General features: G+C 38.1%; 3 protein-coding genes and 1 pseudogene across 4 annotated transcripts; 1 reads left to right on the plus strand and 3 right to left on the minus strand.

Annotated features, from left to right (window-relative positions):
- Nucleotides 1–5,382: 5,382 nt before the first annotated feature.
- Nucleotides 5,383–57,709, minus strand: GPR137C (G protein-coupled receptor 137C; the record flags this gene model as incomplete). The annotated part of the gene is made up of 7 exons (XM_082649093.1): nt 5,383–5,560; nt 6,567–6,685; nt 6,855–6,980; nt 8,216–8,365; nt 25,417–25,645; nt 27,185–27,228; nt 57,311–57,709. The coding sequence occupies 7 exons, from the start codon at nt 57,707–57,709 to the stop codon at nt 5,383–5,385; spliced, it is 1,245 nt and encodes a 414-aa protein (XP_082505219.1).
- An 8,481-nt stretch (nt 57,710–66,190) lies between these two features.
- On the plus strand, nt 66,191–169,844 carry TXNDC16 (thioredoxin domain containing 16). Its single transcript, XM_082648867.1, has 19 exons — nt 66,191–66,382; nt 67,379–67,461; nt 72,578–72,651; nt 73,471–73,545; nt 89,714–89,835; nt 95,111–95,201; nt 99,238–99,388; nt 115,615–115,781; nt 116,170–116,230; nt 120,551–120,674; nt 124,767–124,910; nt 125,789–125,848; nt 135,680–135,848; nt 136,193–136,329; nt 155,714–155,798; nt 157,415–157,553; nt 162,119–162,279; nt 164,911–165,101; nt 169,530–169,844. The coding sequence occupies exons 1-19, from the start codon at nt 66,205–66,207 to the stop codon at nt 169,796–169,798; spliced, it is 2,481 nt and encodes an 826-aa protein (XP_082504993.1). The 5' UTR covers nt 66,191–66,204; the 3' UTR covers nt 169,799–169,844.
- On the minus strand, nt 117,173–118,292 carry LOC309818895 (adiponectin receptor protein 1-like; annotated as a pseudogene). Its single transcript has one exon. The product of its transcript is annotated as an adiponectin receptor protein 1-like (transcript).
- Nucleotides 169,845–272,304: 102,460 nt separating the features above from the next.
- On the minus strand, nt 272,305–282,865 carry PTGER2 (prostaglandin E receptor 2; the record flags this gene model as incomplete). Its single annotated transcript, XM_082648983.1, has 2 exons — nt 272,305–272,807; nt 282,023–282,865. 2 exons carry the CDS (start codon nt 282,863–282,865, stop codon nt 272,586–272,588), a joined length of 1,065 nt encoding a protein of 354 aa, XP_082505109.1. The 3' UTR covers nt 272,305–272,585.
- Nucleotides 282,866–288,358: the final 5,493 nt, after the last annotated feature.

Below are 288,358 nucleotides of genomic sequence, written 5' to 3' on the forward strand. Positions count from 1 at the left end.
AACAAAAAGAATAAAATACCTAGGAATAAACCTACCTAAGGAGACAAAAGACCTGTAGGCAGAAAACTATAAGACACTGGTGAAAGAAGTTAAAGATGATACAAACAGGTGGAGAGATATACCATGTTCTTGGATTGGAAGATATTGTGAAAATGACTCTACTACCCAAAGCAATCTACAGATTCAATGCAATCCCTATCAAACTACCACTGGCATTTTTCACAGAACTAGAACAAAAAATTTCACAATTTGTATGGAAACAGAAAAGACCCCGAATAGCCAAAGCAATCTTGAGAAAGAAAAACAGAGCTGGAGTAATCAGGCTCCCTGACTTCAGACTCTACTACAAAGCTACAGTAATCAAGACAGTATAGTACTGGAACAAAAACAGAAAGATAGATCAACGGAACAGGATAGAAAGCCCAGAGATAAACCCATGCACATATGATCACCTTATCTTTGATAAAGGAGGCAAGAATATACAATGGAGAAAAGACAGCCTCTTCAATAAGTGGTGGTGGAAAAACTGGACAGCTACATGTAAAAGAATGAAATTAGAACACTCCCTAACACCACACACAAAAGTAAACTCAAAATGGATTAAAGACCTAAATGTAAGGCCAGACACTATCAAACTCTTAGAGGAAAACATAGGCAGGACACACTATGACATAAATCACAGCAAGATCCTTTTTGATCCACCTCCTAGAGAAATGGAAATAAAAACAAAAATAAACAAATGGGACCTAATGAAACTTAAAACCTTTTGCACAGCAAAGGAAACAATAAACAAGACGAAAAGACAACCCTCATAATGGGAGAAAATATGTACAAATGAAGGAACTGACAAAGGATTAACCCCCAAAATTTACAAGCAGCTCATGCAACTCAATATCAAAACAACAAACAACCCAATCCAAAAATGAGCAGAAGACCTAAATAGACATTTCTCCAAAGAAGATATACAGATTGTAAAAAAACACATGAAAGAATGCTCAACATCACTAATCATTAGAGAAATCCAAATCAAAACTACACTGAGGTATCACCTCACATCAGTCAGAATGGCCATCATCAAAAAATCTACAAACAATAAATGTTGGAGAGGGTGTGGAGAAAAGGGAATCCTTTTGCACTGTTGGTGGGAATGTAAATTGATACAGCCACTGTGGAGAACAGTATGGAGGTTCCTTAAAAAACTAAAAAGGGAACTACTATACAACCCAGCAATCCCACTACTGGGCATATCCCCTGAGAAAACCATAATTCAAAAAGAGTCAGGTACCACAATGTTCATTGCAGCTCTATTTACAATAGCCAGGACATGGAAGCAACCTAAGTGTTCAATGACAGATGAATGGATAAAGGATGTGGCACATATATATAATGGAATATTAGCCATAAAAAGAAACGAAATTGAGTTATTTGTAGTGAGGTGGATGGACCTAAAGTCTGTGATACAGAGTGAAATAGGTCGAAAGAGAAAAACAAATACCGTATGCTAGCACATATATATGGAATCTAAAAAAAACAAACAAAAAAACTGGTCATGAAAAACCTAGAGGCAGGACTGGAATAAAGACACAGACATAGAGAATGGACTTGAAGACACAGGAAGTGGGAAGGGTAAGCTGTGACAAAGCGAGAGAGTGGCACGGACATATATACACTACCAAACATAAGGTAGATAGCTAGTGGGAAGCAGGTGCATAGCACAGGGAGATCAGCTCAGTGCTTTATGACCACCTAGAGGGGTGGGATAGGGAGGGTGGGAGGGAGGGAGATGCAAGAGTGAAGAGATATGGGAACATATGTATATGTATAACTGATTCACTTTGTTATAAAGCAGAAACTAACACACCATCGTGAAACAATTATACTACAATAAATATGTGAAAAAAAGAAGAATCTAAGGAGAAGGTGAGAGGTGTTGTAAGTTATTTCATGCAAGAATTTTTCTCGGCTTAATGTGTGAATAAACATGTACTATCTAATAGCGTATTGGTATTTTAAATTATGGCATTTCATATCAAATGCGTGTATAATACTGATTAGTGTATACCACCTCTAGATGTGAAGTACATACAGTTATACACTTAATGATAGCTCAACTTAAGATTTTTCGACTTTACAATGGTGCAAAAGCGACACACGTTCAGCAGAAACTGTACTTCCACTTTTGAATTTTGTTTTTCCCAGGCTAGCAGTAGGCAGTATGATCCCCTTTGGTGACCTGGGGCAGTGGTAGCACTGCAGCCCCCAGGCAGCCATGCGATCAGAAGGGTAAACACACCACACACAACCATTCTGGACCCATAGGACCATTTTGTTTTTTTACTTTCAGTACATATTCAATAAATTATACAAGATATTCAACACTCTTATAAAATAGGCTTTGTGTTAGATGTTTTGCCCAACTGTAGTTTAATGTAAGTGTTCTGAGCATGTTTAAGGTAGCCTAGGTTAAGCTGTGATGTCCAGTAGGCCAGGTGTATTAGATGCATTTTCACTTACGATAAGCCAAGGAAGATCTGTAATTATAAGCTCACTGAAAGCAAACGGTCATTTGTAACTCCAGGTATTTTTCTCTTTTCTATGGTAGCACTAGGCTTCTTATCCTTACGTGATAGAAACTCAATTGGTGTAGTCTGTTAAGAGAGATTAAGAAAACCAGACCTCCAGATAAAAGCACAAACACTTTTATTTTTAACAGTAGTGTTTTGTTACAATTTAGTGAAACAACAAATAAATACATTCATTGGCCACAGCTATACTTTTACAACCAGTTTGAAACTGATTATATAGCTGAGAAACACCATTAAACAATAAAAAAGGCAGCTATGCATAAAAAATCCACTTTAGCTATAAATTACATTTTTCATAAAACTACTACCAGCTATAATGAGTGGCAAGAATTTCAAAATTAATGACCACCCAAATGAAACGATAAAAACAAGTACTGCTAACCACTGTAAAATTACACACTTAAGCAATGAAATTCTCTGTTCTAATTAAGGAACCAAAAAGAAGGTTTGAAATTGTCATCATGTGCTTCAGTGCAGGATGAACAGGGAATCGATAGCCCTTTGATTTTAAAACAACTCCTTCTTTCGAGACCAGACTTAAAGTGCTCCTAGTGCTTTGGAATTTTTAAGCAAAAACTGGGCCAGAAGTTTATCTTTTTTGTCTTTGGTGATATATTGTGGGAGATGTGTATAAGGAGACAAATGCAAGAATTCAGGTACCCTGGTCAGGGGTAAGAAATTTACAAATCTCAGATTTGGAAGAATCAACTAATGCAGCTGAAAGAACGAAGTTATTTTATCTGAAATATTTTTAAAAAGTTACCTTTGCTTATCTGGTCAAATAGGAGCATTATCTATGGAAGTCTAGGGAAGCTTTACTAGAAAAAATTTACTTTATCACTTTGAACCCCGAGGACTAACAAAGGCAACACAGATCTTCTCAGATAGTTCTACATAATTAGATATCTAACATTATTAGGAAAATAAATAGTTGGCATTCTGAAAAGAAACCCAATAACTGAAGTCGCAATCAAAATATACTCAGGTAAGTGCATGTTATGTTGTTCTTTTACTACCAAGGTTAACTTCTATACTATAAAATTTTAAATAATTTGGTTGCATTGAGAGAATTTATTATAAATAAACCCAAAGTAACATTTATAAGTTTATGCTTTTAACTGAATTCAGAATCATTTTGTATGATAAAAAGATGAAATTTCTTTGGCTGTGTACCAGCCTTCCAAAAGATCAAAAGCATTATAAATTTCATTTTTTTCTTGGGGTTTCACTTATTGTTATACTTTTATGAAGTTACTGAATCAATTAATCAAAAAGTTGAAAGGTATTTTATGTAAGAGTAGAAATAAAACATAACTTTCCAATCAAAGTAAAGACAGAAAAGGATAGTTGTATTAGTTCCAGTTCTGAAGAAATAGATCAGCAAACAATTGTATATATAGTTAGTCATCTTTAAGCATGTTGTGACAACTTCCCAGTGTGCCCATTACCTTGGCATCTTGAGGTATTCAGCATCTACTTCTTTCCATATAGACACTGGTAGAAAGTGCATTTTAAAATTCTCTATTACCTTAGCCTACCATGTATTATTTTTTAGATCCAAGGTAGGACATCCAAGACAGTTTTAATGTAATTCTAAAAGTATTCCAATATTGTGAACCACTGGTTTTATACTTACCTAGTTAGTACATTTACATAAGTTGTTCATTTAGTCTACTGCTGGAATTAATTTGAATTAAATTTAATTTGGCTTTTCCCATATACAAGATATAAAAATGTGAAAACTAAAGGAGGAATTACATGTCTTACAAAGTATTGCACTTGAGTTCACTGCAATAACGTATCATGATTTAATTTACCTGAGGATAATCCTGATTCAGTAGGAATAAGTAAGATTACCTATATTTTGTTTCAGCTAAATTGAATGCCTTTGAAAATGTGTTCATGTTTTAACTCAGAATTATACATTTTATGAATAGTTCTTAAATGCATCTGTAAACTTGTTTAGTCCCAAGAAGTTTCTACCGAAATCTCCCTATGCAAAAATTACTATTGCTTTCTTGAAGAATCATGCTTAAACTACTACATATATCTTAATCATACAAAATAATCACTTGACCAAATCTACTCAAAGTAGCCACATAATTTTGACTGGTATACTTTCCTCTTGAAGAAATGACTGTGGCTTTCCAAAGAACACTGCTGGTCCTCACTGTAAAGGATTACTACTGTCATTTGTTTAAAATGATTATTTGAATAATTTCAGTTGGTACTGTACAATCATGCTTAAAAGAACTATCTTCAGTGATTACATACTTTTTGGTAGATCTTTTAAAAGAATGGTACATTTGTATGCCTTCATTCTGTGCACTGTTCACACTATAAACTTTATTGGGTAAGAATTCCACATGGAGTACACTGCTGAATATACAGGCTTTGATTTTTGTAGGGAAATTGCCTCCTAATTCGGTGTACAACATAATATCCCAATGTGAACACTGGGTATGACTTTGGGGACTGCAGTGTACTCTTTCAGGACAAAGATAAAAGTGCAAATATGCAACTATGCATTTGACGTTCCAAAGTCAGGATGCTTGGAGGCCATCAAGTGCCTTAAGATCTAATCCCTCTTTTCTCCTGCTCCAAACTTTCCACTGCACTTCACTTTACCAGGACGAGGTCAAAAGTAACAGCCGTGTCCCCCACTGGACACGGCCACATTTCGAGGCTTGGTTTTCGGTTGCAACAGATAATGGAATGTTTATGTAGATGTAATTTAAACACACAGGATATACACATTCATGGAAAACGATTGAAGAATCACGACTTGGTAATGCCATCAGTTTTGTGGTGTTACATATAAGCTATGGTGATTGTTCATATCTAAATTACTACAAGTAAAGAGCAAAGGAGCAGTATCTGTCATAGGTCCATTCAGGTGGGGAGAGACTGTGTAACTGTTGCTGCCACACCCAGTCATGGTGCCATACCAGCCCAAACCTTGTGAATTTGATAAACTGCAACAAAAAAGGGCAAAAAAGCCAAAGGACTGTGATCAGGATGTAATAAGTCATGTTGGCATTTTTAGTTTTCAATGAATTTTATAATACAGTTAGTATCGAATATATTGAAATATGTTCTTTGCTAAATAACATAATGGTTCTCTACAAAATTCAATGACTTTTATCTAATATCCTTGATTCTATATCACATATTAGAAAATAATGAATTAATACCACTCAAAACTAGTAGAACTTGATTATCAGATAATAATAATAACAATATAGTGCTTATTATGTAGTAGGTTCTATTCTAAGACATGTTTGTGTGTGTGTATATATATGTGAATATACATACATATGTACAGTATGTTTACACACACACACACACTCATTTAATCTTTACAACCATCCTATCAGATAGGTTCTATTATAATCCCTATCTAACAGATGAAAACAGACTAAAAAAACTGAGGTTAAGTAACTTGTCCAGAGGAAGTAAGGATTATAGAAAATGCTACATCAAACTCAAAGCATTAAGGTGTGCATTAAGGTTTTCTCTTTGCACTGCCACATAGCTAATGGTATGGGCTTGCAAAGATTTTGGAACAAGTAGGGCACATGAAGATTTTCTATGGCACTAAGCTTTGCAAGTTTATCTAGGGTTTCTCTGTGGATTTTGAACAGCAGACTAGATATGGAAACATATAAAATCACTATAATAGTATTTCTTCCCTGCTCACCAACCCCCATCAGCTCTGAACTAACAAGGAATCCTGCAATGAAATGGTACCATTTTACCCCCAAAGGCATTTCTCAAATAAAGGTAATATATGGGCTTAGAATCACATGATAATTCTTTATAGTACAGGTCCCATCATGGGTTTAACATCTACTGTTCTAAGCTCCATTGTTAAATGATCTTATTTATTGACATATATCAGCAAATCACCCTTTTCATATTTGGGTTAAAGCTTAGATTTGTTCTCTTGAATCTATGTCAGTACTAATTCAGTACATCTACCTTCCTTCTCTTGAACTTCCCAGTCTTGGCAAGTCATCATCACTATCATATCGTCTTGGATTGTCAAAGAAGTATGCTCTGGAACTGTAACTGTGACTATTTATCATGCCAGCAGGTGCCTGTGAACAAAGTATTAGATAGCATAAGAAGATTTACTTTTCAACTAGGAAAGGAGGCCTGGATCTATAATGCTTTTTAGTCTTTGCCAAAAATAGAAAATCAATATAAATGTTCCATTATTTTTTAAAATAAGGAGAACAAACATTAGGTAATATTATGACATCATACCAAGTTCTGGTTTAATCTCTGTGCTCGGAAAAACAGTACCACCGACCATGCTGGCACATGTTCCCACAGAAAGAGGACCATTCCAAATACTATATACTCTTCTCCACTTATGTCTTTTACATGAGCCTGTAAATAGAATATGGCAGAGCAATTTTAAAATCTGTTTTATGTATAAGAAATCACCCTCCACAATCAACTTGCTTCAGGTAGGGTAAGTTAAAACATCAACTTACAAGCACATAAAACTCTAAATTAATTTTCTATATTTTATGGTTTCTCATGTAGTGATATTTACCCTTTAAAGGTCATAAAAATGCTTTGCTATTAAGTAGAATAAAGAGGTACTAACTTTTTCAATACATCAATTTATGAAAATATTTTAAATCCATGGGTAATGGGGTAGACAGTTTAGGCCCCATAGTCTAAGGAGAATTATAAAAGAGACTACTGGTTCCAGCTGCTCCAAAGGCAAAATAGTTACACTTACCCTGAGTTATACCTGTAGAGAAATGTAACATGCAAGTCGCTCAGCTCTGTTGCTACTTAAAAACATGCTTTTGGGCTTAAACTCCATGTTGGATTTGTTTCTATTCTAATAGATGTGGGAAGAGAGAAATGGGAAAAGGAGTGAAGGGAATCTGCTACATGGAACCACACGTGAAAATTCCTTCTTAGAAAGGTAACTGAAATTCAGATAAAATAGTATCCCACAATGCCTTAAATTCAGTACAAAGTTAAATTAATATAAATAAAGATATGACATGTACCCATGTCAAAATGTACTTCTAGGTAAAGGATGGAGAATGCTGGGAAGTCAAATATGCACAGCTAGGACACCAGGAATCACTACAGAAAACACCTGGACATCCAAGGAACTACGAATGCTCTCCCATTATCAAGACTGATAATGCCAGATTTTCATAAGTCATACATCTAAAACTGAACCAAATATTTAGGTTATATGTAGCTTTTGGGTAAGAGAGAATTAATTTCATCCTAACAAATTAAATATATAACCATATTCATTAGTTAATGACAGGTAACCAATTTATCTAGAGATATTTAAATACTATCCTTTAAAAACTAGTAAAATAGGTTTATGACCAATAGATTTAAGGCACTGTTAGTATTATTAACAAAAAGAAAAGAAAATACTACTTTGAGAGAAGTTCTCTCTGAAGAATGATTTCAAGTGCCACATATAAATGAGGATTTTTAAACATAGAACTTTTAAGTATGATTACTGATAGTAGCTAGAGATTCCATAAAAGTGTTTGTAAGTCAAACACTTAAAACGTTCTCCTAGTCAGGCTAACTTCATTATCATACACTTAGATTGGCAATACATGCTAGGTACTTACCTTATCTGAAAGATTATCCCAGCCATAATTAAATGGACTTTCTAATGTATCCTGAGATATGGTGATCACCACCAAATTATAACATGCTCTTGAAGAGTAGAGAAGAATGACTACAGAGCCTACGACAACAGTCTGGCACAGAGACATACCCTAAAAGAAAAAAATTCATCATCATTAAACCCCGTACATTTGTCATGACAGGCCATTCATCCATATACAATATAGTCACCTCTTGCAATGCACTCCTAGAAAACACTGAGTGAGCACCAGTTGAAATAAACTCTTGATTATCTTACTTTACAATTCCTATTTTTAGAACCACTTGTGTTTAAACTACCCTGTTAATACAAATAAGTTCTTTGCCAACTTGCCCAGTGGCAGCTGGAGGAAAATTTTTTTCTGCCAAGGTTACCTTAAGTAGTATAGGAATAAAAAACTTGGCAAAAGATCTGAGCTTTAATTGATGTTAATCAGAGAGGTAGTTTTGTCATAATGAGAAAAGAATGGGAAATAAAAGCATTAGTCCATTTGACACACTTAATTTCCAGTAAGATGAAAAATTAAAATAGAAATACAACTCCTGTGCTATTTGCTTTGTTCTATTAGATTCTGTTAGTTGATGTTATTCCTCTGTTGATGCTGTTATGTTGATGACAAAATGATGCAGGCACCCAAATGCACTTTCAAATCCAAAATATTTTATTACTAAGCCTTTCACCATTTCCCCAAATACTGTAAATTGAGGGAAATTTGTCCTTCGTTTTTTGTTCAGAACTTTATCAAGAATGGTCAACTATTTCAGAAAGGCATGAAACTGACAACAATACTGCTTGTGGTATGTAAAGCACCAAAGCAACACACCTGTAACAGTGTGCATTTATAGCTGTCTCAGTCACAATTTCTATGTATAGATACAAGCATCTGACTACTACATCACCCCAAATTTACATACTGAAATATTTATTAATTACTTTCCTTTTATTTCCTCTTTATATTACAGTTAGGGCAATTGCACTGAACATTTGAAGTTGTGTGTGTAGTTATGTTAAACAATCTATTAATTTCAGATAGACATAGGTTATTAAAATGTTATTAGAAGGGGTCACTGGGTTTGGTAGGATTGAGAACCATTATTATAGCTGATTTCCTTACAAGAACAACACATTTTAGAGGTATATGAGAAGAAAGCAAACTAAAAGATGAAATATATCTTGAAAGACGTTGAAATAGCAAAAGAGTACCTTCTCTGAGCTGACCTACTACCATAGCAAAAAGGATGTGTGAAAATAAATAAAATTCTAGCAAGATTAAATTTTTTAATCAAGGCTAAAATTTTCTACAATGTACATTTTTATTTTTGTGAATCCCCCCAAAAATGTTGTTAATAAAAAGCTGATCTAAAAGCAATCCAGTTTCCATTTTAAAAGTACTATATTATTAAAGAAAAGTTAGGTAGCAAGAAAAGTTAGAATGCTGTAAGCGTTACTGTCCTTTAATATAACCATAAGTAAATTTACAGTCACTGCTTTGAGATATAAAGTGACTGCTAAAAATACATCTTATAATATGGAGATACTCTGCTTATACTTGTAAATACTATAAAAACTACAAAAGTATGAGAAAAGAGCAAAGAATAATATCAAAGCAATTAATAAAATTGCAGTCAAATTACATACATAGAGAAAGAAGCCCACCGATTTAGAAAACAAAATAAGATCCTTCTCACAAAATACAGGATTATAAAACAAAAGATAAGGATTCAGCCACCTGGAAAGTGCTCTCAAAAAGTTAAAGAAAATCTTCCTAAACTGAAAAGTCATGACAAACAATTCCACTCAGGAGCAATCCTCAAGGAATGATTCTCCCTTCCTCCACCTCTGACATCTACATACCACATTTTTAGAAATTCCACACTTGACAAGTAAAGAAGAGTTAGACCTCACTCCAGCATGCATATCATTGACTAGAGTTCAGTATTTGTTTGCAGGTATTTTTAGATGCAGATATGCAGAAACCTCAACTTACCATTCATTGAGTTTTGACAAATGTGTATACAAATAGAGAACATTACCATCACTCCCGAACATTCCCTCACATCCCTTCCCCATCAGCCAACTCCCCAGCGCAAATACTCTCCTGCTTTTGTCTTTTACCACAACTTAGTTCTGCCTACTCTAGAACTTCACATAAATGGAATCATAGGATATGAACTCCTTGTGTAGGTATCATTCACTTAGCATAATGTTTTGAGATTCATCCATGTTGTTGGATGTACCAGTAGTTAGGTGTTTGTATTGCTGAGGTGGACTATTAGGGTGACCAATTCCTGGTTTGCTCATAAGTTTCCTATTAAAAAAAAAGTTTCCTACTTTTAGACTGAAAGTCCCACGTCCCCCAAAACTTCTCAGTTCCAGGCAAACCAGGACAGTTAGCCACACTAATTCCACTGTATAATTACATGAGTTTGTTTACGTGAGAATTTGTTTATCCATTTTTTCTGTTGATGGACTGTTTCTGAACGTTCTTATTCAAATCTTTTTCTGGACATACGCTGCTTTCACTTCTTTTAGGTAAATATCTAACAGTGGAATTGCTGGGTGATATGGTAGGTATAAGTTCAGCTGTATAAGAAACTGCCAGATCTTTTTCCAAAATGGATGTACTTCCAACAGAGTATGGGAGTTCCAGTTGTTCCAATTCCTAGACAACATTTGGGGTTGTCAGTCTTTTTCATTTTAGCCATGCTGGTGGATATTTTGGTTTTAATTTGCATTTCCCCAGGTGACTAATTATATTGTGCTTATTGGCCATTTGTATATCTTCTTTGTGAAAAGTCTGTTCATATCTTTGACCATTTTTAGATTGGGTTGTCTTTTTGAAAATTATTGAGTTGTAGGTGGTCTCTATGTATGCTGGAAATGAGTTCCTTATCAGATGTATGTATTGCAAATATTTTCTTGAAGTCTGTGGCTTGCCTTTGCATTTTCTTAGTCTTGTCTTTTGATGGGAAATTTTAAATTTTAATTAAGTCTAGTTTATGAATTTATTCTCTTGTGATTACTTTCAATGACCTGCCTAAGAGACCTTTGCCTATACCCAAATTGTAAAGAGAGTCTCCTGTGTTTGGTTTTAAAAGCTTTAGAATTTTTTCAGTTATATTTAAGTTTGCGATCCATTTTGAATTTGTGTGTGTGTGTATAATATGAGATGGAACTAAAGTTTCATTTTATTTCATGTGGATAACCAGTTCTTCCAGCACTACTAGCTAAAAAGACTTCCTTTCCCTTTGAATTGCTTTAGCTTCTTTGTCAAAAATCAAAGACTATATAAGTGTGGATTGTTTCCAGGCTCTCTATTCTGTTTCATTGATCTGTTTTATGCCAGTAACACACTGTCTTAATTACTGTAGCTTTATACTAAGTTTCAAAGTCATGTAGTCTAAGTCCTCTTCTTTTTCAGAGTTACCTTCTGCACTGTTCAATATAATAGCCATTAGCCACATGTGAGTACTTACATATTTACATTTAAACTAAATTAAATTAAAAGATCGGTTTCTTTCGGACTAGCCCTCTTTCGAGTGCTCAGTAGTCACATACTGAATAGTGCAGATATAGAATATTTTCATCATCGCAGAAAGTTCTATTGGAAAGTGCTACTTTTTAAGTATTTTGGGTCCTTTTTATTTCCATATAAATTTTAGAATAAACTTGTCAATTTCTATTTTTTAAAACCTCAAGGTAGTATTATGATTGGGATTGCATTGAATCTATAGATCATTTTGGGGAGAATTGCTATCTTAAAAATACTGTATCTTCCAATCCATGAACAATGGTCTTCATTGATTTATGTCTTTTTAATTTCTCTCAGTATTATTTTATAGTTTTTAGTATAGAGGTATTGCTTGTTTTTTGCAAAATTTATTCCTAAGTATTTTGTTTTTTTATGCTATTAATGTTATAGAATTGCTTTTTGAATTTCATTTTCTAACTGATTGCTCCTGGTATATATGAAAATACAATGTAATTTTCTGAGAATTTGCTAGTAGCTGTTTAGTAGATTCCTTAGGATGCTTTACATAAACAATCATGTTATCTGCAATTAGAGACAGTTTTACTTCTTAATTTCCAATTTCATACCTTTTTATTTTTGTTTTATTAGAATATTGAATAGAAATGGTGAGAGTGGGCATCCTTGCTTTGTTCCCAACCTTAGGGGCAAAACATTCAATACGTTAAGTATGACACTGATTGCAGGTTTTTTACAGACCTCCTTTATCAGATTGAGGAACATTCCTTCTATTCCCTATTGGCTGAACATTTCATTGTTGTTATTTTTAAATCATGAATTTTATTCATGTTATTAAATTTTTAATCATGTTATTTTAAATCATGAATTTAAAATTCACGGTGTTGAATTCTGTCAAATGTTTTTTCTACATCTATTCAAATGATTATTTGGTTTTTCTCCTTTGTTCTCTCAATGTAGTGAATTACAGTGACTGATTTTCAAATGTTAAACCAATGTTGCATTCCTGGGATAAACTCTTTTTAGTCATGATGTATTATCCTTTTTATATGTTGCTTAGATTCTGTATCTCTAAGTATAAGAGGTACTAGTGTATAATTTTTATTTATTTATCTATTTTTAATTTTTTTTTTTTTTTTGCGGTACGCAGGCCTCTCACTGCTGTGGCCTCTCCCACTGCTGAGCAGAGTCTCCGGACGCTCAGGCTCAGTGGCCATGGCTCACGGGCCCAGCCGCTCCGCGGCATGTGGGATCTTCCCTGACCGGGGCACGAACCTGTGTCCCTGCATCGGCAGGCGGACTCCCAACCACTGTGCCACCAGAGAAGCCTCTAATTTTTGTTTAATAATGTCTTTGTTAAGTTTTGGTATCAGAGTAATGCTGTTCTCATAAAACATGTTAGGAAGTGTTCCTTTCTCCTCTATTTTCAAAAGAGTTTGTTTACTATTGGTGCTATTTCTTCTTTAAATATTTGATAAAATTAACCAGTGAAACCATCTAGGTTTGGAGTTTTGGGAGAAATTTCTGATAACAAATTCAATTTCTTTAATAAATATGGGGCTATTTATATTTGGTATTTTATCTTTAATTAATTTTGTTATGTTGTATTTTTTTAAATTTGTCCATTTCATCTAAGTTGTCAAATTTATCCACAAGGATTTGCTCATAATATTCCCTCATTTTTCTTTTAATGTCTATAAGATCTATTGTGATTGTCCCTCTTTTATTCATGGTATTGGCAATTTGTATTTTCACTCTGCCTTTTTTGGTACATCAAATTTGTTGACCTATTAGAAGAATTAACTTTTGGCTTTAATTTCTCTATAGTTTATTTTCTGTTTCACTGATCTCTATTTTTACCTTTATTATTTCAGTTCTTCTACTTACTTTGGGCTTACTTAAAAACAAAAAACAAAAAACTTTTTCATAGTTTCCCCCAGCTTTTTCTAAGGTGAAACCTTAGGTCACTGATTTTATATCTTTCTCCTTTTCTAATATAGCATTTAAAGCTGTATTTTTCTCTTCAAGCATTATTTTAGCTGCATCCCACAAATATTGGTATATTGTTTTTCACTATTCTTCAGTTTGAAATATTTTCTAATTTCCCTTGTGATTTCTTCTTTTTCCCATGGGTTATTTGTAATTATGTTGCATAATTTCTAAATATTTGGATTTTTAAGAAGATATCATGTTGTTATTGATACTTAATTGCATTGTGGCCAGACTACATTCTTTGATTCCAGTCCTTTTCATTCTTTGATTGATACCTGTCTTATGGTCCACTGTATGGTTTATTTTGATGACCACTTCCATGATCAACTGAAAGGAATGTATATTCTCCAGTTATTGGGAGTCAGTTAGCTCAGAGGTGTTGATAGTGTTGTTCAGATTTTCTATGTCTACTGATTTTTTCTTTTATCAACTTCTGAGTATGGGGCATTAAAATCTCCATCTATGATTGTAGAGATTTTTCCCCCTTTTTTTCTTACTATTTGGTAAGTCTTTTTTCCCCTCTTTATTCCTACAATTTGGCTTCATGTACACATTTATGATTTTTATGTCTTTCTGATGAAATGTACCTCTTTATATTTGGTAATATCCTTTGCTTACCTTTTTATATCTGGTAATACCCTTTGTTTTGAAGTCTCTTTTATCTGATATTAAAGTGCCTTCTAATACTTACTGAATGAATAGTATATTAGTTTCCATCTAATTATTTTTAACTTATTATCTGTCTTTATATTTATTTAAAGTGCATTCCGGAAGCCAGAGTATAGATGGGCCTTGTTTTTTTAGAAATTCATTTTGACAGTCTCTACATTTTAACAGGAGTGTTTACTCCATTAACATTTAATATAATTAGTGATATGTTTAGATTTAGGTCTTACATTTTACTATTTGCTTTCTGTTTGCCCTTCTTGTGCTTTGTTGTTGACATTGTTTATTTGTTGTTCCTCTATCCATCATTTTCTGCATTCTTGTGGGTTAACTGAATATTTTTTAGAACTCCATTTTAATTTATCCATTGAACTTTTAACTATACTTTTCTATTTCTTTGTTTTGTTTTGTTTTGCTTTTTGCCTTAAGTGGTTGTTCTAGGGCAACAGTTCTTAAAGTGTGGTCCAGGGACCTTAAAGATCAAAATCAAAATGATTAAAAAAAAGAGTAATAAGATGTTATTTGCCTATTATATTCTCATTCTCTTTTGTATATACAGCAGAGTTTCCCAGTGGCTCTATGATATATGATGGTTTCAACACTCTGTGTACATGTGTGTTCTTGTGTTTTCTAGGTTCCTGATATAATAGAATTAGGGTATAAATATATGCATTTTCAGAGATTAACTCAGCTTGTTCTCTGTACCTTTACTGGGTTCTTGTTAGTTTTCTTTGGTTATACCTGCTATATCTGATAAAACCTCATTATTACCAAACAAGTAGTTATTTGGAAATCCTAAAATTTTCCTTGTATCTACATGGCAGCACAACAAGAATACGTACAATTTACAGATTTGTTTTATAATATTTAAGAATTTTTTTCAAACACTTAAAAAAATTTTAATTTAATATTAAACTATTTTAGAAATTAATAATTTTACTCTAAGATGAAAATTTTTTTCATATTTAAGAATGGATTATTGGCTGAGGATTGGGGACTTACTGTTTCATTCGTACAAAGTTTCAGTATGGGATGAAGATGTTCTGGAGATGGATAGTGGTGATGGTTGCACAACAGTGTGAATGTACTTAATGCCACTGAACTGTACATTTAAAACTGGTTAAAATGGTAAATTTTATGTTACGTATATTTTGTCACAATAAAAAATATTTTTCTCTACATACAGCTTCTTTGTTTACCTCTAAGATGCTGAGAAAGATGAAAGTGTTAGAATTCTCTGGTTCAATGAAGAAAGAAATCTACATCAAAGTAATTGGGTGAAACTGATTTCTTGTTTTGTTTTATCAAATGAAGTGCAATGAAAACTAACTTTCAATAGGTTTTATAAACGTTAATAATTTACCTTATTGTGTCTGCTGTGACAGAACATTATGTCCAAGTTAAGCTGCAGCATCATTTTGAGACAAATCATTCAGAGTTTCAAGCACAAGGAATTGAAATTTTAAATGCAGGTGTGGTGAGCACTTTAAACACCACAAATTGTTTTTATTACTTTCCAAACTAGAAATTAAAAAGCCACTCAGGCATTTTACAGGCTAAATTACTATATTGCATTGGCTGGCGAAGCACTCATAGTAGCTGAGAGACTAGTAAAGCCTTGTACAGTTAATATTGCTGAATGCCTGCTGGATGAAAAGTCCATAAAAGAAATTATGGCACTGTCATTTTCCAAGATAGAAATTCACTGATTCAAAGATTTAGCTGAAAACATAGTGATTTAATGTCGTCAATAGACTTGTATTTTTGCCTTACAAATATATTAATCTGATATAGAAGGACTAATTTTGTTTATATTCATCAATTATATTCATAATTTTTTTATATTCAAAATTCATTCAGCATTTTGTTTATATTCATTCAGTAGCAACTAATCATCCAAGAGGGCATTCTTTTATGTCAATGCCTGAGAAGAAACACAAGTAGTACTGAAATATTCAAAGTGTTGAAAATTCTTCTGATTGTTTATCCTGGGCCAATTGTACTGATAATCTCACTAATGGTACAAAAGCAATGGTGGGTAAAACTTTCGGTCTTAGCACAAATCAATGCAGTATCACCAAACTGTATTGTATTCTTCACTACTATGCACTCCCAGTTAAAAAAGAAAGCTTCACTTAAGAATCTCCTTGATGAAGGGACTTCCCTGGTGGTACAGTGGTTAAGAATCCACCTGCCAATGCAGGGGACACGGGTTTGATCCCTGTTCCAGGAAGATCCCACATGCTGTGGAACAACTAGGCCTGTGAGCCACAACTACTGAAGCCCGCTCACCCTAGAGCCCGTGAGCCACAACTACTGAGCCCGAGTGCTGCAACCACTGAAGCCTGCGCACCTAGATCCTGTGCACCGCAGCAAGAGAAGCCACTGCAATGAGAAGCCTGTGCACTGCAACAAAGAGTAGCCCCTGTTCTCTGCAACTAGAGAAAGCCCACGCGCAGCAATGAAGACCCAATGCAGACAAAAAAAAAAAAAAGAAAAGAAAGAAAAAAAGAATATCATTGATGAAGCAGTGAAAATATTTATTAAATATTGACCCTAGAGTACGTGTCTATTTAATATCCTGTGTGATGAAATAAGACACACACTTAAAGAAATTCTGCCGCATCCTGAAGCATTCTTGAGGAGAGGAGAAGCACTTATGTGATTACTTGACTTGTGAGCTGAACTAACCACTTTTTTCATGAAATCCCATTTTCTACTTAACAGACAACTATGGCAGACAAACAATGGTTATTCAGACTTGGTTAATGGGCATATATTTTTTGAAAAATAAATGAAATGAGCCTGTCATGTCAAAGAAAACATCTGACAGTATTTATGGCCAATGATGAAATATGAACTTTCAAGTGAAAATCAGAATTTTTGAAAACTTGTAAGCGTTTGTATCCACTGTAAGACTGGCAGCTTCCCAAAACTTAAATACTTTTCGAATGAGATTGCTGGTGATATTAACAAATGTGATTTAGGTTATTGTCTAATGAAATGTATCAACATTTTGAAGATCTGTGACCACTCTTTTCTAATGATCAATGCATGATGTTACAAACTCATTCAAAGTGCAAGATAGACCAATGGAGAGTACAGAAAGTTCACTAATATCATTTTAGATTCCACATGGCAACTAACCTTTAAGAAACCTCCACTTCAGAGTTTTGGTGTAGTATTAGAGAAGAATATCCACAATTATCTGAAAAGGCTATTAAAATTCTCCTCCATTTTCCAACTACATATATTTGTGAGGATGGATTTTCTTCATATACTTCAACCTAAACAACATATCACAACAGATTGAATGCAGAAGCAGACATGAAAATCCAGCTGTCTTCTATTATGTCAGACATTAAAGAGATTTGCAAAATGTATAACAATGTCAATCTTCTCGCTATTTATTTTTGTTTTGGAAAATATAATTATTTAGCATAAAATGTTATTCGTGTTAACATAGAATGGATTTATTATTGGCATTTTAAATCAATAAATGAATATTTTTAAAATTTCTCAATTTTTTTTTCTAAAATGTATATATAGGTAGATATAATCTACATAAACAAAAGCTCTTTGGGGTCCTCAATAATTCTTAGGAGTGTAATGGGAGCTTGAGACCAAAAAATTTGAGAATCACTGCTCTAGGGATTATAATATATATCCTTAACTTTTCATAGTCTAAGCAATAGTTAATATCATACCACTGATGTAAAATGTGAGAATTGCAACCATATAGGCCCTGTCCTTGATGCTACAGTGCTATAGTTGTTATATATACTATATAGAGAATTATGTATTATATCTACATATGTAAGCCTCACATGTTATAATTTTTGCTTTGCACAGTCACATTTATTTTAAAGAAATTAAGAAATTATATTTACCCACATATTTATTATTTCTTGTGTTCTTCATTCCTTCCTGAAGAGCTAAAATCCAAGCCGATTTTATTTCCCATCAGTCTGAGAATTTTCTTAGCATTTCTTGTAGTATAGGTCTGTCGATAATGAACCCTCTTAGTTTTCTTTTACCTGAAGATGTTTTTTATTTCTTCATCATTCTTTATGAATATTTTCACTTGATGTAGATTTCAGAGTTGACAGCATTTTTCTTTCAGCATTTCAAAGACATTGTTACCAAGTTTTCTGGCTCCATTATATCTGATGAGAAGTGAGTGATCATTTGAATCAATGTTCCCTTATGTATATGTCATTTTTCTTTGCTCTCAAAATTTTCTTTTTCTTTTTGGTTTTAAGCACTTGGAGTACAATGAACTTAGGTAAGATTGTCTATATATTTATCCTGATTGGGCTTAGTTGAGCTTCATGAAACTATAAATTTATGTCTTTCATCAAAACTGGAAAATTTAGGTCATATTTCTTCAAATATTTTTTTCCAATCTCATTTTCTCCCTCTTTTCCTTTGGGAATTCCAATTATACATAATTTGGCCCTGAGGCTCTGTTCATTTTATTATCATCTTTACCCCCAATATCCTCTGTTCTTCAGATTGGATAATTTCTGTTGATTTAAGTTCACTGACTCTTCTTTCATCTCCAATCTGCTGCTAAGCACAACTAGTGACTATTTAAATATTGTATTTTTTAATTCTAAAATTTCTGGTAGTTTTTAAAAATAGTTTCTATTTCTCTGAGATTTCTTATTTATTCATTCATTCAAGTATATTTTCCTTCACATCCTTGAGCATATTATAAAATCTTTGTCTGATAAATCCAACATCTGGGTCATCTGTGGGGGACTGCCACCAATGATTGCTTTTTGAGTTTTGATTTTTGTTCTTGAGTATGAGTTAAATTTTTCCTGTTTCTTCATGTATCTAGAGACCTTGGATTGTGTTTTGGACATTGTGAGTGCCATGTTTTAGAGTCTGGATGTTGTTATAGTCCTCTGAAAAGTATTTTTTCTTTTTTTCCCTTAAATTTTTTTTAAAATTTATTTTTAGCAAATAATTAACCTGGCTAGACTCAAATCCCAAACTATCTCCCATGAATGGATAGCAGCTGAAATCTCAGTTCAATTTCTTTATCCTTAACTGTGCTGCTGCTTGGAGTATGTCCTGCACATGCTTAGTTCAGGTATCGGATAAAAATTTGGCAGAGTTCATAATCAGAATTTGGAGCTTCCTCTATCTGGCTATCTTCTTCCCGAGATTTCCCACTCACTTTCCATCTGGAATAGTTTCTTGAATTTTGTCCTATGATTCTTCAAGCAAGTAAAATAGAAGGTTTCTCTTCAAGTTTTGGCTGCCCCATGGATGGGACTTCCCTCAGGCTAGAAGCTGTAAAAAATAGGAAACTCACTGTGTCGGTTCCTTCTTCTAAGGGGTTGCTCTCCAGTGCCTTCAGTGCTTTTTATATTTTGTCCAGAATTTATCTTTGCTTTCTGTAGAAGGTTGGGTCCAATGGAAGCTACTCAGCCAATACCAGAAGTAGAACCCTGCACATGGTTTTTGAATTCATCTCACAAACGCTACTTCCGTTTTGAAATTAGAATGAAAAATAAGAAAATAAGGTAGTCTCAATTAGTAAATTTTAAAATGTATTTTGATAATTATATGGCCTAAAACAGTCTCAAAAAGAGTTTCACTGTGCTAAGACACAATGAAATTAGATATCTGGCTCCTATGACCCTACCATTACAGAATAGATGGCTTTTAGTGGATGGACCTTATGACCATGGAAAAATAAAAAATTCTGAAAATGCTGGCTGGTCTAGTAAAAGAGTCTAGAAGTACAAGGGGAAGCTACTTGAGCTTAGGAGTAGGTAAAAGATATAAACCCAGGGTTGTAAGCAGGGATTTTTCAAATGGGATAAGTGTGTGGAGGGTTGGCTCAGCAGCAGAGTAGAACAGAATAGGAAATAAGGCTTGGGGTATAAGAACTGGAGGAATGAAAGCAGTAAATTAAAGACATACCACAGCTTAAGATAGATAAAGAAAATCCCAGTGACTCAGGAGAGAAATTATAACAGAATATTGGGAAGGTGGCAATAATTCCTATTACAGAGGATGATGCAGCCTCTATTTTTTTTTTACCACCATCCTCACCAAATTCTGGTGAAGTCATATTTCAGGGTGGTGGAAGTGAGACATTAATGGCATTTTAGCCTATTTCTTTAATTATGGCCTAAATTACCATACACTCCTTCTTTAGTCTTATAGGATCAGCTGGTCTGCATGAAAGATCAGAAATGTTGTTTAGCTGAATGTTACTGTGTCTCTGCAAGATGCTAATGATGCCTCCATCCTAATACATTAATTAATATGGCTCAAGGATTGAGTGAACATGGGACAGAAAGGTTTACATAGTAATTAAAACTGTTAGACATTCGGGAGAGAGAGAGAAAATGCATTATTTGTAAATGGCTAACTGGGCAGGGAGATAAGCTGACCTTGAGTCAGATAATGATTCCTTTTACACTCTTATGCAGGTATAAAATTGTATGTGTCCTTGACCAGAGATGTAAGGCTGAAAGCTTAACTTTTATTCCCACCCCACCTTTGAGTGGTCTTTCATGTAGATAATTCCAACTTGCCATTATAGGGACTAAGCATCTACCATCGGTTTATACCTTTTTCTGCCAATTGGTTATTTTTTCCATTAAAAATGATACGTCTCCTATATTTTTATAAATATGCTTATTTTTTTCTAAAATGGAAAGGAATATTAGAATAAAAATAATTTTATTGTATGCATTTTAATGTTAAAAGTTATAATTCTGATAAAAGTAAATAATTTCAAATATACCACAGAAATCATACAAATAAAGGCAAAGCAAACAGCAATAAAAAACCTTAATGGGAGAAAAGGACCAAACCAACAATCATATCAATAAATATAAACTATTTGTTTACACTATAAAGAGTTTATATAAAAATACTCTAAAATATTTTGTTTAAAGTTAATGAGACACACTTGAAATGTAAGCAACAGACAAAAACTTAAAAGCTAATATCAAGAAAAGAAAAAAAATCAAATAAAAAGGCCATTACATAATTTTAACAATACATGTTCCAAAAATTTCTAAGAAAAATGAGTTAAACAATGAAATGTAATCTATCAGAGACTTCAACCCTTACAAAATCTGTGTGGGATGGGATATAAATAGAGTCAAATAAAATTACAATAAATTATTTAAAAGAGAGATCCTGTTCTTCAGGTAATCCTTATTCTTTTACACCGTTCCTTTTGAGAATTTGATTACATATATAGGATCTGTCTCCAGATACAATTTGCCAAAAATTTCAGGTATTCAAGAACTTCCTGAAGCTACATTACCATCCCTTAGTACACATTAGGATAATAATGGCTAACATTTGTAAGTTAGCGCATTCCCAAGTGCGAGGTATTATACTAAATACTTTATATGCATTTTAATTTAATTCTTATAACATCTTTATAAGGTAGGTACTACTTTTACCCTCAAACAGCCTATGAGATCAATACTGTCATTATTTCCATTTTACAGATCAGGAGAGTGACGCTTAGATGTACTGTTACTTGTGCAATGTCATACAGCCAATGAGCAGGAGAGATGGTATTTATTTAGATCATTATCTCTCTGATCCCAGGTTTCCAGCTCTTAATCACTATGATATACTGTCTCTCACTAAGGTCTTTTCATATTAATTAAAAAATCAATATACCTGAAAAAGAGATATAAACATATCCCAAAGTATATCCAATCCCATTTTTTATTTATATCACCCTCATTGCAAAAGAGAATTTGAAGTAGTTACAGAGATACACACAGAATAAAAAATAAACATAGGAATGTGCGGGGGTGGGGGTAAGAAAGTGAGATGAAACTAGAGGTAGACTCAGAAACAAAAATGAGTATCATAAGGTCATCTACGATTGATATAAAGGTGAGTCACATATTTGTTTCTGAACAACATAGTAGCCAGGGAAAAGAAGAATTTAATCAATAATGTTTTACCTAGTACTGAATTGGAGGAAAAGATCTTTTCTAGGGAACACTGATTGTATGGACAATATCCTTAACAACATAATACAGTAGAGACTTTAAGATAAATGTTTCTTACAAGAATTTCATACATATTTCTTGACGTAGGCCAAAGCATAATGTCACAGTATATGTTGGGAAAGACAATTCTATCCAGGGTACAATGCAGTCTCAGAATACAACTCTATAATGAACTGGATTGGGCAGAGGAGAAGATATGGAATAGACAGGGAAATGGACAGACTGTACATACTTCAGGTAATTTTTCCAGCAACTAAGCCTTTGAATTTAACAGTTGATAGTAAATTTTTTCTAACAAGAACCTGGAGTACAGAAATTCTACATTGTTTAGTAGGCCACATTCGTATGCATGGACAATCAAGCAGAGGGTAAAACTGATAATTTCTTATGGAGGTTAGGGGGCCTGAAGAGGACAGATATCTGAATTTTAGACTTTCCACCAAAGGGAGTAAAGATAGTATCTATCTATATGTAGAGATAATGTGTAATTCGCACTGATGTGTAAACATGTAGTATTTGAGACATGGCTGGAATCCAAAAGGAAAAATTTTCTTTGTTTTTGTTAAATAAGAATGTTGCTATAATATAGCGATATTATGGAAAGTTGCCAAGGCAGTACTTGAGAAAACATATTGCTCTTAATACCTTTATTAGTTTACAAAATAATAAATTAAGTATCTATATAAGAACATAGATATGGAACAAAGGAACAAAAATTAAAAAATGAAAGAGCAGAAATAAACTATTCAAATTGACAATAACTAATATTTAAAACGCAAGTTAGAGTTGCTACTTTGAAAAAGAACCAAATCACAGCACTGGTCTAGTTGCTAAAAGAATAAAATTAAATTTAAAAGAATTCAGATAGAGCGTTATTTCTAAATTTTATTCTGGAGATGGAGGAGAAGGGACCAAATTGAGGTCATAAAAAGGGGTAACATTAGACTTATGCCTTTAAAGTTGGGTAAGATAAGGACAAACAGGAATAGAGCACTGGGAGGGAAAAACATTCCTGGAAGATGAAACGGCCTAAGGATATACAGACAGGGAAGCATACTGTGTGCCATTTAGAAATAAGGTAGGTAAGACTGGTTGAGACAAATCATGGAGGATCTCATTATCATCAAATATGTAGAAGAAGGAAGGAAGAATAAAGAGAAAAACAGACTGAAGTCTGAACTTTAAGGAAACTCTCTGAGAGATAGCCAGAAACAAGGTCAGTTTGAAAGTGGAGGATATAAATGCTCAACAGACATTTGTTGATGGAATAAAAGAAATGGCCATGACTATATGTTGTTATAGAAGTCAAAACACAAAAATGAGCCTAGTGATTTTACAAAGAGAATGTGAAAGCAAGATGACGTACTATTTGAATAAAGAAGTTTATACCCTAATTAGGAAGACCAAGAACTACAGAACATATAATAAAAACAATCGAATATCTCATATTATATTTACCTTTATAGGTGTGTATTTGAACATGTTTCTCTGTAGTGTTCCTAGAGAATTCTGAATCCATGTACCTTTTAAATTTAATACCTTTCATATGATAGCGAGGGAAAGGTATTTGAAATAATTCTGGGGGAGTTATCAGATGAACTTGCCTCCTGAGACTGGCAACTTAACTCTATTCAGAGAATTTTCTATATCAGAGTGAGTAAAACCAAACTTAGAAAGTTGCTAGGTATTCAGAAAAGAAGCTCTTTAAATTCAACCACATCTGTGTATGCTTTATGACTAGACAACAAGAGGTATGGATTCTATGGTGATGTTATCACACTAGGAAAAGATGCTGTTGCTACACCAAAAGGTTATGCACCACAACAACGAGTGTATTATTCTTAACACTGAAACTGAAGCCAGAGTTAGCTAAAATATTTAACTTTTAGGAAGTAAAAGTTTAGAAGTTGAATAAAATAATTTTCCGGGTGAGATTAATGGGTTGAAAGTGAGTCTGTCTGTCTATCTGTCTCTCTCTCTCTTCTATTTCTATATTTATATTTCTACTGATATATGTTTAAAAAATAAAGGTAACATCTCCACGTAAACTTAAAGGACAAGTTAATTTCCATGCATTTAATTAACTTTAGTAGGACTATATTAAGGATAATAACAATATAGAAGTCTAAAAATATTTCAGAAGACTGTTCTGTTTAAGACACTATCTTGTTTATCTTCAGTGAATAGGCAATGATGCCACATTAAAGCAAGCTTGTATGTATGCATAAGCCCAACAAGTCCAACACCACTCTGGAAGCATAGATGAGGAACTCAGCCTGCGATGGGCTATGAGCCAATATCCATACATCTATGCCCCACATCCAATGCCATACATACACTGGGACACTGATTCATCACTCAACCACATTGTCAATCAACAACAGTAGAAACATTCACGGTTTTCTGTTAATAGGTTAACACTGGTTTTTGTTTACTGACCCAAAGTATAAGGAAAGGGAGAAGCAAGGCATTTATAAATTTAGTTACATGACTAGCTGTTTCAAATGTCATAGGGACTTCATATTATGGGGTGAAGTAACATCTTCTAAACCTTTATACAAATAAACACCCCTTTACCAATATGACACCTTAACGTTGCTAACCCAAATACGAATAGACATGATGCGGTAAATTTGTTTAATGGCAATACTGTCACCCTTACTGATGAAATCTTCAGTTGTTAGTATGGCTTTGTATATTAGACTATTTGTGATACATCTGTATAAATTCTGGTTTCTATCATTTAATTAGCCTCCAGGGTAGAGGATATAAGTTATAGAAAATACAATATGCTCATGATGAGCTTCTTTTTTAAAAAAAACATTGTTTAGTAAGGGCTCAGTTTTGAATACCTTTTAATTTCTTGTGATCATTCTTTCATGCTCAAAAATGTACCTGACACTCAGAATGCTTTCTAAAGAATTATAAAATTTCCATTAAAATATGGTTCATAGGATGAAGATTTGAAGTTAGATTTTCAAGTATAAATTTAAGAAATATACTTACCTTTGATTCGAGGTAGACATTTGCTGATGACATTTTTGTAATTTTGCATATGTAACTAACTAAAGAGATGGCACAAAGAATAAACAGGCTATCGTTAATTAATGCTCGAACAAACACAGTCCATTTCAACTGATTTTCTGGGACATCTCCGTGGACTAGCATTGCACAAGTCAAGTTCACCACTAAAAAGAGAAGACTTGCCAATATAAAGCCCAAATGCAACAGAATTCTGAAAGAAAAAAATGAGTTTATTAGATGTTTATAAAACTAATGAGAAATTAAACTTAATACTGAATTAGTGTGTACTTACTTTAAGTACAATAATTCCTTCAGTTTAAACTGCTTGTAATTTAATTTAATACAAATTTAATAACTACTCAGAGTTACTTGGGATATTTTTGCCATTATGAAATTAGTATCTAAGCCATTTAAAAATGGCATGAAATTCTAAAGCACTAATTTAAAAATAATCTCATGTGGACTTGAATTCAGTTGTCTCTACCAGGAAGAATAATATTGGACTATTTTAACATTAATTCAAGTAATCCTGAATTTTTCATTTTTGTAACTGCTGAGCACATTTTCATTGACCTTTCCATTCTAAGAATTATCAGGTTTTTATAATTTGCTTGGAAAATTAATATACAGTATATAAATTTAAATTGATCACTAATATTAACTTTAAGAGGTAAGGGAAATGTGTTTTAAACAATGTTCAGTTTTATGAACATCTGATTATCTATAGCAAACATTTCTTTCAAACAACACTAAAGAGGAACATAGGGACAATATACGTAGAGTTTCACACACTCATCAGTACCTCATCTTCTTATAAAGTTGCATATTTACTATGCGTACAGAACTACTCCCAAAGTAAAATGCTTAACCACTTCCCCCTAAAAAAAATTGGACCACTTCTAATTTTTAAACTCTTCAGGTAAGGTGTGGCTGTCTGTATCAAGTAGCTGGAACAGTTTCCTGTATGAAAGTAATCCTAGTTCAAATACATTTATACCCCAAATTAACATGATCTAGAAATTTATTTGCCATTCTAATATCTTCCATTTTGGTCACTTTCCATAGTTGGAATCATAAAATGTTGTTTGCCTTTGGGAGTAATTTACACAAGGAAAAATTGAAGGTAATGTGTAATCTGTAACAAGCAATCTTTATTAAGTATACAGGCAAAGTACAAAGATTTTAGTTTGAGAAGTTTAGATCTTAATATTCTCTCAGATTAAACAATAAAAATAATAATTATATACTTTGAAACGCAAAATGGACCTTGAAATTATCCATGCATCCAGGGGATTATAGTAGTTTAGGAAACAAAGTACCAAGAGGTTAGATGAGTTGCATAGCTGGCAAGTTTGTGGGAGGATTGGTCTGAAACCCAAGGCTTCTGATTCCCAGGTTTAGCAATCTCATTTCTGAGGTGAATCAGCACTGAAATATTACTTATTTCATGGAACTGTACTATATATTCTTACTCTAAACAGCATAATCTATCTTGAGTATTTGTGGACCCTATGAAACAGTACTAAAACATCTGACATCTTTAGTGGGCCAGTGACGGAGCAGCAAAAAAAGGTGTTTGGCAGCAATACTGCTGAAGGGGAATGACCAGATTACTCAATTCACTTCCTATGAACTAATCTAACTACTTGATCTTCTATAAAACTGCTAAGGCATCCTCAACTACAAAGCCCTTCTACCTTGGTAAGTGTACTGTGAAAAAAATATAGATCTTGCTACTCATGAAACTTACTTGTGTTTGTCAAGTTCAGTTGCACATCTGACTTTACATATAACCTATAAAGAGAGTACAGAAAGAAAGTTTTGAAACCACGTGTAATATAGTATTCTTAAATTTGTTTTGATTTTGTGTTTCAAAGTGATACAACAAATAATAATAGCAAGTAAAACTCAAAGGTTAACAGTTGAACTACGTTAGAGAAAACATAGGCAGATTTCCAAAGGTTTAATACAATAAATTAATAACTTTCTATGGTATAATCTTAAATTTCTATATTTTTAAACAGAATTAATTCAGTTTAAACATTTATTGAACTTATTTTTTACATTGGAGTATAGTTGATTAACAATGTTGTGTTAGTTTCAGGTGTACAGCAAAGTGATTCAGTTACACATTTACATGTATCTATTCTTTTTCAAATTCTTTTCCCATTTAGATAATTACAGAATATCAATCAGAGTTCCCTGTGCTATACAGTAGGTCCTTGTTGGTTACCCATTTTAAATATAGCAGTGTGTACATGTCAATCCCAAACTCCCTAACTATCACTCCCTGCTACCCTTCCCCTTGGTAACCATAAGTTCTTTCTCTAATTCTGTGAGTCTGTTTCTGTTTTGCAAATAAGCCAGACAATGGGAAGGATGGCTTGCCACCTATTCTAAACTTCATTATATCACTCATGTTTTGTCTTAAAATGGAACGACTTACTTAAATATGAATACGGGTGAGTGTTCTCCCAATATTATTTACCCCTAAGATGAAATAAAATAGTAAAAAGAAAGAAGGGAACAAGAAATGAACACAAAGATGAGATCATATTTAGGGAACTTACTTTCTTCATAAAGCCTTGCAAAAGGCAGGTCCTCAAATATTTGATGAATAAAGTTAATCAGGTAGGTTAAGTAGAATTTGAAATAAACATGGTAACTTCTGAAAACATACTGTGGAAGGTCTCAGTTCCTAACTGGTGAATATGGACTTTATTATTTAGATAATGGGAAGATATGGAGGGTTTTTATGTAAGTACTCCAAATCACAGAATTTCATTAATCTGGCATCAACGTAAGGCAACTGCAGAGAAACTTCAGACTAGAAGTAGAAAGACTAATTACAAGACTACTGAAATAGAGTATGAACTTTGAGCTGGGGGTGGGGGGGCCTGGAAAGAAAGAGGCAAGTACAGAACATTATAAAGGAAAACAGTGTAAGTACTCAATAACTTACTGATTCCATTCAAACAGTTACTGAGCACACACTATGAAGGGTACCATGGATTCATACATACAGTAACTGGTTCTGCCCTCAAGGAGCTCAGTATATGAAAGAAAGAGATAAACCAACTATTTTGAAACATTATGTCATCAATGCAAAAGATGCTACCACAACAGCTAAGAAGGGGGATAGACTAATTCAGTGCAGGAAATGGTGAGAGGTAAGGGGAAAGAGGAGAGACTGTGTAAAGGGTCAGGTAGGCAGGCCTTAGAGAAGTCACATTTGAGTCAAGTTATGAAGGATAAATGAGTGTTAGACAGGTAAAGGCTCAGGCAGAGATAGCAGCTAGTGCGTCTACTCATATCTATTGTATTTTGGTTAACAAGCTAGATGTGATAGATGATTTTAAAATACTACCCTCTTAATCTCAAATTGTACCACTTAAATCATCCTCAGATACATCTGTTTTGTTTGTCTTTACTACTATATAGCCTTTTAATTGGTCTCTCTGCTTCCATTCTTAACTCCATCTGTATCTTTAGAAGATAACTATTCATTTTGCTATTTTTCCTTTATTCTCGCCTCTCTACATGTTTTATTTTTACCTAAAAGTTGTACTCAAATATATATGATATAAAACTACAATTTAACCAGTTTTTAAGTGTACAGTTTCACTGCACTGAGTACATTCACATTGTTGTGCAACCATCACCACCACCCATCTCCAAAACTTTTTCATCCTCCCAAATTGAAACTCTGTATCCATCTAACAATAATTCCTTATTCCTCTCCCCTCCAGCCTCTGGCAACCACCATTCTGATTTCTGTCTCTATGAATTTGGCTACTCTAGGTACCTCATATAAGGGAAATTATACAATATTTGTCCTTTTGTGACTGGCTTTCTTCACTCAGCATAATGTCTTCAAGGTTCATCCATGACATCACACATGTAGATGTGTCAGAATTTCCTTCCTTTTAAGGCTGAATAATATTCCATTTTATGTATATATCAAATTTTGTTTAAACATTCATTCACTGATGTTCACCTGAGCAGCTTCTACCTTTTGGATACTGTGAATAATGCTGCTATAAACATGTCCTATACGTGAACATGTTCTATATATGATTTAAAAAATCATTTGAGAGTAAGTTGCATATGTGATGCCCCTTTACCTCTAAATATTTCAATGTATACTTCCTTAAAAAAGAAATTCTCTTATATAACCAGTATGATTTAAAAAATCATAAAATTGATACTGATAAAATACTATTATCTAATCTGCAGACCTTACTCAGATTTTGCCATTTGGTCCCCAAAATGCCATTTATGGGAGGGAAAAATCCAAGATTATACATTACACATAGATTTCATGTATACTTAATTCCTTAATTGCTATTTTCCCCCTTTGTCTTTCATGATATTCAGTTTTAAAGAGTCCAGACCAGTGATTTTGTAGAATGCTTCTCACTGGGTTTATCAGATATTTCCTCATGATTAGATTCAGAATTTGCGTTTTGGTAGGAATACCACAGAAATGATGGTGCTGCATTCTTCTCAGTGCATTATATCATGAGGTTCATGATGTTGATTTGTCCCATTACTGTGAGGTTAACTTTGATCATTGGTTAAGATGGTATCTACCAGGTTTCTCCATGGTTAAGTTACTGTTTTTCCCACTGTAATGAGTATCACGTGGAGAGGTATTCAGAGACTAGTAAATATCTTTTATTTGTCAAACTTCCATATACTAGTTTTAGCATCTATCAATCATTCTTGCCTGAATAAATTATTACTATGATGGAACACCTTCTTTTAAAAAAGTAAATCTGATCATACTACTCCAGGAAAAAGCCCATACTCCTTTGATACAGAAAAGGTCTTTTATCACCTAGTTCCACCTTCCCATCATTATATCCTTTTATCCCCATCTTCAATCTTATGGTCTGCTCATTCTGAATTATTTACAACTTTCAAATAAGGGGTTTAATTTCACATCTCCGTGCACGCTTTTACTTTACCTGAAATACGATTTCATGGTCATAGAGCAAATTCCAACTCATCCTTCAATACCTTACTCTTTGTCATTTTTTATGTTGTCACCTTAAGTGCCTTAGGAAGAGGGAAACCACTCTGTATCCCTGCATTACAAATCATACTTTATGGCATTTGTTTACATTTTTATTCCCCTCTTAAGAGAGACCGTAACTTACTCATATGTATAGCCCCAGTGCCCAGCATGATACCTGGTTCACAGTAGGTTCAGAAAATGTTTGAATAAATGAGCAGTGAATTTAGGTCAAAGCAAGTACTTTGGCATGTTGTTGTGGCGTGGGTGAGTATGGGAAATACAGCACAAGCAGAAACTGAAGGGGGAAGCAGTCGTCCAATCACGGAGACCCTGTATAAAAATGTCAAAGGATTAGACCTTAACTCCCACAAACTCTGTAATATGATTTTATGCTCAAGTGATTTCTTAGGTGACAGTGTAGACAATGGATTAGAATGGCATAAAGAATTCCAGTTAAAAGACTGTTGCATTTGAGTGAGTCCATGCAATCTCATTCTCAGGTTTTGAATCTAAAGAACTGATAGAATGAAAGTCCCACTGACAACAATTTTAAAAAGCCAGGTCATAGAATTGATTCTTAGTTTTAAAATTTATTAGATATAGGCAGAAATAGAGATGGCAGATGAGTTTTGGAATATAAGAAGTAAATCACAATCACCTACAGAGGTGACAGCTGCAACTCAAAGTAGAATATATTTGGGGGAGCAAATGTAGAATGAGAAATCAATCTGTGATATGTTCACATTTATTAGTCAAAATGAAAAAGCCCAAAAAGTGAAGAAAAGAAAGATGACCAAAGGACACAGACTTAAGAATCAGACTAGTCACAGCAGTGGAGTACTTTAGAGGTGAAAGGAAGAAAGTTCAGCCATTGTTAAATTCTGCAAAAAGTCAAGAATAATTAAGAAACAACCATTTGATTGAGGTATCTTGAAGAGAATAGTTTTCAGCGGAATGACAGGAAAAAATGCAAGGAAGTAAGATGACAAAGGCAGTGAGCACAGATTATATGAGATATATTTGAAGATAGGAGATAAGAAAAGGAAAATTTGTATTGGAAATCATGTATTGGAATATTGCAGGTTTCTGCATGCCAGGTTTTCTACTATGCAAGGGGTTTGCACAGCAAACATCCTTGAAAATTAGAGATAGTGTCTACCTTAGGGTCAGAGGGAAGATCTGTCTCCTGATTGGTATAATATAGAGAACATTTCCCTCCCTGGAGATATTCCAGGGGAGTAAAGTCTTCCTCTCTCTCCTTGGTGAAGATTTGCTTACATTCCAGAGTAAAGATAAGGTCTGTCTGTCTTCCTCATTTTGGGATTTCTCTCCTGTAATACACCTTGCTGCATACACAGGTAACATCTGGCTCTCATTGTGTTGCCTTACAGGAATTGGGCTTGGGCGCTTGATTCAAAATATTGCTTTGGTTGCTTTTTGTTTTTTTGCCATGAGTAATAAATGGTATTTTTCTCTGACCCATGGGTCTTCTGTTTTCTGTTGGTGTATGTATTATAAAACTGTGGCAGGCTAACCTGTCAGCTTTCAAGTAGGGTAAAATGTCAGATTTTCACAGTTTCTGATTTAATAATCTGCTGATCAAAAATGAACTAGAGGGGGTGAAATGGTAAATGGAGGAGAGTGGGAGTGAGGAAAGGAGAGTTCAATTGCTAAAGAAGGCTCTAGGTGAGGCAGGTCAGCCCTGAAAAGGAAAACACATACTATTGAGTCAAGAGGGTAGAAAAGACAGTTGAAGAAAAATTTGGAGGTCTGCACAGAAAATTTAAAATAATCTACAAACCTCTCTTTGCTAGAATAAGAAGTGGGGATGTAGCATAGACACAACATTTTGATGTAGAGAAGATGGATGAGAGAATTTGGCAGATGGATTCTATTCTTTTCTAGTAAAGTAGGAGGCAAGGTCATATCCTGAGAAGGGATGTTAGATTTAAGCCCTTGGAATATGGAAAACATTTGGAACACATGAATAGAAGGGCTATAAAAGATTATATTGAGAAGCAGAGAGGTCCAGTTAAAGTCAGGCAGTTGACAGTATATGTGGTCAGTAAGGGTTCCTAATTTGAAAATTGAAACACTCTAACAGAAAAAAAGATACCATTATAAAAAGTTCAAATAACTACATTGCATTTTTCAAGCAAAAATTTAGAACTATTTAGACACGTGGAACTATTGTAGAGAAAGAAAAAGTGGGTGAGTGAACCACATTGGCACAGCAAAGTCAAGGGATGAGGAATACTAGACTGACCATAGGTTCTAAATGCAAATGACATCAAAAAGAAGCTAACGGAGTGGGGAAACAAAAGGGGTAAAGTGAGTAAAGGTTAGGATGAGGGTAAAAAACATATAAAGGGATGAATTCCGTATGTATAAGGGGAAAGAGAAGAAACTGGTTGGAAAGAATTGCTTCATTTTCAAGAGTTGATCCAAGGTGTGGTCATGCTGTTGAGTAGCTCAAATAGAAATGGAGGGTTTTAGAGCTCTGAGAAGCCACTGAATTGAGAGACATTGGATGCACTATCAATATGGGCTTTGAAGGACATCTATAGATGTTCAAGAGACAGGGCCAGAAGAAAGAAAGTGATGATTCACCCAGGAAAGTGGAAGTTATTATTATAGCCAGTGATGACCTAATCAGATGGCATGGGTTTAAGACAGATGATGATGGTATAACATCAGAAGGTGTACTGGGAAACATAAAACAGGCTGACTGTTCTTCCCACAAATTGAGATGGGGTGTTTACGAAGGGTTGTCTGGAAAAAGCTAGAGTTCAGTGAAGGCATTTAAAAGGTTCAAATGAAGAAGAGAATGGGGACAGGGTAGAAAGTGTAATCTAAAAGGTCATGGGATGGGATAAATAATGAGTGTGAGAGGGAGTTGAGCTGAACAAAGAAAGAATTAAAGGTCAGCAGTGGTCCCAGATTTGCAGAATGTTACAATGCATCATATAAACACAACCAGGTGCTTCAATCACATTGAGATTATAATAAGATTAAAAATGATGACCTGATATTAGTAGATTCCAAGTATTTTGTAGAATATAGCTAACAGGACATGATGCTAGGTAAACAAAATTCATATAAAAAATGTCAAGCAATTATCATTTGTTAAGATGTTAAGACAGTGAATGATAGTTCATGAAGCACAGTAAACATGTACTTTATGTAGATTTCCAGAAGTTTAGAATGGTAAATAGCATACATGTAAATGATTTGCTGATGCCAATTTATGTCAGAGGGGCCATATCTTTCCAGGTCTTTCTTAGTATCAGAAAAACTGAATAAATGGGTCATTTTATTTTACTTTTTAATTAAACACTTAAAAAAAATTGAAGTATATTTGATTATATTAGTTTCAGGTGTACAACATAGTGATTCAAAAATTTTTCACAAATTATACTCCATTTAAAGTTATTATAAAATATTGGCCATATTCCCTGTGTTGTATAATATATCCTTGCAATTTATGTACTGTGTACATAGTAGTCTGTACTTCTTAATACCCCTATCTTAATACCCCCTCTTCCCTCTCTCCCTGGTAACCACTAGTTTGTTCTCTATATCCGTGAGTCTGTTTCTGTTTTGTTATATTCATTCGTTTATTTTTTAGATTCCACATACAAACGATAACATATGGTATTTGTCTTTCTCTGTCTGACTTATTTTACTGAGCATAATACCCTCCAATACATCCATGTTGTTGCAAATGGTAAAATTTCATCCTATTTTTATGGCTGAGTAGTACTCCACTGTATGTGTATACCACATCTTCTTTATCCATTTATCTGTTGATGGACACTTAGGTTGTTTCCATATTTTGGCTATTGTAAATGATGCTGCTATGAACATTGGGGTGCATGTATCTTTTTGAATTAGTGTTTTCACTTTTTTCAGATATAAACCCAAGAGTGGAATTGCTTGATCATATGGTAGCTTTATCTTTAGTTTTTGAGGAAACTCCATACTGTTTTCCATAGTGGCTGCACCAATTTACACTCCCACAAACAGTGTATGAGGGTTCCCTTTTCTCCACATCTTCACCAACATTTGTGGTCTTTTTGATGATAGCCATTCTGACAGGTGTGAGGTGATATTTCAATGTGGTTTTGATTTGCATTTCTCTGATGGTTAGTGTCTGTTGGCCATCTATATGTTTTCTATGGAAAAATCTGATTAGGTCTTCTGCCCATATTTTAATCAGATTGTTTGTTTTTATTGATGTTGAGTTGAATGAGCTGTTTCTATGTTTTGGATATTAATCCCTTATTGGTCATATCTGCAAATATTTTCTCCCATTCAGTAGGTTGTCTTTGTTTTGTTGATGGTTTCCTTTGCTATACAAAAGGTTTTATGTTTGATTGGGTCCCATTTGTTTATTTTTGTGTTTGCTTTCTTTGCCTTAGATCCAAAAAATATTGCTATGATTCAGGTTAAAGAGTGTTCTGCCTACGTTTTCTTCTAGGAGTTTTATGGCTTCTGGTCTTTAATCCATTTTGAGTTTATTTGTGTATATGGTGTGAGAATATGTTCTAATTTCATTCTTTTACATGTAGCTGTTCATTTTTCCCACAACACTTATTGAAGAGACTTGTCTTTTCCCCATTGTATATTCTCGCCTCTTTTGTCCTAGATTAATTGACCATAAGTGCATGGGTTTACTTCTGGGCTCTTTATTCTGTTCCATTCATCTATAAGTCTGTTTTTGTGCCAGGATAGACTGTTTTGATGACTTAACTTTGTAGTATAGTCTGAAGTCAGGAGCATATCTCCAGCTCTGTTCTTCTTTCTCAAGATTACTTTGGCTATTTGGGGTCTTTTGCATTTCCACACAAATTTTAGAATTTAAATGGGCTATTTTAGAAGGATATTATTATTTATTCTAAAATTATGAACAATTATATGGGTTGATGGATATCAAATGTTTTTCATCATATAACCTACTTTTTTCCCTACCTACAAACTAGTAGTCCCTAATTTAGAAAATATCAGTTTATAATTTTTGAATTAATGAAGATTTAAAACACTCATCACTAGCAAACATTTTAAAATATTTAACCTATTTATGAATGATCTTAAATGATTTTGTTATTTTGTAATTCAGACTCTCATTTTTGTCTCCCTATTTAGTTCTTCAAGTAGAGGGAAGAAAGATGAGAGTATGATAAATATATTTTATTTGTGAATGTTATCTAATATAAGTTTAGTTAATACAGGTATCCCAAGATTTGAGGAAGAGTCACCATGGAGCTATATATCATTTACTGTCTCTCATGGCATTCAGAACCATGCTGCTTGGAGATAGTAGATACTGAAATACCTATAGAATGGGTGCTTTTCTATACAATTTCTTTTTTTTAATTTTTTTTTTTTGTGGTACGTGGGCCTCTCACTATTGTGGCCTCTCCCATTGCGGAGCACAGGCTCCGGACGTGCAGGCTCAGTGGCCATGGGTCACGGGCCCAGCTGCTCCACGGCATGTGGGATCCCTCCCGACCGGGGCATGAACCCGCATCCCCTGCATTGGCAGGCAAACTCCCAACCACTGTGCCACCAGGGAAGCCCCTACAATTTCGTTTTGTCAAGTCAATTTTCCCGTGTTTGTTGATTTGAAATAGAAACTTTATTGGAGAACATATCTATATAAACATTGGAATTGATGCAAAAATAAATTGGGGTGAACAAAGTCTCTTCCCCATTCTGAATAGATAGGCATATATTTCCAACTATGTAGATTTCTTTCACAGAAGCAGTTTCCTTAGATTCCATCTCAATTTAAGTTCCTATGGAGAGTAGTGCACCATTCCCAAGCTTGCCCTTGCTAGTGCTGCATATTAAAAAAAAATGAAGCTTTTGGGCTTCCCTGGTGGCGCAGTGGTTGAGAGTCCACCTGCCGATGCAGGGGACACGGGTTCGTGCCCCGGTCTGGGAAGATCCCACATGCTGTGGAGCAGCTGTGCCCGTGAGCCATGGCCGCTGAGCCTGCGCGTCCGGAGTCTGTTGCTCCGCAACGGGAGAGGCCACAGCAGTGAGAGGCCCGCATACCGCAAAAAAAAAAAAAAAAAAAAAAAAAGAAGCTTTTATATGCCTTAGCTATAAGGTGAGTAGCCAGACTTTTCTCAGATGTTCTCTTTCAATGCCTATCCTATATTTCATTTTTTAAAAACTCCTTTTTAAAAATCTTCTAAATATTTTTTCTTTACAGCAGCCTCTTCTTTCTAGGATACAGAGGATACAATCTCTTTCTGTCACTCTCTTAGGATACTAACATCTTTTTTTAAATTTAAAGTTTCTTCTCTTTGCTTAGTCTGTTTTCTCTCAAGTTGCTTAAAAATGATTTTATACAATTAAAGTGGGGTGTTTTGATTTACAATTTAATAAAATTCCATGTTAATACTGAAGATAAATGTCTAATTGTTCTCACCTGAAACTCCACTAAAACAACAGCAAAGGGATTTTCTTAAAAGAGATAAACCCATAAATGTGAGTAGAATGGGAAAGGATACAATAACAAAGTGTTGGAAGCTAGAAAGCAGATGGATATGTGTGCAGAAAAGAGTTAATATAGTATGCCTGAGACTGCTATCCTTAGAAAAGCCTGCTTGTAAGGCTGGTACTTGGCTGGCATTTGGGAACTTGGATTTTTGGGAAGATTCTCACCATTCCCTAAATGATAAATGTATTTCATTGTGCCTAAGCTTTTTGTGCAAACAATATGGTTTATACACAACACCTGCTTTCCTTATGGAAGTCTGGAATTTTGGTGTTGGGCAAAGAGTGCTTACATGACTAAGCCCCAATAAAAAACTTTGGCACTGAATTTCTAATGAGCTTCCTTGGTAAGTAACATTTCACATGTTGTCACAACTCATTATGGAAGAAATGTGGCCCTACTGGGAGAGGACTCTTGGAAGCTTGTTCCTGGTTTCCTCTGGACCTTACTCCATGTGTCGTTTCCCTTTGCTGATTTTACCCTATCCGTGAACTGTAACAAACTGTAACCATGAGTATAACAACTCTAAGTCCTTCTAGCAAGTCACTGAGGCTGAGTGTGGTCTTAGGGATCATCAACAAAATGTGATGAATCCCAAGCCAGTAGTGAGGAGGACTGAGAACCAAGCTGATAAATATTTCAGAACCTTCAAAAGGTTCAGGAACCAAGAGAACCAAGTACCACTGGAACTGAGAGGTGGAAGTGGCTAAAACAGGGGTAGATAAAGGCTGTTTAAGAGCAGTTAGATCCCTAAATCTCTTTCCCTAGCCCATGCCCTGAAATGCCACTTATTCATTCTGCCAGATATCTGGGTGTTTATTCTCTGAAGAGGCTATTCTGGCCTGGAGTAAGAGTTAGATGGCAGGCACAGTTGATAGTTTGGCACCATTCCAAAAAACAGGGAGCTTAGTAATGAACACCAAGTAAAGGGATTCCCCCATGCCCAAACCCTCTTCCCTGACTAGGTTCTCAAAGTGTTGTAAACTATACCTTTATTCTCTGAAGGATTAGAATACTTTTCCCCCAGAGAAATCTGAGTGGCCCAAGAGGAAAGACCTAAGTATACCATCATCATAGGTTCCCTAACAAATCGTCCAGCCAGATCACCTAGTGTGTACATGCCTCACCCACATGCTTAGAGCTTCCACTCTTAATTATGAACAGACAGCCAAGGATAACCAGATAGCTCAAAAGTTTTCAATGAAAGATAGAGATCACAACAAACTAATAGAAAAAAGAAAATTATAAAGAAAAAACTAAACAATGTTATTATTAATAGAATCAGAGAGATAAAATATTGTGTTCATGAAACAAAAACAAGATGCTGTTAATAAAAAAAAATTCAGAGGAAAAAAAAGAGCTTATAGAAATTAAACAAGCTAGTAGAAATTAAAATGTCAAGAGAGGGGCTAGAAGTTGGGGGAATCTCCCTAAAAAAAGTAGAGACAAAAGACAGATGAAAAATAGGAGAGAAGAGGTAAGAAAAAGATCTGTTTGGATGTCCAACATCCAAATGTTAGGAGTTCCAGAAGGAGAGAACAGAAACAAAGGAGGGGAGAAAATCAATGAAAAATTCAAGAATGTTTCCCCAAACTAAAGGATACATGTGACTAAATTAAAAGGGCATGTTCAATGCCCAGCAAAATGGATAGAAAACAGATCCATGTGAAGAGACATCATTTCAGAACACTAGGGTCAAAGAAAAATCTAATAGTTTTCAGTAAAGAAAAAAACAATTCACATAGAAATGATCAAGAATCAGAATGGCTTTCAAGCTTCAATAACAACACCGGAAGTGGAGTAACACCTTAAAAATCCTCAGGGAAAATTATCTCCAACCTAGAATTCTATAAACTATCAATTAAATATGACAGTAGAGCAAAAAATATTTGACATGAAAAGCCTCCAGAAATTGCTCACCAAGCACCCTTCCTCAAGAAGGCTCTAGAGGATTACTTCACTGAAAAGTATGCAGCAAAGGATTAACTCAGCAGGCCTGAGTTGTCTAAACCCTGCACATTCCACAGAAAGATCTGGCTCTTGCCTAGCTCTTGGAAGATATTTCTGAATCCTTGGAATATCTTGCCTAATAAGAATATCTTTGTTTACCTGGGGCCTTGGGCCATACCAAATAATTTATGCTAACAATGTGATTTATGGTGGCCATGTGACCACCATAATAATTTATGCTAACATGTGATTAATGTGACCCAGGCCATTTGGTATCATTTTGACCTTTGAAGAGGTTGGAGACTGAGTAATTAAAGTCTGCCAGGGAGATGCTCCATGCCTATCTGGCTGATCCCCAATAAAAAACCTGGACAGCATGTCTTAGGTAAGCTCTCCTGGTTGGCAATACTTCATAGGTGTTGTCACATATTGTTGCTAGGAGAATAAGCACTGTCCGTAACACTCTGCTGGGATGGGACAACTGGAAACTTGTCCCAGCTTCTCCTGGACTAAGAGAAACCTTAGAGATTTAATTCAATAACTTAATTTTATAAATAAAGCTGCACTTTAGAGATTAAGTGGATTGTCTAGGAATACACAGGAAATTGAAAGGATTAAAACCCAGGTGTCCTGACTCCTAATTCAAGGCTCATAGGGATCCTGGTTTTCTTGGATACATTTGTACATTTAGATCTTTGATGGTACATAGTTCAAGTTAATTCCTTCATTTTTAGGGTGACAAATACTGCTTTATTAATAGTAGTGTCATATATATGTCACTGCAACTATTTGTTAGCTGCTCAAGATCTGAAGAATTAACATGCCCAAGAAAAATATATTCAGAAACCAAATGATCAGTTTAGTAAAATATAATGATCTAGAAGCAGTTTAACACCTTCATTTTGTGTTATTTTTCAGACTATCAAGTACTTTTACCATACCCTTTACTTAACTAGAAGTGTATATATATATTTTTTTTTTTCTTTTTTTGCGGTATGTGGGCCCCTCACTGTTGTGGCCTCTCCCGTTGCGGAGCACAGGCTCTGGAAGTGCAGGCTCAGTGGCCATGGCTCACAGGCCTAGCCGCTCCGCGGCACGTGGGATCCTCCCCGACCGGGGCACAAACCCGTGTCCCCTGCATCAGCAGGCAGACTCTCAACCACTGCTCCACCAGGGAAGCCCTTAGAAGTACATTTTTTAAAAAGCATAAATAACTATTTTTTCAGGAATGAAGTATTAATTTTATAAGGAGGAAAATTTGTGAGTTTTCATTATTGAAAATCACCCTGAAATATAACACATTACTATGGATTGCTCATTAGTTTACTATGCACAGCTCTGAAGAAAATTTAACATATATTAAGGAATATAAAGGATTTATTTCTGAACTAAGAGTCTCATACATTATGGATTTAGAATTGTTAGGAAATTAATCTAAATTGTATTTGGGCTGAAACTGTGCTATCCTTTAAAAAGTTTTTCCAACACAAAATCCCCCATTGTATATTACTGATTTTCATAAAACCTTTCATGCTTTTCAAACTAGGAAGATAGCAGAATTGCTTTTTGTAAAGATAAAGACAGAGAGCCAGAGTCATTGGAGAATATCGTTCTGACAGATAATGGTGGGGAAAAAAAGGGCAGAATGTATCAGAAGAAGTAATAGAATATCCCAAGGGAGAAAAAGGCAGAAGGAACACTGCTTGCTTTCTTTCCATCTAGATTTCTTAAGAACAATAACAGTTTGAACATAATCAGTGATGATGATCATTCACATTAGCTTAAAACCTGCTAATTCCACGGTATGAGAGAAAAGTTCCCTAGAGTACACAGTATCACCTCAAACCAGCCTAGGTGGCTTCATCAGCAACTGGACAAAGTCCTACACAATAGCTGAGGAAAGAGCACAAAAGTTGAAGAAAATATTACTTAAGCATTTTTATACTGAGATATTAAAGCTGAAAAAAATTGTAGCATGTGATCAACATGCTAATGAAAAATGGCAGCTGTAATTGAATTTTTGTTAAAAGTTAGAACATATTTGAAATATACAGCTACACCTTATTTCAGAAAGCAGATGATTCTAAATATTTAAATATTTATGTCCTAAACAAACTAAACTTTGGTTTTTACATGATATGTGTAATTTAAAAATTGGCATTCATATCTCAGAGGTAGCATTCACAGACACTGTATTAGATTTCAGAACTAGGTCATAAAGTAAGAAGAGATTTTTTAAAGAAACCCTCAAATTCTAGAAGCTTTATCAGTGTCAGACTATGAGAACTACAGGTGTCTTAGATATCACTGAGACTAACCACTTTACAAATTAAACAACTGGCCCAGAAAAGTAGTGATTTGACAAATATCAATTAGCCAAGTAGAATAGGATTTGGACCAGAACTCATATTCTCAGAATTCTAGTTCAGGACTATTGATGAAATTAAACTACTTAAACAGACCCCTCAACAAAGTTAAAATAAAAAGATAACAAGGGCACTTAATTTATAGAAGTTTGTCTTTAGTTAAAACAAGTTAGATGCAAAGTTCTACTTCGCTAAGTTAGAGATTCTGATTTTATTTGTGTGGAGGAAACATTTCTTTTAAACTCCTTTACTTTACCATGAATTTGCTCAACCATCCAAGTCATTAAGTATTGATCACACATATTAGGTGCTGAAGAGCATGCAAAATTTCCTTCAAAACAAATGTACAATAATGGCTGACCTAAAGCAATGTATATAGTATAGCAGAGCGAGGCAGACATTGATGGTATATCACAAGGGGATGTATAGTACTTTCTTTATATTTGGTCAAACTTAGAACAACATAAACTTCCCATAAATTAAGGTGTAAATTACTCAGAGTTCATTTTAATGGGTATTAAATGTAATTTAGCTTTGTTATACGGACATTATAAAGAAAATATGGCGTTGATTTGTTTTATTCCTCTAAGGAAGATAATACAGAAAAAACAAAAGGGGGAGGAGAAGGAAATACAGATTAGTAGCCTATGGGTTGGATCTGATTCACAAAATGTTTTGTTTGGCTTAACCAGTGTTAGCCTATGGTATTTTTTTTAAACAATACTTCAATTCCATTATTTAAAAAGTAGATTTCCTATTAAAAAATCCAAATTTCTTTCTCTTGAAAAATCAGATGATTTGTCAATGTCATCTCACAGCTGAAACTGAATTAATGTAGTGCCCTCTTTAGATATATGCTCTCTAATACACCATAGTCACTACCATTCCCTATTATCTCTCAAAGGGTAATATCCAGGGCCCTCTAGGCCTTTGAGTTTGGGACCCCTGTTTTAAAGGAAGCTCTTTTTGAGTAAGACCCAGAGGATATAGACACAGCAATTAGGACGCTAACTGCCATAGACTAGGCAATAGATAGATGGTAGTATGCACCAGGCATTGTGGATGGGAAGAAGTGAATGGACTTAAGAGATGTTAGGAGGTAACAGACAGGATTTGGTAATGGGGTGAAAGTGAGGTATGAGAGAGAACGCAGCAGCAATGACTCATAGGTTTCTGAACTACGTAAATACATGGATAGCAGTGCCAGTCACTGAAATGGGGAAGAAAAGAGGAAGGTGAGGTTTTGGGGAAAATAGGGGTAGCGTGGGGAGAGAGGAGGAAAGATCCTGAGCTCAGTTGAATATGCTGGATATGGATGTGCTGAATCTGAGGGCTTCAGATATCCTTGAAGAGATGTCAAATAGGTGTACAATATAGAAAGCGAGAGCTCAGAGTCTGTGTTAGGATCATAGATATGTGTACGTGAGTCATCTGCTTTTAAGTGGTATGATACCAAGAATGTGGATGTAATCACTTGGCAAGAGCAAGGGACCTAGGCTTAGGTCTTGAGAATCTTCAACCTCTGAGGGCAAGGCAGAGGCAGATGAGCGTGAAGAGAAGCAAGCAAGGTAGTTTAAAAAAAAAAAAATCCAGGACAGTGTGCTAGCCAGTGGAAGTGTTATAGAGAAAATTATGGAGTCAACTGCTGCTGAGAGATGAACCTGGGTGAGGACTGAAAAGTGCCTAATGAACTTGTTGATAGGAAGGTCACTGTGAGCCTTAGGCAACAGCTCTTTTGGTAGAGTGATGGGGCAAAGCAGATTAGAGTGGCTGGGGAAGTGAGAAGATGGTGAGTACGTATATGGTCACCCCTGAAGAAATTTGACCATGAAAAAAAAGTATGAGGTAGCTCTTGGTTTTGTTAAGCCTCTTCATTATTATGTTTTCTATTTTATTAATCTCTACATTAATTTCCTTCTGCTTATTTCCTTTGGGTTTATCTTTTTTTTTTAACATAAAATTGGATGCTTACTTAACTTGCTAAATTTCAGGCTCTTCTTTTCTAATGTAAACATTTGAAGTTCCAGATTTACTTCTGTGTGCCAGTTTAGCTGCTTCATATAAAGTTCTGATATATAGTATTTTTATTATCATATTCTAAGTATTTTCTAAATTTCATTGTGATTACATCCTTTACCCATGTGTTCATAAGTGTTTAAAATTTTTCTAAATAAACTTTCACACTTTCTTTCTGTTACTGAATTCAAAGAGTTATTTGGGGGTGAGAGAACGTAGTCTAAGAAATCCTAATTTTTTGAAATTTAATATTAATAGCTAACAATCATCACCATTTGGCAGGTACCACTCTAAAGATTTTATATGAATTATATACTTTACTCCTCACAATGATTCTATGAGGTAAGTACTATTATTATTCTCATTTTTATAAATGAGGAAATAGGCATAGAGAGGTTATGTCATTTACCCACATAACTTTATGAAGTTACACAGAGCTGCTAAGTGACGGGGCTACACTTTTTACATTCTTCCTCACTTTAGGTCTTATTCTCAGATTATATTTCAAACCTCTGCACTGTTTTTGTTTTTGCAGGGGGAATCAATTTCATTGAGGTATAATATATGTATGTGGGTGCACAATTTGATGAGTCTTGTCATACTTTTGCAACCTGTGAAACCACCATTGCAATCAAATACAGAATCTTTCCACACGCACTAAATTTCATCCTGCCCCAGGCCCCAAGCAATAGGTAATCCACTTTTTGTGACTATAGGTTAGTCTGCAGTTTCTAAAATTTACTATAAATGTAATGCCATAGTGTGAGCTCATTTTTGTCTGGCTTCTTTCATTCTACATACTGATTTTTTAGATACATCCATGTTGTTGATTTTATCACTAGCACGTTCCTTTCTTACTGCAAAGTATACTCCTTTGTATGGATATACCATATTTTGTTTATCCCTTTGCTTTTTATGGATATTTGGGTTAATTTCAGTTTTGGGCCATTGTGAATAAAGCTACTACGAACATTCACATTCAAGTTTTTGTATGGGCATATGCTTTTGTTTCTCTTGGGCCTCTAGGACTTCAACAGCTGTTTTATGGCGTTTCACTTTTCAAAAACTGTCCAACTGCTTTCCAAAGTGGTTGTAAAACTATATTCCTATCATCAGGGTATATTTTCTTATTAATACACATCTTTGGCAATAGTTGGTATAATCATCTTAATTTTAGTCTTTCTAGTCAATATTTAATGGTATCTCATTGTTGTAATTTTCATTTTCCTGATGACTAACAATCATGAGCATCTTTTCATGTGCTTCTTGGCCACGCATACATCTTCTTTTGTGAAGTGTCTGTTAAAATATTTTGCCCATATTTATTGGATTTTCTTACTGTTGAGTTGTAAGAGTTCTTCATTTATTCTGGATACAAGTACTTTGCCAGATACATGTGCTGCAAATCATTATCCGTTTTGCAAAAAACAAGCTTTTATTTTGATAAAGTCTTGTCAATTTGGGTTCATGCTTTTTGTTTCCTAAGAAATGTTTGGCTCCTACAAAGTAATGAAGATTTTCTTCTACGAGTTTTAGCTTTTACATTTAGGTCTATGATCCATAGCAAGTAGATTTCTAAGTATGGTGTGACGTAAGAATCAGTATTCATTGTTCCCCATATGGATACCCAATTATTTCAGAACCATTTATTGAAAAAAATGTTCGTTTCCTCACTCAATTACCTGAGCACCTTTGTAAAAAGTCTATTGACTATATATGTGTGGGTCTAATTCTGCATTCTCATTTCTTCTCCATTGATCTATATGTCTATCTTTTCCCTAGTATTACAATGTCTCAATTACTATAGCTTTACAGGAAGTCTTGAAATCAGGTAGTGTGATCATCCAACTTTGGTTTTCTTTTTCAAAATTGTTTCCGCTATTCTAAATGCTCTGTATTTCTACGTACATTTAAAAATAATCTTGGCAACTGCTACCAAAAAATCCTGCTAATATTTTAATTGGGATTGCATTGAATATATATATCAATTTAGGGGAGAAGTGATATCTTAAAAATAATGGTTCTTCCAGGGTATTTTTTGCCATTTACTTAGGCCTTCTTTAATTTCTCTCAGTAGTTTTGTAGTTTTCATTGTAAAGATCTTGCACATATATTATTTATTCATAAATATTTTAATTTGGGGTGGGGTACTATCGTAGATGGAATTGTTTTTATATTTCTTTTTTCAATTGTTTTCTGCTAGTATATGAAATAGTTTTATCCTGCAAACTTCTTAAATTCACTTATTAGCTCTAGTTGATTTTTGTACGTTCATTAAAATTTTTTCCTCAATCATGTCACCTACAAATAAAGACAATTTTACTTCTTTCTTTCTAATGTTTGTCTTTTTTTCCTTACCTTGTTGCAATGGCTGAACCTCCAGCACAATGGCTAGGACAAGAAGTGAAGTACCTGCCTCTTGCATAGGGAGTAATCTTTCAGTCTTTCATCATTATTATGTTGGCTACAGGTATTTTTGTAGACGCTCTTTAGTAGATTGAGGAATTTCTGTTCTTAGTTTGCTAAAAGTTGATTTTTTAAAAAAATCATGAATGGTTGTTGAATTTTGTCAAATTCTTTTCCTGTATCTATTGAGATGGTATGATTTTCTCCCCTACACTGCAAATATGGTTTATTACATTGATTTTTGAATGTTAAACCAATGTTGTATTCTTGGGATAAAACATATTTTGTCATGATATGTTATCCTTTATCTATATATTTGGATTTGATTTGTCAAGGATTTTTGAATCTATGTTCAGGAGAGATATTTGCAATTATTTTTTTAAAAAAATTATTGTAGTTGATTTACAATGTTGTGTTAATTTCTGCTGTATAGCAAAGTGATTCAGTTATACATATATTCTTTTTCATATTCTTTTCCATTATGGTTTATGACAGGATATTGAATATAGTTCCCTGAAGTTATTTTTATAATTATTTTTTCTGATTTTTGTATCAGTTAGTCCTCACAATAACCCTATGGAGTATGTATTATTATTATCCATTTTTGGAAATGGGACATAGGCAGAGCCAGTAAGTGGTTGAGATGTACTCTCAGTCACTGTGTCTCACTGCCTCTAATTTGTTAAGTGTTGCTTTCATGCTCTAGTATGTTGTCAATTTCTAAAAGTGTTCCATGAAATAAAAAGAAATTATACTCAATGACTGGCATTTTTTGTTATTTCCTTGCATATTTTTTATATTCTTTATATTTTCTAAGAGCAGAAGTAAAACTAGAAAATTAAACAACACATTCTTGAAGAACCATTGGGTCAAGGAAGAAAGCAGAAGGGAAATTAGAAAATATCTCAAGACATTAAAAAAAATGATGTTAGTTGTAGCTTTTTTTTGTTACATTGAAGTATTTTTTTTCTATTCTTTGTTGAGTTTTTATCATGAAAGGGTGTTAAATTTTGTCAAATGCCTTTTCTGCATCTATTGTAAAGATGTGACTTATCTTTTGTTCTGTTAATGTGGTATATTACATTAATTGATTTTCTTGAACCATCCATGTATCTCAGAGGTAATTCCCACTTGGTCATGGTGTATAACACTTTTAATGTGCTGTTGGATTCAGTTTGATAGTATTTTGTTGAGGACTTTTGCATCTATATTCATCAGGAATACTGGCCTGTAGTTTTCTTTTCAGGTGGTATCTTTGGCTTTAGTATCAAGGTGATGCTGGCCTCATTGAACTAGTTAGGAAGTCTTCTCTCCTCTTCAATTTTTTTGGAAATGTTTGAGAATAACTGATATTAACTCTTTAAATATTTGGTAGAATTCTCCAGTGAAGCCATCTGGGTCTGGACGTTTCTTTACTGGGAGCTTTTTGATTATTGATTCAATCTCCATACTAGTTATAGGTCTGTTCATACTTTCTGTTTCTTCATGATTCAGTCTTGGTAGGTTGTATGTTTATGGGAATTTATCGATTTCTTCTCAGTTATTCAGCTTGTTGGTATATAACTACTTATAGTAGTCTCTTATGACCCTTTTTATTTCTGTGGCATCAGTTGTAATGTCTCTTCTTTCATTTCTGCTTTTACTTATTTTGTCTTTTTTTCTAAATTGTCTAGCTAAGAGTTTGTCAATTTTATTTAGCTTTTCAAAAAACTTAGTTTCATCAATTTTTAAAATTGTTTTTTAATTCTCTATTTTGTTTATTTCTGCTCTGATCTTTGTTATCTCCTTCCTTCTGCTAATTCTGGGCTTAGTTTGTTCTTTTTTTCAGCTCCTTGAGGTGTAAAGTTAGGCTGTTCATCTGAGATCTTTCTTCTTTTCAAATGTAGGTGCTTATGGAAATCTCTCTTAGTACTGCTTTTGCTGCAACCCATAATTTGGGGAATGTTGTGTTTTCTTTTGTCAAGACATATTTTCTAATTTCCTTTTTGATTTCTTTGACCCAATGGTTGTTCAACAGTGTGTTAATTTTCACATAGTTGTAAATTTTCCAGTTTTACTTCTGCTATTGAGTTTTAGTTTCATTTCACTGTAGTCGGAAAAGATACTTTGTATGATCTTAATCTTATTAAATGCGCTAAGACTTATTTTGTGACCTAACATGCAATCTACCCTGGAGCAAGATCTATGTGTGCTTGAGAAGAATGTGTATTTTGCTGCTGTTGTGTGAAATGTTCTACATATGTCTGTCAGTGCCATTTGGTCCATAATGTTGCTCAAGTGCTTGGTTTCTTTATTGATCTTCTGTCTGGATGTTCTATCCGTTATTGAAAGTGGGGCATTGAAGTCTCTTACTGTTATGGTGTTACTGTCTTATTTCTCCCTTCCGTTCTGTCAATATTTGTTTTATATGTTTAGGTACTCTGATATTGGATGCATATTTATAATTGTTATATCTACCTGGAGGATTGACCCTTTCATAATATAATAATATAATGTCCTTCTTTGCCTCTTATGACAGTTTTTGACTTAAAGTCTGTTTTGTCTAACTAAAGCAACCCCTGCATTCTTTTGGTTACTATTTGCATAGTATCTTTTTCCATCCTTTTATTTTCAGTCTACGTGTACCTTTAAATCGAAAGTGAGTTTCTTGTAGACAGCATACAGTTTGGTCTTTTATATTTTTAGTCCATTCAGCAACTCTTATGTCCTTTGATTGGGGAGTTTAATCAATTTACATTTAAAGTACTTACTGGAAAGAAACTATTTATATTGCTATTTTGTTGATGTTTTTCTATTAGCTTTGTAGTTCTTTGGTCTGTTATTTCCTCTCTTGCTGTCTTCCTGTTTTGTTAATTTTTTTTCATATTGATATACTTTGATTATTTTCCATTTTAATTTTGTGTAACTTCTATAGTGTGTGTGTGGTGTATGTCCGTGTGTGTGGTTACCTTAAGGCTTACAAAAAATATCTTATGAAACAGTCTATTTAAAGCTGATAAATTCAACTGCATACAAAAACTCTACACTTAAACTTCTTCCACCCACCCTCCAACATTTTATTGTTGTCATAACTTACATCTGTTTATATTGTGTATCTTTTAATATCTTTATAGTTAGTTTAATATTTATTCTTAACTTTTATACTAGAATTAAAAGTGATTTACCCACCACCATTATAGTAATACAATATTCTGTATTTGTCTATATATTCATCTTTATCAATGAGTTTCATACCTATGCTACTGTGTTACTTTTTAGCATCATTTTGTTTCAACCTGAAGAACTCTCTTCAGCATTTCTTACAAGACAGGTCTAGTGGTGACCTTCAGCTTTTGTTTATCTGGGAAGGTCATGATCTCTCTATTTTTTGAAGGCTAGTTTTGCAGAGTATGTTATTCTTACTTGGCGTTTTGTTGTTGTTGTTGTTTTCTCTTAGCACTTTAATAAGATTATCCTGCTCTTTTTCCGGCCTGCAAAATTTCTGCTGAAAAATTTCTTATAGTCTTGTAGGGGTTCCCCTGTGACAAGTCTCTTCCTTCTCTGCTTTCAAAATTCAAAGGCCTTTGACTTCTGATAATTTGATTATAATGTGTCTTGGTGTGGATTTCTTTGTATTCTTTTGACTTCTTGGATCTGGATGTCCATTTTCTACTCTAGTTTTGGGAATTTTTCAGTCATCATTATCATCATCATCGAATAAGCTTTCTGGTACTTTCTTCTCTGTCTGGGATTCAATGTGTATATGGATCTGTTTGATGGTGTACCATAAGTCCCTTTAGTTTTGTTCATTCTTTTTCATTCCTTTTTCTTTTCTGACTAAATTATTTCCAATGACTTGTCTTAAAGTTCACTGATCCTTTCTCCTGTCTGATATCTAGTCTATTGATGAACTGCTCAAGTGAATTTTTCACTTCAGTTTTCATGTTCTTCAGCTCCATGATTTCTGTTTTGTACTTTTTTTTTTTTTTCGGCTGTGCTGTGTGGCTTGTGGGATCTTAGTTTCCTTACCAGCGTTTGAACCCATGCCCCCTGCAGTGGAAGAGCGAAGTCCTAACCACTGGACCGCCAGGGAATTCCCTTAACATTTTCTATCTCTGTTGAAATTTCTCATGCTTTGTTCTCTTGCCTGTAGTTAGCATCTTAATGACAGTTATTTTGAATTCTCTGTCAGGTAAATTACATACCTCTGTTTCATTAGGGTTTCTGGAGATTTATCTTGCTTTGTTTGAAACATCTCTGCCTGATTCTTCATTTTTCTCAACTCTCTGCATTACTGTCTGTGCATTAGACAAAACAGGTACCTCTCCCAATCTTCATGGACTGGCCTTGGACAGTAGAACACTGTCACCAATCAACTTGTCCAGAGCCTTTGGGGGCCTCTACCAACTCGTTCCCTCCTCAGGGAGTAGCAGGAAGCTGTAGTTCTGGTTTGCTCGTTCTGTGCTGAGGAAGCAGGGGAGCTATGTTGTCTGCCAGTTCAAATTGCTGTCTCCATTCTCCTCCAGGTGTCTAAACTGTACTGAACCTGTCAGGGTTCTAAGACTGGCAAGACAGAAGCCTGATCTCTGGGGAGCTCCCCAAGAAAAGCTGGGGTGCTGGACATGTGAACTAACCCCTTCCCTCCTCTGGGAGAAGCTGAGACCTAGGAGGTCTCTTCCCAATTTTATGGCACTGTGCTGGGGTCAGGGACTCTGACGAGAGTCTGTCTCAAATCTCCCTGCTGGTTTTGGTGATTCTCGTTTTGTGTTCACCTGCAGTGCAGGAGCCTTTCAATTCGTTTCTGGATCTCTCACAAAGGGAATTTGTGACTTGTTGCTGATCAGTATGTTTTCAGGGGGATGGAGGGTCCATCACCATCTTGCTGATGTCACTCCCAACTTAGCTTTTATTTCACCCTTATTATTGATAGTTTTATTGTGGGTAGAATTTTGCTGGTTATTTTCTCTCAGCATTTTCAAGATGTTTCACCATCTTCTGGATTCATTAGTTGTTAATGAAATGCCAACAAAAACTAACTTTCATTCCTTTGTTGGTAATATTATCTCTAATTGTTTTAAAAACATTTTGTCTTTGGTATTTTGAGGTTTTACTCTTTGTTAGTTTTCTTTTAACCTGTCTTGGGTTTTTTGGGCTCTCTGAATTTGAAATTTGGCATCTTTCATAAATTTGGGAAAACTCTAAGTCATTATTCTTTTAAGTAATTTCTCTGAAATTCTAATTAGATATACACTGGACCTGCTCATTATATCTTCATTCTCTCTTAATCTCTTATTTCCATCTTTTATTTCTCTGGGCTATATTCTGGGTGATTTTCTCCCTCAGATCTTTGAGCTTAATGATTTCTTTTTAGCTATTTAATCTGTTCAGTTCATTACAGTTTCTAATTTTAATTGTATTTTTCATTTAAAAAATGACTTTTCTCCAAATGTGCCTAGTCAATTTTGATTATTTCTTTATCATATATCACCAGTGTTTACTTACTTAAATCAGATAAGTGAAAATTTTATACAATCTATCTGATAATTCTGACATCTTCAATCTTTGCAGGGAAGAGTCCCTAGAGTGATTTTTCATTTTGAGCTCATGTTCTTTCAAATTTTATTTGTCCGGATTCTGGGAGTATAGTACACTCCTCAACAGATTATTTGCATTTGCTCCTTCCAGGTCCTTGAGGTTACCACCAACCCAGGATATTTCCCCCTCTAAAATCACAGAAGTGTGATTTCAGGCTTCAAACTTGTGTGAGAATAAGCTTGTTACATATTTTCAGAGAAGACATTTCTTTCCTCAATTTGTACCTCCTTCACCCAGAGCCAAGGCAGAGACAAGCATAAATCCCACCACCAACCTCTAAGGACCTGCTTATTTATCCCATAATTCATCCACTGAAGATGTGTGTTCCGAGAGTCCTGGCATTAAGTTGGAGCAGATGAGTTCTTTGTTTAGACCTCGCCACCAGGTATTGCCTCCTATGTCACCTCTTCAGAACCCCAGCACATTGAAATCCAGGCTTTAGGTTAGCAGGAAGCAGCTAGCAACTACCCCCAAACCCAAGACAAACATTTGTGTGGTACTTTATAATTTCATATTCACTTCTTTTTTTGTGGTTTCTTGTCTCTGAGGAACTTCCTCACTTACCAGCTCAATCATTCATTGAAAGGGATTAAATGCTCTCTGTAGCATTTTAAGGCATTTCTCGGAATCTCTGTTCAGCCAGATGGCCCTGGTTTCTATTTCTATAAACTAGGAGGCGAGGGTCATGTGCTGAGTATGAAGGAGGAAAAAAGTTTGCTGGAGAGTGGAAAAGGTTTGAAATGGTGGAAAATGGGAAAGCAAGTTAAATAGTGAGCACTAAATAATAAACAGTGTTAATGGTATTCAGAAAAGTTCACAGGGAGCGATCACTTGACAAGACTTTATAGCCTGTGGGCTATGCAGTAGTCTCATTTCTGATACATATTATATTAGCCATAAAACCTTGGACAAATCACACCTTGTTTATATCTACCTATTTCATAGGGATTATGAAGACAACTGTTATGAAGTGCTTTGAATATATTAAATCACATAGAATGTAAGGCATTGTAATCAGGTCTTTGCCATGGAACTGTATCGCAAACTCTTGTTTCACAGATGATCTCAGGAAAAACAGAATCAAGTTAATGGATAGAACAGTTTAGAAGATTTGGATATAAACAGTTCATAATCACAGTTATGGATAAAAACCCAACATTGACAAAACCACGATTTCCAGTAAATAGTAACTGACTCATGATGTGAGACTTGCTTGTTCTGCAGACTTTTCTGTTTAATAGAATTTGTTGAAATCAAATTAGCAAAGCCCTAATTATCATGGGCCATTTGCCATGATATAAGAATCGTTTTGCTAAGCAAAACTCTAATATATTAAAGTGGCTTCATTAGTAAGATTTTACCTGTAGTAATCAGAAGTAACTAACTAAACCAAGAAAATCTAAGAGAATCTTAGCATTCATATCATAAGCAATCTTTTAGGCAGAAAATATAAAGATCCCAGAAAGTACACAAATAATTTACCTCACATATTCATCAAAATTAACTCTCAAATTTTAGATAGCTAAATATTTTCAAGATTTTGGCCTTTTCAAGATTGTCATTCAAAAATATATTCACCATTGTTCTATGAGATTAAAGTATGATAAAATAACTTCTTTTCCTTAAGGAATTTCTATTTTAGGTGGTAGAAATACTTTTGTGAGAAATCACAGAACATGGTAACAAAACCAAAGTACCTGTTAAGTTGCACTCCATGTTGTTTGACATTCCATCAATATTTGGAAGAATATATCCAATGTCAGGGACAATGATAGCATCCATGAATATAAGAGTTAAGATTCTGAATTTAATTTTCCTAGCTGTTTTGGCACTGTGATTTAGTCACTGCATTTTATCCCGATTAAGCAACTGGCACCCATTTTACAAAATTGCAAGAAAAAAATGTCACTATGGGTCATGGAGATGAATTCATTGATTTTGGCATACATCAACAATACTCCAAAGATAGTATACTATCAACACTCATTTTTAGTCCTTTTACTTGTTCCAATGGTAGGTACCATGTTTTATCACATAATTTGTTTTAAAGACTGAAACCTTCTCTGTTAAACATACAGGACTGTGAACCGTTCTCTGGTAAAGTACACGTTCTATTAATCATGCTGGAAAAAGTTCAATAGGTGTTTTTAACTTAGTGTACAGGTTTTTCTTTTTTTCTTTTTTTCAACTATCTGCTTCCAGGAGGTTAAGTATGGTAAATCTAATTATTTCAGAAAGGGCTACTCCCCCTCATTTGAATTCCATTCAAGTGTAGTCAACAAAAGAAAGAGTGGTTTAGGCAGTCTTAACTTTTTTTTTTTTTTTTTTTCGGTAAGCAGGCCTCTCACTGCTGTGGCCTCTCCTGCCACGGAGCACAGGCCCAGCCGCTCCGTGGCACGTGGGATTCCCCTGGACCAGGACATGAACCCGCGCCCCCTGCATCGGCAGGCAGACCCCCAACCACTGCACCACCAGGGAAGCCCTTAACTTTTTAATATAAATTTATTTTTTATTTTATTTATTTTTGGCTGCGTTGGGTCTTCGTTACTGTGCGCGGGCTTTCTCTAGTTGTGGCGGGGGGGCTGCTCTTCTTTGCAGTGCGCGGGCTTCTCACTGCAGTGGCTTCTTTTGTTGTGAAGCATGGGCTCTAGGCACGTGGGCTCAGTAGTTGTGGCTTGCTGGCTCTACAGTGCAGGCTCAGTAGTTGTGGAACACGGGCTTAGTTGCTCCGCAGCATGTGGGATCTTCCCGGACCAGGGCTCGAACCTGTGTCCCCTGCATTGGCAGGGGGATTCTTAACAACTGCACCACCAGGGAAGCCCAGTCTTAACTTTTCGAAAACTTATTTTTAGAAGAACTAGCAAAATGTATTCAAAGTAGTAATGGTTGTTTTACTAACTTTATTTTTACACTGCTCTATGGTTCTTTGTAACTAAGTCCTTAAAGTTAGGATGTTTTTAATTAGTGAGAAATGGACACAACAAATACTTTAAAGAGGTCAAAAGTAAAATGAAATTGGCATTTAATATGACAGTAAAGACAGAGTGATTTGGTAATCAAGAAGCACAACTATTTAAAACAGATATAAGGGCCTTTTGTTAAAAAAAAGGTCAAATTTTAGTTAAGTTTTGTTTTTGTCACCATGTAGACTTTCCATATCGCTTTGCTATAATACAAAGAACTCACTGGGGGGATTCTCTGGTGGCGCAGTGGTTAAGAATCCGCCTGCCAATGCAGGGGACATGGGTTCGAGCCCTGGTCTGGGAAGATCCCACATGCCGCGGAGCAACTAAGCCCGTGTGCCACAACTACTGAGCCTGTGCTCTAGAGCCTGCAAGCCACAACTACTGAGCCTTCGTGTCACAACTACTGAAGCCCGCGCACCTAGAGCCCATGCTCCACAACAAGAGAAGCCACCGCAATGAGAAGCCCGCGCACTGCAATGAACAGTAGCCCCCACTCGCTGCAACTAGAGAAAGCCTGGGCACAGCAACGAAGACCCAACGCAGCCAAAAATAAATAAATAAAATAAATTTATTTTAAAAAAGAAAAAACAAAGAACTCATTGGGAAAGCTTTATTCATTCAGAACGATCAATAAGAAGTGTGCTTCCAGTTACTTGAAATTGATATAAAAATTTGAATTCAAATACTATTTTAAATATAGATTCCTTTGGATTTTTTTTAGTGAATATGGAAATGATTTCTGGTTAAAATATCTCTTTCTAAACAGGTTGAAAATTTGTTCAAGTTATAGTTATGTGTCTTAAAATTGTTAATTTTACTAAAAAAAAGGATAGACAAACAACCTACACTCTTTCTAGGAGACACTACAAAATGAAAAAAACTTTAGTTCAGCTTCTTTCCAAATTATGTTTTCTAGGGTAATAGAATCTTATTGTTTTTTAAAAAGTACATGAAACAAACAAGAGATCCATTTAACAGGAAGACTTTTAGACGTTTAAATTCTCTATCACTAGCTTGGAATAACAGCAATCAAAAGACTGAAAACCCAATCTAGATATTGTGTAGTTTATGCCGTAGAAGTATACTTTTAGAATTTTGAGCTTAAATACAGATGCTTTTTTTCTATTGTGATAATGTTTACTCACATTGTGTTTACCTCAGGGTGACAGGTATGACTGGTAAAGGGCACAAGCGGACCTTCTGGGGCACTTAAAATGCTGTATATTTTAATCTAGTGGTGGTAACACGAGTGTATGTAAAATTTCACCTAGCTGTATACTTAAGCTTTATGCACTTTATGTTATATGTTATATTTCAAGAAAAAAGTAAAAAGAGTATTTAGCTACTTTATGAAATGCCCACCAATTATTTTACGATGAGTCATTAATATGACTTTGTTAGTCAAAAATGCATAGGGGAAAAACAAATTATCTGATACTCATGGCCTAAGGACTGCTAGTCACTCTGAGGTAAATTAACTATATCTGAAGCTAGAGCAAAGCTTTAATGATGAGATGTTGCTGGTAGTGTATCAGAAATTGTGTCAGGAAGAATACAATGTATCAGCTTAACTATGAAGGACTGAAGTGTTATAACAGTTTAAACAACAACTAGAAGATCAGAACATCTTCAAATAAGTGACATGACTGGCATGTTTATTTGATTTATGATTACCCATGCTTTTTACTTACGGCTTCTTAATGTTTGGGTTTTTGTCATTGTATTGCTTGGACTTCCAAATGATGGGGAATTAAAGCTAAATTAGTTTTGTTGCCTATTCTGAACTGTTGTTTTTAGTGTGGTAAAAAGCTGAAGTTATGACTGTGCTTTTAAAATTATGCATTCTACTTCCTAGCTATTATGCGAGAAAAGAGTTGGTTTACGCAGGGAATATAAACACTTAATCTGCCTCAAATGTTTTTTTACTTTTGCTCAGAACTATGTTAATTCTCATCACCTCCAAAAGCCTTTGAGAGGATTAGCTGCATAGACCAATATTGTTCTATATTAGTCAGTATTAAGCATATGATGTCACCTTGTTTCCTCTCCTCCTCAAGATTTTTTTTTTTGCGGGGAGGGCGGGGGAATTGTTTTTTTTTTTTTTTGGCAATTCTCAAAATACTGTGGCTTAAATACCACTAGCTGGCACACATGATTGACAACCTTACACTCCCAAACCTGTTTGAAATGGGTTAAATACCTAAGTGCTGCAGAACAATGCAAACCAACCAGCAATTCCTCATAAAAGAGAAAGGGGGTGTGATTAGGTTCCAGCTATTAAGCAAGTTATTGAAAAAACAGTTTGGTGGTTTGTTTCTGCAATAGGCGCAGGTTAAGCTAGTATTTTCTCTCTTAATTAGCTCAAAAAAAAAAAAAAAGACTAGTCTATAAGAGGTAGGATAAATAGCCAAAACAAAACATGAAGCAACTGGGGCAAACACACTCGGGGCTTTACGGAGGTCTTTATACTGATCCTCGACATTGGTTATGGCTTATTAACCCCGCCGGAGAACTATCGAACGGAATCTGTGTGAGGCTTATCGAGCCCGGGGAAAGGAGATGCAGGAGAGAATAAAGCTTCTAATAAAAGAAACGCAGCAACAATAGCAGAGGAACAGCTCTGCCTGGTGACGTAATGGCTGGCAGCAGTCCAGCTTCAGCAGAGCTGCTGCTACCTCAGCATCCAACCTCTCTCAACACAGTCCAGCTTCAGCAGAGCTACTGGGGCTGCTACTTTTTGCGATGCCACTTTGTCGGTGGCACCGACACCTTCCCTTAGAGGGCCAGGACGCTGAACAAAGGCTGGTCCTGCTGTTTCAAGTTGTCGGAACACACACTCTCGCTCACACCCCGCAAGCCCCTCAGTCGCCGAGCCGATCGGCTGCTTAAGTTTAGGACGAGAACCCTGGCGCACACACCATGCGTGCCTCGGTTTCCCCCGGGCTGCTCTCGGGTCCGCCTCTCGCGGTTCGCACCCCCCCCCCCCCCCCCGCCACCAGTCCTCAGCCCGAGTTGAACTCGGCGGCCCCGCTCTCCCGCCCGGCCCCGCGTGCTGGTCCTCCCGCCTTACCTCCGCTAGGTAGAGGTTGAGGAGACAGAGCGTGGAGAACTGGAGACAGGAGGGGAAGCAGTAGAGCAGCCAGTGGGGGAAGAAGTGCAGGTGAGCGGGCGGCCGGAGCAGGGGCAGGGAGCCGCTGAGCGAGAAGGCGGCGGAGAAGAGGGTGGTCCTGAGCGCTGCCCATAGGAGACAGAGGAAGAGGCAGAGGCTCTGGTAACTCAGCCGCCGCTCACGGTACAGGAGCAGCCGCCACAGCTGCAGGTAGGCAAAGGCGAAGAGCGCGGCGTAGAGCAGGGCGTGCAGGATGCTCAGCGCCAACTGCACGGAGCCCGGCACCGCGGCGCCTCCGCCGCCCCCGCCGGGCGTGGAGGGCTCGCGGCCGGCCGCCGGACCCGGCACGGACGCCCTCATGAGGGGGCTAGGGGGCGGGCGAAAGAGCGCGGGAAGCAAGGGGCCGGACTCGGAGCCGCTGTCGAGGGGGAGAAGGATGCCTCCCTGACCCCCCACCCACCCCAACCTCCAACCCCAGGAAGCGCCGTGACAGGACCCGGAGCCCCGCGGAGAGCAGCCGCGGCTCCTGGGACCCCGCCTCCTCTCCCCGCCCCCCCCCCGGGGGGTCTCGGCTCCTCCTGCTGCGGCTCGGCTCGGTAGCTGCAAAAAACAACTCTCGGCTGGAGACAATCAGCTGAGAAACCCGAGCATTTGAGGTGCTCGCTCCGCACCGTGGGCTCCCGCCGATTGGCCCAAGCGGGCTCGCCCCTTGCGCGCCGCGCTCGGAAGGCCACAGGCCGCTGGACCTGTCGCTCCAGGAGGCCAAGCTCTGATTGGGTGCCCGCTTTCCCCTCTTGCTCCTCCCCTTCACTCCCCACCCATGCTGCCGATTGGCCCAGCAACTGCACGGCCAGCTCGCGCCTGCGGGCGGGCTCGGTTGTCGCCTGTCAGCGGGGCGGCTGTCGCTCCGCCCCCTGCGCTTCCCATTGGCTGGAAAGGCTGCACGTAAGACCCACGAGGACCGGGAGGAGCCTCGCGGTTGTTTTTTGCCCAGCAGGCAGACTCCACCGAGCGGTGGAGGCTGCTGGCGCGGAGGGTTGGGAGCGCTGCGAAGCCGCAGGTAGGGGGAGCGGTTCGTGGATGCCCGGCAAGCGAGGTATGGGCCCGCCTTCTGCCTCTCATCCTTCTTGTGGCGGGAACTGTCGGTCAGCCGTCCGGGTCCCAGCCCGCAGGTCTTGTCCTCAGGTCTCGATAGGTAGGTGGCAGCGCGGGTCCTGCAGGCGAGGGCTGTGGTTTCTGACAGCAGGGATGCCTGCGGGAATTCAGACCTGGCGGCTCTCCCCCAGCAAGGACAGCACTGCCCAGCTCTGGAGTTTGGCTTAGAAGGGGCCTCACCTGGATCCTTTTAAGGGACGTTTTGCTTTCTTTTTTTCCCTAGCGTGAGCAGGTAGTAAAACGGGAGCCCTTCTGTGGGGAGAGGGCAAGGAATGAGGCGAAGGCTGAACGGAAGCTCTAAGTAAAAGAACCTCCCTCCCTCGGGATATGTCCCAGAAAGAAGAGTGGAATTAGAATGGGATGGATATGGAAGCCGTCTCAGGGTGGGGGGAAGGTGGGTCTTTGAAACTTAGAATTTGGAAAGATGCTGTGGGCATAAGTTTAGGCAAAACGGCAGAATCAGAATTTTAAGTCTTTGAATGTCTAGAGAGGAAAAGGTAGAATAGTCTGTGCTTCTTAAATTCCACATGTATTCCTTCAAGCCTTAGTCCCCTGTGTGGTGGATGGTGGCGCTATTTCTAGGGCTCAGAGATATACAAAACACATGCTATATTATGTTTCTGCTGTAAATAAATGAGGAATAAATAGATCTTCCCACGTATATTGGACTGAGATAATATTTGTTGACTTTTTTTGGGGGGGATGTTTGGTAATAAAATGAGCAAATTAGTGCAAAATGGTGAGGGAATAATTTGTGTTCCCCTTAGGATGGGTGGCATATCGCTAAATAAGTATCCCTCTGAAAGACAGTGCTACATTTGTTGGTGCAGCTAAGACTCAGCCTCTCCTAACTCACCATTCTAAGAAGAGTGTTGCTACTTTCTTTCCTAGCTAAGTGATCCACAGGGAAGGTAAAAATCTCTTGTGCTCCAGATTGTGGGACAGTAGTTTCCCCAGGCACCAGATACTGATGTGTTTTGGATTCTTTGTAGGTGTGCTGACAAACTGTGATAGATGTTTAGGCCTGGCACTGTTATGTGGAGATCCCTCTGATGAAACATTCAGCTGAGTAGGTTGTGCTGTGCAGCCTACAGTAGAGTACAACTTGCTGTAAGAAGTTAACAGTCCTAATCCAACATCAGCGCTCTAAAGAAGGAGCTCAGCTTTATTGGAATTGAAGACATTTGCCTCATGGATTCATAGGGAATGTGGTTAGGGCAGTACACAGTTCTATTTGAAAGGGGACAGAGTGCTCCGGGCCCCAGTGAGGTAACTGATTGCAGTTATGTGCTTAAGCCCATAAATTAAGCATAAACTCAGAGTTATGTGCTTTTAGGCACTTGTCAAAATCAGGAAAGCCTCTTATTCTCTGGCATGGCCTATTTTTGTATCTTCTATAATCAACGAATCAGGTCATGAATAGATTTTCACCATGAAGGGGTTTTTCTTTTTTTTCCTGTATTCTCTACTCAAAGTGAGAGTAAACGACATTTGGATAGCACCCATACTAGTTTTACATCTTTGTTTGTGAGACTTTTTATTCCAGTGTCATAGCAAATCAGAATATCCGCTTTTTTTTCCCTTCCTTTTTTGGGGGCATATATATGGGGGGTGCAGGTAGAAGATTTTGCCCCACTCCCTTGAGGGAACTCTTAAGTGGATAGATGTTGACTCCTTTTATTGCCTCCTTTGGGTCTTAAGTGGTAAACTGTGATGAGATCTAATCAACGTTTTATTTGAGTCAGGTTCAGTGAGCAGGTTCTGTTCTCTAAAAGCGGCATTAAACTGTAAGCAAGCTAATTTTTGACAGAATGTTCCTACAGGAACTTTGTAAGCATTATATGCCCCATTTGTTGCAGAATATGAAATGTGGCATTTCCCAGAGAATGATGCCTGTAGATCTTGGTGTAATTTGTTTAATGTTTACAGTTGTTAATTTCCTCTCTTTCTTGAGAGGGGAAACCATTAGTTTTATGTTTAATCATAAGGGAAATTTAGGCCTTTAAAGGGGAAACTATCCAAGGGTCTTCTAGAAAAGCTTGCTCCTGGGTAACCTAAAATTGGAAATATGTCCAAATACACAATGGTTGAATATTGTTGTTTTGAGAGAGCAGATTACTCTAGCACAATGTTCTTTCAAACATTTAAAAGCAGAACCATTTGCCAAGTGTTATTATATGTAGGACCCAATCCCAAAGTGTGATTGCTGTAGCTGAAGAGGGCCACCAGTTGCTCCACCTACGCAGAAAGGCAAATCTTTGCCCCCTCCTCTCACTAGCAAGATGATCAGTGTTTGTCTCTTGAAGTACTTCCTCATCATTGCCCTTGGGGGCTTTCTCAGAATTCCGGTGCTGAGCAAAACAAACTTTTGTTGCCTTTAACTTTTTATGTGCAAGCTTTAGCCCTTTTTGTACTGTAGCCTTACTCATCCATTCTTACAGTGCTTGTCATCCTCCTGTATTTGTCCTTAGTTAAATGTCACATATTTTTTCCAACTTTTAAATGACCTGTGCATGCATACTTGTTTAGAGTTTAGGGATCAGGCAAAAGTTACATCTTGCCTACTGACTCTGATTAGTTCCACCAGGAGCGTTATACTGAGGAACTGAGGGCTCCTTCCAGCCCCAAAGGTTAAAAGTCTGCACTTAGTTGTGAGGTGTCTGTGTGTAGGATAGGCAAACATTTGCCTATGACTTCCATTTTCTTTTTGTATTGGCACTGGTTGTGGTACCAGTTGTATTTTAAAGAGTCATCTTCCCTTTTAGAATCTTTCTAAAGTGAAATTGGGTCAATTTCTTGTGAATTCTTTGAAATATACTGCTTTAAAAATCTAGGATGTGTATTTATGTTCAAGTCACTCTCCTCTTAGCTGTTACTAAAACAAATAGGGCTAGGTTGGGTTATACTGTAATAACAACCCTAAATCTTCAGAGATTTAAAGTAAAGTTTATTTTACGTTAACACTGAGTTGGCTGGGAAACTTGCCCCATGTTGTCCTCTTTCTGAGACTTGGTTCAACAGAGAAGACCTTGGTTTGAGTGTTTTCAGTCATCATAGCAGAGAACAAAGTGTGTCATGCTTCATGATACATATATGTTAACTCTTAAAAGCTTCCAGAAGTTACATATTCACTTTGCACATTTCATTGGCCAAATCAAGTCATGGCCATACCTAACTCAAGGAAGTGGGGAGTAGGATTTTAACATGTGCAGAGAACTAGAAACATTTGGACAGTCTACCCTTTTTGTCAATAGATATTCTCCTTCCTACATGTACTTCATCCTTGGCTCTTCTCAGTGGAGATAACCCCTAAATCCCATCCAGTCACTGAAAGCTCAAAGTCTGGGATCTCTGAGTAGTACCCAGTAGCCATAATCTCTTGTAGTCTCTATCTTTATAAATTATCTGTCTCTGTCACCCTGTTGAATACATAGTGTAGGGACAGATAACTATAAACTATAGTAAGTGTTCCCATTTGGAGAGGAGAAGAATGGAAGACATATACCAGACTCTGGACTGTAGCAATTTTGGAATCTTGCTGGGCAGATATTGCTAGAGCTCTAAATTATAAGAAAGATGAAATGAAAAAACACATTGAATGACTAGCCCACTTTAAAAATAATTAGATGCAACAGACACAATATTACTGTGTGAAATTGCTATAAAAGCTTCTAAACATTTATATGCATTTTCTGTGTTTATCTCATTATTGTGGACCAGTGACATACAGTTCATATTCTAGCACATTCCCTGGAGCATAGTTCTCTATGGTCCTTGGCTTTATGCCCTGCAAGAGATCCTTTCATTTTTATTATCTTTGGCCCCACCTGAAGTTGGCTTTGGAGAATGTGGCTTCTTTCCATGGCTGAGCAGTTTTGTCAGCTTGTTTCCGGACCCTACAAGCATGGGGGCTTAAGGATTGTTTTAAGTTTTGAACAGCTTAGTCTTTTGGATGGTGGTGCTTCTTTGAGTACCTTTCTTTTAATACCTCGTTAAACACAATCAACAGCAACTATCACACAGTACTCATTTCTGTCTTCCAGCCTCTTCTCTTAGGGCCATAGATAAGTTCTTTAGCCACGTGAACCTAGCATGTGCTCGTAAATTCATTAGGTACTTGTCACCTCCAACTTACTGTAGCGACAGTTTCATCAAATGTTTTGTTATTCCTTAACATGGATCATTTGTTGAGGTCTTGTCTCTATGTTTCTTTGAGGAGAGTTTCCCTGAGTACTCCCAGAACAGCTTTCCTGCTGCGTGGCGCCTGAGCGAGTATGTGGGGTTCTTGTTAAGGCAGCACCTCACTTCTAGTTTGTACACCAGTGAAGATAAACTAGATTATGCTACAATAAAAACCCCCCAATCTCAGTGGCTTAAGACAACGAAGTTTATTTCTTCCTATATCATATGCTCATTGCATACCAGCTGGGGGTTCTCTGGGCTGTGCTTCATCTGGGAGCCATGCTGACAAACAGCCACCATCTGAGTGTTTTCAGTGACTATGACAGAAGAAAAGAAAGGCAGGCATATGACACAGTAGCTGTTAAACTGTTGCCTGAGACAGGCCACTTTGGCTCCCATTTTATTGGCCAGGGTAAGTCACGTGGTGGCCTCAAACTTCAGTAGTGGTGGGAAGTGCAGAAAGCTAAGTGTGATCCTAGGTATAGCTGACAGGAGAACTGGAACTGTTTACCCCATACTGATGAACCATCACACCAAGGTAACAAGGCCACATTCCTCCCAAGGAACTCAGCACTTTGTGGTGACACTTAAATTTTGAAGCATTAAGTGTTGTTCTCTATCCCATTTTCTAACTACCAGAGAAAAAAGTCACCAAGTACCCTCTGTAGCTTTGTTTTTAACTCTGTTCTTGCTAGGTGTTCTCTTTCCTCACTATTTCCCATCCACACTTGCCTTCTCTTTGTTTAAAGTTATTTTTATGAGGAGACCATGTCTCTGGGCAAAAGCATTTCAATTACCATGCATGTGAAATGAACACTTTTTAGTGACACCACAGGGGTAGATTGGATTAATATGAGTAGTAGCTATGGAAGATTTGATTACATACAAGTAATATTTTTTCTTTTTAAGTCAAAGTGAAAAGGTACACTGTTTAAAAGAGTCAGTTCTAGAAGGCTTCAAAATTCCCCTTGGTATCTTACCCCCTCCAATTTCTTGTTCCTCAGAGGCAATTACTTTGAACCACTCACAGTTTCTTTTGGTGTTGATCTTTCCATTTCCAATAAACTTGGCTTTTGGTCTCGTGAAAAATGAAGATTTAGCTCTCTTTCATCCCTTTTCCCACCCTGACTGTATGCTCCCTTACTTTCAACTCAACTCAACTCTGTTACGGATCTGGTTAAATCATTATTCAGTGTGTATCTTATGACCATATAAGCTGTGTTTCTAGCTGACCCACACAGTATTCTCTGCTTTAAGTAATTTTTTAAATAATCAAACTTACAAAAAGATGGAGAAAACTGCAAAAGTTACTACTGAGTACCTATCTCTGAATAATCACCCACATCTCTAATTGCCGAAATGCATAGTACGTTCATATGGATAATCTAATCTGTCCAATGAGGTGGGTGTGGGGAAGTATTCAAGCATTGAATGTGTGTGGTTAGACCTTTGGTTCTACCAAATACATTCTACGTGAAAAGAGTATGTTAACTTTAGTATCCAATTTAGTGTTTAAATGACTGAATTGTAACCACAGGGCCAGGAAAAAAGATATTTATACTTGGATTTCTCATTTGTGCTTTTACTTAAATGTTTATCCTTTTAATTAGGTTGGAGTTATTTCATACAGTAACATGTTATATTCTTTCGGCCTCAGGATGCATGCATCTCTCCCTCAGAACATAAGGAAAATATTGGATGACTCATTTTATACCATTTTCATTAATATAAAGTGGCTTTAAAATATGCTGGTTTAAAATAGATTTAATGTATAATACTTTAATGTCAAGGATACCTCTTAATTATATTATTAAAATTACTTTTTACATACCTCTCTCAGTCCTCACTCCTCATTCTCCTTGAGTTTTTGAACTCTTGGCTCATTATTAAAAGTTGATGGCAAATTTGTTCACTGCTTGATATAAACTAGTTCTAGTGAAAAGAATTATTAGGAAGTAATCAATAAGTAATTAGCTCCTGTTTTAGGAATACCTGTTCCTTACGGAGAGTTATTATACGCTTATTGATAGTATTGAAAGACCAGAGTATATGGAGTTTCAGTTTATCAATTCTATTGTACAATAAATTGAAGAGTAAATTTTTTCTCATTACCCCTGAAATGCTAAATTGAAGAGTTAATGGTCTTTCATGACCATTGAAATGGTAGGTGTCTAATTTAGTATGATTTTTTCCTAAATTTTTTATTCTTTAATCATTTCTTTACTGAAAAGTTCCACTCCTATCCTTATGAGTAATTCTTGCTATATTCTCCTGTCTCCTGTTTTGACCTAGTGATCTTTGTTTAAAAGATAAGGGTTCGGGCTTCCCTGGTGGCGCAGTGGTTGAGAGTCCGCCTGCCGATGCTGGGGACACGGGTTCGTGCCCCGGTCCGGGAAGATCCCACATGCCGCGGAGCGGCTGGGCCCGTGAGCCATGGCTGCTAAGCCTGTGCGTCCGGAGCCTGTGCTCCACAACGGGGAGAGGCCACAACAGTGAGAGGCCCGTGTACAGCAAAAAAAAAAAAAAAAAAAAAAAAAAAAAAGATAAGGGTTCTATTTGAAATTAAAATTAAAACAAAATTCTCACCTATACCTGTGGGTATATCTTTACCTTCTAGAAGTGCGATGTTTAATATAAAAACTAATTTTCCTAAACTGTCTTCTTTTAAATGTAGATAATATATATCATCAGTAGAAAAGCTTCCTGAAAGAAGAAATTGTTCAAAAGAAATTTGAAAGTAGCAAAAGTATAAGACAAAGATAATTGACAGCAGATACAGAGGACAGCATGGGAGTAAGTACAGCATGAAAGAAGATGAGATGATAATATCTAGAGCAAATCTGAGTTCAGAAAATAGAATTGAATTAAAATATGAGTTGAAAAAGATATTTGAATTTCTAAACTGTTTAAATAAATCTAAGTCTTAGGAATTACTAAATGTATATTAAGAAGGAATGTTCTTAAATAGTTTTAATAGATATCTTCTAGGGGATTTAAAGTAAAAAGAATGTAAACGTAGTAGACATATATTTTGGCTCTCATTTCCACGTTAGTGGTTTTAATTGCTATTTGAGTGTTAATTGTACATCTACTCTAGGTAGAGAAAGATAAAATACCCAGTTTAAAATAAATGGATTGGATAATGTTTGAAAATTAATTTTAGAATCCTTAAAAATGACAGCTTAGCATACACCATAAATATCTATTAAACTTAACATACTTAGTATTGCATTTTCCAGATATCTTTGATATCTTTTGCAAGTATCAAAAATTCATAGTATTATTAAATCAATGTCATTATATATCATCCCTTCTCATGTTTTTACTAGAAGGAAATAGTAAAGTATTAGTAAAATCAAACATGGAAGTAATGCCTTATATTATTCTTTTTGCAGATTTTACTTCATTCATTTATTTAATGAATTCATTCAGAAAAACTCTGTTGAACGCCTACTCTTGCCAGGTATTGTCCTGGGCAACAGAACACAGCGGTGAACAAAATTGACTCTCCTGCCCATATGCAGCCACAGCTGATGATGTCTTCCAGTTTCAGTGTACTTAGAGTTGGCATCTCTTTTGTCATGATGTGCATTTTTTATATGTCAGCAGTAGACTCTCTACCAGAGCTGAGTCCTCAGAAATTCTTCAGTACATTGCAACCAGGAAAAGCTACCTTAGCGTATTTTTGTCAAGCTGGTAAGTATTTTTTATATTCTAATATGATTTTTGTGATGTTTCTATTGCTGTTTAATCAATATGCTAGGAAGAATTTATTATCAGGATTAATAATAGGTGCTTTAACGCTGCTACTATAATATGCCTGCCTGGGTTTCAATCCTGACTTTGCCACTTGACCTGCTGTGTGACCTTGGTTGAGTCACTTAGCCTCTCCACGTGTCTTTTTTGTCATCCATAATGAGGAAATAGTGTGTGCTTTATAAATTTATTGTGAGGATTAAGTGACTTTACTCATGTGCTTAGTCCATAGTAAATACTAGATAAGAATTAGCTGTTAATAATATCTGAATTTCATCATCATTTCTGAAAGTAAACTTTTGGATATTTTTAGCATGTAAATATTTTAAAAGTGTTTTCAAACTTTAAATATAGTATTAGTAATGCCTTAGTTTAATACTCTGCTTTAGCTGTACCATTAATTATACTGAATTGATTAATAAAACTATTGAACATAACTTATCATTATCATGGTTCCATTTAAGTTGTTTTGTGCCTTAAAAAATACTATTCTTGGAATTAGTAAATGAAGTGAATTCATATTTTTGTTGGCTCCCTTATTACAATTGTGATTTGAAAATGGTATTTTAAAATCATTTTGAAAATTTTGTACCTGTGTGTTGTGTATATAGTATTAAACTTGGAAAAGTAACGCCAAATGTGCCATTTAAATTAAACATTTATCCAGTTTATGTTTAGAAAGCATTTAAGGTCACTTACAAAGTGAAAATATGTCATGATAAAAATATTAGAAATAAGAGTAATGAGGCAATAGGAAATAAGGGTACAAGAATTTGTAACTAGGTTCATTTAGTTACTTGATTATTTGTTGTTGCATACTAGTTGAGCAAACTAATATATTTCTTTTTCAGTTTGCAGCTTTGGGCTTTAATTTTAAAAATTCATCTTTCCTAAGGGGCAAGTCATAAAACATTCATAAAACATTTCTTATTTTAGATTCTCCAAGTACCTCTGTATTTCTTGAAGAACTGAATGAGGCTGATAAACCTCTCCAGGACTATGGAATTTCAGTCACAAAGGTAGAAAGATATTTATGTTAATAAATTACTAGTGACAAACATTTTACAACTGTGTGACCTAAGACTGAGTATCTAAAAATACTACATTGTTTCACATCTTTTTCCAAACTGGAAAAATAGTTTTTCTACCTTTTTTTTCATAAGAATAAACAGAAGTATAGTTAATTCCAGATTATTGTATAAATTATAAATACAGGGGAATAAAAGCTACTTAAAATTCTGGAGCTTAGAACTTTATTTTGTAAACCATTCTATTGGGGCTGTGGTGTCATTTATTTTTTCAATCTTCTATTTAAGTTTTTTTTTTTTGCCTGACAAATATATCATAATAGATGTCCATAATTTAGCTATTAAAATTTTTCTTTTAACACAAACTGAGGTACCAAAATTGAAGTAATTCAAGTGTTTTTTTTTTTCTTTCCTATTCTTCTAAGTCTTTATAATTGCTTATGTTGTGGGTTCTCATATTTATTTTTAGAAAAAAGTTAAAACAACCTAATTTGGGACTTCCCTGGTGGCTCAGTGGTTGAGAGTCCGCTTGCCAACGCAGGGGACATGGGTTCGTGCCCCGGTCCGGGAAGATCCCACATGCCACCGAGCGGCTGGGCCCGTGAGACATGGCCGCTGAGCCTGTGCGTCCAGAGCCTGTGCAAAACAACCTAATTTGAAATTACATACTTAATTTTTTTCTCAAAAAGTGTTTGAACTTGCCATGGAGTATTATGGAAAATTTCCACATGCATCATGGTTTAGATAGCTACAGGAGCCTTTCATTTAGTTTAAACTTAGAATTTGTACCTCAGAAAACGGAATGATTAGTAACCCAGTGATTATTAAATTCTTTCAGATTAGTGTCTCCCTGACTTTCTGTGTACATTTATTCTTTCTTAGTTCATTAGCCTTCCTCCTTTGAGAGATGGCTACTGTCCCTCTTGGTCCCTGAAGCTAGAGTTCCCAGGGCAGGAAGCATAGAAAAGTTAACTGTGACTTTTAAAGAGAAACTGTTCACTCTCACCGCAGAACACTTCTGACACCAGATGTGTGTTTTTCATATGAAGCAGTTCTGATACTAACAACCCAGAATTAGCACAGACCCCACAGGTTAAGGGCCCAGTCCTATGAGATGCCCCTCACTTCAGATGTCAGTCACAAGGAGTGAGTGGGTCCCCAGGCTCCCTACGACTTCTGTAGGACTTGGCTCCAAATGGCGGTTCTCACAACCCCCTCCTCAGGTTCCATAATTGTCCATAATGTCTCACAGAACTCAGGGAAAGACTTTACTTACTATTACTGACTTCTTATTAAGGATATGTCAGGAATAGCCAAATGGAAGAGCTGTGCGGGGCAACATCTGGAAGAGTTTCAAGTGCAGGAGCTTCTATCCCCGTGTGGTTTGGGGTGTGTCATCCTCCTGTACTTGGATGTGTTCACTGGAAGCTCTCCACACCCTGTAGTTTAGGGTTTTTATGGAGGTTGTTATGTAGGCATGATTGGTCAAATCATTGGCCGTTGCTGATTAACTCCATCTCCAGCCCTAAGGTGGGGAGGTGGGGCTGAAAGTTCCCACCCTCTGATCTTTCCCTTGTCTTGCTGGTAACCAGCCCCCATCTTGAAGCTGTCTAGGGGCCCCCAGCCACCAGTCATCTCATTAGCATGCAAACAGACACTCTTATCACTCCCAGAGATTCCAAGCGTTTCAGAAGCTCTTATATTTCAGGTTAAAGACCAAATATTAGAAGAAAAGATACTCCTGGCACTCTATCATGCAGGAAATTACAGGGTTTTAGGAGCTCTGTGTTAGGAACAAGGGGCAAAGACCAAATATATATTTCTTATTATATCATGTTTATATACCTCAAAAACCTCTTTTTTAATGTCAATTCTGTTTTGTATAGAGGTCTCAGTTAACTTTGAACCACTGTTTATACTCTGGAATGATAATGGCACTCATCTTTAAGGAGCTTTGAATAAAAATCAAAATTGAAATTTAGAAACAAAATGCTAGGTTGGTATGATACTCTAAAGGGATAGTCATGCTGTTATCTAGTAACTAGTAAACTAGTAACTAGTAACTGTGTGTCTAGTAACTAGAGTAGAATATTAAGGTTCATGCCCAGGGGTTACCTTTATGAACTAACAGTTTGTAAAGCTTTTGCAGTTGAGGACTCTTAAGCTATGTGGAAAGGAGACTGGGTGAAAGAGATAGACCTATATTGAGTACCTAGCTCAGTCCCTGGTGCATAGTAGATACTCAGTACTGTTTATGAGATTGAAACGAGCTTGCTATATTTAGTCTTTTATTGGATAGCAAAATGGCTAAGACCCCAGTCTCTTTCTTTGGAGAGTATATATCCAAAATGGGGCGATAAAACACATTCACAGACTTTTTTCTTTTTTGGCCGCGCTGCACAGGTTGTAAGAATCTTAGTTCCCCAACCAGGGGTTGAACCTGGGCCCTTGGCAGTGAAAGTGAGGAGTCCCAACCACGGGACCGCCAGGGAATTCCCATAGACCATTTTAATAACTAGCAGAACTTGGTCATTATAAAAAGAGATACAAATAAAATGCTGTAGAGGTTTAAAAGAAAGAAATCTTACATGATCATCAAGGTGGAAGGTCATACTATGGTATTGGGAAAGACTTCACAAAAAGTAGCATTTTGAGATTGTCTTCAAAAGTTAAGATTTCAGGAGACAGACATAGATGAAGAAAACACTAAAATATAAATGGACTAAGTGTTCCAGTTAAGAAAAAGATTGTCAGGCTGGGAACAATAACCAAACCTAATTGTAAGCTATTTAGAAATGCATCTTAAAATAAAGGCTTTAGAAATTCTTAAAGCAAATGAAGGAAAATATATATATATCATGCAAATAATAACCAAAAGAAAGCTGGTATGACTATATTACTGTATCAATGTAGATTTTAAAACAAAAAACCTTTGTCATCCTTTCTGTCATAACCAATCCATCATTAAGTCCTTCAAGTTCTGCTATCAAAACTTTTCACATCTGACCACTTCCTGTACCTTCACTTTTACCCCCCTGCCCTTGTCTAAACTGTCCTCACTTCTCCTCTGGGAAACCACAAGCCTCCTATTTGGCCTTTCTCCTTTCACTCTTGTCTCACTGAACCCTTCTCCACATGTAAGTCAGATCACATTGCTGCTCTCTCAGAAAGGCTTCCCATTACAGTTATACTAACATGGAAACTCCTCTTTGGACATTTAATTCCTCTAATCTCATTTTCTGTTCTTCCACCTTGCTCAGCTTGTTCCTGACACATGCTAGTCATCTTTCTCTTACTTGGACCTTCTAGGTGTGTATTTCCATAAGGCCTTTGCAGGTATTTTCTCCTCTGCTTAGAACTCATCTCTTCCACATATTTGTATATTTGTATGCATCACTCCATTACTTCGGTTCTTTGTGCAAATGTCACCTCCTCAGAGAAGTCTTCTTTGATGACTTACCTAAAATGTTCGGTCATGTACTATCCCTTTAATAGTGCTTTTTTCTTTATAGCCCTTAACATTGCATACTAATTAGTTTTTTTTTTTTAATGGTCCGTCTCTACTTTTAGAATGTAAGTTCTAAAGATAAACATTTTAATTTGGAACTTAACTGTACTCCTAGTGATGAGAACAGTGACTAACATATGGTAGGTGTTCAAATGTGTGTTGAGCGGATGAATGGATAAATCTGTCGTCATAATACCAACCATCCCCTATGCTCTGACTTCTAAAAATTAAAAAAAAAAAACTACATACACTAAAATTCACTGTTTTTGGTTATGACCATACTCTTTTAATTCGAATTCTCTATTCCTCATATCTTTTTTGAGTATCGGTTCTCTTTTAGTAGCTTTTTTCTATAAAACAAATGTAGCTTTCCCACTTGTCACTCTGCTTTCTCAAACTCTGTTAAAATTAACTTGAACAGCAAAAACAAAAAAGCCTCATCTAAAAAAACCCAAAAAAACCCTAACTTAACAAAATCCAAAACAAAATACTAACTGTTCTTCTTCCAGACTTAGTTTTGGTAAGTTATGTCGGTGGCTACCCACTTGCCCCATCTAAAAACCTCTTCATCCTCTTTATCTCTTGCCTTCCCCCATCTATCCCATGTTGCATATTACACGCTCAGTCTTCTCTCTAGTTTTACTTACTGTATTTGTGGAAAGTCGCTTGAATGTCTTCTGTCCTTTTCTGCTTTACTACAGGTCCCAGTCATCCCTGACCTGTACGGATGGGATACACTATTAACCGGCTTCCTTGCCTTTGTGCTCTCATGTCTTCCATTGTATCTCCATGTTGCTGCCAGGATTGGCCTTATGTTTTTCACATAGAGTCCTGATTGTAAGCTATCAAGGGCTGTTGTGGCTTCTCTAACATCATCAGGGACTCAGGTTCATTCTTTCTGTTGCACCATCCTTAGCAAAGGTTTCTTCTTTAAAGATGCCTTATGGTCCGTGATGACTGCTGGTGCCTACCTGTCTTGTCAGTTTTTTTTTGTCAGAAAGAAGTGGGAAGAGCAAGAGTATCTATCACTCAACCCCCTTTTAAGATCCTTCTAGGCATCCCAAACCAGTGACTTCTCCTAACATCATTTAGCCAGCCTTAGCTGTTGGGGGAGTCTGGAAAAGTCTTTTAATGGGGCACTTGCTTTTAATGAAATTCTGTTAGTGACGCAAAAGGGTAGCATGGATTTGGGGTTAGGAGCCAGCAATATCTGCTATACCTGTGCTCCAGCTACTGAGATGCTTTCGTGGTCCCAACTTAGCACCACTTCTGTGCTTCCTGGCTTTTGCTCATGATTTTCTTGTCCTGCCTTAATTGTTTCCTTCCTTTCCTACCTCGTTGTCTTCTACTTCGTTCATCAGATTGAATTAAATCTTAGGTATAATTAAATATAACTCTTAGGTGTAGGAACAGTTCCTTTCTCCGGGTTACCTCAAGCACTTGAATAAGTGAGCAATTATAGCATACAAATCAGAAAGAAAAGTAAAAAAAATTTGATCTGGAGACAAACTGTAATGTTTAATTTTCCTTTCTGTTTCCCTAACCAAGAAACTTGACCTTTTGATATGTACTCTAAACGTTAAATATAATCTTTTAAAGGTTAATTGCGTCACAGAAGAAACATCGAGGTACTGTGGAAGCGAAAAGAATGTGATGAAAGCATATTTATTCAGGTAAACTATTTTTAGTTTTTTTGGCTCAGATGGACAAACATAAAGCTATACTTCTAGAATATTCAAGTATATAAAATATCACTAGGCCAGAATAAAGGTGTATGTAGTAGGGGTCATATGAAGCTTAGCAAGAAGTCTAATAGATTTGTTACCTCCACTTTGCTTCCTAATCTGTAAATTGAGGAGATTAATACCTACCTCACAGGATTGTTTTGGATATTAAATGAGAATCTTATGTAAGCTCTGACGGCAAAGGCCTGGTAAGTGAGCACTTAGCAGATTTAGTGTTCTAAGTAGGTATGTCAGGTCCATATTCGGGTGGGAAATAAATGTACTTTATTTTTGAGGGATCTGCCGATGTCCAGGTTATGGATTCCTCCGTTACTTGGGTCTGCTAATCTGAGTTTTCTCAAAATCCTTTCCTCACACTCTTGGGATTTGGCCTAGGAAGTGGGGAGAGATCCTGTCTCCTCAGGGACCTACTGCTGAGGACCCTTCTTTCTGTCTCCTGCTTGTCTCCTTCCCAGCCCATCTGGGGAATCTGTGTGTGCTGGGAGGAAGCCTGGTTGGGACTCCTGTTGCTTCCCAGTCTTTCTGCCAGGCCCAGGGCCTAAGCTTTTCAAAGTCAGTGTATCTGTGCCTGTGTGTTCAGTAAATATTTGAGTGTGTATCATGGCCAGCACTCTGGTAGGTATATCGGCTCGTGGATAAGACACAGGCTCCAAGAACTGCCAGAGCTTCCAGCCTGGTGTGTTAGAGAGACAAGTGAATTGAATGCTAAGGAAATATTTCTGTAATGCTTTTTAAAACTTTTTGCAGGGGTCACATATTACTCAGAGAATTCCCAACCGATACCTTGTTCGATGTGGATGCCATCGTTGCTCATGTTCTCTTGTAAGTACAGGGGATACCCATTTACTTACTCACTTGTTATTTATCTGTTGGTTTCATTTTAGACAACCACAGTCCATTACAATATTTTAGGGTCTTAGCATTATACTTGTAAGCATCAGTTTCACACATATTGCTGGTCTGTCTTCCCACACAGAGGATCTAAAATGTCTTGAATGGCAGAGGATACAGAAACATGGAGATATTCTGTATAAAAGTAGGAGGTGGCACAGCACGGCCACCTGGCTCATACAATCGCTCTTGCCTTTGATTCTGTCTGTGGAGTGAGGATGTTACCAGGACAGAAACTCATCTTTGCTATTCTCACTAGGGTTTTTGAAGTATCTAGCCTCCTTTTCACCCCAGCCTGATTTTTTTTTTTTTTTTTTTTTTTTTCCGGAGTCTGTAGCTCCGTTCCTGCTCAGTACGTGCAGAAACATTTCAGGTGTTCCCAGCACGCGCTGAATGTTTATTGAGAGAGAGTGAATCTAATTTAACTTGCCTGGCATGGAATCTTTAGGCCTGGGATTCAGCCCTACCTGGGGTCCACTCCTGCAGTCTCTCCTCAAATGAAGTAGTAGTATCTTTGGTAACAGAGCTAGAAGCTATGACTTTTTCAGGACACGAGTTTACAGGGACTTTTCCAAATTAACGTTTGCTGAGACCTTTGCTGACCTTGACTATCTCTGTTTTCTGTGTGGCTCCCATCTTCCTCCTCTTCTTCTACCTGATTCTCGCAAAAATGGTGTAAAAGTTAAGTTACAGGAAACTCTAAACTTGATAGGTGACAAGTTGTGGTTATCACATGTTCCAGTACTAATAATATATTAATAACAGTCTTTAGAAATCCCGGCCAACCATGGACCCTGAGGCCTGTGGACTGAGCAGCCAGTTGTAAGGCATGAAAGATGGCCTTTTGAAGAAGGAATTCCAAAGACCTGTTGGGCTGCCTTGGAAGCCCTTTCCTGGGATAGAGAAGGGGTGGCTATCTTGAGAGTGAGGGTCATGAAAAGCTTAGCAAAAAGTCCAAGTCATAGATATATTTGTTCTCAAGAAGCTTACTCGTTTATGCTTTTTACAGTGGATACCCAATGACTGTCTTTGACCCAGAAACAAGGGTGAAGAATCAGAGAAAGAAGATTCTTTAAGGGATGAGGGAGGGGAGACTAAGGTTGTCTTTGACAAGTCTGACAGCAAATCCTGGAGCGGCAGGTCCATGCTGGGCAGCCTGATGACAAGGTGGTTTCGAAACAACTGGGCCTTAGATGTGGAGAGGACGCTGTTACCTGAACTGGGTATCCTGTGGGGCTTGTGTCATTCAATCCTGCCATGGTGTCCTATTCCTTGTGCTGTACTAATGCTGATTTATAGAACACTAATTCCACAAATAGAGTATTCCCCATGTTCCTGCTATGTGCCAGACACTTGTAAGGCACTGGAGATGCAAGACAGCGTAAGATGTGGCTCTGTTCTCTAAGAATTTAATGTTTTGTTGCAGAGACAGATATGTAAACAGAAAATATGTAGGAAGTGAAATAGTAGAAGTACGTCTGCATATGTCCACAGGGTAGTGAATAGTTCCTTGTGTCTAGAATGAGGGTGGATGTTTGTTAAGAAGCCTTCCTGAAGGAGGTGGCACCTGGGATGAGTCTTAAAGGATAAGCGGGGGTTTGCCCGGTGAAGAAATGGAAGGTGGAAGAAGCAGGGGAAACTGTGAGCCCAGGCAGGGAGGTTAGGACAGTTTGGAGAGGGTAGTTTTTACCGGAGTCTGAAATGTGAAGCAGGAGGTGAGAGCAGAGAAGTTGGCGTGGGGTCGGAGGAAGGGATCTTCGTTTACCGCGTGAAGAACTTTAGGCTTTGGGGTAGCCCCTGAAGGGTGAGGAGGCCAGCTCTGGGCCAGAATCCTTGTGTGATCTTTCAGACCCAACCACGGGCAATTACAAGCTTTGCCCAGCAGGCCTCATAGGGGAAAGGTGCTCTCCCACACCAGACTGGTGCACAGCCAGAGCATTGCAGTTTTCTAGAGAAAATTGAGGTCCAGGACTCGGACCCCTCCCCTTCCCAATCCCTCGGACCCCTCCCTCTCCCATCCTTCTGACCAGACTGGCCTTTAGTCCCAGGTGTCTCCATTTGGGGCCTCATTATCAGGGACGTGGCCTGAGGCACCTTCCAGGTGCTTTGCCAAGACCTCCTTATCACAGGTCTTTGGCTAAACACTTTCTCTGCTTTAACTCTGTACTTTTCTTCTCCTCGCCCTTCACCTGCTCAGTCCCCCCACCATTCCACGGGTCCATAAAGAGGCAGGAGCCTTCTTGGAATGAGATGATTCCCACGCCCACTGGCCCCGGCCTGGAGCTGTTCAGTGGCGGGGGATGGGAACGGAACATCGTGGAGGCTGTGCCTCTCCTTTTGCCTCTTGCTTGCACTGTCGCAGTAAGTGAATAAAGGCTTGGTTGTTACTTTTAGTTTGGCTCTCTGTCCTAAGTGACCACTTCAACACCTGATTGCTCAACTGCAGGGTTGTAGGCAGATAAGTGATGTGATCGGAGTAGCACTTGAGGGCTCTTTCTGGTGGGTGAGAGACAAATCTGTGGGGTCCAAGCACATGTAGACACCATTGTGTGGCTATTGTGCAATCTAGGGAAGTAAAGATAGCAAAGAGGGGGTTTTCTTTTTAATTCTTAGGAGGTAAAATGAACCGGGCTTGGTAATGATTAATTTGATTAATCCCTGATCTCTTCTTTTCCTTCCTTCCCATCTCACTCTACCCCACATCTGATCTGATCACCATCTGAAGTAGGCAAGGATGAAGAGCAAATTTACAGGAGAAAATGAGTCTACGTTAACAAGTTGGATGCCCATCTTACCTGAGTCTTGAGTAGGCAGCTGTAGGAATTTGCACCCCTGGGGAGTGTTGTCAACATGTAGGTCATCTAGGGAGCATCCTAGGATAACACCAACATATAAAGGAAGAAGAAACTGAGCAGGAAAACACAAATGTCAAGGAGGTAGAATTCCAAAGAGGCAATGCCCTCATTTTTGTTTCAAATGTAAGAAAACTGTCTTGTGGAATACAGTATTTTACAAAAATTTTCAGTAATGATATTTAGAATCTTGAAGAACTGTGCTAAATAGTATGCCATATCATAGCTGTACCTTGCAAATTGCCACGAGGAAAAAAATGCCTCTCAAGCCGTCACCCTACTTCTTTGTGCTAAAAGCATCAGTTTGAAATACCCAGTTCCTGGCAAGCAGTTCCTCCCTTGTACTCTTTTCAGTTGTATACTATTCCTAGAAATGGAACTGAACTGTTGCTTGATATCTTTTGCCCACTTTTCTATCATTTTTTTTTAAAGGGTGATTTTGTCCTAGAGCTGGTTATTTCTTTTATTTATTTATGGCTATGTTGGGTCTTCGTTGCTGTGTGCAGGCTTTCTCTAGTTGTGGGGAGCGGGGGCTTCTCACTGCGGTGGCTTCTCTTGTTGCAGAGCACGGACTCTAGGCACGTGGGCTTCAGTAGTTGTGGCACTTGGGCTTCAGTAGTTGTGGCTCACAGGCTCTAGAGCACAGGCTCAGTAGTTGTGGCGCACGGGCTTAGTTGCTCCGCAGCACGTGGGATCTTCCTGGACCAGGGCTCAAACCCATGTCCCCTGCATTGGCAGGCGGATTCTTAACCACTGAGCCACGAGGGAAGTCCTCTATCATGTTTTGAACTTTTATTCTTATTAATTTCTAGGTGCTCTCCTTATATAAAGGAGACACAAATTGTACATTTTCCTGTTTGTCATTTATCTTTTGAATTTCCCTATTTTGTTCTTTTAAATATCATCAGGTCAAATTTATCTTTTTTCTTTTGACTTCTGGATTTTAAGTTGTACCAAGGTCTCCCTTATGCTCTTGTTACAAAGGACTTCACTTAAAGAAATTAAGACTGTTTTATAGAGCAGTTTTAGGATTACAGAAAATTGAACAGATAGTCCAGAGAATTCCTCCTTTCTCCTCTGTACTGTTTCCTCTGTTAACATTTTGCATTGGTGTGGTACATTTGTTACAACTGATGAATCAATACTGACACATTATTATTAACCGAAGTGCATAGTTTATGTTAGGGTTCACTCTGTGATGTACAGTTCTATGAGTTTTGACAAATGTATGATGACATGTATCCACCATTATAGTAGCAAACAGAATCGTTTCACTGCCCTGAAAATACCCTGTGCTCCACCTATTCATCCTTCCCTTCCACTCCCCAACCACTGATCTTTTCACTGTCTCTATAGTTTTGCCTTTTTTGAGTGTCATATAGTTGGAATTGTAACCCAGAAAAAGAGCTCGTGTGTCAGTTTCACAGAAAGCCAAACTCTGACAGCAGGTGTTTGCAGCAAAGTAAGGGCAGCAAAGTAAGGGTTTACTGCAGGGCGCCAAGCAAGGGAGTGGGTGACTCAGATCCACTCCAGCTTGGTCTTTGAGTTAGGGGGTTTTTAAAGGGAAAGAACAAAGGAGCTGGGATTAATCATTGTCTAGTGACATTTCTGTGACATTTCCTAATTGTAGTTTCAGGAGTCAGGATACCTATGGTTTATTAGCATCTGGTCTGGTGGTCCATGACCCTAGGGGGGGTCTGTTAGCTCATCCTGCCCTGGAGAAGCAACTTGTGTCTGTACATTAACAATAAGTTATGAACCACAGCAATTTTAGTACATTAATGCACTAAATGTTGTCGACAATAGCAGTTTTAGTCATCTGACTCTGGTTGATTACTGTTCAGTTAGCACAGGATTGAAGTCAGAGGGGACAAGAAAGGGAATAAAGTTTTGGAGAGAGAGCTTAATCATCACCTTGGCAGGGGGACTTGGTTTTAGTGGGGGCTCGTTTTCAGAATCATATAGCATGTAGCCTTTTCAGATTGGCTGCTGCTTCTAATTAGCAATATGTTTTTAAGGTTCCTCCATGTCTTTTCATGGTTTGATAGCTCATTTCTTTTTATTGCTGAATAATATTCCATTGTATGGATGTATCACTGTTTATCTATTCACCTGTTGAAGGACATCTTGGTTGCTTCCACGTTTTGGCAATCATGATTAAAGTTACTATAAAGTTCATGCGTAGGTTTTTTTGTATTGATGTAGTTTTTCAACTCATATGGGCAAATACTGAGGGGTGTGATTTCTGGATCATATGGTAAGACTATGTTTAGCTTTGTAAGAAACTGCTAAACTGTCTTCCAAAGTGGCTGTATCATTTTGCATTACCACCTACATTGAATGAGTTCCTGTTGCTCTACATTCTTGCCAACATTTGTTATTGTTAATTTTTTTTTTAACTGTAGCTATTCTAATAGGTGTGTAGTGGTATCTCATTGTTTTAATTTACAGCTTCCTAAGGACAAAGGATATTGAGCATCTTTTAGTATGCTTATTTGCTGTTTGTATATTTTCTTTGGTGGGGTATCCGTCAGATCTTTTGCCCATATTTTAAATGTTTTTTTTTTTTCTCATTGTTGAGTTTAAGAGTTCTTCTATATATTTTGGATACAAGTCCTTTATCAGCTATATGTTTTGCAAATATTTTCTCCCAGTCTGTGGCTTGTTTCTTCATTCTCTTAATGGTGTCTTTTGCAGAGCAGAAGTTTTTAATAATAATAAAATCCAACTTTACAATTTTTTTTCTTTCATGGATCATGCTTTTGGTGTTGTGTCTAAAAATTCATTGCCAAATCCAAGGTCACCAAGATTTTCTTCTATGTTTTACATTTAGGTCTATGATCCATTTTGAGTTAACTTTTATGAAAGGTGTAAAGTCAGTGTCTCGATTCACTTATTTGCATGTGAATGTCCAGTTGTTTCAGCCCCTTTTTTGAAAAGAGGAGCCTTTCTCCATTAAACTGCTTTTGCTCTTTTGTCAAAGATCAGACTCTATTTATGTAGGTGTATTTCTTCTCAATGTTTTAACTGTTCAATTTAACATTTAAATCTTTGCTTTGTATGGAATTTAACTAGGTAAATAGTATGAGCAGTATATTAGTCAGGTGGCTAAATAATTGTCCCAACACAACTGAAATTAATCTCAGTTTTCAAGGTGTGATTTTTTTATACTAAACGCTCATATATATTGGGGTCTACTTTGGACTTTCTGTTTCATTAATCTATTTTTTTTTTTTTTTTTACTAGTACTGTTGCTTTAATTACTGAGGCTTTATAATGTAATATCTGAAAGGTCCAGGTCCCTTCATGTTTCTGTTTCTAGAATTGCATTTTTGTTCTGTTTACATGTGACATTTAAAATTAGCTTGTCTGGTTTCTTCCTCTCCCTGACTAAATCCTACTGGCATTAAATTTATAAGTTATTTTAGGGACACTTGACATCTTTAGAATGAATCTTCCCATCCCAGAACCAGATGTCTTTCCATTTATTCAAGTTTTCTTTTGTGTTCTCTAGTAGTGTTTTAATGCTTTCTTCATATATGCTTGGGCACTGAAATTTATTACTGGGTATTTTATATCTTTTGTTTCTATTGTAAATGGGATTTTCCTTCCATTATCTTCTAATACATACACACTGATAAATTTTTATGTGATCAGTGATCCACAGTTACACTTGAACTTTGCTTCTTTGTAAACAGAAAAGATCAAGGTTTTAGACAATTTCTTAGTCTCAGAATATAGAAAAATTGCAATTGGGGAAGAATTAAGTTAGTAAAATCTAAGACTAGAATAACAAGTGTAAACTTAGGGTAACCCTATACTAAATATTTACGGAATTGTATATTTTTGAACCATCATGGCCAATTAAGTAGTGTATTTTTGGAGGACATTTAAAATATTCCTAAAACATCATTGATTAAAAATATTCTGAGTAAATGGTCTACTAACATTTTTAACACATTGATTTTTCAGGATATATTAATGAAATAAACCAAGTGTTTAGAGCATAGCATTGTTCTGTGTGTGTAAGAAAGGGAGTGTTAAGTCTAAAACTCTGAAGGGTCTTCGATGTTACCCTCCTTGCATAATACTTGCGGAAACACCAAGCCTCTGAATCAGAAATCAGACACAGCGGTAACAGCAATCACAGTAACATGGTAGTACTGGATTTGCCGTACCCAGTTCTCCACAGAGCTACAAGGTGAGAGCCATACGCTTAAATCTGTACTTACAGCAAGGTTTGGAGAAGGAGAACTTAAATTATGAATCTCTGAGTTTACATAGGAGCTGGCAAATCTGCTTTTTCCTTCTGAAGATAGAGTGCTTATCTTTTTCTCTGGAATTTAAACAAATTGCTTGGGGCAGGAGAAAAAGTTCTCTACCCCTAAATATAAGCATTTAGCTCCAGGGAAGATAAGGAAGGTTTTATTACCTTTGAATGGGACCAGGTGGCTCCAGAGAAAAGGAAACAAGATTAGAACATGAAGAGATGTTTTCCATCTTTGCGTACTGCCAATTTTCATCTTCAGGAGACATGGACTGTATAGGAACACTGAGAAATCTAGGAGGGATAGTTTTCTAACGGAGACATATATAAATATTTATTTATGGCATATATGTATTTGGTATAAATATTTCAAAGCTTCACAAGAACGTGATTATTGGTTTACGGGAAGGGAATGCGGAAGCTGGGATGGGGGGAAGGAGTTGGAGGTGGACTTTTCACTCTTTAACTTTTTGTATACTTCTTGTGTTAGGAGTCCTACAAAAGAGTTAAAATTTGCAAAATAAATAAAATTTAAAATAAAGGTAAGATTACAGATTTATAGTCTACAAATTCTCAGCTCTGTTTTCTAAAATATACAGTCAAAACCGATGGGGCTTCCCTGGTGGCGCAGTGGTTGAGAGTCCGCCTGCCGATGCAGGGGACACGGGTTCGTGCCCTGGTCCGGGAGGATCCCACGTGCCGCGGAACGGCTGGGCCCGTGAGCCATGGCCACTGAGCCTGCGCGTCCGGAGCCTGTGCTCCGCAACGGGAGAGGCCACAACAGTGAGAGGCCCGCGTACCGCAAAAAAAACAAAAAAAAAAACCCAACAAAAACCCGATGAAATTGTGTGGTTTGGTAACTGTGAGGAAAATTTCACTTCCCAGCTTCTAGATTGGATTAAGAAGGGTAATATTTAGAAAAAGAAAGTAAAGTAACAATCTTTATTTGTTGATTGAGAATACCATATGTAACCAGTCTGAGGCAAGTCAGATGGAGGTGTAGAAGATTGAGGCACTATAATCTCAAATGTGCTTTGGAATGATATATGAAGAAGTCAGGGTTTATGGAGGATTTATCCGTTGTGTGATCATAGCAGTTTATCTTTTCTGATTGCTGGTTTTCCTCATCTCTTAAATGTTAAAAATTGCACTGTCATTAGATTTTTTTGAGGATCAAATAACGTAATACATCTGAAAATATGCTTTGTGTTTTACCGAGCGCTCTACAAATGTTAGTCGCTTTTTTCTATATAAATGCAGGAAATCTCATTTTGCAATTAAGAAAAAAAGCAATCCAAATTCAAATATCTACCTGCCGTTCTGTTGCACACACAGTACTAATAGAAGTGAGTTCATGCAAGTCCGTGCTGTGACAGTTGCTGGGAATGTTTGCCATGAGGCAGCAGTTGCAAAGAAAGGCCGTTTCCCCCCTAGTCATTGTTGACTCATGGAAATCATCAAATGATATTGATACAAAAAGGAAAGACTGTGCAGTACTGTAAGAAACAATGAAATCTCAATAACTCTTTATTAAGGTGTGCTAATTGATATTCTGTGATATTATTTTGTCAAGTGGAAGATTTCTTTCCTTTTAAGTTAATGTACTACTGACGATAATATGAACTACAAATATTATGGTAATTATTTTCAACTATCATAATTTCTGCTCGTAGTTTATTTTTAACACATTATTGCAGAGCCTGGGTTTTGAGCTTGGATAGAACTTCTGGGGAAAGCTCCTCTTGGAGGTGTCTTCCTTTAAAACTCCTGAGCTGTGCTCATGCTGGTCCCTTCCTAATAGGTTTTGAGCTATTGCTCCTTCCTTTATCTCTATCAGATTTGTTCCTACACAATATTATCAGGTGGGTTCCTGTTTGATAGTAACATACTGGGAAATTGTAATAAAAAATTACTTGCCTTGGATTTGAATTCCTCACAGCTCTATGTTAATTGGTAGTAATGGTTATATCCCCAGACTGTGCCTTCTTACACAAAGTCCTTCTACCAGTGCATAACATCGTGTGTGACATGTATTAGGTGTTGAAAAATATTGGATTGATGGATGAATGAATTGGGAAGCTTCACTTTTTGGTTGTTAAAAATTGGAGGAGCAGAAATCTTCTTATGTTATAAGCCCATAAGATTGTTTCTGGTGTTAAGAATTTTATAAGTGGTAAGCTAGTAGGAAAATATACAGCGTATGACAAAAAGACTTAGACTGATGTTTTTGAACTTTGTTATTACTTGTACTCTCAATTCAAATTTCAGAGATGGCTTCTGTTTGTTTTTTTAACTGTATTAATTTAGAAGATGCCTAATGAAACATTTTGGGATATTTCATTTTATACATGGATCTACCTAGAATACTATACAGTCATCCCTCAGTATCCAAGGGGGATTGGTTTCAGCACCTCCCACCCCTGCGCCTTCCTCACCCTCCGTGGATACCAGAATCCCCAGATGCTCAATCCCTCATATAAAATGGTGTAGTATTAGCATATAACCTATGCACATCCTCCCGTATACTTATTTTTCATTTTTTTTGTGGTACGCGGGCCTCTCACTGTTGTAGCCTCTCCCGTTGCGGAGCACAGGCTCTGGACGCGCAGGCTCAGTGGCCATGGCTCACGGGCCCAGCCGCTCCGCGGCATGTGGGATCTTCCTGGACCGGGGCACGAACCCGTGTCGCCTGCATCAGCAGGCAGACTCCCAACCACTGCGCCACCAGGGAAGCCCACTGTATACTTATTTTTAACATCTTTACTGGAGTATAATTGCTTTACAGTCGTGTGTTAGTTTCTGCTTTATAACAAAGTGAATCATATATACATATATACATATATCCCCATATCTCCTCCCTCTTGTGTCTCCCTTCCACCCTCCCTATCCCACCCCTCTAGGTGGTCACAAAGCACTGAGCTGATCTCCCTGTGCTATGCACCTGCTCCCCACTAGCTATCTGTTTTACATTTGGTAGTGTATATATGTACATGCCACTTTCTGACTTCATCCCAGCTTACCCTTCCCCCTCCCCGTGTCCTCAAGTCCATTCTCTATGTCTGCGTCTTTATTCCTCTCCTGCCCCTAGGTTCTTCAGAACCTTTTTAAATTTTTTTTAGATTCCATATATATGTGTTAGCATATGGTATTTGTTTTTCTCTTTCTGACTTACTTCACTCTGTATGACAGACTCTAGGTCCATCCACCTCACTACAAATAACTCAATTTCGTTTCTTTTTATGATTGAGTAATATTCCATTGTATATATGTGCCACATCTTCTTTATCCATTCATCTGTCAGTGGACACTTAGGTTGCTTCCATGGCCTGGCTATTGTAAATAGAGCTGCAATGAACATTGTGGTACATGACTCTTTTTGAATTATGGTTTTCTCAGGGTATATGCCCAGTAGTGGGATTGCTGGGTCGTATGGTAGTTCTATTTGTAGTTTTTTAAGGAATCTCCATACTGTTCTCCATAGTGGCTGTATCAATTTACATTCCCACCAACAGTGCAAGAGGGTTCTCTTTTCTCCACACTCTCTCCAGCATTTATTGTTTTTAGATTGTTTGATGATAGCCATTCTGACTGGTGTGAGGTGATACCTCATTGTAGTTTTGATTTGCATTTCTCTAATGATTAGTGATGATGAGCATTCTTTCATGTGTTTGTTGGCAATCTGTATATCTTCTTTGGAGAAATGTCTATTTAGGTCTTCTGCCCATTTCTGGATTGGGTTGTTTGTTTTTCTGATACTGAGTTGCATGAGCTGCTTGTAAATTTTGGAGATTAATCCTTTATCAGTTGCTTCATTTGCAAATATTTTCTCCCATTCTGAGGGTTGTCTTTTCGTCTTATTTATGGTTTCCTTTTCTGTGCAAAAGCTTTTAAGTTTCATTAGGTCTCATTTGTTTATTTTTGTTTTTACTTCCGTTTCTCTAGGAGGTGGGTCAAAAAGGATCATGCTGTGATTTATGTCATAGAGTGTTCTGCCTATGTTTTCCTCTAAGAGTTTGATAGCATCTGGCCTTACATTTAGGTCTTTAATCCATTTTGAGTTTATTTTTGTGTATGGTGTTAGGGAATGTTCTAATTTCGTTCTTTTACAAGTAGCTGTCCAGTTTTCCCAGCATCACTTATTGAAGAGGCTGTCTTTTCTCCATTGTATATTCTTGCCTCCCCTATCAAAAATAAGGTGACCATATGTGCGTGGGTTTATCTCTGGGCTTTCTATCTTGTTCCGTTGATCTATCTTTCTGATTTTGTGCCAGTACCATATTGTCTTGATTACTGTAGCTTTGTAGTATAGTCTGAAGTCAGGGAGTCTGATTCCTCCAGCTCTGTTTTTCTTTCTCAGGATTGCTTTGGCTATTCGTGGTCTTTTGTGTTTCCATAAAAATTGTGAAATTTTTTGTTGTAGTTCTGTGAAAAATGCCATTGGTAGTTTGATAGAGATTGCACTGAATCTGTAGATTGCTTTGGGTAGTATAGTCATTTTCACAATATTGATTCTTCCAATCCAAGAACATGGTATATCTCTCCATCTATTTGTATCATCTTTAATTTCTTTCATCAGTGTCTTATAGTTTTCTGCATATAGGTCTTTTGTCTCCTTACGTAGGTTTATTCCTAGGTATTTTATTCTTTTTGTTGCAGTGGTAAATGGGAGTGTTTCCTTAATTTCTCTTTCAGATTCTTCATCATTAGTGTATAGGAATGCCAGAGATTTCTGTGTATTAACTTTGTATCCTGCTACTTTACCAAATTCATTGATTAGCTCTAGTAGCTCCCGTATACTTTAAATCATCTCTAGATTACTTATAATACCTAATACAATGTAAATGCTGTGTAAATAGTTGTCAGTATATGAGAAATTCAAGTTTTGTTTTTTAGACTTTTCTGGAATTTTTTTTTCCAAATATTTTCCACCTGCAGTTGGCTGAACCTGCAAATGTGGAACCCATGGATACTGAGGGTCAACTGTAATTAATTTAGGTAAAAGTAATTTGTCTGTCTCTCTCCTTCATCTCTCCCTCTGTCTCCTCCTCCTTTTTTGCTTTTTTTTTTCCCCCTAGGAGTTTTAGTAAGGCAAAATAGAAGGTAACTTTTTTTTTATTGGGTTGTTTAGAATTTGAATAATGGCAGAAATATGATATAAAAGTGGTCTTTTTTTCTGAATAAAGGCTGAGCAACCTGCTGCTCTAAAAGCAGGGTCAGGTGGACTCCTGAGTTCTTTTTTTTTTTTTTTTCTGACACCCATTCAGTTCTTGGCCATATATCTTATCTACCTAATGATTGTGTTAGGAGGGTCTCTGGAAGAGTATGCCAAGGAAAAGGAAGGCCTTTCTGGGGCAGGAAGAGCTCCCAGGTCAGAGCAGCCTCAGGCTGTTTTACCCCATCTATAGAGCAAGAAAATCGCAAGACAGACTTTTCCTTTAACCCATTTCTCCACTTTGGAACTGGAGTGGAGGAGCACAGGCTCATGGAATGGATCCTAGAGATCCCTAGATGTCCCCATATTCTGGAAGTTAACATTAAAAAATATATTAAAGTTAGGAAGCCATTGGGAGCAATCATGGAGATCGTGAGATTATGAATGTCATTAGTTTTGGTATTATTACCTCTTGGATAATGACTCTTTAATGAGCTTTGGGCATTAGGCAAGGTAACCTCTTTAAGGCCCATGACCTTATCTGTAAAATGGAGTTAATGATAGTACTGATCTCACATGGTTGCCATGAAAATTAAGCACAACTGAGTGTATTGTTGGGTGTTCTCAGTTATAAGCCCCAGAATCTGGGTCTGACTGGCTTAAGCAGAAAAGGATTTAGAGCAGATGTAGGAAAGCTCAGGCTCACTAGAAGGGTTGGAGAACTGGACTCCGGTTTATCTGGCTCTGAATTATTTGGCTCATAGTCATGACACGGAGCTAGTCTGTGGGGGACTGCTGCATTACTTCTAGGCATTGGATGCCACAACTTGCATTGCTAGCACTACAGCTGTCATTAGCACTATTGTCATTCCTGCCTTCAAAGCTGACTGTTGCTGCTGCTGCTGCTTCTGGAAATAATTCTGCACTGCTCCTGATTCTTTACATCACTAGCTCCCAGTCTGGGATGTCAGATAAGTGATTCTGGGTCATATAGCCTAGCAGCAGGGAGCCTGGAAAAGCAATTTACAGTATTAGTAGCTTGTATGTGGGGACTTGGGCTCTGCCCACCATGAAGACTTAGAAAACTGGGAATTCCCAAAGCAGAAGAGTCAGGCAATCCCAAAACTGATAAACTGCCACTACTTATATAGTACTTAGTACTATGCCTGACATGTGGGAAGTGTCCCCCCAAACATTGGCTTTTATCAATTTATATTTGCTGGTCTTTATTGAGAAAAAAGGTTAGGGATATTTCTACTCCTAGGTTAGATTTTTGAAGCAAATGGATTAGAGCTGCTAGAGAAGTAAAGGTAAATGGATGGATGTCATTCCCAAGCCGAGAATTTACACGGCAGTCCAATTACTTCACTAGATGGTGTCTTCCAGCAGTTTTGAAGTAACTCAAGGGTAATTCTGGTCTTGCTAGCCAAAACGTATAAGTAGCCAGTAGCCCAGATCACCACTGAGACTCTGTAGCTATTCATTAGTTGCCTCCCTTTTTACCTGGTTTACCATGTATGAGCGGTCAGTAATAACATAGTTTAGAAAGTTACGGGCAAAGTGTCAGAAGACCTGGATTAGAATCTCAGCTCTATCAGTGACTACTGGTATGACCTGGAGCAGGTTACTTAATCCCTGAGGTTCTTTCCTCATACATATCTGTGTGTGTGTGTGGTGTGTGTGTGTGTAATAAAGAATTTTCCAAGAATATCGTTGAGGATTTAAATGAAAACATGTGAAAATATCTAGCAAATAGTGAGTACTGCCCAGTAAATATTTCTTTTAAAAACAAAACAAGAGCCCTGGGACGTATAGAAATTCAAGTTTTACATTTCTTTTAAAAAGTTGAAATCTGTAATATATAGGTAAATATTTAAGCAGTGTAATTTAGGGCAGCCATTTCAGGGTGCTCCCAAAGTGACAATATTTTTATAATAATACTAAGACGTTTGCCTTTTTCACTTTCCTTCTTTTATGAGTGCGGTTTCTAGAGGCTACATTTTGTGTTGTGTGTGTGATGTCACAACAGAGTGAACGAAGAAGCAGATAAGAGAATCCACCTGTCTTCTATTTAGTCCAATATTAAAGAGACTTGCAAACATGTAAAACAAGGCCACTCTTTTCATTAGATTTTTCTTTCCTTTTGGAAATTTAGTTATTTTTAATAAAAAAGTGTTATGTTAATATGCAATGGTGTTTATTTTTATTTTTTAAGGGATTAATAAATATTTTTAATTGCTATTTTAATTTCTATTTTGGCAACTATTGATAAATGTAACCTACATAAACAAAAGCCCTTTGAAGAGCTCAATAATTTTTAAGGGTATAAAGGGATCCTGAGACCAAAAAGTCTGAGAATTGCTATATTAGTGGAAAGAGCTATGTTTTCCGTAAGAGGAAACTATGACTGACTAATTTATTGGAGTGAACTTTTGCTTACCTAAGTATGTGGAGTTGGAACAGCTTTCAAAAATTCTTAAAGTTTAGCTTAACAAAAATACGCACACACATGCACACACACACACACACACACAGATATGCATGTGGAGATTAAGTGAAATTAGTTGTTAGTGATAGAGAATTTATATAGAAGTAAAAAATTTTTAAATTCTTTTGGATGAAGAAATATGATGAGTTATTCTGATCTATACATTAAAAAGATGATTTGGGGGACTTTTCTGATGGTCAGTGGTTAAGACTCCATGCTCCCAGTGCAGGGGACCTGAGTTTGATCCCTGGTCAGGGAACTAGATCTCACATGCCACAACGAAGATCCCATGTGCCGTAACTAAGACCCGGCGCAACCAAATAAATAAACATAAATAAATAGAGATTATATTAAAAAAAAGATGATTTGGAAGAACTGTGGTCAAGTGGAAAGATCACTAAATTAGGAGTGAGAAGACCTGTTCTATGTTCTGTTTCTGGCTCCTCAGTTCAGTATATGTGTTTTTGAGTAAGTGTTTTGACTTGATCTTCTGTTTCTTCAAATGAAGAATGGCAATAAATAATTCCTGCCCTATGTTTTCTGTCATTCATTCAACAAATACTTATTGAATACTTACAGTGTACCAGGTTCTATTCTGTTATGGGCATAATGATAAAATATGCAAGGTCCCTGTCACAAGAAGGCAACAGTTTAATGAGAGAGGCAGGGATAAACAAGTAAAAAAATATATGTGAATAATTATAAATTTGATCCTACAAAGGATTAAATAGTGTGAAATTCAAGAGGAAAATGCCACAGACCTACTTATACAGGACCGACAAGGGAGGCTTCTCTTAAGTCAATGATGTTTAAGCTGAGACCAGATATATGAGAAGGGAACAGCTTTCAACAAAGAGAATGGTGTGTGCAAATGCCCTGGGGTGTTGCCTAAAATAGGGTAGACATGAGGAATAGTAGTACAAAATGATGTTGGAGAAGTAGACAAGGCTTACCATTCAGGGCCCTATAGGCCATGGAAAGATGATTTCAGTATAGATGTGTGAAGGGCTGAAATGTATCCATGGCTGAGAGATTTGTAAGGGATTATTTGTCCAGAATAGGATGCTAGTAAATACAGTTTAAATGTATTGAGGTGGTTGTGACGGAGGATACGCACACTGTTTCTCACAAGTGTCCCTGGTTAATGTTCTTAGTGACAGACTAATGATTTAGAGGGTGATTTTAATTCAGACTTGAAATGCTTAGGTTCTTACTATTGAGAGTTTGTTCAAAAGATTAAATTTCTTTTTTGATTAGGTTCTTTAACCTACTCAAAATATGTATTAAATAACTAAGTACATGTCAGATTTTTCTACCAACTACATCTTTATTTATTTCAGTGCTCTTCTTTTTAATGAAGTAAAATATATTACCACTCTGGGGGACCTTCAGAACACAGAAAATGCTCTGAAAGGAAAAGCAAACATTGCATTCTCATATGTCAGAGCCATTGGAACACCAGGTATTTATCAACTTTTACATTAATCTTCGTCATGCCTCTATACACGTGTGTTTATGTTGAAGGACTTAACATAGTGTATTTTGACCACAATCTTAATATTTTAAAATAAATTTAAAGTGTCTTTTACTATTATATTTTCTTTCTTCCAACAGGCAGCATAGTATAGTGCTTGAATGAGAACTCTGGAGCCAGACGCCTAGGTTAGACTCCATGTTCCACCAACTACTTACAGTATGACCTTGGACAACTTACTTATTTAGCCTGTTTCCTGGTCACTAAGGTGGTGAAAATAATTGTGCCTACCTCTTAGTGTTATTGTGAGGACCAAGTGAATTTGAATAACTTAAAAAGTTTCCTGGTGCTCTGTGTCAGCTATTACTGTTTTTTATTTCCTTACAGTCCTCGTGGTACCTGATATAGTAGTTTATAGTATTTGATAAATGTTGTTGACTGTCTTGGCTTCCTTCTTTACCTTGGTATTTGCTGTTTATGACATATTTTTCTTGATTTTTAAAAAATCTAATTTTGACAGCATCACCTTGCGCATTCATAGGTAATTTTGTCATAAAGAAGTTTTTAAATGTTTCATGAACAAATTATAGTTATGCTTTCAGGATTTTTACTTGTTAATGGTTATAACTTGAACATGTTAATATAAAATGTTGTTAAAGACATTTAAAAAATTATATGTACTCTATGAAATAAAATCATTTATTGGAAATTTCAATTTTTATACACATAAAGGCTTGATGGCTACACAGTATGCCATTGAACTTAATGTACTTGTAAAATAATGCTCCAGAATCAGCCTGTTTATTGTTTACTTTTCAAGGCCCCTCAGGTTATTGTATTTTGTCCATGGTTTGTAATTGTAATTAACGAGAGGGATGAGCTATACAGGGAGCCAGAAATCCCTGATTTATATTTTAACAGGGTCGGTCTGACTTCTGGGTTTGGAATAGACTAGAAGGAGCAATAGTAGAATAAGGGAGAAAATCAGGAAGTTACTGCAATCATGCAGGCAAGAGATGGTGGTAGGTGGCTTGGACCAGGGTGTTAGCAGTGGTGGTGGCAATACATTTGAATTTTAGCAGTAGTTTGGATGTAAGACTAACTGAGTTTTCTGACATATTGGTTGTAGAATGAGAGAAGAATAGCAGAGACCAGGGTGGCTCTGGGATTTTGGCCTGAGCTATGTGAAAGATGAAATTGCTGATAACTAAGGTGGGGAAGAGTGGAAATAGACAGTTTGGAGAGGAAGCTCTAGAATCCACTTTTGAACATTATACTTGTGGAGTACCCATTAGACAGCCAAGTACAGATATCAACAAGGCAGTGGGATTTTACTAGTCTGCATCTGATAGTGGGGATACAGACTAGGGATATAAATTTGTGACGTAAAGTTGTGAGGCCAGAGAAGACCGTGAAGGGAGTGAGGCTGGATGGAAAAGAGAAGAAGACTGAACTCATTAGATACTTCATCTTCCACAGGTTAGTAAAGGAGGCAGAAAGAATGGCCTGTGTGTAAGCAAAGTGATGATAGGATTTTATTGACGAGATAGAAGCAATTGTATCAAAGGAAACTGAAAGGTTAATTAGGATAAGAACTACCAGTTGACCATTATGCTTAGCAGTATGGAAGTTATCCATGCCCTTGATGCACACAATTTTTGTAGAGTGGTAGGAGTAAATGCCTGACAGGGGTGTAAGAGAATAGGTAGAAAGCAACTGGAGACTGTGACTATAGAGACTAATCTGAGAAGTTTTCCTTTTAAGGGAAGGAGAATATGGGGCAGTGGCTGGAAGAGTATGTGGAGTCAAGTGAAGAATTTTTAAAAAAATTTTTCTTTAATTTATTTTTGGCTGCATTGGGTCTTTGTTGCTGCGCACGGGCTTCCTCTAGTTGCAGCGAGTGGGGACTACTCTTCCTTGCGGTGTGTGGGTTTCTCATGGTGGTGGCTTCTCTTGTGGAGCATGGGCTCTAGGTGCACAGGCTTCAGTAGTTGCAGCACGTGGGCTCAGTAGTTGCGGCACATGGGCTCTAGGCTGTGGGCTTCAATAGTTGTGGCTCGTGGGCTCAGTAGTTGTGGCTTACTGGCTCTAGAGCACAGGCTCAGTAGTTGTGGTGCACGGGCTTAGTTGCTTCGCAGCATGTGGGATCTTCCTGGACCAGGGCTCAAACCCACGTCCCCTGCATTGGCAGGCAGATTCTTAACCACTGCACCACCAGGGAAGTCCTCAAGAATTTTTTAAGAAGCATATTTGTATGTTGACAAAAAAGTTCTTGTAGCAAAAGGAAAATGCATCGTGGAGGAAAAAGAGGGTAGAATTACTGGAGCAACATCTTTGAATAGACTAGAGGAGATGGAATCTAGTGAACAGGGGGAGGGCTGGTTCTTTACTAGGAGCACAGAAAATTCGCCTATGGTATTAGGAGGGAAGACAGAGAATATGGACATCAATTTAGTTAAGGGGGCAGATAGATATGGTGCTGGGAGCTTTTTTGAGTTTTTCTTAATTGGTTCATTTTCTCAATGAAATAGAAATAAAGTGATCAGATAGTTTGAGGAAAGAAGAGATGAAATAGTTGTTTTAGAAGGCCTGAAAATAAAGAATGGTTGCTAGGCAGCAGTAATAGTTGATGCCAGTAATCTAAAGTGAAACCATTGACATGGTGATGCTAGCAGGTTCTTGTTTTCTTTCGTTTTTTTTTTTTTTTCCCAGCCATATTCACTTTCATGGATGTAAGTACAGAATAGGCAGATTATTTGATTTAATTTGGACTGTGTTTTAGCTAGACAGGCGGGGGAGTGATTATAAAGACTGACCATGGAATTTAAGCTGGTTTAGGAGGGAAGAGAGGACCCAAGGTGGATAAAGGACAGTGAAAATGGTAGGATTGTAGGTCCGGGAAGGTTAAAGTTATGTACTAGACAGAGTGACCTGGAGATGGAAGGGTGTGTGTGTGTGTGTGTGTGTGTGTGTGTGTGTGTGTGTGTGTGTGTGTGTGTGTTGGGAGGAGTGCTGGACATTTTGGAGGGATTTGCAGTGATTGGTGATTACAAAGCTTGGAGTGGGACCATGGCAGTGAGTGGGTAAGGCAGGGCTGAAGAGAGATCACTGGAGTCTCCAGAGAAAACCAAGGACTGAAAGGCTAGGATTTTGCAAGGATCATCTAGGGGGATAGTAAAATCACCAAGGTTATGTTAGTAGTACTGGAGAGTGTGACAGTGTGACAGAAGCAGAATTTTTCATGGAATGAGGGCGATTAACCCTGGCTCGGGTTGTAGATGACTCCAACAAGGCAGAGTGGTGAGTGGAATAATCTGATGATATGTGATTCAAGTGGTAGAAGATTAGGTCGGAGAGGGGAAGATAACTACCTAGAAATGGCAGTGAGGAGAAAAGGGAAAATAAGATATGAAAAGGAAGGAATCGTCAAAGAAATACTTTAAGAAAATTTCCCAGAACTGAGGGATTTTGAGCTTCCAAATTGCAAGGGCCCACTGAATCGCAGCAGAGTGTTTAAATGCAGAGCCACACCAGAGCATCTCATATTGAATTTTCAGAATACTGGCAACAAACGCTATTCTAAAATCTTTAAGAAAGGAAAAAATATTGCAGTTAAAGGATCAAGAATCAGAAGGCGGGACTTCCCTGGTGGCGCAGTGGTTAAGAATCCGCCTGCCGATGCAGGGGACACGGGTTCAAGCCCTGGTCCGGGAAGATCCCACATGCCACAGAGGAACTAAGCCTGTGTGCCGCAACTACTGAGTCTGTGCTCTAGAGCCCGCGAGCCACAACTGCAGAGCCCATGTGCCACAACTACTGAAGCCCGACGTGCCTAGAGCCCATGCTCCGCAACAAGAGAAGCCACTGCAATGAGAAGCCTGCGCACCACAAGGAAGAGTAGCCCCTGCTCACTGCAACTAGAGAAAGCCCGTGCACAGCATTGAAGACCCAATGCAGCCAAAAATAAATAAATAAATTAAAAATAAGTAAATTAAAAAAAGAAAAAGAATCAGAATGGCTTTGGACTTCTCAACTGCAGTCCTGGGAACTGAAGACAGTGGAGCTATGCTTTCAAAATTCTCAGCGGAAATGCTAGAATGCTACATGCCAACAACTATAGTTAGTTATGAAAGTAGAATAAAGACGCTTTGAGAGGTGTAAGGTTGCAAAATTTGTGTATTCCATATATCCTCTCCCAGGAAGGAGCTAGAGAATGGGAGCAAGGGAACAAATTAGTCAGGAAGATGTGGGTAACAGGCCAAGGACCCAACGTAAGAGTGACAATCGGAGCATCCCCAGGGTGACAATGAAGTGAGTCCCCAGGATGAAAGTTGTGCAGTGGGTCGAGCAGCAGAGTCCACATTGGAGCAGATCAGAAGGCTCTGTAAAAATGTCTGCAACAAGAGGGAATTGATAATATAACTGATGTATTTGAAGTATTCAGAGTGTTAGACAACTGTGGAAGAATTTAGGAATAAATTAGCAAGAAATCTAAACAAAAATTTTAAAAGATACCTATAACTGTAGTGAAAAAAATTTCAAAAGGAAATAGTATTTACTGAGTCCCAACAGTGTAAATCCTGACTATTGATCTAATAAAAATTAGGACTATATTGAGTACGTTGAGGGCATAGAATTGTGTATATTTGTGGAGTGGGGTTTTGGAAAGGAGAGCTAATTTATCATCTTCCATAGTGGGAAGTTGATAGAAAATACTAACACTAAAAGAAAAAAAAGTCAGGAAATAAGAGTATGAGAAGGTCATTTAGAGACTTGGAGGTAAATGCCGAAAGGAAGAGTAAAAGAGTTGAAAGTAGCTGTCCCTTGGGAGTTGGAAATGGTGGCTGAGGGTAGAGGAACGGTTCATTTTCTTAATACGCGTTGTAGAATTGTCTCTTTAAACTATATATAAGAATAAGTTTGATTAAAAAAAACTAAGCCAGAAATAGTGTACAATATTTGTATATAAAATATAACATGAAAGTTGTATGATGAACTCATATTCTCTTCCCTACTACTGGGAAGAAACTATCACAGATTTGTCATATATTCTCAAGTATAGCTCATTTTCTATTCCCTCTTAGTTCTTCTCTTACCTTAACTAGAACAGACTTTTTATAACTTCTTTAACTGCCTGTATTTTCCCAACTGGGATCCCTACAAAGGCTTTTTATTTAAACATAATAGAGCATAAAAGGGTGTACGAAAGTATTCTGAATAGAATAACTCCTCCTCTCTCCCAACTTCTTTCTCTCTTCTTCAGAGCACAGAGCAGTCATGGAAGCTGCTTTTGTGTATGGGACCACGTACCAATTTGTCTTAACCACAGAAATTGCCCTTTTGGAAAGTATTGGGTATGTATAAGAAGCATAAGTTAACAATTTTAAGTTCACTTATTTCACATTACTTATTCAGCATTTCCATTATACTCCCACAATGTGGACTTACCTGAGGGGAATCGTAACCAGATGTGAATATATAAATGAAACCTGAAATCCTCTTCATTACTATTATCTGCTGTACTAAAATGAACTTAAGTATACAGAAGGGATGTTAAACTAAGGTGAACGAAGGCAGTATGCATAAGCCACAAGATGTGATCCCTTGAGTGGCCACGTGTATTTTACGAATAGATCTGCCACAGTGATCAGATAGGTGATAAAATAACAGCTTTCATAACTGAGCTCCAGAGATTCTTCCTGAGAGTTCCATAAGTTACTATACCAGAAAAATCTTAAATATATTTGAGTACAGTTTTGAACAGAATGTTTTACATGTTTAATTTTCTTGTTTCTAGTTTCTAGCTTGTTTTAATTTAATTGTTTAATTTTCTTGTTTCTAGTTTCTAGCTTACAATTTTAGGTAGAGACCTTCTTTGGACTGCTTTTGGCTGGGCAACCTAGGGTTAAAGTTTTTCTTCTGTTTAGTACATGGGGACACAAGGAATAATCAGTGCGTTTGAAGACTTCTAAGTTTGGCTTCAAAATGCTCTTCAGGAAAATGAATCCAAAGCAGGGCAAAATGGTGATTGTGTGACCTTTTTAAACCATGCAAGAGTTTTTTTGTTTGTTTGTTTGTTTTTTGCGGTATGCGGGCCTCTCACTGCTGTGGCCTCTCCCATTGCGGAGCACAGGCTCCGGATGCGCAGGCTCAGCGGCCATGGCTCACGGGCCCAGCCGCTCCGCGGCATGTGGGATCTTCCCGGACCGGGGCACGAACCCGTGTCCCCTGCATCGGCAGGTGGACTCTCAACCACTGTGCCACCAGGGAAGCCCCATGCAAGAGTTTTTAACGAGCCCTCCTGCTCACCTCTCAGAGAATAGTGACTATTTGATACAGCACACACAATTAATTAAATCCCAGACATTTTACAACTTTGTAAACATGGAGGTTAGTACACAGAAAACTGATAAAGTGAAACAATTTTTTTTTTTTTTTTTTTTTGGCGGGGAGTGGATAGGCAGAGAGTGAAGTGCTTGCAAAGAAAAGTTATGTTTTTATTGCTCTGTACGACATTAACCAGCATTCCTTTTTCTATCTTCTTATTGAACTGCCATTCTGCTGGTTCCCTCAGTGAGTTAAATAAAACTTTGATGCATGTTTGCTATTTGTATAAGAATTAATGTTTTTAACAATTTGAGAATCATGCTGATGGTACCCTAAAACTTTACGGTAAGTAGTCACTGAATCTCAAGATACTTACAGTGAGCAGTAGTGTAGCCAGCTACTTTGCTCCTCCCAATGTAGACTACCAATTTCCCATCTTTGAATGGGGGAACCTTGAGATTCTCAGTCCCATTATGATTCTGTGCTAGCCCCACACTTTCTCTGAGGGTTGTTTGTATTTTCTCTTGCATTACTAGCTTCTTTATTTTTCTGTTAATGAATAATTGCAAGTAACGGTGACATGCTTAAAACATAGAGGTTTGGTTATTTATTGGCAAGGTATAAGTCCTCTCATTTGTTTTACAAATACTGTTCAGCAAGACAGACTATATATTGATGTTCTTGAAGGATTTATGCTTTCCCCCATTTTAAAAATGAGAATTTAAAAATGTACAGTTATTCTGTTTTTCATAAACTTTTGAGTACATGACATATTGGAGAAGTTTTCATTCTCATTTATTCATGGCTACAAAATGGTGAGGAGTCATATCTGGACCTGATGTGATAGGGAAGGACTGTGGATTCAGAATAATGTAGTCCTGGGACATCACTTCTGAGTGAAGTAGTTAGTGATGACTTCGAGTTGTCTCCTAATGGGGAAGAGGTGAACGTATCTTTTCTTTCATTTGTTCTTTTTATTTTTTTCTTTCCTTTGTTCATTCTTTCATTCAACAAATATTTATTGAATGCCTTCTATGTTCTAGGCACTATTCTAGTTGCTGGGGCTATAACATTGAATAATCTAGTATATTAATTGTTATATCATGTTGGGCCTGAGTATGTTTGAAATGTCGGTTAAGAAGGGTATATATGCTCTGTAATGGCCTATATGGGAAAAGAATCTAAAAAAGAGTGGATATATATATATGTATATATCTGATTCACTTTGCTATACACCTGAAACTAATACAACATTGTAAATACAACATTGTAAAAAATACTCCAATAATTTTTTTTAAATGGTAAAAAAAATAAAAAAAGAAGGGTATATGTGATAGGTAGAACAAGAGGTAGCGTGCTGTAGAGACACCAGTACTTTCTGCTACCTCCCCATATTCCCTTCTTAAAGAATCTGTGTATAGGCTAAGAAGGGTGTTACCCCTACCTCATACATATCACAGTCAGTTAAGTTGGAGGTGGCCATCTGACCTAGAGTCATCCAATCCATGGACTTACCTGAGCAGATAAGATACCTTTTTCTAGGAACTTGGAATTGGGCATGGAGAAGCTGGACTATACAGCATTTTGGCTCTCTTGCCCGCAGGAATGTTTTGCTCATGTAGAAGTAAAGCAGAGAGAGTGGGGAGGTAAAAAGTGTTGATGGCCAAATGTCCCTGAACTCTTGCTGTTCAGATCTATATACATTTATCCTGTGATCCAGTTACTTGAATTTTCCTTGTATTCTGTGAGATGCTCTTCTAAACTACCAGTAAATCCCCCTCACTCCCACCTTTTTGGTGTCTGTTACCTACAACCAAATGATCCCTGATTAAATAACTTTCCAACATTATTTTATTATTTCAGAGGTTATGATAGGTAGTCCACCTCAGCTGGGTCCTCTTGCTCTCAACACTTTCCTTTCAGCAATATGTGACTATTTACTATTCTTCTCAAAAAGTTATATACTTTGTTTGGGTCTTGGCTATATAGTTCCTTTTGTCTGAAATACCCATTAGTCTTATCTTCTTGGAGAAGTCATTCTCTCTTACTGTTTTCAGTCTCTATGATGATCTCCCTTCCCTTCCCTTCCCTTTCTTCTCTTTCCTGACTTAAGGCAGAATTAAATATTTCTTTGTTTCTCATAGCACTTTGTATATTCTAGCACTTATGAATCACATTTTCATTTTTTTACTAAATATATGTCCTTTAGCCTAAGTCCCTCAAGGATTTGAATCATCTTATTCATCTTATTCTCTTATATTTAGCATAGGGCCTAACAGTGTAGGCATTAAGTAATCTTTGAATGATCATTTCTTTAATCACTGAATCTATTAGAAATTACTTTGCAATTAAATTTGAAATCAGTGAATCTTGGAGCTCAGTTGAAGCATGCATCAAGAATTAAAATAATATTGTAAAAATAAAAATTTGCAGTATTTTGCCAAACTCTACTAATGCCATATGGAGATTTATAAAATGCTATTTTAATTTTGGCAAACCTTACTTACTCACTATAAGTTTATCTTGAGTTCTCATATTGAAGGGAATGCCAGAACTCAAATTATAAGCCATATTTGCTGAGTTTTGTAATATTTCAGATACAAACTCACTAACTCCCACAAAGTGTCACATGGTTTCTATCTTAAGGTATGTTTTGGCTGAAGTTTATTCAAAACAGATTTGGGTTTAAATTAAACCTAGAAAATTCGTGTTACAAAGCTTTATTTATTTAGCACAGCTATAGAAAAGCTACTATACTTTAAAATAATCTCATTGTCCTCAAGGTGACAGTCTTTTATCTAAAAAAAAAGATTGTGTAGACCTGTCTCTAATTTAGAAGCTACCATATGAAAGAATTCAGGAAAAAAAAATGTTTATACAACTCAGAAATTTCTTATATCCTCTTTTTTGCTTAGGTCCGTTTTATTTTGTTATACTGTTTTAGGATTTTACCAAAACAGTAATTCAAAAGCATGGACAAAGAGATTTGTTATATCTTTCTGCATGGTAGAAAGATCACACGTTGAACTTCAAGTGGGTCTGTCCCTAATTTTTAATTTACAGCACTGAAGATATAGAATATGCACATCTCTATTTTTTTCATTGTAAACCAGTCTTGGACTTGACCCAGCAATGTAGGAGAACACTAATGGAACAGTCATTGACTACACTGAACATTCATCGTTTTATTAAAACAATGGAAGCACCTCTGCTGGTATGTGTCTTATTTAAGTATATTAGATAATTCATATATAAGATTTATTGTTTTGATTCACAGATATGCATTTTACTTAGATGAGCTATATCTATTCCCCTTGGACATATTTATTTCATTTAGGCAGATTTAGGAGTAGTACCTTATTAAAGGTAGAATAGAAGATAGACTATGTATTCATAAAATGATATTTTAATGCCTTGAAGTGTTGTTGTTTTGAAAATGCCTTGAAGTGTTGTTGTTTTGAAATCCAATATAGCACTGTAATTATAATGGTAGTTGTAATGAACTGTGGAAATATTCAGTGGTAGTTATAAAGAACTGTGACCATTCTAAGATCATGAAGATTAATTACATCATGGGTTAAGAAAAGACCTCTTTTGTGAATGTTTTGATCCCTGTTTTAAAAGTTCCTAAATATTGGAACTATAACATTTCCAGTGCCCCACTTTCCTTACTGTCAGCCTGGAAGAATTTTAGACTCAGTAGGTGATCAGCAGACTTTTCTCTCTGAAAGTTCGAAGGGTTGTCCTGAGCATATGTAAAACCTTCAGTAGGCCTTCTCACTCACTACGTCCTTTTTAAATAAAAATTGTGCATATGTGCCATAAATAATCCAAACAGTGCAGCAAAGTATAAAGAATAAAAATTTTAAAAGCCACCAGTTCCCATCATTCAAAAATGAACTGTTAGATGCACACCAGTCATCTCTGCATCCATATAGATACATACAGATAGAGGGATGAATGGATTAATGGACATATATTACATGAGTTACTTTATAGTAAGAAACATTATATTTTATCTTATTTGAATTTAATAGAAGAGAAAGAAACTGATGTGAAACTAGAGGAATTATGGAACTTTTGAGAAATTGTTTCTTCATCAGAGGGCTTTTTAGGAAATATTGTCTTAAGTGTTGAAGTGATTATGAAAAACATTAAGAAATGAAAATCATTATTTAAAAAACTACATATTTGTATTTTAGCTAATATTGATTTACTCCTTGCTGTGAAAGATGAGAATACTAACTTCTTACATTTATTTCCATCTCAGCTCCTCTTATCCTCCAGATTTTAGTTTTGTGTTATTTTACATTGTAAAGGTTATAATGTTTATATTGTGTTCTATAACCATAATTCCCACTTAAAAAAAAAAGCCTTTCTTCCACATTTAAATAGATTCAGAGCTCACCAGTCCCAATTTTACTGGCTTCATTCCTGAGTTCTTTATTTTGGTCAGTTTTTATTTGGTTAGATTTTGGCTTCAAACAACTAAAAAAAAAAAGCAGTATGTAAATCTTTTTTCCTTTCCTTTCCCTGGGGGATGAGAGGGGACATTTATCTTATTTCCATGGGGAGATAGTCCTCTGAATTTGGTTTGATCTTCCATTTCACCACAAAGCCCAGGTCAGTTCCTTGTACAGTTCTTCACCATTTCTCTCCTCATTTCCTTTTCTTCCAATGTTAAGATATTAAGAATTCTCAGGATTTTATCTATTCACCAGTAGACATTATCTATAAACATTAATAAAAAATGGAAACTGGGATTCAGACTTCTGGTAAACTCTGGATGCATGATCACTGCAATTATATGCATTATTTTACTTCTAAGCATGGGAAAATAGATGCAGGTTGGAGTTTTTGTGTGTGTAGTTGTGTGTGTATATTTGTGTCTATTTTAAGTAGATACAAATGTGTTTAATTATTGTAGATATAAAAGCACAACTGCGTCTTATAATCATGATAGGGGCATGTCATTTTAAGTCTTGACAAGCTGAGAATAAATCTTAAGCATAGGAATTTTAAGTGATTTCAATCTTAAGTCAATTAAGTGAGATTCTGGCAGGCATGGAGTTACCCTAGATGCCTTCTTAAGATTCCCAGCAATGAAAACAGATGGGAAAATGGTACAATTATTGTGCTGTTGGCTAATACCAAGGACATTTTGGAATGCTGATGATCTTCTCTATGATCAGTTTATTCTGATAGAAAATTTGTATCTGAATACTAGGAAGAATCTTCAAGTGCAAATACCTGATAAAATATTTTAAAATAGATAAATTATTATATAATCATTTTCCTATAAATTTTTATTTATTCTTTGTTTGTGCATCTGAGAGAGCTCTGTCTCAGACAGATCCAAAACACTTGACTTAATTTAAGCCTATTCTTATATAGGTAATTAGAAGGATGCTATTATGGTTTATTCAGTTAGCTTCTATTATTTCTTGCAGGCTCACGTGGCAGTGTACAATATTATATAGCAAGGTGTTGGCTCCTGACATTATTGTCTCATATCTTTTTTTTTCATTGTGGCAAAAAATGCAATTTACCCTCTTCACAATTTTTACAAATATACAGTACAGTATTGTTCACTATATGCACGTTGTTGTACAACAGATCTCTATAACTTTTCCATCTTGAATGACTGAAACTCTGTATCCATTCAGAAACAACTCCCCTATTCTCTCCTCAGCCCTGGCAACCACCATTCTACTTTCTGCTTCTGTGAGTTTGGTTACTTTAGAGACCTCTTATAAATAGAATCATGCAGTATGTTTTTTTTTTTTTTTTGCGGTACGTGGGCCTCTCACTGTTGTGGCCTCTCCCGTTGTGGAGCACAGGCTCTGGACATGCAGGCCCAGCGGCCATGGCTCACGGGCCCAGCCGCTCCGCGGCATGTGGGATCTTCCCGGACCGGGGCACGAACCCATGTCCCCTGCATCGGCAGGCGGACCCTCAATGACTGCGCCACCAGGGAAGCCCACAGTATGTCTTTTTATAATTAGCTCATTTCACTTAGCATGATGTCCTCAAGGTTCATCCATGTTGTAGTATTTGTTAGGATTTCCTTCTTTTTTAAGACCAAATAATATTCCATTGTGTGTGTGTGTGTGTGTGTGTGTCTATATACAGATGTATATGTATCAATATCACATTTTACTGATCCATTCATCCATTGATGGATGTTCTAAGTTGCTTATACATCTTGACTATTGTGAATAATGCTACAATGAACATGGGTGTGCAAATATCTCTTGGAGATCCTGTTTTCTTTTGGATATATACCCAGAAATAGGATTGCTGGATCATATGGTAGTTCTATTTTTGATTTTTTGAGGAATCTCTGTACTGTTTTCCATAGTAGCTACACCACGTTACATTGCTGCCAGCAGTGTGCAAGAGTTCCATTTTTCTCTACATCCTTGCTCATACTTGTTGTTTTCTGTTGTTTTTGTTATTGTTTTTTAAATATTAGCCATCCTAATGATTGAGAGGTGATATTTCATTGTTGTTTTGATTTGTGTTTCATTGATGATTAGTGATATGGAGCATCTTTTCATATGCTTTTTGGCCATTTATATATCTTCTTTGGAGAAATATCTGTGTAAGTCCTTTGCCTGTTTTTTAATTGGTTATTTTTATTACTGTTGTTAAGTTGTAGGAGTTCTTTAAATATTCTGGATATTAACCCCTTGTCTGATACATGATTTGCAATATTTTCTCCCATTTCATAGGTTACTTTTCCACTCTGTTTATTGTTCCCTTGGCTGTGCAGACATTTTTAAGTTTGGTGTAGTTCCATTTGTTTGGTTTTGCTTTTGTTGCCTGTGCTTGTGGTGTCATTTTCAGGAAATCATTTCCATTCCAATGTTATGAAGATTTCCCTCTGTTTTCTTCCAGGAGTTTTATACTTTCATTTTCTACATTTAGATCTCTAATTCATTTTGAGTTAATTTTTGTATGTGGTGTAAGATGAGGCTTCCTCTTGATTCTTTTGCATGTGGATATCTAGTTTTCCCAACACCATCTGTTGAAGAGACTATCCTTTCCCCGTTATATAGCCTTAGTGCCCTTGTCAAAGATCAGTTGACCATATATGCAAGGGTTTATTTCTGGGCTCTCTATTTTGTTCCATTAGTCTATATGTCTGTCTTTATGCCAATACTACACTGTTTTGGTTACTGTAGCTTTGTAATATGTTTTGAAATCAGGAAGTGTGAGGCCCCAGCTTTGTTCTTCTTTCTCAAGATTGTTTTGGTTATTTAAGGTCCCTTGAGATTCCATATGTATTTTAGGATGGCTTTTCTATTTCTGCAAAAATGCCATTGGGATTTTGAGAGGGATTGAATTGAATCTCTGGATGACTGGGTAGTATGGGTAGTATTTTAATAATGTTATATCCAATCCAAGAACATGAACATGAATGGGATGTCCTTCCATTTATTTTTGTCTTCTTTTCTTTCTTTCAGCAATGTTTTGTAGTTTTCAATGTATGTCTTTCACTTCCTTGGTTAAGCTTATTCCTAAGTATTTAATTCTTTTTGATGCTCTTATAAATGGGATTATTTTCTTAGTTTTCTTTTCATATTGTTCATTGTTAGTGTAAGAAACACAACTGATTTTTTTTTTTTTTTTTTTTTTTTTTGCGGTACGCGGGCCTCTCACTGCTGTGGCCTCTCCGGTTGCAGAGCACAGGCTCTGGACGCGCAGGCTCAGCGGCCATGGCTCACGGGCCCAGCCGCTCTGCGGCATATGGGATCTTCCCAGATCAGGGCACGAACTCGTGTCCCCTGCATCGACAGGCGGACTCTCAACCACTGCGCCACCAGGGAAGCCCCACAACTGATTTTTGAGGGTTGATTTTGTATCCTGCAATGTTGCTGAATTTATTCATTAGTTCTAATAGTATTTTTGTGGAATCTTTAGGGTTTTCTACATATAAGACCATGTCATCTGTGAACAGAGATAATTTTATTTCTACCTTTCCAATTCAAATGCTTATTTCTTTTTCTTGCCTAGTTGCTCTGGGTAGGACTTCCAGTACTATGTTGAATAGAAGTGGCAAGAGTGGACATCCTTGCCTTGTTCCTGATCTTAGAGGAAAAACATTCAGTTTTTCACCATTGAGTATGTTAGCTGTACGCTTTTCACATATCACATTTGTTATGTTGAGGTTCTCTTCCTAGTTTTTTAATGTTTTTATCATGAAAGAGTGTTGAATTATGTCAAATGCTTTTTCTGCATCAATTGAGATGATTATGTGATTTTTGACCATTGTTATGTTAATGAGGTGTTACATTTATTGATTTTCATATTTTTTATTACATGTGTACATAATTATTTTACTGTGGTAAAAATATAATATCAAAATAGGGCAAAGATGCTACATACACCCACATAGAAAATTAGCTATTGATGGAAAATGTTTACATTTGAATAGCAATCAAAACTAAAATTTAGTTTTTTCCTCTATTTTCAATTTCTTTAAGAGGTTTCCTTTTTTTTTGAATTTTCTTTTATTTATTTTTTTATACAGCATGTACTTATTAGTCATCCATTTTATACACATCGGTGTATACATGTCAATCCCAATCTCTCAATTCATCACACCGCTACCACCACCAACCCCGCCCCCTGCCGTTTTCCCCCGTTGGTGTCCATAAGTTTTTTCTCTACATCCGTGTCTCTATTTCTGCCTTGCAAACCAGTGCACCTGTACCATTTTTCTAGGTTCCACATATATGTGTTAACATACGATATTTGTTTTTCTCTTTCTGACTTACTTCACTCTGTACGACAGTCTGTAGGTCCATCCACGTCTCTACAAATGACCCAATTTCATTCCTTTTTATGGCTGAGTAATATTCCATTCTATATATGTACCACATCTTCTTTATCCATTTGTCTATCAATGGACATTTAGGTTGCTTTCATGACCTGGCTATTGTAAATAATGCTGCAATGAACATTGGGGTGCATGTGTCTTTTTGAATTATGGTTTTCTCTGGGTATATGCCCAGTAGTGGGATTGCTGGGTCATACGGTAATTCTATTTGTAGTTTTTAAAGGAACCTCCATACTGTTCTCCATAGTGGCTGTATCAATTTACATTCCCACCAACAGTGCAAGAGGGTTCCCTTTTCACCACACCCCCTCCAGCATTTGTCGTTTGTAGATATTCTGATGATGCGCATTCTAACTGGTGTGAGGTGATACCTCATTGTAGTTTTGATTTGCATTTCTCTAATAATTAGTGACGTTGAGCAGCTTTTCATGTGCTTCTTGACCATCTGTATGTCCTCTTTGGAGAAACATCTATTTAGGTCTTCTGCCCATTTTTGGATTGGGTTTTTTTTTTTTTTTTAATATTGAGCTGCATGAGCTGTTTATATATTTTGGAGATTAATTCTTTGTCCACTGATTTGCTTGCAAATATTTTTTCCCATTTTGAGGGTTGTCTTTTCATCTTGTTTGTAGTTTCCTTTGCTTTGCAAAAGCTTTTAAATTTCATTAGGTCCCATTTGTTTATTTTTGTTTTTATTTCCATTACTCTAGGAGGTGGATCAAAGAAGATCTTGCTGTGATTTATGTCAAAGAATGTTCCTCCTATGTTTTCCTCTAAAAGTTTTATAGTGTCCAGTCTTACATTTACATCTCTAATCTATTTTGAGTTTATTTTTGTGTATGGTGTTATGGAGTGTTCTAATTTCATTCTTTTTCATGTAGCTGTCCAGTTTTCCCAGCACCACTTATTGAAGAGGCTGTCTTTTCTCCATTGTATATCCTTGCCTCCTTTGTCATAGATTAGTTGACCGTAGGAGCATGGGTTTAGCTTTGGGCTTTCTATCCTGTTCCATTGATCTATATTTCTGTTTTTGTGTCACTTCCATATTACGTTTAATACTGTAGCTTTGTAGTATAGTCTGAAGTCAGGGAGTCTGAGTCCTCCAGCTCCGTTTTTTTCCCTCAAGACTGCTTTGGCTATTCGGGGTCTTTTGTGTTTCCATACAAATTTGAAGATTGTTTGTTCTAGTTCTGTAAAAAAAAAAGGCCATTGGTAATTTGATAGGGATTGCATTGAATCTGTAGATTGCTTTGGGTAGTATAGTCATTTTCACAATACTGATTCTTCCAATCCAAGAATATGGTATATCTCTCCATCTGTTGGTATCATCTTTAATTTCTTTCAACAGTGTCTTATAGTTTTCTACATACAGGTCTTTTGTCTCCCTAGATAGGTTTATTCCTAGGTATTTTATTCTTTTTGTTGCAATAGTAAATGGGAGTGTTTCCTTAATTTCTCTTTCAGATTTTTCATTAGTGTATAGGAATGCCAGAGATTTCTGTGCATTAATTTTGTATTCTGCAGCTCTACCAAATTCATTGATTAGCTCTAGTAGTTTTCTGGTGGCATCTTTAGGAATCTCTGTATACGATTCTCTATGTATAGTATCCTGTCATCTGCAAACACTGACAGTTTTACTTCTTCTTTTACAATTTATATTCCTTTTATTTCTTTTTCTTCTCTGATTGCCAAGGCTAGGACTTCCAAAACTATGTTGAATAATAGTGGCGAGAGTGGACATCCTTGTCTTGTTCCTGATCTTAGAGGAAATGCTTTCAGTTTTTCACCATTGAGAATGATGTTTGCTATGGGTTTGTCATATATGGCTTCCATTATGTTGAGGTAGGTTCCCTCTATGCCCACTTTCTGGAGAATTTTTATGATAAATGGGTGTTGAATTTTGTCAAAGGCTTTTTCTGCATCTATTGAGATGATCATATGGTTTTTATTCTTCAATTTGTTAATATGGTGTATCACATTGATTGGTTTGCATATATTGAAGAATGCTTGCATCCCTGGGGTAAATCCCACTTGATCATGGTGTGTGATCCTTTTAATATGTTGTTGAATTCTGTTTGCTAGTATTTCATTGAGGATTTTTGCATCTATATTCATCAGTGATATTGGTCTGTAATTTTCATTTTTGGTAGTATCTTTGGTTTTCATATCAGGGTGATGGTGGCCTCATAGAATGAGTTTGGGAGTGTTCCTTCCTCTGCAGTTTTTTGGAAGAGTTTGAGAAAGATGGGTGTTAGCTCTTCTCTAAATGTTTGATAGAATTCACCTGTGAAACCATCTGGTCCTGGGCTTTTGTTTGTTGGAAGATTTTTAATCACAGTTTCAATTTCATTACTTGTGATTGGTCTGTTCATATTTTCTATTTCTTCCTTGTTCAATCTTGGAAGGCTATACCTTTCTAAGAATTTGTCCATTTCTTCCAGGTTGTCCATTTTGTTGGCATATAGTTGCTTGTAGTAGTCTCTTAGGATGCTTTGTATTTCTGCAGTGTCTGTTGTAACTTCTCTTTTTTCATTTCCAATTTTATTGATTTGAGTCCTCTCCCTCTTTTTCTTGATGAGTCTGGCTAATGGTTTATCAATGTTGTTTATCTTCTCAAAGAACCAGCTTTTAGTTTTATTGATCTTTGCTATTGTTTTCTTTGTTTCTATTTCATTTATTTCTGCTCTGATCTTTACGATTTCCTTCCTTCTGCTAACTTTGGGTTTTGTTTGTTCTTCTTCCTCTAGCTCCTTTAGGTATAAGGATAGATTGTTTATGTGAGATTTTTCTTGTTTCTTGAGGTAGATTTGTATAGCTATAAACTTCCCTCTTAGAACTGCTTTTGCTGCATCCCATAGGTTTTGGATTGTCATGTTTTCAGTATCATTTTTCTGTAGGTATTTTTTGATTTCCTCTTCTATTTCTTCAGTGATCTGTTGGATATTTAGTAACGTATTGTTTAGCCTCCATGTGTTTGTGTTTTTTACGTTTTCTTCCCTGTGATTGATTTCTAATCTCATAGTGTTGTGGTCAGAAAAGATGCTTGATATGATTTCAGTTTTCTTAAATTTACTGAGGCTTTATTTGTGACCCAAGATGTGATCTGTCCTGGTGAATGTTCCATGCACACTCGAGAATAAAGTGTAATCTGCTGTTTTTGGATGGAATTTCCTATATATATCAATTAAATCTATCTGGTCTATTGCGTCATTTAAAGCTTGTGTTTCCTTATTAATTTTCTGTTTGGATGATCTGTCCATTGGTGTAAGTCAGGTGTTAAAGTCCCCCACTATTGTGTTACTGTCGATTTCCTCTTTTATAGCTGTTAGCAGTTGCCTTATGCATTGAGGTGCTCCTATGTTGGGTGCATATATATTTACAATTGTTATATCTTCTTCTTGGATTGATCCCTTGATCATTATGTAGTGTTCTTCTTTGTCTCTTGTAACATTCTTTATTTTAAAGTCTATTTTATCTGATATGAGTATTGCTACTCCAGCTTTCTTTTGATTACCATTTGCATGGAATATCTTTTTCCATCACCTCACTTTCAGTCTGAATTTGTCCCTAGGTCTGACGTGGGTCTGTTGTAGACAGCATAAATATGGGTCTTGTTTTTGTGTCCATTCAGCAATCCTGTGACTTTTGGTTGGAGCATTTAATCCCTTCACATTTAAAGTAATTATTGATATGTATGTTCCTATGACCATTTCCTTAATTGTTTTGGGTTTGTTTTTGTAGGTCCTTTTCTTCTCTTGTGTTTCCCACTTAGAGGAGTTCCTTTAGCATTTGTTTTAGAGCTGGTTTGGTGGTGCTGAATTCTCTTAGCTTTTGCTTGTCTGTAAAGCTTTTGATTTCTCCATTGAATCTGAATGAGATCCTTGCCAGGTAGAGTAATCTTGGCTCTAGGTTCTTCCCTTTCATCACTTTAAGTATATCGTTCCACTCCCTTCTGGCTTGTAGAGTTTCTGCTGAGAAATCAGTTGTTAACCTTATGGGAGTTCCCTTGTATGGTATTTGTCATTTTTCCCTTGTTGCTTTCTATAATTTTTCTTTGTCTTTAATTTTTGCCAATTTGATTCCTATGTGTCGCGTCATGTTTCTCCTTGGGTTTATCCTGCCTGGGACTCTCTGCACTTCCCGGACTTGGGTGGTTATTTCCTTTCCCATGTTAGGGAAGTTTTTGAATATAATCCCTTCAAATATTTTCTCAGGTCCTTTCTCTCTCTCTTCCCCTTCTGGGACCTCTGTAATGTGAATGTTGTTGCACTTAATGTTTTCCCAGAAGTCTCTTAGGCTGTCTTCATTTCTTTTCATTCTTTTTTTTTATTCTGTTCGGCAGCAGTGAATTCCACCATTTTGTCTTCCAGGTCACTTATCCTTTCTTCTGCCTCATTTATTCTGCTATTGATTGCTTCTAGTGTATTTTTCATTTCAGTTATTGTGTTGTTCATCTCTGTTTGTTTGTTCTTTAATTCTTCTAGGTCTTTTTTAAACATTTCTTGCATCTTCTCAATCTTTGCCTCCATTCTTTTTCTGAGGTCCTGGATCATCTTCACTATCATTCTGAATTCTTTTTCTGGAAGGTTGACTATATCCACTTCATTTAGTTGTTTTCCTGGGGTTTTATCTTGTTCCTTCATCTGGTACATAGCCCTCTGCCTTTTCATCTTGTCTATCTTTCTGTGAATGTGGTTTTTGTTCCACAGGCTACAGGATTGTAGTTCTTCTTGCTTCTGCTGTCTGCCCTCTGGTGGATGAGGCTATCTAAGAGGCTTGTGCAAGTTTCCTGATGGGAGGGACTGGTGGTGGGTAGAGCTGGCTGTTGCTTTGGTGGGCAGAGCTTAGTAAAACTTAATCCACTTGTCTGCTGATGGGTGGGGCTGGGTTCCCTCCTTGTTGGTTGTTTGGCCTGAGGCGACCCAACTCTGGAGCCTCCCCGAGCTCTTTGCGGGGGCTAATGGCGGACTCTGGGAGTTCTCACGCCAAGGAGTAATTCCCAGAACTTCTGCTGCCAGTGTCCTTGTCCTCATGGTGAGACACAGCCACCCCCACCTCTGCAAGAGACCCTCCAACACTAGCAGGTAGATCTTATTCAGTCTCCTATGGGGTCACTGCTCCTTTCCCTGGGTCCTGATGCACACACTAGTTTGTGTGTGCCCACCAAGAGTAGAGTCTCTGTTTCCCCCAGTCCTGTCAAAGTCCTGCAATCAAATCCCGTTAGCCTTCAAAATCTGATTCTCTAGGAATTCCTCCTTTCGTTGCTGGACCCCCAGATTGGGAAGCCTGACGTGGGGCTCAGAACCTTCACTCCAGTGGGTGGCCTTCTGTGGTATAAGTGTTCTCCAGTTTGTGAGTCACCCACGCAGCAGTTATGGCATTTGATCTTATTGTGTTTGCGCCCCTCCAGCCGTCTCATTGTGGCTTCTCCTTGTCTTTGGGTGTGGGGTATCTTTTTTGGTGAGTTCCAGTGTTTTCCTGTTGATGATTGTTCAGCAGTTAGTTGTGATTCTGGTGTTCTTGCAAGAGGGAGTGAGAGCATGTGCTTCTACTCCGCCATCTTGAACCAATGCTGATTTTCATATGTTGAACCATCCCTGCATCCCAGGAATCAGTCCCTCTTGGTCATGGTGTTTAACCCTTTTAAAGTTTTGTTGAATGCATTTTATTAGTATTTTATTGAGGATATTTGCATGAGTTTTCATCAGGGATATTGGTCTGTAGTTTTCTTTTCTTATAGTATCTTTGTCTGGTTTTGGTATGAGAAAAATGTTGGCCTCATACAATAAGTTTGGAAGTGTTCCCTCCTCTTTATTTTTTTGGAAGAGTTTGAGAAGGATTGGCATTAATTCTTTTGAAATGTGTGATAGAATTCTCCAGTGAAGTCATCTCTGCCTGCACTTTAATATGTTAGGAGATTTTTGATTGCTGATTCAGTCTCTCCTTACTAGTTATATGTTTAGAGTTTCTATTTCTTCTTTATTCAGTCTTTTTTTTGGCCATGCTGTGTGGCATATGGGATCTTAGTTCCCCAACCAGGGGTCAAACCTGTGCCCCCTGCAGTGGGAGCATGGAGTCTTAACCACTGCACCACCAGGGAAGTCCTTGATTTAGTCTTGGTAGGTGTATATGTCTAGGAGTTTATCAGTTTCTTCTAGTTTATCTAATTTGTTGGTGTATAATCGTTCATAGCAGTCTCTTAGAGTCCTTCATTTTCTTATATTGTTTTTTGAAAATTTCTAAGTTGTAATCTCACCCCTGGTGCAAGAGTGCTTCTGCCACTTTTGTATATTTTATACTAATTTATAATTTAAAAAATATACATATTTTTATAGATATGTAAAATTATTAGTAATTTTTATGGTACTATTAGCAATCTTCTTGGTACTACTCTATTACTTTTTCTATCTATCAAGGACATTTGTAATTTTGTCTTTTGTCTAATGGAATGGATTATAACTTTATAATTAAGGAACCATGGGGTTTTAGAAGAAGTATACCAGCTTGTATGGAAAGGGACAGAAACAGCACAAAATGAAAAGAAGTCTTTAGACTCCCCATATTCTATGGACAGGAAATGACTGAGAAATCTGCTCAGCTGCAAACACAGGCTCCCTTTTTTTGTAAGCAAGAAAGGATGAGTTGGAGGGCAGGTCAAGAGCCCAAATATGTAACCCAGAGCCTCAGACAACAAACCCTTAGGGAGCAGGACTGAGCCCTAATCAAGGAACTGGCCCATATGCCTGAATGGGCTTCAGAATCCCTACACACTAATGACCATTTTATGCTTCTGCTTTCTCCCCTTTCAAACAGTAATGTGTATAGTGGTTATCTTTTGCCTGTTCCATCATTGTCTATTGAGAATGGGGAAAAATCATTCATTCGTTTCTTCAAATTGAGAGGAACAGTTCTCAAGGAGCTATATCCAAGAGACCACACTAGACCTGAATGTAGATGATGAGATCTTCGAGTTTGCATTGGTCTCAAAGTCTGATGGGATGAGGCTTGGAAATCTTGGAGAGAAGTGTTATTCGCATGGGATAGGGGTGGAAACTGTAGCCAGAGAGTAGACCATTGACTACAACAATTCATATCTGTCCCACTTGCAAAATATACTCACTTCTCTCTCCAAGCCCCCCAAAGCCTCATCCTATCAGACTTTGATTAAATTTTCCAAAGATGGCAATAACAACTCTCCCATCTCATAAACTCTCCTTATCATGTGACATAATCAATGTGCCTGTCCAGCGGTAGGGTCTGTGTCTTCTCTCCTTGAACATGATTGCGCCTTTGTGACTGCCTTGACCAGTAGAATAAGGCTGAAATGATGACATGTGGCTTCTGAGGCTATGTGTCATAGAATGCCATGTGCTTCTGCCTTGCTCTCTTTGATTGCTCATTCTTAAAACCCAGCTACTTTTCCGTGAAATTAAGCCTGAGGAGAAGTCATGTGAAGAGGAATTGAGGTCCGCAGCCCACGGTTCTGGCTGAGCTCATAATAGTCAGCAACAGCTTGCTAGCCAGTGAATGAGCCATCTTTAAAGTGGAACCTTCACCCTCCGGTCGAAATGCCCCACTAATGCAGTGTGGACCAGAGATGAGCTTGCAGACATATGGACAAAATAAATGATTCTTGTTCGTTTAAGCCATCAGGTGTTGGCGCGCTTTGCTACATACACAGTGATAGATGCTTGGAACACACCCTCATCTGTTTCTATGGCATTAACTACACTGATTCTCAGATTTGAATTTTCAGGTCCGATGTTTCCTCAGAGTTCCTGTCCCATATATTTAACTACTAACTAGATGTCTTTCTCCTAAGCTCTACATGTCTGGCATTAATGTGTTATCCTTTACCATCTGTTCTCGCTCCATTATCTTGGTTAATTTATTGTCCAGTCATTCATGGCAGAAACCTAGAAAACCATTCTCAGCTCCTACATCTCTCTGCATCTAATTTTAGATCTTAAATATCTTTTGAATTCTTCATCCTAACAGCCAGCGCTTTAATCCAGGTTCTCCCTCTCTCTCGTGTACTATTTTAGCAATAACAACTGATCTGGTCTATATTGTATTCCTGTACTTCACTCTCTATAAGTTTATGCTCTCTGTTGCTTGCAGAGTGATATGTTTTATTTTATTTATTTATTTATTTATTTATTTATTTATAAAACATCTTTATTGAGCTATAGTTCACATATCATTTAATTCACCCATTTAAATTGTAGGATTCATTGGTTTTTAGTATATGTTGTTTTGTTTCTGTTCTTTGGTTTTTTTTGGCCACATGGCATGTGGGATCTTAGTTCCCCAGAGTCTTAACCACTGGACCACCAGGGAAGTCCCTTTTTTCTTTTTTTTTTTAAACATAGTGATATATTTTAAATACACATATATGATCTTGTTACAATAATTTTTGCAGTTCCTAACTGGCTTCCAATTATTTACAGAATAAAGCCCTACCTTCTTAGGAGGATATATATAGTTTTTAATGATTTGGCCCCTTGCCAGATCTCCAGTCTTACTGTCTGTTCCCCCTTTTTACTTTTTTAATACTAAATTTCTTATAGTTCTCCAAATACACAAAGAAAAAACCAGGCTTTTCTACTCCTTCAGGCTGTTATACCCATTCAGGTTTTGGCATAATTGAGCTATGTGTTGTTGTAGCACTGAGGTTCCCACCTTCTCGCTGGCTGTTGGCCGGTGTTGCTCTTACCTCCTACAGGCTGTTCTCAGATCCTGACCACATGGCCCCCTCAAAAAATTGCAGTTTTCTCCCTCAAAGCCAGCAGACAAATCTCACTCCTTTGTGCTATGACGGTCTTACATGGTGTGACCTAATCCAGGGAATGACTCTGCTATAAGTATCTCCCACACTCAAGGAATTAGGATTATACAAAATGTACACCAGGAATCTTGGGGACCATCTTAGAATTCTGCTTACCATAGGTAAATATAGATTTCTCTGTGAAAACTTTTATGATTAAAAAAACCCTCAATAATTAGAAATTTTACAGGAATGCATCTTCCCGTGTATCTGCTATTATCCACTCTGCTGGTTACTCAGTGGGCTCTTTCAATCTGGCAGCTCATGCTTCTTCAGTTGTGGGAAACTTTTGTGTGTATTTCAGTGATGATTTCTTCCCTTCTGTTTTCTCCCTTCTCTCTTTCTGGGACTCCTATTTGAATGTTGGACCCCTTGAACTAGTCCCTCAATTTTATCTTTTCTATTATCCATCTGTCTTTTGCTATACTTTCTGGCAGATTTATTCAACTGTATTTTTCATTTCTTTATGGATAGTCAATCTTCCCATCCTTTTGAGCTTATCAGTGGTGGTTTTCTGAACCTTCTTCTGAATAGTCTGTTTCCTCCACGTTACTTGTTTTTCTGTTTGTTCTGGTCTCTGTCTTTCATGTTAGAGGCTTTCCTTAGATGCTTGTTACTCCTTGTTCATGATTTAGAATCTGAAACTAAAAAAGCTGATTGGAAATTCTGAGGCTGTAGATCGCACTTGTTAGCTCTGAGCTCCGTAGGGTGATTGGATCTGGGCTGCTTTCTGGTGAACCTCAATGTCGGTAGCTTTAGACTTTTTCTTGTGGTTACTCAAGGTCCCCAGAAAAGGAACTTCCAGTTTTCTGCTGGTGTACAGAAGTCTGGCTGCTAGCATACTGGAAACTGAGTGGGAAAGGGCTTAAAGGAGTCTCAGCATTTGGGTACTCAATCCCCCTGCTTTGGGTATGGTATTCCCACTCTCAGCTGTTCCTGCAGTCCGGCCAGATTTCTTCTGGTGTGAGGGAGGGATCTAAGTTCATGGAGTTGGGGAGGGGAATCTAGGGATCTAATGCTTCCTCAAAAGTTTTACCTGTTCCTCCTTATTTTGGAGCCTTCCTGCCATTCCCCTTCCAATATTTCTCTCCCAGTTCCAGAGACGCCAGGCAGTGACAGTTCCTGAGCAATTTTAGGATTCTGCAGTTAAAGTGAAATTGTCTCTTAGCTTTTCCTCTCTCATGGCTTTAGGGTTTTGTTCTCCAGCTTCCAAAATTTTGCTGCCTTTTCTCTTTTCCTTTCTTCACATATGCATGTTTATCTCTTTTGAAAAATCCTACTGCTCTAGTTGTGCTGGGATTTCTGGAGGGGGTGAAATTAGATGTGTATATTCAAGCTGATGTCAACTCAGATGTTCCTCATTGTTCCGTAATATGTCATTATATGTTAAATTCTTATGTGTCAGTATTTGTTCCTTAGTTATCTGTTCTGTTTTGTTTCAAATATCTCTCTCTTTATTTATCAGTACCACAGGTTTTTTATTGGTTTTTTTTGTTTGTTTCTTTATAATATCCTTATCCTTTATGGTTGTAAATTTCTGTTTAACTCCTTGTAAAATTTGTTAGTTTCATAATGCTTAAACTATACAGGTACACTGGGAGCATTAAACTTAGAAAATCATGAGACCATTTCTGTTAATGTTAATGGATTTATTTCACAGACTTGTTTTTTCGCTCGTCTTATTGATAAGAATTAGCAGCGTTTAAATCCAAATGTTGGAACATTATTATCACATAGTAAAGACGTTTTGTTCTTTTTCTAAATGAAGACTGAAGTTGCTGAAGATCCTCAACAAGTTTCAACTGTTCATCTTCAACTAGGATTACCACTGGTTTTTATTGTTAGTCAACAAGCTACATATGAAGCTGATAGAACAACTGCAGAATGGGTTGCTTGGCGTCTTCTGGGAAAAGCAGGAGTTCTGCTCCTGTTAAGGTATTTTAAATATAAAGTAGTCACTATACTGTATTTAGCAGAACACTAATATTTTTCTTATATGGCAATCTGTTCACTTATAAATAAAATCAGATCTCTAATGGACTCTAATATAGTTAAAACCAGTTGCTGAGCTAAAGTCTTGAATTATCAGCTTGATTAATATTTAGACCTTTAAACTTTGCTAAATGAAGCTGTAGATTAAGACAGAGGGTAGAAAATCTGATCTGTGTTTATGTGTAAAATTTCTCAGACTCACTAAATTGTAATCTTTCTTCATAAACATTTTTTAGTATAAGAACTTACAGCTCTATTTTAGATTGACATCCTGGATGACTATTATTCTTGAGATTAACAACATAAAACATTTATTTCCATTTTGAAAAAGGGACTCTTTGGAAGTGGACTTTCCTCAGAATGCTAATGTGGTCTTCAAAAGAGCAGAAGAGGTTAGTCATTTTATATATTGGTCTACAGTGTCTGCTTATTTAATACATGCGGTCCTAAAGTAACATACACTTATTATAGGAAAATTCTGTGAATTGCCACTATTCAAAGATAATTGCTGTTAACATTTTGGTGTGTTTTTTTCATCTGTTACTCTGTCTCTCCGTGTGTGTGTGTGTTTATTTAAATATATATGTATTCTTTATTAATTTTTTTTGAATGCCAAGTGTCTCCTGTACTCTTTTATTATCATCATAGTCTTTGCATCAAGATACATAGCAATGATAGCAGGTTTCTTTTTAAAGCTTAGTATTAAATATTAAATATCTTTCCCCACTTTAATTTTACATTACTCTGCCAAGAAAAAAATTAAAACTCAAGTTACCTGAAGCCTGGACACACTTCCATGATTAGCCGGGCTGTGTAAAAGTTGGTGGCTTTGTTCTTCCTGCTGTGTGAGCAGGTCCAGGCCCTCAAAAGATGGACGAGGTTATCATTGTTTTTCAAAAGTGTGCTACAAAAACGGATGGCCTGTTATAAGCCAGGTTACAAAGTCAAAACGTGGGTGAGGGAGGGACAGTTTCTTCTGGAAACAGAATTTCTGAAGAGTCCCAGTCCATCATTTTTCCCCAGAATGGCTGGAGGGGGCGTAAAATCTCAACATGAGTTTCAAAGCCCCATCTCTGTGAGGGGACAGAAGTTGCCTTACTGAGGAGGGCGCGGCTCAGTGGTGAGGCGGCCACGTCTGCCCATCCCCACTGCTCTCAGCGAGGGAAAGGAGAGTTTATTGCCCAGGAGTGTGAAGTGGGCTGAAGATCGGTTGGTACTGAATTCTCTAAGAGGTTTCTTCTAGAAACAGACAACTCAGACCCTTGCTCTCACTTTAGCAAAGAAGTTATTTTAAAAGCACTTGGAAAGTTCCTCCTACGCCCTTGCAGGGCGGCTCAGAGGAGGGAGTCGTCAGTACAGCCCCCTTCCAGGCCATATCGGAACTCCTGAAAGTTGGAGACCCCGTAGCAGTGGACGAAGGTGGCTGCTACCACCAGGACGTGGAAGATCTGATGAGACTAGAACCACATGTCGGATTTTCCAGGGAAGAAGTGCTCGGGAATCCGTGCGGCATAAAGGCCAGCTCTGGTGATGTACATCACAGCCATGAGGAAGAACCAGCCCATCTGGCCCACCGTGGTGGCCTTGACGAAGCCCTCCACGATTGTAAAGTGCATGGTGGGCACGATGCCGCTCAAGCCAAGCCCCAGGAACACCCCTGCTCTTGTCTGCTGGTGCTTAGGAGTGGCAAGCCGGTGCCACTGCACCACAATGATGGCAGAGGTGCCCACGCTGGAGAGGTAGATGAGCCATGGCTGTGGGGAGCAGTAGAAGGAGTAACAGAGCCAGGGGACAAAGCTCCCCCGTAATCAGCAGGGCAATCCCTGAATAATCCAGTTGGGAGAAGGTCTGAGAGACCTTCTCTGAGTGATAATAGACAGTGTGAAAGAGCCAGGAGAAGCTGAGGCAGAGCAGCACGCCCAGGAAGAACATCCCGAGCACCACCTTCTCCTGAAGAGGGGTCATGAAGTACGTGTTTGGTCTCAGCATGGTCAGGATTCCCAGAAAGTGAAACGTCACAAAACCAAGCAGGTGGGTCCAGAAGTTGCCCGTCTCCATGTGGATGCGGAAGATGCTCTTGAAGCAGGCCCGGAAGGAGGGCATGGGCGGCCTGTGGCCGTGCAGCAGGTAGTCGTTGTCCTTCAGCCAGTTGGGGAGCACGTTGTGCGGATGACCCTCCAGTGCCCCTCCCAGACCTTATGCACAAACTCCTCCATCTTCTCCGTGGCATGGTGGGCTTGCAGGGGAAGTGTCAGCACCCACCCCTCCTCCTCCTCTTCCTGAGGCACTGGGCATGCCTGCTCTTCTTCAGCTTTGCTTGGGCTGGCGATGCCCTGCTTGCCTAGCTCCTCTAGCAGGGGGCCCAGCTCAGCCAGCTCTGCTGTGTCAGCTTCCCTGTTCCCGGCAGGAGGCCCCACTGCCCTGGGCCACCACAGGTCCTTTGTGAGAAGACATCTGGCTGGTACCTCAATGCCCTGTGGCTTCAGCTTGGGGAAAGGGTGGGGTCTCTAGGGCCCAGGGAGCAAAGAGTTCCCTGTGATGGAAGACAGGCGGGCGGTGGGCTCTGCTCGGGGCCGCGGACCCCGCGCTACATCCCGCGGCACTGGAGGCGGCCTGTGGCCAAGTGGTGTGAATCTTCTGCCTATATATATATTGTAAAGAAATTTAGGATCATGCTATATATCCTGCTTTTCACGTACAGTTATATTTCATTACACTATTACAACAGTGTAATATTCAAACATTACACTGTTTTGGACATCTCTGATTCTTTCCTTTTGCTAAATTTCTGGAAGTAAGTTTTATTAAAGGAAATGGGAATTTTTAAGACTTTTAAAATGCATTGTCAAATTTCCCTCCAGAAGGGTTATACTTTTACCAGCAGGGTTTGGAATTTCTTGTTTCTCATACATCTTTGCCAGTACTGAACAGTAATCTTAAAAAAAAAAATCATTTCTATACACAAAAAAAGTTTCAGTATTAATTTGCATGTCTTTGATAACTTTGACTAGTTAGGTCATTTGTATTTCCTCTGTAAATTTCTGTCAATGTCCCTTTTTCCTTAAATTGTTCTTAATTAAGAACTCTTTAATTCTGAACATCTTGTAAATATTATATACATATGCTAAAAAATTATTGATATGTTTATGAACTGCCAGACAGTTTAAACTTAAATTCCCTTGCATAAGTCTGTGATAGGAATACTGGGCTAAAGAGTCAGAAGACTTGGATTCTGTTCCTGCTAGTTCTGGGTCCAGATAACTGAATTAACTTCTTCAAGCTCAGATTTTTCATTTGTGAAATAGTCGTAAAACCTCCCCTTCTAACTTACAAGAAGTTTTATGAGACCCAATAGGAAAATACTTTGAGAACTGTAGTATTGTTCAAATGTGTACACTGTGGGGCTAGTATGCTTTGCTTTTTGACCAGGTAATGGAAAGAATACTTTCTGAAGCTATTTTTTTTTACTATTAGGTAAAGACCCCTAAGTAAGAAATTACTTAATTTGTCATCGGGAAATAGGTTTTGTAGAAGAATTAAAGTTCATGCTGTTGTCCCAGTGCATATAAAAGTTATATATATACTATACTGTAGTCTAGTAAGTGTGCCATAGCATTATGTCTAAAAAAACAATGTATATGCCTTAATTTAAAAATTCCTTATTGCTAAAAAAATGCTAACCATCATCTGAGCCTTCAGTGAGTTGTCATCTTTTTGCTTGTGGAGAGTCCCGCCTTGATGTTGACGTGGCTGCTGACCGACCAGGGCAGTGGCTGCGGCGGTTTCTTAAGATCAGACGACAGTGAAGTTTGCCCCGTTGATCGACTCTTCCTTTCCTGAAAGATTTCTCTGTAGTATGCTACAGAGCAATGCTGTTGGTAGAATTTTACCCAGAGTAGAACGTCTTTCACAATTGGAATCAATCCTCTCAGACCCTGCTGCTGCTTTATCAACTTAGTTTTTGTAATATTCTCAATCCTTTGTTGTCGTTTCAACAGTCTTCACAGCATCTTCACCAGCAGTGGATTCCATCTCAAGAAACCACTTTCTTTGCTCATCCATAAGAAGCAACTCCTCATCCCTTCAAGTTTTATCATGAGGTTGCAGCAGGGATAATTTACTAAAATAATCCAGTGGCCTAAAATTTCATGTTTTAAAAATGTTTTGGTTGAGGCTTAGTGAAAGAAATTTTAATGGAATAATTTCAATGGAATAGAATTTGGTATTCTTAAAATACCTAGGGGCAGATAGTATTTTTATGTTTATGGCTAAACAGGCAATTAAACTTTTTAGTGGAATTTTTTTAGATGAAGTATTATTCTGAATATTTCTGTAGAATACAAAATAATTTTGTCTCTGTTTGCAATAAAATTGTATATATTTTTATACCTCAATTGTATTGAGGTAGGAGTTACTGTTATATGTAAAATGCTTCAGATGTCAGTGTAATGTGATTGTGACAAGAAGCAAGCGAGACTTGCAGTTCTTTTTTGCCCTCTTTTTCAGTAGCACACACTATCTTTCTATAACGTATACTTTGGATGCTTTTAATAGTGATCGTGGAGTTAATTTACCTTTTTTAAAAAAAATATTAAAATTGAGGTTCAGAGGTTTAGTTTCATTTCATTTTAGTATCAAACAAGTAAAACATTTTTGTATTAAAATGCTTTGTTATATTTTAGTCATATCTTTTAAAATTAATGTATTTCTAGGGAGTGCCAGTGGAATTTTTGGTGTTAAATAATATTGATTTAATCGTATCCCGTGTGGAAAGTAGTATGCACATTGAGGAAATGCACGAAGATGAAGACAATGACATTGAAGGTCCAGATATGGGTAATATGTTTTTTTGATGATCATGCTCCCCTCCCATTTATGCCCAACATCCTTAAGGTCAGTGAAATTTCAGTGAATTAACTGTCACATTCAAGAATGTGAAGAGGCCTGAAGAAATTAATTTTGAATTTCATTTTAGCAACTTGATGAGGTGTAAAGATATAAGGATGCTCTATTTTGTTTAGTGCGATACCTTTCATTGTTACATGTCAGGCTTCTAGCTTTCCACAAGTGTGTCTTTATCCTCCACATCAGTTCTTTCAGCCCTACTGGTCTACTCCATGTTTAAAAAGGACCCAGGAGCCACAGTATGATATTTTATTTTTATTATTCCTATTAGGATATGAAATTCTGATAAATATAGTTGTATTTGTAGTTGTAAATGAATCCAATTGTTAGCAGTATAGGGAGTAAATTTTGATAACATTTTAATAATTCTTTTTAATATGTTATTTCTGTTTTTCTTTTTATTGCTTACATTTTTGAAGTATTCTATAGTTTTCAAGGCTATTTCCCACTCATTATTTACTTTGATAGCTGTCCTCTGAGTTAGCTGAGGTCACCTTCGTTTTGTAGAGGAAAAAATCTGTGTTTTAGCTCAGTTAAGTGATCTGCCCAATGTCACACAAATGGCATGTGGAGCATTCTGACTTGAAATCTTACTTACGATCATTATCATTCCTAGTACTTCTTTTATAACATCAGTCCTATTCTGAAATTGCTTATTTACTTTTCTCTCTATTGGTCTATAAAATTTCTAAGGCAGGGATTATGTCTTGTGCATTCTTGTATCCCATTTAGCAAATACTTGAATTTTTATATAGTACTATTATCATGAGTCCCATTTAGTAAACACTTTTTAAATAATTAATTAATTTATTTATTTTTGGCTGTGTTGGGTCTTTGTTGCTGTGCGTGGGCTTTCTCTAGTTGCAGCGAGCGGGAGCTACTCTTCGTTGCAGTGCGCGGGTTTCTCATTGTGGTGGCTTCTCTTGTTGTGGACCATGGGTTCTAGGTGTGCAGGCTCAGTAGTTGTGGCTCGCAGGCTCAGTAGTTGTGGCACACGGGCTTAGTTGCTCTGCGGCACGTGGGATCTTCCCAGACCAGGGCTCGAACCCGTGTCCCCTGCACTGGCAGGTGGATTCTTAAACACTGCGCCACCAGGGAAGTCCCGTAAATACTTTTTATATAGTCCTATTATCATGAGTCCCAAGATGGAAGTAATTTACATATTGTTTTCATGAGGTCCCTTTATTATTAGGATCAACATCTATATTATACATTTAATAAGGGCTCTGAGCTTTAACTGTTACTGGTGACCAGCTTCTTGGTTTGAGCACTGCTCTAGTTTTTTTCTGATATACAGAGGTTAGAATTGCTCGTGATTTAAGCCAGAGTTCTTCTCCGTAGCATCGTCATTGTATAGGCAGATCTGTGTTCTGCTCTCTTGCTCCCTGCTTTATTCCTATCATGGTTCATATATTCTTCAGAGTCAGAGGAATTATCTGTCAATTTAATAAGATTCCTGTCCTCAGTGGTAGTTGCCTGTTTCAAAATTTCATTGTTGCCATGTCCCCTGTTTTACTTCCTGATTCTCTGGCTTTAGTTTGCCCTCTGGTGCTGCCTTCTCTTTTTTTCTAACTCTCCCCTATCTTCTCTCCTCAGCCCAGTTCTCATGTTTCTTAAACAGCTTTCTTTTTTTGCTTTGTAGTGGAATTTTTTGCTTTGTTTTGTTTTTTTGGGTTTTTTTTTTTGGTCTTAACTTCCTATGTTTGTAATCCATACTGACCCATAATATAGTTTGATGTCGTGCCCATATACACAGTTTCCTTCTCATTTTCATTTCATTCCCATTTATATGAGACATGGATGAGGGTTTGGAAAGAGTTTGTTACCATGTAAGAGCGGAATATAAAGAAAAATGCCCTTCAAAGGAAATGGGCACAAGATGAATCAGAATTAAATGGACTGAGGTCTCCAAAAGGAGAGTATGAAAAAAAATAACAAACATGTGTGGCTAAAGAGAGTGTGTGTGTATATATATATATATACATACTATATATATATATATATATATATATATATATATGAATTGGTGAAAGTTTGAGCTGAGGAATAAATAAATTTATAAATTATAAATTTATAAATGAGGGTGGCTTATTAAGAGAATGGGGAAGCAAGAAGGAGGTGTTTGGACAAGAGAAGAGAAGAAAGGATGGATTGGGAAATAAGAATGGACTGGCAGGAAAATGAAAATACATGAATAATAAGAAAAAAATACAGTAAATTGGCCTTTATCAATTTTGGTATTGAGGGCATAACTTTTAGTGCCATAGAATGTGGTATTTAAAAGTACCTTAAAATTAATAGTCGAACTCTTATGTGTCACAGGTTTGAATATTGAGACACAGAGTTATATAATTGACTAGAGTTACACAGCTAAAAATTGCCAATATGGTACTGAAATCCAGACCTAGTATTTTATTTTATAGTATTAGCAATCATATGGAAAATAATAATTTAGTTTTCTGAATGCATTGCCTTTCTCACTTCCTCCCTTCCTTTCTTTTTAATATCTTGTTACAGAGAATTATAAACTTACCATAAAGTAGACAGCATAATAGAACAAATCTCCAGGTACCCATTACCTGGCCTCGCCCAGCCACCATCAGTTTATGGCTAATCCTATTCCAATCACTGCCCTCCCTTTATTATTTTGCAGCAAATTCCAAACATACAAATTCATCCATAAATATTTCCCTGTGTATTTCAGAAATATAAGGATTCTCCTTTTAAAATTAACATAATTAATGCTATTACTACATTTACAAAGTTAACAATAATTCTTAATATCAGAGAGTCAGTGTTCAGATTTCAACTTCCTCATGATTTTTCATGCCACTGTTGCTTTGTACATGCTGTCCCTTTTACTCCATATGCCTCTACTGCCTGCCTAAGTTTTATTTTTCTTTTAATGTTCATCTTGTGTCAACTCTTCTAGGAAGCTTGTCTCTCTTATCAAGTTAGATGTCCCTCCAGTGTTATCATACAATCTATATAAATTCCAATAGGATATTTGTGAATTCATAATGTGTTTTTTATTTTTTTACCACATACTTTGATGGATGGATGAATGGGTGGGTGGATGGGTCTATCTGTCTATCTTAATGAAAAGTTTCTTTTTTTAAGATTTAATTGACATGTAACATGTTAGTTTTAGTTGAACACCATAGTGATTCAATATTTCTATATATTGTGGTTAATGAAAGTTTTTTACATATTCAGAATCCACCCTTAACTCAATACACTTAGAATAAAATTCAAAATTCTTGGCTTATATGGCCTCTTATAATCCAGCTACTGTCTAGCCTAGAGTTTTCTCATGTTATTTCTTCAGGCCATCTTGTTTTAGTCAAATTTGCCTTCCCTCAGTACCTAGAATATGCTTAGCTCTTATTTCTCAGAGCTTTGCATGTGTTTTCCCTTTGCCTAAAACATCCTTTTATTGATTCTCTATCTGGTGGACTTTGGATCTCCCAATCTAAATCTCCTTGTTAAAATCTCTCACTATGTATTTTACCTTTCCTCTTAAACTGATCACATTTATAGTTATATATTTATTTAGTGACCAGTTTATTGACTGACTTTTCCATAGATAGAGGCTCTAAGTGGTCAAGGACTATGTCTGTTTTGTTTACCACTTTCCTTAGTGTCTGTCACAGTGCTTGGCATGTAGTAGAAGCTAAAGAAACACTGTCAAATATGTATGGTAGGACTTTTTTGGCTTATAAATTAATATGTTGATTAGAAATAAAAGAGCAATATTTATATTATTTCTTGACAAGTTTAACGCCTTTTGGAATTGACTAAAACTTGACAATTTCTGGGTCAGGAAGCATCTGAGAGTCATTTAAGATAGGAAGCCAGACAACTGGAAAGTTTTCTAAATATCATGCATTTTAAATATTAAGATTGTATGAATTCAAAAGTTTTTATAAAATACCAAATTTTCACATGCTTGCCTGGGAGAAGAGCTTAAATTTTTTTAATTATACATTTATATTTATATTAATTCCTCTTCAAACATTTTAGATATTCAAGATGATGAAGTGGCAGAAACTGTTTACAGAGACAGGAAGAGACAGTTACCTTTGGAACTCGCAGTGGAACTAACAGAAGAGACATTTAATGCGACAGTAACAGCTTCTGACAGCATAGTGCTTTTCTATGCTGGTTGTGAGTATGAGCCTTTAGAGGTGACTACTATATTGCATATTAGGGCATTTAAATAGGCAGACTTTATTTTTGCATTCTGTTATTGCACATTTTAAAGTGACATAATTTTCATATGTTCCACACTTTGAAATATTTACTTCTAGCGGATTCTGGGGTTGTAAAACTGATTATATATATCTGACTTACAAATTGAAGGTTCATGATTAAACTAGATGTTAAGCTTACTAATTTAGAAAAATTATTGTTATTCAAGCTAATGACTGATTAACAGTTATTATAGATTTATAGGCACTATATTGCTTTTATCTTCAAACAATAGCTGTTCAAGTATACTCCTTGCAGTATGAACGTAGAAACCCTCTTAAATGTTTGAACAATATTGACTACTGCATACTAGGATATTTCTTACTAATAAATAACAATTTGGGGAAACCCCATAAATCTATATGTTTGTTATATATAAGTATGGATGCTTTAGAGCAGGGGTCCCCAACCCCCGGGCCATGGACGCGTACTGGTCTGTGGCCTGTTAGGAACCGGGCCACACAGCAGGAGGTGAGCAGCAGGCAAGCCAGCAAAACTTCATCTGTATTTATAGCCGCTCCCCATTGCTCGCATTACTGCCTGAGCTCTGCCTCCTGTCAGCATTGTGGTGAGTCGTATAATTATTTCATTATATATTACAATGTAATAATAAGGGAAATAAAATGCACAATAAATGTAATGTGCTTGAATCATCCTGAAACCATCCCCTCACCCTCCAGTCCGTGGAAAAATTGTCTTCCACGAAACCAGTCCCTGGTGCCAAAAAGGTTGGGGACCACTGCTTTAAAGATATGTACATTGTAATATCTGTTTAATTTTTTATTTTAACGTAGGGCAGGCAGTATCCATGGCATTTCTGCAGTCCTACATCGATGTGGCAATTAAGTTGAAAGGTATACTGTGGTATGCATGCTTACTTTCCTGATTTTGAGCCATAGCTATTTGTATAACTGTGTCATGCTAAAGATGTAGAAACCCATGTAAAATTTCAGGTTATTATGTTTGTGTCTCCAAGGTTAATAAGTTAATGAACCATGAGTTTCAGAACTCTCAGAAGCATTCACTTTGATTGTCTTCATAAAACTGTCTTGTAGCTACATAGTTAATCCAGTAATCTTTTTGGCTGAATTCAGTCATTCAGCAAACATTTATTGAGTGCCTACTCTGTGCCAGTTACTGTTAAATACTATTAAATATATACTAAATACTATATATACTAAATACTACTAAATAAAATTTTGATAGATAAGACCACATCCTAATGAAGGAACTAAGATACCAGTGTTCTTGAAGCTATACAGTTAGGATATTTTTTAATAGCCAGGATCTTTTTATTTTAACTATTCTATGAAACCTGATTCAGTGGTAGACAAATAAGAATCCAAGGAATGAACTCAAAATGTCTATGTCACCATCCCAGCAAAGAAAAAAGGAGGCGTAGGGAGGCCTCTTAGCATTAGTAAGAGACAGATAGTGTTGGCTTAGGTTAAGTATAATGTTTTGTAATCACTTGAATAAGACAGAATATATCATGCTTTGTATCTTTAATATGATTTCCTCTACTCTGTTTTTCTTGTTAATAAAAGCTATTATGGCTAAATAGGCTTTTTCTTGGCTACTCCAGGAATGCATCCACCATTTAGTTTTGAGGCACTACCTTATAGGCTCTTTCATTTTTTAGTAAGTTCCTTATGGGTGGAGAGTGTGTCTTATACTCGGCTCACTGGACTTGGTGCATTGCATTACATTACAGAATATCTGGTGTTTAATAATTGTTGAGTAAATGATTAAGCAAATGTAGTAGAGTTTCATAAATTTTGTTTTATTTAGTGGAAAATGTGTACTGGTATACAACTTATATATTGGGGACTTTTGTGAACTCAAGAAATTGATTCCAGAAAGTCAATCCTAAATGCAACATGTTCTATAATGAAAACATCAGAGGTATAAAAACATCAGAGGTATAAAAAATCATTTTTGAACCATTTCTCTTCCATTCATTTCCCAACCACATTTGATCCAACTTTTGATTATTTCATTCCCCAAGTGAAGAGATGATTAAGTCTATAGGTACTGTGATCCCTAACTTTTTTTTTTTTTTTTTTTTTTTGCGGTACATGGGCCTCTCCCTGTTGTGGCCTCTCCCGTTGCGGAGCACAGACTCCGGACGCGCAGGCTCAGCGGCCATGGCTCACGGGCCCAGCTGCTCCGTGGCATGTGGGATCCTCTCGAAACGGGGCACGAACCCATGTCCCCTGCATTGGCAGGCGGACTCTCAACCACTGCACCACCAGGGAAGCCCCTTAACTTTTTTTTTTTTAAAGCAATCTTGTCATTCTCTTTTAGATTCTCCTTTATGGTGGCAATTTATAGACAGATTTAAGTTTCTTCTCTTAGGTTTTCCAGCCTTATTGGTAAATAATTAGAAGAAAGAAAAAGGGGGAAAATATAAACCACAATGAAATAGTAATTGGATAATGTCCCTGAATAATAGAATTATTCCCCCCTCCCCAGCCCATTTGGTTAGATACCAAATGAAAATGGAAAAAGATTCTCTTACTTTCTTCTCTGTTAATGACCAAATAAAGATATGACCCCTCAATGCAAGGACTCTTAGTTGTGTGTGTTTGTAGAATAAAAAAGCAGATAACCAACCCAAGGGCTTGATTCCTTTTTTGATTAGTATGTTCTTTATGAATAACAATCCTGTTAGTAATTAGATATCAGATAAATGGATTGTTTTGGAAGTTCGTGAGGCTTAATATAGAAATGCATACTATATGTAACAATAGTGTTTTGTGTCTGTGGTGAAGCCTATACTGTAATTTTGTAAATTGGGAAAATATTGTAATACTTTGGTCCTTTAGTCCTGTAATCTCTCATGTTGATTTGGGAAAAAGCCACTTTTTATCTCTTAGTACAAGAGGATGGAGAATATTTTATAGTCAGTCACAAGGTGGCAGCAAATGTCAAGTTTTTATAATTACATAGTATCTGTAGCTAAGAGAGTCTGTTTTGCTTTGTTTTTCTTTTAAATTAAGACCCCTATTTGGAATTGCTGCATTGATAAAGTATGTGGAATGTAATACTACAGTCATCTTAGAATATTAGACTATTTCCATTTGAAACATGATTAAGTATTGAAACCATTTTACAGGAAAGAAAATTAAAATGTGATAACTTTAGTATAAGTAGCCTTATAACTTTTAATGATATGTATCAATATTCTTTTTCCAGTTTTAAAGATAACATCAAAGTTTTCAACTTGGACAAAGGAATAATAACATTTTTAGCAGTAGACCCATTGAGGATGCTTATTGAAGGGAAGGAACTACATTTGTAATAACACCATGTTCCATCCTTGGGTGGCAGTACATAATATGATATTGTCTGAACAAGCACCAGTACAAGCACCACTAGATATTTATTGACTAAATGATTAAAATAAAGGATAAGAGAACTTTATAGAGTAGATCCAACTTTACAAGGAATAAGGATTTATTTTTGTTTATATGCACATATAATATTCAGGTATTAATATACTTTAGTGTAAACATTGAAAATTTGTTCATGAAGAAATATCAGGGCACATTTCACAAATTTTTATTGGGCACATAATATGTAACAGACATTGTACTAGGCAGCAGGTTTATAGTGGTGAATAAGACAGACTAGACCCTGCCTATATTATCAAACAGATTGCTAACACTAAATCTAAGGTAGTAAGTTATTGCATCTATGAGATATAATCTAGGATCATTTAAAATGTAAGAAAGAATTTTCAGTATTAAAACTTTTGGCAATAAAATATTAAAATACTGCGTTTCACAAGTTTAGTCATATGGGTAGATAACATCTTAAAGTAGGATATAACCTATATTGATACACAAAGATTCCTTCTTTGATCTAATATTATATTAAAGTTTCCTTTTATTAGAATTTATTCTTTCCTTTCATTAGCTGAGTTGTGTGGTGCTTTGTCATTTGTTTTTTGATATCTCTTCACCTAATTAGTTACACATTTTGGAGGGCCTTGCATATACAGTTGACTTAAACAACACAAGGATTAGGGATGTTGACCCTCCATGCAGTAGAAAATCCAAGAATAACAGATTTGGCCCGCTGTATACATGGTTGCGCCATATCTGAGGTTCCATATCCATGGATTCATCCAACCTTGGAATGTGTAGTACTGTAATATTTACTATTGAAAAAAATCCGCATATAAGTGGACCTGCACAGTTGAAACCTGTGTTATTCAGGTTCAACTGTATTAGTATAGAACAAGTAGAAATTTCTCTTTGGGATTCCACTATGATGTGTTTTCTTGGGCTGAGAAGAAATTATAATATTTTAAATAAATAAATAAGAAATTATAATATTTAGACAGGATGGGTATGTGAAGCCCTAAATGAATTCCATGTGTTAGTTTATTCACACACATATTTAAGGTGTTTCATGTTCAAGGACCACTCTAGGTGCTGGAAAACCAGTGGCAAGGAAAACAGACACAGTCCTTACTCTCAGGGAGCTCTAATTGTACAACAACACAGATGAGTACATAATTACATGATGAGATAGGGAAAAGAGCTTGGTCCTCTAAGAGCATAGGAATCTGATGCAGATCAGGGTGTCAGAGGAGGCTTCCTTGAAGTGGTCACATGTGCAGAGATCTGAAGGGGTGAAAAGACCTGACTGCAGAAACTGGTGGGTGTGGGCTGGTAGCAAAGTAGATTTGAGTTTTGAAAAGATATCTCTAGCTTCAGTGTAGAGGCATATCGAATTCAGGGAGATAAATTAGGAGAAATGATAAATGGTGGCAGTGAAGAGAGAGGGACAGATATAAGAGGTATTTAAAATTCAGGTGGTAAAATTGAAGGGCATGCTGATTGATGTGATTAGACCTGTGGAGTTTAGGAATGGGGAAGTGCAAGAGATGATACTTTGTTTTCTGAGTTATACAAAGATGGCAACATTCACCACTATTCAGAGGAAAGAAACCATATTTGTTTTAGACATCTTGAGTTTGAGGATGTTTCTGTTCAAAGGGAACTAGAGAAGGCAGTAAGAATACATTGGTCTGGAACTTTAAAGGATGAGCCTGGGCCAAAGCTATAAATTTAGGATTCATTAGGTTGTCGATGATTATTGAGATTGTCTAGAAGAGAGGGTAGAAGAAGAAGAGAAAGCAGCTTAAACTGAGCCTTGGGGGAACTCCTGACTCCACTGACAGAAGAGCCTGCAAGAGGGACCAAAAAGGAGCAGCTAGAGAGTCAGGGGTGGGGATGGGAGCCAATAGAGGAAGGTGGTGCAGAAAATCAAGGGAAGAGAGTGTTTCAGCTGGAGTGTTTCATGCTGCTGAGAAGTTGTAATAAGAATGGGATATAGAGGCGGGGTCAAGATGGTGAGGTGGGAAGATGCAGAGATAGCGTCTTCCCACAACTAGGGCGCCTGCTGGCTGCTGATGGGGGACTCTGATCCCCAAGGAGATGGGAGGAACCCCAAAATGAACTGGCAACTTGCAGGATCCTGGTTCACAAGCCTGGGGTCTGGCCGAAGCTCCTGCAGTGGGAACTCCAAGTCAAAACCACTGGACTAACAGAGAACCTCAGATCCCAGGGAATATTCATCAGAGTGAGGTCTCAAGGAGGTCCCCATCTCAGCACCAATTTATAGTAATGATAATAAAGATGATCCAGAATCTCGGAAATAGAATGGAGGCATAGGTTGAGAAAATACAGGAAATGTTCAACAAAGATCTAGAAGAAGTAAAGAACAAACAACAGAGATGAACAACACAATAACGGAAATGAAAAATACACTAGAAGGAATCAATAACAGAATAACGGAGACAGAAGAACGAATAAGTGAGCTGGAAGACAACATGGTGGAAATAACTGCTGAGGAGCAGAAAAAAGAAAATGAAAAGAATTGAAGACAATCTCAGAGACCTCTGGGACAACACGAGATGCACCAACATTCGAATTACTGGGGTCCCAGAAGAAGAAGAGAAAAAGAAAGGGTCTGAGAAAATATTTGAAGAGATTATAGTTGAAAACTTCCCTAACATGGGAAAGGAAATAGTCAATCAAGTCCAGGAAGCACAGAGAGTCCCATACAGGATAAACTCTAGGAAAAACACACCAATACATATATTAAACCAACAAAAATTAAATTCAAAGGAAAAAGTAGCATCAAGGGAAAAACAAAAAATAACATACAAAGGAATCCCCATAAGGTTATCAGCTGATTTTTCAGCGGAAACTCTGCAGGCCAGAAGGGAATGGCAGGATATACTTAAAGTGATGAAAGAGAAAAACCTACAACCAAGATTACTCTACCTAGCAAGGATCTCATTCAGATTTGATGGAGAAGTCAAAAGCTTTTCAGATAAGCAAAAGCTAAGAGAATTCAATACCACCAAGCCAGCTTTACAATAAATGCTAAAGAAACTTCTCTAAGTGGGAAACACAAGAGAAGAAAAAGACCCATGAAAACAAACCCGAAACAATTAAGAAAATGGTAATAGGAACATACATTTCGATAGTAGCCTTGAATGTAAATGGATTAACTGCCCCAACCAAACGACACAGACTGGTTGAATGGATACAAAAACAAGACCCATATATATGCTGTCTACAGGAGACCCACTTCAGACCTAGAGACACATACAGACTGAAAGTGAAGGGATGGAAAAAGATATTCCATGCAAATGGAAATCAAAAGAAAGCTGGAGTAGCAATACTCATATCAGATATAGTAGACTTTAAAATGAAGACTGTTATAAGAGATAAGGAGGGACACTACATAATGATCAAAGGATCAATCCAAGAAGAAGATATAACAATTATAAATATTTATGTACCCAACATAGGAGCACCTCAATACATAAGGAAAATGCTAACAACCATGAAAGGAGAAATTGACAGTAACACAATAATAGTAGGGGATTTTAACACCCTACTTACACCAATGGATAGATCATCCAGACAGAAAATAAATAATGAAACACAAACTTTAAATGACACAATAGACCAGATAGATCTAATTGATACTTATAGAACATTTCACCCAAAAGTGTCAGAATACACTTTCTTCTCAAGTGCACATGGAACGTTCTCCAGGATAGATCACATCTTGGGTCACAAATCAAGCCTTGGAAAATTTAAGAAAATTGAAATTGTATTATGCAACTTTTCTGACCACAACACTATGAGATTGGAAATCAATTACAGGAAAAAAACCTGTAAAAAACACAAATACATGGAGGCTAAACAGTGCACTACTAAATAACCAAGAAATCACTGAAGAAATCAAAGAAGAAATAAAAAAAATACATAGAAACAAATGTTGATGAAATCACAATGACCCCAAACCTATGAGATGCAGTAAAAGCAGTTCTAAGAGGGAAGTTTATAGCAATACAGTCTCACCTCAAGACACAAGAAAATTGTCAAATAAACAATCTAACCCTACACTTAAAACAACTAGAGAAAGAAGAACAAAGAAAACCCAAAGTCAGTAGAAGGAAAGAAATCATAAAGATCAGAGCAGAAACAAATGAAATAGAAACAAAGACAACAATAGCAAAGATCAATAAAACTAAAAGGTTGTTCTTTGAGAAGATAACAAAATTGATAAACCCTTAGCCAGACTCATCAAGAAAAAAATGAAGAGGACTCAAATCAATAAAATTAGAAATGTAAAAGGAAAAATCACAACTGACATTTCAGAAATACAAAGGATTATAAGAAACTACTAAAAACAACTATACGCCAATAAAATGGACAACGACAAAGAAATGGACACATTCTTGGACAAATGGACAGAACTTTCCAAGATGGAACAAGGAAGAATTAAAAGTATAAACAGACCTATCACAAGTAATGAAATTGAAACCAGAATTAAAAATCTTCCAACAGAAGTCCAGGACCAGATGGCTTCACAGGCGAATTCTATCAAACATTTAGAGAAGAGCTAACACTGATCCTTTTCAAACTCTTCCAAAAATTTGCAGAGGAAGAAACACTCCCAAATTCATTCTACAAAGCACATCACTCTGATACCAAAGCCAGAAAAAGATATCACAAAAAAAGGGAAATTACAGACCAATATCACTGATGAACATAGATGCAAAAATCCTGAACAAAATACTAGCAAACAGAATCCAACAGCACATTAAAAGGATCGTACACCATGATCAAGTGGGATTTATCCCAGGGATGCAAGGATTCTTCAATATATGCAAATCAATCAGTGTGATACACCACGTTAACAAATTCAGGAATAAAAACCATATGATTATCTCAATAGATGCAGGAGAAGCTTTTGACAAAATTCAACATCGATTTATGATAAAACTCTCCAGAAAATGGGCATAGAGGGAACCTACCTCAACATAATAAAGGCCATATATGACAAACCCACAGCAAGCATCATACTCAATGGTAAAAAACTGAAAGCATTTCCACTAAGATCAGGAAAAAGACAAGGATGTCCACTTGCCACTATTAGTCAACATAGTTTTGGAAGTCCTTGCCACAGCAATCAGAGAAGAAAAAGAAATAAAAGGAATACAAATTGGAAAAGAAGAAGTAAAACTGTCACTGTTTGCCAATGACATGATACTATTCATAGAAGATCCTAAAGATGCCACCAGAAAACTACTAGAACTAATCAATGAACTTGGTAAGGTTGCAGGATACAAAATTAATGCACAGGAATCTCTGGCATTCCTATACACCAACAACGAAAAATCAGAGAAATTAAGGAAACACTCCCATTTACCACTGCAACAAAAAGAATAAAATACCTAGGAGTAGACCTGCCTAAGGAGGCAAAAGACTTGTACTCAGAAAGTATAAAACAATGCTGAAAGAAATCAAAGATGACATAAACAGATGGAGAAATATACCATGTTCTTAGATTAGAAGATTCAATATTGTGAAAATGACTATACTCCTCAAAGCGATCTACAAATTCAATGCAATCCCTATCAAACTACCAATGGGATCCTTCACAGAATTAGAACAAAAAATGTTGCAATTCATATGGAAACACAAAAGATCCCGAATAGCCAAAGCAATCTTGAGAAACAAAAATGGAGTTGGAGGAATCAGGCTCCCTGACTTCAGACTATACCACAAAGCTACAGTAATGAAGACAGTATGGTGCTGGCACAAAAACAGAAATATAGATCAATGATACAGGATAGAATGCCCAGAGATAAACCCAGGCACATACGGGCACTTAATTTACGACAAAGGAGGCAAGAACATACAATGGAGAAAAGACAAACTCTTCAATAAGTGCTGGGAAAACTGGACAGCTACACGTGAAAGAATGAAATTAGAACACTACTTAACACCATACACAAAAATAAACTCCAAATGGATTAAAGACTCAAATGTAAGACCAGACACTATAAAACTCTTAGAGGAAAAACACTCTTTGACATAAGATCTTTTTTCTCCCACCTCCTAGAGTAACAGAAATTAAAAAAAAATAAACAAATAGGACTTAATTAAATTTAAAAGCTTTTGCACAGCCAAGGAAACCATAAACAAGACAAAAAAGACCACCCTCAGAATGGGAGAAAATATTTGCAAATGAAACAACAGACAAAGGATCATCTCCAAAATATACAAACAGCTCATGGAGCTCAATATCAAAAAAAAAATCCAGTTAAAAAATGGGCAGAAGACCTAAATTGGCATTTCACCAAGGAAGGCATACAGATGGCCAAGAGGCACATGAAAAGATGCTCAACATCACTAATTAGTAGTGAAATGCAAATCAGAACTACAAAGAGGTATCACCTCATGCTGGTCAGAATGGTTATTATCAAAAAATCTAGAAACAATAAATGCTGGAAAGGGCATGGTGAAAAGGGAACCCTTCTGCATTGTTGGTGGGAATGTAAATTAATACAACCACTATGGAAAACAGTATGGAGGTTCCTTAAAAAACTAAACATGGAACTACCATACGACCCAGCAATCCCACTACTGGGCATATACCCTGAGAAAACCATAATTCAAAAAGAGTCATGTACCACAGTGTTCATTGCAGCTCTATTTACAATAGCCAGGCCATGGAAGCAACCTAAGCGTCCATCGACAGATGAATGGATAAAGAAGATGGGACACATATATACAATGGAATATTACTTGGCCATAAAAAGGAACAAAATTGAGTTATTTGTAGTGAGGTGGATGGACCTAGAGTCTGTCATACAGAGTGAAGTAAGAAGGAGAAAAACAAATACCTATGCTAACGCATATATATGGAATCCCCCTCTCCCCCCACCCCAAAATGGTACTGATGAACCTAGTTGCAGGGCAGGAATAAAGAGGTAGACATAGAAAATGGACTTGTGGACATGGAGTGGGAGGGCGAAGCTGGGGCAAAGTGAGAGTAACATCGACATATATACACTACCGGATATAAAATAGTTGGCTGGTGGGAAGCAGCAACATAGCACAGGGAGATCAGCTCGGTGCTTTGCGATGACCTAGAGGGGTGCGAGGGAGGAGATATGGGGACATGTGTATGCATATGGCTGATTGGCTTTGTTGTGCAACAGAAACTGACACTGTAGTGTGAAGCCATTATACTCCAATAAGCATTAAATAAAAGAATGGGATATAAAAAATATTGACAATTCTCAACAAATGAGTTTTCTACATTAACATTTGTAAAATGTGCATTTTCCTTTTATTTAGGCACCTCTACTATGCTGCTTACTAGAGTAAACTGTGCAGATTGGTCTCATGTATGTGCCAAGCAAAATGTTACTGAATTTCCTGTTGTAAAGATGTACAGGGAAGGCGAGAACCCAGTATCTTACGCTGGTATGCTAGGAACTGAAGATCTCCTAAAATTTATCAAGCTGTAAGTATTCAGCTTCACCCTAAGATTTTTAAAATGTTAGGTCTATAAAACTTCTAATTCCCATACTTTTTTGACACACTTTGGATAGGTTAAGAAGGTATGAATTGAGATCACAGGGGAAACACTAATGAGCAGAGCCTATCTACTACATTCCATCACCTTTAGGGAGATAGAAGTTTTGTTTAATGAGGCTGATTTTTTGTTTAGGATAGTATTTAATTGTCTTTACTTTGTCAGATGCTTGTCCTGTGGAATATGCTACGTTCAGTATATTTTACTATTTTTTTACAAGCTGAAAGGTATCTTTAAAAATGAATTTTGAATATAGTTAAATATTCATCCAGCAACAGGATTTCATGCCCAGTGAATATTACGTCTGTCCAAGAAGCAGAAGAATATTTAAGTGGGAAATTACATAAAGACCTGATCTCCTATTCTAGCGTGTCAGTACTGGGGCTGTTTAGTCCAACTATGACAACAGGTAGGTGGAATTGAACATTTAAATTATGTAATATAGAGCTAAAGACTCATTTACTAGGTTTTTTTTTTGAAAGAATATCTTTCTAAATTATAGAGAATTCAATTAGAGAATTTTAAAAATACAGAAAAGTTGGAAGAAAAAAATAAAAATCTGTATTTAGAGTTGTTGAACTTTAATGTAATTCCTTCACTGTTTTTCTGTGTACTGATATATTGCATATCTATGTACATTTTAGTGTAATTGGGCTAGTACTATGTATTTAGGTTAGTATCTGCTGTTTTTATTTAACATTAAGTGGGTGCCTTTTTTCATGTGATTAATATTCTTCAAAAAATCATAGCTGTATAATATTTGATTGGATGAATACACCATAATTTATTTAACTATTTGCCAACAAATAATATTTTTGTTTCCCTTTTTTCTTTTTGCTATATGTAAAGAATATTTTTATTTATGAGTCTTTGTGTAGATTTTAGGATTCTCTATGTATAGTATCATGTCATCTGCAAACAGTGACAGCTTTACTTCTTTTCCGATTTGGATTCCTTTTATTTCTTTTTCTTCTCTGATTGCTGTGGCTAAAACTTCCAAAACAATGTTGAATTATAGTGGTGAGAGTGGACAACCTTGTCTTGTTCCTGATCTTAGAGGAAATGGTTTCAGTTTTTCACCATTGAGAACGATGTTGGCTGTGGGTTTGTCATATATAGCCTTTATTATGTTGAGGTAAGTTCCCTCTATGCCTACTTTCTGGAGGGTTTTTATCATAAATAGATGTTGAATTTTCTCGAAAGCTTTTTCTGCATCTATTGAGATGATCATATGGTTTTTATTCTTCAATTTGTTCATATGGTGTATCACATTAATTGATATGCGTATATTGAAGAATCCTTGCATTCCTGGGATTAACCGCACTTGATCATGGTGTATGATCCTTTTAATGTGCTGTTGGATTCTGTTTGCTAGTACTTTGTTGAAGATTTTTTCATCTATGTTCATCAGTGGTATTGGCCTGTAGTTTTCTTTCTTTTTGACGTCTTTTTCTGATTTGGTGGTGATGGTGGCCTCATAGAATGAGTTTGGGAGTGTTCCTCCCTCTGCTATATTTTGGAAGAGTTTGAGAAGGATAGGTGTAGCTGTTCTCTAAATGTTTGATAGAATTCGCCTGTGAAGCCATCTGATCCTGGGCTTTTGTTTGTTGGAAAATTTTTAATCACAGTCTCAGTTTCAGTGCTTGTGATTGGTCTGTTTATATTTTCTATTTCTTACTGGTTTGGTCTTGGAAGGTTGTGCTTTTTCTAAGAATGTGTCCATTTCTTCCAGATTGTCCATTTTATTGACATATAGTTGCTTGTAGTCATCTCTCATGATCCTTTGTATTTCTGCAGTGTCAGTTGTTACTTCTCTATTTTCACTTCTAATTCTATTGATTTGAGTCTTCTCCCTTTTTTTCTTCATGCGTCTGGCTAATGGTTATCAATTTTGTTTATCTTCTCAAAGAACTAGCTTTTACTTTTATTGATCTTTGCTATTGTTTCCTTCATTTATTTGTTTATTTCTGATCTGATCTTTATTATTCCTTTCCTTCTGCTAACTTTGAGGTTTTTTTGTTCTTCTTTCTCTGATTGCTTTAGGTATAAGTTTAGGTTGTTTATTTGAGTTGTTTATTGAGGTATGACTGTATTGCTTTATACTTCCCTCTTATAGAACTGATTTTGCTGCATCCCATAGGTTTTGGGTCATCGTTTTTTCACTGGCATTTGTTTCTAGGTATTTTTTTATTTCCTCTTTGATTTCTTCAGTAATCTCTTGGTTATTTAGTGTATTGTTTAGCCTCCATGGGTTTGTATTTTTTACAGATTTTTTCCTGTAATTGATATCTAGTCTCATAGCGTTGTGGTTGGAAAAGATACCTGATATGATTTCAGTTTTCTTAAATTTACCAAGGCTTGATTTGCGACGCAAGATATGATCTATCCTGGAGAATGTTCCATGAGCCCTTGAGAAGACAGTGTATTCTGTTGTTTTTGGATGGAATGTCCTATAAATATCAATTAAGTCCATCTTGTTTAATGTATCACTTAAAGCTTGTGTTTCCTTACTTATTTTCATTTTGGATGATCTGTCCATGGGTGAAAGTGGGGTGTTAAAGTCCCCTAGTATGATTGTGTTACTGTCGCTTTCCCCTTTTATGGCTGTTAGCATTTGCCTTATGTATTGAGGTGCCCCTATGTTGGGTGCATAAATATTTACAATTGTTATATCTTCTTCTTGGATAAATCCCTTGATCATTATGTAGTGTCCTTCTTTGTCTCTTCTAATAGTCTTTATTTTAAAGTCTATTTTTTCTGATATGAGAATTGCTACTCCAGCTTTCCTTTGGTATCCATTTGCATGGAATATCTTTTTCCATCCCCTCACTTTCAGTCTGTATGTGTCCCTAGGTCTGAAGTGGGTCTCTTGTAGACAGCATATATACGGGTCTTGTTTTTGTATACATTCAGCCCGTCTATGTCTTTTGGTTGGAGCATTCAATCCATTTAAACTTAAGGTAATTATTGATATGTATGTTCCTATTCCCGTTTTCTTCATTGTTTTGGGTTTGTTATTGTAGGTGTTTTCCTTCTCTTGTGTTTCCTGCCTAAAGAAGTTCCTTTAGCATTTGTTGTAAAGCTGGTTTGGTGGTGCTGAATTCTCTTAGCTTTTGCTCGTCTGTAAAGTTTTTAATTTCTCTGTCGAATCTGAATGAGATCCTTTCTGGGTAGAGTAATCGTGGTTGTAAGTTTTTCCCTTTCATCACTTTGAATTTGTCCTGCCATTCCCTTCTGGCTTGCAGAGTTTCTACTGAAGGATCAGCTATTAACCTTATGGGGATTCCCTTGTATGTTAGTTGTTGTTTTTCCCTTGCTGATTTTAATATTTTTTCTTTGTATTTAGTTTTTGATGATTTGATTGATATGTGTCTTGGTGTGTTTCTCCTTGAATTTATCTTGTATGGGACTCTCTGCACTTCCTGGGCTTGACTAACTATTTCCTTTCCCATATTATGGAAGTTTTCAAGTATAATGTCTTCAAATATTTTCTCAGTCCCTTTCTTTTTCTCTTCTTCTTCTGGCACCCCTATAATTCGAATGTTGGTGCATTTAAAATTGTCCCAGAGGTCTCTGAGACTGTCGATTCTTTTCATTCTTTATCGTGCTCTGCAGTAATTATTTCCACTATTTTATCTTTGAGGTCACTTATTTGTTCTTCTCCCTCAGTTATTCTGCTGTTGGTTCCTTCTAGAGAATTTTTAATTTCATTTATTGTGTTGTTCTTCATTGTTTTCTCTTTAGTTCTTCTCGGTCCTTGTTAAATGTTTCTTGTATTTTTTCCATTCTATTTCCAAGACTTTGGATCACCTTTACTATCATTATTCTGCATTCTTTTTCAGGTAGACTGCCTGTTTCCTCTTCATTTGTTTGCCCTGGTGGGTTTTTACCTTGCTCCTTCATCTGCTGTGTGTTTCTCTGTCTTCTCATTTTGTTTAACTTACTGTGTTTGGGGCCTCCTTTTCGCAGGCTGCAGATTTGTAGATCCCGTTGTTTTTGGTGTCTACCCCTAGTGACTAAGGTTGGTTCAGTGGGTTGTGTAGGCTTCCTGGTGGAGGGGACTAGTGCATGTGTTTTGGTGGATGAGGCTGGATCTTGTCTTTCTGGTGGGCAGGACCACGTCCAGTGGTGTGTTTTGGGGTGTCTGTGACTTTATTATGATTTTAGGCAGCCTGTCTGCTAATGGGTGTGATTGTGTTCCTGTCTTGCTAGTTGTTTGGCATAGGGTGTCCAGCACTACAGCTTGCTGGTCGTTGAGTGGAGCTGGGTGTTAGCATTGAGATGGAGATCTCTGGGAGAGCTGTTGCCAATTGATATTACGTGGAGCCAGGGGGTCTCTGTTGGAACAATGGTCTCTTGCCTCTTAGACTTTTCCCCAGACTCCCTTCGGGCTAGCTGTGGTGCACTAGCCCCCTTCAGGCTGTGTTCACGAAGCCAACCCCAGTCCTCCTACTGGGATCTGAACTCTGAAGCCTGAGCCTCTGCTCCTAGCCCCCACCCACCTTGGCGGATGAGAAGACAAGCCTTTCAGGCTGGTGAGTGCTGGTAGGCCCGATCCTCTGTGTGGAAGTCTCTCCGCTTTGCCCTCTGCACCCATATTGCTGTGCTCTCCTCCATGGCCCTGAAGTTCCCCCAGCCCACCACTCGTCTCTGCCTGTGAAGGGGCTTCCTAGTGTGTGGAAACTTTTCCTCCTTCACAGCTCCCTCCCAGAGGTGCAGGTCCTGTCCCTATTTTTTTGTCTCTGTGTTTTCTTTTTTCTTTTGCCCTGCCCAGGTACATGGGGAGTTTCTTGCCTTTTGGGAAGTCTGAGGTCTTCTACCAGCATTCAGTATATGTTCTGTAGGAGTTGTTCCACATGTAGATGTATTTGTGATGTATTTGTGGGGAGGAAGGTGATCTCCATGTCTTACTCCTCTGCCATCTTGAAGGTCTCTCCCAAAACAATCTTGAAAAATAAAAACGGATCTGGAGGAATCAGGCTCCCTGACTTCAAACGATACTACAAAGCTACAGTAATCAAGACAGTATGGTACTGGCACAAAAACAGAAATGTAGATCAATGGAACAGGATAGAAAGCCCTGAGATAAACCAATGCACATATGGTCATCTTATCTTTCATAAAGGAGGCAAGAGTGTACAATGGAGAAAAGACAGCCTCTTCGATAAGTAGTGCTGGGAAAACTGGACAGCTACCTGTAAAAAATGACATTAGAACACTCCCTAACACCATACACAAAAATAAACTCAAAATGGATTAAAAACCTAAATGTAAGGCCAGACACTGTAAAACTCTTAGAGGAAAACATAGGCAGAACACTCTATGACATAAATCACAGCAAGATCCTTTTTGACCCACCTCCTAGAGAAATGGAAATAAAAACAAACATAAACAAATGGCACCTAATGAAACTTAAAAGCTTCTGCACAGCAAAGGAAACAAAAAGGATGAAAAGACAGCCCTTATAATGGGAGAAAATATTTGCAAATGAAGCAACTGACACAGGATTAATCTCCAAAATATACATGCAACTCATGCAGCTCAATTTCAAAAAAACAAACAACCCAATCCAAAAATGGGCAGTGGACCTAAATAGACATTTCTCCAAAGAAGATATACAGATTGCCAATGAACAGGTGAAAGGATGCTCAACATCATTAATCATTAGAGAAATGCAAATCAAAACTACAATGAGATATCATCTCACACCTGTCAGAATGGCCAACATCAAAAAATCTAGAAACAATAAATGCTGGAGAGGGTGTGGAGAAAAGGGAACCCTCTTGAAGTGTTGGTGGGAATGTAAATTGATGCAGCCACTATGGAGAACAGTATGGAGGGTCCTTAAAAAACTAAAAATAGAACTGCCATATGACCCAGCAATCCCACTACTTGGCGTATACCAAGAAAACCATAATTCAAATAGAGTCATGTACCACAGTGTTCATTGCAGCACTATTTACAATAGCCAGGACGTGGAAGCAACCTAAGTGTCTATTGACAGATGAATGGATAAAGAAGATGGGACACATATATACAATGGAATATTACTCAGCCATAAAAAGAAATGAAATTGAGTTATTTGTAGTGAGGTGGATGGTCCCAGAGTCTGTCATACAGAGTGAAGTAAGTCAGAAAGAGAGAAGCGAATACTGTATGCTAACACATATATATGGAATCTAAGAAAAAAAATGGTTCTGATGAACCTAGGGGCAGGACAGGAATAAGGACACAGCTGTAGAGAATGGTCTTGAAGACATGGGGAGGGGAAGTATAAACTGGGACAAAGTTAAGAGCGTAGCGTTGACTACATACACTACCAATGTAAAATAGATAGCTAGTGGGAAGCAGCTGCATTGCACAGGGAGATCAGCTCAGTGATTTGTGACCACCTAGAAGGGTGGGATAAGGAGGGTGGGAGGGAGATGCAAGAGTGAAGCAATATGGGGATATACATATGCATATAGCTGATTCACTTTGTTATACAGCAGAGACCAACACAACATTGTAAAGCAATTATATTCCAATAAAGATGTTAAAAATTATTTTATTGAAGTATAGTTGATTTACAATGTGTTAATTTCAGCTGTACAGCAAAGTGACTCAGTAATACATATATATTCTTTTTCATATTCTTTTCCGTTATGGTTTATCACAGGATATTGAATATAGTTCCCTGTGCTATACACTAGGACCTTATTGTTTATCCATCCTATATATAATAGTTTGTTCCTGTTAATCCCAAACTCCCAATCCTTCCCTCCCACACACTCCTCCCCCACTTGGCAACCACAAGTCTGTTCTCCATGTCTGTGAGTCTGTTTCTGTTTTGTAGATATGTTCATTTTTGTTGTATTTTAGATTCCACATATAAGTGATATCATGGCATTTGTCTTTCGCCTTCTGACTGACTTTGTTTAGTATGATAATCTCTAGGTCCATCCATGTTGCTACAAATGCATTTTTCATTCTTTTTTATGGCTGAGTAGTATTCCATTGTGTGTGTGTGTGTGTGTGTGTGTGTGTGTGTGTGTGTGTGTGTGTGTGTATCTATCTATCTATCTCACTCCTTCTTCCTCCATTCATCCTTCATAGGACATTTAGGTTGTTTCCATGTCTTGGCTATTGTGAATAGTGCTGCTATGAACATAGGGGTGCTTGTATCTTTTCGAATTATAGTTATGTCTGGGTATATGCCCGGGAATAGGATTGCTGGATCATACTGCAACTCTAGAGCAACCTCCATACTGTTTTCCATAATGGCTGTACCAATTTACATTCCCACCAACAGTCTAAGAGGGTTCCCTTTTCTCAACATCCTCTCCAACATTTATTATTTTTAGACTTTTTAATGATGACCATTCTGACTGGTGTGAGGTGGTACCTCACTGTAGTTTTGATTTGCATTTCTCTAATAATTAGCAATGATGAGCATCTTTTCATGTCTCTATTGGCCATCTGTATGTCTTCTTTGGAGAAGTGTCTATTTAGGTCTTCTGCCCATTTTTTGATTGGGTTTTTTGCTTTTTTTGTTATTGAGTTGTGTGCGCTGTTTGTATATTTTTGAAATTAAGCCCTTGTTGGTCACATCATTTGCAAATATTTTCTCCCAGTCTGTAGGTTGTCTTTTTTGTTTTGTTTATGGTTTCCTTTGATGTATAGAAGCTTGTAAGTTTGATTAGGTCCCATTTGTTTATTTTTGCTTTCATTTCCATTGCCTTTGGAGACTGAACTAAGGAAATGAATGCATCTTATATTTAATTTCAAATTAATGTTTTTGCTTTCAGCTTTGATACAGCACTTACAGCAATTAGTTTTACTTTTTTTTTTTTACATAGTATCATTGGCTATAGTGTTCTTTTAATATTACAATTTCTCTATTCTTAAACTCCTATTCTTTCTTTCTTTATTTTTTTTCTGTCCTTCATAGGACTGTGTCTTTCAGTAAGTTTTAAAGAAAGAGTACACAGGGCATTTTTTCTGACCAGTGGTATTACTTAGAATGTTATTATCTTGGCTTTGGAGATGGATGGCCTCTCCAAAACCTGGGTAGCAAAACCCTTAGTGTTTTCCTCATCATGTCGACTGAAAAAAAGTGCATAACATGAGAGTTGTGAGTTAAGCTTTATTTGAGGCAAAATGAGGACTATCGCCTGGGAGACAGCATCTCAGATAGCTCTGAGGAACTGCTCCAAAGAGGTAGGGGGTAGTCAGTATATACGTAACTGTGGTGAAGGGGATACATGCAGTCAAGCACATATTTTGGCAGAAGATTGCTGCTAGTCACAAGAAGGTTGTTGCTAGTCACGAGGAGCAGATGTCTCTGTTAATGCTTTTAGTGCTGCTTTTCTAGATATGAGAAGATGCAAGAAACTGGGCCCATAAAATCTCCTGAAAATAGCTGGCTATCTGAAGGCCTGTTCTGCCAGTTTTTCCCAGAGCACAGAGTGCTTCATTACTGATCTCACCCTGAACTCCCTTCAGGGTGTATTGAAGGTTGGTGACTGCAGTGGCTAGTGACCTCATCCTTGCAGAGGCAGATGGCAAGTAACAATTTTTAGTTGGCAATCTCATGCTAACTCTTTCCATTTATGTAGCAAACTTCCCTCCTTCTTATTTTTCTTTTATTTAAGATGAATTTCAAATTCTGAATGAAATATCTTAAGGATATTTGTATGGGAAGAAGATCCCCCAAAGTCTAGCATTATAATTTTATTTAGTAGATACTATTAGGTACTTATTAAATTTTGCTTTCTACAAATTGCTGTCTAGTAATTTTCCCCTTCTACTTTGTCTTCAGAATTTTTAAAAATAAAAGCCAAAAGAACTCACTAGAAAGAAATAAAAGGAATGTTAATGTGTGCAATGTGGCTTACGATCTTAGAAGGCAAAATCCAGAGGGCATAACTTTTAAATTTGTATTCTCTCTATGAAAAATCATGAAGTAAATGACTCTGTTTTACTCCGTCTTTCCCTTTCTCATGTTTTTGCACCCACAGTTGACTTTGTTTTCTACCTACCTCAAGTGCCTGGTGTCCTGAAGTTCTTGTTTATTATTTACACTGGGCCTCCTTCCAAAAAGAATTAGTCTTCAGAAAATAAAAAGCACAAATACAATAAAATCATTAAAACAAGGATAAGAGTTAAGCAATAAAAGTAGGGGATAATTATGTAGAATACCTAGAAACACTGCAGTTGATCCTAAAATTTAACCCTGAGCAATCTGGTAGCAAATAGAAACAGAAAGATAAAAATTTTGCCCATTTATAATCATTATACAATAAATGGCAAACTAGAAGTTAGGGTGCTGAGTCACCCATAGAGAAACTATTTCTCTGATTGTACATGCTTAGAGGAATTTTTCACGTATGTATATATACGTGTATATTTTATTTAGAGACCAACATAAGGAACAGTGTACTTGATCATATTGCTGTACAAATGATGATAAAATTTACATGTAGTTATCTCTCAAAAGCATAATGTTAAAGTATATAAAGGTGGTCTGGTGTGCCAGAATGATGTAATCTGGATATGATGCTTTTAAATTATTTTACTGGATTGATTGTTTCTAAGCCTTTTAAGTCAGGTATTAGTTCCTCTTCCTTTTTGTTTTTGGTTTTTGCAGACATTCATATGATAGTTGCTGGATTTTCAACACTATTTTGAAAATCATTATTTTCAATTTTCATATAAAACATTATTTTCAACATAATTTTCAACATATAGAATGAGAAAACATATAACAGTAAAAGGCTCTTATAATCCATTAACATTTTTATGTACATTTAGATTTTATTCATAAATGCTAACTATTAACATTTGCTGATCACTTATTTTGTATCAGATATTAATTTGTTGTTCATATAGATTCTAATGGTTTGAAGACTAATGTGAGTTCCATGAGGGGTGAAATGTCTCTTTTATCCACTGGTGTTATCTTTCAGGCCCCTCTACTAGAAAGTTACTACTTTTTGCTTTTTAATTAATAAATATCTTGTAGGGATATAGTTTAAAACTCTGTAAATGTCCTGTTCCTCATTTTACTTTTGCACAGCAGTTTTAAAATTCACTGCCTGCAACAGGTATTACTATGATAGTTGCCAAGTGGGAAATTTCTAACTCCATTATTCCTTCTACCTTTATTAGTTGGCATACTACTCATTTGTTTGTTTATCAGTATGGATGGCTGAGTTGTTATTTTATTCAGTGGATTATAATCAGTTACTATCATTAGATTGCTCAGGTTACCCTAGATAGATTTGGTCAGTGGGAGCCTTTCACTCTATCATGTCCTTTTTTTTTTTTTTTTCCGTCCTGGGTACCTATGACCTTTTGACATGTCTCCATTATTTTCTGAAAACGTCCTTTTGTCACAAGATGTTCCCAGCCCCATTCCTAGAATCAGCCAGTTCTCCAAGGAGTCCAGTTTCCTTTTAATGGGACACTGAATTTAGAAACCAAGATCTAGGGGTTAGGAATATTTTAGTAATGGCGGTGTTCTTGCCTCTCAACTCTTGTGCTGACAGAGCTAAAATATAGATGTATGTGTATGTGTATAAATATAACTGTGTAATAAAATGTGACAGTAGAAAAAAGCAGTATTGCTAAATTAATATATTTATTTATTTTTAACATCTTTATTGGAGTATAATTGCTTTACAATGGTGTGTTAGTTTCTGCTGTATAACAAAGTGAATCAGCTGTACATATACATATATCCCCATGTCTCTTCCCTTTTGTGTCTCCCTCCCTCCGACCCTTCCTATCCCACCCCTCTGGGTGGTCACAAAGCACCGAGCTGATCTCCCTGTGCTATGCGGCTGCTTCCCACCAGCTATCTGTTGTATATTTGGTAGTGTATATATGTCCATGCCCCTTGCTCACTTGGTCCTGGCTTACCCTTCCCCCTCCCCATGTCCTCAAGTCCATTCTCTAGTAGGTCTGCATCTTTATTCCCATCATGCCCCTAGGTTCTTCGTGACCACTTTTTTTTTTTTTTTAGATTCCATATATATGTGTTAGCATATGGTATTTGTTTTTCTCTTTCTGACTTACTTCACTCTGCATGAGAGACTCTAGGTCCATCCACCTCACTACAAATAACTCAATTTCGTTTCTTTTTATGGCTGAGTAATATTCCATTGTATGTATGTGCCATCTGTTGATGGACACTTAGGTTGCTCCCATGTCCTGGCTATTGTAAATAGAGCTGCAATGAAAATTGTGGTACATGACTCTTTTTGATTTATGGTTTTCTCAGGGTATAAACCCAGATGTGGGATTGCTGGGTCGAATGGTAGTTCTATTTTTAGTTTTTTAAGGAACCCTCATACTGTTCTCCATAGAGGCTGTATCAATTTACATTCCCACCAACAGTGCAAGAGGGTTGCCTTTTCTCCACACCCTCTCCAGCACTTATTGTTTCTAGATTTTTTGATGATGGCCATTCTGACTGGTGTGAGATGATATCTCATTGTAGTTTTGATTTGCATTTCTCTAATGATTAATGATGTTGAGCATTCTTTCATATGTTTGTTGGCAATCTGTATATTTTCTTTGGAGAAATGTCTATTTAGGTCTTCTGCCCATTTTTGGATTGGGTTGTTTGTTTTTTTTAATATTGAGCTGCATGAGCTGCTTGTAAATTTTGGAGATGAATCCTCTGTCAGTTGCTTCATTTGCAAATGTTTTCTCCCATTCTGAGGGTTTTCTTTTCATCTTGTTTATGGTTTCCTTTGCTGTGCAAAAGCTTTTAATTTTCATTAGGTCCCATTTGTTTATTTTTGTTTTTATTTCCATTTCTCTAGGAGGTGTGTCAAAAAAGATCTTGCTGTGATTTATGTCACAGAGTGTTCTGCCTATGTTTTCCTCTAAGAGTTTTACAGTGTCTGTCCTTACATTTAGGTCTTTAATCCATTTTGAGTTTATTTTTGTGTATGGTGTTAGGGAATGTTCTAATTTCATTCTTTTACTTGTAGCTGTCCAGCTTTCCCAGCACCATTTATTGAAGAGGCTGTCTTTTCTCCATTGTATATTCTTGCCTTCTTTATCAAAAATAAGGTAACCATATGTCTGTGGGTTTATCTCTGGGCTTTCTATCAGTTCCATTAATCTATATTTCTGTTTTTGTGCCAGTACCATACTGCCTTGATTACTGTAGCTTTGTAGTATAGTCTGAAGTCAGGGAGCCTGATTCCTACAGCTCCGTTTTCTTTCTCAATATCGCTTTGGCTATTTGGGGTCTTTTGTGTTTCCATACAAATTGTGAAATTTTTTATTCTTGTTCTGTGAAAAATGCCAGTGGTAGTTTGATAGGGATTGCATTGAATCTGTAGATTGCTTTGTATAGTATAGTCATTTTCACAATGTTCGTTCTTCCAATCCAAGAACATGCTATATCTCTCCACCTGTTTGTATCATCTTTAATGTCTTTCATCAGTGTCTTATAGTTTTCTGCCTACAGGTCTTTTGTCTCCTTAGGTAGGTTTATTCTTAGGTATTTTATTCTTTCTGTTGCAGTGGTAAATGGGAGTGTTTCCTTAATTTCACTTTCAGATTTTTCATGATTAGTGTATAGGAATGCCAGAGACTTCTGTGCATTAATTTTGTATCCTGCTACGTTACCAAGTTTGTTGATTAGCTCTAGTCGTTTTCTGGTAGCATCTTCAGGATTCTTTATGTGTAGTATCATGTCATCTGCAAACAGTGACAGCTTTACTTGTTCTTTTCTGATTTGGATTTCTTTTATTTCTTTTTCTTCTCTGATTGCTGTAGCTAAAACTTCCAAAACAATGTTGAATAATAGTGGTGACAGTGGGCAACCTTGTCTTGTTCCTGATCTTACTGGAAATGTTTTCAGTTTTTCACCATTGAAGACAATGTTGGCTGTGGGTTTGTCATATATGGCCTTTATTATGTTGAGGTAAGTTCCCTCTATGCCTACTTTCTGGAGGATTTTTATCATAAATGTGTGTTGAATTTTGTTGAAAGCTTTTTCTGCATCTATTGAGATGATCATATGGTTTTTATTCTTCAATCTGTTAATATGGTGTATCACATTGATTTGCGTATATTGAAGAATCCTTTCATTCCTGGGATAAACCCCACTTGATCATGGTGTATGATCATCTTAATGTGCTGTTGGATTCTGTTTGCTAGTATTTTGTTGAGGATTTTTTCATCTGTATTCATCAGTGATATTGACCTGTAGTTTTCTTTCGTTGTGACATCCTTGTTTAGTTTTGGGATCAGGGTGATGGTGGCCTCGTAGAATGAGTTTGGGAGTGTTCCTCCCTCTGCTATATTTTGGAAGAGTTTGAGAAGGATAGGTGTTAACTTTTCTATAAATGTTTGATAGAATTCACGTGTGAAGCCATCTGGTCCTGGGCTTTTGTTTGTTGGAAGATTTTTAATCACAGTTTCAATTTCAGTGATTGTGATTGTTCTGTTTATATTTTCTATTTCTTACTGGTTCATTCTCGGAAGGTTGTGCTTTTCTAAGAATTTGTCCATTTCTTTCAGTTTGTCCATTTTATTGGCATATAGTTGCTTGTAGTAATCTCTCATGATTCTTTGTATTTCTGCAGTGTCAGTTGTTACTTCTCCTTTTTCATTTCTAATTGTATTGCTTTGAGTCCTCTCCCTCTTTTTCTTGATGAGTCTGGCTAATGGTTTATCAATTTTGTTTATCTTCTCAACGAACCAGCTTTTAGTTTTATTGATCATTACCATTGTTTTCTTTGTTTTTATTTCATTTATTTCTGCTCTGATCTTTATGATTTCTTTCCTTCTGCTAACTTTGGGTTTTTTTTGTTGTTCTTTCTCTAGTTTCTTTAGGTGTAAGGTTAGATTGTTTATTTCAGATTTTTCTTGTTGCTTGAGGTAGGCTTGTATAGCTATAAACTTCCCGCTTATAACTGCTTTTGCTGCATTCCATAGGTTTTGGGTCATCGTGTTTTCATTGTCATTTGTTTCTAGGTATTTTTTTGATGACCTCTTTGATTTCTTCAGTGATCTCTAGGTTATTTAGTAGTGCATTGTTCAGCCTCCATGTGTTTGTATTTTTTACAGATTTTTTCCTCTAATTGATATCTAGTTTCATAGCGTTGTGATCGGAAAAGATACTTGATATAATTTCAGTTTTCTTAAATTTACCAAGGCTTGATTTGTGACCCAAGATATGATCTATCCTGCAAAATGTTCCATGAGCCCTTGAGAAGAAAGTGTATTCTGTTGTTTTTGGATGGAGTGTTCTATAAATATCAATTAAGTCCATCTTGTTTAATGTATCATTTAAAGCTTGTGTTTCCTTATTTATTTTCATTTTGGATGATATGTCCATTGGTGAAAGTGGGCTGTTAAAGTCCCCTAGTATGATTGTGTTACTGTCGCTTTCCCCTTTTATGGCTGTTAACATTTGCCTTATGTATTGAGGTGCCCCTATGTTGGGTGCATAAATATTTACAATTGTTATATCTTCTTCTTGGATTGATCCCTTGATCATTATGTAATGTCCTTCTTTGTCTCTTGTAATAGTCTTTATTTTAAAGTCTATTTTGTCTGATATGAGAATTGCTACTCCAGCTTTCCTTTGGTATCCATTTGCATGGAATGTCTTTTTCCATCCCCTCACTTTCAGTCTGTATGTGTCCCTAGGTCTGAAGTGGGTCTTTTGGAGACAACATATATATGGGTCTTGTTTTTGTATACATTCAGCCCGTCTATGTCTTTTGGTTGGAGCATTTAATCCATTTACATTTAAGGTAATTATCGATATGTATGTTCCTGTTACCATTTTCTTCATTGTTTTGGGTTTGTTATTGTAGGTGTTTTCCGTCTCTTGTGTTTCCTGCCTAAAGAAGTTCCTTTAGCATTTGTTGTAAAGCTGGTTTGGTGGTGCTGAATTCTCTTAGCTTTTGCTAGTCTGTAAAGGTTTGAATTTCTCTGTCGAAAGTGAATGAGATCCCTGCTGGGTAGAGTAATCTTGGTTGTAGGTTTTTCCCTTTCATCACTTTGAATATGTCCTGCCATTCTCTTCTGGCTTGCAGAGTTTCTGCTGAAGGATCAGCTGTTAACCTTATGGGGATTCCCTTGTATGTTAGTTGTTGTTTTTCCCTTGCTGATTTTAATATTTTTTCTTTGTATTTAGTTATTGATAATTTGATTGATATGTGTCTTGGCATGTTTCTCCTTGGATTTATCTTGTATGGGACTCTCTGCACTTCCTGGATTGATTAACTATTTCCTTTCCCATATTAGGGATGTTTTCAAGTATAATGTCTTCAAATATTTTCTCAGTCCCTTTCTTTTTCTCTTCTGCTTCTTCTGGCACCCCTATAATTCGAATGTTGGTGCACTTAATATTGTCCCAGAGGTCTCTGAGACTGTCCTCAACTCTTCTCATTCTTTATTGTGCTCTGCAGTAATTATTTACACTATTTTATCTTCGAGGTCACTTATCCATTTTTCTGTCTCAGATATTCTGCTGTTGATTCCTTCTAGAGAATTTTTAATTTCATTTATTGTGTTGTTCATCATTGTTTGTTTGCTCTTTAGTTCTTCTAGGTCCTTGTTAAACGTTTCTTGTATTTTCTCCATTCTATTTCCAGGATTTTGGATCATCTTTACTATCATTATTCTGAATTCTTTTTCAGGTAGACTGCCTATTTCCTCTTCATTTGTTATGTCTGGTGGCTTTTTATCTTGCTCCTTCATCTGCTGTGTGTTTTTCTGTCTTCTCATTTTGCTTATCTTACTGTGTTTGGGGTCTCCTTTTTGTAGGCTGCAGGTTCATAGTTCCCGTTGATTTTGGTGTCTGTCCCCAGTGGCTAAGGTTGGTTCAGTGGGTTGTGTAGGCTTCCTGGTGGAGGGGACTAGTGCCTGTGTTCTGGTGGATGATGCTGGGTCTTGTCTTTCTGGTGGGCAGGTCCGCGTCTGGTGGTGTGTTTTGGGGTGTCTGTGACCTTATTATGATTTTAGGCAGCCTGTCTGCTAATGGATGGGGTTGTGTTCCTGTCTTGCTAGTTGTTTGGCATAGGGTGTCCAGCACTGGAGCTTGCTGGTCGTTGAGTGGAGCTGGGTCTTGGCATTGAGATGGAGATCTCTGGGAGATTTTCGCTGTTTGATATTACGTGGAGCTGGGAGGTCTCTGGTGGACCAGTGTCCTCAACTCGGCTTCCCCTCCTCAGAGGCACAGGCCTGACGTCCGGTCGGAGCACCAAGACCCTGTCATCCTCACGAAAAAGAAAAAGGGAAAAATATATATATATGTCGTTGCTCCCAAAGTCCACCTCCTCAATTTGGGATGATTCGTTTCTATTCAGGTATTCCACAGATGCAGGGTATATCAAGGTGATTGTGGAGATTAAATCCTCTGCTCCTGAGGCTGCTGGGAGAGATTTCCCTTTCTCTTCTTTGTTCTCACAGCTCCCAGGGGCTCAGATTTGGATTTGGCCCCGCCTCTGCATCTAGGTCGCCTGAGGGCGTCTGTTCTTCGCTCAGACAGGACGGGGTTAAAGGAGCAGCTGATTCAGGGGCTCTGGCTCACTCAGGCGGGGGCGGGGGGGGAGGGAGGGGCGCGGATGCGAGGAGAGCCTGCGGCGGCAGAGGCCAGCGTGACGTTGCAGCAGCCTGAGGTGCGCCGTGCGTTCTCCCGGGGAAGTTGTCCCTGGATCACGGGACCGTGGCAGTGGTGGGCTGCACAGGCTCCCAGGAGGGGAGGTGTGGAGAGTAACCTGTGCTCGCACACAGGCTTCTTGGTGGCGACGGCAGCAGCCTTAGCGTCTCCCGCCCGTCTCTGGGGTCCTTGCTGATAGCTGCGGCTCACGCCCATCTCTGGAGCTCATTTAGGTGGCACTCTTAATCTCACCTCGCGCACCATGAAACAAAGAGGCAAGAAAAGGTCTCTTGCCTCTTCAGCAGGTCCAGACCTTTTCCCGGACTCCCTCCCAGCTAGCTGTGGCGCACTAGCCCCCTTCAGGCTGTGTTCACGCAGCCAACCCCAGTCCTCTCCCTGGGATCTAAGCTGTGTAGCCCACTGGAGCCTCAGCTCCCAGCCCCTGCCTGCCCCAGCAGGTGAGCAGACGAGCCTCTCAGGCTGGTGAGTGCCGGTAGGCACCGATCCTCTGTGCGGGAATCTCTCTGCTTTGCCCTCAGCACCCCTGTGCTGTGCACTCCTCCACGGCCCCGAAGCTCCCCCGCCTCCGCCACCCGCAGTCTCCGCCCGCGAAGGGGCTTCTAGCGTGTGGAAACCTTTCCTCCTTCACGGCTCCCTCCCACTGGTGCACGTCCTGTCCCTATCCTTTTGTCTCTGTTTATTCTTTTTTCTTTTGCCCTACCCAGGTACGTGGGGAGTTTCTTGACTTTTGGGACGTCTGAGGTCTTCTGCCAGCATTCAGTAGGTGTTCTGTAGGAGTTGTTCCACGTGTAGATGTATTTCTGATGTATTTGTGGGGGGGAAGGTGATCTCTGCATCTTACTCTTGTGCCGTCTTGAAGCTCCTAATGTATTTATTTTATGCAATTAAAATATGTTTAAAGTTAAAACAACTGAATATTGTAAGTCACCGTTAATATTACACCTCAAGTATATATATATATATATATATATATATATATATTTTTTTTTTTTTTTTTTTTTGCATTACGCGGTTCTCTCACTGTTGTGGCCTCTCCCGTTGCGGAGCACAGGCTCCAGATGCTCAGGCTCAGTGGCCATGGCTCACGGGTCCAGCCACTCCGTGGCATGTGGGATCTTCCCGGACCGGGGCACGAACCCGTGTCCCCTGCATCGGCAGGCGGACTCTCAACCACTGCGCCACCAGGGAAGCCCTCAAGTATATTTATAGTGGTTAAAAAAACTTTTTATTTAGATAACTGATTATTTCCTTATATTTGGGTTGCCATATATTCTGACATATATGCAGTTTTCACCAAGGAGGAGAATGTGCCTGGTTTCAAATATTCAGAGGAGAATTTACACTTTGATTTAGTGGGAATGGATATGTAACTGAGGTCTACAGTCTTAAATGCTACCATTCCCCAAGGAACTTAGGATTTATGTACAAGGGTTTCATGCAGAGGCTTGCAAGAAACATATTCATGAGTTTAGAGTCTTCTTCATGAGGAAATTATATGGGAATATTAGTGTAATTTTCTTATCAAAAAAGAAGCTAAAACAGATTCCATTATGTCATTGCTTTAGATAACAATCATCAATTATTGATCAGAATTTAGAGAAATTTCTCTTAGAAATGAAAGTACAGCACTCAGTTCTTTCTAGTTGCCTAGTTTTCTTATGAATCTTTTCTACTTTGGTATAGCACAGGCTAAAGAACATATTTTCATGGGTTACTCGTTTCTCATTAAATTTATGATTATAAATGAGCTCTCAGTGCTGCCTGCTGGTGGATTTTGCCACTTTAGTAAGCTGGCTTTCCTACAGTGTTTCCCAGTCTTGTGGAAAGTATGCATCGTTTTTAAAGGAAACAATCTTGTGGTTACCCAAGGTTAACAGTGTTGATGCTCACATCACGAATATAGTGCTGACTACTAAGGTACAGATCTTTTGGGTTCAGCATACCCAGACCTCTAGGTGCTTTATGATTCAATTCTTCCATCATAGTTTTTCTATTTCAACTGTTATGAACCTTTTGTGCAGCGAGCTGAGCTATCATCTGGCCTTCAGTTGTCAAGAATACATCATTTATATCAGTCTACCTTTGCTCTTTTCTCATTAGTCTACAACTGTTTAATTCAGACTTGCTTCTTGGTTATAAGGTCCAGAATATGCTATTATTTATGAAAATGTATTCAGAAACCTGCAGAGATAATAGTTCTTATTTTGAAAATGTATATCATAACAAATGGGAAAAGACTGATACACAAATTAATCAAAGTTTAAAAGTAACAAGAACACATTACAGAAAATACAGGAAATAAGAGAAGAAGATACAAATCCCTCATAATTATAGAACCCTAACAGAGACACTGTTAGAGGACTAGAATTTCCAGTCTTCTATTTTTTCTATGCATATGAGCACTTTTAGATTTTCTGGTTATAATGTGTGTATCATTTCACATACCTGCTTTTCTTTCCAGGCTACATATAGGACAGCTGTCTCCATTTACCTTGCCTTAGGAGTAGATTAAAAAGCAACCAATATTTATTTACTTAATCTGTATGATTAGAATCCTGTAAATCTTATAAATTACAGTTGACCCTTGAAAACGAGGGGGTTAGGGGTGCTGACCCCCTGCACAGTTGAAAATCCCCAGACTGCTGTCTCTGCCTCAAAAATAAAGGAATTGATAAATGACCCACCCAAGGGCAGGAAGCTCAGTTTGGATAGAATTAGGACTCAAACTCTACTTCTTTTGATTCCACGTATTGTGATCTCTTGAACACAGTTGAACACATACTTTTCCCCACACTTAGTTAGTTTAAATGTCTGTTAAATGAAAATACAGGTACTATATTTATTGAAAAAATTGATGTATAAAGTGGACCGATGCAGGTCAAACTCGTGTTGTTCAAGGGTCATGTGTACATTTGGAGTACATTTATTTACAGAACCATAGTTGTATTATATCAGTGTACATTTCTGTAGTTATCAAATGTTATAAAAAGAACACAGATATATTTTAGAACCAATAAGGTATGTAAGGTCTGCACTTAAACATCTTTATAATTAATTAATAATTAAGCACTATCATCTGTAAAGATGTTCGTCAGTTGAATAGCATACATAACTTGAAAGGTTTCAGATTTTTAACTTGTTTGTGTATTTATAGCAAAAGAAGAGTTCACTGAAGCAGGAAACTACCTAAAAGGATGTGTTATCACAGGAATTTATTCTGAAGAAGATGTTTTGACACTGTAAGTCTGTTGGTCTTCTAATTTTAGGGAGGAAGAAGTTTGCAAAATAATTTATTGTTTGTCTTTACAAAGTTGATGAAGGAAAATAGGGCAGCAACATAACTAAATTTTTAATTTCCTTCTGGGAAGATCTAGGAAGTACTACCTGGCTATTTAGAATTTTTAGATATTCAAAATTCTTCTTTAGGCTAGATGCCCTCATGAGGCAACATTGGATTCATACTACTTCATCTTCCTATAAAAGTTTTCCTCTTTGGATTCTATTACCTGCGGTAAATTCTTTTCAGTTGTCATAGTTTTATGAGGAATTTTATTTCTTGAGTGTCTGGGTTTTGATTTGCCACCAAGGTCTACATAAAAATCAGTTTTTCTATATTTCTCGCAGAGTTTTAGGTGACGAAAGGATAGTTCTACTTAATTTTGTTATTGCAGACATACACTTAAGCAGTGCTTCTTTTAGCCACTTAAGTTGCTTTATTTGTAGAATTCGGGGCTCCTGTGAACTATCAAGTATTTCAGTTGCTGCGGAATGAAGGACTGAACTGAAAATTTGGAAATTATGAATACATAGCACGTTCTACACTTATGACTCCTCTTCAGCTGCACGTGGAGTTAATAAGCCCCAGTTTGTGTTTATTACCTTCTGACTATATTATTCCTCATTGTCATTTCTGAGCTTAAATCTTTCATCCTGAATACTGGTGACACATGCTTTTGATGATCGAGCTCCATGAAATCAGTGATTTTTTAAAAGTGAATACAAACTCCAGATCTTTAGGGAATATGAGACCTGTTCACCTGACACATGGACAGTCACCCACTCTCTTCTAGACCAGTAGTTTTCAGAGTATGTTTCGTTTATAACCAACTGGTTATATTACCAACAGGTAATCTGAAAACTGGGCTTTCTACTAATGTTTATAATATTATAACGTCTATACTTTTGTTTTAGCATGAATTAAGCTTTTACATGATATAAATGTGACTACATCACTGGTAATTTCACACAAGACATTTTTTTCCTATTTAGTGATTTTCTTTTAAGTTTAGTTAGCAAAAGTAGTGGTAGGAGGGAGCAGATTTGGGCTCTGTTTCAGTGGAGAGAGCACAGACTCTGTATCTGGAATACCTCAGTGTGAATTCTGTCTCTGCTGTTTACCGCTCTTTCATCATCAGTAAACAGAGGGTTATAGGGATGTTCTGACGGTTGAAGACTTAACTAGAAGCACTTGGTGTAGTGCCTGGCAAATAACAGGCCCATTCTCATAAATGCCTGTCTCCTTGGCTCAGCAGTTTGGTGAGCAGCCCAAAAAGTGGAGAACCATTCAGTGTGTTCCTATTCCTATTTGGACATTTTCTTGATGAATAAGTTGTCTAGAAATACAAATCTGGCTAGATTACTATCTGTTGCTTTCTTCTAATCTAGATTATCAAGGTTCTTGAACTTGCGCAGATAGCCTCACATAGAAGATAAGTTTGTCTGGAAATCGAGTTCTTTTTTCCTTAGTAGGGCTTCCCATTTGCTGCCTCCATTGTGACTTCTTGGCCTAACTGTTCATATTTTTGATGATTTGCTATATTTTGGCTGGAAATTTTAATACTACATTTCTCCATAGGTCAAATAAATATGCTGTAACTCTTCCAGCCCTGCTGCTTGCCAGACACAAAGAAGGCAAAATCGAGAGCATTTCATTAGCTAATGTCCATGCTCAAGAAATAGTTCAAATAATAACAAATGCATCACTGGAAATATTTGTGAGTATATTTTATAATAAGGATGTTATTTGAAATACGAAAATCTAGACCAGTTAAAGACAGTGTGTTTTAATACATGATTTTCCAGCTTTTGTTGGCACAGGGCATGATGTGTTGTGATGTCAAGATTCATTGGGTTGCTCTGTTTTATTATTCACCTGTTATGCATACAGCTTCTTTAGTCCACTGCCAAAAGTTTACATGTCTTTGGATTATTTTTATTGCTGAGATGCTTGTGGCTGATGGCCAGTTGAAGTACTCAGTCTAGGCTGAAACTTGGCATAAAGCACATAGATTCCAGAGAGCAGACTTCTGGGCTTCCGATCCTTGCTTGTCTCCCTATTGGCTGAGGGAGGCATCCCTGTGCCTCCGTTGCCACATGTGTAAAATGTAGGTGATAGTAGCCCCTGCTGCAGAGCATTATTGTAAGGACTAAACGAGATGGGTGTTCAGTGCTCTGTGTACAGTGTTTGGCCCCTGGTAAACACTCAACAAATGTTAGCTGGTATTATTATACCATTTTAGAGCAAAATACTGTCTTAAGAAAGTCCTTTTCCGATGCTTACTTTGTGTAATAATGGATTCAGGGGCCCAGCAGATGTAACCTGCATTTCTTGATTTTGGTTGTTTTGCATTAATATTAACTGTAGCTAGAATATTATAAATTTATGCTTTTCTACCTTTCTAAAGTGCCATAGGGGTACTATTATCAACTGTAAATACTGAACGAATATCCTCCTGTTACTGTTTTTTGTCATGCTGACCTAAATGATACTACATTTTAGGCTCAAAGAAATGAATGTATTCTTTAAGTTTTTTGTGACCTCAGTTCTATTGCCTCCCCTCCACCAATTAAAGTTACAGTTTATAATCAATCAAATCATTAATATTTTCAGGATGTGGTTTTCTAAATTATTTATAAAGTAACATTTTTGTCTTTAATGACATTATTAAATGACTTTCTTTAGCATATACATAGTGTAATATTTTTGGAATTATTGTAAGACTTTAGCTTTTTTTCCCGAGATAATACAGGAAACTATAAAGAAGAAAATCAGAATAAACCATAACTTCTTTCACCAAGTTTAAATTTGGGGATATATTTTCCCGAAGTTAAAAAAAAATTCCATGTGTATATATGTGTTTATCTTTTTATATTAAGGGATATTTCCACCAAGAAATAAATATTTGCATATTAGTTTTTAAATATTGGCATAATATTCTGTTGTACTAATAAACCACAATTTATCTAATTTCCTGTTGGTTAATATTTAAGATGTCTTTGTTTTGTTTTGTTTTATTCTGGGACCATCCTTATAGATAATCTTTGGGTGTTGCTATGACTATATACTTACGGTAAGTTCATAGAATTTGAATTGCTAGTCCAAAGGGTAGGCACATTTTGAAGGCTTCTGACATTTATTCCTGTCTCGCCCAACAGAAGATTTGTATCATTTTACTCTTTAATCTTTGCCTAACTGCTAGATAAAAATAGGTATCTAATTGTTTTCTTTAAGATTATATTCTTTAAGGCTGAGAAACTGTGGGCAAGCTTAACAATTATCAATGTTTATAGTTAAGGCAAATTTACAACATTTTGGTTTGCAGTGTTCAAGTAAATAATGAACAGCTGTAATAATATTTATTTTGCTTTTAGTTACGATCTTTTCATAAATTCTAAAACCTTCAAGTGGTTATTAAATTTCTCAGTGCTGCTTTGTGTTGGAGCTTTAAGTCTAGAGCATCAGTGACTGTGTACAGTAGCCAGCTAGCAGTAATCTGTCTCCTGGCCTACACCTAGTTACCAAAAGGACTTTGGATCCTTCCTCTGGATAGGAAAGAGGAGTGGATGGCCGGATGGTTAACATTTTTTACATAACATCGAACTTTTATTTTAATGAACCTGATGACAAATTAGTCCAGGTAAATAGTGCCCAAATCTGAAATACATGATAATTTGCTATGTAAATATCATAAGTAAGCAATGATATATCCAAGGCTGTCACACTTAGAACTATTTGTTAGGTAATATGTTTAGCACTTTTCTCAGATACATGGAGTTCCTTTTTATGTTCTTATTATGAATAAGTTAAGAATATCAGAACCCACACAATTATAGTCTCTTACGTACTCAAATAGCCAAAGGTCACCTTCCAGGGACCACATTTGATGACCTTTTCTGTTTCTCCTTAACCTCTGAATAGCAATCAAAACTCTTGATTGTGCTTTTCCTTCTTAAAATTCTCTCCTCCTTTGGCTTTTGCAATTCAATCCTCTCTAGGTACACTTTCAACCCTCTGGCCACTCTAGAATTACATCTTCAACGCTTTTTTCTTTTTTTGCTATGTTTTTCTTTGGAGACTTTATCTATACCCATAACTTCTACTGTCATACCAGCTGATGATTCCTAACTCTGTTTCTAATCATAACCTCTAAACTCACACAACTCTTACTCTTTCTTTCCTGACTTAGGAAAGAGCAGTGCCTGTCACTAGCTTGTCTTTCCACAAATTCATATTCCAGTTAGTCATCTGAAACAGGCCTAACCATGTCACTCATTTGATACAAAATCTCAGTATTCCTGAGAGCTAGAAAGCCTGTGGAGTCATTTTCCCATCTGGTTTGACAGCCACATTTGCCTCTTGCCTGCCTAAGTCTGGTATGCTTCACTCTCACTGTTCCCCAGATACTCTGCATGCCTTAACATCTGTCTGCACCCTCATGATGCTCCCTATATCTGGAATCCCCGCTCTAAGCGCACACCTCTATCTATCAAGGTCTTATTCCTTATGCAAGGCCCAGATCAAATACCACTTCCTAAAATCACCCATGAGCTCCCCTAACTTGTTTTTTAGTTTTAATTTAGAACCAATAGGTTTCCTTAGTGTCACACATTAATTTTTTTCTTGGATCACAGCAGTTTGTATACTTCTTTCCTTCTCTTAACTATGAACTCTTTGAGGGCAGGGTAAGCACCTTAATTCTTTTTGATTCAGTACCCAGCATAAGATCTTGAAGTTCTCAATAAATTTTTGAATTGAGCAGTGATGGCTCCATTGCACCAGATTCGTCAAATCCATTCTGCTGGCTTGATGAGATCTGTCAATTTTAGGAAGGGGACGTAACTCATGTAGAAGAGAAAAGATGATAGTTAATACAAGAATACAACACAGGAGAGTTTGGAGAAGAAGGGATCTAAGATTTAAATCATGAAAGAGGAAGGTGTGAAAAGAGGATTTTTAGTGTGAAAGAGAAAGAATTTAAAGAAAAATGAGAATTGGCAGAGGAAAGTGGTTTTGAGAACTAAGTACGGAAAAGTACATGCCAGAGTTTGGTGTTTGGGGATGAATCGGAGGTGGTTGGCACCATGAAAAAAATTGTTCATTTGGATTTCTAGTGTGATCCAATGAAATGGGAAGTTGGTGAACAGGATGCCTGAGCGCTAGTTTCATTCAACTCTTCCTCCTACTTAGCTGTGTGACTTCAGCAAGTCAGTTTCTCGTCTTTGGTTTCCTTATCTGTCAGCAGGGGATTAGTTTTATGATATAGGAAGATTTAATCCAGCTCATAAGTACATCCAGAAGATGAATTAATAGATGTGGTACTAAAAATGGAAAATGGTAGAAGACTTTAATATTCTAAGTCACTGCTATTTTCTTTTTTAAATTTTTATTGGAGTATAGTTAATTTACAATGTTGTGTTAGTTTCAGGTATACAGCAAAGTGAATCAGTTATACATATACATATATCCACTTTTTAGATTCTTTTCCCATATAGGCCATTACAGAGTATTGAGTAGAATTCCCTGTTCTATACAGTACATCCTTATTAGTTATCTATTTTATATATAGTGTCACTGCTATTTTTAATCCTGAATATGTTAACTTTGTTTGTTACTCTTTCAATTCTTATTAATAACAGCCTAGACAAAGTTGTCTTCTACAAATATATAAAAAACATTGTTCTCTTTTAATTAATAAAAAGAATAAAAGGGTAAGATTTCTTATTTCTTACTAAATTTTTTCATTGTTATTTTAAACCCCAAAGAAATAAGAGACTTTTAAAATTTGTTTTAGCATATTATTGAATTACTTTAATTATGCTAAAAACTCATAATTTTGAAACAAAGCAAGATTTTATTAATTTTTAAGTAATCATAGATGTTAAAAGATTATCTCTTTAAAGCTCAGCTTATGTTTTTTTTCAAAAATTTTATAAAGATATAACAAGAATTTTATTTGTCATGTGTATGTTGGCTAGTCTGATCCAGATTTTAGCATAAGAAATTATTAGAAGTACTACATCCTTGTAAAACAGGGAGCTCCTTTAATTTGTTTTCAAATTCTATTAGTTTAATTTTGAAAATAACTCATTCTTAAGACAAACTGGGTTTAAATTTAAAAAACTCTTGAGATTCATAGTTATTAATCAGTATAGCAAAATCTCCACTTAAATGAAAATGTTTGAAATACATTTTACAAACTAAAATTGCAAGAGTGATTTGAACATTATTTTCTACTTTATACACTATAATTCTCCATTTTTCTTGGTTTGTTTTAAACAGCCAGAAATCACTGTGGAAAATCTTCCCACTTACTTAAGACTTCAGAAACCATTACTCATTTTATTCAGTGATGGCAGCATAAATCCTCAGCATAAAAAAGCAATATTGACGCTGCTGAAAGAGAAACACTTGGATTCACTTACCCCTTGCTGGTTAAATCTGTAAGTATATATTTTTTTATTTTTTAATACGTAAAAGGTAAAGAAAGTATAATTATTATTAAATTTTCATTAGGGAATGAAACTCTACTTGTGGAGTTATATATTATGGGACCAATGTGTATGTTATCATGATATTTTAGTAACTAAACTCCCTCAGACTGTCTAAGATGACGTTGTTTTAGACTGAATTCTGTTTTACAGTAAATTCTTTTTTTTTTTTTTGCTGTGTGATTTTTTTTCCAGCTTTATTGAGATATAAATGACAAATAAAATTGTAAGATATTTAAAATATACATTGTGATAATTTGATATATGTATACATTGTGAAAAGATTCTTCCATCTAATTATTTAATACATCCATCACCTCACATATTTGTTTTATATATATAAACTTTTGGGGGTGGTGAGAACATTTAAGTTCTACTCGCTTAGCAAATTTCAGTGATACAGTACAGTATTATCAACTATAGTCATCATGTTATACATTAAATCCTCAGACCTTATTCATCTTGCAACTGAAAGGTCTGTATTCTTTTACCAATCTCTCCATATTTCCCCCACCCTGTAGTCCCTGACAACTTGTCTACTCTGTTTTTATGAATTTGGCTTTTTTTTAAGCTTCCACATATAAGTGATACTACTATGTAGTATTTGTCTTTCTCCTTCTGGCTTATTTCACTTAGTATAATGCCCTCAAATTCCATCCATGTTGTAGCAAATAGCAGGATTTCATTCTTTCTCATGGCTGAATAATATTCCATTCTCTAAGTCTGTTTCTGTTTTATAAATAAGTTCATTTGTATCATTTTTTTTAGATTCTGCATAGAAGTGATATCATATGATATGATATTTGTCTTTCTCTGACTTCTTCCCTTACTTTGATAATCTCCAGGTCCATACAAGTTGCTGCAAATGGCATTATTTCATTTTTTTAATGGCTGAGTAATATTCCATTGTATATATGTGCCTCATCTTCTTTATCCACTCCTCTGTTGATGGACATTTAGGTTGCTTCAGTGTCTTGGCTATTGTAAACTGTGCTGCAGTGAACATTGGGAGTGCATGTATCTTTTTGAACCATGTTTTTCTCCAGATATAATATGCCCAGGAGTGGGATTGCTGGATCACATAGTAGCTTTATTTTTAGTTTCTTAAGGAACCTCCATACTCTTCTCCATACTGGCTGTACCAATTTACATTCCCACCAACAGTGCACAAGGGTTCCAGTTTTTCCACATCCTCCCTAGTGCTTGTTATTTGTGGTCTTTTGTTGATAGCCATTCTGACAGGTGTAAGGTGATATCTCATTGTGGTTTTTATTTGCATTTCCCTGATGATTAGTGATGTTAAGCATCTTTTTATGTACCTTTTGGTCATTTGTATGTTTTCTTTGCAAAAATGTTCATTCAGTTATGTCCATTATTTAATTGAATTGTTGTTTTGTGATTGAGTTGTGTGAGTTCTTTAGTTATTTTGGATATTAATCCCCTATCAGATATATGATTTGCAAATATTTTCTCCCCTTCTGAATGTTGCCTTTTCATTTTGTTGGTTTCCTTTGCTGTGCAGAAGTTTTTTAGTTTGATGTAGTCCCACTTGTTTATTTTTGCTTTTGTTGCCTTTGTTTTTGGTGTCATACAGTAAATTTTTAAAGATAATAATTTTTCTGATTTTAAAAGTAATGGATGTTCATTGAGGGAAATTTGGCAAATACAGAAAAATAAACATTGTGTTATTTTGGCATTTTTCTTTAATTCCTTTTTCTGTATTTCTGTATTTTAAAAATGCAGCCTAAAACTTTACAGAAAATTATCAGTGCATTTACCAACCATATTTCCTGGTATATTTTCTAGATGTGTGGCTTGTGTTATTACATTTAATGTCTCTGAACACAGTTCACATATTTAGATACACTATCCATTGTTCAAAGTCATCAGATGAAAGACATTTCATTTTTAACTCATTGGAAAAATTACAAAAATGGGGCAGTGTACACTTTTGTTGTGAAGAGTTCACTAACAGTACAGCCTACTACTTGAAACAAAATTTTCCCGGGTAATTATCCTTGTAGCTATCTCAGAGTGAAATAGTCCTTTCCATTATGGGGAATGTGCTGTATTAGGAAAAATAGGTGTCTTAAACTTGTGGTTTCCTTGTATGAATACTTTAAAAAATCTTTTTAATTTGAAATTAATCCTGAGGAAAGAGATAATTTTATTTGGAAAAGGGGTATTTATTATTAGTATCTTGTTATTTTATAGTTTTGTAGCCATTTAATTTTTGAGCTGACATGTGATCAGATACTTGACTAAACTTTGGAAGGAACGTATTGATTGTATTGAGACAAAATTGACAAGCCTTTGGACTATGTTTTTCATTAAAACTCATTGGTTGCCTTTTTTCTGCTAAGAGAAATACAGTAAGTACCCTATGTTAAAAGAAACTTTTTATGCCTCTGGTTACTAATAACATAGTTACAGACCTCTTGATTTTTAGGACATATTTTCATAAAATAAACTTCCTCGCATGATACTATATTTAAAGGTTAATATGTTTTACAAACTGTTGTTCTTGTTATTTTGTTATAGAAAGAAATATTAATTAACGTGTTCAGTTGCTCCCTTTTATAGGAAGAATACTCCTGTGGGGAGAGGAATCTTGCAGGCATATTTTGATACCCTACCTCCCCTTCCTCTTCTTGCTGTGGTAAATCTGCATTCAGGCGGCCAAGTATTTGCATTTCCTTCAGACCAGGCTATCACTGAACAGAACCTTTTATTGTGGCTGAAAAAATTAGAAGCAGGACTAGAAAGTCATATCAGTAAGTTTCCTGTTTTAATGTGCACAATTTTATATTTTGTTTCATGGATTTTTTTAAACTTGAATTATCGCTCATGGATGCTAGAATGAGTTGAATTGTAATGTTTGTAAGTATTCTAAATATTAATACGCTGATAGCATTGTCCATGGGACAGTCTCCTATATGGTAGGCATTACTACCCACAGAAAATAAGTGTCATATGAAATTTAATAATAATAGCTAACATTTATTGAATGCTCAGTAGGTGTCTGGCTCAAAGCTACATGATTCACATGCATTATCTCATTTATTCTCACAAGAGTCATAGGAACTATCATTACCTGTAGAAGAGTTAAGTAACTAGTTCAAAGTCGTAATTAACCAGTAAATGAGGAAGCTTGGATTTCAACATGGCTCTGTTGTACTCCAGAGCCAGAATTTTGAACCACAAGAAAATAGATCTTGACCCAGAATTTATAATGCTGGCTTATGACATGCCATACTCCCTATTTTTCTAAAACCTATGTGGATTTATACCTGTGGTATAGATGTGTATGTTAGTTTATATACAATTGTGACAACAACAGGCCTGTTGATATAATTTAAATTAGTTAACATGTAATCATCTAGATCATTAGTCTGTTGAGGAAACAGTGTGAAATTTGATGTAATGAAAAGTTTCCTAAGGTACTTCTGAGGATTTTGTTATTGAAAACCAAATGAACTATATTATAATAACATTTTGACACTGTTCATGACCGAGTTCTGAAATAAGGGTGTGTGTGTGAATATATATGTATACACACTGTGAATATATATATATACACACACACACACACACACACACACACACACACACACACACACACACAGAGTTTTATATATTTATATACACACAGTTCTGGTATATAAACTCCAATTCAGTGTTACACTGTCTCTCAGCCAGCATGCATTGTGTGAGTCTGTCATTATGTATATTTATGTATATTTAATCAGATTCTTGAATTTATTTGTTTTAAGTGCCAATCATTGCAGCATACCTGTTCTTCCCAGGAGGTCTATCTACTTCATTTCTGTTAAGTTAGGCAGTTTTAACTAAATTATTGTGTTTAAATAGTCTATAAAAGGTATTTGTGTATTGAAATGTAATTCACATACCGTAAAATGCACCCTTTTAAAGTATACAATTTGATGGGTTTTTTTGTATATTCACGAGGCTGTGCGACCATCACCACTACTGAGTTTTAAAGCATTTTCATCACTGCAAAAAGAAACCCTATACCCATTAGCACTCACTCCCCATTCTCCCCTCCCTTCATTCCCTGACAACCACTCATGTACCTTCCATCTTTATGGATTTGCCTAATCTGGACATTTCGTATAAATGGAATCATACAACATGAGGCCTTTTGGGTCTGGCTTCTTTCCCTTAGCATAGGCTTTCAAGGACCATCCATGTTATAGCATGAATCAGTAGTTCATTCCTTTCTATGGATGAATAATATTCTATTGGATGGATATACCCCATTTTGTTTCTCCATTCAGCAGTTGATGGACATTTGCATTGTCTCCACTTTTTGCTATTATGACTAATGCTGCTATGAACATTCATGTACATGTTTTTCTATTATGTACACAGATAGCATATGGCAGTTGCCCCACTCTCTTGAATACAGCATCTTTGTAACAGGTTTTAAATTGGGAAATTTACATCCTCCAACTCTGTTCTTCATGTGCAGGATTATTTTGGCTTTTCTGGGTCCTTTTAGATGTATATATTTTTAAGTCTTAATTTTCTGAGATAATTTATTAGTTTTAACATTTTCCTAGGATATGTAAAAAAGTAATTAAATTGACTATTTTGTCTTCCATAATCTGAAAGAAGCCTTTCTATGGTTGTTATCACTCAATGTTGGCTTCTTCATTCTAGCCACACAACATAGGGGTCCTTTCGGTTGTAGCTCTTGAGCTCTTCAGATAGTCTATGTTCTCTTCTCTATCTGCATTGCTATTTTATAGAAGCAGTTGAGTGTTGTCATTTTGCAGTTGCTGTGACACAGAGGCCTCGGGGACTCTAAGTCAGATAGGATTATATGTAAGTCGGGCCAGAGTACCTCTCCAACTGAATTGCTTTAAAAAAGGTCGTGTGATGTTCAAAGACACAGAAACCTGAGCTTCTGACCCAGCCTCCTTGATTACTAACTGTGGTTTTAGGCAAGTTTTTTCTTTGTTCCCTCCTTTACAACTATAAAAGGAGATTAATAGTTCCTACTCTGACTACGTCACAGTTATTTTAAAAATCAAAATTAAGTATGCGAAGGCATACGTTTTAAAGTGTAAAACCTAAAGTGTTATTATTCTTCATGTAAAGATCCTTTCCTACAAGGAGCATCCTTGGGGGCTTTGATTCCTCAACTCAAACCATTACTAGAGGAAAGAATCAGAATTATTCTTCTGAGTTTCCTGAGAGACTGGTATTTCTTCCATTGCAATTATGTTAATACCTCTGGTTTCCATTACTTCTTTGTATCACTGCTCCTGATCTGAAGTTATTCCTGCAGCCTCTGGGAATAGGGAAGAAGCAAAAGTCCAAGCAGGACTTCTCTGTATTGGGACTTGTCTTCTGTGCTGCCAGGACCTGCTCTCACCACACCTTGGGAGACAGATCTGAGACAAGGGATGTTGCAGCCACTCTTAGAATAGCCTGAATCTGTAACGTGGTGCCACCAGTCCCTGCCTCACCTTGCTTGCTGCACATCTTAATTCCTGTGAAATTGTCACCACTGGCTATTCTTACTTGAGACTTACACTTAATTTTGGTCAAGTTCTCTGACCTTTCTAGGCCTTGGTTTTCTCACCTATAAACTGGGATAATAATTGTACTTTCCTCATAGGGTTGTAAGGATTAACTACGTAATGCCTGATATATAGTAAAGCCTCAATCAATGTTGGCGATTATTATTATTATCATTACTAATTTGATAATAATGTCTTTATTGACCATATGTGATGAGAATACAGTTTTATTTGTAACTGAAAACATTAAAATCTTTATAGAGTTCCTTCAGGAAATAATTAGCAGAATTAGGATGTCCAGTTTCGGGCATTTTGTCATCATCTCAGACCACTAGGCTGCAGTGTTTACCTTAAAAAATAAATACTGCTAAATCTTTGCTGTGCTTTAAATTGGACTTAAAGATGCTTTATCTGCATATTGCAAAGTATAGTTATTCTTACTTCTTACCTAGTCATTATATTCAAGAAACTATTTTATCTGTTTGTCACTTTTGAGTCTGCTAACCTGACAACACTGTAATTTGAAACATCAATTACAAGGGTAGCCTAAATTTAATACCCTGCTGATGTACCATGGATTTCATATAATTGAGTCTGAGTGAAGAAATCATATATCAATAAGTAGAGTATAGATATACATATATATTGATGCAGATTTTCGTTTGTGCTTTAATCTACTCTAGGAAATTAAAGTTTCTTAAAATGTCCTAAGCTTTTATTTGATTTATGAGAGATGCTAAAGTTTTTATTTTTGAGCATTACTTTCTTTTCATGTACCAGTGCATAGATTCTTTCACTGGAATTTATTTTTTAAATGTTTACTTTACACATTTCCTTATATATAGTTTATTTCTCAAATAGTATTTCAAATAGCCAACTAAACTCTGAAATTGTGTGAAATCTGTTTTCTAAATGGAGAAAAGCTAGTTTATCTCATATATATGTTGTCAGCGTAAATTCATTTTCTTTTTTTAATGACCAATGTTTTAAAATAATGTTAAGATTCACTGCCGTGATTCCAATCACTGTCTGTTTATAGTAGTTGATTCCATAGCAATTTTAAATGATTTCTTGCCTATAATTATTTTTATAAAATGTACTTTTTTTTCATCAAGTATGTGCAAAGGATGTTAATCAAATCTTCCAAAACAGAAAATGCTTTAAAATGTAAGGAAATACTTGTCTAAATAATAAATCTCTATGTATGTTCCAAATTTTTTTCCTGAAATGTTTCATAGTTATAGTTCTTTGGGATAAAGACAGGGATAGTGAGGGAAGCAAGAGACTTCTTCATTTTAACTTGTCCCTGGCTGTGTGTAATCTCATTACACATATTGCTATTTTTTCAAACCTCAACAAGGGTTAACAGGCAGTGAGATTATGGACCTTTTGTGTTTTTCCTATTAATACTTATCTTTATTTAAAATAGAATAGCTTGTAAATGTAATATATGAAAAATGTCTAATAGTGACAAATGTATCAAGCTTCTTAGACAATGATGATAATAAAATATAGCTTTGCTCAGATAAGGAAAACTGATAAGACCTTTACTCCTACAAATATATTTTGCAAAATAAAACATTTTCTAGTATATTCATGTGATGAGATTTTATATCTGTTCATCTTTAAACCTTGATTCTGTCTTTCTTCCAGAAATTTTACCTGCTCAGAAATGGAAACCTCCTCTGCCTGCTTATGATTTTCTAAGTATGATGGATGCTGCAACATCACAGCATCCTACTAGGAAAGTTCCTGAGTGTATAAAAGAAACTGATGTGCAGGAAAATGACAAAGAACAGCCTGAAGATAAATCAGCAATCAGAAATGAACCTACTGGAACATTGAGAAAAAAGCATTGGAATAGAAGTAATTGGTTTGAAGAAGCCAAAAAACAATTCAGGCATGATAATAAAGAATTATGATGCTCAAAAGTCAGCTAATTTCATAGGGCTGTGGAAAGCTTTCTGAAGTCTTTTTGGCTTATTTGATAGACTTAAGAATTTATTTCACTAAAAAGTAATACTATCTCACCATTATTCAACATAGTTTTGGAACTTTTAGCCACAGCAATCAGAGAACAAAAAGAAATAAAAGGAATCCAAATCGGAAAAGAAGAAGTAAAGCTGTCACTGTTTGCAGATGACATGATACTGTACATAGAGAATCCTAAAGATGCTACCAGAAAACTACTAGAGCTAATCAACGAATTTGGTAAAGTAGCAGGATACAAAGTTAATGCACAGAAATCTCTTGCATTCCTATACACTAATGATGAAAAATCTGAAAGTGAAATTAAGAAAACACTCCCAGGTACCACTGCAACAAAAAGAATAAAATATCTAGGAATAAACCTATCTACAGAGACAAAAGACCTGTATGCAGAAAATTATAAGACACTGATGAAAGAAATTAAAGATGATACAAATAGATGGAGAGATATACCATGTTCTTGGATTGGAAGAATCAACATTGTGAAAGTGACTCTACTACCCAAAGCAATCTACAGATTCAATGCAATCCCTATCAAACTACCAATGGCATTTTTCACAGAACTAGAAAAAAATTTTTCACAATTTGTATGGAAACACAAAAGACCCTGAATAACCAAAGCAATCTTAAAAAGAAAAATGGAGCTGGAGGAATCAGGTTCCCTGACTGCAGACTATTCTACAAAGCTACATTAATCAAGACAGTATCGTACTGGCACAAAAACAGAAATGTAGACTAATGGAACTGATAGAAAGCCCAGAGATAAACCCACACACATATGGTTACCTTATTTTTGATAAAGAAGGCAAGAATATACAATGGAGAAAAGACAGGCTCTTCGATAAGTGGTGCTAGGAAAACTGGACAGCTACATGTAAAAGAATGAAATTAGAACACTCCCTAACACCATACACAAAAAATAAACTCAAAGTAGATTAAAGACCTAAATGTAAGGCCAGACACTACAAAACTCTTAGAGGAAAACATAGGCAGAACACTCTATGACATAAATCACAGCACAATCCCTTTTGACCCACCTCCTAGAGAAATGGAAATAAAAACAAAAATAAACAGATGGGACCTAATGAAACGTCAAAGCTTTTGCACAGCAAAGGAAACCATAAACAAGACGAAAAGACAACCCTCAGAATGGGAGAAAATAGTTGCAAATGAAGCAACTGACAAAGGATTGATCTCCAAAATTTACAAGCAGCTCAATATCAAAAAAACGACCCAATCCAAAAATGGGCATAAGACCTAAATAGACATTTCTCCAAAGAAGGTATACAGATTGCCAAGAAACACATGAAAGAATGCTCAACATGATTAATCATTAGAGAAATGCAAATCAAAACTACAATGAGATATCATCTCACACCGGTCAGAATGGCCCTCATCAAAAAATCTAGAAACAGTAAATGCTGGAGAGGATATGGAGAAAAGGGAACACTCTTGCACTGTTGGTGGGAATGTAAATTGATGCAGCCACTATGGAGAACAGTAGAGAGGTTCCTTAAAAAACTAAAAATAGAACTACCATACAACCCAGGAATCCCACTACTGGGCATATCCCCTGAGAAAACCATAATTCAAAAAGAGTCATGTACCAAAATGTTCATTGCAGCTCTATTTACAATAGTCAGGACATGGAAGCAGCCTAAGTGTCCATCGACAGATGAATGGATAAAGAAGATGTGACACATATATACAATGGAATATCACCCAGCCATAAAAAGAAACGAAATTGAGTTATTTGTAGTGAGGTAGATGGACCTAGAGTCTGTTATACAGAGGGAAGTAAGTCAGAAAGAGAAAAACAAGTATCGTATGCTAACACATATATATGGAATCTAAAAAAAAAAACAAAACGGTCATGAAGAATCTAGGGGAAGATGGGAATAAAGACACAGACCTACTAGAGAATGGACTTGAGGATACGGGGAGAGGGAAGGGTAAGCTGGGACAAAGTGAGAGAGTGGCATGGACATATATACACTACCAAACGTAAAATCGCTAGCTAGTGGGAAGCAGCTGCATAGCACAGGGAGATCAGCTCAGTGCTTTGTGACCACCTAGAGGGGTGGGATAGGGAGGGTGGGAGGGAGGGAGATGCAAGAGGGAAGAGATATGGGAGCATATGCATATATGGGGATATATGTATATGCATAGCTGATTCACTTTGTTATTAAGCAGAAACTAACACCATTGTAAAGCAATTATACTCCAATAAAGTTTTAAAAAAAGATACAAGTTACTAATATCAAAAATGAAAGAGGAAACATCACTACAGATCCTATGGATTATAATAGTATATTAAAGGAACACTATGAACAGCTCTCTGTCCACAAATTTGATTACCTAGATGAAATGGACCAATTCCTTTAAAGACAATCTGCCAAAACTCACACAAGAAAAAGTAGACCATCTGAATAGGCCTACAGCTATTAAAGAAGTTGAATCAATCATTAATAACCTTTTAAAACAGAAAGCACCATGCCCAGATGTGTTCACTGGGGAATTTTATCCAACATTTAAAGAACAAATTATACCAATTCTTTGCAATTTATTCCAAAAGATAGAAGCCAATAAAATACTTCTAAACTCATTCTATGAGGCCAGCATTACTCTAATATCAAAACCAGTCAAAGTACAAGAAAACTATAGATCAACAATGGGCCATGAACATAGATGCAAAAATAGTCAACAAATTGAATCCAACAATATACAAAAAAAATTATGTACCATGACCAAGTGGGATTTATCCTTTGTAGGCAAGGATGCATCAACATTTGAAAATCAATTAATGTAACACATCACATCAACCATCTAAAAGAGAAAAATCATGAACATGTGAATAGATGCAGGAAAAATATTTCACAAAATTCAGCACCAATTCATGATTAAAAACTCAGTGTCAGAGACTGGACATGTGGAAGGCAAGGATTATATGGGAACTCTCTGTACTTTCTGCTCAGTTTTGCTGGAAATCTAAACTTGCTCTAAAAAATAAAGTTTGTTAATAATTAAATAATTTTTAAAAAACAATACTAAATCATTTCAAGTTTCTAGACCAGTGAGGTCCAATAGAAATATAATGCACCATTTCATGTAATTTAGAATTTTCTGTAGCCCCATTAAAAAAGTAGAACTGAGCAGGTAAAATTAATTTTAATATATTTCACCCAGTAAGTATATCCAAAATTGTTAACATAAAAATGATAATTATTTTACATTCTTTTTTTCATATCAAGTCTTCAAAATCCAGTGCATATTTTACAATTACTACACATCTCACTTCAGAGTAGCTACATTTCAAGTGCTTGTTAGCCACATGTGGCTGGTGACTATGGTATTAGACAGCTCAGCTCTAAACAATAACTGGCATAATTTACTTAGTTCTAGCCACAATACATTTTAAACTAAAAGATGAATGTAACTCTAGTTTAATCACAATTGATTCCACAATGGAATCATAGAGCTGGCAGTTATATTTGTCTTATTGTAGTCATGATGTTAAAAAACAGTGTTTCTTAATCAGGGAAAAATTTTGCCCTCTCCCCTCCGCCCCCAGAGGACATTTGGCAATGTCAAGAGACATTTTTTAATTTATTTTAACATCTTTATTGGAGTATAACTGCTGTACAATGGTGTATTCATTTCTGCTGTATAACAAAGTGAATCAGCTGTACATATACATATATCCCATATCTCCTCCCTCTTGCATCTCTCTCCCACCCTCCCTATCCCACCCCTCTAGGTGACACAAAGCACTGAGCTGATCTCCCTGTGCTATGCAACTGCTTCCCACTAGCTATCTATTTTCCATTTGGTAGTGTGTATATGTCTATGCCACTCTCTCACTTCGTCCCAGCTTACCCTTCCCCCTCCCCAGGTCCTCAAGTCCATTCTCAAGAGACATTTTTGATTGGCATTATAGGGGTGTTACTGGCATATAATGGGGTTATTAGAGGCCAGGGATGCTAGTAAACACCCTACAATGCATTGGACAGCTCCCCTGCCCCCCAACAAAGAATTATCCTGCCCAAATATCAATAGTGCCAAGGTTGAATAACCCTGTGTTAAACTAGTCCGTGGCAAAATGGTAAATTTACTTTTATAATATTTTCAAAAAGTAATGAAATAACCCTAAAAAGGATGCAGAGTAAGATATATATAATATATATATATATATAATATACTGTTATATGTTATATAATGATTCCCTTATATATTGTTCAAGGGTCGACTGTATATTTCATTGTAACATAGATTATTGCTCCTCCCAGCACTCCTTCCTAGATGTTTTTCTTAGAGCATGTAATGTGTATTATTTCAGTTCTCAGTTGTTTTTATTTCTTACTTGGGAGATATGAGAGTGAACTCTATAGTTCTTAGTAATAAAACATCGTCAGCCTAACCATTAACTACAAGCATGTAAAAACATGAAATCAATTAGTCATCGTACCATAGCCAGCAATTTTGACAGTTATTAATATGTGTTCTTTTAATAATTTTAAATAAAGTATCTGGATTTCAGGCTACCTTTAAAAGCTTCTTTTGGCCTCTATCATGCCCTCTATTGGACCACTTTCCCTGTATCAGTTGAAGTTCTTTGGTTGCAAGCAACAGAAATTCAACTTTGGTTAACTTAAGCAAAATGAGAATATTGGGTAATTCACAGAGTGAAGCTATGCTTTGAAAAGCTAGGAACCAAAGCTGTTTTGGGATCTATGTAGCAGGAACTAACAGTTCAGTAATGGATCAGTTCCAGCTGTTTTTCTGTCTTTCATGACTCAGGGAGTCCTGGGAATGTTGGCTAGGTGAACACTAGGCACTTTAAATGTCAGCCCTAACCAGACTTTCACAATACAGAAGAGGTGAACCTCACAAGAGAAATCTAGATTCTGTTTATTAGAAAAAGGGAGAGTGAATGTGGAGAGGGAAAAAAACAACAAAGAAATAGAAAATCTATGAATCCTCAAGACTCCACTTTCTGTTCTTCTACCTAGCCTTTGTTTCCTTTTCAGGTGTTTCTACCACATCCTCCTGTCCATTTTTAAGACCTTCAAAAGCCCTCTCTCTACCCCTAAGTGGTTGTAATTTTCCTATATATCTCCCTGATTCTCTATAAGAGTTGGTGGCCTGTGCATATGTACATTCTGTATAACATCTCATTCATCATGAGTCAGATTCTTTTACCCCCTCCTGACTCACCTATGCTGGAACGTAAACATCCTTGGTCCATTGTTTCCAGCCCTTGTGATGAAATATTCCATGAACCATTTTTCAGAATTCCTAGAGTTCATTACCCAAGCTTATGCTTCTTTTAAAAACTAAGCATGTATAAGCAGAACATTAAATTCAAAGATCAATAAGTATCTATCTTTGGTAATAGAAAGTAATTAAATAGGTATACCTTGGGAGTTGTGCTTCCATTTAAGATATAGAAAGCTGCAAGAGAATGTTCCTCCCATCCTAAGAAGAAGAAAAAAATCATAACTTTTCTATTACACGTAAGAGAAGGCAGCCAAAGGAACTGAATTTCAGAGTGACAAGCCCCTGAGACAGAATACATGGACTGTTTCACCTTTGGCAGAGAATAGGAGGCTGCCAGTAAAGAAGAAACGTGGAAAGTTCTAAGATTTCACTCTATCTGCAAGTTATAAGTTAGCTTGCCACAGTTTCTTATATCAGAGACAAGGGACATTATTACTTGCCCAAACAGTATCAATCTGAGTTTCAGTATCTGTGCTGGTTCCCTGATCCCCAATCCTATAGGGCAATGAGTAGAGGCCAGGTAACACCTATACATGCAGTGGGTTGCATTTCAGGAAGGTACCCTGAGCTCAAGGAACCTAAATATTTTATAATGGGTATTAAGCATGCCTCCCCTTGGCTCTGGAGGGAGACATCATTATAGTAGACAGTAATCAAAAGTGTTTCTCTTCCAGAGGGAAATGCTATCTCTGTTTTCCCAGGCTGAGAAGGTAGTCCAGACAGGACAAAGGCAGTCAGTGCCTCTTCACCGATCATGCACAAACATGAGATACCCATGAAGAAGTGTATCCCAACAGAAATCAGCTAAAATTTTAAAGAATTCTTTAAGGGCCAAGTATGGACGAAAGTATTAGCTTAGAGGAAGTAGGAACCTTGACATGACAGTAGTTTACATTCACCTGGGAGCTCCTTTCCACCAGCCTCCACTGGGTGCTAATGAGAACGACTGGGACAGGAGCCTGGTGAGAAGACATCCCTCAGTGACACAGGCATGCAGATAGTGGTTGATCTAATAATCTTGGGTAACAGACATGAAACACTGCCTACTTCCTCAGACCTTTCTCTTGTATGAGTAAAAAAAACATTAACCACTGCTGGAGAGAGAGCATACCTTCCTGCCTTCAGGTCCCAGGCAAAGATACACTGCCTCTGAGGGAGAGGTAAATGCAAAAAACCTTTGGCCCAATCCACCAAAGGGCAGACAGTGGAAGCAAGAGCTACAATCTGCAGCTTGCAGAACAAAAACCACAATCACAGAAAGATAGCCAAAATGAAAAGGCAGAGGACTATGTCCAAGATGAAGGAACAAGATAAAACCCCATAAAAACAACTAGATGAAGTGGAGATAGGCAACCTTCCAGAAAAAGAATTCAGAATAATGATAGTGAAGATGATCCAGGACCTCACAAAAAGAATGGAGGCAAGGATCAAGAAGATGCAAGAAATGTTTTACAAAGACCTGGAAGAATTAAAGAACAAACAAACAGAGACGAACAATACAATAACTGAAATGAAAAATACACCAGAAGGAATCAATAGCAGAATAACTCTGGCAGAAGAACGGATAAATGACCTGGAAGACAGAATGGTGGAAATCACTGCTGCAGAACAGAATAAAGAAAAAAGAAAAGAAATTAGGATAGCCTAAGAGACCTCTGGGGCAACATTAAACACATCAATATTCACATTATAGAGGACCCAGAAGGAGAAGAGAGAGAGAGAGAAAGGACCCGAGAAAATATTTGAAGAGATTGTAGTAGAAAACTTCCCTAACATGGGAAAGGAAATAGCCACCCAAGTCCAGGAAGTCCAGAGAGTCCCAGGCAGGATAAACCCAAGGAGAAACATGACGAGATACACAGTAATCTAACTGACAAAAATTAAAGGCAAAAATTATTAAAAGCAACAAGGGAAAAATAACAAATAGCATACAAGGGAATCCCCATAAGGTTAACAGCTGATTTATTAGCAGAAACTCTGCAAGCCAGAAGGGAGTGGCACTATATATTTAAAGTGATGAAAGGGAAGAACCTACAACAAAGAATACTCTGCCCAGCAAGGATCTCATTCACATTTGATGGAGAAATTAAAACCTTTACAGACAAGCAAAAGCTAAGAGAATTCAGCACCACCAAACCAGCTCTATGACAAATGCTAAAGGAACTTCTCTAAGTGGGAAACACAAGAGAAGAAAAGGACCTACAAAAACAAACCCAAAACAATTAAGAAAATAGTAATAGGAACATACATATTGATTATTACCTTAAATGTGAATGGATTAAATGCTCCAAACAAAAGACTGGCTGAATGGATACAAAAACAAGACCCATATATATGCTGTCTACAAGAGACCCACTTCAGACCTAGGGACACATACAGACTGAAAGTGAGGGGATGGAAAATTACACTCCATGCAAATGGAAATCAAAAGAAAGCTGGAGTAGCAATATTCATATCATAAAATAGACGTTAAAAAAAAGAATGTTACAAGAGTCAAGGAAGGACACTACATAATGATCAAGGGATCAATCCAAAAAGAAGATACAACAATTATAATTATATATGCAACCAACATAGGAGCACTTCAATACATAAGGCAAATGCTAACAGCTATAAAAGAGGAAATCGACAGCAACACAATAATAGTGGGGGATATTAACACCTCACATACACCAATGAACAGAACATCCAGACAGAAAATTAATATGGAAAAACAAGCTTTAAATAACACAACAGACCAGATAGATTTAATTTATATTTACAGGACATCCCAATCGAAAACAGCAGATTACAGTTTCTTCTCAAGTGCACATGGAACATTCTCCAGGACAGATCACATCTTGGGTCACAAATGAAGCCTCAGTAAATTTAAGAAAATTGAAATCATATCAAGCATCTTTTCTGACCACAACGCTATGAGATTAGAAATCAATTACAGGGAAAAAAACAAAGAACACAAACACACGGAGGTTAAACAATACGCTACTAAATAAACAAGAGATCACTGAAGAAATCAAAGAGGAAATCAAAATATACCTACAGAGAAATGACAACAAAAACAAAACTATCCCAAACCTATGGGATGCACCAAAAGCAGTTGTAAGAGGGAAGTTTATAGCAATACAATCCTACCTCAAGAAACAAGAAAAATCTCAAATAAACAATCTAACCTTACACCTAAAGGAACTAGAGAAAGAAGAACAAACAAAACCCAAAGTTAGTAGAAGGAAAGAAATCATAAATATCAGAGCAGAAATAAATGAAATAGAAACAAAGGAAACAATAACAAAGATCAACAAAACTAAAAATTGCTTCTTTGAGCAGATAAACAAAATTGATAAACCTTTAGCCAAACTCACCAAGAACAGGAGGAAGAGTACTGAAATCATAAAATTAGAAATGAAAAAGGAGAGGTTACAATGGAAACCACAGAAATACAGAGCATCATAAAAGACTATTACAAGCAAATATATACCAATAAAACAGACAACCTAGAAGAAATGGACAAATTCTTAGAAAGGTATAACTTTCCAAGACTGAACCAGGAAAAATGGGAAATATGAACAGACCAATCACAAGCAATGAAATGGAAACTGATTAAAAATCTTCCAACAAACAAAAGTCAAGGACCAGATGGCTTCACGGGTGAATTATATCAAACATTTAGAGAAGAGCTAACACCCATCCTTCTCAACCTCTTCCAAAAACTTGCAGAGGAAGGAATACCCCCAAACTCATTCTATGAGGCCACCATCACCCTGATACCAAAACCAGACAAAGATACTACAAGAAAGAAAATTACAGACCTGTATCACTGACGAATATAGATACAAAAATACTCAACAAAATACTAGCAAATAGAATCCAACAAAACATTAAAAGGATCATACACCATGATCAAGTGGGATTTATCCCAGGGATTCAAGAAATCTTCAATATATGCAAATCAATCAATGTGACACACCATATTAACAAATTGAAGGATAAAAACCACATGATAATCTCAACAGACATAGAAAAAGCTTCTGACAATATTCAACACCCATTTATGATAAAAACTGTCCAGAAAGTGAGCATAGAGGGAACCTACCTCAACATAATAAAGGCCATGTATGAAAAACCTACAGCAAACATCATTCTCAATGGTGAAAAATTGAAAGCATTCCCTCTAAGATCAGGAACAAGACAAGGACGTCCACTCTTGCCACTATTATTCAACATAGTTTTGAAAGCCCTAGCCTTGGCAATCAGAGAAGAAAAAGAAATAAAAGGAATACAAATAGGAAAAGAAGAAGTAAAACTGTCACTGTTCGCAAATGACATGATACTATACATAGAGAATTGTAAAGATGCCACCAGAAAACTACTAGAGCTAATCAATGAATTTGGTAAAGTAGCAGGATAAAAAATTAATGCACAGAAATCACTTGCATTCCTATACACTAACAACAAAAATCAGAAAGAGAATTTAAGGAAACAATCCCATTCTCCATTGCAACAAAAAGAATAAAATGCCTAGGAATAAACCTACCTAAGGAGGTAAAAGACCTCTACTCAGAAAACTATAAGACACTGATGAAAGAAATCAAAGATGATACAAACAGATGGAGAGATATACCATGTTCTTGGATTGGAAGAATCAACATTATGAAAATGACTATACTACCCAAAGCAATCTACAGATTCAATGCAATCCCTATCAAACTACCAATGGCATTTTTCACAGAACTAGAACAAAAAAATCTTAAAATCTGTATGTAGACACAAAAGACCCCAAATAGCCAAAGCAATCTTGAGGGGAAAAAAATGGAGCTGGAGGAATCAGGCTCCCTGACTTCAGACTATACTACCAAGCTACAGTCATCAAGACAATATGGTACTGGCACAAAAACAGAAATATAGATCAATGGAACAGGATAGAAAGCCCAGAGATAAACCCACGCACCTATGGTCAACTAATCTATGACAAAGTAGGCAAGGATACAAAATGGAGAAAAGAAGCCCTCTTCAATAAGTGGTGCTGGGAAAACTGGACAGCTACAATCCCTAACACCATACATAAAAATAACCAAAATGGATTAAAAACATAAATGTAAGACCAGACACTATAAAACTCTTAGAGGAAAACGTAGGCAGAACTCTTTGACATATACCACAGCAAGATCTTTTTTGACCCACCTCCTAGAGAAATAGAAATAAAAAATAAACAAATGGGACCTAATGAAACGTAAAACGTTTTGCACAGCAGATGAAACCATAAACAAGACAAAAAGACAACCCTCAGAATGGGAGAAAATATTTGCAAGCAAATCAACAGACAAAGGTTTAATCTCCAAAATATATAAACAGCTCATGCAGCTGAATATCAAAAAAAACAAATAACCCAATCCAAAAATAGGCGGAAGAGCTAAATAGACATTTCAACAAAGAAGACATACAGATAGCCAACAAACACATGAAAAGATGCTCAGCATCACTAATTATTAGAGAAATGCAAATCGAAACTACAGTGAGGTATCACCTCACACCAGTCAGAATGGCATTGTCAGAAAATCTACAAACAATAAATGCTGGAGAGGGTGTGGAGAAAAGGGAACCCTCATGCACTGTTGGTGGGAATGTAAATTGATACAGCCACTATGGAGAACAGTATGGAGGTTCCTTAAAAAACTAAAAATAGAATTACCATATGACCCAGCAATCTCACTACTGGGCATATACTGAGAGAAAACCATAATTCAAAAAGACACATGCACCCCAGTGTTCATTGCAGCACTATTTACAATAGCCAGGTCATGGAAGCAAGCTAAGTGTCCATCAACAGACACATGGATAAAGAAGATGTGATACATATATACAATGGTATATTAGTCAGCCATAAAAAGGAACGAAATTGGGTCATTTGTAGAGCTGTGGATGGACCTAGAGATTGTCGTACAGAATGAAGTAAGTCAGAAAGAGAAAAATATTGTATATTAACACATATATGTGGAACCTAGAAAAATGGTACAGATGCACTGGTTTGCAAGGCAGAAACAAGGACACCAAGGGGAGAAAGCGGGGTTGGGGGTGGGATGAACTGGGAGACTGGGATTGACATATATACATATAAAGTAGATAACTATATATGTATAATGTAGATAACTAATAACCTGCTGTATAGCACAGGGAACTCCACTTCACTGTACAGTAGAAACTAACACAACATTGTAAAACAACTAAACCCCAATTAAAAAAAGAAAAACGCCTTTGGTCCCTGGGGAGAGGTAGAAAACCTCTTGGGCCCAGGATCCTGTGCCAATACCAAGCAGAGATCTGCTATCAGTGTGAGAAGAGCAGTTTACCACTTTGGGAGGCAGAAGTTTGTCAGGTGACACAGGTAAGCAGGACTTGCTCAAAGCTGAGGGTGGAGCAGGAAAACAGGTCCTCTGGCACCCAGGCCTAACTCAAGTACAAGCTGAGTGTAGCCCATCCCTGGAGGAACATGCAGATTGTAGTACACCAAAGGTAAAATGATAAAATCCAAACCCGTTTTGACTGACTTGATTCACTCAGTCCCCCACACTAATGGCCATTTGTAAATATTATTTATCTCTCTCAACTATCCTCCACAAGATGTGTGGCATTCAGTCAAAAATTCTAAGGCCTAAAAAAGAAAATAAGAGAAAAAATCCATTGACAAGAGATGAAACAAATGACAGAACTAAACTCAGAGATGACCCAGATATTGCAATTGTGAGACAGAGACTTTAACTATGATGAACGTGTTAAAGGAGTTACTGGAAAAATAAAAGGCAAGTTTGAACATATCTGGAGAAAACAGGCAACTATAAAAGTCACCAGAACTGATTTGAAGAAGAACAAAATAGAACATTTAGAAATAAAAATACAATATCTATGGTTAAAAATTCGGGCTTCCCTGGTGGCGCAGTGGTTGAGAGTCTGCCTGCCGATGCAGGGGACACGGGTTCGTGCCCCGGTCTGGGAAGATCCCACATGCCACGGAGCGGCTAGGCCCGTGAGCCATGGCTGCTGAGCCTGCGCGTCCGGAGCCTGTGCTCCGCAGCAGGAGAGGCCACAACAGTGAGAGACCTGTGTACCGCAAAAAAAAAAAAAAAAACAAGACAGCTGAAAAAAGAGTAGTAACTAGAAGACAGATGATAAAAATTATTCAGTGTATACCACAGAGAGACAAAAAGATGGAATATATAGAAAAGAGATTAAAAGTCCAGGGTGATGGAATGAGAAAGATTAACATCTGTTAAAGATTAATAGGAGTTCCAGAAGGAGAGGAAAGAGAGAATGGGGGCAGAGATGCCAAATAAGAAGATAATTACTGAGGATTTTCCAGGATGATGAAAGATAACAATTCACAAATTCAGAAGCTTATAAATCCCTAAGTGGATTAAATGAAAAGAAACCCACACACAGTGAAACTACAGAACATCAGAGGCAAAGAAAATCTTAAAAGATGTCAGAGGAAAAGACAGATTATCTCCACAGCATTGGCGGTTAGACAACAACTGAACCAAAGACTGGCATGATATTTTCAAAAGGCTGAAGGAAAAATAATTGCTAACCCAGAATTTTATATCCAGTGAAAATATTTTTTGAAAGAAAGGAGTAAGTTAAAGACATTTCAGAATAGCAGAGACAGAGTGACCATCAGGAAAAATAGGGAGATTCAGGATATTTACTTCGTGTGGAAGGAAAGAGATCCCAGATGGGAGGGCAGAGAAGCAAAAAGGCATGAGGAGCAAAGTGATAAATTCATGGGTGAATCTAAATGAGCACTGAGAGTATAAAACACTCATAAATGCGAAACTTAAAAGAGCAAACTTGATGGAATTAAATATTAACCAACAATATATGAGTAGGGAAAGGAGTCAATTGAGTTAATGTATCCTAAATTCCCTGGGAAATGGATAAAGTTACTGATTAATTTTAGCTTATAACAGACAGTAAGTATGCATTTTGTAATTTTTAGAGTATCCACTAAAAGGATAGAAAACTTTCTCACTCTGAGAGGGGAAAAATGTAGCTATCAAAAATAATCAAAAGAAAGCAAGAAAGGAAAATAAATGAAACATAGAACAGGTGGGATAAATAGCACAAAGTAAGACAGCAATTTAAACTGAAATGCTGGTAAACAAAATGCAAATGGACCAAATATTCCGATTAAAAGATTGTCAGGCAGGATCAAAAAGTCAATGATACAAAGTTTATAAGAGATACACGTTAAACTTAAATATACAGAAAAGTTAAAGGTAAAAGGACAGAAAAAGATATACCATTCAATTCTAGGTAAGAGGAAGTTGGTCAGATAAGATAGCCTTAATATCAGATAGGAAAGACATTAAGGTAAAAAGCATTACTGAAGATAAAGGGTCACTTCATAATGATAAAATGTTCAATTTGCCAGTAAGTTATAACAATTGTAAATCTGTAATCACCTAATAACAGTTTCAAATTATATGACACAAAGCTAATAGAAGTTCACATATTTGCCGTCATATGAGATTTTTGAGCATCTAATTAATTAATAGAGCCAGCAGAAGAAAATTTATCAACGATTTAAACTGTCATCTAATAAACTTAATCTAACTTTACCTGACTGCAGAATATACATTCTTTTCAAGCACACATGGAACGTTTATAAAAACTGACATGTGCTGAGCTATAAAGCAAGTCTCAATAATTGCTAAAGGGCTAAAATGATACAGAACATTCTCTCTGACCACAGTACAATTAATCTAGGGGGAAAAACGACCAAATGATAACTAGATATGTAGAGTTAAGGAGCTGGGTGTGCAAGTCTGAGCTTTAGATAAAAGTCTGGGAGTCATATAGTTTATTAATGGCAAAACTTGGAATTAAACCTGAGTCTCTTTCACATTCATTTAGTGGGATGATGCCGTGTAAAGGCTTTTCTGTCCATAATATTTCTTTTTGTATTGAAAATTAAATATATACAATATGTAAAAATAATACTAAAATGACCTATTACTGGATCATTGAATAAGCAGTGAATTCAAGCCCATCTCCCACTTAGAGTTGATTCACGTTCTAACACTTTATGGTTGTAATTTCCTAGTCTTTTAAAATATGCCTTATTCTTTTTTTACTAAGATACATTAATGGAAGCTTATCCAAGATTTAGTTTGGATAACCCCAGGGTCAAGTTCTTATATAGGCCTCAAGAACTATAAAAAAAAGATGCAGAATCTGGAGTCTTGTGAAATATTCCAGACAGACCTTCTGACTTACAGTAGGCGATATTTCATGCCAGCCTTTTATTCAAATAAAGCATTCATTTCCTCTGACATTAGGTACAGTCTGAATTTTCTGTTTCTTACGTTGATACTTTATATAGTTATGAAGCCTATTTTTGAGGAATTAACTTTCCTCACATTTAAACGTATTTCCTCATTAGAGAAACAACATAACCTGCTACCCAGTTCTTTGTGCCATGAAACTCCTTCTGAGTGCCTGGTGTCTTGTACTGAGAGTAACTAATGCATTTAAATCTCTTCCCCAAAGTTACCAGGATGGGACTCTAAGGATACACCCGCCTTAGATGGTCTTGACAAGTGTGAATGGTAAGTAAATCCCTAACGAGACACTAAAAGAAGGTAGGATCATTCTTGTTTCTAAAGATATTGATACTTATACTCGAGGGAAGGAGAGAGGGGAGGAAGCTATTGGAAGACAGTTTCCTTAAAAAGAGTCTAATGAACATGTCATTCAAAGAAACTCTCAGGCTTGGTAAAGGGAATTAAGAATACCTACATATCCAGAAACATCTGGGAGAGGCAGTATTGCACTGTGCTTAGAGAACGGGCTTTGGATTTGGACTGAAGAATCTTCGAGTCCTTATTCTTCCAATCACTAGCTGTGTGATATTGTCAAGTTACTTAAAATCTTTACATCTTAATTTCTTTATTGGTGAACATAATGCCCATCACATAGTGTTGAGGATTAAACAGGAAAATGCATAGTAAGCATCTGATAAATGCCTTCTTAGAGGTGGGTTTATTTATCAGAAATTTTTTCCCATTAGCAAATTAATACATTCTTATAACAAAAATTCAAAGAATACAGAAATAGGGCTTCCCTGGTGGCGCAGTGGTTGAGAGTCCGCCTGCCGATGCAGGGGACACGGGTTCGTGCCCCGGTCCGGGAAGATCCCACATGCCGTGGAGCGGCTGGGCCCGTGAGCCATGGACGCTGGGCCTGCGCGTCCGGAGCCTGGGCTCCGCAACGGGAGAGGCCACAACAGTGAGAGGCCTGCGTACCGCAAAAAAAAAAAAAACAAACAAAACAAAGAATACAGAAATATAAAAAAATGCAATAGCTGTCTCACTTCCCTCCAACTCTAATTACAGAACCAAGTGGTAACCACTACTAACCATTTGGTTTTTATTTGACCTAAATATTTCACTTCTTATTTTTAGAGTTTGAGATGCCTGTGTTAGAACATGAGTTTTATTCAATTTACTTTTTTCTTTCCATATACAACACTAAAAAATTGTTTTCTTTCATTCTCTGGTTAAATCTATATTTAGTGTCCACACAGAGGTCTGGAAGAATCATTTGATCATAAATGTGGTCCGTAGTTGCTTTAGTATTGGAGTTTGCTCTTCCAATCTGAACTTTAAAAATTAGCATACTTATACCTACAGTGTCCTTTGGCTGAAAAGAACACCCTCCTGGCATCCCAGAGTACAATGCCTCAGAGCACCATTCTGTACTGAGTAGCACGCCACCAGATGTCCTGCTAAGGGTGACCTCCCCCATGAGTCTATGTATCACTTGTGGTTACTAGTGTCTGATGAATACAGCTGGGGGTGTGAATGTTGTATCAATTAAGAATGCTTTAACTGCATATAATGATAATCTGACAGTAGCTTAAACATGTAAAGTTTTATTTAACCGAAGTGACAAGAAGTCTGTAGATATAACGACTCCATGGTAGTACTAAGTTCTGTTTTTTGCTTTGCTATCCATAATGTAATGGCTTGTTTCCCCTTCACTGCAAGATGCTTGCTGAGGCTCAAACATCTAGCAATGTATTCAGGCAGGAAAAGAGGAGGGAGGGCAGTGCCAGATACGTCTTTCTCTTTTATATGGAAAACAAAGTCTTAATCAGAAGTCGCCTGGGAGACTTCTGCTTGTGTATCATGCTTGCGCCAGAGCTGGGCCACACAGCCACTCCTACCTGCAAAAGAGCTGGGAAGCAAGACATGTGTTTGGTTTCCCAAGCTCTATAGTGGGAAACAGCAATGGAAATTAGTGTAACCAATCCACAGTCTCTGGCACAGGAGGGAAAGTGGGAGATGAGGGGGTGGGTTATGACTATTCTGCTTTGTTCTTCTTATTGGTGCTGGTCTGAAGACACACCCCAGTCAAAGTGAAGATGACCCACAAGCTCTTCAATGAGAAGCTCCACGCCAAGGGAAGGCCTGGGTCCCCCAATTGTTACATCTCTTAATGACCAGCTCCCGTTGTTCATACATAGCTTCTTGCCCGGGGCGCCAATGCCCCCTGAGGCTGGGTTGAGGCAGTTCTGACATCTGCCATCTCTTGAGACCCAGGATTCCTGCTGCTCTTCTCTATCAGCTCAGCCCTGCCAAAAATTATCAGAACTTTCTACCCTCAAGGTTTATTTTGGGGACACTTCCCTGTTTTCTCCTGCTCCTGAGCATTGTTCAGGGACACTCTGGCCCACTGGGAAGGTCTCTCAAAGTCCAGGGAGCCTTAGGCAAATAAGTTCACTGCTTCTTGAATTTTGCATACCAAAGGGGACTGGACTTCATATGCCCATTTCTATAGCCAGAGGATCTTGGCTTTCACTTGCTTAACATGTAAGAAGGATTCAAATGACTCTCCCAAGAACAAGGAATGTCACGCAAGGAACTCCCTGGATTGCCTCCTTGCTTACCAGAGAAGTGGAGTTCACCTTCTCCCACCTAAAGAAAAAAGCTGGCTACACAAAAAATTAGAAAATATGTAGTAATTGCAATACTTGCAAGTGGTATAATTGATTCTGAGGTTTCATGCAACATCTCTTTAGATCACATCATTCGTTCATTCCACCACCAAACATCTGTGGTGCCCACTAAGTGCCAGGCCCTGAGCCAAGTACCATGGATATAAAGACAAACCAGGCGTTGTCCTTTACCCTCAAGACCTTAGCATCCAGCGTGGGGGAGAGATGTGGAAATCATTTCCGCCCATTGTCTTACGAGTGCTAGGGCAGAGGGGTACCTAGGATGATAAGGAATCCCAGAGGATCCCAGGGCAGCTAAATAGGCTAAGGGCCAGAAAACTTTCTAGGGGACAGGATGCTTAAGCTGAATTCTGAAGTAGAAGTAGAAGTTGCTATGGGAATTTCCAGGGAGAGGAAAGAGCATGGGTGATGACGTGGCGCCCATGGTATTGTTTCTGCATGCATCAGGTCATTTCTGCATAAACCAGCTCATTATACAACTGGTGCATGAAACAAGAGAAGGAGTTCCATATGGAGAAAAGGGTATTTGGGGAAATGGAATCTAGGAAGCCAGAGAGAAAGAGGAACCAGACACTGCAAAGTGTTGTTGAACTAATAAGCTTGAACTCTGGATCTTAGGTTATAAATTTAGGTTACAAGCTTATTAGGTGTTTTTTCCCTGCAAGAATGAAAAAGTAAGCTTCAAATATTTCTATTTTGATGAAAGGGAAAAGTTGAACATGTATTGTGGATTGAGTGCAAAGTCCATGGTCTTCCCAAATGGATAATTACAATTATTTTAGAGTAATAGTTCCTTTCTGCCAGCCTGTTTGCTTGCATTAGGTTCAGTAGATTAAACCCTCTGGGGACTTAAAAGTTGTAGGTGAATGTTTTATCCTGGAAATTATAATGAATTAGAAACTCTCTAGGGCTGAAGTCATTTCCTGCAGTATTTTTTCCAGGCTATTATAGTTTATTCCCCTGCAATATAAAATGCAAAAAATGGGGACCGAGTTAGTAAACCTCCCTTGGCATTTCAATTACAGTTCCAGGAAACGACTTACGTACGGGAAGAACAGAGACCAATATTTGCACATCAATTTTCTTTATTTCGGCTTCAAAGTGTTCCAATATTTCTCTAGTTTCCTAGAAGATCGGGACTTTGAGAGGCAGATTCCCACAATGAAGTCAATGTAATTCAAGTCAGACAGAGTGAATTTTATTTTTAGATGTTTTTTAAAATTTTCAATTGCAGTAAAAGCATTTTGTTTGTTGGCTTTAAAACCTCTTTATGCATTTTTAAGGTGGTGTTCTGACCTACCCTGAGATTTTATACTGTGAGAATTTCAGCAGATTGTCAGTATTGATGCTTGTTTCTAATCCTCTGTGTGTGACGGTTGCTGCAGAAGTGATTGACAATGAACTTATTCTACTCTAAACCCCACAGAAATATTGACTCATAATACCTTGTTTTATATTCAGTTTGCCAGTTTAGAACACTCTTTCCCATAGATTGCCTGTTTAACCTTCATGATATCACTATAAAATAGACTTGGCATTTTATAAGCTAGGAAAATAATTCAGAGGTTCTGGCAAGTAGATCTCATATTTAAGTCCTCATTTGCATCACCTACAGGAGCTTTTCATAAAGTAGACTCATGTGTTTACTCTCCCACTCAACCTCCAAGACTGCTCTAACAGGTAAAAGGCTGCCCAGATGATGCCGATAGGGAACCCAGTTGGGAACCCCTGTTTAAGAGGACTTTTCTAGAGCTCTTAAGGAATGGAACCAGAACTCAAACTAGAGTTGCTGACTGTAAGTCAGCAGTTTTCCCCATAGATCACAAGTCAGGTAGAAGCAGTAGGTGAGATGCAGGTATTACGGGTGATGGATGTAGACGGGTGTGGATTGATGGTAAAAAGATACATCTTAGAGCAATTTTCCTTCAAAAAAGAATTTTCAACAGTGAAGATGGAGTGACAGTCGATGGTCAGAAATTTTCAGATTGGTAACATTTTACAGGATGATGGGGAAAGAGGACAGACAGGTCGTACATGCTGTTAGTATGGATGTGATATTTGTTTCTATGCATAAAAAACAGGAAATGTGGGAAAATGAGACACAGGAAATAGTTAGATTGTTCCTTGTATCTTTTCAGAAGCCACAGTGGAAAACTATCCATGATAAGTGGGAAAGTTGAAAACAAATAATTGAAAAAATAGTTTCCATCGAACCAAAGTAACTTCCTAGGTATATATATGGGGAAAAGATACTGCATGTTTTAGAAGATGAGTTATACTCAAGCCCTAGGAGGGAAGACCTGAGTGGTAGGTATTTCCAATTTTGTATTACAAATGATGAAACTAGGGTTCAAGGAAGTAAAGGATGTAACTTAATATGCTTGGTGAATGTGTGGGAGAAGGAATTTAAACCTGTGAATTGAAGTTTTCTATCAAACTCTACTAATAAATGGCAGCATAAAGAAGAACCCACAATAGAAGGAAATTAGACTCTAGGAGACTGAAAGAAGGCCTAGGAAATACAACCTACAATCCATTCTGTGATGTTGATGGAATGTAATATCGCCTTCCCATGTTTTTGTCATCAAACAAAACCACAGAGCTATGATCATGAAATTTCTTCCTGTACATTTGACACTGGGACTTTCCAAATTTTTATTATTCAGAAGTCAAGACAAAATTTCAGCCTTGGGCAGGATTAAAAAATGGATTTTGTAGAGAATAAAATTCAGAAAATTTCCTTGTGCTGCCACTTAAGACCTGTTGGTTGAGAATTTTTGTTTTAGATAATGCCACCTTATGTAGTATACTACAAACACTTTATGCTTTTCAGTGTTTGTAGCTCTCAGGATCTGTGATACATGTTATAGAGCATTTTGTAAAATATATTTTTTCAAGGCTATAAAGGACTTCTAGAAGTTTATTTTGATATTTTTAATCATTGATAGTCTCTACAATAGATTGTTGTTTTCCCCTCCAATAAAGCTCCTTTTTGTAGACTTGTCACAAATTTATCCCAGTCATTAGTTCATGTTGTCCAGGTTTCCTCAGAAACTATGTCTCCTTTCCATTTCTTTTCCAAAGGCCTTTCCAAGTGCTAAGACTCAAGATAGTCCTCTCGTGCCTCTTATGTCTTACATAAATCTGAGTTTGGGCTTCAGGAAAACATTAAAGACACAATTAGCACCTAAAACTTCTTCAGTGTGAGTGTTCTGATACATCCCGAATCACTTTCCACAGTCCATGGAAGGAATTTCTGATTGAGCCCTGCTCTCTGCTTCAGAAACTTTCTAACCATAAGTTGTTTTTCCTGAGAAAGTAATCTTATGAGCAGGAACCCAAGAATTCACAATGGTCATTTTCTTATAGAAACACAGGAAATGATTTGTCTTTCTAAAAGTAAATGCAAAAACCTATAATTGTTCTTTCCCAAGCCTCTAGAAATCATCTCAAATGCAATTATTATAAACATTTCAGATATAGTATTTAACACTGAGAACATAAAATTTAAAAAAATATATTTTTTCATAATGGAAGTCAGAAACGAAACAATACTTATCATATAGAAATTTCTTTGTTTTTCTCTTCCTTCTCATAACTATTAACAGACAGACACTGTATAAAGAATTTAAGTTCAGTGGGAAAGAATTCTGGAGTTATTTCTAGTAATTCCCTTATTCCCTTAATGGTATCAGAATTTTAAAAAATATGTAGCTGACTTTATTTTGTTAACACTTGCTCTAATCTTGACTTCATAAAATGGAGGTTTTTTCATCTCCATTAATAGAGCAGGAAATCTGAGAGTTCAGGCTCTGTCCGTGGCTGTTGTTCTCCCTGAGAATGGTCTTTAGCTTTTCACCTACTAGAGAAAATAATGATTTTTATGGTTTTCAAGTGTCTTTTTAAAATAGGGCTTCTTTTTACTTTGATGACATATTTCAACTCACAGTTTATATTTTCTGAATGGCTAATCCTGTGGGTAGATGCCCTTTCATACATACATATGATAGGCAGTTGAACAGACAAAACTTCAGTTAAAGAAACCATTTTGTAACTTAAAAAACATTAAGAATTGCATTCTAAATGAAAACTCATAAATTCTGGGTATGTTCATATAATTTTAGAGCTTGGCCATGTATGCCTATATATGTGTATGTGTATATATATGTGCCTGTGTGTGTGTGTTTCTGGTATAAACTGATTGAAGAAACTATTTTAGGATAAAAAAATACCCTTAATTAGCTCTCTTATATTTTACTTTTATTGTGTGAAATTTAGCACACTGAGTGGTTTGTGCTGTTTCTGTGTTTTAATTTGTTTTGCTCATCATTTCTGCTTTCTAATGGTTACCAAAAATATTATTTGTAAGTATTTGTAACATCAGGCATCTTCTTTCATCTTTGGTTTAATGATCTAAAATTCTTTGATCTTGAATACAAAGAGAAATCCCAGAATATTTCAGAGTGTTGAGGGAAAGGTATTGAAAAGTAATTTGAACCCAAGACCACATCCTACGTAGGCATGTACTCAATACATGGTATGCTACAAATTGACTGCTGAACTGCGGCAGTGGTGACTGTGGTAGAGCGTATGTATTTGCTTCTGTGGACCTCCTTTCTGTAAATACTGTATATCAAAAGAGGGGTTCTTTACTTGGGGTCCATGATATACATAGGCAAAATGGAGTGTACATGTGCACATAGGCCTTTTTCTGAGGGTTAGATTGATAACTTTCTTTAAACTGTCAAAGGGTTTCATAACGTGAAAAAGGAAAAAAAAACTAATGAACTAAAAATTTAGAAGATGACTGTGTGCAATGAGCTATATATTTCAGATTTTCTAAACATCACTTATGTATCAGGGTTCTCCAGAGAAAAAGAACCAATAGGATCTATCTATCTATCTATCTATCTATCTATCTATCTACCTACCTACCTACCTACCTACCTACCTACCTACCTACCTATATATCTACTGGGTTGGCCAAAAAGTTCTCTGTAACATCTTATGGAAAAACCTGAACGAACTTTTTGGCTAGCCCAATACCTATCTATTGAAGAGTAGATTTGTCACAGAAATTGGTTCAAACAGTTATGGAGGCCAAGAAGTTCCTTGATCTGTGGTCTATAGGCTGGAGAATCAGGACGGCTGTCCAAGTACAAAGGTCTGAGGATAGAGGTGCTGATGGTATAAGTCCCAATCTGAGTCCAAAAGCTTGAGAACCAGGAATGCCAATGTCTGAGGCCAGCAGAAGATGAAAGTCTCCACTCAAGCAGAGAGTGTGTCCTTCCTCCTCTTTTTTGTTCTATTCAGGTCCTCAACAAATTGGATGATGTCCACCCACACTGGGGAGGACCACTTGCTTTACTCAGTTCACCAATTCAACAGCTAATCTCTTCTGGAAACACTCTCACAGACACATCCAAATAAAATGTTTTACCAGCTGTCTGGGCATCCCTTAGCCCAGTCAAATTGGCATACAAAGTTAACCATTGCAACTTAATAGCCTGACACCTAAATTCATCGTGACTTTCTCTTCTGCCTCTTAAGACTGAGATGCCAGCCAAGAAACTAAAGAAACTTTATTGACATGAACGGTACAGGCATATGTCCAGAACAGAGAAAGTGCAGTACAATTTCATTTTATGAGTGATGTGTTCCTGAAGACTTGGCAGAATTCAAAACTTGCATATTTCATGTCTCATTGCTCCCATAGGACTGACAAACAATGTTTACTAGTGAAAGTGGCCAAGACATAAGCCAGTAACATAAACAGTTGGTAATTCATTCATCCCTCCTCCAACTTACAATTATAATTCTTCAAGATTAAAAAATAGATTTATATTATTTCTAATTTTGTGCTGAAAGTGAAACTTTATTGATATTTTAAGTTCAGCCTTTTCAAGTTAGCACAACTCTAATTTGTACAAGGTATGTTACACTGTGTGTGGTAAATTAAAAATTCATTCTATCTTATTTTTAGAAGGCTCAAATTTTTAACTCAATTTTATCTCTTGTAAGATACCATTCACAAATAATTTTGCACAATAAATAGTGTCACTAACACTACTATTGGTACAATTACTGTAATTAATGGTCCAATTAATCTATAAATGGAAATAAATTTCTCTCCATTCTCCAGTAGTTGTCTATGTTTTGTTGCTTTTATATCCTGTTGTAGTCTGACAACTAAGGAAATCCAACTAGAAGGAGAGGTTGAGTCAAATAAAATATTAATTAGAAGCAGGTGTGAAAATTATATATCTAATTCTGGTTTTCATAAAGTGCATGTGTGTGTATATAAGTGTTTAATTTTAATTTTGAGTCAGTGTTCTGTGGATAATTTTAATTAACACTTGAAGATGGTTTGAGGTATAGAAATTAAGCCATTCATTTTGATTCTTGGACTTCATGGTTTCTCATCCCTAATTGGAAAGGAGGAGAGTATAAATTACCCTTGGTTCGTCTACTATACATCAGTCACAGTAGCATAAGTAAAATCTTTCAGGCTTTATAATAAAAATTAAATGGGCTTCCCTGGTGGTGCAGTGGTCAAGAATCCGCCTGCCAATGCAGGGGACACGGGTTCGAGCCCTGGTCTGGAAAGATCCCACATGTCGCGGAGCAACTAAGCCCGTGTGCCACAACTACTGAGCCTGTGAGCCACAACTACTGAGCCCACGGGCCACAACTACTGAAGCCTGTGTGCCTAGAGCCCATGCTCCTCAACAAGAGAAGCCACCACATTGAGAAGCCGGCACACTGCAACAAAGAGTAGCCCCTGCTCGCTGCAACTAGAGAAAAGTCCACGCACAGCAATGAAGACCCAATGCAGCCAAAAATAAATTAATTAATTTAAAAAAAAGATACTTGTTTAAAAAAAATGGAGTATGTCTTTTTTTGCATTTAAGAAATTTGAATTTTAAGGACACTATGATTTATCATGAGCCAAACCTCTGGCTTTTATGTTGTTTTGGCCTCAACTTGTAAAGCTTCTTTATGCAACAAGTAGTTAACCAAAAGTGGCATGTTTGGTTTTCAAGTTACAAGTAACACTGACTCTTGATTGTCTCAAATAAGGGGGCCTTGCTTTAAATACACATGGAAAAAGAGTAAGGAAAAGAGGTGTCTCGGGCCTCATGGGAACCAAGTAATAGCAATGGGACCAGAAGTCATGTAAAGACAGCCACAGACACATATCTCGGCTATATGGCAAGCACAGTGTAATTTAAGAACTAGAAGATTTCTATTCCTCAAGGTCCAGTTCTAGCTTTAGGGACCCATCATGTCACCCCCTCAATAGTTCAAGGAGCCCTATCGCAGTGCTCTGCCATTATTACCCCTCAGCTAATGGTATGGTCTCCTCCAGAAAGCCATCCTTCGTCACCTAAGTACCACTTCTCTATGTTCCCTTAGTGTCCCATGTGCCTTGCTATTGAAGTGTTTCTCATATTGTATTATATTTCTCTTTTTCTTGTCAGACACCTCTACTAGGTTGTAAAATCATATCTGTGCCTTGGTCATCTCTGTATTCCTATCCCCTGGCTTGTCTGTGTGAGTTTCAGTCTTTGCTCCCCTTACCAGCTGCTTTTAACTGACTTTCTTTTTAGGACTCAATACTTTCTCAAAGGGAGAACTAGGCTTGTCATTTAGTCACGATCTTGTCTGTGGGGTAGAGCGTTTGTGCCATATTACCTCCTAGCTGTAGATATAAAAATGGCTGTCCTGATCCAACAGCTATGGCCAAATTGATGAGGGTGGTACCAGCATAATAATTTATGTAGTCTAGCTTGGCAATGGGGTGGGGGCGGGGCGGCATTTTGAGACCTGAGATATACAGTGCAAGAGATCACACTTTTTTTTGATCCCAAAACTTGAGTGAGTAAACACATGAAGAGCCTATATTGGTTATCATCCAGCCACTCCTTTCTGAACTATTTTCTTTTAGATTGAAGAACTAATATTCCTTTGGGGAAGAAGCATGATCTCAGTTTTCAAAAGGCAAAAATTTCATTTCCTTCATTAACATCCCTGGTAACAAGAACCAGTTGCTGAGAAATAGGTCACAGTTACGCACGAAACTCCAATCTGCTGGTGTAATAACCTCAAATGTCAATAGATCTTTAATGAAAAGTTTTCAGTTTTTGGCAGAGTTTTGGTGACTAATTTCTACTCTATAATTTGTATTTGGGATAAACCAAATTCCTCAAAATTAGGTCTGCTTTTCCCTGCCTTTCCCGATACGGTCCTTGCTAGACCCCTGGTTATATTATTCATTTCAAAGAACCATTTTTTTACCACATTGGCACTTCAAGATGTTTGCTTTTCATCTCTGGTTACCCAGCTCTTTAGAACCTTTCTTACTACTATAGTATCTAGGAAAATCAGCACAATCTGTTTCAGCTACTGTGATGGCTAATGTATTTATCAAATTGGCTAGGTTATGGTACCCAGTGGTTTGGTCAAACACCAGTCTAGATATTACTGTGAAGGTATTTGTTAGATGTGATTAACATTTAAATCAATAGACATTGAGTAAAGCAGACTGTCCTCCATCACGTGAGTAGGCTTCATACAATCAGTTGAAGGCCTTACAAGCAAAGACTAAAGTCCCTGGAGGAAGAAGGAAGATGTCCTCCCTCCAGACTTCCTTCAGACTCTAGACTGCAAAATCTGGAATTTCTAGCCTGCTGGCCTACTCTGCAAGTTTCAGACTGCCAGCCCTCTGCAATCACATGGGGCAATTCCTTAAAATAAATCTCACTCCCTCTCTTTCTCTCTCTGTATGTATTGTATATTACACACACACACTAGGTGAATTAAGATACAGACACATAAACATCCTATTGGCTCTATTTCTCTGGAGAATTCTGGTTAATACAGCTACTATCAGCCTTAGTATTATTATTATTTTTTTGCGGTACGTGGGCCTCTCACTGTTGTGGCCTCTCCCATTGCGGAGCACAGGCTCTGGACGCGCAGGCTCAGCGGCCATGGCTCACGGGCCTAGCTGCTCCGCAGCATGTGGGATCTTCCTGGACCGGGGCACGAACCCGTGTCCCCTGCATCGGCAGGCAGACTCTCAACCACTGCGCTACCAGGGAAGCCCTATCAGCTTTATTAATGAAGTGGGATTATTCGCACCTACTGGGAATAAATTAGATCAATGGTTCTAAATCAGTGGGCCCATGGAGGGGCTAGTCTCAGAGACTAGCGAAGGGGACAGGTAAAGTGCTGAGAGGAGGTGCTCTCTGTTCTTCCCTTTCTGAGCTTCAACCTGAATGGTTTGACTTTTATCTTATATATTGGAAGATGGTGCAAAGAGTGCTTAGAAAATATCCCACTGCTAAAAATAAAACTTGAAAATTACAGGGTTACAGTTAGGATGAACCAACTTCTCAAAGTTTACATAAATCTTGTATCTGAATGAGATTTTTTAGTAAATTTTTCAGTGTAATTTTTGACTGATGTTGGGGGACTATCCCAAAATGTGCCAAATATATATTTTTTGTAGCCTGTAAAGATATTACCTCTATGATAAGGATTTTTCAGGACCCATCTTTCCTAGTAGCTTGATTCTATCCAGCTCTATAGTTTTATACCTATCTAAGAAGATATACATGACTTTGCTTCTCAAATGCAAGTCCATCTTCTTGAGTGGCCTTTCATTAGAGCAATAATCTCTAAAAAATCATGAAAGGCAAGGAAATGTGTAATTGAGATCATATTCCTAATTTGGTTTTTACAGGATCAGTGAAAAGCTTAAATCAAGATGGGGCCACAGGATCAGGGAGTGGTGGATTCTCTCTTGGTTGCCGCCTGCAGGAACTTGGGAAGGAAGGAAAACCTGGACTGATGTTCACCAAGTTCTGCAGAATTGGTGGCAGGTGTGAGGGGGATAAAAACCTGTGAAGTTGTGGGGTGACATGTTGACAGCATTGTGGTTGCAGAACTCAGTGGTGGGCCTAAAGGAATTTGATCTTCCGGCTAGAACCAGCTAGAAACGGTGTCAGAATCCTCTCCATTTAGTCGCATTGTTTGGGTAGGAATAATAGGAGAAGATGCACCTTGGAACAGAAGTGGGCTTCCAGAAATATCTGATGAGCTGGGACCCTGCTATCCAATGTTGCATGGCCCAGCAAACCATGAAGTCTTAAGATTTCTCTGAGCTAGAAGGTCATCATATTGGTTTTGCTATTGAAGGGGATGGGGATTTTGAGGACAAGTAGGAACCTGAGCAGAGACTTAAAATGCATCTGTGTAACCAAAATAATATGGTTCTGGCACAAAAACAGAAATACAGATCAATGGAACAGGATAGAAAGCCCAGAGATAAACCATACACCTATGGTCACCTAATCTATGACAAAGGAGGCCAAAATAAACAAAAATGGAGAAAAAACAGTCTCTTCAATAAGTGGTGATGGGAAAACTGGACAGCTCCATGTAAAAGAATGGAATTAGAATACTCCCTAACACCATACACAAAAATAAATTCAAAATGGTTTAAAGACCTAAATGTAAGGCCGTATACCATAAAACTCTTAGAGGAAAACATAGGCAGAACACTCTTTGACATAAATCACAGCAATCTTTTAGGATCCACCTCCTAGAGTAATGGAAATAAAAATAAGCAAATGGGACCTAATGAAACTTAAAAGCTTTTGCACAGCAAAGGACACCATAAACAAAAAGAAAAGACAACCCACAGAGTGGGAGGAAATATTTGTAAATGATGCGACTGACAAGGGATTAATCACCAAAATATACAAACAGCTCATGCAGCTCAATATCAAAGAAACAACCCCATCCAAAACTGGGCAGAAGACCTAAATAGACATTTCTGCAAAGAAGACATACAGATAGCCAAGAGGCACATGATAATATGTTCAACATCGCTAATTATTAGAGAAACGCAAATCAAAACTACAATGAGATATCACCTCACACCAGTCAGAATGGCCATCATCAAAAAGTCTACAAACAATAAATGCTGGAGAGGGTGTGGAGAAAAGGGAACCCTCCTACACTGTTGGTGGGAATGTAAATTGGTACAGGCGCTATGGAAAACAGTATGGAGGTTCCTTAAAAAAGTAAAAATAGAGCTACCATATGATCCAGCAACCCCACTCCTAGGCATATACCTGGAGAAAACCATAAGTCAAAAAGATGCATGCACCCCAATGTTCATTGCAGCACTATTTACAATAGGCAAGACATGGAAGCAACCTAAATGTCTATTGACAGATGAATGGATAAAGAAGATGTGGTACATATATACAATGGAATATTACTCAGCCATAAAAAAGAATGAAATAATGCCATTTGTAGCAACATGGATGGACCTAGAGATTATCGTGCTAAGTGAAGTAAGTCAGACAGAGAAAGATGAATATCATATGATATTGCTTATATGTGGAATCTAAAAAAATGGTACAAATGAACTTATTTACAAAACAGAAACAGACTCAAAGACTTAGAAAACAAATTCATGGTTACCAAAGGGGAAAGGTGGGGGTGAGGGATAAATTAGAAGTTTGGGATTAACATATACACAGCACTATATTTAAAATAGATAACTAACAAGGACCTACTGTATAACGTGGGGAACTCTTACTCAGTAGTCTATAATAACCTAAATGGAAAAAGAATTTGAAAAAAAATAGATATACACATATGTATAACTGAATCACTTTGCTGTACACCTGAAACTAACACAATATTGTAAATCAAATATACGTCAATATAATATTTTTTAAAATATTTAAAAACTGCATCTGTGCATCTCACTCTTCTTAACAGTCTTCAAAAGTTCTGTTACTACTATAGGTTAAAGTCTAGGTGAGTGTTTTTCAAAATGTAGTGTACATCAGAATCACCTGTGGGAACATTAATTGCTGGACCCACCTCCAGAGTTCCTAGTTCGGTAGGTTCAGAATAGGACCTGAGAATTTACATGTCCAATAAATTCCCAGGTGATGTTGATACTGCTGGCTCATGGACCACACTGAGAACCACTAGTCTAGGCGACTTAGCATCACACAAATGGACCTTCTTACTTCAGGCCACGCCAAGCTCTTTTGCCTGTCTTCCCACATTCTGGCCTGCTTATAGCGCATTTGGTAGTTACTGTGCTGTTTCCTGCTGCCTCGTTTCATGTTCTTCCCTCTGCTTGGAACGCCCACTCCTCCCTACTCCATTTATTTACCTGGCTAATTCCTATTAAGCTTTTATGAGTCTGTACCCACCATCCCTCAATAATCTTCTTTATCATTTATGTTGCCTCCCACCTCTCCCACTCCTGCTCTGGGCTAGACAAGCCTCCTCTAAGGCTTCCATCCTCTGAACACCTTTCTGCACGGCACTTATTTCCTTATGCTAAATTGTCAATTTATGTGTCTGTTTCTTCTATAACACTGTCAATTCCTTGAAACCTGAATTGCATCTTATTCTTTGAATACACAGTGCACTTACAATGGAGGTGCTAGATAAATTGGGGGAAGGGAGTAGAAGGGAGGAGGAGGGAGGGGGAAGTGAAACGTGTGCACTTGATTACTGGGGCCTCTAGGTAATACCCAGAGAGCCTCTGAGGCCTCTATCTAATACACAGAGCCTGTGGACCCGGCTTAGAGTAAAGCTTCAGGTGGCTGTCAGGCAGTAAAAGGATTCTTTTAATTCCATCTGTTCTTGATCCTGTAATCTATAGAATTTTAGTGCAAATCAAATAAACAGCACACTGGGGATATATAGCAGGCCATTTTCTATCTCATTTGGCTGTGACCCCTTTCCATAGCATGGAGGCCTATAACGAGGGACATGGGATTATTGTGGCGATGCCTGGCAGGCGTCCCCTTTAACTTCCCCTCAGTTGAATGAGGTACACCCTTATTAAAATTTAGGGCAATTTTAGTAATTTACAGTTAGAATACATTGTTGTTGCCTTGTTTTATATAGCACCCAAGGACCATTGCTTGCACAGTGAAGCATAAAGGGGTACTTTGGTTCACAGACTACTTTAAATAGTCAGTGTTTAGGCTTTTCGGTTTTCCCATTCCTTCTGTCTGTCCTCATGATTTATTATTGTTTTCCGCCCATGGCTCCACTGAGGATGAAACACTTTAGCCCATTTTAGCCCGGAAAGAGCATGAAGAGCATTCCATGTAACCCTCTCATTTTACCGATGCTGAGCATAAGTGGTTTGTCCAGTCCCAGAGCTGGTCCGAATGGAGGACCGGAACCAGGCTCCCGCGCTCACCACTGCGCGATGCTGCCCTTTATCATCTGTTTAAGAAGCCCCATTTCACATTTGCAAATTCTACTATTCCCAAAGCAGCAGTATAATTCCAAAACAAACTCAGCCCCTAAAATAGGGCAGAGTAAAGTTGAAGGTAAAATCCAAGAGATACATTGCAAAGGAAGGTATGGTTTATTACTGCCAACCATATAATCACAGGTAACATTTACTGAGGGTTTGCTATGTTGTGGGCACCACTCAAGTTCTTTGCATGCAGTATCTCATTAGATCCTCGCAACTACCCTGTGAGCAGGTCCATTATCATTCCCAGTTTACAGATTGGAAACTGAGGCTTAAAGGTGAAATAACACCCCTCAAATCTACGCTGGTAAAACCAAAATTCAATCTCTGTCTCAGAGCTCATGCCCTTCACCACTACACGAACACAGTAAAACCAGATAGAAATTCCAGTCTGGTTGCAATAGTGACCGAAGCAAAACAATTGCTACCAAAGTTAAACAGTGAGACAACAAGGTGCCCAGGGGCATCTCCTACCTTGCCCTGTGTTTGTAAAAATAGGGACATTGTAATGGGCTGGTGTCATTCTAATTTACCTTCTTGTCTTAATAATTTGTAAATAAATTACATAAACTTAGGTTTGGAAGACACCATGGAGTTGATCTAGTCCAGCGTGACCAGATGAACACAGCCGCCCTTCTTCAGGGTCCCTGGGGAAGAGTGTGAAGTCTTCGTTGAAGACCAGCCTGTGACAGAGGGTTTGCCGTGGCAGAGTCCGCTCTGTGGTTGTTGGTTCTTTCTCATCCTGAGCTAGAGCCTACCTCACCTGCCCCCTTTCCCTCCTGGCCGCAGTCTCTCAAGTAGAGGGAGGAAGCCTGCAGCCTCTGCTCTGTGGCGGCCTGGAAGAAATAAAGACCACGCCTCCCTGCAGTCTCGGCCCTCATCTGGGTACACATCCCAGAACCCCTTCCAACCTCAGTGTTTTCCAGCTCCCCTACATTAGCTCACTTCTTCCAGGACATAGTAAAGTTTTTTCCTACATCTTTCTCCAGAGTATAACACAAAATATTATCTCCTCAGTGCTGAGTGATGTGGGATCTCTTACTTCTTGAGTTCTGGGTATTATACTCCTATTTCTACCCAAAGCTAAGTTACTGAAAGGCAACCACTTTTCCCCAAATAATTTTGTACTTATAATTAACTATATACTCAGACCTATTGAACAAGAATTGCTTAAAGGATGAACTGAACAGTTAACATTTGTTTAAACTGATTATTATTTTAAACGTTTCTGTACAATACTCTAGGCCTGTCAGGATCATTTTGAACCTGTTGTTTCTGTTAATCAATTATATGTAATGTTCTCACATATTACTAAGAGAAAACGTTGCACCTGACAGGGGCAAGGACAGAGACTGCCTTGTGGCGTGCAGTTAAGTGAACTCTTTTCAGAACCGGTAATTGATATTTTCAATGTATTATTCAATGAGCTGCACCTCCACCTAAGCAGTAATGTTAGCTTTCATTATTCTATTCATAAAAATACCATAAGAAACCTTGCCAAATGTTTTGTAAAAGTCAAGAAAGTATATTGAAGATATTCCATTAATTTGCAAATGGTTTTAAATTATGTTTTCGAACGTAGAGTCATTTGTAACCAATCATACTTCCAGTTCCAAGAGTGATGATGAGTTCTTAGGGTATGCCGACTCCCAAGGATCTCCTTTCAAGGAGAATGAGCATTCTCTCACCATTAGATTTGTCCTTGCAGTAGCCAGGTGAAGTAGGAAGGGTTTGCCAAGGTTGACAATGAAAGCCTATGAGTGTGAGAGAGAGAAAATATGAAGGCCTGTTTTTTGATGTGGAAACTGAAACTTTCTTAAAGTCACCTGGCAAGTATATAACCAGGATTCACATCCAGCTCTTGTCCTCCAAATTCATCCTTTACATTGAACTGAACATTCTCTCGATCTGAATCCCCTCCATGCAATTCCTATGACGAGTTCTAGCTCTCTTAGGGTCATGAGCCAATTTCAAAATAGGGTAAACAGAGTTACAGGGGAAAAATGTTGCACTTTTATAAAATATCACTTTTTGTTTGAAGATGGAGGGCATTCTTTTTTATTGGTATGAAACCCAAAGTAATTTGGAAAGTAATGTAAAATTCACATTAAATTTAAAGATGAAACGGGAGATTTTAAAGATATCTTATGCAAGTTTTGGCCCTCTCTGAACTATCAGTTTACCACTGAGTTATATTTATTTTTCTTTGCCATTAGAGCTATGTCAGTGGAAAAATTTGAGATATTTATTATTTGGGATTTTATGAGTTGCAAGTGACAGAAACCCCAACTCAAACTGGCACAAATAAAAATGGTTAACATAAATGAAATTTTGAAGGATAGGATTTAAGAGTCGTTGGACCCAAGAGCCCAAACTCTAACATGTAGACTTGAACTCTCACCTTGGTGCTCCTCTTTCTTCTGAGTTCTGATTTCTCATCAAGGCTTTCTGCTAGTGGTGGTGAGATGTATACTAACCAGGCATCCTTTGCTCTCAGCAAGCCAGCAGAAAAGAGAATGATTCTCAACTGTGCCAGCAGACATTTGATGGGTCCTAATTGCATCATCTTCAGACAGAGCAATGTGGCCAGGAGTTGTGATACTCTGAGTCACATGCCCAGTCCTAGGGCTGGAGTCAACCCCTCTGGAATGTCATGGCCTGACATGTGTGAGGGCTGGCCCCCAAAGGAAGACAGGGCAGCCAGACTCTTACCAGAAGAAGGGGAAAGAAATGCAAGAAGGCACAAAGCAGACGTCCATGAAAGCCTCACTTACACTTGGATGTCCAACAGACATCTCAAATTTTATAAGTCCAAAATGCAACTCTTTATTTTCACTCTTCCAGTCTTTTAACTTAGAAAATGGCAAAACCTTACTCAGTTGCTCAGATCAAAAACTTTGGAGTAATCCATCATTCTTCTTTTCCTCTTTCCATAGCAAGTTTTCTTGGTTCTAATTTTAAAATATATCTTCCTTCAGACTACCTCTTACCACTTTTATCACCAGCAGCTTTTAAAAGAAATCTCTCATTTGGATTACTGCAATTTCCTTCCAACAAGCCTCTGAACTACTGCTCTTGGTGCTTTGCTCTCTGTTCTCTGTATTATAGTCAGTTATTTTTTAGAAATAGAAATGAAATTTTGTATAACTCTGGTCAAAACCCTACAGTGATGGATCAGAGACCAAACATAAAATCTAAAACAATAAACTTAAAATATAGGAGAAAATCTTTGTAACCATGGGTTGAACAAAGATTTCTCAGGATGTAAAAAGCTTGAACCATAAAATAAAGATTGATAAATTGGATTTCACCAAAATTAAAACCTTTCTCTTTTTAAAAGACATTGTTAAGAAAATGAAAAGACAAGCCACAGACTGGAAGAATATATTTGCAAAATACATCTTGGATAAAGGTCTTACATCTAGATCATGAGGAACTCTTATAACCCAATAATAAGACAAACAACCCATTAACAAAATGGGCAGAAGATTTGAACAGATTCTCTTTCATATAAGAGGTATGGATGGTAAATAAGCACTTGAAAATATGCTCAACCTCATTAACCGTTAGGGATATGCAAACTCAAGTCACAATGAATGCCACTATGTAACTACTAAAACAAACAACAAAACTTCACAATATCAAGGGCTGGCAAAGATATGCAGCAGTTGGAACTCTCAAACACTGCTGGTCATATGCAAAATGGCACAGACATGTTAGAAGACAATTTGGTAGTTTCTTATAAAATTAAACATATCCTTACCATAAGAACTAGCAATCCCACTCCTAGATATTTCCTCAAGAGAAATGAAACATCTGTCTACACAAAGAGCTGCAGGTGAATGTTTATAATAGCTCTATCCCTAATGGCAAAAAGCTAGAAACAATCTAAATGTCTGGATAGAAAACTCATGGTACATCCACAGTGGAGTAACTCTCAGGAATGAAACATAAACTATGCACTGAGACGTGTAAAGACAGGGAAGAATCTCAGATGCATTATACTAAGTGAAAGAAGGTAGACACAAAAGCCTAGACACTGTCTGATTCCGTTCATATGCCATTCCGGAAAAGGCAAGATTATATGATCAAAAATCCTATCAGTGGTTAACAGGGTCTGAGAGTGAGGGAGGGGATAACTACAAAGGGGCACAAGGAAAGGTTTTAGAGAGATGGAAGTGTGCTGTATCTCAGCTGCGGTTGTGGTTGTGTGCTCAGAACACGTTAAAACTCATCGAATGGCACACCTACGAAGGATACATTTTCTTGTACATAAATTACACCTCAATATATATTTGACTTAAAAAAGAAAAATTTAAAAAAACGAAAAAGAAAAATTATCTTTCAGGGGCTTTCAGGGGTTTCCCATCACTCGTAGAATAAATACTCCTCTTTGACTGTTTGACTAACCAAATTATATATATATATAAATTATATATATAATGGATATATATATAAATTATATATATAATGGATATATATATAAATTATATATATAATGGATATATATATAAATTATATATATAATGGATATATATATGCTCTTTTAAAGTACCAGCACTATGACTATATGTGATATTATTTTGTATCCTTCAAAATAAATACATTTTTGTTGAATAATTAATTACATTCTTATATTAGGTCATGTGATCATAAACAAGATCCCTCTATCTCTTGCCTGTGGCAGCATCTAATTATAAGAAAGTCATCTTAGAAGAGGAAAAGGGCCTTCTGACTCCAGAAGGTGCCACCTCAAATTCACAAACTTCCGGCAAAAATCACAGTGGGATTTGTCCCAGTGGTGTTAAGTAAGTTTATGATAAATGCTTTACAACAAATATCACTGTTTGCATATAATACTCTCCAACAAAGGCTTTTCTCCATCTCCCTTTATATAAGCAACTACTCATATAACTTTCAAGACTAAAATAATCATAACAATAGCTAATGTTTCACGAATGCTTAATTTGTGCCATGCTCAATGCCAAACGCTCCACACAGATGATCTCAGTTTTTATCCTCATAACCCTATGAGGCATGAGTATGTCTCTGAAATCCTCTTCTAACAGAGGAGGGACCGACCTTCCAAGGTTGTGTAGCTTGACAGAAGTTGCGCAGCCTGTGAAGACTCAGAGTCAAAATTTGACGCCGTGTCTGTCTCTTGAGGGCACATGTGTGGTCATTTAGTACAGTCATGCCTCCCTATCTGTGGGCGGTTGGCTCCAGGACCCACACAGATAACCAAAATCTGAGGATGCTCCAGTCTCAAATAAAATGGCAGTAGTACAGGTGGGCCCTGCGGCTGACTATACTGTCTTGTAAAATCTCTGGTCCTGATGTGTTGCAGCCTCTTTGCATATTTTGCCTGGTTTTCCAACCAGACTGTAACCTATATAAAATCAGGTATTGTGATTCATTCATCATGCTATTTTCAAAAGCACCTAGCATGCTGTAGCCTCAAAATAAAAATTTACTGATTGAACGGTAATCCCTCAGACTTACATACCCCACATCTCTGTCCTCTTTGGGGGCATTGGATATATGTTGCCTTAATGAAGGGTGGAAGAAGGATGAAGGTGTTTCTTATTCTGCAGATATTATGCAAAGGAGTAGGTTACTTTCTGACTAATGATTTCAACAGAGCCTTATTTGAGGTTAAACATATCAACATTGTTTCATTTACCTGCTACTACATTTTAGCTCATCTTCAAATACCCATTTGAGAGGAATTAGTATTTGCTATTCATAATGTGAAGAAATGTTTATATTTATTTATATATATATTTTATATATATTTATATCCTATGTTTATTTCTTATTGGGGATTTCCTATAAATCACATATGGCCCAAAAACTTCTCTTTAGTACCTCCAGTTTTGGGGAAAAATATGTGATGCTGTGTGCTGGTCTGTTCTGTTCTAAATATACATTTCCTTTCTCTGAATCTGCACCATGTGGTTTTACAACAAGTGAAGAAAAAACGTCAAAAGAAGCTAACTGGTACAAAAAGTCATGAGGTCAAAAAAATATCAAGTTTGTCATAACATGAAATTTTTAAATGCATAGTTGATTTAATATATAGATAAGCACAATCAATGGAATAAAAAAGGATATTATAAAATGTAAATTCAACTGGCTATGATTTTTTATGGATTTAAATTCAAATTCACTACTTAGGTAGTTGTAGCGCCCTTGGATAATGATATGGGGAGTATCAGTACCATTTTAAACATTACTGTGTACGTACAGTATTTATTCAACATTCAACAAATATTTACTCAGCACCTACTATGTGTCAGGCATAGTGCTCTGAAGTTACACTGGTAACCAAAGACAGTTTTTGCCCTTATGCAACTTACTTTCTAGAAAGCCCCCCACTCCAAATAAAGAAACACTCCAAATAAAGAAACCCTCGTGCAGGTCCCAACCTGTCCGTGGTTTGGGGTTGCTATCTGCCTCATAAAGCAAAGTAGAGGGTTTGTCTTCTGGGAAGACAAAAGTCATCTTCCGCTCTGAAAAACCTCTTATATAGTTGGAGGGGGGAAAAAAAGAAACCCCAAAGAAGTAACCAAAGTGACGAAGAACTGCAAGTTGTAATAAGTCCTAAAAGGAAACACATGGGGGCTGGGATAGAGTATCAGGTTGGAGAGGGATTGAGGGGCAGAGTAAAAGTGCTTTAGATAGCATGGTAGGTGTTGGCCTTTCTGAGGAGGAAGGAGTTAAGCTGAAAATTGAAGAACGAGTAATAGACGAAAGGCGTGTGTGGTGTGTGTGTGTGCGTGCGTGTGCGTGAGTGTGTGTATGCGTATGTATGCACATGCACCCCACCAACAGGAAGCCACAGATGTAAAGACCATGAGGCAGGAAAGAACTTCAGGGGTTGAGCAGCTGAGAGAATCCCCTTGTGAATGGAAAAAGGTGAATGATCGAGGGGCAGTGGTAGCAGGCGAGATAGGCACCAGCTGGATTGGGCAGGGCTTCACCAGTCATTGCAAAGGATTTGGGATCTTATTTTAGTCCAGTGGAAGCCATTTAAGGGCGTTAAGCTAGGACATGACAAGATCTGACTTACTGCCTAAGAAGGACATTCTCATTGTGGTGAGGAAAATAGATCCACGGAGGAATAAGGTTAGAAGCAGAGGCTGAAGGGAAGTGATTATGATGCTGGGGTGAAAAATGATGGTAGCTTGGATGAGGTTGGTAGTAGTGAAGGCAGACAAAAGTGGATGGCTTGCTGGTGGGATGAACACGGAGGTTGAGGGAAAGAGAAATGAAGCTTGACTCATCGGTATGCGGGCCTCTCACTGTTGTGGCCTCTCCCGTTGCGGAGCACAGGCTCCGGACGCGCAGGCTCAGCGGCCATGGCTCACGGGCCCAGCCGCTGTGCGGCATGTGGGATTTTCCTGGACCGGGGCACGAACCCGCATCCCCTGCATCGGTAGCCGGACTCTCAACAACTGCGCCACCAGGGAAGCCCCTTGACTCATCTTTTTGACTTAAGCCAAACGTAACTGAATGTGGCGGGTGGGGAACTGGTTTTGTGGGAGGTATTGATTCTGTTTTGAACATGTTGGGTTTGAAATGTTTGTATGCTATCCTACGCCCCCAAATGATGTCGAATGGAGAGATGACAAGCTTACAAGTGTAAAGCTTAGAGGAGGGGTCTCAATTAGGAATATTACTTAGGGAGGAATCAGGTTATAGAAAGTATTTAAAACTCTGGGATTAGATGAGATCACCTAGGAAAAAGAATTCAAAAATAAAGAGAAAGAGCATTTAGGAGAAATTCTTGACAAATACTACCATTTGGAGATTGGATAGGAGTAAAGGAATTCGTCCTGCAAAGAGCCTGAGGAAAAAGTGGCCAGACGGGTAGGAGAAAAACCAGGAAACTCCCAAGAAAGATCAAGGGTAAGTAGTCAAAATTTGGACAAGTAACCAAAATTTGGACAAGTAACCCAATACTTCTGTGCCTCTCTTGTCTCATCACTAAAATAAATGCATACATTTTTATTAAATAAGAAATTTAGAATAGCATATTAATTTTCTATTGCTACTGTAACAAAGTACCATAAACTTAGTGGCTTAAAGAAACAAAAATGTATCATCTTACATTTCTGGAGATCCGAAGTCCAAAATAGGTCTTTTACACTGGGCTAATGTCAGTATGTCAGCAAGCCTGGTTCCTTCTGGAGGTACTAAGGGAAAATCTGTTTCTTTGCTTTTTCTAGCTTCTTGAGGCTGCCAGCATTCCTTCCACTGTCTCACCTCCTTTCAACTCTGCCTCCCAGCCTCTCTTCAACTTAATTGAAAGGCCCCTGTGATTACACTGGGCTCACCTGGGGAATCAGGCTACTCTCCCCATCTCATTGTCAATTGATTAGCAACCTTAATTCTACCTCCTGCTTAACTCTCCTTTATTGTATAACATATTCACAGGTTCGGGGGATTAGGAAATAGGCACCTGTGGGGTTGCTATTTTTCTACCTACCACAGATAGGCCTCAGAAGACTGTTCGGAGGTATAGAAAGGACGAGTCAATACACAAAGTACATTTGCCTGGCATACAGTGAATATTCAATACACATTGGCTACTACTATGATTACTCTATTTCATTTCTAGCTCAACCACTAGATAGTGAGTTTCTCAGGCAAGTATTCTGTTATATTCATCTATATAATATAGGTTATAGATGTTCATAAAATATTTGTTGAGTGACTATATGGCACAAAGAATGCTCAAGAATGTTTAGTGAATAAATGAATGCAGACACGTATACTTCAGATAGAGCTACAGAAGCACCGTACTCACCTCGTTTGACTTGACCTTTCCCGGAACATTGTGGGGTAGACTGGCATTCCTCCAAACCAGTTTGTTTCCTTGACTTCTCCATTTAAGTTCACAGACCCACCATTTACTCATGTGCGAAGCCTCAAAGTTCTTTCGTGGTATGTATTGAATTATTTATACCTAGTCTACTTCCTCTCCCATCTTTGATTCTTTTTGACACTTTCTCCCCTTTATTCATTCAACAAACGCATCTTTAAAGTCTTATTGTCAGATATCAGGCTAGACATCCCCCAAACAACGCTGAATTAACCCAGTCTTAAAGGGTAGGCAAATTCTCGACATTCTTCCTCAGTCCTGTCTCCTACTTTCTCTTGCTCCAACTATTAGCTGATTAGGACCCTCACTACCTCTCTCGGCTTCTGTGGAGTCTGTCTCTCCAGCCTCTGCCACGCTTCTTTACTAAAGCACAGTAGGGCCAGTCTCCAAATGTGCCTGATATTTCATGCTCTTGTTCACACTCCTTTCCTCCGCCTAGAGTGTCTTCACTCCCTGCCCGGTAAAATAGACGCCCTCACTTTTTCAGCCCCATTTCCCACCCCACTCTTCTCAGAAGCCTCTCTGACCCTGGCAACCAGGTCTTCTCTCTCCCTCAACATTCTTGTCTTCTTGATTTTCTGCAGAGACACCTGGGTTGTAAACATGTCTGCATGCACTCAATTTTTCCCCACTAGGCTCTCAGCTTGTTCAGGGCGGTGACTGCATTTTATTGCAGCCACACCGACTCTAGATTCCAAGTTTGAATCTTGGCTCTGCCACTTTCAAGCTCTGTGGCTTTGGGCAAGTAATTAACCTCTCTATGCTTCAGGATCCTTATCTGCTAAATGGGATTAATGATATTTCCGGGTCAATAGCGTTACGATGAGAACTGATTGAATAAAACACAGGGGCTTGGGACTTCCCTGGCGGTCCAGTGGTTAAGACTTTGCTTTCCAGTGCAGGGGGTGCGGGTTCGATCCCTGGTCGGGGAGCTAAGATCCCACATGCCTCACGGCCAAAAAACGAAAACATGAAACAGAAGCAATATTGAAACAAATATAATTAAGAATTTAAAAATGGTCCACATCAAAAAAAATCTTAAGAAAAACAAACCAAAAAACACAGGGGCTAGCACATGGTAGGCACTCAACAAGCATTTATTGAACTTCTACACATCTAGGTGATTGAGAATTTGATATTACCACTTATCTGGGGGGAGAACAGAGATTTTAAGAGTTCAATAACCCAAATCAGGAAAGAACTAGGTTTAGACGTTACATCACTTCAGCTCCACTTCCCAAATACCTCCCACTTCTAAGTTGGAAGGAATATATTTATTTTATTTAAGAGTGTTTTGTCTTTTTCTTAAATAGAAGGCTGGAGTCAAGCTACCTAACTTTACAAACTCTGGTTTTAACCTATGGGAGATGATTTGGGCAAACTTCTCAGCCTGTAAGCATTTTCACATTCTGCATTATATCTGGCCAAGCCCCAAGTCTCCGTTGTAAACTCCTTGACCCTAACCCCCTGAGCTACTTGAAAGCAGACTAGCAATTCCTCTCCATTACGTGATTTTCCCATAGTATCTGGAGGGCCCCAGCTGCTCCAGGAGGGTCCACGACATTGTTCCCAGTTACATTGCTTTTTACTTTGGGTTTTGCTGGGCACAGGGTGGGGGGGGGCGGGCAGGGCAAAGGCTGGAATGAAAATCTCCAAAGTGCCTTAGATGATACAACTACCTGCTTTAAGATTTAAGGGAAAAATAAAATTATTCCAGGGCTGTAGCTGGCTGGGAGTTGTCAGAATGTCCATTGGGGCTTCAAGGTTTTATTCAACGTTCATCCTCTTGGGCAGACACCGAAATGTCAGTGGATTGAAGGCCCTTCTCTGCTTCAGGAAAACCACAGATTGCAAATGCAAATCTTGTGGTAGCACCACTTGTAGAAGAAGGGCAGAAAAACTCTAGCAGCTCAAGAAGAGGCGAGATACTTGCATACCCCATTTGAACTCTGCACTGGTCTGTTTTAATACAGAAAGACGGTCACATCTTTCTCTGGTTCAAACATTTCGAATGGCTCTCTATTGCTGACGAGATTAATCTAGATCCTCCGGCCTAGCCCATAAGGTCTGCCACCACCCAGCCTCAATTTACCTTTCTGGCTCTAAGACTGACTTTCCCAGCCCTGCCAGTCACCACACTCCTCTTTCCAGTTGTTCTCTAAACAAAGACACAGGTGCTCTAGTCTTGCTGAGGCAATGCTATAATGTAATTTTAAAGGGGGGAAAGAGTAATATCTCACTTCTAATCTCATGGGCTATGTGATAGTAATAATAATGACTATATAACATGCATTGTACAAAAAAGCCCTGCATACACATTAACTTATTTTAATCTTCATAACCTAATCGCCATCACATTTTTATCCATAAGGAAACTCAGGTATTAAGAAAATTGCCCAGGGACCTATAGTTAGAAAATGATGGAGCCAGGATTCCAAGTGACAGTCTGGCTTTTTAACCACTGCGACCTTCCAGAAACACTTGTTCTCTGGGGAGGGATTGTTCTGTTGACATCTGAACCTTCAGGAACTTTTACTGCCTCTGCCGGCTTCTGCCAACTTGGCTGGTTAACGTGGAGCCTTGCGAAGGAGAAAATGGACAAAATCTCCTTTAAAGCCCGTGTACTTCCTAGAGCCCCAGGATGCACGATGATTTGATAATTGCCTGTTTTTTTCTAAAAAGGACCAAAGAAAACTAGGTTCTCTGCATCATCTCCCTTGCTGAGAACTCTTATTGAATTACAAGTTCATAAGAGAAATGTTTATGTGAGTTGTATCATCTAACCAAGCTTTCCATGAGAACGCTCGGAGTTAATGGCTAACAGCTGCGGGGAGCATAAAAACAACTTGGCCATACCTGGAGTGCCTCAGAGTTGGAGAAACTGGCCTGCAGTGGCTCTCCTTCTGTGCTGCACAGTAGAATCACAAGAGAAGCAGAGCTTTTGAGAAATACCTGGTCACTGGGCCCCTCCCCAGACCAATTAAATTGTATTCTGGTGCATTGGTAAGTAGGGGGTTGGGGGGTAGGGGTGGGCAGGCACTGGGAGTTTTGGAAAGCACCCCAGGTGGTACTAATGTGCAGCTATAGGGGCTAGAAATACTGGGCTAGAGAAGAAAAGATGTGTGTTTGTGTATTTGTTTCTAGTGACCTGCAATCCTTCACAGTGATCCCCATCCCTAATTCACTTAAAAGTTGAACAATATGGGCCTTTTCCAGCTGATCAAAATGTATTTTAGAAAATGGGAACAAATGGCAGTACTCTGAATGCTTACATGAGTTAATGAGACAGAAAACTTCAGATCTGGGTTGTCCTTGTAGCCTTGATACTCAAAGTGTGGTTTGAGGTTGGGCACCATCAGCCTGACCTGGGAGCTGGTTAGAGGCAGAATGTCAGGCCTGCCCCGAGATCTGCACACGTTGACAAAATCCATACATTAAAGCGTGAGAAGCACTGCCTTGGAGATCATCTTTTCCAGCTTCCTCATTTGACAAATAGGGGAAAAGGAAACAGGGTACGAATGAGCTGATGGAACTCCCACCCAGAGGCTAACTAGACTCCTATACTGGGAGCCAAGAGACCATGTTGACTGACTCCTGGACTTGTGACTTTTCCACTACGTTACGCTGATACGCCATAAAAAAATGATTGTGGGTGTCTTTCCCTGAGTGGATCCAGATTCTTATCTTCCCTCTATATCAAGGATGTTTCCAGGTCGGGGCTTTTAATGATCCACTTACGTTTGAAAAAGGGAGAAAGACTCCTATGATAAAATGTATACATGAAAAGTAGAACTGATCTGTAAAATCTAATTTTACCTTGGCCTTAGAGAAAACCATAGTAGAACTACTGTAAAATCTTTTTTTCTTAAGAAAGGAAAAAATGCTTTAAGTATTAAGCCATAAAATGGAATTATTTTCTTTAAACTTTGGTGGATAAAAACAAATCTTAAATAACAAAGGTTGGGTGTCACTCCAGTAAAAGTTTCCACTTCAGCTCTGCTTAAAGTTATTGGTCGGTATAAATTTTCACCAGGGTACAAATTTTTGATGTGAGGAGATATAATTGTTCATGTCTCTTCATGACTGAAATGACTTCGCTCTGCAGCGCTCAATTCTGCCAAAGATGGGAAGAGTGAATACTATCAAATCAGGGTCACTTGATCAAGCAGCCTCTTTGGATTAAACGCTGAGGCAAGAGTCTGAGTGTGCCCCCTCACGTGAAGGATGAGGATGGGGCAAGGGTGCTTCTGTAACATCTGGCACTGGGGCAGGGTACAGGCACCACATGTCACCCCTTGTCGAGCTGAAGGACATCACCTGGTCTGGTCCCATCAACATACCTGGCCTCTGTTGCCCACGTCTGTAGCTTTGCCTGCTGCCCTCAGGGCCATGTTACCTGCACCTGCTTTGTCTCAACTGTCCTTTCTGCTCCGGGAATCTCCCAAACTTACCTGTCGTTCCCCCTGTTCTCCCTACCCTGTTCCTGGCTGGGCCCAGAGGGGCAGAGTGCAAGGCACTGGCATTTCTCAGAGACCTACTGCAGCTGAGCCTGGAGTCTCAGAGTCTAGGAATCTCTCTTGCCTTCCTGGACGTGGAATGCCTCTCTTTTTGGTGGAAACTGCTCTTACATAATTATACATTTTTTCTGCTCCATGGTTCATGGTAAAAATTCCATGCTCTAATTTGGACAGGTTGTGGCTCTTAATATTTAAAAGGAATGTGTGTGTGTGTGTGTGTGTGTGTGTGTGTGTGTGTAAGATTTCAAAAACTCCTTTTTCCTTCAGTGCCAGTCTTGTAGCTAAGTGGTGTCTCCCCGGGTGATCAAAAGCCAGGTGCTGAAAAGGGTCTTCCTCTTTCCAGCCGTGTCACCCACACCCTCAGAGCAGTGCGCAAAGAGAGCCCTCAGTATAGGCGGTGGGAACGGAGCAAAGAACAAGGGCAAAAACCTGGACAGTACATTTTTAAACCAAAACATGATCCTGCCGGACTCCTGTAGACCAAACCATATTTTAAGTCCAGTAGGCTATCTTTCAATTTCTTAGGCCTCTATTTATCAGAGGCAGAGAATTCACTTGTATAAACATTTTTCAAGTACTCTGTGCAAGACACTTCATAAGGTCCTACACAGGATGCATATATAGTCCCTGTCCTCAGGTGTCTATCAGGTACCTCTTGCTGCTGTAACAGACTACAACAAATTCAGAAGCTTAAAGCAACACAATTGGATCATCTTAACTGTTCTGGCGGTCCGAAGTTCAAACCTGGTTTCACTGGGCTAAAATCAAGGTGTTGGTAAGCCTGTGTCCTTTCTGGAGAGTCTAAGGGAGGACGCATTTTCTTGCCTTTTGCAGATTCTAGAGGCTGCCTGCATTCCCTGGATCACTGCCCCTTCCTCCATATTCAAAGCCAGCAGTGTCGTGCCTTTCTTCTCTGACCTCTGCTTCCATCCTTACGTCTTCGCTATCTGACTGTGACCCTCCTGCCTCCGTCTTAATCGGTATCTTGTGATTGAGCACATCAGGTTCCCCCAGATAATCCAGGATAATCTCCCCATCTCATGATCCTTCATTGAGTCACATCTGCAAAGGCCCTTTTAGGATGTAAGGTAGCATATTCACAGGTCCAGGGATGAAGATGTGGACACCTTTGGCAGGGTAGGGGGCATTATTCACCACAAGGGTGCCAGGAGTAGAGGACAAGGATGAGACACAAATGGCTGAGAAATTTCCTGAGATACAAGTTGTTGTTTTTCTTTCTGTATTTTATTCTTTATCTTCCTTCATTTAAGTAGGGAGGCAGGTTCTGACCCTGCCTTAGAGGGGGCAGAATGCAGAAGTGGCTGGCTGGCGGGACACTTCCCTTTCTGACTTTTGATTTTTAAAAGTCTAAGTGCCGGCTTCCCTGGTGGCGCAGTGGTTGAGAGTCCGCCTGCCGATGCAGGGAACACGGGTTCGTGCCCCGGTCCAGGAAGATCCCACATACCGCGGAGTGGCTGGGCCCGTGAGCCATGGCCGCTGAGCCTGCGCGTCCAGAGCCTGTGCTCCGCAACGGGAGAGGCCACAACAGTGAGAGGCCCACGTACCTCAAAAAAAAAAAAAAGAAAGAAAGACTTTATGGAAGAATTGACATCTAAGCTGATTGGGAGATGTCAGGCCTTAGTGACTGAAAAAACAGTGACAGAAAAAGGGAAGATGGGAGGAAGAATGTCACCCCAGGGGTTGAAATTCAGCAGGTGCTTTGGAAGCCAAGCTGAGTGCCCTGGCCTTAGGATCCACACCCCTATTTTCCTGGAGCAAGGGGAGGGCATTTTTCATGTTGGTCCCCTCTTTCCTCATCCACCCTTCCACCCCCCCAATTCTAGGGAATTGCTTACTAACATTTCCATAGGCCTCTGGGAGACCTTCTGGACATCCCAGGATGGGATGTGTCCAAGGCCGTGGACAGTGTGTGTCTGGTGCTCAGACAAGTTGCACTTGACTCACCTGTGTAGAGGTGTGACCTGAAGCTGTGAGACTCGATGGGAGAGAAAGTAGAGATGTAAGAGAGAAAAGTGGTGAAGAGAACCATGAGTTTGATTGTAGGTAGGTGGAGTTTAAAATGCCTCTCCCCAGTAGTCTTTTTTTAGTCAAGTGTTGATTTAGTTTTCCTGGCCAGTCTTCACATCATGACTTAGTAGGCCTGAACTATAATATTCCCAGCAGCAGAGAAATCCCTTCGGATTATGTTGTTTCTGTTTGTTCCAGGTTCCAACAGGGGATTCCAAAAACTCATATTTCTCCCAGAAACAAAAGTGCCACTTACTCTCAGCCTCTTACTTACACGGGCCTGACTTTCACATATGCCCTAGTGACCGTGGTGGAAGATGGGGCAGGGGGGCTTCCTCCTGGCTGTGGGGAGGGAAGGAAACACCTGTGGAGATGGTGGAAGGAAGAGAGATCAGGAGCAGTGAGGCAAAGACCCCTGCCTGCTGGGCGTGCAGGGGAGGAGCTCACGCAGCTGTGGTTCTGGAGAAGTGGGTCCCTGGGGGGCTGGGCAGAGCACCTCTGCTTTTCCTGCAAGGATTAGGAAAAATCATCTATAGTATTAATAATTCTTCTTCTTCAGTTTTTTTCTCAATTTCACTTCTGACTCTGTCTCCCTTCACCCATACTGGCAGATAAAAAGGATAACAACAGGTCCCCTTGGGTTTCCCATCTCCTCACATCTTCTTGAATCCAATATCTATGGTTTGAGTGCTTAAAAGGGGCACTGCAGGTGGGAAGGAGCACGTGGCCCTGGTCTATCTGGCACCTGTGGAGAGAGATGCCCACAGCCCCTGCTGCTTGGCCCATGCTTGGAGCACAGGAATTTTGAGAGGCTGCTTCTTTTTCTTCCATCATTTCACCCATGTGTGGCCTGTTGGTTGAGTTTAACCAAACACAGATACTGCAGTGGACTGAATGTTTATGCTCCTTCCCCCTCCCAATTCATATGTCGAAATCCTAACCCACAAGGTGGGACATTTGGGGGGTGCTTAGGTCATGAGGGTAGAGCCCTCAGGAGTGGGATTAGTGCTTCTATAAAAGAGACCCCAGGGAGCTCCCTCACCCCTTCCACCATGTGAGGGCACAATGAAAAGATGGTTATGAACAAGGAAGCAGGCCCTCACCAGACACTGAATCTTCTGGTGCCTAGATCTTAGACTTCCCAGCTTCTAGAATTGTGAGACATAAATTTCTGTTGTTCTGTTTCTGTCTGTTGCCCTAGTCTATGGCATTTTTGTTATAGCAGCATAGAAGGACTAAGACGGGTATACAGTTAGTTTGACCTATGCAATTGAGCCAATTAAAAATTAAGAGTTTGTAACTTTGGATTTGAAAAATCGGAAGGCAACGCTGGGCCCCTACTCATGCTGGGCAGCTGTCAGCAGACCCTGGGTCACAGCTGCCCTTCTAGGTGAGACTTTTCAATCCAAGATGCCATAGCCCACCACTCCTCACTGGTTTTTTACAACCATTTGTGCTTCCCTCACTGATGTCACTTATCTAGCCCCTGTAGGCATCTGAGTTGTAACTCCTGGCCTAGACACAGACATTTCTTTTCTGGAATCTTACCATTTTTACCCCGGTCTCCTGCCCTACACACCAGCTACTGAGAACAGCGTGCAGGTTATTTCTGCTCTCCCACCCTCTCCCTCCGCTCCTCCATTAGGTGGCAACTTTTCCTGTGTTTGTGAGACTCTGCCTTCCCCTTGCTGCTCAATAAGACGTTTTGTTTACGCACATACAAATTCCCTTCCCCTAAGGGTTTGTGCTTTTGGAACACAACAGCCAGAAAGACTGGAAAAGCTATTTTTATTTTTTGTTATATTCCTTGAGGAAATGGACAGACACTGCTCAAATAAAGGGGAGGGAATAAGGGGGAAAACTCCACTGTAAGTTAATCTATAAAAATATTATATAGCCATGATTATTTATTTAACAAAATAAGGCACGCTCACTGTGACAGTTCAAACATTACAGTGGTGATCCATCAGGAAAAGGAAGTTCCCAGATATGCGAACCATCCAGAGATGACTACTATTCACATATTCTTTCAGAATTGCTCTTTATGATTTTCTTCAGAAATGGGCTTGCACTATTATACTGTTCTATAGCTTGATTTTTTTCACCTTTCCATGTCAGTCCACACTGATTTATCTCATTGTTTTTATTGGTAGCAAGTATCCCTGTACCTGACTGAACCGTTGTTTAGTTCTCAAATCCCATAGTGATGGGCCTTTTGGTTGTTTTAGATTTTTATTATAACAGAAGCAGTGAACATTCTTCTACATAATTCTCTGTACAACTCGTGTAAGTATGTCCTGGAAGAGGATCTGCTGGGGCAAGAAGCATGGACATTTAAAATTTTGGTAGATACTACTGACGAATCCCCCAAATTCTACAGTGTCAGTAACATTGAATTAGAATTTCCATTTTTTCCACACCCTTGCCAATATTAAGCTTTATCAAATAAAACTGATTTGAATCATTCCTTACATGTTAAAAATATGAATAAAATATACTTTTCTGCCTTAGAAGAGTATAGTAAGTACATTGGCAACAATGGAAACTTTCTTTAATGAGCAAGCATTTTGATGTGTTCCACTAAGGAGATGCTTAATAAAAAATTATCAGCAAGAAGAAACAGAGATGGAGAAGCCTACAGAGACCAAGTCCAGGTGAGGGTGTGGCAGATGAGGCCAGCCTCAAACCAGGTGACGGGGACCAAGGAGGTGTGTGTTTGAGGGGAGAGAAGGGGAGAGTTCATAGAGCTCATCACAATTTGTGATCATTCTATGAATATTCACCTCTTTATTCGACCATAAGCTCTAACATAATGTGTCTACTGGCCAATACAGGGCCCCACATATCATAAATGTTAATAGATACTTGATGAATGAAATAAAGAAGGAAGAGAAAGAGAGAGGAGGTAGGAAAGGGGAGGAAAAGGGAGAGGTATGGAGGGGAGGGAAGAGCAGAGGGGAGGGGAGGAGAGAAGAGAAGAAAAGAAGGAAGTAAAAAAAAGAGAGAGAGAAATGATACAGAGAGAGAGAGAGAGAGAGGGAGGGAGGGAGGTGGGATGTAGGACCAAGCCAGCTCGGTGGTGTACACAACATTGAATGGAATCCCACTGGCTATCTGTGCCCTGGGGAGATGAAGGAACCTGGAGTACACTGAAGATCTGGGCAGTAGGGATCAGTAGGTGTCCTAGCTTCTTTATGTGAACAGTCTTCAAGATCATTGTCTATGTTGCTAAGCATTATGGACTTAATTATCAGACATGGGGTAGAAGTACTACCTTATTTGTAAACCCTAGAAGTTATCAGTAAGGATGCTCTGTATATAGTGTCCAGTTGGCCTTGCAGTGGTTTAAGGAGAAAAGCTGTCTAAGATGGAACTAGGCCTGGGAAAAAAGTTAAAGTTCAATAAAAAAAATATATTTGAAAAATTAAACATATACATTAGAAAGTATTGATATATTCTAGCTTTCTATTAACAATTTTTTTAGTCAGAATGACCCTGTAACTAAATATAGGATAAATATTTATGAGTAAAATTTATAAATAAAGGATGGTCACATCCTCTAAACACAGAATACCAAAAAACACCTGCAATCTCTGATGGAAAAAGCCACTTAAGCTTTTGTTGACTTGATCATGAATCAGTTAAAATTTTTAAGTTATGGGTTTCAAAGTACTGGAATCAGTTGTAGGAGGTACAAAGGAATGTTAAATATGGTTTATTTACTTACTGTTTGAAATCTAATTGGAAGACAAAATTTAAATACAAGAAACTTGAATAACTTTACTAGATTAGAATATGAGAATTTATCATCATTTAGAAAAGAAAGATCCTTGATGAGGTTTTCAAAGATATTGGAAAGATGGAGCAGTCATTGGCATGTACAGAATTCTGGGTGGGTTCTGGAATGACTCTGGCCTGGGAAATGAGAAATTATATTTGTCTGCTACTGGTCCCACTGCAAGCCCAAGTAGTAAGACAGAAGGTAGACTATAGTATTACCCAGTTACAACTGAAACTTGTTTGATTTGCTTGGGCTTACGCGTATGGCAGACATTTGGAAATTCTGGACTTGCCACCTGCAGAACATTTTAACTAAAAGCAGTAAAATGAACACAGATATTGGACTTTTACCTAGATCATTTTTCTGTACACATGGCCATTTCTGCTTCATACTGAGAGATTTAGCTGGAAACCTTAGGAAGTTCACATGAGAGAAAAGTTGACTCCAAAAGGAACTCGGAGAACATGAATCTGTGTTCAAAGTTCAGCCACAGTAAAGAAGTAGTTCCGTGTCAGCATGAGTTGCCAATAATAATGTTATAAAAAATGTTTTCCGGAAGCCAACAGTTTTTTTTTTTTTTTGGTCTGCATGACATAACTGAAACCGTACTTTGTAAACAGAAGTTCTGGATACAGTTTAAAACAATAGATCTCCATTGCGTGACAAATACAAATAGAAAGTTAAAGATTGAGAACTTATTCATTCAAAGGTCACTAAGAAGGTTTCCCACAATTATGGAATTTGAGTAAACAAGTATTCACTGAATACCTTTCATGTGGTCAGCGTTATGAAGGTACGGTGGAGGATGGGAAGGAGGACTAACAAAACACCGTACCTGGTCCCTGACTTTGAGGAGCCTTCGCTGAAAGGGAGGAATAAGCATGAAACTGCTGAGTAACCATACAAAGTAGTGTGGTTATGTATTTACATGAGTCGTGAAATACTGTAAGTGTGATGGGTGGTCACGGAAAGCGAATGTAATGGAGACCAGAGGGGGTTTTCCTGGACTAGACAGGGTGTGCGGAGGGAAACCCAACAGAAAGGGCATTCCAGGAGAGGACTAGCAGGAAGCAGGAACGGCATGTAAGGGAGGGAGGAGGGGACTAGTCTGGCAGAATGATCGGGTCAAAGTGACCAGGTCACTTTCTAGCAGATGGAAGTCCTGGCTTCCCTGGCCACACCTGCTTACTGTATCCATCCGTTTTGCTTTACACCCAACTCCAGAGCTCTGCCCGAAACATTAGAGCTGCCCGAAACATTTGCCTCTTCTGAACACTGTGTTCCTCTCTCCCTGCCCAGACTTTTAAAATACTAAGTCAGGAGTTAGACTTCTTGGGTTGAATCCATAGCCTCAGCCAGTACCAGTGTCATTTCTCAGCACTGGCCCTGCCTGAGCGCCCCCCCCCCCACCCTTGGGAAATGCTTCTACAGATGGTGATCATTAAGAGTAGAGGAATGAGGAGGTTGGTTTTGCTTGTGCACAAAGAGGAGACACTGAACAGAGACAGGCTAAGATGAAAATACCTTCTGAAAAGAGTTTAAGTAATTGATTCTACAGATAGAGGAGGTGAGACTTGGAATTAGGGGACCATGTCCATGAATGTGGAATTTAAGGAAAGGGGAAGAGAAAGAGGAGTCAAAGAACAGCAATCGAAGAGAAAGGAGACAAGAGAAGATGCACTTATGGAAGCCGTGAGAAGAACAATTTCAAGCTGCAGCGATTTTTACTTGTGAGCCAAATGAGTATCCCATTCCCACATCAGAATCTGGGACTCCTTTGCCTATGGTTTACCAAACGTTTCTCACAAACCCTAACATTTGGTGACCCTGTCAACACTTTCAGAGGTTCCCGTGGTTTTACTCATTACTGGTAAACTCTCCTGCACACTCACCACTCTTCAAAACTGAAGAGTTGCCCCTTAAACTCAGACGGCCCCAGTTCATGGCCCCAGTTCATGGAGTGCATCTAGTCTGTTTCTCCTTTCTATTTGCCACTAGTCTTTCTGCCACTAGTCTGTTTTCTCCTTTCCTAAAGCAGAAAGGCCAATATATAGTTGTGATGATTTTAAAATTATAGCCATGTATTTTAAACTCTTTGCATTTTTAAATGATGTAGTTCTTGTATGTAATTTCCATTTTCTTTCCTATCTCAACTTCTGCATTTCCAGTTGAAGTTCATGTGTGGTGGACTGCTGATTTATTATGGTCCCCTGAGCACGTCCCTTCACCCTCTGTCCCAAGCCTCTCATTCAGGAAATTACCAATTAATTTTTAGTAAAATATCTCAGAATGATACTATAAAACAAATCTATTCCAAGGACTTCTAAATTTATTCAAGATTCTCCATCTTCCTCTCTGATGCCATCACGTTTTTGCTTTCCTAGCTCTCCTTGCTGCTCCCTAAATGTAGCCGTACCCCAGGATTCATGCGGTGGCTCTCTGCTCTTCTCTCTCATGCTATTAATCTACCCTAAGAGCTTTATATATCTCCTCTATACTGATGTCTTCAAATCTGTATCTCTGCTCTTCTCACCTAAACTTTAGTTGTACAGCTTCCGTTGCCCCCTGTTAGGTGTGCCACCGTCAGTCCAAGTTGAGCAAGGCCAGGTTCAACACGGCACCATCTGCCAGTCACTGGGACTCTCGTCTGACCTTTCGTGTTCCCCTGCCCTCGTACAAGTTCAGTTGCCGAGCCCTAAAGGTTTTGTCTGCTTCTAACAGGGAGTATCCTATTCTGCCCTCTAAAACAGTCCCTATTAAACTATAATTCCCGTTTGGTTTTATGCCTTTTGAGGATAAAGATTATATCTTGTTCACCTTTAAATCCCTATAATTCTATATGTTTGAAAATAGACATGCAACAAATATTTGTTTGAATTTAGTAGTTGAGTGGCAAAGAGAGTGTTCCATGCTCAAATATATTTATAAAGCCCCGAGTTGAGGTTAATTAGGATTCCTTATTAAATTGCTAGTGGTTATTATTATTAATTCCTAAAGGAGGCATTATATTGTAGTATGCAACTGGGTCCAAACTTTATTGATCTTAGGAACCATTTTTCACAGCACCAATTGCATCTCTCTGAACAAAGTTCCCCAGAACAAAGTTTGTCAAATGTGCGAGGATGACTGATTAACTATTCACATACAAAATTACAAAATACAAAAATAAAACCCACATGGATCAAAATGTTATATATAAAATATATATACATACATATAATACAACTAAAGAACATTAAGAAAATGTAGGTGAATATTTCTCAGCCTTGTGGTGGGGAAGACTTTTCTCAGTATAACATGCATAGCAAGAACCATAAATATTGACATATGTGACTATATATATTTAAAAATTTTAAATGTTCCTATGCATTTAGAAAACTGTGAAATTAATTCCAACACCAGAAGATAGAAAGTAGTGAATAAAACATTGCAATGTATGTGACAGATAAAGAATGGATATCCTTATTATATAAAAAACTCTTAAAAATTAAGAAAAAGATGAACATCTCAAAAGAAAAATGGGAAAAAGACATACACAAGCAATTCACAAAAGAAGAAATACCTACAGATGGCCAAAAAGCACATGAAAAGATGCTCAATATCACTAATTATTAGAGAAATGCAAATCAAGACTACAATGAAGTATCACCTCATACCAATCAGAATGGCCATCATCAAAAAATCTACAAGCAATAAATGCTGGAGAGGGTGTGGAGAAAAGGGAACCCTCCTACACTGTTGGTGGGAATGTAAATTGGTACAACCATTATGGAGAACAGTATGGAGTTTACTTAAAAATCTAAATATAGAACTAACATATGACCTGGTAATCCCATTCCTGGGCATATATCTGGAGAAAACCATAATTCAAAAAGATACATGTGGGCTTCCCTGGTGGCGCAGTGGTTGAGAGTCTGCCTGCCGATGCAGGGGACACGGGTTCGTGCCCCGGTCTGGGAAGATCCCACATGCCGCGGAGTGGCTGGGCCCGTGAGCCGTGGCCGCTGAGCCTGTGCGTCCAGAGCCTGTGCTCCGCAGCGGGAGAGGCCACAACAGTGAGAGGCCCGCGTACCACAATCAAAAACCAAAAACCAAAAAAAAAAAAAAAAAAAAGATACATGCACCCCAGTGTTCATTGCAGCACTATTTACAATAGCCAAGACATGGAAGCAACTTAAATGTCCATCGACAGATGAATGGATAAAGAAGATGTGGTACATATATACAATGGAATATTACTCAACCATAAAAAAGAATGAAATAACGCCATTTGTGGCAGCACAGATGGACCTAGAGATTATCATACTAAGTGAAGTAAGTCAGACAGAGAAAGACAAATATCATACGATATCACTTACATGTGGAATCTAATAAAAATAAGACAAATGAAGTTATTTACAAAACAGAAACAGACTTACAGATCTCAAAATCAAACTTATGGTTACCAAAGAGGAAATGTGGGGGGAAGGGACAAATTAGGAGACTGGGATTAACATATACCACTACTATATATAAAATAGATAACTAATAAGGACCTACTGTATAGCACAGGGAACCCTACTCTATATTCTGTAATAACCTATATGGGAAAAGAATCTCTGAAAGAATAGATATATATATGTATATATATGTATAACATATACATGTATTATATGTTATTATATATGTATATATACCTATATGTATATATGTAGTTATATATGTATATATATTATATGTAGTTATATATTTAGGTATAACTAATTCACTTTACTGTGCACCTGAAACTAACACAACATTGTAAGTCTACTCCAATAAAAATTTTAAAAAAAGAAAAGAAACAAAAAAATAAAAAATGAAACAAACAAAAAAAAGAAATACCAATGGTCAATAATGTTTGGGAAAAAAATTCAACCCAGCTATGTATTTAGTTAAATCCAAATTAATATAAAAGATTTGATGAGAATGTGGGGAAAAATAGACATTCTGTTACATTGATGGTGGAGGAGCAAATTTGTGTAGTTATTTGAAGAGAAATTTGGCAGTATTTATCAAAAGCTTTTACCCAAAAACTCTACTTAAATGGATTTATGTTAATAAATTATTAAAATAAGTATTCAAAATGAATGTATAAGGGTATTCATCATAATATTGTTTATAATAGTAAAAAAAATTGGAAAAAGCCTAATTGTCCAATTCCAAATGGAATTTTATACATCAACATTTAACAGGAGTTTCTCTGGATTAGGGTTAGAGGTAATCTGATTTTTTTCTTTGCACTTTTTTTGTGTGCGTGTTTCCACACTTTTTAGTTTCAACAATGCATTACTTTTTTTTTTTTTCTTTTTAGAAATAAGTGACTTACTGTTATTTTTAAAAGCGGGCAATATAATATAATACTCAAGTTTCTGAATGAGGGAATAGAGTTTATTAACCCAAATATCTGATAACATCGCTTTTTTCATATATTAGTTCCCCTTTTAATTTTCATTCCTATTCTTCCCCTTCTAATAAAACACAACAGAGAAAAAAAATGTCTTCTAGATGTGGTTTTCTAATTCCCCTACTACAAATCCTCCTCTTCCCTGAATAATCCAGCCCTCCAATCTGCCTCTGGGTGAACTTCCTCTCTTTGAATGTCAAGTTTCTTGGCTCCCTGTCCTCCAACTCCAGCTCCACTCCTGAATATAGTCGAGAAGGAAGCCTCAAAGCAGTCCAGATGCTGTCTATGGGGTCAAGGCCTTCTCTCTCCGAGAAACCAGGAGATTATTAGTCTAACTCATGTGACAAGTGCCTGTTCAAATTAGAGTGACAAATCTCACTTAACTGGTAGCACTGTTTGCATACAAATCTGTCCTCAGCCTAAGGATCTGCCCCTGGGGGTTGAGTAAGGATGAAAGATGTGTTTTCAATTTGCTGCAAGGTAACTGCTTCTCTGAAATCAGGTTAATCATCACAAAAGACTTGGTGGATCATTCTTTGGCTTCCGTCACAAGCATATTTTCTCTTTCACTCTCTGACCTCCCCAGACTCTGCTCTGACTCCTGTCACTACCAGATTCCTAATTGTGTTACCCAAGGTTCTGACCTCAGCCCTTCCCAAACACTTTCTGCCCTGGCTGTCACATCTTCAGCGCTCACCTGTCAGCCAATGGCAACCGAAGATTTGTCTCCAGTCCAGTGGCTTTCCAGGTCCGAATTGCACGTGCCCAACCCACTGATGAAAAACTACTCCAGGCTGTCCACCTGGTGCCTCAGACTCAATACATTAGGTCTGAAATCAACAAACCATGTCTTCCCCAAACCCCCAGACCTTCCTGTTTCTGAAGCAAAACTTCCTTTTTCCTTTTCATTAATCCCAAAACCTCAGTCACTTTTAGCTCATTTCTCTTTTCCTTCCTGTTTGAAACTCTCCCTGCCTCCCATCCTCCAGTCCAGTCAAATACTTCTTCATACTTCCATCCATCTTTTTTCCTCTAGTGCTACCATCTTCTCCCAAGCTCAGCTCCGTCACTTATGCACAGAGGGTGTGGTGACCTCTCGAGTCTTCCCTGTCACCCCACCTCTAATGATTCCCCAACTCACCACCAAGCAAACCTGCTTCGATCCTGTAATTCCTCCACTCAAGCCCAGGGAGGGATCCTATCAAGTCCAGTCCTACAAGCCTGGCATTCAAGGCCTTCTATCATCTTGCCCCAACCTACCTTTCAACCCCTATATCTTACTACTTTGTAATACAAATTTAGCATCTAGTTCACCAGATATTTTGACCATTCTCCTATCCCACCTTGTCCTTCTTATCTCCACACTTTGGCAAAACCTCTTCTCTCATATTTCTTTTCCTCTACATAAGTACCACATCCTCCTTAAATTATGATGGCTAGGTTCCTATAGTGGACTTGGTTTCAAATGGCATTTAACCCATTCTCTACTGCATTACTGTTTATGTTCATATCTAGTCTCCTCCACAGGATTAAAGGCTTTGTCTTTTACATCTATATATACCCCACATCTCCTGGCACATATTAAGTACTAACTATTAATTACTTGTTTAATGAGGAAATGAATGAACACTTAGATCAAGCTGGCAACTTATTTTTCAGCCTTTCTGTCTCTTAGTAGGAATCACTTCGGGATGGCCAATTGGCTGTAGCATCAAAGTCAGCCTACTTTGCCAAAGATGCTCACGTACAGCTACCATTTTGCAGTGTGACTTTTGTCTCTAATAAAACAAATTGTTGTGATATTTTAGCAGAGAAGACACCAGAAAAAAATTTGCCATATGGGCAGGAGTAGAGCCAACTCTTCTGCCTTTGGCGGTTATGTTTGTTGTCTGTGTGGCAAATCCTTTCACCTTCTTTCTGGTAACGGACCCTGCATACTTTCTCTGGCCCTATTGCCCACCAGCAAGAAGAATGGGAATGTGACAGGTAAGATCCAGTCATAGGAGTCTATTTGTACTTGGGCGCTGAGCCCAAATCACACCAATTAGACTCTTCACAGAGACTTTCTTCTGGAGCTAGAAGGTAAGTGTTTTTAAGGGTATTACCTCAGAACTACCATGGACCACATCTCCAATTAGAAAAAAATAGCCTCCTTATTGCCCAAACCCATTATTTGGCAATCCAAGTAATAGTCACACAGGTATCTTGAATTTTATATATCCTAAATGGAGCTCTCTATTGCTCTAATGTATTTTTCTCCCAGTCTTTCACATCAAAAGAAATGGCACCAGGATCCACCTGATTACTCTAGCGGAGGAGCTTTGATTTCCCCTTTCCTTCCTCTCCCATAACTAATCTCTCAACAAATTTTATTTATTTTCAGTCCAAATCTGGCCCTTTCCTTATCTTCTCTGTCACAGAACAAACTCTCTGCTGCCCACCGGCAGTTGTTTGTCCAGCCTCATTTCATACCAGTCCTCTTCCTGTTCAGTAGGCTCCGGCCACACTGGCTTCCTTTCTGCTCCTCTGACGACTTCACACTTTTGCCTTTGTTGTTCTTTCTACCTAGAACATTCTTTCCATGACTCTGTAATAGGTAATCATTCTCAGGTCTCAGTTCAAATGTCACTTCTTTAAGAGGTCTCACCTGGCAGCCTATAAAGCCTTCTCCCTCTTCAGCTTCTCCTCACTTCTTCATCCTGTTCGTTTCTTTATGGCACTTATGACAATGAATAATTATCTTTAATTTGTTTGCCTTTGCAGGCTTTTACTGGAATGTAAGCTCCTCAAGTGTAGACTCTTTTCTGGTCTTCTGTTCTATGTTTAGTAGGTTCAAGGCACTTGATGAATGTTTATGGAATTATTATAACAAAGTAATTCTCTGCAATATTTCCACTCTTTCTTGAAATTTCTCCTCTTTCAATATCTGAGACATAGAATTCTGTCTGTTCCCTGCCTTGTTTTTCTTCCTCTTCCATCTTCTAAGAGTAAATGTTCTCTAAGGCTCCACCTTTGATCTTCTTCTCTTTGGTTTACATTCTAGAAAATAAATTCCATGAAGGCAAGACTTCTGTTACCATTATGTCCCTAAGACCTCAGACAGTGTTTGGTATAGAATAAGGGCTCAATAAAAGTTAACTGAATGAATGAAAGATTCCTTTCCCATGGTTCTGGCATGGCTTCAATTCTTCATGCGTGGGACACAGCCATTTCTCTATCCAGCCCTGACTGATCTTCTGATCATCTGTCCTGCACTTTCAATTCCTACCTGGTGTTTGCCCTTGAACTCCTTGTGAACATGTCCATGTTGGTATTGTATTCATCACTTTCCCTTTAAGGACTCTTCCTCCTCAGTTCCTTTCTGAGCTCCATTATCATTTCTGACGCTGACACCATCATTTTTCTAATCATCCAGGGTGAAAATCTTAGAGTCATTTTTACTTCTTTTCTCACTTATTCCCCACATTTATTTGTTTACCAACTTTTGTTAATCTCACTTCCCCCCATTCGTCCCCTTTTCCCTAGTCCCTCTGTCCCTCTCTAATTCAGTTCTCTCCCTCTTGGCTGGAGTTCTTGGCCTCCATAGTTTCCAACCTCCTTAATATTCTTTCTCACTCACGCTGATCCACTTTCAATCCTCACTGCAGACCACTTCTAGATTTCTTTATCGAAAGCACCCTCCTGCTTGAAAACATCGATTGTTCTCTGGAATGAATACAATCAAATCTAGGCTGGAAATTTAAAGTTCTTCATTATCCATCTCAAACTTCCATTCTGACTGCATCTTCTCCTACCTCCTTTCAAGCTTCATCCTCCCTAGCAGTCCTGCATTAATGAACATTCCTGTGTCCATCTTGTGCTCTTCTTCTCTGATACCTGTACTCATACTATTCACTCTGTCTCCAATTGCTGTAGTTGTTTTAATTTCCTATGGCACTCAATTCTGCTTTGTATGATACCTATTTGATTGGATCCTATTTATCCCATTAAAACATAAACTCCTTGAGTACAGGAACTATGTCTAATTCATGGTTTTACCCTCCATAGGTCCAATAAAGTGTCTAACACTTATCTATTGAATGCTGAGAGGCACTGTAAGAGGGTAGTTAAGGGTATGGAGGACTTGGATCCAAATTCCAGCGAGTCTGAGCACGTAATAAACCTTACTAAGACTCACTTTCCTGAAAAATTGGAAGAATGTTGCCTACTTCATATGGTTGTTGGGAGAATTAAATGGAATAGTGCATATACAGCACCTGGTGCCTAATAAGTGCTATTGTAAAATGAAAGAGACCAACTTTGTCCTTTTCCTTGATCATGAGGAAGTATAAAATCTAAAGAATCCACTAAGCATGAAAAGCTGCCTTCCTTTCCCCTACTCTATGTGTACACATTCAATGACTTGCGTTTATGAAGAGCCCAAAGAGATTGATATGCCTTACAGATGGACTAGGCCAACAAGCAGGCCCTGGCGGCTGCCTTGCCATCACTGCTTCTAAGCATCCCTGCTACTTTTGCTTTATGGGACTAAGTACCTGATATCATGCAGAGTTTTCTGATTTTCAGACTTTGTTCCGGTTGTAGTTCCCCTACTGACTCTGCTATCATGTTGGGCCAGTCATGTTGTTGGTGAATTCCTGAGTCAATTCCTCGCTATTATTACTTCATTTTCTAGCCAAGAACCTGGACCTTTCCTTGCCTGTAGTGCAGGCAGCTCTGGTCCAAATAATTCAGAAGACTGAACTCCAAGCCAGGTACACAGGATTAGGAGATCACATGAGGGTCAAAGTGGAGGGTGAGAGTTCAGATGCTATAACAAGTGGTTGTCAAGCCAACTTCTTCAGAAAGGGTTATTTTCCTTTAAAGGAGCGATTGGTGGTCCAACTCCTTGAGAAGGCTAAGAGAAAGGCAGAAGATTCAATCTCACAGTGTCCCAAGTTACAGAGAGGTCAAGAAGAATAAGGATCAAGAGAAGGCCATTCGGCTTGGACACTAAGAGGTTAGTAGATTCTGGGTGAGAAGCTTTAGTGGCATAGTAAAGGCAGAGTTGTCTTCTGTGTCAGCTGGTCAACAAGTATTTATTGAACACCAGAGCCTGTGCTAGGCATGGAGGCATAGTATAGAAGAAAACAGACATGGTACCAGACACTCTATGAAGAGGTACAGGAAATGTCAGTTACAGCCATTTCTTTGAGGAATTAAGGCAAACCCACAGGAAAAGTTCAATATAAATTATGTAATTCTACATAATGGATCATTTCCACTCTCATAACAGGTTATAGTATATTCATAGAATTTCAGAGTTTAAAAGAAGCTTAATGACTTTCAAGTCTCTCTTTTAATATGAGGAAACTAAAGCCATAGAAACAAATCTGGCCAATGTCACATAGCTACCCCCCTTCCCACTGTGCAGATTTCACTTGTTATAATAATAGTTTTAGGTCATTGTTGTAAAAATCTAATGAGAAGTTTCATGTATTTCTTGTGAAAATTATAACTTAAACACAGAATGACATTAACCATCTTCATGATTTTCATGGATAGCACCTTAGCAAGTATAATATGATCCAGTAACCCCACTTTTGGGTATATATCCAAAGGAATTAAAATCAGGATCTTGAAGAGATATCTGCATTCCTATGTTCATTGCAGCATTATTCACAATAGCCAAGATGTGGAATCAACTTAAATGTCTATCAACAGAGGCACAAAGAAAATGTGGTATACACATACAGTGGAATATTATTCAGCCTTTAAAAAGAAGGAAATCCTGCCATTTGTGACACTATAGATGGACCTAGAGGATATTATGCTACCTGAAATAAGCCAGACACAGAAGGACAAATATTACATGATGCCACTTACATGACGAACCTAAAATAGTCAAATCCAGAGGAGCTGAGAGTGGCATGGTGGTTACCAGGGGCTGGGGGAGAGGATAATGGGGAGGTATTAGTCAAAGGGTACTAAGTTTCAGTTATGCAAGATGAATAAGTCCTAGAGATCTACTACACAGTGTAGTGCCTAAAGGTAATAATACTGTCTTGTATTCTTAAAAATTTGCTAAGAGGGTAGAACTTATGTTAAGCATTCTTATCATACACATGCAAATAAAAAATAATAATAACGATAATGATAAAGGAGGTGGGAGAAAACTTTTGGAGGCGATAGATATGTTTATGGAATAGATTGTGGTGATGTTTCATGGATGTATACTTATTTCCAAACTCATCACATTGTACACATTAAGTACGTGTAGCAGTTTCTATGTCAATCATACCTCAATTAAGTGGTTAAGAAAAAAACAGTCCTAATTCCCACTTTCCCTAGCAACTGAAAAAGGAGACGATGATGGGGATGTCATAAAACAACTTCACTAGCCTATGTATTGTTCTGCTCCAGTAAAATGAAAATCCTAATCCGTTGACACTTTTTAAATGTTCTGAGACCCTTGGTTGGGTGGAGCAGTAGATACCTGTAAAGTGGTCACTGCCTGGCTTGGTGTTCTTTGATACGCTGAGAACTAGATGCCACGTTTGGCCACAGGGTAAATTAACGTTCTATTAGTTGTGTGACTTTACTGAACAGCAATTCATTTGTGGCTTGCCTTGTAATTTCCAGGTTTCTCATACCCTTAAAAAATGCTGAGTAATCTACTGTGGAAACAAACTTAATTCAATTTAGCTCCACTTTGGAGAAAAGGTTATAAGGACAGTGTGTGTCTGGTCTATTAATACACAGTTGCTCCTGTTCGTAATGGATGTTTATGATTCATTGCTTATTGAGGAACCACTTCTATGGAAAATTGCCAAATATCTTCCAAAAATCCAAACAAAATGTCTTGGCTCCCTGATTTTGGGATTAGATCTGAATGTCTCATTCTCAAGTTGCTCAGGGCCACACATCAAGCTGTTGAGAGAAAAGACCAAGGAGACTTAGGAAGCTAAGCCTAGGCCTGGGGGTACAGAGCACCAAACTCAGAACCCAGGTCCTGCTAAAGTTCTCAGAGGAGAAAGCTTTCCTAAGGCTAGGCTGGGAGGAGGGGTGATGCAGCGGCTGTAAGGGTTCTTGTGGAATGTTTTCAAGGCATGGCAGACCAGAGAGGATCTATCTATATCTTCCTACGCCAGGCTTAAGGGGCCGCTGGCCAACTTCATTCTTAGAGCACCGGTCCCATATGAAGCTCCATGGAAATGTTAAGGAAAACAACTTCGGGAAATACTAGCTTAAACAAAATTAAACAAGTTTCTTTATCGAAGGATTTCTATGAGCCTTCAATATATATTCATATTCATTATGATTCATTGTGAATCTTCAGTAGAATGTTATTTTTTTCCAAATTTATTTGACCAGGAGATCTCCCCTCACTTTTTGGTAGTACAACTATTAGCATTTGAAGAACTGTTTATGGGGTTTATGAAATTCCAATCTTGAGGAAAAAACAGGAAGCTCCAAACTGACTTTGATTTGAAGAGTCTCCAGGACTTTCTGACGGCCACCTCAAAATGAATGGCAGGTCTAACTCTTAGTTTTGTTTTATTTTGTTTTCATCTGTCCCTTTGGATTTTGGATCTGGGCAGTGGGTCCCAAAGCCTAGAATGGCTCCCGAAGAGATCCGGTCTCCCTGAGGGCTTTGGACCGCAGCAAGTGTGTAGCTGATTGGCTCTGCTGGAGCTGTGTAAAATATGCAGTGTGGTCGAGTGCTTGAGAGCACTGGCTCCGGAGCTGTGCAACTTGGATAAGTTACTTTATCTGTGTCTCAAATTCCTCACCTGTAAAATGGGGATCATAATAGCTTCTAACCCATGTGGTTATGTGACGATTCGATGACTTAATACTTTAAAAGCACATAAAACAGTCCTTGGCACACAGTAAATGCTAAAAACCGTTAGCTATTATTGGGTCTGGACTTCAGTCTCTGAGGCTGTCCTATACATGGAGATGGTAGGACGGGAAGCTCTTTGTCTCTGCATTTGCCCAGGTGAGAGGCTCTCAACTGGTGGATTCAGTCTAAGTGTAAATTAGCAACAAAATTTTCTCGTAAATGCAATCTTGCCCCTCAAAACTGATCACACATAAACAGCATCATTAGGGAATGCCTGGAAACATACGCTTTCTTCTCAGAAAACGTAAGCATTTGTTTCTCTCGGAATGAAATATGATACCTGGCTTATATGATTGTTTATGGCACTGTACCTTTGTGTTTATGAAATATTCAAGGAGCACAGATCATCTTCATAGAAAATAAAAGTATCCATAAGGCTGAATAAGGTTTCCTCATCTCATCTCACTATGACCTTCAGAACTTGCTTATTCGATTTAATAGTTACTGGTGCTGATACACAAATTGTGGGCTGCTTCCTTCTGATCCAGCTTCAGCAGTACAACTTTGAATGGGGGAGAATCTAAGGCTTCTGGCCCATTCTCGAATGACATCAGGTCATCTAAAGTTTAGAGGATATCTATGAAGACAGGAATGGAAAACACATTATACTTATTCCCACTGCGTTCGGCTGAAGTTAAGCTCGTATGTATTTTTTTGCCAGATAATACCATCTAATGGTGGTCTATGTTGAGATAACCTGATTTATTTTAACTGAGTTAAATGAACTCAATAAATCCAACAATTTAATGAGTTTAACTAAAGCTATGTATCAGTTCTCACATTTTCCCCGAGCAAATGTGAATGAAAGTCATAGCATTATCTCTTTCGTGGATGGAAAATGAGACAACAACAAAAAGCAAAACAAATTTAGCTATGAATAGTCATTAGAGAACTCTTCATCGATTCATAATCTGCACTTATTGATTTACTTTGCTCTTAACATTGGATTATTTTCTTTTCTCTCATATCTTTCTAGGTAATGTATGATTGCACATATAAATAGTTGGAATGAAATGCTTTAATATGTTAACAGTTTATATTAATATTTAATATGTTAATAATTAAAATCTTGTTTAGTAATTCAGAAGTTTAGGTCATATAGGTTATCTCTGCTGGGTTCTAGATCAGTGATGTTATTTAAGCGGGTTTCCTTGAAGAAATCACAGGATAGCTAAAATATTAAGATTCTTGGTTTACAGCTGGAAGTTAGATAAACACAGTATGGTAACATCAGTTATCTTCTAAAGATCCAACACTTGGATTGAGCAGTCCTTATTAATATAAAATAAGAAAACTAGTGAATTTATTTGCAGTTTGATAGAAGAACAGTCCTTGGATTATGAAAGATGAGAAAATGTTATCCTAAGATTTCCCCGGGGGAACTAAGATTTGTTTAACTAAATACCTTGGGTTGAAGGGAGTATATACCAATAAAAGTGGAAGTTATTTATGGTAGGTAAATTATAATATGTAACTATATATATATAATCATTAACTGATTAACAAAATTATAATTAATAAAGCAAGCAAGGAAGCAATGTCCTAATGTCCTATAAATAAATGTATATTAATCATTCCACAAGATGATATAATCCATCAACAATCCTTAGTCTTGCTGAATCTCTCTGTCACCCCCAAGGTCAAAGCAGTTTGAGGATAGATTCTGCACCTAAGGATGCTAGAGTCATATTTAGATTAAAAGCTAGAAACAAAAATTCCACTTCTTGGTGTAAATCTTAGAGAAAATTGCACATGTATACCTAAAGTAATGCACAAGGAAGTTCACTGCAGCAGTATGATCTATAATATTTGAAAGTTTACAGTTTTTTTTTTTTTTTTTTTTTTGCGGTACGCGGGCCTCTCACTGCTGTGGCCTCTCCCGTTGTGGAGCACAGGCTCCGGACGCGCAGGCTCAGCAGCCATGGCTCATGGGCCCAGCCGCTCCGCGGCATGTGGGATCTTCCCGCACCGGGGCACGAACCCGTGTCCCCTGCATCGGCAGGCAGACTCTCAACCACTGCGCCACCAGGGAAGCCCCAGTTTACAGTTTTAAAATGCCCACCAGTAGGTGAAACGGATGAACAAATTATAGAGTATTCTCATGATGGAATATGATCAATAGTTAAACTGAATAAACTAGATCTATATTATGAATCTTGAAAAAACAATATTAAGTGACAAAAACATGTTGCAGGCTGATACTTTATAGTGTGATAAGACTTGGATAACTTATTGTAAAATTTAAGATGCACAAAACCATACTGTGTGTTATTTGTGGATGTATACTTTTCATATACATATATTTGTATATATTTCACATACATATGCTTTTCATATATATGAAGTTAACTTTTCATTTATATATAGTAAACTCAGGAAAGTAGTTGCTTCCAGGAGGGAAGGAGAATAGCTTCAGGGAAGGATATAAAAGGGACTTCAACTGTATGTGTCATGTTTTATTCTTAACTAGCAAATATATTAATCGTATGTTAAACTTTTAAAATTCTGAGTGGTAGGTAAGGTATCATTGTATAATAATACGCTGCACTTCACATGCACTTAACATATTTCATAATAAAAAAAGGATTAAGCCATAGGTACAGGCTCTTTTAGACTCACTACTGTTATTCCACCTTTAAAGGATAAGGAAACAGAAAGGCTTTTTCCAAGGAGGATACATTTGCCTAGCCAAAGCCAAGAGACAATCCAATCTCTTCTTTTGGACAGAAGAGGCAAGATATTTTATTATTGCTCCAAGACAAGTTTGCAATCTGGAAGGACTTCTAGTTAATACTCTTCTAGGAGTGTTAATTTGGGGAATTCAAGTAATGCACTGTTGTTTGTAAATAAACTTGAGTCTGATCTTTTATCCAAGTTTATGTGTGCTTGGGGGAGCCCTGCCTAATTTCCCTGGCCCCGGTCTTTCCCAGCTTTTCCCAGCTGGCCCTCAGCTCTCTCGATCAGCAAATGGAGCACTGCTGACTCCGGCAGGGGGTCCCTAACCAGCTTCTCTCCCAGCCTCACCACCTCTGTTTGGCCCATCTTGATAAGGACCCCGTTTTCCTGCCAGATTAACGCATGACAAGGCATGTGTGTGTGTGTGTGTGCGCGCGTGCGTGCGTGCGTGCGTGCGTGTGTGTGTGTGTGTGTGTGTGTGTGTGTGTGTGTGTGTGTGTGTCCCTAGAGATTCTGTCCACGCCTGACTGACTCTCCACACCTGAAGCTGGCTCCAGCCCCAAACCTTCAAGTCCTCTCTTGCTGCCAATAATTCAGCTGTTTCTCTTCATGAGCTCCCAGGATTCTATTGCATTTGGGAAAAATACATTTCTCTTGCATTTGGCCTGGCCATCACTTCCCCAGCCAAGGCCAGATGTCCTGGTATTAGATGTCTACTCACAGCCTAGGCTTCTCCTTTGAGGTCTCATCACAGCTGCAGTTAAATAATTAATTTCACAATTAGTTTAATGTTTGCTTCCTCATCTCTAATGTAGGCTCCCATGAGGGCCTGGACGATGTTCCCAACATGGTGAGCAGCACCACGATTAATGAATGACTGAGTGAAAGCAAACTTTGTTTATACACAGAAAATTGTATATGTATATTTTAAGAATAAAAGTGGAATGTCCTAAAATTTTAGTTTTTACAAGTTGTCCCTTTTAAATGTTTTCAAAAAGTTTTGAAAATATATTCATAAAATAGCTGATTATAATGAACTCTTTATGCAAATACTTCTCTGTGAGTGTAAATAGTGATTAACATTTTGCCGTATTTCATCTTTTTTTTAATCTATACTTTGCTTTGCTGAAGCATTTAAAGCAAATCCTAGATGTCATGACACTTCATCCCTAAATACTACAGTACAGTATAAATGCGAAATACAGCTCCACACAAAAAGCTCATTTTCCTAATTGCACATAACAAAATTGAGAACAATCCTTCCATCTAATATTCAGTGTGCTTTCAATTTTTCTGATTGCCTTTCTACAATTGTAAGAAAATTCTTTCTACAGTTGCTTAGATTCAGGATTGACTTTTTTTTAAACATTTTTAAAAATTGAAGTATAGTTAATTTACAATGTTGTGTTAGCTCCTGGTGTACAGCAAAGTGATTCAGTTATATATATACATATGTATGTATGTATGTATGTATATTCTTTTTCAGATTCTTTCCATTATAAGTCATTACAAAACATTGAATATAGTTCCCTGTGCTATACAGTAGGTCCCTGTTGTTTATCTGTTTTATACATAGTAGTGTTTATATGTTAATCCCAAACTTCTAATTTATCGCCCCCTCCTCATCACCCCATTATGCCGTTTGGCAAGCATAAATTTGTTTTCTATATCTGTGAGACTATTTCTGTTTTGTAAAATAGTTAATTTATATCATTTTTTAGATTCTACATATAAGTGATATTTTATGATATTTGTCTTTCTCTGTCTGACTTACTTAGTATGATAATCTCTACGTCCATCCATGTCGCTGCAAATGGCATTATTTCATTCTTTTTTACAGGACTTTTTTTTTTTTGCGGTACACGGGCCTCTCACCGTTGTGGCCTCTCTCATTGCGGAGCACAGGCTCCGGACGTGCAGGCTCAGCGGCCACGGCTCACAGGCCCAGCCGCTCTGCGGCATGTGGGATCTTCCCGCACCGGGGCACGAACCCGTGTCCCCTGCATCGGTAGGCAGACTCTCAACCACTGCACCACAAGGGAAGCCCAGGATTGACTTTTTGACAAGACTATTTCATAGGTGATGCCACATCCTTCAGATTGCAGCAGCTGAGGAGTGTCACCATAGCTAATTGTCCCACTCTTAGTGTTGGCAAGATTTATCTGTGTGGTGAAGGTAACAGCCTAGTCTCTCCAATATAAAGTTTTTCTTTCCTCCTTATAACAAATAAGTAATCAATGCTTGGCACCCTGCAAATATCTAGTTCCCATTGACCTTTCTTCTAGAGTTTTAGCATTTGTTGATGACCATAGCCTGAATCAATTACTTCATTAGGGATCATAGAATAGATGTTTTTGGATTTTATCATTCCTTTATACACTTAGCAGCTCTAAACATTCAGTAACGTGGTACTTTCTGGCATCTATTACAGCTATGTGGATATTTAGAAATAGAACTTGTGTAGGAAAGACACAATAAATGTGCCAATTCTTCCGCTTTCATTACCATTGTAGAAAGAGAGTTCATGTACAAGCTAATTTCAATGGACACAGATGATTTTTTGAGGGCTTTTTTGAGTATTTTACAAATTCTTGGATTTTTAAATATTTAGTATGATTTCAGTCAGTTAGTCTTGATTCTTTTTGATTCGCAAGTTGACTGTGGAGAACACATTCAAGCTGGCTCCGTCATTCTTTAGAATTGACTGTGTTCATCTTTAAAACACTTCATTACTTTCTGGCACAACAGAATGCTCAGGGTCATGTTACACATTCCCTTCCTTCCTTCCTTCCTTCCTCTCTCTGTCTTTTTTTCTCTGCAAAACTTAGTCATTCCTCCAAGAATCCTCTTTGGTGTTTGTGGGTTTTTTTCTGGGAGTGGGGATGGTATTTAGAGATCTAACTCTAAGTATTGCAAATGATCATTGTTATTGGATTTTTCAGTGGTCAGAGACAGAAAATATACTTTAAAAATTATGAGGTCATACTGATATTTCCAGTAAAAATATGATTACAGAATTCTTACTTAAATTGTTTGATTTTATTCTAGTATCTATTTTTAACCTAAAAATGTTTTTTCCCTATAACATTATTGCTTATTTATTTTATCCTGCCATATATAAAAGTTTCAAAATAACAGTAAGAACAATATGAATATTACTGTTACTAACAAAACTAATAAATGATGCTGAAACTTATTTGCAGTTACTGACTATATCCCATCAATTATATGTGGTCAAACAACTGTGTTCTGAAGTTACTTGAAGTTTTGCCTTTCTCTGTGAAGTTATGTTACCAATACGACATACAATTATTTTCATTTATTCCAATTTGCTTTCAGTCTATAGAGATTTCTCTTTTCATTTTGACTTACTTTTATTGTTTGAATGAGTTAAAAGAAGTACATGTCTCCTGGGCAAACTATAACAAGGTATCTTAAGAGAAATATTGCCTCCATCCCTTATCCTTCCATTCTGTTTCCTACCTCTTCTACGTGTAACAATTTTTATTAATTTTTGATTTAAACTTTTAGTGTTTATGCTGTGAAAATATAAGGACATGTATATATATGTATGTATTCCCCTTTGTTACCTAAAATATAGGATATTAACACACTATTCTTCACTTTGCTTTTTAAAATAATAACTTAATAATACGTTCTGAACATCATTCTGTATCAATAAATCAAGTACTGCCTTAATTATTTTTTATAGCTGCATAGATTCAACTGTGTGGAGGCATTTTGTTTTTTTTTAAACCAGTATCCCATTGATGGACATTTGAGTTGGTTCCAATCTTCTGCTATTATAAATAATGTTGCAATAAATAAATTGTGTATATATAATTTTTTCCTTTGGGATACATTTCTAAAAGTGGGATGACCGGGTCAAGGGTAAATACACATCATTTTTCTAGTTATTGCTAAATGCCCCTCTTCAGGGGTTGCACAATTATGCATTCCCACCAACAATGTATAAGAGTTCCAGTTCCTCCACAACAGAGGAAATTGTAGGAGTTTGGATTTTTGTCAATCTGTTGGTAGAGAAATAATATCTCATTGTATTATTTTTAACATCTTTATTGGAATATAATTGCTTTACAATGGTGTGTTAGTTTCTGCTTTATAACAAAGTGAATCAGCTATATATATACATATATCCCCATATCTCTTTTTATTTATTTATTAAAAAATAGTTTTTACATCTTTATTGGAGTATAATTGCTTTATTTTTTTATCTCGTATTTTAATTTTTCTTAGTGTAAGTGAGGTTGAAATTTTTTCCTATGTTTAAAGGTCATATGTTTTTATTTTTCTAGAAATTATCTATTCATGGCTCTTCCAAATTTTCTATCAGGTTGTCAATCATTTTCCCCTCAGTTTTACTGAGATATAATTGACATATAACATTGTGTAAGTTTAAGATGTACAAGGTGATGATCTGACACACATATATATTGCAAAATGACTAGTATAATAAGATTAGTTAACACCTCCATCACCTCACATAATTACTGTTTTGTTGTTGTTGTGAAAACATTTAAGATCTACTTGCTTAGCAACTTCCAAGAACATACTATAGTATTGTTAACTATAGTCATCATGCTGTACCTGGATCATCTTATAACTGGAGGTCTGTATCCTCTTTCCTCCACCCAGGTTGCCAGTCTTTTTTTCTCAGTCTATAATATAGACTATAGGTCTATATATTACAGAGATTAGCTCCATGATAAACATCACAAACACTTTCCCCAATTTGTCCTTTGTCTTTTGCCTTAGCTTATGAAGATTTTGCCATGTGAAGGCTTTTTTTATCCTATTGTGTCTGGATATTGAGTCCTAGATAGGAAGATTTTCCTTACTCTGAAGTTTTAAATGAATTCACTCATGTTTTCCTTTAATACTAATATGGGTTATTTTTGTACTTTTAGACCCTTGATCCATTTAGAATGTATGCTGGTATATGGTATGAAATATGGATCCAATTTTACCTTTGTTTACATGGCTATTCATTCTAAAATTTCTAAGTCAAAAAGTTTTTCATTAAAAAGAATATTTTAAAGTCCATCTTTTCTCCCCTGATTTGAAATGCCATCTATATCATCTATTACATTTCCATATCAATTGGCCTCTATTTTTGTACTTTCTATTGTTCCATTGGTCTGTCTTTTCATGCACCAGTACCATACAGTTGAATTATAGAGGCTTTTATAATATGTTTTAATATTTGATAGGGGTTGTGTTTCGCACCCCCCATATTGCTCATCCTTTTCAGGCTCTCGCTCTTCTGGCTCTCCTTGCTGGTTTATTTATTTATTTTTTAGCATAAAGTTTAGAATTCATTTATCTAGCTCCGGAAAAGAAATCCGATGTTATTTTTTTTTATCGGGATGGCATTCCGTTTATTAAATAACCTAAAACTGGTATCTTTTTCACATTTAGTCTTCCTATCCAGAAAATAATATGTCTTTCGATATGATCTGGCTTACTTGTATATAATTTTTTAAAACAGAAAGGGACAATATTTTGTAATTTGCCTTTTCATTTTATTAACTGTATATCTTGGAGATGTTCTACCTCAATATACACAGATTCATCTCATTTCTTTAAGGCTATGAAGTATTCCCTTATATGAATGCACCACAACTTTTCTGTGTCCTTTTGAGGGACATTGTTTTTGCTACTATAAATATGCTACAATGAAAGTTTCTAGACATGCATGGGTAAGTATCTTTGCAGAATCAATTCCTAAAAGGGGAATTTCTGAGCCACAGTGTATGCACACATTCAGAGTGTTGCCAAATTGCCTTCCGAGAATTATATCATTTCTCACTCCAACAAAGGTTACATGAGAATGCTTGTTTTCTCACATGCTTGCCAATACTGTATAGAATCCACGATTATAATCTTTATAATCTGGTGCTTTAATCACATTGGCACCAGCTCACCTCGGCCAGCTTCTCTAGCTCCCACTGAGCCTACATGTGAAATGACTGAACAGAAGTCACCCGGACTGCTCTGCCTAGGGGTATGTTTGAAAGTATTACATGGATTTTCATGGCACCTGGGGAACCCTGGGAGATGAGGTAGAATTTGCCTCAGAGCTTTACTAACCAGGAGTGAGGAAGTTTTTATCTTCCAATTTCCCATCTACCAGTGGATTGAGTACTGCTCTCAGGGTCACCAATTCTGACACTTCTGGCTCAGCCTGCAAGCTTGCTCCCTGTCCAAGGGGAGAATCACAGGTGTTCTCAGTCATCAGTGAGGTGAAGGCTGAGAGGGTAGGTTAGGGCACCCACCAACAGTGTCAGCTGGAGATCTCTGTCAGGAAACCACACTTCACGCCCCAAGAAGCAAAATAAAATAATTCTTATATTGCCGCAGAGGGTAGAACACAGTACAGAAACAGATGTAAGATGTAGAGCTCTTGGAACAGGTATAAATAAAATGTTACAGGATTGTGCGAATGGAGAGGGGAGGGGATGAGAATGATAGAGAGAAACCATTCACCGAGTTAAAAAAAAGAAAAAGGTCTACAGCAGGCACTGTGCAAACCTTCTCAGTAATCTATTAATAATGGTTTGGTGCTTAAGGTCAACTTTGAGCAATTCCAAATCGCCTTGGGGCAAGGACACTGTGCGATAAGCAGACTCTGGGAGAGTGAACAGTGAGGGAAGCATTTCGACTGGACAAGAAGAAAGGTGATTCTCCTAACCCCACCTGCTGAAGGGTTTTCATTAACTCCTTAGAGAGGAGAAATTGTAAGTTTATGTAAGAACCTCATTGTACATTTTTATACAGTTTATGGGATATTTTAAACTAACCCCAGTCATTCTCAACTAATTCTTCTATGATTTTCATAAACAGCTCTGAGTAAAGGAACTTGTAAAGGCATTGTTGTTGTCATTATTTGTTTGTTTAGTTATTTAAATGTTCTTTACATTCTTTCATTTCAAGAGGTAAACTACTTCCCAAAAGGTGGTACAGCTCTGGACTCAAACTGCTTGCATTTGAAGCCCGTCTCTACTAACTGCTCAGCTGGATGACCTTGAGCAACTTTCCGAACTTCTCTGAGCTTCTGCTTCCTCATCCGTAAGATAAGGAACCTACCCCTTAGGAATGTGGTGAAGATGAAAGGAGCCAAGTCTACTTAAATGCCTGGCATGTTATGAGTACGCCATAGACATCAGGTGTTTTGTTAGAATAACAGTTCTCGGAAGCCTCAATTATGGAAGTCAAGGTTCAGGTGCTCCAAATAAATACAAGTGGTGAAACAGGTCTCCTGGCAGAAGTCTGCTTCATCAAGCCCATCTGTGCCTGAGCACGCCCGTACTAAAGGCAGGAACAGACTGGTGGGTCTGGGTGTCAGTATTTCACATTTTCTTCTTGGCCTGTGGATACACTCAAAGTCACACGTTTGAGGGGGAAAAGACTCCAGGGCTGTAAGTTTTTATTGGCCTAATAAAGAGTAGAGGCTTGTCCTGAGGAAAGGTCCAGAAGCAGCATACTTTGTGAAAAATGGCTGAAGAGGTACTTCACTTCTACAATACACAGCCAAGCTGCTTTTGTCACCTGGTGAGGGACTCTGTCCTATGCATGCAAAAACGCCCCTGGTGAAAATAAAAGGACTGTATCATGAGCATCAAAGCACAGTACTTTCTGGCATATTTAACACCTTTCAAAAAGAAAAGAAAACAAAAATAAACAAATAAACCCCAAAGAATTCCCTGGATGATTATTGCAAGAATATAATTCTTTGCCATTAATTAGTATCTGGCTTACGATAGAGCTGTTTTTCCTAAGGAATCTTGCAATCTAAGAAACGGGCCCAACAAGAATGTGGGCTCCTGAGAAATAAAAGCCCATGTAGAGCCCAAATATTTCATGCCTGTTCCTCTTGCGCCAACTTTTGTTCAGAGCGTGCTTCTCTCTCTTTTCATCACTGAGCAGAATGATTCTTAGGGCCAAGAGAAGTTATGGAATCATCGTAATTTAGTTTTAATGTACTGAAGGTTCATGCTGAGATGACAAAAATCTTACCCACTTCAGGCTCTTTTCTATTCCACTCCTGGTAAGAGACACTTGGATAACTAACTGATAGAAAGTTTTCTCATGGAAGATCATTTAAGATGTTAATATCACAAGCCATTGAAGAAGAAAAAGTCATTCAGAAATGCCACATTTGTACACTGAAAATCTTGGTTTTTATCCATATATACTTTATGGAAGATAATTCTGGAGGTCAGATAATGTGAATATCTAGGATGGAGTTGTCCATCAGAATTTAAGGGCAGTGGGTTGGGATGCTTATGGGGGAAGTTCCTGTGAGAGGAATTTTGTTTGCGGCAAGTCTGGGAAGATCAGGACACTGATCTGTAAAAAGACCAGCCTCCTTAAGACATCTTTACTGGCAAAACACATTTTTCCTTAGGAAGAGCAATGAACTATTGCATGACAGCAATGAAAAGAAAAGGGAAACCATCTGAAAAAAATGGAAACTCACCAATTTTTGGTTTCTGCTCTGCTCGCTGGGATACTGAGTTAATCAGTTTATAAGAAACTACTACTCTTGAACTGTAGTTGTTCTACAGAAAGTGGAAATACAGAACCTATTCTAATTACTGAGAGTTTGTTGCCATTTCGTTGTTGCTGTTGAATTCTTTTCCCTAGTTTATGTTTCAGATATGAATAAAATTCCATGAATGGAATTTGGTAACATCCCACATTGGGTCATAAACAACACGTAGTCAAATCCCAGTTCTCGATGGGCTATTCATCCGAAGATTTATTTCCTAATAACCCTCCCCAACCCACCCCCTTTGCTGCTCAAATGGTTAGTCCTACGGCTCCTTTAGTTCAAGTATTCCATGTGGTTTGTTCCTGCAGTTTTGAGGGGCTTTGTCCTCCATGTAGGATGGTTTTATGGAGACCGGGGCAACCTGAGTCCCTGAATTCCATGCCTTCCATTGCCAGTGTGTGGAGCAAGCCACACTCTTGTGTGTAAGCAATGGCTGTTGTCCAGTTGGGGAATAACACAGCTGGGTTTATATTTGGTGTGCTGTCTACAAAAGTGGAGAGAGCCAGTAACCTGGGCTAGAAAGTGGTAGTCAATTCATTATTCTAATCATCATGTCCCTGTAAATCATTTGTGTCCCTCATATGGGAAACTAGGCTTAAGTGGAGAATCTGGGGGTGAAGAAAATTTAAGGCAAGGAAAATGTCAAAATCGTTGTCTAAGATAAGTCATTTTAGATTGGTTCTTATGGGTATAATTCCCAGGACTTTTTGGCAAACTTGAGAAACGTGGGGAACTAGAGGAGAAACAAGCTGGGCAAAGTGTCTGCAAAGTTCTACCAGTCCCTTAGGGCCAGAGGGAGGTTATTCTAGGATCACAAATACATGCTTTAAAAATGTGCCTATTTTTTGAGTTTGGATTTTCCATAATTATTTCCTATGTTCTCGCCACAACAGCAAAATCAAAAGCAGTATGAGTATATGTGTTTATAAGTATAAAAGACAATACTAAATCGATTTCGACTGGGTCAAGGGGAACTAAAGAATGAGGGTGGGTGTGTGTGCGTCTCTTCTTGAGTCAGAGCTTCAGTGGGAATTAACATGGAGAAAACCTATATGACTTCCTGCGGACTTTTATCTTCTGCTAAAATCTTGGAAGATTTGTGTTTTACTTATAAAGGAGGCTGTTTCCCATTAACAACACATTTAATGCTAAAGGTATATTTATAAATTGCTTAATAGAACTAGAAAAATAGGATGCTTAAAGAATTTTACTTCGTGTTAACAAAGAAGAAATATTTTCTAGGTATCATTTGTATAAATCCAAGTTTTGGTATATTAAGTTTGCTAAAGAAAGAAGGTAATTACTCTTTGGTGGTTTTTCATCTGAAAAATCTTAGTCATAGATTTCAACTTGTTTCTATTTTACTTTTTCTTTCTCCTGGAATAAACTTGACTTGCTTGGTTTATTAAAAGAAATCTTGTGTTTGTATAACTACTTGTAAGACAAAAAAATGGGCAGAACCATGACACTTCATATCACTTTATTGGTAGTTTTGCGAGGAAAAGATATCAGTAATAATATTACTAATGTACTAAAAATGTTTCCCCAGGATGTTTGACTTTTAAAACTAATTTAGGGACTTCCCTGGTGGCATAGAGGTTAAGAATCTGCCTGCGGTTGCAGGGGACACGGGCTCCATCCCTGGTCCGGGAAGATCCCACATGCAGTGGAGCCACTAAGCCCGTGTGCCACAACTACTGAGCCTGTGCTCTAGAGCCCACGAGCCACAACTACTGAGCCCGCGCACCTAGAGCCCGTGCTCCGCAACAAGAGAAGTCACCTCAAGGAGAAGCCCGCGCACCGCAACAAAGAGTAGTCCCCGCTCGCCACAACTAGAGAAAACCTGTGCACAGCAACGAAGACCGAACACAGCCAAAAATAAAATTAATTATTTTTTTAAAAAACCCAATTTATAACCTAAAATCTGCAATATTTATTTAAAGTGTGAACTACAGTGTCACAACGAAGCCAAATAGCCTATTTTAATCATTCTCTTGGGAGAGACTTCCTTCTTTCCTCTTTCTACTCCACCTCCCAGCCCTAAGCATTCTAAGTAATAACCTACTGTATATTACCATGATTTAAAGGAGTGATTTATATTACATTACTCCTTTTCAAAAAGGATCTGGGGTGATTGCTCTTTTAGTAGAAGCTTTTGACAAAAACTGAATAATGAATAAAAAGAAATGTTGACGTTTTTAGCAAGGGTAGCAGTAAGTGGAGAAGAAAGAAAAGAGTCTGGCCATTAGAGGATGAGGACAGCTCTTTGGGCTGGGGATCCCATCCCTTGCAATTGCCTAAGCTTCTGAAGGACAGAAATGGTGTTTGGTTTCCCCACGCAATGCTTTGAGGTGTCTCACCCTCGGAACCCACATTCAGAAGAAAAGTGAGATAAGTACGCAAACAACTGTGGTTCTAAACAAATCAGCAATTGAGTGACTTTTAAAAGCTTAAGAGGCTATTTTAAAAAGAAATACAGCTGCAGTATTGTCAAGTATATAAACTGAATTAACTGCCAAGTAATATTCTCTAATTTTAGTTACTGGTGATGATTCAAGTTTTTGCTGAAATGCTAGATATTTTTTGACCTTTAAATCACGGAACATATTCTAACTAGTTTAAAAAGAACTGATTTTAAATTTGGATGTATGTAAATTCTAGTTTTCTGATACCTGTTTGGTTTTGAGCGTATGTCACAGGAAAAGGAAGAACAAAGAGGTTTTGCTCGGAATCAAGCCATTGTGGTTGTGATAGTGTTTAAGGACATGTAAAGGGGGTAAGGAAAAATCTTAAAAGCACCAGTGTTCACATAAACAGTGCCTGAGTTGCTTCATTGAATGTAAAGCTGAGAAATCTCCTGATAACTGATCATCAGTCCAAGTGTTGACAATCTATTCAGCTTACCGACATTTATATGAAGCCCAGAGAGCTGAAGAAAATCAAATCAGATTTTAAAGCAGTAAAAGGAATGACATAGTTAAAATATAAATGTCTTTCTTTAAAACTGCTCATTACCAGAGGAGAACATATCAGATTGCTGAGAGATGAAATGTCTCAGGTCACTCATTGGACCTCTGTGCTCCTGGAACTGCAGAGAGATGTAATTCCGTGGCTCAGAGCATCACACATCAATGTCTCCCTCCCGGGCCTTCCAAGAGCCAGAGGATGATAATTCCCAGAGCCGACTGCATGAGGGGAGAAAACACACCACGGGGGAAGACAGATGTTTTGCAGTAAGTGTGAGCAATTGGCTGAAGGGAACAATTACTTTCATCTTTGCTACTGAGCCCTTAGATTCTGCCAAGGATATTTATGCTCCTCAGCAAAGACTGGATTTTAATTTCTTGGCAAAACAGACACACAGACATCTCTTTTACAACATCTAGTAAAATATCCTGCTTTGTAAACACTCATTCTGCAGGGTTTAAGAACTCCAGTGGGGGATTAAATCACATCTGCCTCCTTGAACCTTCAGAGAGGAAAGAATTCTTCAGGAAAAGAGAACACTACAGCGGGAGTTAACAGAAAGGAGTCTCTTTTGTAAAGGTATTTGGTCTGTTTCCTCTTCTTCTGAGTGTTCTCGCTGATTCTGAGAGACAGTTTCAATTCTTGAGGCCACTTAAAAAAATAGAGCAATACCCGCCCTCCCCCCCCAACCCCCCCGGCCCACCTCATAAATTCTGGAGCACGACAGGCTCATCTTATCTTTCTTCCTGTGTGGTGTGGATGTGAGAGTGTAATTTCAGCTCTGGGAAGTCACTGAGAACACTGGAATGAGTGATTAGTGAAGTTATTAAGTGTCACTCAGGGGAGAATTTCCTATAAAAGCCAGGCCAAGGATCCAGGCATAAGTGAGCTCCTGGCACATGGTACTAAACAAAACGGACAGAAATAAAACTTGGAGTTCCTGAAACCAATGCCCTTCTCCTATGAGAAAGTGCTCTGACAAGGAAAAGTGTTTTGCATGGTGATGCAGATGGCCTCCTGGCTGTGGCCACGCGGCTTAGGAAGAGGAAAGAGAATGTGATGGACGTTTGATGCGGGCTTGTGATCAGTCTCTGAAAAGTTACTTTGTTCAAAGGGAAAGGTATTGGGTAGAAAAAACACCACGCTGTTTTTTTTTTTTTTTGGTCTTCTAAGTGCTAGGTATCTGGTACTTGGTAACACGCAGCCTACCCACACCCCCCAAGTTACGTGGTATATGTTACAGGCAGTCATGAAGGTGATATCCCTTAATTCAGGTTCTGATACCACTAACAAGGATTTAAATTTTCATAGTTTAAGCCCCAGTTTGATAAGAAAAAATATTCTTTACACTCAGCCATGCCAACTCTATAATTTCTAATACAGAACAAGGATGATGAGTGTGTGTGTGTGTGTGTGTGTGTGTGTGTATCAAATAAACAAATATAACTCTCTGGTTTGATACCGGTGTCAGACATTGTTAATTGATCATGTATTTCAATAAGCTTTCAGGATTCTTCTCAACAGAGCCTCCAGGGAGCTATCACCCAAAAGTCTCCTTAAAAGGATGTAAGAGTGTGTCATGAAACAGGAGGCAGGAATACCGGAACGCCTTGACTTGGTCCAGAAGCAGAAGGCTATTGGAACCTTTTCTTTTCCTTCCATCTCTGTTCCTCCATGAGCATTTATAGTACGCAGAGTAATGACCCCCAGAGATGTCCTAATTCCTGGAACCCGTGAAAATGCTATTTTACATGGCAAAAGGGACTTTGGTGATATGATTAAGTTAAAGATCTTGAGATGGGGAGATTGTTCTGGATTATCCAGGTGGACACAGTTTAATCACAAGGGTCTTTAAAAGAGGGAGGCCGGGGGTCAGAGAAGAAGATGTGACAATGGAAGCATAGGTTATAGTGATGCAACCATAAGTCAAGGAATGCAGGTAACCTCTAGAAGCACACGGAAAAGGCAAGGAAATGGAATTTCTCCCAGAGCCTCCAGAAGGACGGCAGCCCTGCCAACCCATTTCAGACTTCTGATCTCCAGAATTGTAAACTAAGAAATTTGCTTCTTTAAGCCACTAAGTTTGTGGTAATTTGTTACAGCATCAACAGGACATTAATACAGCTTTTACTTCATTTAATTCATTGTCTACTGGCTGAGAGAATGGCTGTGTTTTCCTGCTCCTCAGTTCATGTGGCAAAACACGGCCTCCCCAGAGCACCCAAGCTTACGTGTCGCACACAGATTCTGACTCAACCCTCTTGGTTCCATTTCCAAATTCTAGAAAGAGAATGTGATCCGGTTGGCTGGGGTCAGAGGCTCCCACTCTGGATGGTCAGCCAAAACCAGGGTGTAGGGTCACACAGAATAAGCAAGGCTGCCAAGAAACCACCCCCACGGGTGGGCTGGGCAGCTCCCGGAGAAGAGAAGCAGAGCAGACACCTCAGTCAGGTACCTACTACATTGTTAACGCCTTCATTTACTGACTTCCTAAATCTGAAATTTTATTTTACAAATTCCATGTGTTGGGGGTATTGCAGATTGATCCCACTAATGGTTTCATGCCTCTCTCTATACCTTTTGGTAGTGTCCTTCTAACCAGATCTGACCTTGGCCACATGTCTTGCTTTGGCCGATGGGACAATAGCAAGCAATGCAAATGGTCTTGTAGAAGTACTTGTATATTTCTGCTTCTTCTCTTGGAGCCTTACCCTTGTCCTAAGAGCAGGCCCAGGCCAGCCTACTGGAAGATGAGAGGCCACGCGGCACAGAGCCAAGTCATCCCAGCGGAGGCCATCCTAACCAGCCAGTCCCCACCCCACCTAAGTGCTGACCACAGATACCTAAGCGCCCCCACTAGCCCAGCTCAGATTAGCATAATTGCTGAGCCAACCCCTAGACTCATGAGCAAGAATAGATGTTACTGTTGAATGCCACTGAGGTTTCACATTGTGACACAGCATTACTGTGGCAACAGATAATTGATATTTCCTTCATTCAATTGCCCTCAAGGCTGATTCTAATTATCTTAGACAAAAATTGGCTTTCAGCATCTCAGCCAGAGATCAGACCTGAAGTACCAGAAGAGTAGGAAGGCAGATTAATGTGTTTTGCAGGTTTCCTATTTATCCAGCCCCCTGGCACTCTGCTAAGTGCTCTCACAAAGCCTACCTCATTAGAGCCTCATGAACACTCTGTGAGGCGGGTTTGTTTATAGATGAGGAAATTGAAGCTCAATGAGTTAAGTAACTTGCTCAAGGTTGCTTCCATACTATATCCAAGAGTGAAGATTTGATCCCAGCTCTGTCTGTTGCAAAGCCTCCTCCTGACCTCAGGCCACTGTTCGGTGCCCAGCATGTAGATGGTAGCAAATAAAAATATAGGACTCTTAAGTTTGAACTTCCGGTAAAAAAATATTTATTGTTTATTGGAAGTTCAAATTAATCAATGTCCTGTATTTTTTTTTTTTTTTTTTTTTTTTTTTGCTGTACACGGGCCTCTCACTGTTGTGGCCTCTCCCGTTGCGGAGCACAGGCTCCGGATGCGCAGGCTCAGCAGCCATGGCTCACGGACCCAGCCGCTCCGTGGCATGTGGGATCTTCCCGGACCGGGGCACGAGCCCGTGTCCCCTGCATCGGCAGGCAGACTCTCAACCACTGCACCACCAGGGAAGCCCAATGTCCTGTATTTTACCTGGCAACTCTACCAACGTGAAGCTCACTTTTTGGTGAGGGAGAGATCTATAGTATGTATGGCAGGTCTCATTCCATCCTAGTAAGAATACATTTGAAAATAACCAATTGTTATACCTGCAGAAGTCATGCATGCTCCGAGGGCTTACAAGGGAAGGAGGCTGAGGCCTTACTCTCACACTCCCAAGAGCCTCTTTGTATGTTTTGTGAAAGCAGCGTCATATGATCGGATTTTCTAGCAGAAGAACAGCTGCATTAGAACGGGGAACCATTTCTTGAGGAAGTGACACCTGAGATGAGATCTTATAAGAAAAAGGAGCTAGCCAAGCAAGGATCTAGAGGAAGAACACGCTAGGAAAAGGGAATGCTCTTGTGGCAAAGGTATTTGAGAAATAAAAGTAATGCTAGTACTGCTGAGATGGAACCGAAATGGAAGAGGAGTAAGATGTGGCCCGAGGGGCAGCGTCAGAGCACGGAGTGCTCTGTAGGCCATGGTGAAGGAGAACTGTATTCTCAGTGGGATGGATAAATATTGGAGAGCTTTAAATATGGGAGGAATGTGATCTGATTTTTAGTACTAAGGGTCACTGTGGATGTTCTGTGAAGAGACCATGAGCCAGTGCAGGGTGAGTGTGGTTGACAAAAGCAGAAGTAAGGGGACCAGTTAGAAGTAGTTCCTGAGAGAGATAGGAGATGGGGCCAACGGTGCCAGAGTGGATGGATTTGGGGTATATTAGTGGGGTGGACCTGGAAGTACTTGCTGATGGATTACAGGTAGGGAGTGAGAAAAAATGAGGAATGAAAGAAGATTTTGGCCTGAACAGCACAGTGGATGCTGTGCAATTTAATAACATGGGGAAGCCTGCGGAAGGAACAGGGCTGGAGTGGAAGAATAGGGTTCCGCTTTGACCATGTTAAGTCTGAGATGTTTAAGAGACACCCGAGAGGGACTAACAGGGAGTCAGCTGAACTGTCATTCTTTCCTTCCTTTGTCTGTATGTCCTGTCTTTCTTTTGCTCCATGTAAATCCAGAAACAGAACTCAGCACATCTCTTAGATCCTTGAATAGAATTCAGTCACACAGCAAAGCATTAAGGAGCAATGTAAGCTGAAGACTTCGTTCAGGAGATGGGGGAGGCATTTCATGTCATAAATCCCATAGCAAACAGCTTAAACACCAATGAGACAATTGTCTCCCAAAGGCCCTTCCTGGTCTTTGGCCACATCTTCACAAGAGTTTTCTCTCTCTGATCTTTCTTTTATGTAGCACACCCAGTGTCTCAGGCTCTTCTTCAAAAGTATTTCTGCTGTGCGCTGACCTCCTTCAGATTGCAAATTTCTCTCTCTGCAATTAGACAGAACCGTTCAACTCTGCCACCTTGCTTATACCCAAATTTACACACTCAAGCCATCACACTGATTAGCAAAGAAAGTCTCCCTTAGGTACCGAGGTCCATCCACCCTAAAAATTAGAAGCTTTAGGATTATAAATGAAAGTATTTCCTGTTTTGTAAGTATGTGTATGTATATGCATAAAAATGAATATCTTGTCCTTGTCCTTCAATATAAAGAATTGTCCTTTAGACATAGATGAATTATTCATGAGCTATTTATCATTAGAGATTTTAGTGTTAGATGTTTTTTTCCCAAAATCACAATCGTTGCGCTTATGATTCTTCATATGTTCTCTTGATTGAGGATGATTTGAATCCTAGTATTTTTAGTTCTTTTTTGTTGTTTTCTTATTCAGTCTTCTAAGGGCAGAGGGTAGGACATGCTTCCTGTGTTTGGGTTAGCTAAGGCAAACCATGATCCATGGGGTCATCTGATGTCTGCACTATTCTCTACAGATACCAACTAGGTGCCAGGTCTCGTGCTAAATAAGTAGCTCCAAGTCCCTGCTGCCAAGAAGTTTACATTCTCAAAGGGAAGGTTGTGTTCTAGAAAAATCTGGATGATGAGATGAAGGAAAAAGATTACGAATTTTATCTTGTATTCTGCTTAATGCGTAAGGACACCCTCCTTATTTCAGAAAGGCTGCTGTGCAAATAACAGTCACCCGCAGACGTAGAGAATGGACTTGAGGACACGGGGAGGGGGAAGGGTAAGCTGAGACGAAGTGAGAGAGTGGCACTGACATATATACACTACCAAACGTAAAATAGATAGCTAGTGGGAAGCAGCCGCGTAGCATAGGGAGATCAGCTCGGTGCTTTGTGACCACTTAGAGGGGTGGGATAGGGAGGGTGGGGGGGAGACCCAAGAGGGAGGGGATATGGGGATGTATGTATACGTATAGCTGATTCACTTTGTCATACAGCAGAAACTAACACACCATTGTAAAGCAATTATACTCCAACGAAGATGTTAACAAAACCCGAAAAACCAAAAACAAATAACAGCCACCAGTGCAACCAAATAGAAATCCCATTTTAATGTCACATTTACTGACACACAATATTTATAAAGTTGCAGTGATTCTTAGGAACAGAATTCCCTGTCTTACCTCCTGTGGTAAGGTTCAAAAAGCTCAAGAACGCTAAGTCAGGGCTTCTGCCAGTTAGCCCAGCATTAGGGAGGAGTGTTTATTAGTTCCAAAACGTAGCATGTAAATCAGGCATTCCTACGGGCTGAGCAGGCAGCAATCTGGATGCAGCACGGCAACACAGAGATCTCAATTGTGGGACCGCTGAGCCTCTTAGCCTCTCTGCCAAGAAGCTGTCGTTTCTGAAAGACTGTTTGAATGGCGACTCAGAATATAAAGCCCAGAAAACCAATAGCAAATCTGTTAAATAAGTGGTGGTAACATTTTCCATTCGTTATTCTTCAGAAAACATGAGCTGGTGTCAGGACATAGCCTCAAAAGTAAATGAGCTGGAAATCACTTTTTTTCCCAGTTGTAATTATGATAGCTAAGGTAATCTAAAAAACTATGTCTGATCAAACCAATGACATTATGTCCCATATCAGATTCAAGTCAATGAGCAACTAAATGAAACTTGGGTCTATGAAAAATAGTGGGAGAACCAGGAATGGGTGATAGCTTTTGTTCTGGATTTGTCGTTTGGCTGCCTTCTCTGGGAGAGAAACAGGAATTGCCCTGAGTCAATAGCAGCACACATTGTCCTGGGCAAATGGACAAGTGTCTGGGCGTGGCACTGTCCAGGGATCTCTGACCTCTGACTAGGGAGTATCATTAAAGTTGTCATTATGCGGCTTCTCCTGCAAAAAAACAACCTGGCTGCTTGCTTTGCTTGGATCATCTCTCTCTCTCTCTCTCTCTCTCTCTCTCTCACACACACACACACACACACACATACACACACTTATTTAGTTGATTTTCTCACTGTGACAAAATTTATACGTTTACGTACTTAGTCTTTGCAGAGTTGCTTCTTACGTTATTTCTCCATATTAATAGACTATTGGTTATTTTATTCTGAACAATTTCAGACTCACAGAAAGCACGGAAAGTAATAAAGATGTTGGTGCCCCCTATTCAGAATTAACACTTATTAACAATGTGTTTTATTTGCTGCAGATTTTGTAAGACATTAGAATTAGAGACAATATCCCTTTTGTGCCATCCTATTTCCTCCCTTCCATCCCCAGAGAGAAACACCATAAGAAAGTTACTGGGTGTTCTTTCCTTCTAAGATTTTGTACCTTCACTACAGATGTCTGCATTGATAGCAACATTTGGTTCACTTTGTATGTTTAAAAATTTAACACAAGTATCAGTTGATCCTAAAAATCAGTTTGAAATTTGTCTTTTTTCACTCAACTTTGTTTTTGAGACCTACCCATAGGTAAGCATTTAGATCTAGTTTATTCATTCATTCTAATTGATGTAGGGGTAGTCCACAGTTTATTTGTCCACTTATTTAAAGCTGTTTCCTCCCCGCCTCCTTTTGACAATAATAAAGAATGCTCCTGTGAGCATATATGTACACATCTCCTTGTTCCCAAACAATGTTCTCTATGGTATATTTCTAGAAGTGGAATTGCTAGTTGGTACATACCATATACAGACTTTTACCTTTATCGGCTATTGCCAAATTAGCCTCCAGAGTTACTCCAATGTGCATTATTGACCATGCGTTAGAGATGCCATTTCCTTACATCATCACTAATACAAGGTATTATCAGTCTTTTAAAGTATTACTTGTCCGATAGGGTGCAAAATGTGTTTTCATTTGCATTTTCCTAATTACTGATGGGGCCAAATATTTTTCATATATTTTTTTTGCCATTTAGGTTCTCTCTTCTATACATTGCCTGACCATGTCCTTGCTCTTTTTCCCATTGTATTATTTGTATTTCCTTGTAGATCTACACAAGTTCTTTTTAATATTCTTGATAGATTATCCTTTTGGGCTGCATGAGTGGCAAAGGTCTTTTAGGGTTTGTGGTTTCTCTTTTCACATTATTTATGGAGTCTTTAAATGTATAGGATTATTACATTTTAATGTATACAATCTATCATTTGTGTTTTTTATTGTGATAAAAGACACACAGCATAAAAGTTACCACTAGTGACATTTAGTACATTTACAATGATGAGAAATCATCATTGTTATCTAGTTCCAGTATATTTTTATGACTCTAAAAGGGACCCCACACCCATTAAGCAGTGACTCCCTGTTCTGCCCCAATCCAGGCCCTGGCAACCACTAATCTGCTTTCTGTCTTTCTGACCTACTTTGCCCACTCTGGATATTTCATGTGAATGGAACTATACAATATGTGGCCTGTTGTGACTGGCACATTTCGCTTAGCATGAGGTTCATCCATGTTGTAGCAGGTATCAGTACTTCATTCCTTTCCATGGCTGAATAACATTGATTTGTACGGATATACCGCATTATGCTTATTCATTCATCAGATAATGAGCATTTGGACTGTTTCCATGGTTCAGCTATTGTGAATAGTGCTGCTATGAACACTGACATACAATTATCTGTTTGAGTCTCTGTTTTCAAGTTTTGGGGTATATTCCTAGGAATGGAATTGCTGGGTCATATGGGAATTCTATGTTTAGCTTTTTGTGGGACTCCCAAAATGTCTTCCACAATAGCTGCACCATTTTACATTCCTACCAGCAATGTATGAGGGATCTAATTTCTCCACATCTTCGCAAACACTTGTTATTTTTCATTAAAAAAATTATTTTGATTGCCATTCTAGTGCGTGTGAGTGGTATCTCACTGTGGTTTTCACACACCCACAAATACCACAAAAAGTATTGATTGGAATTGCATGAAATTTATAGATAAATTTGGTGAGAATTGATACCTGTACATTATTGAGTCTTCCCACTCATGACCATAATATAACTTTACATTTAGTCAGTCTTTTATATCTTTCACTTAAGTATTATAATTATCTCCATACAAGTCTTTCACATCTTTTGATAGATTTATTCTGAGGTACTTTGTAGTTTTTGTTGTTCATTTTTAAAAATGATATATAATTTACATTTAATATTATATATTTAATTTTTTAAAACTCTATTTTCTCATTTGTCATTGTTTGTGTATACGAACACTATAGGTTTTTCCAAATTAATCTATTCTTCCCAGAAAACTTGCTGAACTTTAAAAAAATTATTCTAATAATCTGTCTAAAGTGCCTCTTGGATTTTCCATATAGACACTCATTATTTACAAACAATGTGTCTTCCTCTTTAGTTCTCATACTTGTTGTTTCTGTTTCTTGTCTAACTCCATTGCTTAGGCTTCCAAGCCAATAATAGAGTAAGGCAGTGACAGTATTTCCTTCTTATTCTGGTCAACTGACTGTGTAGTTATATATGTTTTCCTCTATTTTGAATAATGAAACAACCTGTACTGTTCTGGGGATAGCCTGTCCAAACCATGGAGACAAGATACCTCTTTACACTGTCAGTTCTACAAAGATCTCTCTAGAATGAGCCTCCATCTTTGTACTAGTTTTCCTTGGCCCAAGAGACAGCCTCCTTGGGAAAGTTGGTAGACTCACCCTTACAAACCTTGATTATGGTATCAAGTTAAAAATATTCCCAAAGGGAGCTAGAAGCTAGATAAATCTTAATAAGAGTATTATCTTTTTTTTTTTTTTTTTTTTTTGCGGTACACGGGCCTCTCACTGTTGTGGCCTCTCCCGTTGTGGAGCACAGACTCCGGATGCGCAGGCTCAGCGGCCATGGATCACGGGCCCAGCCGCTCCACGGCATGTGGGATCTTCCCAGACCGGGGCACAAACCCGTGTCCCCTGCATCGGCAGGCAGACTCCCAACCACTGTGCCACCAGGGAAGCCTGAGTATTATCTTTTTTTAGGATCTCTTTCATCAGTTGAGGAGATCTAGACTAGATATCTAGGATACCTTTTATGGGACTCTCACATCTCCTCAATGATGTGAGTGACCTGCAGAAGACCTGTGCCCTCCAGAGCAGCATGTGAGCTTGGCCCAGGATTTGAACACGCTGAATAAGGAAATCCAGCCCCTTGTTGGAGGCACTGTGGGCCCAGCTGCTGTCCCAAGGAGATCTGGGAGGAGGTGGGAAAGTAGGGGCCCAACCACTCCTTTCCCATGCCAACAAAGTGAACTGGCAAACCCACAGCAATTGCATGAACTGCAATTGTACCTGACCTAACAGCAACATTCTAAGCTTAAACGTGGCTGCTGCTTCACTTCTGCCTTCCAAATCTGGCAAAAAGTTCTCTTGTGACCAGCCTGACCCCAGAGCCATGCAGAGAAGGGAACTGTGGGAAACGGTTAAAGCTTAACTACACTGAGAATAAAAAGTCACCACAATGTTGTCTTGCTAGATAATCAGAAAGTATCTTACGTATATTACATCTTCTTGACAGTACACAGAATGCCTTCACTGGGCCAAATTTTAAAATTTTTAATAAAAGTCTTTTAAGGGTTCTTCTGAAAAATATTTCTTGTGTTCCAACATTGGATGTTATCCATTATATTTTCTAGAGCCATCAAATCCTTTTGGAAGTACAATGGATACAAAAAAATAAAAACAGTATTCCCATGAGTATCTTTGATTTTCACAGGACTTTCCAAATAAAAGTCTAAAGAAGAATCCTTTTAATCAACACCTGCATTTCCAGAGAAGAATCCTCTCAGTGAACATTTTTTATTTACTGATGTTTGGAAACAAGATATACAGTCATAATGATCTCTTCATGAAGAAAGCAGAGGCTCTTTTCTTATGTGTGTCTTTCCTAATTTCTCTTTTCTGTTACTGTTTCAGTCAAAGTTAAATGTCTATGTTAGTCCTAATTCTTGGTTAAGAATTCTTCTCTCCAAGTCTGTCATACAGAGTGAAGTAAGTCAGAAAGAGAAAGACAAATACCGTATGCTAACACATATATATGGAATTTAAGAAAAAAAAATGTCATGAAGAACCTAGGGGTAAGACAGGAATAAAGACACAGACCTACTGGAGAATGGACTTGAGGATATGGGGAGGGAGAAGGGTGAGCTGTGACAGGGCGAGAGAGAGGCATGGACATATATACACTACCAAATGTAAGGTAGATAGCTAGTGGGAAGCAGCCACATGGCACAGGGATATCGGCTTGGTGCTTTGTGACCGCCTGGAGGGGTGGGATAGGGAGGGTGGGAGGGAGGGAGACACAAGAGGGAAGAGATATGGGAACATATGTATATGTATAACTGATTCATTTTGTTATAAAGCAGAAACTAACACACCATTGTAAAGCAATTATACCCCAATAAAGATGTTAAAAAAAATCTAGAAACAGTAAATGCCGGAGAGGGTGTGGAGAAAAGGGAACACTCTTGCACTGCTGGTGGGAATGTGAATTGGTTCAGCCACTATGGAGAACAGTATGGAGGTTCCTTATAAAACTACAAATAGGACTACCATATGACCCAGCAATCCCACTACTGGGCATATACCCTGAGAAAACCCAAATTCAAAAAGAGTCATGTACCAAAATATTCATTGCAGCTCTATTTACAATAGCCCAGAGATGGAAACAACCTAAGTGCCCATCATCAGATGAATGGAAAAAGAAGATGTGGCACATATATACAATGGAATATTACTCAGCCATAAAAAGAAATGAAATTGAGCTATTTGTAATGAGGTGGATAGATCTAGAGTCTGTCACACAGTGAAGTAAGTCAGAAAGAGAAAGACAAATACCGTATGTTAACACATATATATGGAATTTAAGAAAAAAAAATGTCATGAAGAACCTAGGGGTAAGACAGGAATAAAGACACAGACCTACTGGAGAATGGACTTGAGGATATGGGGAGGGGGAAGGGTGAGCTGTGACAGGGCGAGAGAGAGGCATGGACATATATACACTACCAAACGTAAGGTAGATAGCTAGTGGGAAGCAGCCACATGGCACAGGGATATCGGCTTGGTGCTTTGTGACCGCCTGGAGGGGTGGGATAGGGAGGGTGGGAGGGAGGGAGACGCAAGAGGGAAGAGATATGGGAACATATGTATATGTATAACTGATTCACTTTGTTATAAAGCAGAAACTAACACACCATTGTAAAGCAATTATACCCCAATAAAGATGTTTAAAAAAAAAACAACATAAAAAAAAAAGAATTCTTCTCTCCAAATAAATAGTCTGAGTAACAAACAAAACTTTTGGATAAAGATTTAAAGTGGAAGCCTACTAAAAACTTTTTTGTATATGGTATTTGACCTAGTTCATTATTTATGTCACTATTTTGAGGTCTTATCTTGAATTCATAAGAAATTCAAACCATAGTTTCTAGTTTTAACTCCTGGGGTATTGTTCTTTGGCATAAGAAACACAAATGCCTATCAGATATCAGTTTTATTTTATGTTTTTCCCTGAGAAAACTTCATGTAAAATAATAGTTAACGCCATTATTTGTGAGACATAACTTACACTCTGAAAATTTTCCTGGAATATATAATTCTGTGGGTTCCTTATTTAAAGTTATTGCTGAGTTAAAAGATGATACAACTGGTTCACAAAGATTCATCTGACTGAATTGGGGTTAAGTGGTTTTTGTTTTTTTTCTTAAAAGTTGGGTACTGTTTGTAAGATTATTTTCAGGGGAACAAACAACTAGTCTGAGGTATATGTTTTCTATCTGTATTCATTTTCTTTTGCAGATTTGGATTTGGGTCATGATACAATTCCACAAGTATTAGTGAGACGTGTATTACCATAATTAGGATCTCACAAGCTATAGTTAACATGGAATGGGATGAATTCCTTTTAGTAATGCAAAAGAAAACATTTTAGGGCTTCCCTGGTGGCGCAGTGGTTGAGAGTCTGCCTGCTGATGCAGGGGACACAGGTTCGTGCCCCAGTCTGGGAAGATCCCACATGCCGTTGAGCGGCTGGGCCTGTGAGCCATGGCCGCTGAGCCTGCGCGTCCGGAGCCTGTGCTCCGCAACGGGAGAGGCCACAACAGTGAGAGGCCCGTGTACCGCAAAAAAAAAAAAAAAAAAGACAGGTGTGTACCAGGACAGGGAGATAGAGGCACTGCAGACTCAGGGACAAGGTGAGACCAGGCATGGAGAAGTGAAACCAGAAGCACCTCAGCACTGAGACAGGAGCCAGGGGGTGCATGAGGTAAGAGCAGGGAGCGAGCGGAACCAGCCATCCGTGCTCATCTGCTAAGGAGCTTGGTTCTCACCCTCAGAATGATAGGGGCCAATGACGTTAGGAAACTGGCGACTTAGGAACGAACTGGTTCTGGACCATAGTCACAGGTTGGACTCCTAGGTTCTATAGGTGCAATGTTATAGAGTGGGGTTCTATTCCTGGAAACATCTTTCATGAGAAGAGAAACCCCAATCATGAAAATAAACAGAAAAGAAATAATACAGAAAGATATGCTTTTACAAATGTGTATTAAGAGCTACGTAGTGAAGGCTACTTTCAGGGCTCTTTGGCTTTGTTTTGTCTTTTTGCATGAATTGTGCTAAAGTTGTCTTCTTTTCCTTGTAAATCTCTCTGTAGCAAACATGGGAATATTTTATTTTTCCAAAGATCTTTGGCCTCAATTAAAAATTAGGGTCCTTTGTGCCTAAACTGCTAGCTGACAATTAGATTCATTCATTAACTTAATATTTATTGAACCCCCTGCTACATGAGATATTGTTTTAATGGTAAACAAAAAGGATGAAGATCCTGCCATCATGGAGATTTTTTTCTACTTGGAGAGAAAGACAATAAGTGCACACACACACACACACACACACACACACACACACACTAATGCTAGGTACTGAGAAGGGTGAAAAGGGTGGTAAAGAAAAATGAATAGACTGCAGGGAGGGGGAAAAGAGTGATGGGAATATTTTATAGGGTTATTTTATATAAATCAAAAAAGACTTGGCTGTGGAAGTGATATTTGAATGAAATGAGACAGTCTGGGGAAAGAAGTGCATGAACGCCTCCAAATGTCTGGGTGGGACAGGTGCTCAAGTCACTACTTCTTTGGTGATTCTTTGCTGTGAACACAGATGTAGTTCCAACCAGCTACATCACCTCTGTCAGGGTCCCCAGTCATCCTCAGTCTTGTTGGTAACATCTGTCAAAGTCATTAGGTGGCCACAAATAGGATGAAGTTGGTGTGCTGGCACTGGTGGTAGGGTTGGTGGTGCTGGCGGTCTGCGTGTGTGTGTGTGTGTGTGTGCGCGCGCGCGCACCTCTTATGATAAGAAATCTTTGAACAGCAGGGGGTTGGAACTCAATACACGATAAATATGGGATCTTAATAACATGATCATTTAAAACATCACTCATGATAAAAACCACCAGCATTTTTTAAAGCATGTACCGTGTGTTAGACATTGCTTTAAGTATTTTATGTGACATATCCTTTGATTCTTTCAGAAATTCTGTGAGATGGGCAAGTACCTCATGATAGAGGTGAGAAAAGAGGCTTAGAAAGTCTCTTAGTAACTTGTTCAAGGTTACACAGTAAGGGGCAAAGGCAGGGTTTGAAATGTGGTCTAACTTCAAAGTCCAAACTTTATACCAACCATTGTGCAATTCAGTCTCCAAGGGCAATGCGCTGGTGGCAGCGTGGAGGGCGGGCAGGGAAGGATATGAGTGCTAAACAGAACAAGGCAGCACTTCTGACTAATTTCCTGACAACCTCCTCCCTCACCTGGGTATCCTGTTACGTAGTCCCTAGAGTAAACAGAACCCTTCTATGCTTTTGAGCAGAGATTTATGATTGACAGGAAAAGTGAGAAGACAGATTTCCCATGAGGAAAAGGTCTTGTGGAAATTCATCTTTAAGAATAATTAGTCTCCATTTGTGAGATTTCAAACCTTGTTGCACTTGTGCAGGTTGAATCGAGAAACAAGAAGGATGAAGGAGGGCTACCCTATAGATAAGGATAAACTAGTGATTCTGAGGATGCTGGGAAAGCCCACAGTTCAAATAATCACAATATGGGATTGGACCTCTGGTGGATAAACCATGTTTTCTTCTAATCACTTTTTTAAATATCTAAAATTGTCATTAAGTCGATGCTGAAATAATCGTATTTCCCTCCATGTAAATTTAAATAACTGTTCATAACTGCAAATGTGTGTAGTTTCTTTTTTTTCTAATGGGAACATGATGATAGGTATATAAATTCTTTAAGCCAAACCATTAGCATTATACTAGTGCTTAGCCTGACTTGCTGGTGAACAGGTTGGAAAGGTCAAGATAAAAACTCTTACAAAGAGCAGCTTTATGGACCACAGCGTTCACCAGCCAGTAAGACAGCTATCATTAACATTCAGTATCATTAGTATTAGTTCTTGTTTTCATTTCACTGATAATTACTCACAGCAGAAAAACAGAATCTATGAGGAAAAATGAATCAGAGTGATAGAAATTAAATTCTGATTTTAGTTTACCCTTGTTAATGCCTCCCTATGTACAACAAATATGACATTTTTTTGTTTTCTTCCTCTTGCACAGTGTGCCTGCTGTTTTATTTTTTAATTTTTTAAATGTTGAAACAATTATAAGCTCACGGAAACATTGGAAGTACAGTACACATAACTTTTTTCCCTTAAATTATTTGAGATTAGGTTTCAGAGGTGATGCATCATCACCTGCTGAATACTTCGGTGTGTGTCTCCAAAGACATTCTCTTTCCTTTGGAACCACAGGTTCCTTTGGAACCTCTTATGGCCCCTCACTCCTTGAGCGCTTCCTTTTTTCTCGTACAATAAGATGTCCCTGGGTCATCTCACACTTTCTCTGCCCCAGGTCTGGAATCAGACATTTCTCCAAGGAGCCCTGGTTCCTTCTAGAGGAAAGTGGCATTTAGAAATCAAGATCCTTGTGCTAGGTGTGCTCATTGCTATAGCGCAAGGAATCCCAGTTTCTCTCAGTGGACGAGACAGAGAAAACACAAGCACATTTACATATGTATTTAGTTCTATATTTATCTTTATAGATTGAAAAATATGAGTTAATACCAATACCCCCAATTCCAATCCAGCACTACAGAGTTCATTCTAACTTTTCTGTTTATATTTCTCCAACAGTGACAAGCCTGGTTTCCATTATCCTTAATCTATTTGCTTGTTTGATAAATCCCTCTGTTAGTAGCCAGTCTCTCATCCCTGCCATCACCCCTCCCTACACCTCTGTCTTGGGCTCAAGCTCTCACTCCCCAATCTGAGCTCCCAGCTGCCCCATGTGGACACCATCCTCACTCTGCTTGGACTCTGACAGCTCACACCAGGCTGCCCCTACAGGTGCATGCCCTTCTCATTCTGCTCAGCTCCTAAGCCCGTCCCGGGGCCATCCCTTTACAAGGATGCCCTCGCCTCCCACTCAGGTCTGTCCTCCTGTACCAGTTCACCCCTGTGCATCAGCAGATAGCTTCCTCACCCCCTTGGGGATCTGATACCCCACACTGCCTCACTCTCCCTGTGTGGATAATCTCCTCACCCCCTTGGGGATCTGATACCCCATGCCAGGCTGCCTTTCTGTGGGGACGCTCTCCCCAGTCCACTAGGGCTCCGCATCCCACACCGCCCCACCCCCTTGTGGATGCATCCTCCCCCTGCCTGGGCTCTGACACGCCACACCAGCCTCCGTGCATGGGCTCCACGACCCTGCTTAGGCTCACACATCCCCCAGCTGCAGAAGCCAACCTTCCTCTACCCTACCTAATGGGCTTGGGATTGAGTTGTTCAGAGAGGAGGGGAAGAAAAAGAGTAGAAGGAAGTTGAACTATTTTGAGTCTTTCAGAGATGAATAGAGATTGTGTCCTTGACATTAGCCTTTCATTCACTCTTTAGTTCTTTCAACAAATATGTGTGTGTTTACATGTATATATATGTTTACATATATATATATATATATATACCTATAACATACCAGACAGTATCCTAGGTACTGCAAATATGGTGGTGATAAAAATGACAAGGTCCATGGCCCATGGAGTTTTCATTCCAGTGGAATATAGTCAGAAACAGAGGTCCATTACAGATCTCCATTTCTGTGGGATCCGTAGAATGATCCCTGGGCTTGAGATCAGAAAATGGTTTAATATATTTTTTTTTACTTTCCTTTTAAAGCTATATGATTTTGAATTAGTTGCTTAACTTTGACATCTGTTTTGTCATCTGAAAAAATGGGGACAATATCTACCTTACTGCATCATTTTGAAGATTAAATGAATATACATAAAACACTCAGTACATAGCATTGAATCATTTTCAAAATATCCGAAGAATAATATACTGAGTAAATTTTTAAAATAGAAGAAGACCCTGGAATCTGTAAGATACAATTGCAAGTGTATGGGACATCTGGCCGCCGCTGTAAGATACTATAACGTTAGACGTCAAAACAAAACAGACAACAATCTCTCCCTCCTGGACCTCAGATTCTAGTGCAAGGACACAGACCATGAATGTTATAAATATGTCAACTTTGAGGTATGTTTAAGGTCACTCACGTTGGAACGTGATAGAGTGTGGGAAAGGGGAGGGGGTGTGTTAAGGTGGGGGGGGGAATTTTAGGAAGGGGGTCAGTGAAGGCCTCACTGAGAAGGCGTCACTAGAGTAACTTTTTGAGGGAGGTGAGGAAGTGAAGAAGTGGGCTGTGGCTGACTGGGGGAAGAGCATTTATTCCAGGCAGAGACAACAGCCAGGGCAATGATCCTGAAACGGGAGCCTGCTGGTGTGCACCAGGCACAGTACGTGGGCTGGGTGGCTGGAGTTAGGAGCAGGGCAGAGAGGTGGGGGAGGGACCTCAGGAGTAGGGACACATCGTGCAGAGGGAAGATCTCATCCATCAGATGTCTGTATTCCAATCCCAGTTTCACCATTCTTAATGAACTTTTCGGGGTGTTGGTTTAAAAAACAGTGATCAAGGACTTCCCTGGTGGCACAGTGGTTAAGAATCCGCCTGCCAGGCTTCCCTGGTGGCGCAGTGGTTGAGAGTCCGCCTGCCGATGCAGGGGACGCGGGTTCGTGCCCTGGTCCGGGAAGATTCCCACATGCCGCGGAGTGGCTGGGCCCGTGAGCCATGGCCGCCGAGCCTGCGCGTCCAGAGCCTGTGCTCCGCAACGGGAGACGCCACAACAGTGAGAGGCCCGCGTACCGCAAAAAACAAACAAACAAACAACATCAACAACAACAACAAAAGAATCCGCCTGCCAATGCAGGGCACACAGGTTCGATCCCTGGTCCGGGAAGATCCCACATGCTGCAGAGCCACTAAGCCCGCGAGCCACAACTACTGAGCCCGCGTGCCTAGAGCCCGTGCTCTGCAACAAGAGAAGCCACCGCAATGAGAAGCCCGTGCACCGCAATGAAGAGTAGCCCCCACTTGCTGCAACTAGAGAAAGCCCGCGCACAGCAACGAAGACCCAACGCAAGCAAAAATAAATAAATAAATAAATTTATATTTTAAAAAATGTGATCGGGTTCTTTTCCCCATGTGTTTTGTCTCTTAATCCAAAATTCCTATTATGAAACATTTTAAATAGTATTCAAATAGCATTTTAACATGCTCGAGTAAGATAAACTAAAGGCAAGACATTATTTTTAAAAGGTTTTAATACTGATAACACAGGATAATTGTGCTTCCTCGCTTAGTATTTCTTTGCAGCCACTGTGGTTCACCATAACTTAATTGAGAACACAGAAGAAATTCGTAGAAGGTAGACAGGAATCTGACTCTCCCCACCTTCCTTAGTTTTCCAAACTGGCGTTTCACAAGAAAATGTGAACATCTGAGCTAGTGTTTCGTCTCAGAAGTGGGCGTCTGACTCGCTAGTCACCATAATAGGTAGTAAAGAGAATGAGGATCTCTAGTTTATAGTTAAGCTTGCTCTGCTTTTATCGGAACACCTACTCACACCAGAAAGATTCATTTTTACAGGTCAAAGAGTAGTACACCACAGTACTCAGCCTGGCGTGTTTTGGTTATCGTGTCTTTCATTTTACAAATAACTTGAGGACATTTACTTTTAAAAGCATAAAAAGTTAATGTTGAGTTTTTAAAGGTGTATGGCTTTTGTCTTGTTCCTCTAAGCTCTTAACAATGTGTAAATGTTGAGTTTTTTAAGAGCTGAAAGATAATCTCAGCTATGTCTTCAAAGGTTTAATTGTGCAGCTGTTGAATGTTTGAATGTTTCATTTATCATGACAGATCAGGCACACTCTTAGGGCTGAGGTGGGCATTGGTCCGTTAATTCTAGCAAAAATATCATTTGATAACTAAAAGTAGTGAGTTCCGTTTTCAAGGAAAAAATTATTCTTTGGGGTCCAGCACTGGCACCTAGTTCCACATCATCTCAAGGTCCAAGTTGTCAACACAACAGACCAGGCTTGACTGATAAGTTCGAAGCTCCCCATCACTAGTCTACAGATTCAACCCAAGAACTCACAGGCTAATGACTAATGAGAAACCAAATGACTGTGTGGTCTCAGGCAGCAAGGTCATCGCCACAGCCATAATCATAAGGGTATCTTATGAGGACGTCCTTAGTGAGCAACTCACTTCCCTTCTGCATGCCCACTTTTCCTCTCTGTAAAGTAGAAAGCTGGTGCTTCTTCCATTTTTTGAACGATATAAAGGTATAACCCAGTTGCTCACAGAGCTTTGTAATCTCAGGTTACATTAATGGAAAGATAATGTCCAGATCAAGCCAGCAACTGACACATCAACACTAAGTCCTGGAAAGACTGGTTTAGAATTATTTCTTGATGTTTAGTTCTGGCCCAACATATTAAGACGGACATTGGTAACTTGGATAAGATCTGGAAGAGGGCACCAAAATGGTAGGGTGTCACATAAGGGACAGTTGAAGAAAGCAGGAAAGTTTTGCCTAGAGAAGTCTGGGGTGCTTCTGCACCTAGAACTCTACATTCTACCTGGGACTCTGGGTCCTCTACATTGTCCCATTGTGCCAATTTTCATTGCATTCTCTGAAATACGAACTCATCCCGCATACTTATTATCGTCTTCATTCTTGAGAGTTGCCCAGAGTTAATAGATGCCACGACCCCAGCTCCACGAGCGGCACTAAGAATGAGCAATCTGAGTCAGATGTGTGTGAAGAGGTCAGAGGGGCCATTGAACCAGGCATCTGAGAAAGTACTAATCCCTAACCTTATTTGCATTTACTGCGTCCAGGCACTGTGCTGAATGTCTTGTATGTACTTACTCATTTAATCCTCAAAATAATTACAATAATTACATGGGTGGATAATTTTATTATCTTTATAGATGAGGAAACTGAAAGTCAGAGAGTTTAAATAACTTGTCTGAGAACACAACCGGCAGTGTCACACATCTTTAATGTCCCCTGGATAAATCTAGAGTTTGCTGAAAGGGGAAAGTTTGAGTGTGTGCATCAAAGACGATAGGACCTGGTAGAAGGGGAAAAGGGGTTAGTCTGCAAGGAAAAGTATGCTCCAGAAAGGGATAAAGGGAGGAGACTAAAGAGGGAGTAAAGACAAATCCTGTGGTAGCAGTAAGGGCAACATGGACAGATGGCCTTAGGAGACTTGCTTTGTCCAATCTTTTCCCATTTTGTTAAAATCTGCTTTTTCTTGATATTTTTACCAGCATTTTAAACTATGCAGCATTGCTGAATTGCTATATATACTCTTTCTCTACAATAGCTGTGTAGATGCATCCCAGCTTATGTTAAGTTTGGGGATATGGCCTACCCTCAGCACTAAATGATATTTTTCTAGATTTTTCTCACTCCTGTGGTCCTTCTTAAAAGTAAGTTTCGGTTGATTGCTAGACCAGTATACGTGACTATCACCCTTTCTTCTGCTTAGGAAGAGCTATTACTCTGTACTGCTGTGGGCAGGGAAAGCAGAAAGATGCTTCAGTCCGATCTCCTTTCTCTCCTCCAATCATATAAACTGCCTCCAGGGTGGGATAAATGTAAATGCTGAGCGTCAAGGGAACAGGGTCTAGGATAAATATTTTGATAAGGGAATCTACAGTATTTTACCCCTTTCCATACACGTGGGGCTGATGCTTATTTCCCAAGCTTGCTAGAGGATATCTATTTGGAGTAGAAGGCAGAAAGAAAGGCTGCCCATTCTGTGTTTTCAGTTTTTGTGTTGGTGTAATTTTATTTTATTTTAAAAAATTTTTATTGGAGTATAGTTGCTTTACAATGTTGTGTTAGTTTCTGCTCTACAGCAAAGTGAATCAGCTATACATATATCCCCTTTTTTTTTTTTTTTGGATTTCCTTCCCATTTAGGTCACCACAGAGCTGTTGGTGTAATTTTAAAAAGGAGAACATATTTTTAATCTCCTTATGCTGGATATCCTTCATCTGCTCCTCTAAGTCTACTCTCCACCTGTACTGTGGTCTTCATGGACTGCATTACCCAGGTTCCCCTTACTCTCTGGATTATAGTTGGGTTTGGCCAATGGGAGGAACAGGCAGAAGAGCAGGAAGATCTTCCAGGAAGGTAGTCCCTTCCCTCCCTCCCTGTGGTTCGGCAGCAGCTATGCTTCCCTACTTAAGGCCACAGCTTCTGTTGGGTGGGACACAGCTTTCAGGGCTCCTCCCTTGTTCCTTCAGGCCTGGGAGTGACAGCAGCTTCCAAGGGCTCCTCCACCATCCCTTGTTGATTCCCTTAACCCTGCTCTTCCCTCTGTAAATATTCCTTTTAGTCAACAGTCCTCAATTACCCTTTTCAATGTGCCAGCTCTTTCTGCTGGAATCATTACTGATCTGTTTGACTTGGCATATTTTAAAAAATGAAACACACAGATCACAGAATTAAACCACCCAAACTGACCTTTAATTGTCCATACATTTTATAGGAAATACAAAAATATAATTCAAGAAAATTTACTTACAATAAAAATCATAAAACCTACCAGAAAATAAAGTAACTTTCTGAAATAAAATTAATGCCCAATACATGGCCTTGTTCCCATGTATAAATTAGACTATAGCTTCTGTGAATTGCTAAAATGACATTTATTTCCATAGTGTGTATTGCAGGTGATCAAATGCTTTGTAAATTAAAAAAAATCAATGATAATGCTGTTAGTATAATGATTATAGGTATGTTTTAAACGTGCAATCAGAGAGAAATTCCAATGGAGTTGTGTTTCATAAAGGCAGAAGATGGTCATCATGAGTAGGTATTGCCAAGTCCACACACATTAAATTTGCAGGGAAGACTGTTTCTCTGTGAAGGACTCAAACAGGGGCTTTCCCCAAATTCAGAAAACCATTACTTTTGGCTTAAACCACTAGATTTGGCTAAGTGAAGTAAAAAAAAAAACCCTCATCTTAAGTGTGAGCTAATTGTCTTCCCCTGCCTTTCAAAGGCATCGAATTCTAAACTTGAACATGTTGGTTTCTTCTTGGTTCAAAGCAGAGCTGACATTACGATAGCAAGAGGGCAGTCTGTCTTTCAAAGTGCACTGATGGGAGCCGGCAGGGGGGGCACCAACAGTTGAACTGAATTACACCGAGAACATAGTGTTGTGGATCGGATTCTCCCTCCACCTGCCCAGGGCTCACAGCCTCCGCCAGCATGGCAGTTTTGGGTTGGTGCTGTTTCTAGAGCCTTGCTCTGGCTCTGGGTCGTCATGGGTCCAGACCACTTTGAGATTCAAGTCTTTGGGAGGCTTTCTATAGTTTCTAAGCAAACTCAGGCCCTATCAGGATCTTTAGCGATTCAAGGCCACAGTTTAGTACCAGAGTTTCCCAGTTTTCTCTTGGGAAAGATGACCTGGGGCCACAGTGAACCACCCAGGAAATTCGGCTTAGGATAGACTGCTTTGGCCCATCCCATTTCTGGACACCTAAAGTTAGGGCTGGCATTCTGAGTTGAACATCCACTATAGTTTCTTTCTCCCTTTTCATTCCACTCACTGTTAGGGGCAAAGAATAAAATCTAGGTCTTTTTTCATCACAATTCAGTTCTCTGATATACCAGGCTAAATTCTGTGTTTTTTATTTTACTTGAAAATGAGTCAGTAAACTTAAACAGGTACATCTGATGTGACGTGATTTTTAAAAATATTTTAAAAAATATTTACATATCCAATATCAGTAATTTTTTCTATTACCTTGAAATTTCCATTAATAGTAAGCAGTTTACTATTACATAGGACTTTAACTTTCAATTCCTTCTATGTAAATATCAGTGCAGATGAAATAACAGGATTTAGTCATTTAACACAGTGCAAGGAACAGGAGTATACTAGGAATCAAAGTGCTGGAAATCTATCAGTTCTTAATGACTTAAACTCATTTTCACAGAGTGAAAATTTTGTTCCCAGTAGTGATATTATGTCCAAGTTTGTGTTTTTAAGTTCTCAGGCATTATTCGAGAATTTTGGGGGGTGGTGAGGTACGGTGAATGATTGTACTTAACATTTTCATTTGGAGGGGAAAAAAGTCATCTGATAAAGGAAATTAATCTTCCAGATTCAAAGTAACTTTAGAATTTTATGTTTAGGAATTACCCATGAGGCTAGTTAATCCTATTTAGAACAATTTCTTAACTCTAGAATACTTGGTGGACAGGGAAGATTTATTTAAATGTCCAGATTTTAGCTAAGTTAAACTTTGCCTGGTTTGTTTAAATTAGTAGGAAAGCAAACCATTCATTTATTCTTTTTAAAATAAGGGATGATTTGACATAGATTGTGTCAAAATACACTGATTTCTAGATAGGTCTGGAATCACTCCTAAGTGATCATCTAGTCTGATAACTACTTATAGGAAATAGTTTTGCGTAAGCAACTCAATGAGACTAACATTCTTTTTTGGTTTTTTATTACAACTATGCTGTAGTAACACTCACTGCAAAAAAATAAGGTGTCCACTATTTCAAAGATCATGCTATAAGGGAAAAAAAATCCTCTAATACCAAGTACTGTATTGAATATTTCAAACTCTAATCTGTAATACAACCACACTTTAAAAACCTGCCAAATTAAATGAAAATTGTCCACTTCTTTCTCATTTTAAAAATTATTATATCTACACTAATTATAAATTGTTGTTTGGGGGGAATTCATCACATACTATCCCATTTTCAATTTTTTGTTTTATAGTTTATTTTTGTAACATTTCAGATGAGTTTACACTGTAAATAAGATATGATTAAACAGTGCAAATTCACTGAAATATCTTATGCCGAGTTTACATAATGCCAAACGTTTAGATTTAGAAATATATTAAGATATGACTCACTGTTACATGATTTCCTATTAAGTATGAGTCAAGCCGTATTTCCCAGATGAATTTTGCTACAATACAACCATCCTATAAAGTAGATGTTAGTTATGTCCTCAACATCAGCATTAAAAGAGTTCCAGTGTTTCTGAAGAACTGACCAGATTTTTCCGTTTTTGATCCTAATATCTGGCTTCAGACATAGCCACGTATACGATTCCCTGGAAATAGAATGAAGAGTATTAATCAGAATTACCTCTCTTAATAGTCTACTATTTATTGTTGAGAAGAAAATTCCCAGCCTTTTTGGTCACTATTAGCACGGCAGACGTTATAAAATAAATAACCTGACACTGACACACAGCTTCTTGTGGATGGTGAAAAAGCTGACATTAACGAGCAGAGCCTACTCAGTAATACTGAGTTATACTGTTGTAAAAAGAGAGCACTCCCACATACACAAACATACAGTACAAAGTACCTATGGTTTTCAGATTCATTGTCCAAAGAAAGGACGATCACAAGACACCGGGCTTGGTTGCTTGCACATATCCACTCCCTAGAGAATACGTGAGAAGTTTTATCTGGTCTGACTGTACACTGTATGTTTACAATGGTACTAGCCTAGAAGATTAAAATAGAAAACACAGTAACTATTTAGGGTTTTAAACAAATTACAAAACTACATGGCTTCTCATTCAACAGGAAAGCTTAAATCGAAAGGCACTGGATCTTAAATGCAATTGGTTGTTCCTCTAAAGGCCATGGAACGTGCTCTTTGATGGTAGGTTTTATAGAGCCTTCTGATACCTTCCACGAAGTGCCTTGTCAGCACGTCTGTAGCCCAAACCACTGTTGAAATGTTTGTTTGCTCTGTTTTATTAGGGTAGCTTCATTGTATGTATAAACTAACTTTTCTCCATTTCTCCAAGGAACCATTTCAAAATGATCTTCCAGATGCTGGCTCACTAAGCACTTCTTAACTACCATCCTCAAAGGTCAACCTATTTACGGGCATTTGACTGTGCAGAACAGGAAGTTTGTGTTGCATCTTGTGTTCTTAATGAAACCCGACAACAGAGGACTGAACGCATTAGTCTCAGAACAGGAGGCCTCAGGATGGCAAAGACCCAAGGGTCAATTATTGAATTAATTGATAAAAATCTAAGAGCTTGGAGGTCCCACTTTTCTTTCCGGGAAGAGGTTTCATTCATATATGCAAAAATCTGTAAGAAGCAAAAGGGGAAAAGGATGTTAGTTTTACATTGTAGCAGTGGACAGGCTTAGACCATATGCAATTTCTTAAGACTGAAAAGCAAAACGTGTTTTGTGTGTGGTCGTAGTGGTGAGAGAGAGGTAGCAAAATCTCACTCCTCTTGCACATGTTTATGCCTTACAGACACTCTGAAACATAAGTATTGTCTCTTTCTGACAGATGAGGAAGTGAGTTAATAATAACATGTTGCATTTACTTCCAAAAGCTGAATCTGGCTTCATTACGACAATTCAGTGAGAGGGCACACAACAGAGCCTGTGTTCTGGCCGTTGGGCTGCCTGGGTTTGAATCCTGGCTCCACAGATAGCTTTGGGACCATAAGTAAGAAAACTAACCTCTTTGTGCCTTCATTTCTGCATCTTTAAAATGGGTGATAACGATAACAACACCTATTCTTGGAGTTGTTGGCAGGATGAGAGGAAATCATCCGGGTCAGCTACTGAAAACTGCTCACTTAATAAGTGTCCCCCCAACGTTAGTCTTTATTATCTCCATTTTACCAGTGAGGACACCACGGTGCAGAGAAGGTGAGGGTCTTGCCCAAGTTCCCAGGGCTGGTTAGTGGCCGACTCAGGACACAAATTCCAAGTCCCTTGACACCAGAGCAGTGCTCACTGTGTGCTACATCCAGGTTGCCTATGTTAGACCAAAGGTCTTCAGAACAAAGTCCTAAACACCGGAAAGCTGACACGTCTTTATGCATTGGCCACTGACACATCTTTACGCATTGGCCACTGACACATCTTTACGCATTGGCCAATGTCCTCAAAGCAGTATACCAGCTCTCATCCGATTTCTTAGATATTTAGGGAACAACACAACTTTTTGGTCAGATTGCAGAGAATGGACCAGTACATGCTTGATAAAGATCAAACATTTCCACATGGCTTACAGAAAAGAGAGAAACATGTAAATCACACCTAGTCGTTTGAAACCAGTTGTTTATAGAGCTCCTGGGACTTTCTTACCAAAGGCAGCTGGTGAGTTAGAGAGCTATTCCTTCTTTCCTCCACTCTCCCTTGCCAGAAGAAGGAATGGTTTGTTTCCTTTTCCCCGCACTACTTACTCTGCAGGCATCTGGCAACTGGATATACAAAGCAAATTGCAGGGAGGGAGAAGAGTAGTCATCTTCGGGTTGCTTATGTTAGGACAGTATCAGGAAGGTTTGGCAGCCATAGGTGTTTATGCCAGAGAATCTTGGCTTAAGGGAATGGAGAAAAGACTTGGCAGATGAGTAAAGGAAAAAAAGAAAGAAAGAACTGATGGTGGATGTCCCTGAGTATACAGAGAAGAGGAAAGTTAGGTGGGGATATGCAAGGGAGCAATACTTTTCTTGTCAGCTAAACTATTTTGAATGAGAAATTGATAGTACTTATATGGTGTATTTAAGGAGCGATTTTGAAGTTTAGGAATTCAGGATAATAGTGTACATAAACCCGATAGATTAAAATATATTAGTCACCACACACACACACACACACACACACACACACACACAAACTGAGCATTCTGTTGTAGAAAAAGTCTGTAGCTGAGTTTAGATCTAATTTTGCCAAAGAATATAATACTGGATTGTCTAGTGGGCCATGTAGAGAGGGCTCAGCCTCTAGTGTCATGGGTCACACATGAAGATGAGTCAGGTTTTCTGTGGCAAATAACCCAAACCATAGTTCCTGATCTCTTTAGAGTGTGACAGACCAATGAGAAGTGAAAAATGGTTTTAGAGGATGAAGCAATTCTGTACTATTTGTTTCCTTTCCTTTTCATCCACTATGCTGAGTAATTTTTAGAAATGCTTAAAATTTGCATTTTAGGAGCTGGCCAATATGTTGTAGAGATAATTTCCTCTTTTATGCTTGGAAAAGAGACATACTTCAGAGAACCTTGAAGTTCTTGATGTAAGTTTTGTCTTCTACCTCTCCATTTTTTTTCCTTCCGTTCTTGGCTTTTGTCTAGAGTTCACCATTTTCAATCTTGTGGACCCTGGGTTTTTTCTTTTTAATTTAGATAATACATAGAATAGAATTTACCATTTTAACCATTTTCAAGTGTCATTAAGTACATTCACATTGTTGTGCAACTGTACTGTTTGTATTTTTATTTTCTGTATATTGTGATGTTTTGACATCATAAAAACTTTCTGGCTGGGGAGAGACTGCCCCTTCCAGGGCTAGCCAATGCTTAGAGATAGCCAAGGGCTTACCCAGAAGCAATCGCTTGATATGCAAACTAACCAATGCAGAGCTCCGCTGTGTGGCCCTTTACCCCAAGGAGGCAGCTTTCATCATTCCAAGGCCTGGTACGGGGCGACTAGGGGCTACTCGTATAGCTTAGAGCCTGTCGAAATGCTTCAAAATAGCCAGTCCTAAACTGTTTCCCCTACTCTGCCTTGTCTTTCCCTCAGAAACTCCAGTAAAGTCCGTGGCACAGGCTCTCCCCAGCTCCTGCTTCTTTTTCCTCCTGACCTGCACTGGTACTTCCTCATGTGGCCCGGCACGTTACGCAGTGCTTCCTGTTTTTGACCTGTGAGTTTGATAAACTGTTTCCTGGAGCATCTCCTGTCTCCTCTTGTGGCTGCACTTGACTGACCATGATATAAAAAGAACGGGGAACAGCAACCATCACCACCATCCATCTCCAGAACTTTTTACAACTTCCTAAACTGAAACTCTGTACCCATTAAACACTAACTCCTCATTCCCTCTCCCTCCAGCTGATCCTGGATTTTAATTAAAGGCTGACACAATGGATAGAAGTCAATTAATTAATAATGTTTCGGTGATATTCTGGACTTCAGCTTCAGAGGCTGGTAGAATTTATACATGCTTTTGCACATACTACAAGTAAATCTGCTATGAGAAAAATACCAAGGACTAATGTAAACCAGCCTAGTGAGTTTTAATTCCTTAGGACAGACTCTCTCTATAGGGCTTTGCTAAGAATACAGAGCTTGTTGTGATACCTGGAAAGCGGCACAGAGGAAAATTAGTATTCTGTTGTCTTCCATAGAATCCTTGCCACCTCCATGGAAAACTTTATCTTGGCACTGACCTGGCACCGTTTCTTTCAGCTACTTTCCTACCTTTAATGTGACTACATAGTGGGTTCAGAATTTTAGAGTAAATGAGAAATGTATTTGGCTGTGCACTGAAATCACCTGTGGATAATTAAAAATATTCTGATGGAAAAAAAATTTTAAATAAAGAAATAAAACTACTCTGATAGCTTGCTCCCTCTCTCAGAGACTCTGATTTACTTAGCCTGGGCTGTAACCCAGGTGTCAGGGCTTTTAAAGCCCCCCAGGTGATCCTAATATGCAGGCAAAGTTGAGACCCACTGCTTTAGACCCTTACCCCAAAATTGAAATAGTTTAAAATGATTCATTTATCACACTTAAAAACAAAAGACCCACTTAGGCCTGGCCAATCAAACAAATGACACGGAGCTTCCAGAATTCAGTTCCTGGTCATTAATATCAAATGATTTTCCTTTGGAAACGGAATCCTATGGAAAGAGTAGCTAATATTTACTGAACACCTGTATGCCAGGCATGGTGCTAAGCAATTTGTGTCTTGTTGTGTTTAATCTTTATACAAATCTGTAAAGTGTTATTACTCCCATTTTAGTAAGGAGGAGATCAAGGCTCAGACAATTAGTTGTCCTGTCCCAAATCACACCGCAGGTAAGGAGGGGAGCCATGCAATTATAGTAGCAGGACCCAGACTTTCCTCTTAGCCACTACACACTCTGCCACCATCTATGTAAAAAGCCTCTGACGTAAAGTCTCACATGAAATTCACCACTGACTGATTATGGGTTTGTAGGAGACTTTTTTCCAAATGTGTCACAAAGATTTATGGGTATTATTTCTCCTGTTTATAGATTTTAAAACCATGGCTATATCTAAGTAGCTACTTGGTTTTCTTTGGGTCTTTTCTTTCTTCCACGCTTTCCACAGCTAGATGGCAGGCAGAGATGTTCACCTTGACCAAGGGTGTAGACATAACGCACCACTTCTCTTTAGGGAAAAGGACCATAGTTCTTGCTGTCTAAATTTTTAAAAATCAGTGTAATTATGTCATTATTTACAATCACAATTTCATAATATCAAATGGCAAAGGAAAAGGTGTCAAGTGAAAACACTCATATGGAAGAACTTTCTCTTAAAAGGTAAGGTGTGTTAAAACTCTTTCAACAATCCCCAAACACATCATTGATGATGTATGAATAATAAAGGGCCTTCCAGTAGTACATGGATATTAACTCAAAATATCACCAGACAAAGTTTGTTTTGGTTATGCAGAGATTTCTGAATTTCTCTTTCATCCCTACTAGAATTGTGATACTGTGCATGTATGTAATTGACAAATTTCAAATCAGTTTTACAACCCCCATTCATGTTACATTTTACATAAAGAGTACCAGGAATGAATGGGAAACTCCAGTACTCTTGAGTTTGCTCTGTATTTCAAAGATCAGATTTCCACTTATCAGAGTAACCTAGAAATTATAGTCCTAAAGAATTTCTAAAGATGAAGACATTTTAGAATGAGTCAATGGTTCACTCTTGAAATTTTAGAACTGAATAAAATGCATAAGCACTTTATCCTAATGACATGGGGAAAACAGTTTAAAATGACCAGAAGTTATTCACAATTATTAGTAAAGTAGTGAGAAAACGGCTAGATATGGGTTGGAAATTAAAAGACAAACAGTATCTGAGTCAAGAATGGAGGTCTGATATATTTCCTGTGTCCTGTTTCATTTCAGGAAGAAAGTTTCTGTTTATCACTGTGAAATGATGACAATATCTGATTAACATGAGGAATGTATTAATTTACGCAATATTCCTTTAGTGCATAAACAGTTTGGAATATGTTGTTGGTCCTACGCATGACTTTATATTGGATCGACAAAATAATGCTTTTTAAAAAAATCAGTTATATCTTATGTGTACCAACAGAAAATTTTATGTGAGGGGTAATCTGATTATTTCTTAATTTAGACCCGCATTTACACTAGCCGATCTCCTAAAATCTCAGACTCAGCCTTTTAATGCATAGGTCAGTGCAGAAGAAAAAAGAAACTGTACCCTTGGCCCCAGCTCAGGCCTCTTGATCTGATAAGGAGAAAAAGGTCTTTGCCATTGTATTTTTAAAGCTAAAAGTTGAAATTAAGAGACAAAGTGGGCAAGATATTTATAACATCTTCACAATTCTCTTATAAATCTTGGATTAATCTTCTCATATGTTACCCCTGAAATGAGTACTTTCCGACAGTATTGTGATTAAAAGCACAGGCTCTGTGCTTAAGCTGCCTGGCTTTGAATCCTGGCTTCAGCGCTCACTCACTAGCTGCGGGACCCAGGGTAAGTTATTTGCCTCATTTGTAAAATGGGAGTAAAAATGCTACCTATTTGACAGATTGTTGTGAAGATAATGGATTGAAGTATGTAAAAAATTAGCACTCAAAAATGTTAGCCATTCAGGACAGGAATAAAGACGCAAACATGGAGAACGGACTTCAGGACACGGGGAGGGGGAAGGGTAAGCTGGGACAAAGTGAGAGAGTGGCATGGACATATATATACACTACCAAATGGAAAATAGATAGCTAGTGGGAAGCAGCCGCATAGCACAGGGAGATCAGCTCGGTGCTTTGTGACCACCTAGAGGGGTGGGATAGGGAGGGTGGGAGGGAGACGCAAGAGGGAGGAGATATGGGGATATATGTGTATGTATAGCTGATTCATTTTGTTATAAAGCAGAAACTAACACACCATTGTAAAGCAATTATACTCCAATAAAGATGTTTAAAAAAAAATGTTAGCCATTTTGATGTTGATAATAATGACATTTGAAGTTGAACTTGACTTCAATACAGCGTGCTGGGCATTTAATATTTTGAGTTTCAATTCCCAAACTTTGAAAGTCCTAGGCTGGCATTCTTGGAGGAAGCAGTAATTGTAACCTGCCCACACCTTGGGACAATGGCTGACATTCCTTAGCAGTTCAGGTTTCCTCAATTCCCCACTCCCCTCTTCTCATTCCTGGAGTGATTAGGCTGTTGTCCCACTGGGTACACAGCTGTGAGCTCTCCTTGCTGGGCCGGTGGCATGGCCCACTTTGAGGGCCACAGAAAGCAGTTCTGTTATCCCGAGTTAGAAAGAGGCAGAGACAGGGTAGATTACTAGTATTTTCTGGGACACAGGAAGAAAATTAGTTGGAATAGTTCATTAATAATTATTTTACATTGATACATTTTGCCTCGATAATATTTTAGATATACTGGGTTAAATAAAATCTACTAATAATTAATTTCAATTGTTTCTTTTTACTTTTTGTCATGTGGCTACAAGAAAATTTGAAATTTTTATGTGGCTTGCATTTGTGGTTCATGCTGTATTTCTATTGGGCTGCGTGTGCTATTATAGAAGAACAGGAGAATTACTGAAGGCAACCAGAGCCCTTGCCTTTTCTATCAGAGCCTGGGTTAGGATATATGGAAATGATTCCTGCCTTGGGCGGGAGATTGGTGTAGGCCATTTCTGACCAGAATTTTAGTGTGGGCCAAGTAGAATAAAAGGACATGGGGGAAAAGCACCACCCAGGGACACATGCCAAGCATTCTGAAATAGCAGAATGTAATGCACCATTCAGTAGCTTTGAGATTTGAATTGTCAGATAAGCCTTCCAAGAAGTAACTAAATTCTGGATAGTGTAGCATTTCATAATGCTTAAAGTGCCGTGTAAATGAAAGATACTGACAAGTATCAATAATCTAGTGATAAAATAAAATTAGTCAATGGTCAAAGTAAATTTCCCTATTGAGAGATGACTTGGTACTTCCCATTTAGGGTACAGTTCAAATATCTGTTTTGCACCTACTGGGTTATCTGTAGTTCATCTGGAAAATGTGTCATGTTAGCCCCAAGGCAAGAAGTCAGCGTAGCCCACTTTCTAGATTACATTAACACTAGGCATTTTTCCCACTCTTTGTCTGGGACTCTTTGCCATGCATACACGCAGAAGAGACCCTAGATAATATTTGCTGATACTGTCAATGCCAAGGAGTGGCTTGAAGGAGCTAAGCCTCCTCATAATCTACATCTGGCCCCCCAAAGCCATAAACAGGCACTCAGATAAAAACTCAGCTTCAAAGCAAACTTCCTACGTCCCCACCCTTTCTAACCAGCCTTCTAGTTCTTCCATTTGGCAACTCTGGAGTTGCCCCTGGCTTAATAGTAAAGGAAACGAGTGTGTGTGTTTGCGTGTGTGTATCTGAAAATCAACATATGGTAATGATGGAATTCTCATGGCAAAAGGCAAATTTACTTGAAAACTGGGGAACCTATTGAAAATCAACTGCCTTTATTTAAAAAAATACAGTTTATGCTGCGGGTCAGTCATGATCAAGGGGGAGACCTTTTCCTCCTGCTCTCCTCCTCAAAGGGAATAACAATCCTTTTCACAAGTGTGTGGTCACCTCTGAGCCTGTTCCCAAGCTATTTTAAGTAGCTGAGAGTGGAAGGTATTTTTATACGTACACACTCACAAATGATAGATAAAACTCTAAGGACTGACATCCTGATTCCCACCAGTCCAAAACAGGTACCCCCCAATTCACAAATGGTTTATGTCTCTCATGTTAAATTCTAAGTTGTTTAGTGGAACTTGAAATGCTTTCTCTCACAGATACATGTATGTTCTGCATCCTAGTCCCAACGCCAAAAAGTTAATTTAGCTCCTAATGTAGTTCTACCAGTTCTACCAGTAAAACAAAACAAACTTGTGGAAGCCATGTTGGTTTCTACCTCACAGCATTTCTGTTGCAAACTCCCCAGCTCAGGGTGAATGGGAGATGCAGCCTCCCACATCCTACTTCATTTTATAAAAGGGCATCTTTTACGTACTCCATCTCATTCCTCTCAAAGTGTAACTTATTGATTCAGAGCAGCTTCTACCCTGACAGAAGATGGGGCAGAAGTGTGAGGACAGTGGGGACCAGGCAGGAGAGAACATAGGTAAGAAAGGGAGTTAATTTGTGTATGTGGGAGGGTCATATCTAGGCTTTTAGGATCCTGTGTCCTCTCCCACCCCTATGGATGAGTTTATGAAGATAATCTAAAGCAGTGAGGGAGGCGGGAAGTAGGATAAAGTGACGTCTTCAGCTTCTACAGGTCACACTGACCAATGGCAGCATCATTTATCTTTTTCTTTTCTCCAAGACTGTGTCAGGTGAGAGTCACTGCCAACTGTTTATTCCCTGTAGGGTCAGTCTTGTGCTTCTGAAGATTAGGAAGCGGAGCTGCTAAAACTGAGCTCTCATTTCTCTGTAAGAGGCCAGCACATGCTCGGATACATCCCAGGCTCTGCTACCCACATTACACCTTAGGAGGCTCAAACTCACAGCATCATGGAACTAACCACTGATGTTGCCCCCAACCAGGGCAGCACCCAGCCCAGAACCTAGGCAAGGGGTTCCTCCAAGCAAGCAGCCTTTCCTCTAATTATCATTATGAACATATTATGAACTTTCATGGCAACAAAGAGTTATACTCCCAATATGTAGTTTGGGAAATCTGTAAGCTAGGTTTTGTTGAACTTTTAAGACAATGAATGCTCTGGACTTCTGGCAACATGGACCCTTCTCACCTGGGACCATTCTCAATGGAAGGCTATGGGTTGAGTATTACATTTTGCTCTGGGAGAAACAGAAGGCAGAGCCTGGAGAACTAGCACCAGTGGATGGGGGGCACCGGGAGGCGAACTACAGCTCAGGGAAGTCAGGTTGTAACTGACAACTACCCAAAGGTGGAAGGGGCTGCTTCTTCGTCAGGTACTAAGCCAGACTGGCCTTGTACAGTGGCTTTGGGCTCTAGGGTGGCAGTCTGCGCTGGCTTAGTGGAGAGCCAGGACTCCCTTTCAGGGGGACTGTGTTGGTAAATGAGAAGCAGTAGCATAGAGATGCCCGTTTGCTGGGGTTAGGGAAGTAGGAAGTGGGGCAAAGGTGAGAAGTGAGAGGGGAAGGCTATAGACCCTTTACAAATGAGGCCATAATTTTACAAGTTGCAAAATGTGTGTGGTGGTGGAAAGGGTGGGAGTAAGAGGGGAGAGTGTGAGAAGGCTGCCCGGTTCCTCTGTGGAAATGAAGGGAGCGACTCACCGTGAAAGGCAAGGAGCAGACGGCGAAGGTGATGGTCATGATAGCCAGGAGAATGAGATGGTCCGTCTCCTCCGCCATGGATACCCTTTCCCCTTTCCTGTGGCTGCCAGGGCCGCCCCGGCTGCTGCCCAAGGAGGGTCCGGAGCGGCTTCTCCTGCCCCGGCGATGCATGTGGATGAGGTTGAGGATGACACTGAAGTTGCAGGCGAGCACTGCGATGATGAGCAGTAGCAGCAAGGTGGCGTAAAGCCGCAGGTACGTGGTCTGCTCATGCCCGATGAAGCACCACGTCCCAGGGCAGTACTGGGCGTACTGCCGGTGGTCCAGCAGCGGCAGGGAGCAAAAGAGCAGGGAGACTGTGTAGATGGCGGGCAGCACAGCCAGGCCACCACGGCATGTGACCCAGCGCTGGTAGAAGTAGGGGTGTCCGATGGCTAGGTAGCGCTCCAGGGCCATGGCGAAGAGCATGAGCATGGTGGCCAGGCTGAAGAAGGTCATGGAGAAGGCAAAGTAGGTGCACACGCGCCTCTGGGGCTCCAGGGCCACCAGGGTCTGGTTCCGCGCATACGAAGCCAGCACCACAGGGCTGATGAGGCAGGTCCCGAGCAGATCGGTGAACACCAACTCTGTCACCAGCACGTGGAACAGCGAGATGGAGTTCCCGCGGCCGGCGCTGCGCCCCGAGTCCCCCAGCCAGCGGCGCACCAGCAGCGCCAGCGCGATGAGGTTCCCCAGCACCCCGGCCGAGAACATCACGGAGCTGATGGCTGGGCTTTCGCCGGAGGGGAGCCACTGTCGAGTATCGCAGTTCTCTGGCCAGGAGTCATTGGAGGTATTGCCCATGGTGGGGCGCCGGAAGAAGAGATGCGTCCTCCTCTCCCGCCGGCCTGCACCTGGCTGGAGGAGGGTCTGAGAGCCGGAGTGCTCCGAGACACCCAGGGAAAGGGGAGGGACCGAAATCCAGAGCCCCCTGCCGGCCCCCAGCGCGCATAGAGGGCGGGCTCTGCCCGGGTCTCCCAAGGCTCGCGGAGAAGCCGCTCTGCTGCCGCATCCATGCGGCGCTCCACGCTCCTGGGCCGGCCCGCGCCCAGGGAGCCGCCGCCGCCGCCGCCGCCGCCGCTTCCACGTCTCCCGGGGGTGGCGGCTGTCCCAGAGCGAGAGCCCGCGAGCCGAAGGGAGGTGGGCGCGTCACACTGCAAGTCTCTCCGGAGCGCGGGGGCGGAGTGCGCGCTGGGCGAGGCGAGAGGGTGGACGGTGGGAGCAGCGGTCCTCGTTCTCCGCTGCTCGGCTTGCTGGATGTCCGCAGGCTGCCTGACCACCGCTGGGAAGAGTTTAGCCCTGGTAGAGGGCTGGGAGGGAGTGCGGGGCACTGGCGGGGTCTGCGCAGGATTTACAGAAGGCGGGCAACGCCGGGGAGAGCTAAGCGACTCACTAAACAGTAGAGAAGTTAGTGAGTTCCGTGAGACGTGAAAAAGAAGGGAACAACAGACACCAAAGACGGCTTGCAGTAAGACCGATATGTTCTTTTTCTTTTCTTTTTAAAAGCATTTTCAGGAAAACACACCAAGAAGGCGGGTCCAGAGTTAGGAGGAAGTGAAAAGCAAGCCTGTGCATTCAAGGAACCAAAACACGCTCACACCAAGCTGCCTGTTGCACTGTCGTTTTGATTCGGTTCCCAGCATTTCGCCTTTTCTTATGTCAACACCATAACGGATAACCACTTGTTTAAAATAACCATTAAAAAAAAAAAAAGAAATGTTCCTTGTGATTGTGTAGAATTGTGTTTGTGGGCACAGCTTGAAACCACTGCACATTGTTCTCTACTCTAGCTCAGCCGCCAAAGAAAATGTTCAGCCATACATGTTTTTCATGTTCAGTTAACCGTTCAGGACCCATCTGGAAAGAACCGTTCCTGGTAAAGTTGAATTGGTAAGTGGCCAGTTTCAGAGACTGGAGCTGACAAAAATGGTTTCTTACTACCCATTGTCACATATGCAGAGTCATGAAAATGGGCTGATGTTTAAAACAAAAAACCCAGTTTGACAGACAACATGGGTACTTATATTTTGTAAGGAAGGTCATACTCACTTGGGGAAGGATCTGCAAAGGGAACTGGAAAGGGGGTGTGGGAAGTCATCCTCTGAGAGGATTGCCTTCAGAAGGATTGCCTGCTGAAGAGCACCCCCCCTTCCTGAAGCCTGCTTGCAGTCTATGACTATTTTAGCTCACTTTGATGATTCTGGCTTGGGAATTAGGTTGGGGATGGGATTCCCAACAGCGCAAGCTCACAGGGGGTTTATTTTCCTCATGTAAGAATGTCAGTGGTGGCAGGCTGGTGTACCTCCAGGACTCGTTCCTCCGGCCTGCCATTCCTAGCATGCTGGCTTTCTGTCTACATTCTGTTCCCCACTGGTCAGCAGGATTCAACCAGAGAAACAGAACCACGTCATCACAGAAGTTCTATTGGACAGGGCTGCTTTGGACCTTACATGTTGGCGGGAGAAGGTGGGGGAGTCTATGCAAGGCTGTTTGCTGTCTCTGGTTCTAGTGTTGAACCTGAAATCACCATAGATCAGCCAGAGGCAGTCAGGATAGAAAGCTGGACATGATGAGAGCAAGAACAGACTTAAAACTTGTGGGGACAAACTGGAATTCACGAACAACCGTAATCTTCAAAGACAGACTGCACCTGCGTGTGTCTCTCATTACTTCCAACTTTGATGATGCAGATATACTGCAGGAGAAGCTGGCACCCTTCATGGAGCTGCACATGCACTTGGCTTAGGACCTGAAGGAGCTGAAGATCTGGCAGGAGCTGGGTGCTGCCTCATGCCAGCAAGGGGAGCCAGCAGATCAGCTACAATGTGCTAGAGTTACCACCACACCTGGAGCCCTGCCCTGTCCTTCAGAGCGTGAAAACCACCGCCACTGCCTCACTGTTGCCTTCCAGAGCTCATGCAACACTGAAACCATGCAAGATTCTGGAAGATAAATCCTGCTTAGCTGAGTTGACATACTACAAAGTCACCACACTGCCCCATAGGTCCAGGAGTCAAGTCGGTTGAATATGCTTCAGCCCAGAAATAGTGTTATAGAAATATACTGCCTCAAGGAGACATAATCTGACAAGTACACAAAGATGTTACACATACACAGAGAAAGCAGAAATAATGTTCATCATTGCAAGAATCTAGAACTAAATGTCCTACCATTGAGGACTGGTTTAATAAATTTTGGTACACCTATATAACACAGTATACAGTCATTAAAAAGGAAGATGTATATCTGTATTTACTGATAATGATCTCTACCACTTGAGTTAAAAGTATGTATATTATTCCATTCATAAATAAAATTATATTCATAAGTATTTGCACAGAGCAGCATCTGGAAGGATGTTCAGCAAAATATTAATGGTAATTTCTCTGGTAGTACTTTATTCTTTATGTCTTTCTGTCTTGGTGGATTTTTCTACAAGTATGTATTATCTTTATATCAGGAAATGCAAGGAAGCTGCTTTTTACTTAGAAAAAAATTAATCATTGGAGGACTCTTTTCTACTTGGTAGAAGGCAGGGGGTTAAATGCTAATGTTTTCAGTTCTCTTCCAGTTCTACTCCTTAATGAGTGGGAAAGTCTTGTTGGTTTCTTGAGACTGATCAAGAAGACTGGAGATGCTATCCTTACAGTTTTCACAAGGCTATTGTAACTGTCCTTATTTGAAGATTGGAAATCATCACACATTAGGCACCATTTCTAATGAGATGGTGCCCTGCCCCACTTGAAGTGATTGCTTTGACAACAGACTCTTGGTATGTGTTAGCGTTGTTGCTTAACTCAGTTCTGACACTATCATCACCAGGTGGCAAAAGTGGTAGCAAAAAGTCAACCAAAGGGTCAAAAACAAACAGGAAAAGCAGTCAATAGAAACTAACTACAAGGTTTGTTCACAACACTACAGGAAATTGTGAGTGGGCAGGTAGAGAATCTTAGTAAAGAAATGGAAACTATAAAAAAGAACTAAATGGAAATTCTAAACTAAAAGTTACAGCAGCTTGCAGTTGGCAGAATAAGAGTGAACTTGAAGACTAAAATCACATCTGGTCACCTTTCTTTTCATGTCATCATGACTTTTGTGCTCCTGGGAAATATTCTCACTTTTTCCATACTACATAAGGCTTAGAGAACTCTCGTTTCCTGCTGCTTGCCCTGTTTCTACCCAAGAAGTGAAACATGGGTTTCCTATGCTCTCAGATCCCTCAAAGCTCCCTGAGATTTGGGGGTACAGAGCAACCTTATCTAGGAAACCCCTGTGTTAACATCTAAGCTCTCCCAGTTCTCTTAAACTTCACCGTCCCTCCTTCACAGACTGTGGAACTACTGGGGGAGAAGTGGTGAAACTTTGCTCTTCCTTATCTCCTCTGATCTGGTCTTATCATTCAAAAGTCATAAGCTAAGAATTGATGCCTGTGCCATCATCAGAAAGTCTACAAACAATAAATGCTGGAGAGGGTGTGGAGAAAAGGGAATGTAAATTGATACAGCAACTACGGAGAACAGTATGGAGGTTCCTTAAACTAAAAATAGAACTATCATATGATTCAGCAATCCCACTACTGGGCACATACCCTGAGAAAACCATAATTCAAAAAGAGTCATGTACCACAATGTTCATTGCAGCACTATTTACAATAGGACATGGAAGCAACCTAAGTGTCCATCGACAGATGAATGGATAAAGAAGATGTAGCACATATATACAATGGAATATTAGTCATAAAAGGAAATGAAATTGAGTTACTTGTAGTGAGGTGGATGGACATAAAGTCTTACAGAATGTAGTAAGTCAGAAAGAGAAAAACAAATACCATATGCTAACACATATATATGGAATCTAAAAAAAAAAAAAATGGTTCTGAAGAACCTAAGGGCAGGACAGGAATAAAGATGCAGACGTAGAGAATGGACTTGAGGACACGGGGAGGGGGAAGGGTAAGCTGGGACGAAGTGAGACAGTAGCATTGACATATACACTACCAAATGTAAAATAGATAGCTAGTGGGAAGCAGCCACATAGCACAGGGAGATCAGCTCCGTGCTTTGTGACCACCTAAAGGGGTGGGATAGGGAGGGTGGGAGGGAGACACAAGAGGGAGGGGACATGGGAATATATGTATATGTATAGCTGATTCACGTTAGCAGAAACTAACACACCATTGTAAAGCAATTATACTCCAATAAAGATGTTAAAAAAAGAATTGATGCCTATGTTCTGCTGTATTGTCCTTTCTCTGAGGCAGTCAGCATAGAATGCCCTAGCTACTGCTAAAAGCAGGGAGAAAGGTCTGGAGTATCAGGAAGTACTGGGCAAAAACAAACAAACAAACAAGCAAAAACTCATAAGTTAATATGGTTCTCTTGTCCTCAGACAGGAAATAACATAAAGGTAAACCCACAACACGGCTTATTAGCACAATGGCTTAGCTCAAAAGAGTAACTCCAATAATGCTAGGAAGGCAAATTACCTGTGATCCTAATTTCCTTTCTAAGATTGATAGAGGAAAAAGAGACTAATATAATCATGACATTCCCTTTTACCAGAAAGCTCTGTGTCTAAGAACAGAACCAACTGTAAGGTGGAAAAGCACATATAACACAAAAGTAAGGCTATGGTTATTCAATTTCTTTATATAAAGTAACAACTCATTATAGAAATTTTGGAAAAATAGAAGAAAAAAAGTCACCTATGAGTGTATCCATCAAAAATGGCCACTCTTAATATTCTGTTGTGGGATTGGTTCAAGATGGCAGAGTAGAAGGACGTGCTCTCATTCCCTCTTGCGAGAACACCAGAATCACAACTAACTGCTGAACAATCATCGACAGGAAGACACTGGAACTCACCAAAAAGGATACCCCACAACCAAAGACAAAGAAGAAGCCACACTGAGATGGTAGGAGGGGCAATCACAATAAAATCAAATCCCGTAACTGCTGGGTGGGTGACTCACAGACTGGAGAACACTTATACCACAGAAGTCCACCTACTGGAGTAAAGGTTCTGAGCCCCACATCAGGCTTCCCAACCTGGGGGTCTGGCAACGGGAGAAGGAATTCCTAGAGAATCAGACTTTGAAGGCTAGTGGTATTTGATTGCAGGACTTCCACAGGACTGGGGGAAACAGAGACTCCACTCTTGGTGGGCACACACAAAGTAGTGTGCGCATCGGGACCCAGAGGAAGGAGCAGAGACCCCATAGGAGACTGAACCAGACCTACTAGCTAGTGTTGGAGGTTCTCCTGCAGAGGCAGGGGGTGGCTATGTCTCACCGTGGCG

Source organism: Grampus griseus, assembly GCF_964374135.1.
Source record: "Grampus griseus genome assembly, chromosome: 2".
Taxonomy (NCBI): domain Eukaryota; kingdom Metazoa; phylum Chordata; class Mammalia; order Artiodactyla; family Delphinidae; genus Grampus; species Grampus griseus.

Bases quoted from the DNA above. Each gene is read 5' to 3' on its own strand.
- TXNDC16 (XM_082648867.1), top strand. From the start codon at position 66,205: ATGCAGCCACAGCTGATGATGTCTTCCAGTTTCAGTGTACTTAGAGTT. The intron at 99,389-115,614 runs GTATGTGTCTTA...TTCTAAATGAAG, and splicing joins CAATGGAAGCACCTCTGCTG to ACTGAAGTTGCTGAAGATCC. The intron at 155,799-157,414 runs GTAAGTCTGTTG...ATTTCTCCATAG, and splicing joins GAAGAAGATGTTTTGACACT to GTCAAATAAATATGCTGTAA.